This window comes from Mustela lutreola, chromosome 2 (assembly GCF_030435805.1).
Source record: "Mustela lutreola isolate mMusLut2 chromosome 2, mMusLut2.pri, whole genome shotgun sequence".
In the NCBI taxonomy this organism is placed as follows: domain Eukaryota; kingdom Metazoa; phylum Chordata; class Mammalia; order Carnivora; family Mustelidae; genus Mustela; species Mustela lutreola.
The window spans coordinates 184580760-184869117 of record NC_081291.1 but is presented as its reverse complement, the minus strand read 5'-3'; the positions used below and the strand labels follow the sequence as shown (position 1 = coordinate 184869117).

Sequence of the window (288358 nt, the reverse complement as noted above, 5' to 3'; positions counted from 1 at the left end):
GCTTCCCCGGCTTTAAACCTCTGAATAAAAGCTTAACAAAAATGGAGGAGAAAAATCCCAACTCTTACCCTTGCCTGAATTTGGCTTCATATCAGACTCCTCTCCTCTTTCCTCAGTATGTCCCATTCTTCTGTCCTTCTGTCCCCACTGCTCACCAAGCTCCTTCAACTGTTAGGATTTCTACAGTTGTCAGACTCTCTATTCAAAGGCTCTGTGTCCCAAGATTCAGAGAAGTGCTCTTTCACTTTTTTAACTGAAATGTCAGTCTCCATTTCAGAAAAGGTTTCCCCAGATATCACAATCTAATATTGCTCTACAGACTCCCACTTCAGTGCACTCTATCAACCCACAGTTTTTGTTCTTCTCTCGTTCTTAATGGCTATCAGAAACTACACCATGAATTTATTCATCTTCTATTTATTGTCGATCTCTAGAATATAAATTCCATAAGAGCAAGGTCCTATACCTTCCTTTCCTCCCTATAACAAATAATCATTTGTTCAATAAATGGATAGGAAACACAAAACACAAACTGAGTTTTTATAGAAGCAGTGTGGACATCAGTATGGAGAAAATGGCTGAATTGATACAAACTCCAAAGAAAGCTATAATAAGGACACAGACACTGCAAGTGAGTAATTTCTTCTACTAAGAAACTACAACTCAATTGCCTATCAACCTAAAACAGAACCTTTAAATTCCTTATCTTTTGTAAATCCAGGACTGTTACAATTATGTTAATTATATCTCAATTCCCAACCGTAAAAGAGTATTTTACAACAACATTAAAGGATACTAACATTACATATATATGTACATAAATTACCTCCCTCCAAATATAAGGTCAGGTTCTAATGCCCAAAACCTCAGAATAGGAACTTATGTGTTGTGGCTGAGCCACAGACCCAGATACATGGCCAAACATTATTCTGAATGTTTCTATGAAGTGGTTTTTGGATGAGATCATCATTTAAATTGGTGAATGTTGAATCCATTGCACTCCATCATCCGGGTAGGACTAATCCAGTCAGCTAAGACCTGAAATGGGTGGAGTTGGGGGAGAAAGACTGAACTCTCACTGAGCAAGAGGAAATTTTGCCAAAGACAGCTTTCTAAATTGAACTGTAGTTTTGGCTTTTCCCTGGGTCTCCAGCCTGCTGGTTTACCCTGAGGATTTTAGATTTGCCAGCTATGATCTCATAAACCAATTCCTTAAAATAAATCTTTTCCTTTAGTATATATTCTATTGATTCTGTTCCTCCGGAGAGCCCCAATACATTTATAAATAGGGACTTTGTAGATGTACTCAAATTAAAATGAGATCATACTGGATTAAGGTGAGCACTAATGACTGGTATGTCGATAAAACTGGCAGAAAGAGGGGAATTTGTACATAGAGACAAGAGGCAGGCAAGAGGCTATGTGACAATGGAAGCAGAATTTGGAGTGATCCATCTACAAACCAAGGAAAGGCAAGCATTTCTCATCAGAATTTCAGGGAAAAAACAAACCCTGCCAACACCATCATTTCAGACTTGTCCTGCCAGAACTGCAAAAGAATACGTTTCTGTTGTTTTAGGCCATCCTGTGTGTAGTGACTGGTTACAGTAGCCCTAGGAAACTACTACAAGATGTTAAGAAAAAAAGGTTTCAAAAGCATTATGGATGTACTCTCCAAAGAGCAACCACAAAACAACAACAACAAAAAAGAACTGAATTTCAAAGTGAAGAGATCAGGTCCAAGGGTAACATGCATAACTCGTTAAGCTCTATTCTCTAGGTTACTGTACTAACAATGAAGATATTTTTCACCAAAAAAAATAAACCACTTGTAAGATGTAAAATGTATTTGCATTTGTTTTTAATTTTAGACCTATTTTAATATTCTGATAATTCATGTGCTTTTTTATGCCAACCTTCCCTGAATATTTCAGCACAATCTTTTGTTCTACCCCACTCCTGCTCTTGAAAATCCCTCATGACCCCTTAGGTTTAGAAGAGCCATGTTCTTAGGACATAAAAGTATATCCCAAACAGAAGAGTTCATTCACAGCCAGTTTAAGCAAAGTGAAGTTGCAAGGCAATTAGACATTTGTCTAATGAATTCACATGCAATGAATTCTGATTTGCTGAAATAGCTCTGGTTTTTCTACTGGCCACAGGATAATTATTCTAAGGTTATCTTGACCTTAGATATTCAGACCTTTACCCAGAAAGGTTAATGTATTAGTTTCTATACCTGCGTAGGAAATTACTATCAACTTGGTCACTTACAGCAACAGAAATTTATTCTCAGAGCTGTGGAGGCCCAAAATCTCAAGGAGTTGGCAGAGCCGCCCTCCCTCTGAAGCATATAGAGGAGAATCTGTTCCTTGTCTCTTTCAGCTTCTAGTGGTGGTCCATATTCATAGACTTGGGATCACATTGCCTTCTCTTTGGTCTCTTCTGAGGACCCGACTTTGGAATGAGGGCCCAACTGCATAACACATCCTCATCTCGAAATCCTTAATTGCAAATGCAAATACTTTTTCTTACTCATAGGCTCCATCGGTTAGGGTATGGGTAGATTTTTGGGAAGTCCAGATTCAGCCCACTACACTAAATTTTGCTCATGAATTTCTCTTTAATTGCCACCCAGATCTGGTAACCCTTTATTCACCTTATAGGAGTTATCGCTTGAATGAAAATATCTTGCATCTGTATCATTTGACACATACTCATAAGCAACAGTTTTTTTTTTTTTTTAACTTTCATTAGGAAATGGGCAGAAACAGCTTTTATCAGTCAAATAAGTTGAGACCACACATAAAATAATAGACCTTCACTCCTGGAACCGATATAACACCATGCGCTAACTAGATTTTAAATAAGCTTGAAACAAAAATGAATTTAAAAATTAAAAATAAAATAATAAACTTTCAGCATAGCAATTACAATGTGAACATTCTTTTATACAGAAGTCCATAAACCACTGAAATTAAAACACATTCCCGAACTGTTAAAAAAAAAAAAAAAATCTACTTAGGAACACACACTTCCACTTTTATAAACAAAGTCTATTTTTTTTTTTCCTGTTTACGTAACTTTATAGCTAGATTCTATCAACTTTCCTTCCTTCGTCAAAGCCTACTAAATGCTACTGGGTTTTAAATCTATTTCCTTATCTCCTTTAATGACTTCATGTTTAAAAATTGCACATCTGCCATTTCATTCACCGCCTTTCTCCTGCTCTGCATCCAGTCATTTATACAATCCTACCCGTTTTCCTTTCTAAATGTCTCTTGAATCTATTACATTATCTCCAACTGTCCTATTTCCCCCGCTTCTTGGTTCAGATATCTGTCACCTCTTACTTGATTAATAGCAAAGGACAACCTGAGATTCCTAGCTCCCCTAAAGACCCAGTACTTCCTGCACACAACCACCAATTAGGGACCCGTTTCCAAAAGACAATTCCACTCATTCTGTTTCCCTGACTTAGAAGGCTCCTGGGGTTCCACACTCGTAAGCTAAAAAACAAGTTACACTTTGACATACTAATTCATCATCTCTTTCAAAACCTCCAACTCTCCCTGCTGCCCACCACCTCCAGCTAAAAGGGGGCTTGCATATTGCCCAAGAAGTCCCAACTATTTCACTCGTGGGCTTCCAACTTGGAACACACAACGCAATGCTCTTCATTCCCTTTGTTGAAGGATAAACTCCTGCTCATCTTTCAGGAAACAACTCAAATTTCTCTCACTCTATGACATCTGCTCCATCCATTTTTATTGACAATTGTTGGGCTGGCAGAAAGGGCTACTAAAGATGGCGAAAAGTTCCCGCCACAAGACCTGAACTCGGACAGAAGAACAAAGGTCCAAGATGGCGAAAGTCCCCGCCACATGACCTGAGCTCAGACAGGAGAACAAAGGCCCAAACAGGAATCTGAGACCCTTGCTCCCAGCTCCTGTGGACCAATGGGATCTCAACGAGCAGGCGGGATATCTGAATAAGGGAAACTTGCCAAAAGACCCCTGAGCTTTCCCAAAGACCCCTTAAAAGCCCCCTCCTCCCTACCTTGGGCGCAACTTCCACCACTGTGCTTTCCAGAGTCGCGGAACCTCGACCGAGGGTGCCCACCTCCTCCCTGCGCAACTTTCCCGGCTCCCCTTCTCCTGAGCCCTGAAACTTCGCCGGAGAGTGTTTTTAATAAATCTTGCCTTGCACCCACTTTGCCTGGTGTTGTGTTTATCTCACCGGAAAAACTTTACAACAATGACAAATTTTTACATGCAAAAATGGGGCTGACGATCAAACCTTACTCACCTATCCTTGGCTCACGGCTTCTGGAGGTACGCAAGGGCAATCTGACACTGGCCACTGCAGGCGGAGGGCAAGAAGCTGAAGAAAGTGGGTAGTTTTAAAAATACAGCTTGTCTCCATGATCTGCAAAACCAGGAGACCTATACGCCCGCCCACCAGAATCTTGACTTTATATAGAGGCCACAAGTGGGGGTTAGTCCTGTATATAGTCCAGGTGATCTTAATAACATTACTCCTTCAAGAGTGCATTCTCCTTGAATTTGGCCTCCACCGTCACCGCTGTGGAAATGGTAAGCGGAGAGGTATGTTGCCCTGATTCAGCTTCAAGGTCAACTAGGGGTCATGTCCTCTGGATGACCTCCTCTAATACCTGTATGGCCTATTGTTAAAATGTTGAAATAGTTTCATTCAGTTTTGTAATCATTTAATCAGTGCCATGAGTCCTCGAGAATTTTCCCAAGATCACAGATGCCAACGTCCTTCAGGTGAGCTGCAAGGATTTGCCCCAACACTATGGCCAACATTGGTTCTGATTTGCTAATGCCTATAAGTTGTTTCACTTTTTAAGAAGCCTTAACATGGGGCGCCTGGGTGGCTCAGTGGGTCTAAGCCTCTGCCTTCGGCTCAGGTCATGATCTCAGCCTGAGATCAAGCCCAGCATCAGGCTCTCTGCTCTAAGGGTAGCCTGCCTCTCTCCTCTCTCTCTGCCTGCTTCCCTGCCTACTTATGATCTCTCTCTGTCAAATAAATAAATAAAATCTTAAAAAAAAAAAAAAAGAAGAAGCTTTAATATTACATCTAAGAAGGAAATCGGGGAATTGATACTCTCTCAAATTTTCATAATTTAGAGTGTCATCCATGAGTAGGAAACTATGGAACTATGCTAGAAATTCAAGGTATAATAACATGTCTTTAAAGGTTATATAATTAGCAGGCAAATAATATATTTGCACGCATAAATTAATACAGGATATCCTATATAACTGAGCCATGCATGGTGCAAAGAACTATGTGTTATAGAAGATGAAACCATCAATCACTGCTGGCCAAAAAAAAACTGAGATAGAATCTGACAAATGCACAAGATGTAGTAAATCTAGAGAGGTATATAGGGAGGCAATTCTGGATCAATTGAGTATTTGGTGCAAGTGGTGAATTGAGATAATAAAATGTGCACACTGATAGTGATTAAATCAGTTTAACTAGAACATTTGATCTGTATAAGAGAACAGGGAAAATTAAGCCAGTAATGTTATGGTGGCAAGCATGAAAAAAACCTGAATGGAAGACTAAGAAATGTGCATTTATTCAAGAAGAGAATATTTCTTGCAATACTATTTTGAAATTGTGGAGAAAACCAAGTCATTCTTTGTCCATTAATAGATCAGTGGTTACAACATGATACAGACATGCTACATAATTTTGAGACGCATGGGGTAAATCCATATGTATTGACAAGAAAAAAAATCACTAAGACATATTAAGTTATAAAAGAAAGTGGTAGGGCCCTAACTGTCCCTCTCTCTTTTCCCTTTATCTCTCTCCCTATCTCTTTCTCTCTCTTTTCTTTTTCTTTTTTTTAAAAGATTTTATTTATTTATTTGTCAGAGAGAGTGAGCACAGGCATCCAGAGTGGTAGGCAGAGGCAGAGGGAGAAGCAGGCTCCCTGCTGAGCAAAGAGCCCTATGTGAGGCTGGATCGGAGGACGCTGAGATCATGACCTGAGCTGAAGGCAGCTGCTTAACCAGCTGAGCCACTCAGGCGTCCCATGTCCCTATCTCTTTCTCTTTAAACCACAAAAGTATCCGTAACTTATTTGGGAAATTTTGGAAGGTAATAAAAAGAAATTTGAGAAATCTTAGAAACTGATAAAAAAATCATACCCACAATAATATAGAACTTTATAAATAGTATACTTCATAAGGCTAAAAAAAAAAGACAAAATAATCTCCATTCTACACCTCTCTGAGCACACCCACCAGAACACTTGCAGAACCAAAAAGAAAAAAAAAAAAAAGGCATTGAAGTTATTTAACCATAGAAATCATGACAGTAATAAAATTGATGTGATTTGAAGTTGGGTTCATGTGCGAACGGCTAAGAAAGAATTTTTGAGGCATTTTTGGTGCAAAAAGTGGCTTTATTATAGCATGGACATAGGACCCGTGGGCAGAAAAAGCTGCACCTGCAAGTGTGAGGCATGACTGATCATGTATTTTAAGTTTTGTGGAGGGAGCAGAAATAGAGATAACATAAGTTTCTAAAAATTTTTTCTGTGCAGGACCTTGAAGAATTTATTATTAAGATAAGGTTACTTTTATTCTTTTTTTTTAAGACTTTATTTATTTATTTGTCAGAGAGAGAGAGAGTTCAAGCATTGGGAGCAGCTGGCAGAGGGAGGAGGAGAAGCAGGCTCCCTGCAGACCTGGGAGCCGGATGAGACTCAGAACTCGGAACTTGATCCCAGGACCCTGTAATCAGGACCTGAGCCAGACACAGACACAACCAACCTAGCCACCCAGGCGTCCCTACTTTTAGTCTTTAATGAAGTATAAGCATTATTAAGGCATAAGGCAGCCGTGAACTCCTTGAGGAATGTGACGCTCCTCATGTCTCAGGTATCTACCAATGGGCTGCAAGCTGTAAGTAGATTTCACTCTAAGCTACGCTTTTCTTGCCTTTGTTCTTCTCATCAATAGAATCTGCTTTTGTACACATCATTTGTTCACCCCTAAGACATAGAAGAGGTTTCAAAATTTGAGAACATTAGGGAGGTCATCCAGAGGATGTGACCTTCAGCCCACCCAGTGAGAAGGAGCCCATTGGAATCTTCTCACACCCTCCCCTGTCCTTGAAATATACACTCTACTTGCTTTCCCCACTCCCGAAGCTGCCTTCAAGACATGGCCTTGAGACAGCAATGTGGTGCTGAAAACATCTAGACGTCGCACATGACTGTACCCAGTTACGCATCTATATAAACTTTTTAAGATTTTGCTAGCAGGTGAGAACTACTTGTTTTGCGGCTGCTCAAGACAAGCCTCGTTAAGTTCTCTTGCTTATGAAAACTGCCACCTAAAAATCTGGAGGGGTTTACTTCTTTCTTAGGTCTCTCCCTGTCTTCTGAGTATGGGAGAGGTTTCATTTTTCACCCGGGAAGCTCACAGGGAGGTTACATACAAGCAGAGAAGTGTCTGCTTCTTATTAATTTTAGTATTGTATTAGAGTATATTTTTGGTTTAATATTTATCAAAAAAATTTAAGAGTTTTTCCCACCAATAATGATTTTAGAGGAGAGAACCCAAATGTAAATGTAAAAGTAGGTTTCCTTACTCAAAATAATTTAGTGGCTTCTCTTAAACTTTCCTAGAAACACAGAAAATTACTCTGCATGCCTGGGGAAAGAATTTTTAAAAATCGTAATATAAAGATATGTTAAATAAACCTCCAGTTCTCAAATAAGGCATCTCTGCCAGAAACAATTGAAAATAAAAATATTCTTTGGTAGACTTTATGCCACAAATCGAATGGTTTCTCCAATGCTTGCTTATAGATCCCATTTAAAAAAAAAATGTATGTCACAAGAGAAAAAAAAAGATTTGAGGGAGAATTTTAAGACTGAGAAAAGATGAAATAAGCTTCACTCCCTTCTCCCTACCCCAAGAACATTACAGGTCTAAAAACAAAAAAGTGGTACCTTTTGATGTCAACATTCATACAGATTTGGTGCATTTTATTGTTTTACTCCAGACCATTTTTAATAGAAAAGGTTTTTTAGGGTTTTTTTTCCCCCCTTTGCCTCAGAGCCCTTGTCAAGTTGCTGCTACCTGTTAAAGACAAATTCAAACATGCTGAGTAATAACTAGCAGCCTGCAGACCCGGAGAGTATTTCAAAAGCACACCAAGTACACTGACAACATTTTTTATGAAAATATTTCATTCTGTGACTTCAAGCTTAAACAAGAAACCAGAGGAATCTAGGTTTGGTAAGTTCCTAAAAAACTTGGAATTTAATATTTTATCACTTGAAAGAGATTAAGGTACTTCATCTTTCTTATCTAGTCATGTAAAAAATAATGAAACTAGAATCATGAGATGTGTTCATATATTCTAAAACCAGTGTGTTTAATATTATGATTGAATTTTCTCTATATAATGTTGCATAAACTCAAAAGAATAATTAAGAGTTGATATATTTAAAAATGAAAGAAAAATTTACCTTTTGGGTTAAAAGTAATGATACATATCCAATTATATGTATTTATGTTATGTTATGTTATAAAATATATTTATATAAGATGAAAATATACATATATTTTGAATACATATAATGAATACATATTCATTTGCTGAGATCTAAAAAAGGGTGGTTTATATGAGCTAAAAAGTTCTAAAAAGATCGATTTCTCAATTTGTATTATAAAATTATTGCCACAGTGATCAGCAATGCAAACTTTAACACAAAATATATATTAACACTCCTCGTAGTAGATGTTATAATGTGGTCCATATAAAGAAAAAGATATCAATTTTTTTAGGTTGATACCAAATGGTATAATATTTATTGAAATGTGTGACCTGATATAAAGTCTTCATGCTCAAAAACATTTCTGAAAGACAGAAACTACACTGGCGAGCAACGTTTTTTTAAACGTTTCATTTGGTTTGTTTTCCTTAGGAAAACATTAATTGTATACTAATATCAGATATTAGTATATATCAGATAGTATGTATATAAATAAAGAGGAATTTACTTTTCTTGATATTCATGGGACAAGTGACTGGCGGACAGGAAGTGGTCAATGCTGAGCTGATTCTAAATCGATCTCCACAAAAAATGGTTATTTGAGAGATAAGTTTAAAAAGGAATTCAAGAAAAAAAACAACAACAACAGGATTTGAGGGTCATGGAATTTGCCAAACCTTTCTATTCAAAGAAAGATTGTACTTTCAGATTCTTTCTTTCAAGTTGTAGTGTGGCTAGATATAGATATGTAGTTTATTTGGACCTTTACAACTTGTGTATATATCTGTGCATGTTCATATACATTAATAATATAATCAAAAAATGATTTTAGAGTGAAAATGTCTTGTTTTCACAAATAACTTCAGATATTAAGTATAAGACATCATAGAAAAAGCTGTTTTACTTTGCTTTATTTTCTATTTCTCCTCTAAAGAAAAATATTTAAAATCAAGAAATACCTAAGATATGTTCTGCTATGATAGAGAAACTCCATCTCTAGAAGTAAGAACAAAAATTCTGACTGAACAATACATCTGGGCCCTCAGAGAAACTTTGTTCTGATTATTATTCAGAATCCCTAAATTGCAGAGGAAATGAAAATAAATGGCAGAGGCCAACTTAGCAGTTCAGTAGTTGGGATTAAGGTGCTTTGTCATTCGAATAAAATAGAATACATTGGTAGCCTGGCATATGAAGAATAAAAAGAGGACACTCATTGGGGTGCCTGGGTGGCTCAGTTAGTTAAGCGTCTGATGCGATTTCAGCTCAGGTCATGATCTCAAGGTCATGAGATGAAGCCCTGCAAGGGCTCCATACTCAGCAGAGTCAGCTTAAGATTCTCTCTCTTTCTTCCTTCCCTCTGCCCCTTCCCTCATTCGTGCTCATGTTCTCTCTCAAATAAATAAAATCTTTAAAAAAAAATGCTTACTCATTGGTGAAATTTGGCCTTCTGAGTTGAACTGGAAATTGTACAAAGCAGATAAAAATGCACTCTTTGTCCAGTTAGCATTTCAACCTAAATACCAGCAACTTTTACCTGTATACCCTAGAGCTTTAGAAGTATATGAGTTGTAATTCACACAGATATACATTATCTCATCTTTTAAAACCTCACAAGGTATACCATGAAGTAATTAATCATATTCGCTTATATAAATTCTGTCAAATTATCAGAATAACTCATCAAGGTCTTTCTGTTCTATACGCCTAAGATACTGCCTCACCTCAAGAGATGGGCCCTTCATTTGATCATGTGTATGGGGTTTACTACAGTGCCCTCAATTAGAAGACACCTATTATTTGTGTTGAGTGAACTGGGTAACTAGGAAAAATTCTGATCCCATTTTTAAGCTATATATTTCCTAGTTTGCAAATGATGATGCAAGTCTGGACTTTCCAAAAGGGGACGAAAGACTTGTAAATACTAAGAAATACTAGAAAATTACAGAGAAATTTTATTAAAAATAAAATAGATGTCCGTGTCCCATCCTGAGCATTTATGAGTCAGGAAGATGGAAGAAGCAAGAAGAAACATGCATTTTTAACAATAGTCCCACATGATTTTGAGGTCAATTTCAAAGATATCAAAATGAAATATTTGTGCAAAGGTGTTATACCATACTATTCCACATTTTAATAAAGAACAGAGATGTCAGATACATTCAACTGAAATATGTTTGGCCTTACCCAATTTTGACATTTTGTGTGTGTATGAATTGCAGTGAACTTACTCTAAGTTGTTATATTTAAAACAAGTTTTGATAATTCAGAAAACATAAAGACCTTTGAACAAAATAAAAGACCTGTTTTCTAGGAAATTTAATACTAAGAACTGTCAGTTGTCCTGTTCTATTAGGTTGGAATCTCAACCTAGTAGAAAGCTGGGAATTGTAAATCAAAAGCCTGAATTGACCAATACCTGCCAGCATCCTATCTTTTGAAAGACTACATACATTAAAAAGCTGGGATACTCAGAATTCCTTCCTACGCAGTTTTGTATCCTTCTGTTCTACAGATAATCTACTCATGGGAGCATAGGCATTGCCAAGTTTGCCTTTGAGATTAGTTCAATTTCAGTGGGAAGAAGGCACAGAGAGAAGAAGGTAGAGGAAAGGAACTGCATAGCATCACCATTTCTACTGGGTCAGTATTCTCAGATAAGTGGACTGAAAAATATTACATGTGATTGACTTTATTTTTTTATTGCAAACTTAAAACAGGAGGACTACAAGGATCTGACATTAAAAATTATTCTGGTCTTGGGACTTCCAGATAGCTCAGTTGATTAAGTGCCTTCAGCTCAGGTCGTGATCTCAGGGGACTGGCATCGGCCCTGTGTTGGGCTCCCCACTCATTGGGTAGTCTGTTTGTCCCTTTTCCTCTCCCTCTGCCTCTCTCCCACTTCTCATTCTCACTCATTCTCTCTCAAATAAATACATAAAATCTCTAAAAAAAATTCTAGGGGTGCTTGTGTGTTACAGTAGTTTAAGCACCCAACTCTTGGTTTCTGCTCAGGTCTGATCTCAGGGTCTTGGGATCAGGCTCCCCACTCAGCATAGGGTCTGTTTGAGATTCTCTCTCCCTCCCCTTGCCTTCCCCTGCCCCCACCCCCGCCATGCACATGTGCATATGCTCTCTCCTTCTCTCTCTCTCTGAAATCTTAAAAAAAAATTATTCTGGTCTGAATAAGAATTTCTCTCAAGAATCCAGCTTGGAGAAAGGAGAGAAGAAGTGTTTTATGAGATTATACTATTTCTAATGAGACCCAAGAATGAAAAATTTTAGAAAAATATTTCTATCACAATTTGAGTTTTAAAAACAAGGCTGAAACACTTCCAGGTTTACTCCTACAGAGGCACAGAAATGGTGTCTAGGAAAGGTATGTGATGCACATGGCCAGGAAGGGAAAGTCAGAGGTGGTGGAGATAGCAGAGAAACTGGGCTAATAGAGCCTCAAGCCTCAGGAAGTACCTTCTTCCCACAGTCCCCTGGCTGCTTCCACAACTAGAAGCATAACAATATATTCCATTGCTGTAAGAGTTTGTTTAGTAAAGGCATGATAAACCAAATGGTTTCCATCCTCACATGATGAATATCCAACAAGCCTATCTCTCAATGTGTATATCTCTGTTGTCATAATTACACCATTTATGATATATCAGGAACCATATTCTGGTTTATGAATAGCTCCTCATCAGCCATGTATTTCATCTGCCATTCACCCATATTTTTTTTTGTGACAACCCAATATCTACCTATGGTAATTGCATGCTGGTAATTTATTTTTAATATCTTTCAGCTGGTTTGGCTGGAATTTTAAAATAGATAATAACAGCATTGAGTCTTACAACAATGTGATATTTTTCCCTTTCTATTAGATACAAAATGACTACCTTTTGTGAAACAGAGAAACTACAAAAAGAATTTTCTAAGACACTTGAACATATTAGAAAAATAAGGCATTTAACAAGTCATAAGATTTTGAGTGCTGAATCTGTCACCCCGTTGTTTCATGAATGTGTGTCTTACCACTTCATCCTTCTAAGTAGAATATCATTTTCATCTATTTTTTCAAATAAATGAAATATTAAATGACACTAATATTCTAGAAAATCTTAATCAACAAATTTTAACTCTGACATTTCTTTTAACCATTTTGGTTGTCTTTCTTTAAAAAAAATTTTTTTTAATTTACTTTGACACAGGGAAAGAAAGAGAGAGAGGGCAAAAGCAAGGGGAGCAGCAGAGGGAGAGGGAGAGGGAGAGGCAGGCTATCTGTTGAGCAGGGAGCTTGATGTGGGACTCAGTCCCAGGACACCAGGACCATGAACTGAGCAAAAGGCAGACACTTAACTGACTGAGCCATCCAGGTGTCTTTTGGTTATCTTTCTAATATACAATGGCTAGTGCTAATCAAGAGAAAAAGGTAGAAAGATAAAGAGAAATTATTAAACTATTAAGCAGGTTTGTAAGAGGCATTGGGTGTGACACAATATTTTGGAGATCTTTTACATGTGTCATTAACAAATATGAAACATACAAAACCAGAAGTTTATGGATCATCTAGGCATATGAAAAGTAGGCAAAAATTAATATATTTGAGCACTTTTGAGACAATGTAAGAAAATAAGTAATGAACGTAAGAGAGATTGAGTTAAGAATTGAACAAGCATCATATTTTTTTTATTAACAAATAATATATTATTAGCCCCAGGAGTACAGGTCTGTGAATCGCCAGGTTTACACACTTCACAGCACTCACCATAGCCCATACCCTCCCCAATGTCCATAACTTCATCACCCTCTCCCTAACCCCCTCCCCCTGGCAACCCTCAGTTTGTTTTATGAGATTAAAAGTCTCTTATGGTTTGTCTCCATCCCAATCCCATCTTGTTTCATTTATTATTTTCCTACCTCCCAAGCCCCCCATGTTGCATCTCCACTTCCTCATATCAGGGAGATCATATGATAGTTGTCTTTCTCCGATTGACTTATTTCGCTAAGCATAATACCCTCTAGTTCCATCCATGTCATCACAAATACCAAGATTTCATTTCACTTGATGGCTGCATAGTATTCCATTGTATATATATACCACCTCTTCTTTATCTATTCATCTGTTGATGGACATCGAGGTTCTTTCCATAGTTTGGCTATTGTAGACATTGCTGCTATAAACATTTGGGTGCATGTGCCCCTTTGGATCATTACCTTTGTATCTTTAGGGTAAATACCCAGTAGTGCAATTGCTGGGTCATAGGGTAGCTCTATTTTCAACTTTCTGGGGAACCTCCATGCTGTTTTCCAGAGTGGTTGCACCAGCTTGCATTCCCACCAACAGTGTAGGAGGGTTCCCCTTTCTCCGCATCCTCATCAGCATCTGTCATTTCCTGACTTGTTAATTTTAGCCATTCTGACTGGTGTGAGGTGATATCTCATTGTGGTTTTGATTTGTATTTCCTTGATGCCAAGTGATGTGGAGCACTTTTTCATGTGCCTGTTGGCCACCGGGATGTCTTCCTTGCAGAAATGTCTGTTCATGTCCTCTGCCCATTTCTTGATTGGATTATTTGTTCTTTGGGTATTGTGTTTGCTAAGCTCTATAGATTTTGGATACTAGCCCTTTATCTGATATGTCATTTGCAAATATCTTCTCCCATTCTGTCAATTGTCTTTTGGTTTTGTTGACTGTTTCCTTTGCTGTGCAAAAGCTTTTGATCTTGATGAAGTTCCAATAGTTCATTTTTGCCCTTGCTTCCCTTGCCTTTGGCAATGTACCTAAGAAGAAGTTGCTGTGGCTGAGGTCGAAGAGGTTGCTGCCTGTGTTCTCCTCAAGGATTTTGATGGATTCCTTTCTCACATTGACGTCCTTCATCCATTTTGAGTCTATTTTTGTATGTGGTGTAAGGAAATGGTCCAGTTTCATTTTTCTGCATGTGGCTGTGCAATTTTCCCAACACCATTTGTTGAAGAGACTGACTTTTTTCATTGGACATTCTTTTCTGCTTTGTTGAAGATTAGTTGACCATAGAGTTGAGGGTCTATTTCTGGGCTCTCTATTCTATTCCATTGATCTATGTGTCTGTTTTTGTGCCAGTACCATGCTGTCTTGATGATGACAGCTTTGTAAAAGAGCTTGAAGTCTAGAATTGTGATGCCACCAACTTTGGTTTTCTTTTTCAATATTCCTTTGGCTATTCGAGGTCTTTTCTGGTTCCATACAAATTTTGGGATTATTTGTTCCATTTCTTTAGAAAAAAATGGATGGTACTTTGATTGGGATAACATTAAATGTGTAGATTGCTTTAGATAGCACAGACATTTTCACAATATTTGTTCTTCCAATCCATGAGCATGGAACATTTTCCATTTCTTTGTGTCTTCCTCAATTTCTTTTATGAGTACTTTATAGTTTTCTGAGTACAGATTCTTTGCCTCTTTGGTTAGGTTTATTCCTAGGTATCTTATGGTTTTGGGTGCAATTTTAAATGGGATTGACTCCTTAGTTTCTCTTTCTTCTTTCTTGTTGGTTTAAAGAAATGCAACTGATTTCTGTGCATTGATTTTATATCCTGGCACTTTACTGAACTCCAGAGAGGCATCATCTTTAACATCTCCCTTTTAACCCAATTTTATTATCTTGATCAGTACATTAATATTTTTAGTTAAGACCTCTCTTCTGATCTCAAAATATATGTGTAATTGTCTGCTAACATCTCCACGTAGAAGTCACAGAGGCACTTTAAATTACACAGATACGTCTAAACCAGTCATCCTCTCCCTCCTCCAGAGAGTTCCAAATAAGTTTGAAAAACTTTTTTTAGGGTGATCATCCCTCATCCATTTTTCAACATCCTTTTATTGTACTTTCTGTAATACATATTTATAATTTAAAGATCTGTCTTCCCTGTAAGACTATGAGCTTTCAAAGTAAGACATGGGTCTAAAATGTTTACCACTGTTTTCCAAACAGTGAAATATCTGCCTCATGGTATGTATTAAAAATTGAATTAATTAAATTAAATTAATTTGAATGAAAAACATTTACTTGAAAGTAGGGTGAAGAGTAGAGTAATTTTCTCCATAAGATAATTCCATGATTTAAATAAAGTACAAGAAGTATAATGAAGTATAATAAAATAAGAAATGGGAATATAACCCAAGGAGAAAAAGGAAAAGTTGACAAGAAGAAAATCCCAATGTATATTCCATATGCTGAGTTTACCAACAAAACCAGACACCCATTCTAGCAATTGACATTATAGCATTTCAGCATTATTTTCAGACTTGCCAATGACATTGATATTTATGTTATAATTCAATATTTTAGAATTACAAAAATGTGTATATACAAGAACAATGTTTAAAACACACACACAAAAATCCATTTCAACACTTGGAGAATATACCATGATTTTTGTTGTTATCATTTGAGGATGAATTTTCAAAAAGAAATGAAATTTAACTTTAATTGTATTTTATTGATTTTTATAATGATGTAATTATTTCCCTGTCTGGTAAAATTACATAGTTCTGCATCTCGCTTTAACAATTAATACCATGTAGTTGTCATGATAATGTTCAGGGAACTTATCTCAAAGAGTATTTCCAAGTTGTTTCATTACATAATAATCCTTATATAAATTTTTTTAAAGATTTTTATTTATTTGTCAGAGAAAGAGAGTACGCACAGGCAGGCAGAGAGGGAGGAAGAGAGAGAGGAGGAAGCAGGCTCCCTGCCGAGCAAGGAGCCTGATGCGGGAGTGGATCCTAGGACCCCAGGATCATGACTTGAGCTGAAGGCAGCGGCTTAACCAACTGAGCCACCCAGGCATCCCATTTATATAAATTTTAACTCCCAGACTTCTGTCTTTCATAGTTTGATTTTAGTTTGTCTGAGGGCTGCAATATAATGTATAAAACTTGACCAATCTTTTTGAAGTATTGACTTACTATTCATAACCAAATTTAAATAGTAGGTAAGAGTCAGCTGCCTTATAAATTAAAAAAAAAACTTTTATTTAATAGGAATCTGTAGAAAATTAGTAAACATAAGATCAAATCATCATTAAGTTTCTTTTCAAAATGCAGTTGGGTCTATTTGCCTTATTGTTCAACTTTATTAAAACTTTGTAAGAGAATTATTAGTAATTTGTCTTTAATGTAAACACTAATATTTTTGTGAAATATGAATATTTGTTTCTGGGATAGTCTGAGCTTCCTCTTTATTTTAGACAATGAATGGTATTTTTTTACTTGCTAGTTAGAAAAGAAACCTTATATTGCAATAAATACCTATACCAAGAAACAACATATGCCTCAAGGATAAGTTAATTGTATGAAGGAATTACTCTTTCACTTTCCTAATGACATAAGGAAAAAATAAGACAATCAAAATTATTTTTCAGGTTAATGTTTGCATTGGTATTTTTCCTTTACTTCTTCAAGCATATTTCTTTTGCCATTGAGATTGCTTCCAAGTTCTTTCTACCTCTCTTAAGGATTTTATATTGTTTGGCTTTGTATTTTATATTCTATTATAGAGAATTTAACAGGTGTAGAGTATATTATACAGCGTAACAAATTCCTTTGTATCCTTCCCCCAAATACAAATATTTTCTTTGTTTATAGTTCTTGTTCATCTATGATCCTCCTACTTCCCACTCCCTAACATGGCAACAGAGGTAATGATGATGATGATTACAGTGATGGGGGGGGCTAGCATTTATACCCATTGAAATACAGAAATCTTATACATACAATCTTATACAATCTTGAAAAATGGATGCCCCCATAAAGGAAATAGGTTTATCATATTTTTGTCTTCCCAGAAATGTCCCATGTCCCTTCCCAGTCAATCTAGCCATCAGAAGCAAAAGCTCTTTGAATTTTTTCAAATTAGATTGCTATTGTATATTCCAGGACTTCACATAAGTGGAATTATGTATTATTTGTTCTTTTGTTTATGGATTTTTTCTCTAGCATTTTTTCTGTGAGATGCATCGAAGTTGATGTGCGTATTGCTAGTTCATTCTTTGACATTGCTGAGTAGTAGCTCATTTTATAAATACACAAAAATGTATTAATTCCTTCCTTTATTAATGGCTATTTGAGTTGTTTCCAGTTTTCAGCTGTGTATAAAACTGCTATGAACATTTTTGAACAAATCTCACTGTGGATATGTTTTTATTTTTCTTTGATAGATAATTAAAAATGGAATTATTAGATCAAAAGTAGCTGTGTACTTACTTAACTTATTACGAAAGTATCAAGTCTTTTTCTTGTAATTTTATTTGTAATGCATGAGATACTGTTTCTCCACCTTTTCACCAACATTTAGTGTGGTTAGTCTTTTTTCTTTTAGCCATTTTGATAGGTATATAGTGGTATATCGTTGTGATCTTAGTTTGCATTTTTCTCCTGTTTTTTAGCCACTTTTTAATCTTCCTTTGGGAAATACCTGTTCAAATATTTGCCCATTTTTATTTGTACTTTTTTACTACCCTATCATTGAGCTAAAGAATTTATATATTTATAAAATATCTATATCTATATCTAATGGATACATGTCCTTTGTCAGATATGTTTTGCAAATGTTTTCTTTCAGTCCTTAGCTAGACTATTCATTTTTCTCTTAATGGTGTCTTTTAACAATCAGACATATAACTTTAAGGAAGTTGGTTTTCTGTTATTGTGTTTTATTTTTTTCTCTGTCCTGTTTAAGAAATCTTTACCAAATTGAAAAATGAAAAAAATTCTTTTTTGCCCTAAAAGCTTCAGAATGGTTTTTTTATAATTTTTTTTCATTTTTCAATTGTTTCCTTCTTATATATAGAAATACACTTGATTTTATATATTCATCTTGTATCTTGAGACCTTGCTAAATACTTATTCCAAAAATTGCTGGTAGTTAATCTTTTGATTACCATGTAAACTTATCATAGGTGACAGAGACAATTTCATATTTTCTTTCAAATCTCTATGTTCTTCATAAATATGAGCAATATTTAATGTTATACTGTACTTACAGAAAATATTTGATCACAATTATAAACAAATGTAAATCTATAAAAATTTGAGGAGCTATCCTAGAGCTATCTATAGAATTCTAGTATTCCAACTTTGTCCAGTAATTCCTTTGAAGCATTATATGCACATTAAGTAGTAAATAATAGTGAAAGATTAATTGAATAATGTTATTTTATTTGCACATGATTAAAAAATCAAAGTGTTTTTTAATTCAGTCTATTAGGCCATTATTTTGGAAATAAATTTCAGATTATTGTTTTATTTTTAGGAATGCATTCATTTATTTTTTTAAAATATGACTTTAATTTTTATAGCAGTTTAAGGTTCACAGCAAAATTAAGGGAAAGTTACAGAGATTTCCCATAAAATTTTATCCCCCTCTCCCACATGCAGAGCCTCCCCCAATATCAACACTTATCAGAGTGGCACATAGATTGTAATTCATAGACCTACATTGACATATCATAATCACCCATAGTCCATAGTTCTTGTTTTCTACAGATACAGCTTTTGTGGGAATAAAGAATTTAGGAATCTTAAATCTTAGGAATCCAAAATTCCAATTGTGTCAGAGTTGAGAAACTCTGCTGTAATGGAAGTTATCCAAAGGCTTAAGGAGATTACAATGTTAGGCACTGTATTTTTCATGGAAGGTCTGTTCACCCATTCATTAAGTCTGTGCCCTGGAAGGGTCCAGAAGAAACTCTCTCTGCTCCTTACAACAGTTAGAAATACATTTGTGAGGAAACCCCAGTATCCTGGAAAAGCTCCTATTATCAAAATACTCTCCCTGAATTCAGGTGAGATGATGAGATTCCAGAATGACAAAAACTTAGTGGTGACATTTAACTGCCAATAAAGATGAACATGGTTATCATAAGGAGCACCAGAATTAAGGCCATCCTTTGACCTGCAAAAACCTTTAGCTTTGACCAATTGATTATAACGCCTCCAGAACTGGAGTAGATAGACAATTGCTAAAATCTCATATAATTTACATAGAAAGAAAAGGTCTAGATCTGGTGAACAGACTTGTGTCACCACACTAGAAAGTCACAGCCCTTCCACAATTCCCACAGACTTCAGCAGTTTACATACCTAGAGTCCTTTAAATGAGAGGGAGCCAGGGTCTGATTGAAGATATCCCACTACAATGCCAAAAATTTGTACTGTAAAGCTTCTTCTGTGACACTCCCCCAAGGTCACTGGGATAGCTGCTCATTAGAGAGGTAGAATAATTAACATCTTCAGCTTACTGGTCATGGCTTCTGAACTGACACTAATTCCTGGGGACTGAAAACACTACTGTGGTCCAATAGTCAAAATAAAGACTGACAGAGGTCAGGTGATCAATGGAGTTTTGGTTTCAGTAAACCCAGTGTGTCCTTAAAACCATCATGTGGTTAGCGCCTCTGACTCGAAATGCAAAATTGGAATAGACATACTCACTTCCTAATAAAATTCCCATGTTGGTTTCCTGACCAATGCAAGAAGGGCTGTTGGTACGAAAAGTCTGGTGGATGCCAGCAGAACTGCCTCTAGCTAACATTTAACCAATAGCCATACTACATTTCTTATGGGATTTCAATAATCAATGTTCCTCTCAAGGACTAAAGCAAGGTGATGCACAGAGAGCAATCTGTATCACACATATGCTAGATTTCTCTGAACCCAAACCTTCTCAAAGTGGATACCTGAGAAGGGAAATTCTGTTGTTTCCTACTTGTTTCCGGTTTTCTCAAAGCAGCACTTTTGATGAGTAGAGTGGCTGAAATATCATACCTATGTTTATTTCCAAAGCCTACCTGATCAGAGATGTCAGAACACCAAACTATAGGGCCCAGACCTAAGCCAATCCTTTCCTATCTGATTAAAATTATTTTCCTCAGTCAATGTTTATAACCCCTCCCCAAATCACCCATAGTTTTCCCCTTAGAGTTAGTTAGACTAAATGTCATTCAGCCTCTAATTTCTGTCTAACTTCATTTGCATGCCTTGTGGATAGATAGCAATGAAGTGGGAAAGAGGCCCCACTTCCCCAGCTGAAGTGGAGCATGGAGTTCAACTTCAGTTCCTCTTTGAGTTCCATTTGATCAATGTTCCAATGTTCTTTACTGACTTTCCGGGAAAACTCACATTCCACTTGGAATTTTAATGTGTGTGTGTGTGTGTGTGTGTGTGCGTGCGTGTAAAGCTATACATGGTTCTTTCTTATTTAATTGAATACACTAAGTGTGAGCATGTTCCCTTCCTTATTTTTAAAATTGTCTGTGTTTGCCCTCCTTGTTTCAGGATGACACTTACCATAGGTGTTAAAGTTACTGGTTTCCCTCTTAGTATTGCTTTGGACTCATAAATTTTGATACGTACTATTGCCCTTGTCATTTATTTACATTTTTGGTTACATTTCTATGATAGGTCTTCATCTCATTTGTTACCTATTTGTTGTTGTATCTTTACATCTCTAGAGTAATATGTCTTTTCTTCATCTTCCTCCTTCCTAATGTTAGGGCCTATTCTTGATCAGTTTTCAGAGGTTTTTCTGTCCGATACTCTTGAAAGAATCCATTCTTACAGTCATAAATTCTACCGGGATGAAGGGCAGTTACTATCTTGTTATGTGGTATTTACAATTCTGTTTCATGAGTTCTGCATCTAGATTAATTTCTTATTTGGTTGATTTTGCTCCTTTTTTGTTTCTAATCCTGAATTGAAATCATTTAGTTTATGTTTCCATTTTTTATGAAATTATAAAATAAGGTTAACACTTTATCTCTGACTCAAGCTAAAAAAACAGTTTTCTAAATATATTGTCATTATGATTTTAAGTTTTCACTTCACAAAAAATATTGTAAAATTTATTATAATTCCTCAAATTTATTTTATATTCTTTATTTCCGAAGAGAGCTTCAAATTTTTTTAATGCATGATTTCTTTCAATGTCACTTTTAAAGGAATAGAGGACTGAGAAGTTATTTTACTAAAGGTCATAAGGCTACCTTAGGCCAAATATTTGAATTCCTAGGTCTTTTTTTTTTTTTTTTAGATATTTCTTTATTTATTTTATTTTGAGAGACAGTGTGAGTGAGCAAGAGAACAGGAGCAGTGTGGAAAGGAAGAACCAGGCTCAATCCCAGGATCCTGGGATCATGACCTGAGCTGAAGGCAGATGCTTAACTGACTGAGCCACCCAGACCCCTGAATTCCTAGGTCTTTGTATTTTTCACTCAACTGCAGAATATTTTACTATTTCTTATATTATGTATTCTTAACAGTGAAGTTCTGCCTACCTTTCAATTTCCTAGTTAAATATCTATTTTATGAATATTATTTTCTACAAAATCAATATGACAACTATCTCCCATGAGATCAATGTTGAATTGATAGTTTCAAAAAGATATCTTCCCCCACGACTATAACCATACATGTTCACTCATAGCAGATTGATATCAAGAACTCAAGACTTTGTCAAAAGTAATTCTATTTGCTTAAAACAAACAGCAAACAACCTCCTCTCAGATTTTATTTTCTCTTGGATGTTTCCAGAGTACTGATTATCAACATAGATCCTCTATTGAATCCCAAGATGATTAGTTTTATTGGTTCCTAGGTGTAAACAGAATAAAATAATAGCTAAAGCATTAATTTTTAGAGTCTCAAAAAATTATCTTTTATCTAATGCTGCAAAAATTCATCCAGTGTCTTATAGCTGTAAATATTATCTTGCTTTCTTTTATATAAGGGAAAACTTCTAAACAAACTTCTGTTTTGTATTTATCTAAATCAAAGTTAAACTGCTCATTGTTGCTGTTGTTTATATACTCTTTTCTAATAAATGCAATTACAGAAAGCACATAGAAAATACGGCTGCTCTCCCTCAGTTACTGATATCAGTATGAGGAAGTGAGCTCTCTGGAGAGAACCAAGTTTCAGAGACAGCTTTTTGAACAAAGAAAAAGCCAGTCATAACATTAGAAAAGAGAATCACTAAACAATCCCTCCTGTCTCCAAATCTACTCAGTTCCAGTAAAGAGGCTTTTTATTTGTGATGAAGAGAAGAATCTCCTACACTACTAATCATGTTAAATTACAATTACCTATTCACGTCTTAGACAACTTGGGTCCAGAAGCAGTTTTCCTTGCCATTCACAAATGCAGAGGCAAGTGCTCATGACCTGAGAGGAGTGGAGATTGAAAAGTGGCCAGACACAGAAGGATGGAAGCCAGGGCCTCTTGGAGCAACTTGACTCCAGCAGACAGACTGCCACACATCCGAGAGAAACAGGAGGAAGAGTGGGGGGAACAAACACAGTGGACTTCTTCAACACTTTTGCCAAGGGCTCATTACATGTTTTCAACTACAGTTATAGAATAGTCACCTGGGAAGATTTTAAAAACACCACCATTGTCTGTGCCCCATATCACAGAACAATTAAATCAGGATCTTTAGAAGTGAGGCCCAGGGGCACCTGGGTGGTTCAACTGGTTAAGCCACTGCCTTCGACTCAGGTCATGATCCCAGGGTCCTGGGATGGAGCCCTGCATCAGGCTCCTTGCTTGGCAGGGAGCCTGCTTCTCCCTCTCTCTCTGCCTGCCTCTCTGCCTACTTGTGATCTCTCTCTGTCAAATAAATAAAAATCTTTAGAAGTGAGGCCCAATAACTGTTTTTAAAAACTTCTTGATGAACCTAAAGAACAGCCTAAGAACTCCTGGATTCTGTTCTGGTCACGTTACCCTCAGAGATTTGTCCTTGGCAGATTAAGTATAACAAATGGCAGTTACCTCTAGAAAATTTGAAGAATTATGTCTCCCCATCTCTCTAGACTACGATTGGCTTGTCTCTCAAAGAAGCAACCTTTGACCTGGACCTATAAGTTTTAGGCTTTCTTAACTATTCAAAGAGTCTTGCTTTTCTCTTTCAATATTTCATTTGATTATGCAGGACTACATTTAAAATATATAGTAGATCCTTTAAAATACGTAGCGAATCCATTTTGGTTGTTGTTGGTTTTTTTGTTTGTTTGTTTGTTTTTTTACCTTCCAGCTTCCTGATTATATTTTTTAATATTTTCTAGAACCAAAACTAATAATAGAGGATACCACTATACCCTCCAATTTATAAGTTAACCAACTTATGAACCAATATTAAACATTACATGGCAGACAACATACAATGAGATGTCAAGTTTGATTTGAGATCCAACTTGAAATCCAACGAGACAACTATAGGCCAGTATCTAAGGAATTTGAAAAAGTCTAAGATTTAAAATTCTCCAAGTTGATGTCTGGTAGGATGGAAATAAGATAGAAAGATGAGCTATTATACCAGTAGAACACAAGGAGCGTAAGAAAATGATGGAGGGTTTAGGAGTGTGACATTTGTATGCATATATGTATATGTAAGAGAAGCCAAGGTAACAGGGCTACATAAGACAAGGACTGGATCCCAGGAATTAGTTCTAAAAGAGAAGAATTACTAAAACAGGTCTTCAAGGTAGGCAAAGACATATATTTGGGGCAGAGCAGCATGTTAATCAGGAAAATGGGTTGTCCGTAACAGAGGAATCCAAAATTAGAGTAAAATCCAGAGGATTGAAGAATTCCACTAAAAACACAGCTTTGACCTTTTTGTAGCTTTGGCCATCTTCTTTTATTACCTGGAACATTTCTCTAAGTCTGTTCCTTCCTTACAGATAAAAAGACCAAAAAAAACAAATAAGGAAAAACTTTCAAAAAATTGCTAACAAGTTTGAAATTCCATAAGCTATTGCCCAACTCAGGGCTCTAAGTCATTAAAAACACCTTGGTTGCTGTGGTTCTTTTTTCTGTATGCAGGGTCCATAGGGAGTTCATCTTCAGGTTTTATTATCTCTTAGGAAAAAAATACTTTATAGGCTCAGTCTTTAATGTCTAACTTAATCATAGATCTGTCTGTATCTTGGAGTAAATATATAAAGAATATTTTAGATGGAAGAAGAATTTGCTATCATCTTCTTTTGTTAAACTAAAAAAAAAAAAAAAAAAATCAGACATGTGGGAGGCTCTTCCCTTATGAAAACAAATCCTACAGTTTGCTTATCAGTCACACTTGGTGATCAGAGGTATATGAAGAACATTCTGTCCTTCAAGCTCAAATGGCCTATTTCAGTTTGTATAGATCTTTGTGTGCAAAATTAGCATCCACTCCTCACAGGCACACAGATCTTTTTCTTAAAATAATGAGAATAAAATGTCAGGAATCTAGCTGTATTGCAAATTTTTAAAACTTCATATTACATGATGTCTCAACATCCCCACAAGCAGGTTGGGAGCAACCCCCCCCACCAGCCCCTACCAAGGTGACCAGGGACAGCAAAGTGATAAGGCTTGACCTTGCCACAAGTTCCCTTTCTTGCTCTCCCCTGTGTCCTAGACACAATCAGATACACCAATAAAACCCCCTCATGCATTTTGCTTTCGTGCTCCACCCTGACCCCTACAACAGCACTTGTCCATGGGTCCCCATTTCTTTTGGACTCCCTGATATTCCTTCCAGATGGTCCCCATATGGTGTGCTGCATCTCCCTCTTCCAGGACCAATGAGTATAATTAATCTCTTTCACTTTCATAGCTTCTCCCTGGTGTTATTTCATGTCTGCACCAGACTGATCATCAAACAATCCTGTGTTTAAGTAACATAATCATTCCTTACAATGCACCTCCCCACTGCTCAGCTTTATCAGGGAGCTGAGTCCATCTGGTGAACACCCCTTCCCTTTATCCCTTTCCCACAAGTTCTCTCCATTTGCCTACTATTATTCCATGGTTTCCAGTTTCAAGAGATGAGAGAAAGTAACAGGGGCCACACACATCAACATGGCTCTAAGTCCATCTCCAGAATCTGTTTTGCCCTATATAACATGACTCTGTCCTGCATAATTACTGCAAGTTATTATACTAGAAGAACCTCTCATTTCTCCATTGTAAGTTAAATTTCCAACAAACCCCTACTTTTATCCTAACTTGGTTAATGCTCAGGCCTGGAAAGCAAAATAAAAACCCTGGCCTGCCACACAAGATACGGGATTCACTCATTTACATATTTATTTTTGTTAGAACATAATAAACAGTGAAGTAGTCTCAATTTGCCTCATGGCATGAATTGCAACAGTGCACATTCCAAGAAGTCAGGTAAACATAGATACATAGTAAACAACTTCAGATTTTAATACGTAAGTAGCTAAATTGTATTTTTCTCCTATTACTAAAATATAATGTTTAGGCGGAAATTTTTTCCATCATTTTGATATATTGACATTCTGAGCTCTTTAACAAAACGCTTTGTGCTCTGAACTCATGTTTTCATCAAAAATGAAAGCACAAATATAACAATATAAGAGCAAATCTTGGGGCCGATTTAGATGTGAAGAGTTGCTCAATAGCACATCTAAAGTTCAGTGCTAATACATACTGCTTCCTTCTATGAGAAAATATGGGGGAAACAATAAACAATATTTTATTTTTTTAAATGAAAGACATACAGAAGTAAAAATGAGCTAAAAGTTCATTTTAGAAGTACCCATTTTGGGAGACACTGTTTTCCAGCTGTAAGCTGTTCAAATAAAATTTCATCAAGACTGGGTATGTTTTTTAACTCATTCACACAAGAAAAAGAATATATTTGTATTAACAATTCTAACTTTGGGACACCTAGATGGCTTAGTTGGTTAAGCATCTGCCTTTGGCTGGGGTCATGATCCCAGGGTCCTGGGATCTAGTTCCACACTAAGCTCCTTGCTTAACAGGGAGCTTCTCTGCCTGCCTCTCCCCCTCACCCCTACTTATGAGCTCTCTCTCTGACAAGTAAACAAATAAAATCCTAAAAAAAAAAATCCCAACTTCTAAGGCATTAATTCCTTACTTTAAACAATTGTGTCTTTTCAAGTACTTTGAGATAAAACACTAATAAAGATTTTTTTAGCAGCCATATTCTATAGCCTTTATTTAATCTAATAAACTAGATTAACCTCATTCATTCAACAAATATTTATAAATCATCTATGTGCCAGGGATTATCCTTTATCTAACACTTTAATGATGTTTTATTGGGCTTCAAGATGCTAACTGGGGCTAACCCAAATAATCATAGGTCCATAGATAAAATCCAAATTTTCAGCCAATAATTTAATCTGAGATGAAAGACCATGCATTTGTACTGCCCCATTAGTGTTCCCTATGTAGGCAAGTTTGCAGGGTTCAATCAGGTAGACCCCAAAATTTCTGTATAGCATGTCAGAGCAACTCTTCCTATTGATCATAGGGCAGAGCTACATACAGACTCTTTATTTCAGTGGTTTGCTTCTTTCAAACCACACATTTGGGGTAGAAAAGAGGGAGTGTTTGATATACCTACTTCAAGTCACTTTTCCCCCCAACCCATAAAAATGCAAAACTTTGCAAAGTGTACCTCTGTGATCTTTTCTTTTTCTCTAATTCTACAGCTGTCCATGTTCCTTCCTGATGACACATTACTTCTATAGATTACTTAATATTTCATTTGGGTCCTCATCTTAGGAATCATTCTGTTTTCCTAAAATGACTTTGTCAATTGCTATTCTGATCTATTATGTATTTATTTTATAAATGTCTCAGATACTTTTTTGAATGATAAAGGGATTCATAGTAAGGTATATTTCCTTTATTTTCTGCTCTGAAGAACCACCTACAAGCCCTATTTTATAAATGTAGTTGCTGAAAATCAGAGGGATTATTATAGGACTACTCGTCGATGTTAGTAAACTGAAGTGGAATTAGACTCAAATTATTCTTATCTTGAGTTTAATTACTTCTCTTTACTTCTTGATATTTCTTCCACATTATGGTAGATATGTGAAATCCCATAGAACAAATGATATCTAGAGATGAGAAGGAACCCAAAATAGAAGGGCAAAATGAGAGTTCACTGCTAGCATGGAGAGCCACCCCAGGCTAGCACACCTACGGATGAGGAGGAAGAGATCAAAGACCTCTACCTTGTTTAGCCTGCAGGCTGATCAAATTTCTCCACAATAGAGCCTATATTTCTTTTCAGGCATAGTGGTTATTTTAATTCGACCTCAGCAGGGGCATGGGGCAGCAGCCAATCTTCAAGGTATTGAAGGCTTTAGAAACCCAAGAAATTCCATTGCCAGTTTAGATGGTTTGGCAAGTTCTGAGAACTGACTTGTTTCCAACAATTTACCTATCATGTAAACTAACAGCGCACCTTATGCTGGGCGGTAATTAAGCAGGACAGTAATGGAGCAGGACGATAATAAATAAATGAGAAGGACATTACCAAGAGCAGGTTCTGCTTCCACAAATCTATGTGCTACTTACTACAAATACATATAAAAAGATTTACAACTGCTTTGTATATCTTAGGAAATTCCATAGAAATTGGACCATGCAACATCAAATCTGAATGTAGCTTTGCTTTCCATCTTTCTTCTTAAATTATTTATTTAAAACAATGTTTTTGGCTAGAGGTTCATGTTTCCAGACTTTCATATAAGATACAAAGACTAATTTTTGCTAAAAAAAAATAATAAAAACAGGGAAGGATTGTTTAGGAATGAATATTGTAGTTATTCCAAAGAAAATGCAATGTCATTTATAACATAATGTTTTTATCTGCAATTTACACTATTTTGCAGAGTTGATGCAATATTATAAATATATTAGTAGTAAGAGGCAGCTGAGCCAGATTAGCAAAGAAATTTGGCTCCAGCTCTAGAGGAAGACCACCTGAGTATGAATCCTATCTCCCCAACTGCCTATCCGGAAACAGATAATTCACTTGACCTTTTTAAACTTTAGTTTGACAACTTGTAACATTGTAACATGCCAGTTCCCCTCTTGTTAGATTATCCTGAGGGATTAATGAGAAAAACCCACGCAAAACCCTAAACCCAGTACTTTTTTAGGTAAGCACCACTAATAATCAATGTAATTTCCCACCAACCATTGCTCAACTTCTTTCTTCTAAGGATACATCAATCAGTATTATCATTCACCTACTACCTGGATAACAACTAAAAATCTCCACTCTAAATAGACAACAGTGTTAATCCAACTTTTTGTTATTGTGATATGATGCCACAGAGCATCTCCTGTTTAGATTTCAAAGGAATATTACTCTATTCCAGAAAAGAACCTTCTGTGTTTTTCTATCAAGGAAACTTGACTTAAAAGAAAAATAAATTTGACCCAAATGTTGACCCTACAGAAGTTTATAATTGATGTTAATTATGTTGTAGTATGGTTTTTGATAAATTGCAAATGACAAATAGAAATTACAAAACTTGTTTTTAATAAATACAGCATGTATTTAAAGCACTCACCTGTATTCCATTTTTCGGTTAAGAAAAAGCAAGGAAAGCAAGGAGTAAGGGGTATGAGAGGAGGAGAGATTAAATTGAAAAATGAGAGAAGGGAAATAATTGGATGATGGAAGGAGAGACAAATAGATCTAGAGAGACTCTGGAAAAAAGCTATGTTTGAGGAGAGAAAGAAAAATACCACCACTAGAAAAATCATGATTCCTCCAGGTATCCGGACTAGGGCAGGTTTACAGATGCTAAAGGAACTACTAATCTTCTTGCTTGATCCATCAAAGAAGGCTGGTTTCTTTCTCAGGTCCTCTATCAAAATCTCCTGATTCTAGGCCAGATTCCCTCACTTTTCAAATCCAGACATCCTACTTGAGAGTCTCTCGTTGCCTGTTTGGACAAAATTGCTCACTGGCTCTCCAGTGATGACCAGTTGTCAACATCAGGAGCCAAACAAATGCCCCCGACTTTAATTTGCTTAACCCCAAATATTGTTACATTGTAAACCATCCACTGCTTCTGCCACCACTGGGTGGATTAAACTGATTCCTAGAAAATATCGTATATAATTAGCTTTTTGTGATCTTTGCCACCTGCAGAGAGGGTCAGATCTCCCCCACTGGGACATTTCTACCATGAAACGAATGCTTGTATGTGTGTAGATCATTAAAGTAGGATCATCCTCCATGACTGAATTTATGCTTCTGAAAACTCTCTGTGGTACTGGAATATAGTTGAAGACATTTGGAATGCACAGTCTTGGAATGAGATTGCTGGGAGGAGAAAATGGAGAGTAAACATAGATTTGGTCCATTTTTTATTTTGCCAACTGAGATATTTTATTTTCAAAAATGCAGATTTGTCATTTAATATTCTTGCTCATTGGCATCCATTCCTCTAAAATGAAGTCCCAAATACTTAGTACGATCTCACAGACCCTTCAGGAAGTGTCCCCTGGTTGGCATCCCAGACCATCTCCATCCATACCATTCATTGCTCTCTTCACTTCTGCTCAAGATCTGTGCACACGCTGAGTCTTCCACATGAAAAGGTGCTTCCCTTCTTTTGTCACATTCTCTGGAGTCCACCTTAAATACACTTCTTCATAGAACTGAAATATCACTTCTAGACATTACCTCATCTCTGCTCAGATTAGTCAGGCTTCCTTTATTATGTGTTGTGATAGTACCATCTACTTTTCCTTCATAGCATTTTAGCACAGTACAGTGTGTGTGTGTGAGTGTACATGAGAAATTAGATACTATCTATCTCTTACTTTAAATTATAAGCTCCATGAAAGAAGAAATCAAGTCTGGTATCTTCATCATTGCACTCCTTTTGTCTTGGGAATAGTTCACATGTGATAGATGCTAAAAATAACTTGTTAAATGAGCAAATCAGTGAATTAATTCTTTACAAACTAACCATTACTGCCACTTTCAATTCCTTGTAAGAGCTCATTTAGTACCAAACAACAAATAAGGACTTAATCCTAGCACAAGAGTTTAAAACTAAAATTTAAAGAGCTCCATAAAAAAATTGTTTTTCATCCTATTAACTAGGAAAATCTTATATGCTTGAAATTAATCTAAGAACTATTTTTTTCTGCACTTAGAGATTGATTGTTCCAGATATAAGATGTAGCTTTTTAAAAGGAGAGGATACTTCTTATGACATTGGCTGTAAATATTCTGAAATGGCAGAGGAATAAGTTTTCATTAGCACAGGATCCTGCTTCCTAGAGATAAGAACCATGTGTAAAAGGAATCCTGTCATAAATTTCTAATAGTAGGTAAAAGTAGTTTTGACTACATACTTCAAATTTCTGTTATTTCCTCAGAGTCTGCCCATAATTTCCTTAGGCTTGTTTTGTCTTATTACTTGACACCAAAAGTTAGAGTGTGTATTGACTGATTGGTTTGGTTGGATGAGTAGGTGGTGGTTGTCAGTAGGTGTGAGGGATACTGGATAACTAAAATGTTAAGCCTCAAGCATGGATTTCTACAGTAAAATTAATTAAACTTTCAGATTGAACATGATATAAGAAATAGTCAATTGGCACTACCTTGCGATGATTTAATTTCTTTTCTATTGACATCCTATCTGTCATGGTCAAAGAGGTTCAGACATCATAAACAACAAGTAAACTCAGGAAACTATAAACCATACACACACATACTTAAAAATCCAACAGACCAGGGTGCCTGGGTGGCTCAGTGGGTTAAAGCCTCTGCCTTGGGCTCAGGTCATGATCCCGGGGTCCTGGGATCGAGCCCTGCATCAGGCTGATCAGTGGGGAGCCTGCCTCCCCACCCCTCTCTGCCTGCCTCTCTGCCTACTTGTGATCTCTCTCTCTCTGTCAAATAAGTAAATAAAATCTTTAAAAAAAATCCAACAGGACATTTATATTATGTTTAAATATTGCTATAAACATGTGAACCAGAACATTGTTATAAGTATTAAATATTAATCAAATAATCTATCTTTCCTACATAAAAAATATTTTTTGATTTACTCTTGAAACAGCATATTATTTTGGGGCTTACCAATAACATTTTCAGAAGATTGTTCATACATTTAGAAAATTGCCAAAAAGGGTGTGAAAGATGCCTAATATTTAAGGATTTAGAGCACTTCTGTCCTAAATAGTCTGACATAATATCTATCACAATGCAGATAGCTTACCACTGTTCAAGGCTAAAAAGGATCAAGGTTATAAGCAATTCTACAATCTATTCACTCCTCCCATGAAAGGGTCTCTAATCTGTTTGGATGTGGCACCCCCGTGAACAGGTCATTATTTTTAATAGAAGTGGGTCTATGGACTCTAAGCACTGGTGAGCTGACAACAGTGATAGCAGTGTGCTTACCAACCTGCCCTGGAATTTGTATTTTAGATTACTGGAACGAGGAGTATTTCTCTCTTCTCGGATTTAAGATTCAGTTCTTGTGCTGATGCTGTGGGTTTTGCTGTAACTTTTGTTTCCCATTCTATATGAAGCTAATTAGAAGAGACCTCATAAAAGTAATTAAACTGAAGAGAAGACACTGATCATAGTAACCTAATATGTGATCATTTCATTCAAGCATGTATAAGTCATCACTTGAATAACTACAGGGTAAGAGCAGAATGTATTTGCTGATTGTGGTTGATACTCATTCCATTTTTGTCATGTTTGTGTTCCCTTCATATGCCTTTGGATCTAAAGCCTGCAGTAGGATGAAATGTTTAAAATCTTATACATTAGGGGTGCCTGGGTGCCTCAGTGAGTTAAAGCCTCTGCCTTCTGCTCGGGTCATGATCCTAGGGTCTTGGGATCAAGCCCGGCATCCGGCTCTCTGCTTGACAGGGAGCCTGCTTCCTCCTTTCTCTCTGCCTACCTCTCTGCCTACTTGTGATCTCTGTCAGTCAAATAAATAAATAAAATCTTTTAAAAAATAAAAATAAAAAAATAAAATATTGTACATTAGTATATTTTAAATCCATATTTTTATTGGTAAATGCACAGAAAATCTAGCAGCAGTCTTTCTGATGATAAACATAGAAATAATCTAATAAAATTCTACCAAAATAGGAGTTTCAACAAAAAAAATGAGTTTAGAATTAATAACTATGTTGCTGGGGAAAAACTGGAACATTAAACTATTAATTACGTTTTTGGACAATGATGAAAATTTTGTAATGTAATCATTTAAAGGGAATAAAATTAAACTAAAATTAATGACTGTTTAAATATTTAAATTAAGAGGTACAGTTAAAAAGATGTCAAACAAAACATTTAAGCACATAATACTAAACAGTTAAAATAATCCCCTAAAGAACATCAAGAACACATTCAGAGAAATTCAAAAATAAGCAAATAAAACAACTGTAATTACTAAGTTAGTCTATGCTTTGAAAATTATTTTCAATTTCAGTGTGTTTTTAGAAAAATAACAAATGAACAATTGTTCCCTGTGAGAATAAGGAAATTGACGTATTGATTTATTCTCATATATCTGTCCCTAGAGCATGATTTTCTTGAAAGCAAGGGTATTTTATTTTTTGTTGTTTTTATCTTCACCTCTCATAATAACTGAGATATAATTGAAAATATTCTTTTTTTTTTTTTTTTTAACACTGTTTGACAGAAGACTGGCTAGCTAGCCTCTCTGAAATCAACATTTTGAGTCATATATATCCCAGTCTCTCTTGATTGATATTCTTTTAAAGTCAAGTTCAACTTTCTCTTTATTCCATTTTTTTAGGAAAAATGTTGATTAACCCATTCTACCAATTTGCATTCCCATTTTGGCTGGTTAACTTGCCTTTGAAAGTTGAATGAAACCTTCATTCTACTATTTAGAGATTAGGTTTATTCTTCTTAGGTGGGTTTTTTTTGGTTTTGTTTTTAATATGCCTCTCATGACTCTTAATCTAAATGAAAAATTCCTTTTCATTCATCTATAAGCTTATAGCAATCTCTTCTCCACCCCAATTATTCTTATTTGCCCTTCTGGCATTATTTTGCTACCAATATATTCTGGGCAAAATAAACTATATTTAATAAAAAGTGGGGCATGAATTTTGTTTTGTTTCAATATCCTTCTTCATTATTCCCAAATACTGTTGTGGAATCAAACCTATCAATGGATTTAATTAATAAAAATTGCAGTGTGAATCTAGTTTTTAAAACTATGCAATCATCTCATTATGCATGTGGAAGTGTGTGTATATACCACATCTCCTTATACATGCTTCTATCAATGGACACGTAGGTTGCTTCCATATCTTGGGTATTGTAAGTAATACAACAAACATATGAGTGCATATGTCTTTTTCAATTAGCCTTTTCATTTTCTTTGGGTTAATCTCCAGCAGTGGAATTACTGGATTGCATGGTATTTCTATTTTAACTTTTTGAGGAATCCCCATACTATTTTCCATAGTGGTCATACCAATTTATATTCCCACCAATAATGCATAATTATTTTTTTCCCCAACATCCCCACCAACACTTGTTACCTCTTCTCTTTTTTCTTTTATCCATTCTGACAGGTCTATAGTGATATCTCATTGTGGTTTTGATTTGCATTTCCCTGATGATGAATGATGTTGAGCATCTTTTCATGTGTGTGGCCATCTGTAGGTCTTCTTTGGAAAAATGTCTATCCAGGTCCTCTACCCATTTTTTAATCAGATTGGCTTTTTTGGTGTGGTGTTGTATAAGTTCTTTATATATTTTGAAACCTAATATTTTATCAGATAGGTCATTTGTAAATATATTCTCCCATTTGGTAGGTTGCCTTTTTGTTCTGTTGATTGTTTTCTTTGCTGTGAAGAAACTTTTTATTTTTATGTGGTCCCAATAGTTTATTTTGCTTTTGTTTTTCTTGCCTTAGGACATATATCTAGATGAGATTTTGCCATTTGCAACATGAATGGACCTAAAGGGTATTATGTTAAGTGGAATAAGTTAGACTGAAAAGACAAATACTATATGATTTCACATCATACGTGGAATCTAAAAAAATAAAACAAATAAACAAACAAAAAGCAGAACCAGGCTTATAAATATGGAGAACAAACTATGGTTGCCAGAGGGAAGGGGGATGATATAGGTCAAACTGTATGAAAAGGAGTGGAAGATACAGCCTTTCAGTTATGGAATAATAGGTCATGGGAATAAAAGGGGCAACATAGGGGATATAATCAATGATATCGTAACAGCATTGTATGGTGACAGATGGTAGATACACTTATGAGCAAAGCATAATGTATATGTTGAACCATTATGTTGTACACCTAAAACAAATGTAACATTGTGTGTCAACTATACTCAAATAAAAAAAAAATGTTTATGTAATCAAAAAATTATGGTAGCATTAAAAAAGGAAGTTAGGAAATCTTCATGGAGGAGGTGGCTACTAACTGTGGAGTTTTTCATTACAAAAAGTAGTATGCATAGTATTTAAAGCATTTATTTTGTAATGTGAAGATGATAATACATACAACAAAGACTTGTTTTGAGGATTAAAACAAGATAATATCTGTGGAGTGCTTTGCTCCCTGCCTAGGCTATTCATCCCAAAGACAGTACCTGGTACATTCATGGCAGGTATAGGTTGATAATGATTGTGGTGTCAGTAGCAATCATCACATTTAGGGAAGAGGATTCCAGTTGTTGACAAAAACCTAAGAAAATATTTTGAAAACCACAGCAAAGTGTTTCAGTTAAAGTGTAGAGAATATCCTGTTACAGCTAGAACACATTGTAGAATAAACTGATTAAGTCAATAGATTGGAATTTTCCCCTTAAGTAGACTTTACCATCATAATTAGCAAAGTAATAACATCATGTTATAGTGTTTCAGAAGTGGCATATAATTGAGAAAAAGATCCATAGATATCCCAAGAGAAGAAAAGTTATTGGAATCAAACTTAAATCCTCAACAAAATAGTAAAATGCTTTTACAATTACTAATATTTTTAATACCAGTTCACAGATAACCATTTATTTTCTTCATAAATGACAATTAAGATTATTTATCTAACCTGCTAAGTTACAAATATCACTCTATCTGCAAGAAGCTGTTCATTGGGATCCAAAAGAAACCATGTGTATGTGTGTATGTGTACATTGCAAAACGGGAACAATAATGGTACCTACTTCATATACTTATTATAAGGATTAAGTTAATCACTCTCAAGTACTCAAAACAATGTTGGGCACATAGTAACTTTTTTCCACAAACATTAGCTACAATTTATAATGGTGTATTAAATGTTCATGAACTAGATCCCAAACTTCTACATTATGAAATGCATATAAGCAACAGTATATAGACTTTTCATTGAAGTACTTATAATTATTTTGTGGTCTATCAGTTTCACAGAATTTTTGCTTTGCTTTCCATGCTACAAGTATTTCTATGACATCTGGTTTCATTAAGACATGGTCTTTGCCTATTTAAACCCCACATACCCTTCAGGATGCACCCTGAAAACATGCTACGTCTTCCATGAGTCTTTTACGCTTTCAACCCCAATATCCACCCCAACCACTATTTAGGATCACAATGTTGTTCCTAACCCACTGGGAAAAAATACATTCATTCAGAGGTCTCATTCAGTTTTCTCCTCCCTTTTATCTCCTAACTTGATTAGAAAATTCCCTGGGGTCAATGGTTCCTTCCTATCTCATTTTTATATTTCTGATAATAATGAGCTGTCATTTAGGGGACAAAATCTTGTAAGACTGTTTTATACTTAATATAATTAACATGATTGACTTTCAGGAACAGCAACTGAGAACAACACTAGCAGAACCAAATTTTCACTGGTAGGGAGCAGGTTTTAATAAGGGAAAAAAACATGCCAGGCTGCCTGTTATGGACTGAATTGTGTTCCCCCAGTATTCATATGTTGAAATACTATTCATCAATGCCTCAGAGGGGGACTGTGTTTCAAAGTAGAGCCTTTAAGAAGATAATTAAGATTAAATTAAGTCACAAGTTTGAGCTCTAATCCAATATGAATGGTGTTTTTTATAAGTGAAAGAGATTCCATTGATACATGCATACAAAGGGACAGCCATGGAGGACAAAACAGTTAGAGGGCAGCAAAATGCCCACCAAGGGGAGAGGCCTCACAGGAAGCTAATCCTGTTGGTACCTTGAGCTCAGACTTCCTTTACTAGTTGTGCCTCCTCCCCAAATCGATATGTTGAAGTTCTAACCCTCAGCACCTTAGAATATGACCTTATTTGGACACAGGGCCGTGGAAGATATAATTAGTTAAGATGAGGTCTTGCTGGAGAAGAGTTGGCTTCTAATCCAACATGAGTCACCATCCTTCTAAAATGGAAATGGGCACAGAGAAACACAATAGAGGCAGGAAGACATGGAAATTTTCCATGTAGAAAAAGTCATGTGGAGTTCTGTGGCCACAAGCCAAGGAACCACTAGAGAGGCACAGTCCTCAGAAGGAACCAACCTTGCAACACTTTGAGCTCAGACTTACAGTCTTTAGAACTCAGGCAATAATAAATCTGTTTCTTCCCCCATTGAGTTTTGGTACTTGGTTACAACAGCAAGGGCAAACAAAAATACGTGATTTAACTTGTAGTCATTTTTATATAAGAAGGACATTTACTGGGGTGTCTGGGTGGCCCATTTGGTTAAGCGTCTGCCTTTGGCTCAGGTTATGATCCCAGAGTCCTGGGATAGAGCTCTGCATTGGTCTCCCTGCTCAGCAGGAATCTGCTTCTCCTTCTTCCTCTGCCTACCTTTCTGCCTACTTGTGCTCTCTTTCTCTATTTTTCTGTCCAATAAGTAAATAAAGTCATTAAAAAAGATGAAGAGGAAGGAGAAGAAGGAGGAAGAGGAGGAGGAGGAGAAGAAGAAGAAGGACATTTATTTGGATGTCTAGGTGGCTCAGTCAGTTAAGCATCCACCTTCGGCTTGGCTCATGATCCCAGTGTCCTGGGATCCAGTCTGAATTGGGTCCCTTGCTCAGTGGGGAGCCTGCTTCTTCCTCTGCCTGCTGTTCCTCCTGCTTATACACACTTTCTCTCTCTGACAAATAAGTAAATAATCTTTAAAAAAATTATTATAAAGCAGACTTTGCTGCTGATAATCCATGGAAGCCTAGTCTGAAATTAACTGTTGAATCTCATATACAAAAATGGAGCCAGAGGAGAAATTAGTATTCTAAGAGGAGAAAAAAAGTGAGCTTGTGTGAAGTTTCTCAGTAGTTCCAAATAAGGATTTTTAGTCCCTCATTTCTCTAGCTTCCCTTCCATTAGCTTGAAATGTTCCTTTATAATTGGAAATGGTAAAGTAACAACTGCAAAGGAGTTGGGATTTGGATAGTTCTCTGCCCCGCTTTAAACTTTCCATCTTGCCTTCACACCACTGGAAGCACACTTGAGAACTAACTGGTAAACGTGGCATTACAGAGTAAGAAAAAGGAAAAGCAAAAATCCACTAGACACATTGCCTTGTATTGGCTTTTGCTAAGCAATTTTAAAGAGCACAATTGTAGCTGGTTGTATGAAATTGACACAATAATTCAACTTACTCCTACAAGAGGTATTTGCCTACTCATTGCCTGGACATTGAACTTGAACTAAAGGGTAAATCAGTAGGTGAATGAGTAAATGCCCAACTATAAATAATATTTATGGAATCAGGCTGGCCAATCTGATATCAGAAAATATTTGGGTATTCTCTTTGAGATAGTCAGAATCAGGAATTGTATTTTCTATCCACTTCCTCCAAAAATCATTTACAATGAAGTTAACAAAGCTTATGATGACTCAAGCCTCCTTATTTGCAACTGCCCCTTAGGAGAGGACAGAGCAATGTGTTCTTTTGGTCAAATGCTTTTTGTAATATTGTGGGAGAAAAAATAATTGTATTTTTTTCTTAAAGAACGCCCTCAAAATTCTATAAGTTTCTGAATCCATCTCTGCCTCGCAGACAGCCACATTCAGACTCTCTGCCCAGAAGGAGGGCTTAGAGTTTCCTGGTTGTAGCTTCGGGGAAATGAAGGTGCAGAACCTGAGCGAAGATAAATCTTGGCCCATTAAATAGCTGACAGGCTCACTCATAGGTGACAGAGACCTAAAAGAAGCACCAATTTGTCAAGCACGGCCCCAAAGACTGCCAGGGAACTCTAAGACTACATTAAAAGTTGTTCAGTGCCAAAGCCACATACTCTGTCCCTTGGTAATTTAATCAGTGAGGTTTCCATCTTCACTTCTGCTAAATAGGAAGCACATGTCAGAAAAGTCAAGTTGGCTAGATTAGGCAAGAGAGCCAGGGAAAGAATAAAAAGTAAGGAAACAATCTGGGGTAAGACCTTTTTAAAAGGGAACAATCAATTGAAGTACCAAAATCAAGTTTATTTTAGGGAAATCATAATGAGCTTTTAAACCCTCACCGCCTTTTGAAATATACTCTTTTTCCAGAAACTTGAAAAATTAATTTAAAAATATGTTGGAAATACATGAAAACTCAAGAATAAAAATATTCCCAATATGAGTGACACAGAGTTAAAGAGATGTAATGACAAAAACTTTGAACTCTCATTTTAATCCTCATGTTCCTAAAGTCAAGTGAAGTGACTAAAGGGAAGAAAAAAACTGTCCTAATTTGATTTTCCTTTTTTTATTTAAATAAGTCATACAGAAGGTTGAAATGTGCCTTGTTCTTTTAAAATGTCACCAACTGTCCTGCTATCAAAAAGCCATTGTCTGCTGACCTAATATGTGAAGTGGTAATCAATGTATCACCAATGTGATAAATTAGCTCTTATTAATCTAGACTTGGAAGGCATGAAGTAGTTATAAAATTCTTGCAGAGCTTCAACCAAACACTTACTAGAAGCTGTCTTAAGGGGTACCTGGGTTGTTCAGTGGTGAAAGGTCTGCCTTCGGTTCAGGTCATGGTCCCACGGTCCTTGGATTAAGTCCCACATTGGGCTCCCTGCTCAGTAGGAAGCCTGCTTCTCCTTCTCCCACTCCCCTTGCTTGTATTCCTCTCTCTGTGTCAAATAAATGAGTAGGATCCTTTAAAAAAAAAAAGAGAGAGAGAGAAGGAGAGAGCTCAAAAAAAAAAAAAAAAGAAAAGAAAAGAAAGCCTGTCTTAATTAAGCCTAACATTAGGACTTAATTATTAATAATCTTTTAATAGAAAAACAAATTGAAAATCTCACAATAAAAATCTGGAAAATTAGGAGTGTCTGCCTTCAGCTCAGATCAGGATCCTAGGGTCCTGGGATCCAGCCCCGCACTGGGCTCTCTGCTCAGCAGGAAGCCTGCTTCCCTGCTTGTGTTCCCTCTCTCGCTGTGTCTCTCTGTGTCAAATAAATAAATAAAATCTTTTTAAAAATCTGGAAAATTTAATACACACTCAAAGCATTCCATAATAATCGGTGAAAATTTGACTATAATTATCAAACCTAAGATGGTTTTTAAACTCTGTTTATCCTCTGTTTCCAAACCCCATCCCTTTTCCAAATCCAGAAAAAGTATTTGTTTTTCTGTTCTTTCTCCATTTTCATAAATAATAAGATTACATTAGATGAAGCATCTTTCCTTGAATATTTAATATAATGTCTTTCAAATTAGCCTTTGGGGATAAATCTATTCTTCTTTGGATCTGAAGCATATATTTTTCTGATGAGTCACTGTAGCTTAAACTAAGTATTTAGCTGTTATATTTAAATGTCTATAATTTCCTAAAGAAGTGCTAAAGAGCTCCTTAGGATATGATCTAATTTGACAACCACTCAGAAATTCATCACTATGATTCGTAATTCTCCTTCAGTAAACAATCAAATCGTCCACTGGATTTATTGCTCTTGACTTTACAAACCAAAAAGAAGAGTCTATTTTATTAAACTTTATAATTTAAGTAACCAGTTTTCCAATAGTATGCTCACTAGTATGTGCGGTAAGTATGCCCAACTCTTCCACTGAGGCCTGATGCTAATTAGAAATTTCTGGACAATAGATTTGTTATTTAAATCTCAGTTACTAACCTTCATGTGCAACAAGATAGATAGCCATATATATTTTTTTTAAGTCCTCAAGTATACAACAAAGAAATCACAATGTTTCCTTCAGTGGGTTGCAGCTTTGTTTCTATTAGGAATAACTGATAATCAGGGTGCTGCCAGAAGAAGGGCTCAATTTTCAGGAAGTTGCACCTGTGATTTCAGCTGCTGCGGGTCAGTGGCAGACACTCCAGCTGAAATTGCAGAAGCCATAAAACTGTTGACAGCAGAACTCAATTTTATTGCTTTCACATTCCAGAGTGAGCATAACAGGAATAGGGTTTAACTGGTTGCATCCCAGGCTGGAGACACTACTACCAGAGGGAGCCATAGTATTTTGAGAATCCTTTTTTTTGGTCATTAATTTTCATTTGAGCTATACTCAAATATTATTGAGGTCTTACTGTGTGTTAGGCATCATCTAGAGGTTTTACATGTTATTTAGGACTCATAGATGAATAAAGAGAAGCCGACAGGAGATAAATAATCCACCCAAATCCTCAAGTCTTTTCCTCTCTATACAGCAATTTGAATTGGCCAGTTAAATGGGAAATCACATTATATTATAATCTTTCTTCATATAATATGGCCCTCGGACCAGCAGCAATGGCTTCACTTGGGAGCTTGTAAATCTCAGACACCACCCACAACCTACTGGATGAAATCTTCATTTTAACATGTTTCTCACATCAGTCATATGCACATTTAATTCACAAAGCACTACACAACATTCTATGCCATTGAAAATATTCAAGAGACCCTTATGGATATCCTTTATCTCTCTAGCAAATTAAAATCAGTGACTTACTTGTAAACATTTTACAAAAACATTCCAGCACTCACATTTTCAGGTGTATAAGTAATGTAAAAATTAAAGGAAAGTGCTTGAGAGAAGCAGCATGTTGGAGAGCCTTGCTAGGAAGTAAGGCATATCAGATCCTTCCTAGCCAAAATTCAAAGATGTTTCATGATGTAGAGTCCAAATCTCAACAGAATGCATTTACCAGCAAAAATAATTATAGTAACTGTCAGATGTTTTATTTAATAATCAACTAAATGTAATCCCATTTGTTTATTTATTCATCCTTTCAACAAGAGTCTGCTGAATGCCTACAAGAGTGGGTCCCAAATTTTACCAGTATCAGAATCACCTGGAGGACTTGCTAAAACACAAATTGCGAGTCCCCCACCCCCAGAGTTTCTGATCCTGTACATTTCTAACACGTACCCAGGTGATTCTGATGCTGCTGGTGCTGGACCTGCACTTTGAGAACCACTGACTTTGAAGATGTCAGACTAGGTATTTGGATGATTATAATGATGAACGAGATACTGTTTCTTTTTTTAGAAACCTAAACTTATGTTGGGCAGCCAGAATAACTACACAAATATGTGTAAGGTACAAAGTGATCATCAAAAATGAGTGAGTGACAAAATAAACACTACCAGTATTTAAAAAAAAAAAAAAAAAGATACACGTACTTCCTGCTGAAAGGTTGAAGTGGAATTTGGAGAGGAGCTGATGTGCTTGTAACAAACTGTGGATAGAATTTGCATGACTAGAATTTGGGAGTAAAGGCATTCTTGGGGTAAAGAATCATTGAGCTTTTATACTAAGATAGAGAATTGTAAGACTATGAAACCGAAAAGTTGATTGCTCCACCATAGTTTTTGAAAATGGGAAAAAAGAAAATGAGACTGGGAAAATACGCTACAAATAGAGAAGGGTGAAATTAAGTGCACTCGACATTTATTATAAGACATGCCGTGCTAATTAGTAGTTAATGGATTAGAAACATAATAATTTCTGTGGCTTAGGAAATTTAATGTAGAAACTCTCTTGCCTAAATTCCTACAGCTAATATGTGTCAGAGGTGGGATTCTAAACACTGGTCCTCCTGACTCCAAAATTTTCTGTTCCTCCATTTTCCAAATGTATTAGGGGAAGTGGGAGAATGAAGGATACCATGGTAACAAAATGTGGCAAGTTCAAGGGCAGGATGGATAGAAAACCAGGTAGATAGATGAGAAGAGACAGGAAACTATGTGTGCTTGTAAACTGAAGGAGAAAGAATGGAAAAGATTAAGAGGGAACTTGATGGTGAGCAGTATTCAGAAAGACAGGAAAGAAGATAAGTGACACCAGTGGCTGGCTGAGCTGTGAAAGGAAGGCAGCTTGTGCTTCCCCTGTAATAGGAGGAAAGCCGAAGTTAGGTAAGTGAAGATGCAGACATCTTTACTACGTAACAGATACGGATGAAAAAGGTAACAGAAAATTCCAGTAAGATCGCTTAGCTGAAGGGGTCTCCTATCCTTCACAAAGTGCAACAGGAGGATATTTGGAAAGGATAAAGATAAAAATGGAAACATTGCAAGATTGAGGAATTTAGAGAATTTAAAATAGAGATGCTTGCAATAAAAGAGACCAATTGTGATTCACTTGCATTATTTTATTACTCCAAACAAGAAATTATGTTCCTTTAATTCAGGTACTAATTTCAAATACCACCCTCTAAAATACTACATTCCATGTGCCTGCCTCCCTGATTTCTGCCACCCTGTTTTATCTGGCTTTGTATTTGAAATTATCATTTTACTTCATTTGTTTCCTATCTTTCCACCGTTACTAATTTAAATAATTTAAGAAAATAGACACCTCGTCTATCTTTCCCATCGCATATCCCCAGTGCCTAAAACAACATTTAGTACATGCTATATGCCCAAACAGTATTTGTTAAATGAATAAATGTTATTTATTCATTCTAATATAACTCTCTCGAAAGTTGGAGATTGAGATAATCCAGGATGAGAGGGCTGGAGAGGGTGATTAAAATTAGCAAACAACCAAAAATTCAAAAAACACCAAAAGAATAAAAAGGAGGAGGAGAAAATGGGCAAATTATTTAAAGTACAACAAATGTAGCATAGAAATGTCTGATGTATGAGTATAGACACAGAAGTTACTTTCAGAGTAGTGGTTCTCAAAGTGTAGTCCAGGGCCAGCAGGATCAGCAACACTTGGGTATTTGTTAGAAATTCACATCAGCCCCACTTGAGGACTATTGAATAAGAAACATCAGGGTTCTGTATCTGTTAGGTGATTTGCTATTGCTGCTTAACCTTTTGGCTAAGTTAAGTATAGGAGATCTGTTGCAAGCTAAAGTTTTAAAACCATAGCTTTACCATGATGATCGTTCCTAATGACAAGCTTCCAATTAAAAGAAATTGCTGTACATATACCATGAATAATATTCTGTGCAAAACACGTATTTCACGTAAGTCTCCCTCTGCTGAAGGTACTCAGGACACAACTACATGACTACTTGTTGAGTCTGTTGAAGACAGAGTTTATGCATGTATAAAGCTGGGTTCAGAGTGTGTCACTGGGAGATTTACATTACCGAATTAATCTTTCAGTTTTGAAAATCAGTGATTCTAAAAGCTTTTACCCTACATTTAGTGTACTGTAGATAAACACTTAAAATGGACTTTCTTCATATCTGCTCTTTTTATTTGAAAATAATTCATTTCTCTAAAAATTATAGTCATCTCCATTAGCTGAGAACTCACAATTGAGGAGCTGAACTAAACTGATTTCATTACATTTATATAAAGATAAAATTACCACAGATACCATTTATCTCTGTATACTCCCAGTTCTTTTCAAGGAAAATTTATGCAATGTCTCCAATTTTTCCACTTAAAAATTGCCAAAACAGGGTGCCTGGGTGGTTCAGTGGGTTAAGCCACTGCCTTCAGCTCAGGTCATGATCTCAGTGTCCTGGGATCGAGTCCTGCAGCGGGCTCTCTGCTCAGCAGGGAGCCTGCTTCCATCTCTCTCGCTCTCTCTCTGCCTGCCTCTCCATCTACTTGTGATCTCTATCAAATGAATGGATAAAATCTTTAAAAAAAAATTGCCAAAACAACACTAACCAAACACTCCACCTCGAATGTTCTTTGAGAAAAGAAGAGATGGAAGTAAGTGAGTGCAGCAATGTCAACCTAGTACCTGGAAATCAGAAACAAGCCTCCAGAACCTCATCTAACAGGTGTTGGGAGTTTGATTATATTCCTCTGCTAATGAAGTATGGCTCTGCTGTACAAAGAAAAAAGTCTACTTAAGATTTTTAGCAGCTTTCCAAATGATCTACATTCCACCACAGATGAAATATCTCTTCCGGACACATCAGACTGATTGGGGGAAAAAATCTATAAATGAGTGCCACATTGCATTCTCTAGTGAATTATCTTAGCAAAGAAATCCAGAGAGAGCAACAAAATGAAATTTAAATTGGTGTCATGACTGAGGCAGACAATGAAGAGGCTGAGAATTAGGAGTTGGAGGTGTTCGGTAGGGATAGAAACAGGAAGAGGGTTCTAATGAATGCCTCATGAGAGATGGACTAAAACGGAGTCACAAATAGGAGGCCAAAAGCTTGACAGAAAAAAGCTTCATTTGTTGTAAATTGGGACAAATAGGGGTGCCTGAGTGCCTCAGTTGGTTAGGCGTCCAACTCTTGATGTCAGCTCAGGTCATAATCTCAGGGTCATGAGGTTGAGCTCCACATCAGGCTCTGTGCTCATCAGAGAGTCTCATTGAAATTGTGTCACTCTGTCTCTCTCTCCTGCTCCTCCCCACTCCTCCACCATGTGTGTGTGTGCAAACACAAACACACTCTCACACACACACTCAGTCTGTCTCTCAAATAAAGAAATCTTTTAAAAAAAATAGTTGCAACAAGTAGTAATACTTCTACAAATTTTCATTATCAGATAGTTTTAGTCTGATTGTTCTGTCCTTTGCAATTCTAGAAAAAATTATATGACCCTAAAAGGTTATGGCTAAAACCTAAGCTCAGATTTACAAAATAAAAGTAGTCCAAATTATCTGGGACTTCCTTAATCTATATCTGAGGGAAGAACTACACCCTTGTATTGTGCTTGGGTTGGGAGGACTGACTTTCACAAAGGAGGGTTTGAGTTCATCAGAGACGGTCAAAGTTGGAAAATTTAAATTGGCAAAGTTCTGAGAATATGCTGGCCTGAACTGAAAGGAGCGTAAAATGTAAAATGCACTGTTTTGTATGCCAGTGTCTGCTATATAAAGCTGGGTTTAACATACATTTCCTAGAAAGTTTAATGGATATCAATTATAACCTTTTTTTTCTACAAATGTATTATAGTTAAAAACTCACATAAGTTATCTATGATTCGTCATTTAGCTATATAGAAGACTAAAAAAACAATGTATTCTTTTTTTTTCTTTTAAAGATTTTATCTATTCATTTAATAGAGAGAGAGAGAGAGCACGAGCAGGGAAGGGACAAAGGGAGAGAGAGAGAGAAGCAGACTCCCCGTTGAGCAGAGAACCTGAGGCAGGGCTTGATCCTAGGACCTGGAGATCATGACCTGAGCCAAAGGTAGATGCTTAACCAACTGAGCCACCCAGGCACCCCAAGAATATATTCTATAAATGCATTCCACACTTTCTAAAGTGAAAATTTGGTAATCAAGCTCTCACTAAACATGAGATTTACAATGTACTTAGCATGCATTGTGTACTTATACCTGCACACAGTGGGATTCTTCAATATTTACTTTTTTTAATCAGTATGCCTATCTATAATAAAAATATATGTTCATCTTTCCAATAAAATTATCTTTAAAGACCATCCACTCCTCCAAATTCATCTCTCAAAAACCTGAAACCATTTAAAACCGGAAGTATTAAATGCTATTGTTTTCCATTTGTGAGATATCCTTTACATTTCGAGGTCATAACTATTATGACAATTTGTAGTCCTCACTCTTTGCTTATTCTAGGACCTAAACAGAAAAAAGATCTGGATATTGAATTTGTCTGGTGGGCTTACAATGGCCACAGATGTTGATACTATTAATAAAACAGCATAGCATGGTTAGTCATCTCAATGAAACACCAAGAATATGATTTTGTTTACCAAGTAAAATTAAATGCAATTATATAGTGATATAGAAGTAATATTAAAATTGATACAGAATATAATAATTGAATAACATTTTTCCTGTTTCTTCTTGTGCTTTTTCCTTCAAGTTTAAGTCATGAATTAGTATCTTTTAAATAGTATTTTCTTCATTATTGATAAAGTATTCTCAAAAAAAAAAAAAACTACCAAAATCCTAACCAACCAAAGAAATGATATGAATTTAACTATCAGGGGAATTTTTCATCGTTTTGCTTCTTTTTAAGATAATCTTTTTCTCATCCCCAAAGTAATTTATACACTTATATGGGACAAAGCATCAAGAGGAAATATACAGAATATTTGAATGAAGAAATGAAGAAAGAACCCTATACAGAAAGAAAACAATTGCTTAATACTTCTGTTTTACTCTTACACAGTTAGATTGGAAACTGCTGGGAAAGGAGGTGTTAATTAGGCTGAAGAACTGAGCTAAACGGCAAATAATATGTCTGGTTATTAAAAAATCAAACATTAATACATACATAGTAAATTTTTCTTATTGGAATTATCAAATAAGATACAGAATTAGACAGTCTCTACAAAATTTCCCAAATCAGTCAAATATAGAGTTCATAATTTCTCATAATAGGAAACTTAAGGTAAATAAATCACTATAAATTGCTGGGTTTTAAGCTACATTACATTTTTTAAAAATTAAAAAGTTGACCATTTCAAAAATATCTCAAAGCAAATATGGATGTAGCATAAGCCGCTGGATTACTACATGCATGGCTAACGTGACAATAATGTTTCTGTGCTTCTAGAGAGAAGTATATCAAAGATGTCATGGTGGGAGATGCATGTTAAAAGGATATATAGGCAGAAAGAGAAATCACACTCTGATACCTTCTCTCATCTTCATGATCTGTTTGTGCTCTGACTTGGGCATCTGGACTGATGGAGAACTTGGAGATTTTCAGAGGGAGTTCCTAGCATGTCACCACCTCTATGTCTGCGTGGGAAGGAGAGGGAAGGGATGATGACCACAATGTGAAGAGAATTTTCTAAATTTTCAGATATATGCTCGATATTCAAATACTACAGCAGCATGAAACAGCTGCTCAGGGAAAAATTTTGGAGAATGCGTTGCTAATTTTTTTCTTCTACTTGTTTTTTTTTTTAGAATTGACTTTTCATTTTCTTGCTTTGTACAGTGAAAGCTAAGAACATTAAGATTACATTAAAACATTAGAACATAGACTTTAACTTTTTTCAACATGCTTTCTCTGTAAAATTTTTGTAATGTTTTATTAGATTTCCTCTTAGGCAGTTAGTATTTTTTATGTTACTACAAATAGTATCTTTCATATTTCATTTATAAATTATATATTATACAGAAAATAGTTATTTAGCTATTTTATACTTCATACTATAATCCTGAGAAGAATTTTAAATATTCTTAGGCAGTGATAAAATTAAGATAAAAGAAAAAACTAAACTGAAGTAAAAGTTTGCTAAAAATAAAGTGAAAGAACAAACCAAAAAAATAGCGAAAAAAATTATTTGTTAAGCCCTGTAGTATGATACCTTATGTATAAGATATTCCTTATTGAAAGAAATATTGTCATCCAAGGAAAAGGGTACTTATAACTAATAAACATATTTCTCTTTTACATAACTGGAACTTCCTCAACCTAGTCATATAGATGACATTGCATTTCTAATAGTAATTCAAATTTATCGATTCTTACCTCTACCTGGTAATAAGAGAATTTCAGCAATATAAAAATGGCTCAGTTCTCATTCCATCTCTAAGCTCAATTATTCTGCGGTTTCCAGAGGGCTCACAATTCTTATACAGTCCAACCAGTTCCTGCTAGCTGGTGCCATTGCTCTTCCTAGTTGGGCCACAGTTCTAGAAGGACACTTAAAGAGACACTGAGAAGACTGTGCTCAATGTCAGGAGAACTCTCTGACCTGTGTTTTCCACTCTGTTAAGAACTCAAAACCTTGACGCTTATGCATCAAAATTTTTGAGATCTTTAGTTATAACTCCTCTGCACTTTATAGAACTCAGTTGGGGATGAGTGAGAAAACAAATCTAAATAATAGAAACTACAATAGTCCCAATTAATTATTGAGATATAGCTCAATAAGCACCCATAATTTTCCCTACATATGTCCAATTGATCAGTCAGATTTTATATAAATATACATGATATTATATCTGATATATAGCGTGTATATGTGTGTGTGTGTTTATTGTGTGTGTATGAGACATGGTATTGCATGAAACTATGCAATCGACATGGAGCAGATTAAAAAAAAAAACTGACAAATTTGTATTGATATCCAAAAGCTCATACAAATAGAAAGGGAAACCCTCCCACTTAGGCAAAAGTCTGCATGCCTGTACACACACACACACACACACACACACACATATTCGTGTGCAAATCATCTTTTTCTAAGATGTTCTTAGAAAAAGCCTCAGATGTCGCTTGTATTCCATAATTTGAAAGCTATTGCTATGACTTTCACCTCACAGTTTCTAGCAAACTAATGTCTGAAGTTCTAACACTCAGAGTTATTTGTCCTAAGCTTGTACACTTATGTTACACTGGAAATGAAATGACTGATTAGGAGTACCCTGAGCTACTGTGGCCAGGAGTCTCTATAAAAGACTTACAGAGGAAGAGTGATGTCAGCCATACATTAACTCCAAGAAGGATTCTTCTGCTCATCAAAGCTAAGTCAGGAGCGTCTTCCTGCATGGTGGTGAGACCCAGCTCTGTCCGACTCCACAGCATGGGTGGAATGCAGAGGCAGTGCCAGGGTCACTGAGTGCTTAGATAAAGTGAAAAGGAACACTCTTGATATACAGAAACAGAAATAAAGTCAACACTGTGAATGTGCAGCAGGCATCTTTCAGAGCAAATTGGAGAGAACTAATGTTCTCTAGATTTCCATGGATAACATTGTGGCATTTAAATTGAACTTTGAAATTCTGCACTAAAAGGCATTATAATAGCACTTTCTCTTAAAAATCCAATAAATCTACAGTAAAGAGATTTTAAAAGCATAACCTGATAAGCAGTGAGGGATAGCAAAGGGTGCAACAGAAAATGAAGGTGAGAACAGACGATTGATACAGAGTTTCTAAGATAACCGAAGCTTAATTCAGCAAGTGAAGAAAGTTTGCACCACGGAGTGTTCAAAAATGTCATGGATCTATAGCACCAGATACCTCTGTAACTGGGGAGGCAGGGAAGCAAAATGTCAGGAGGATTAGGTGAAATGGCATTTAGACTGCCATTTCGGACTCTATGATAAGGCTCCCTCTCTCTGTTCCTTCACCCTCACTATTTTTTCTGGAAACCTGTTCATTATAGAAGATATAATGAAGAGTCTTTGTTGGTAAATTATGCTAGACACAGTTGGAGATCTGCGTTCTAAACCAAAAATAAAATTAGGGAACATATGACATTTGATTCTATATCCCTTCAACAACTAACTCTCAAAAGGCTGACGTTCAACAGTGTCCACATAGAAGAATACTGGAAAAATTTTCACTGGGAAATCTGACAAACCCAAGAGAAAAGACCTAAAAAGGCAGATATAGAGAGTTTCCAACAAATTTCTCATGTAGATTACTTCGAGTAAGTTTTCTCAATAGGGCCCATTTTTCAAAAATAAAAGATAAGAAGTGTTGGCCTGGATGTGGAGAAATTGAAACCCTTATGTACTGTGGATGGGAATGTAAAATGGTACAGCCATTATGGAAAACACTATGGAGTTTCCTTAAAAAATTAAATATACAATTACCACACAATCTGGCAATCCTACTTCTGGGTATTTATTTAACCAAAGAATAGTATTCCATTGTATGTGGATGGACTTTATTTTGTTTCACTCATCAAGGAAAAAAAATAACAAAATATTAGCCAAGTACTTATACATTAAGGAACACTATCTTAAAAACCAATATTAATAAGAAAAAAAGTCGAACTGATGTTATGATTTATCTACAAAGAGAATAGGCCACTCAAGAAATAAAAACCCAAGCAACTAATAAAACATAGGGCAAAATGCTCCACCTTGGTATTATTCAGGGACATGCAAATTAAAACAACAAATGCATATCATATTTCAGTTATCAATTTAGAAAAGTGAAAGTGGAATTGCATTACTGCTGACAAATGAATGGGATGAAAATTGCTTTCTCATGCCTTACTGGTGGGACTCCAAATTGATACTTTTTTTTTTTTTTGGAGAATATAAATTATCCTTTAACCAAGCAACTCAAAAATAAAAATAAATGCTTAAGAATATATTTACAAAGATGTTTGCAGAAATATTTCTGAGGTGACAAAATAAAAAGTCTTCAAAGAATTAAAGAATAATTATATACATTGTATCACAGTTTCTCTATGTAATATTAAGGGCTTATAACAAGATATCTTTGGAAAAAGAACTTTATTTTTGATTTAGAGGAATATTAATATCAAAGTGAATTCCTGCAGACTTGATGCAGCAAAGTTAGAATGTTTACAGATTTATTCCAGTTCTTAGAAAATAAAGGGAAACCGTGTGTTGGAGAATGTGGGACATTGGTCTGATGGGTCATGAGGAATTTCAGTTTTTTTCGATTTACATTTTTAGGAATAGCCTTTGACATGTTTTCCGGGACTTCTGTCTGAATTTCCAGACTTCAGAATTCATTTACCACTCAGCTTTCAGTAGTGCTTTCACAGAAAGACCAATGACTTTAACAACCACTTTAGGAAACTTCATTTAAAAAATGAAGAGGAAATATCCAAAATAAGAACAATAGCAATAATGAAAACTAAAGCAGAAATCAAGGAAATAAACAACAACAACAACAACAAAATAATCGAGAAAGTGATGCTCTCCAAAATTGATTCTTTGAGAGGATTAATAAGATAGGACAACTACTCACCAGACTTTTCAGGAACAAAACAAGAGGACACAAATTAACAATACCAAGGAGTAGGAGACTTGTCTTTATAACCTTTATAACCTATAATCCACAGGTTAAAGTGATAAAAAGAAATATTATGAATAACTTTATGTCAATAAATTTAACATTTTAGATGAAATGGAAAAACTTCTTAAAAGACAAGAATTACCATAGCTAACTGAAGAAGAAATAAACTGACTAGACCTATAGCAAATAAATAAATGCAAAATTAAACCCCACTGAGATAGCAGTGCTCAGCTATTTAAAAAGCCAGCTGTATAATTGTTTTGAGGATGTGGAACAAGAGGAATTTTCATACACTGCTGTAGGAATATAAAATGGTATCCCCACTTTGAAAAACAGTATGGCAGTTTCTTAAAAAGTTCAGAAACATACCTAAACTTATGATTCAACCTTTCAGGTATTTATCCTAAAAGAGAAATGAAAGCATAATATGGCCACATAAAGACACTCACATGAATGTTCATGCAAGCTTTATTTTTTGATAGCCAAAAACTGGAAACAAGGTAAACATCTGTCAACATTTGAATGAGCAAAGAATAACAAATTGTGATATATCCATATAATAGAATGCTACTTAGCAAAAAAGTGAAAATCCTACACACTACAACATGATATCTCTTGAAATAATTGTGCTGAATGAAATAAGCCAGATGAAACATTCTATTATTCTCTAAGAAGTAGAAGTGGATATATAGTGACAGAAAGCAGATTCATGGTAGCTGGGAAAAGGAGTAGGGAGGATTATAGGGTAAAATTCCCAAGGAGCAGGAGGAAACTTTTAGGGATCAAGGATGAGTTTCTTACCTTGATTGTGAGTTTCAAAGGTATATACATTTGTCAAAACTTATCACTTTGTACACTTTCAATATGTGCAGTTTATTATGTATTAACTATACCTTAAAAGGGGTGTGTGTGTGTGTGTGTGTGTTTAAGTTGACTCATGGAGCGCAGCACAGTTGTCATAAATATGTGACATATTTATATATAAATGTCACACACATGCCACATGTATGTACATACATTCCTACATTACATATGTATATAACTTATTGCACTATATATATATATATATATATATATATATATATATATATATGTCACATATACATGGCAATTGTGCCGCAGCTAGCTGAGTACCATGACAGAAAGATCATACTAAGGAGTATGATATCAGGAGATACTCCTTGCCATCATCTTGAGAGATCTTGCTGCAAAAAAAAAAAAAAAAATGCTTTCTTCAAAGACTTGTTTTTCCTCCTGGAAACTGTGATCCCCAAAACAGCTCAAGCCATACTTCAAGCTAGTGGATATGCAGAATAACTCTAGATGTGATAGGAAAGCAAGCACTCTCCTCTCTCAATAGGCAGTGGAAATCCCTGAATCAAATATCAGAACTACATATATGGTTTTCAACTGTATTGAACTGAAACAATTTTACTACAAAATTCCAAATATGGCCCAATTATTATAATAATACAATTCTGCACCGAAAGTCCTATTTCAGGTTTTAGTCATTAGAGAATAATATGAATACATTAAATGCAAATATCCAGAGCCCCAGAAGACATAAAAAAAAAAAAAGCCTCATGATATGCTTCTGAAGAAAATCATTAGCAATAAAAATTATGTCTAATTTACATGGCCAAACAATCATGGGCTCAGTAATACTTTATTTCCAGATATTTTAGAAGCTAGATTGCTAAAGTCAACATGAGAAAAGACATTTTTTTAACAGATTGTATTATAGATGTTGCTTATAATTTTTGCTGCGAGGCTAATTTTTTTTTTTTAAAGATTTTATTTATTTGACAGACAGAGATCACAAGTAGGCAGAGAGGCAGGCAGAGAGAGAAAGAGAAGCAGGCTTCCTGCTGAGCAGAGAGCCCAATGTGGGGCTGGATCCCAGGACCCTGGGATCAGGACCTGAGCCAAAGACAGAGAATTTAACCCACTGAGCCACCCAGGTGTCCCGAGGGTAATTTTTAAAATAAATAAGCACTATAGGGCAATCCTAGGCCAGCAGGTATATGTTGGGTCATTTATATACACCATATACAGCTGGTTCCTTGGATTCTGAATAGGAAAAGCAAACAGGGCTTGTAACTGGGGGGCTATATGCCCCTTTCATTACCCTCTTAGGCGGATTTGGGACATTAGGCCCAGAGAGGACCAGAGCTGTGTTCAGTTCACAAAGCAAATAGTAGTGCAGCTAAGAGTCTAACTCACTTATCACCTGCCTTTCCCACTGTTACCTCCTGGGGGGCGGGGGTAAGTTCAGGAATGGGAGCAGTCATCCTGGGGAGAGCAAGGAACAGCCTAGGGATTCAGAGCAAGGGGCCGTGTGATATTATGATTTTTAGTAAGAAATGCGTATTTGGTCTTTGTCTGCATTCCTGGCACAGTACTCCTGAAAGACTTGGGATTTTCTAAGTTTTGAGACTGATGAAGAGTACCTTTTACTATGTTAATCCAGTGCCATTGGGAAGCTTGTAAGGATGGGGGCTGGTTGCCAAGGAAACCAGCAGAGTTGTTTGAGGGTTGGAACTTCCCATCCAGGGAGGGGAGAGGCTAAAGGTTGAATCAATCACCGATGGTCAGTGATTTGATCAATCATGCCTGTGTCATGAAGTCCTCATAAAACCCGTAAGGATGGGATTTGGAGAGCTTCCAGGCTGGTGAACGCATGGAGATGGGAGAGTGGTGCCTTTGTAGAGTGCACTGAAGCTCCACGCCCCTTCCACATACCTTATCTTACCCACTTCTTCCATCTAGCTGTTCCTGAGTTATAATCTTTTATAATAAGCTGGTAATTCCATAAATAAACAGTTTCCCTGAGTTCTGTGAGCCACTGTAGCAAATTAACCAGAACCAAGGAGGGATGGGTCATAGAAACCTCTGATTGATAGCCAGTCAGTCAGAAGTACAGGTGGGTTTGTGTCTGAAGTCGAGGAGAGGCAGGACAGTCTTGTGAGATTTGACAACCTAAATAAGAGGGTAAACTGAGGAAAGCTCCAAAAAACCCGAATTCATTCAGGAAGAGCAGAGGAAGTGCCTTTCAGGACATGCCAACTGCAGGGAGCTACAGGCAAGTCCACTGACGGTTTGGGGTGGGCTGTATTTAAGGGCAGAGAATGTAAAGGGAGTACGGTTCCGTTAGGGTCTGATCCAATGAAAGTCAAACACACACCAGCCCTGACTGACAAGATGAAGCATGTTCAACAAGCCTCACTTGTCAAGTCGAAATGGCCTGTGCATCCTGGCCCCAGCAGCATCTTCGCTTTCCGTGAGAGAGCGGCAGCTGCACCTGTGAAGGACTCTTCGTTCCCCCCACTCCATTGCCTGAAGGGGAGCCGCCTGCTCAGTGAGTCCTTCTGTCCCTGAGAGTCCCCACCGCGGGCCTGTTTCCTGCGGCTCTGTGAATCGGAAACCTGACAGTGAGCACAGGGCTCCTGCGGGTTTCACCTCCCCACCAGCTGTGCTGAACTGAAGAGGACTGTGTTTATTCTACTGCATGGGCAGATCTCAAACTGTTCTCATAACGCAGACAAATATTCCCCTTGATGAACTCTGTTATGTTTTCACCGACTCGAGTTGTTGCAAAAGGCCTAGAGGTTTGGTCAGCCACATGGAAAACTACGGACTGTTTAATGAAAGACACCCTTCTTCGGGGCCATGGAGTATAAAAATGAGGCTGCTCATCAGACTGTCTGGGCCACTTGTCCAGATGGCCAGGATGAAGCTTTCTTCTCTGATGAGGCCAGTTAGAATCACACTGCTCACCAAGTCTGCTCCGCACAGACTGCCACCGTCCCTGCCTAGACTGATCACCGTCACGGGATGTGGCCGTCTATCTAATGTCATGGGCTGGGCACAGGGTAAAGGACACTGTGTTCCTGATGCGGAGGCTACCACCACATCCCACACTCTTGCCAACAGTTGGCCTATTGTCTCAGAGTGGGAGGGACCAAATTAAATGGGACTTGGCCCCCATCCAGTGCATGCAGGTTAATTATATTAGTCCCTGACACTCTCTTCGAGGCTACTAATGGTGCCTCACTAATGCGGGCACATTTTCTAGATTGTGGAATCGCTGTCCCAATCCAGGCAGCTGACTCTAGTCACACCATTGTGGTGCCAGAAATTAATCTTTATTATGTGTTTGACTGTCTGAATCATTCGTAGTCTGACAATGGTGCTCCTTTTATCACAAAAGTCATTCAACAATTTTGACAATGCTCTGATAGGTATTTGATGAATCTTCCACACTGCCTCCCATCCTAAGGCGTCTAGTATTTTGGAGCATTGGAAAGGTCTCTTAAAAATCAACTCAAAAAGATTTCTTTTGTTTTTTTTTAAGAGTTTATTTATTTATTTGTCAGAGAGAGAGATAGAGCATAAGCAGAGGGAATAGCAGGCAGAAGGAGAAGCAGGCTCCCTGCTGAGCACGGGGCCTGATGTGGGACTTGATCCCAGGACCCCGGGATCATGACCTGAGCCAAAGGCAGATGCTTAACTGATTGAGTCACCCAGGTGCCCCTCAGAAAGATTTCTTATTGTATTTCCCTCACTGCCTCCACCCGAGTAAGGCGGGTTGGTCGCTCAAAGAGCATCAAAAGATCATGATGAAAATGGTGGTGGTGATGGGGAGGGCGGTGTACGTTGAAAATTTGGGATTCCAATCCAATGAACCCTGAGTCTCGTGGTCTTTTCTCTTCCTTAATAAAAAACCCAGGCTTGATGAGCTAGTACTTCTCCGAGAGGGACAGCTGAACCAAAAGGGGCCTTAAGGGATTCAAACTGAATTCTGGCCCAGCCACCTGAGTTCTCTTGTTAAATGCACATGGTTTTAGAATGTAAGAATAAATACTCTTTGGTATACCATATAGCAAGCATACTGTACAACAAACCCCCTGCAGTGACCTACTTGGTCAAAATAGGAGATATACTGAGTCTCTGAAGATTTCATAGAATGTCCTCATTCCTTTTGCTCCTTCTAGATGAAAGGTTTAGTTGACGGTAGAGGATGGTTGGGAAAAGGTGACATTATATACTACTATAGTAGGATATACAGATTGTGTAGCAGTGAAAAGAGAGCAGGAACCCTGACACCTTAGAAGAAATACATACCTTAGACTAAGAAGGTGCAAGAAAGGAAGGGATCTTAATGATTTCTGCATTTCAGAATTGTCCTGGAAGTTGAGTTTTCTATCCCCTACCATTGCCTACCTGGCGATGATTGGATCACCATTCCCCTTAACTGTCCAAGAAATCTACTGGAAAGAGCAGGGGAAGGCCCCATCCCTACATCTCGCTAATCAACACTTGTCAATACATCTGGATATCTTTCCCAGCCTTCTTCTTGTAGCTGTTGCTTTGATGCTCCATGGGACAGATAACTCTCCCCCAGCTGGTGGCATGTGAGAACCAGACAGATCAGGCAAACTGCCTTCAGGCAGTCTCTCCAAAAACAAGAATTAGACTCAACTATTCAGACTGAACTAGGAGCTAAACCAGCTGTGTGAGAGGTGCTCTTAGAGACACTGTCAACCTGTGTCTCCTGACCAACATCGGTCCCACTTGGAGGATTATATTTTAAAATAATAATGATCATTATTATTATTATTTCTTCTAATTTTTTAAATTTTTATTTAAAATTTAAGTATAATTAACATACGGTTATATGAGTTTCAGATGTGCAATAAAATGATTTCAACAATTCTATACGTTACTCCGTGCTCATGATGATAAATGTACTCTTAATCCTCTTCACCTGTTCACTCAACACTCCCTGCCACTTCCCATCGGGCAGACTAGTTTGTTCACTATATTTAAGGGCCTGTTTTTGTTTGTCTCTTTTCCCTTTGTTCATTGGTTTTGTTCTTAAGTTCCATGTAATAGTGAAATCATATGGTATTTGTCTTTCTCTGACTTATTTACTTAACATTATACCCTAGGACCATCCATGTTACCTCAAATGGCAAGATTTCTTTTTTATGGCTGCATAATATTTCAATGTTTATATATACCACTTCTTAAAAAAAAAAAAAAAAAGATTTTATTTAGTTATTTGAGAGATAAAGAGAGAGCATGAGAGGGGGGAAAGTGAGAGGGAGTCTTCCCCACCAGGCAGGGAGCCCAACACAGGACTCAGTCCTGGGACTCCAGGATCATGACCAGAGCTGAAGGCAGTTGCTCAGCTGACTGAGCCACTCAGCTGCCCGGTACCACTTCTTCTTTATCCATTTGTCTATCAGTGGAACTTGGATTGCTTCCATAATTTGACTATTGCAAATAATGCTACAATGAACATAGGGGTGCGTCTATCTTTTCAAATTAGTGTTTTCATTTTCTTTGAATAAATATCCAGTAGTGGAATTATTGAATCATATGGAATTCTATTTTTAATTTTTTGAGGAATGTCCATACTGTTTTCTACAGCAGCTGCACATTCCTACCAACTGTGCATGACGGTTCCTTTTTCTCCACATCCTTGCCATACTTGTTATTTTTGTGTTTTTGATTCTAGCCATTCATACAGATGAGAGGTGATATTTCATCGTAGTTTTGATTTATATTTTTGTGATGATTAGTGATGTTGAACATCTTTTCATGTGTCTGTTGGCCATCTGTATGTCTTCTTTGGAAAAATGTCTATTCATGTTTTCTGCTCATTTTTTGTTGGATGACTTGTGGTTTTGGTGTTAAAGTTCTATAAGTCCTTTATATATTTTGGATACTATTTGAATAATGTATTTGGATAAAATATTGGATAAAATATCTGGATATTTGCATATCTCTTCTCAGATATATCATTTGCAAATATCTTCTCCCATTTGGTAGGCTGCCTTTTTGTTTTGTTGATGGTTCCCTTCACTATGCAAAAGTTGTTTTTTTTTTTTTTTCATTTTAGTGTAGTCTCAATAGTTTGTGTTTTGTTTTGTTTTTTTTTAAGATTTCATTTATTTATTTGACAGAGAGAGCAAGAGAGCATAAGCAGGAGGAGCAGTAAAAGAAGCAGGCTCCCCACCAAGCAAGGAGCCTAATAGGGGGCTCGATCCCAGGTTCCTGGGACCATGACCTGAGCTAAAGGCAGATGCTTAACCATCTAAGCCACCCAGGCACCTCTCAATAGTTTAATTTTGCTTCCACTTGGAGGATTCATACAATTGTAAACAGCACTTTCTTCCCAAGATGTACATATACCCCCTGATGGAACTTCTTATGCAAAAGCCACCATTAACTTTCCTCCTTTCTTCAAGTTTTTAAGGAAATTCAACCAATAATTGATATAGCCCTCAGATGACTGTGGAGATCTTTCCAAAATGGCTACTCTCAATTCCTTAGGGGATCTTCCCAGAAAGAGAGCTGATTCATGATTTATAAGTACTAAGTGGGCAGTTATACCTACAATCAGCTTCCTTCCATTAGAAAATATGATACCAATTTGGAAAATTAAACTACAGAGCATAAGACTGTTCATATCTCATCATAAACTCCTCATAATACAAGTCACCATTAATTGTGTCTATTCATGAATATAGGCTTGGCAGTAAATCTCTCTGAAAGACAGGCTTTCACATTCCAGATATGCCACTTAATAATGGAATGAACTTGAGAAAATTAGAACACTTCAGTGTTTTAGATTTGTTTTATCCCTGAAAATATGGGTAATATTACCAAAATTGAAAAATTACACAAATTTGTCTGGCACAGTTACTGGCATATAATAGAGGCTCAGATAATTCTCTAGTTTTCCTTCCCTCGCTTAAATTCTTTAGTGATACAATTGAAATTTTTAAATTATTTTTCTTTTGTCATTTATTATTTGGGACTTTTAAATACTGACTCTTTAAGAGAAAAAAAACCAGTCTTGCCTATACTATGTGATGTGCTGAAAATAAATTGCACTTGGAAATCTACTGATCTAGATATATAAATTGAGTTGCCATCACTTTTTATCAGTGTAAGCTTCCGCAAGTTACTTAAATTCCTGGACATAAAAAGTTAGGGATTTTAACTAAATGATCATTGCTGTGCCTACAATTTCTAAAAGAATAATGTCTTTTTGAATACTGTGTGAGATTTCTAAAATATCTTTTAAGAGCACTGAGATTTATTTTTTAAGGATCTGGAAGGGTCATCTTTTAAAAATGCATTACATATATTCTTACATTCTTTAAAAAATTATTCAGAAGACATTTAACCATGTATTGATAAATCAGGATTACTATTAAGGTTATTGAATATCATAACATGCTGTTATACTGAATAGTCAAAATATCCATGCCTCATGATTTTTAGATTTAGGGCTTCAGATATGTGGCAACATCCTTCTGAAATCTGAAAAACAGAAAGTCTTATTTTTAAAAATAAAGTCAGAAAAATAGTTTCAAATTTTATTTATTTTTTTCTTGAATTGTCATTTTTTTCTACTGATTTGTTTTTCAGATTAGGATCCAGTGAAACTGCATAAATTGTAATTGGTTGATGTGCCTCTTTTTTTTTTTTTTTTAGTTTTATTAATTTGTTCTATTTTTTTTTCATTTTATTTTATTTCTTTTCAGTATTCCAAAATTCGTTGTTTATGCACCACACTCAGAGCTCCATGCAATACGTGCCCTCCATACAAATTTTATTTTTCAAGTGAAAAAAAAGTAAATTTGTTTACCGTAGGCAATGGCTCTATTTAAATATATGTCAACTCTTGAAGAATACAAAGGTTAGGGGCACTGACTCTTACACAGTCAAAAATCAGGTATAATTTTTGACTCCCTCAAAACTTAACTACTAACAACAGTTAACCTACTGTTGACTGGAAACCTTCTTGATAACATAAATAGTCAATTAACACATATTTAGTATGTTATGTGTGTTATATACTGTATTCTTACAATAGAATAAGCTAGAGAAAAGAAAAAGTTATTTTAAAAGTATTGCAAGAGAAAATGTATTTACAGTACCATATTATATTTACCAGGGGAAAGAAATCCACATTAAGTGGACCTGTGCAGTTCAAACCTGGGTTGGTCAAGGGTCAATAGTATCTTCAATAAAATTCCCTACATTATTAGATCTATTCACAGAAAAAACTTGCCTTCCAAGTCAATATTAAGCACTAGCCCTGCTGTTTTAAAATATAGGCAGAAAAAAACAATGGGATTCCTATTGACAGAGCTCTACAATATCAGCCCTAGCTGAGATTCTGGAAGGTGTTAGGTCCCTAACAGGGAAGTCATTGTGGTCTAAGCACTATTGCAGCTCATGGCCAGCTCAGGTTCCATGCATAGATTTTCACAAATTAATTTTCCAAGCATGAATCATATTCTGGCAGTTCTTTTCAGAATTATAGCAAAAGAATGAAATTAGTGTGTAAGGGTTTGGTATGGGGACCCTGGGGGAGAAGAAAGATGGATATTGTATGCCACATCATTTAATCCCATTATCTCATTTTATATCCTGGTTACTCAGGTTCATTCAGAAGCTAATAATCATGTTTGTTAAAACAGAATATTTAATTGCTATGAGTGTGACATCTGAGAGAATGCCCAGTATGGCAAAACCTTGGCAGATCACAATGACCTAAACTCTACTTTCACTCGTCTTTCAAGGGTATATTGATTGGATTGAGCCCTTACATGTTAAGGGGAAATGGACTTGGCAAGAAGGAGAGGCAAAGATTGAATGATGCTCTCTGAATGCAGATTGTCTCAGTATCACAAGGAAAATTTATTTTTAGCTGGAAAATTTCAATGTTGAAAGTCATAACTAGTACTATTTTATTAAACATAAGTGCTTTTTAATAATCTCTATGCACTATCTTTTTTTACAGAGCTGAAGGCATTTTTTTTTTTTTTTGCTCACATCTTCTCAGTCCATTAGGTAGAACCACTAAGGGAATCATCTGTTTTAGTGATTTTTTTGGTTCTCTTTATTGAGAACTATAATTATGTCTTCCTACCTCCCCCCAAGTATATGAAATAGAACAATTTCTTCATCTAAAGTAAAGTGGTGAAATTATGTGTCCACTCTTTCATTATATATATATATATTTCATTATATTTATAAAGAGTACATGATTTAATTCCAGAACCTCAAAGTATTTTTTTTTTATCATTTTGCTGAAAAATGACCAACTAAAATACCAAACCAGGCATGTAATCAAAAGCATTATTTAAAAATGGATCACTTCGGGTGCCTGGGAGGCTTAGTGGGTTAAAGCCTCTGCCTTCGGCTCAAGTCATGATCTCAGGGTTCTGGAATTGAGCCCCACATTGGGCTCTCTTCTCAGCATAGAGACTGCTTCCTCCTTTCTCTCTGCCTGCTTCTCTGCCTACTTGTCTGTCAAAGAAATAAAATCTTTGGGGAAAAAAAAAGAAATTACATTTCAATAAGCAGTAACACATCAATAAGAATTTGAAGGAAGTGTTCTTGACTTCCTAATATAATATTTCCCAAATTGTCAAATACCCTGGAAAATAGATATATTACTTTCTCCAGGAAAAATTCTGAAGTCTTATTCTCTTAATGTAAATAGTAGAGGGTTTCAGGGAATTGATGAAGTGTTTGGTAATGCATTTATTATATTATATTTCTTCCTTTTAAACTCTGCTACCCACGATTCTGGCTACCTTCTCCACCTGTGACTCCCAATACCTTTCTAAGAATGTCTCCCTTTTTATAATATAACTTTTCTGCAGAAAGACTCTGTCTTCACTATCCCTTCAGGAGCCTTGTTCGTCAAGTACAAATATGAGAAACAGTTCTAAGGAGGAGTGAATGGGATCTAATGACTTATTTGCTATTGGGGGCAAGGGAGAGGACAGCATTTAGATAAGTAGAATCAGAAACCTTTGGTTACCAGCAGAAATGGAGATAATATATTTATTTATTCCTTACAAGTAAGGATCATTGCTGCAGTTTCCTTATTGAAAAGTTTGCTGCCAGCTTGAGACCCAGAACATTTACTGGGGTTTCTGTTGTTCTTCCCCAACACTTAAGAAACTGAGAATGAGAAATCAGTAGCTTCCTAACCACCCATTCCAAGATTCCATCTGTTTTCTTCTTTATTTGCCAAAATAGTTTAGATTTTTTTTTTTTCTATCCATGCTGTCTCACCTAAAAGTAGATCTTTCCTTCAGATCTCAGTTATATACTTGAAACTGGAAACTTGAAAGCTTTGCACTGGAAAACATTATCTTCTTTGAAATATACTTATGCCCGAAGTGGTTTAGAGAAATGGCATTTCTTGTTCATGACTCATGAGCTCCATCCACTATGATGCCAGACATCATAGTAGTACTGAAGGGTTCCAAGGCAACTAAACCAAGAAGACTTCCCTTCCCCCAAAAGCTTACAGTGTACATGTGCAAAACAATAAAGCCACACAGTATGGCAGATATATAGCAAAGGGGAAGAGAGAAGTGTGCAAGGAATCAACAAATTCTACCTAGGAAATAAGGCATCACAAATGACTTCATAGAGCTGATGCCTCCATACACTTTTGAATAAATAGTAGTAGTTTGCATTCCCTGCAAAAAGAGTAGGTCAGTATAGGTACAGATACAATAAACAGACTGATGTGCTCAGGGAATGTCAAACAAAACAGCATGTATAAAACTACAGTACAGACAAGTATTCTAAAGAGATAAAAATGGATAGGCAGGCAGGATGCCCTTTACAGAAGATTTATGATATTTCTAGGGGCATTGTCACTGCTTGTCCTACACCCACCCACAGCATCTTTATTACATGACAGCTATGTAGTCTGAGTGGGGTTCACTCCAGTCCAAGTTCAGAGGTGGGTCATGATGGATTTCAACCACAAGGGTCATTCCACACCCCCTGTTATTATGGTTGGTTCACTGAGAGACACTAACCAAGGTCTAAATGAGTGATACACTGCAATTACCTAAGGGATTTGTTCAAAGAAGGCTCAGTCAGCACAAAGCTAAAAGCCGTTTTTTTTTAAAGTTCATGAGAACTGACTGGAACTATCCTTCCTCTGAAGAAGGAAGCTCCTTGTCTCATTTGCAGCTAAACAAAGTCAGCCTAAGAATGAAACTAATGGAGTAGAAGAGAGGATCTAAAGAAAAGCAGTAAAAAAGTGCATGAGGCACAGTCTTAATTTTAATGACATGATCCAATCAATTTACTTTCCATTGAGACAGAGTTGGTGTTAAATCTTCTAATACAGCACCCTCTAGGACCCCTTGAAACAATTTAGTTGGAGATATAATATCACCATTTTTATGTTTTAGAGAGACCATTCAAGCCATTCATAGAAAGAATATAAAAATTACAAGCCACAACACTGGCTACCTAATTTGCTAAGAGTGAGCCCCACTCCTGTGTTCCCCTGTAGACACATCCTCTCCAACCAAGCCTCAGCTCCAGGTTCCCTCCTATAGCAAACCCAAGCAAACCTGCCTAATGCTGCATATACCTCTCCTACCTGCTTCTGCAGATCTGCCTTCATTAATATGTCCTTCGCTAGACCCTATCCAAAGTGGTACCACAAACCTGGCATTATATAAGAAGCCCCAACAAAAACTTCTACCATGGGGACAGGGGAAGATAATCACATACCAGTCTGACTGCAGCCCCAGCAGTGGGCTAGGGGCAGACATCTGGTTTGACTGCAGGTCTTGCCCGCTGATGAACCCTTCTCAGAGGACAGCACAGAGAAAATGTCCAGCACTTTCCACCTCTCTGGCAAATTCCTGGGCTGAGTCAACTCAGGCCTAAGGCAGCTCCAGAATGGCACACTAACATCCGGGGGCAAAACCCTTTCCACAACAGCCAGAGGGTCCTTACAAATGACTGGACTGAAGCAAAAGCAGCTCAACCACAACAATAGGGTATACACAGCACATATAGGAGACATCCCTGTAGCTCTGAGTCCTTTTGAACAGGGAACACTGAACTGCAGGACAGTATAGGGCCTGTTTTTCATAAGGCCATAAGGCCTGCTTTCAAGAGCAGGAGATGTGGCTTCCTTTCCTAACACATAGACACAGAGAATTAGTCAAAATGAAGAGACAGAGGAGTATGCCCTAAATGAAAGAACAGGACAAAAATCACAGGAAGAGAGCTAAACAAAACAGAGGTAAGTAACATACCAGATAAAGAATTTAAGGTAATCATCATAAAGATACTCTTTGGATTTGCAAAAGGAGTAGAGGACCTCATCATAAACATGCTCATTGAACTTCTGAAAAGGGTAGAGGTCTTTAATGAGACACTCAACAAAGAGATAGAAAGGATGCCTGGTTGCCTCAGTTGGTTAAGCATCTCCTTTGGCTCAGTTCACGATTCCAGGGTCCTGGGATCAACTCCTGCATTAGGCTCCTTGCTCAGTGGGGAGCCTACTTTTCTCTCTGCCTGCTGCTCCCCCTGCTTGTGTGCATGCTGTCTCTCTGACAAATAAATAAATAAAATATTTTTTTTAAAGAGAGAGGAAAAAAAAAGAACTACTCAGAGACAAAGAACTCAATAACTGAAAATAAAAATATGCCATAGGGGAAATAAAAGCAAAAGTGAACTATTAGGACGTCATCAAGCTAAAAAGCTTCTGCCCAACAAAGGAAATAATCAAAACAGCTAAAAGGCAACCTAAAGAATAGGAGAAGATAATTGCAAATGACATATCTGATAAAGGACTAGTATCCAAAATATGTAAGAGCTTATAAAAGTCAATACCCATAAAACAATTAATCCAGTTTAAAAATGGCCAGAATACTTGAACAGATATTTTTCCAAAGAAGTCATATAGATGGCAAACGGACACACAAAAAGATGTTCAACATCACTGATCACCAGGAAAATAATAATCAAAACTATGAGACACCACCTCATACCTATCATAATGGCTAAACACAGGAAACAACAGATGTTGGCAAGGATGTGGAGAAGGGGGAACCCTCTTAAGCTGATGGTGGGAATGCAAGCTGGTGCAGCCACTCTGGAAAATAATATGGAGGTTCCACAAAAAGTTAAAAATGGAACTACCTTACAATCCAGCAATTGCATTACTAAGTATTTGCCCAAAGGATACGAAAATACTTATTCAAAGGGACACATGCACTCTGATGTTTATAGCAGCATTATCAACAATAGCCAAATTATGTAGAGCCTGGATGTCTATCAACTGACAAATGGGTAAGAAAGAGGTGGTATATACACAAAATGAAATATTACTCAGCCATAAAAAAGAATGAAATCTTGCTATTTGCAATGATGTGGATGGAATGAGAGAATATTATGGTAAGGGGGAAAAAAGAGCAAATCAGAAAACAGACTCTAAACTATAGAGAACACACTCAGGATTGCTGGAGTAGAGGTGGGCAGGGGAATTGATTAAATGGGGGATGGGTTAAATGGGTTATGGGTATTAAGGAGAGCACTTATTGTGATGAGAACTGACTGTTGCCTGTACGTTATGAATCACTAAATTCTACACCTGAAACTAAAGTTGCACAGTATGTTAGCTAACTGGAATTTAGGGGCTCCTGGGTGGCTCAGATGGTTAGGTGTCTGCCAACGAGTCAGGTCATGATCCCAGGGTCCGGAATCGAGCCCTGCTGTCTGCCCTGCTTGTGCTCTCTCACTCTCTCTGTCAAAAATAAATGAAATCTTAAAAAAAAAAAAAAAGAGAGAGAGAGAGAGAGAAGAAAAAGAAAGAGAAAAAAAGAATTGCTTGCTCTCTTTAAAAATAAACAAATAAAAAAATCCCTAATTGAAATTTAAATAAAAACTTGAAACTATAAATAAATAAATAAGTAAAGTGGCTCTACTGTTTTGACAATGTTAATTTTCTTATTTCAATAAAATCAATTGACAACATTAAGTATATATATACACTAGAAGCAATCAATAGTAGACTAGAGAAAGCAGAAGAATGAATCAGTGACCTGGAGGACAGAGCAATGGAAAACAATCTCATTCAGAATAAAAGGAGACATAAAGAGTTTCAAAGACAAACAGAAGTTAAAGGAATTCATGACCACTCAACCAGCCCTACAAGAAATGTTAAAAGGGATTCTTTGAGCAGAAAGAAAAGACCATAAAAGTAAGAGTAAGAAAAATAAGAAGCAGAAAAGTAGTAAAATTAAGTATATCTACAAAAATCAGGAGTTTCACAAAATAAAAGGATATAAAGTATGATACTCTATACCTAAAATTTGAGAGAGAGAGGAGTAAAGAATGGGATCAGACTCAGTGATCATCAAGTTAATATAAACTGCTCTATGCAGAAGATGTTACATAAAAACCTAATGGTAATTACAAATCAAAAGCCAATAATAGACACACAAAGAATAAAGAGAAAGAAATCAGAGTATGCCACTAAAGCAAACCAGCAAACCATGAGAGAAAAAAGCAAGAAAAGAAAGGAAGAGAGAAAGTATGAAAACAACCATAAAACAAGTAACAAAATAGCAGTAGGTACATACCTATCAATAATTACTTTGAGTATAAATAGACTAATCACTCCAATGAAAGGACATTCGGTGGTGGAAAAGATAAAAAAGTGAGACCCATCAATGTGCTGCTTACAAGGGACTCATTTCGGACCTAAAGACACATGCAGACTATAAGTGAAGCATTTGTCATGCAAATGGAGGTGAAAAAGAAAGCCAGGGAGCAATACTTGTATTGGGATAAAATAGACTTTAAAACGTAGAACAAAGACTATAACAAGAGACAAAGAAGGATGCTATATAATCATAATAGGAACAATCCAACAAGAAGATAAAGTGATTGTAAATATTTATGCACCTAACATGGGAGCACCCAAATACATAAAGAAAATATTAACAAACATAAATGAGGAGATTAATAGTAATACAATAACGTTATGGAACTTTAACACCCACTACATCAATGGATAGATCATCTAAACAGAAAACCAACAAGAAAACAATGCTTGAATGTCACATGGGACCAGATGGATGTAACAGATATATACAGGACATTCCATCCTAAAACATCAGCATACACATTTTTCAAATGCACAAGGAACATTCTCTGAAACAGATCACACATTAGTCCACAAAACAAATCTCAGCAAATTCAAAAAGGTTGAAGTCATACCATGTATCTTTTCCAACCACAATATTATGAAACTAGAAATTAACCACAAGAAAAAAATATAGAAAGAATACAAATACGGGGAAGTTAGTGACGTCCAGGTGGTTCAGTAAGTTAATTATCTACCTTCAGCTCAGGTCATGATCCCAGGGTTCTGGGGTCAAGTTCTGCTTTGGGCTCCCTCCTCAACAGAGAGCCTGCTTCTCTGTCTCCCTCTGCCATTCCCCCTGTTTGTGTTCTCTCTCTCTCTCTCTCTCTCAAATAAATAAACAAAATATTTTTTAAAAAATACGTGGAGGTTAAATAACATGCTATTACAGAACGAATGGGTCAACCAAGAAATTAAAGGGGACATTTTTTTTTTTTAATTGAGACAAATGGGATGCCTGAGAGGCTCAGTCCATTAAGCATCTGCCTTTGGCTCAGGTCATAATCCCAAGGTCCTGGGATCGAGTTCTGCATTGGGTTCCTTGCTCAGTGGGGAGCCTGCTTTTCTCTCTGCCTGTCACTCTCCCTGCTTGTGTGCTCGCTTGCTCGCTCTCTCTCTCACTCTCTGACAAATAAATAGAATCTTTAAAAAAAATAAAAATAGAGATGAATGAAAATTAAAACACAATGGTCCAAAATCTGGACAGCAAAATCTAGAACTGTTCTAAGAAGGAAGTTTATAGAAATACATGCCTATCTCAAGAAGCAAGAAAACTCTCAAATAAATAACATAACCTTACACTTAAAGGAGCTAGGAAAAGAAGAACAAAGAAAACCCAGAACCACCAGCAGAAGGAAAAAAATAATAAAGATTAGGGCAGAAATAAAAGAAACAGAAACACTACCACCAACACCCACTACATCAATGTATAAAACAACAGCAACAACAATAACAACAACAAACCAACACCCACCCCCCCACCATCAATGGAGAGTAACAACAGCAGCAACGACAACAAACCAAGAGAAAAGATCAGTGAAACCAGGAGCTGGTTCTTTGAAAAGATCAGCAAGAGAGAGGACTCAAATAAACAAAATCACAAATGAAAAAGGGGAAATAACAATTGACATTACAGAAATACAAAGGATTATAAGAATATTATGAAAAACTATATGGCAACAAATTGGACAACTGAGAAGAAGAGGATAGGTTCCTAGAAACATATAACCTCCCAAACTGAATCAGGAAGAAACAGAAAACTTGAATAAACTGGTTAACAGCAATAAAATTGAATCATTAATCAAAAAATTACCAAGAAGCATAAATTCAGGACCAGAGGGCTTCACAGGTGAATTCTACCAATCATTTAAAAAATATAGAACTATAGGTCAATATCTCTGATGAACATAAATGCAAATTCTCAACAAAATATTGGAAAGCTGAATCCAGCAATACATTAAAAAATTATTCACCATGATCAAGTGGGATTTATTCCAGGCATACAGGTATGGTTTAATATTTGTAAATCAATCAGTATGATACACTGTATCAAGAGAAAGGGTAAAAACCACATGATCATTTCAGTAGGTGGATGAAAACATTTGAGAAAGTACAACAATCAATCATGATAAAAACCCCTAAAAGGAGATTTACAGGGATCATACCTCAACATGATAAAGGCCATATATGAAAAACTCACAGCTAACATCACACTCAATGGTAAAAAACTGAGAGCTTTTCCCCTAAGGTCAGGAACAATACAAGGATGTCTACTCTCACAACTTTTATTCAACATAGTAATAGAAGTCCTAGCTCAGCAATCAGGCAAGAAAAATAAATAAAATGCATCCAAATTGGTAAGAAAGAAGTAAATTTTTCACAATCTGCAGATGACATCATACTATATATAGAAAACTCTAGATTTCACCAAAAAACTACTAGAACTGATAAATGAATTCAGGTAAGGTTGCAGGATACCAAATCAATATACAGAAATCTGTTGCATTTCTGTACACTAATAATGAAGAAGGAGAAAGAGAAATTAAGAAAACAATCCCATTTATAATTGTGCCTATGATAATCAGATACTAAGGGATAAACTTACCCAAGGAGGTAACTATATGAAAACTATAAACTATATGAAAACTATATGAAAAGTTATATGAAAAACTATAACTATATGAAAACTATAAAACATTGATGAGAGAAATTGAAGATGACATAAGTATATATATTCGAAGCTTATAGATTGGAAAAACAAATACTGTTAAAATGTCCACATTACTCTAAGCAATGTACAGATTTAATATAATCCCTATCAAAGTATCAGTAGCATTTTTCACAGAACTAGAAAAAATAATCCTAAAATTTTTATGCAACCACCAAAGACCCTGAAGAGCCCAAGTATCCTTGAAAAAGAACAAAGCTGCAGGTATCACAATCCCAGATTTCAAGATACACTGCAAAGCTGTGCTAACCAAAACAGAATGGTAGAGGCACAAAAATAGATCAACAGAACACAGTAGAAAACCTAGAAATAAACCCACAGTTACATGGTCAATTAATCTGTGACAAAGGAGGTAAAAATATGCAATGGGAAAAAGATGTTCTTTTCAACAAATGGTGTTGAGTAAACAACATTGACATGCAAAAGAATAAAACTGGGCCACTTTCTTACACCATACACAAAAATAAACTCAGAATAGATTAAGAAATTAAATGTGATGCCTGAAACCATAAAAATCCTAGGAGAGAGAATGGGAATTCCTCTGACATCAACTGTATAGCATTGTTCTAGACATGTCTCCTGAGGCAAGGGAAACAAAGCAAAAATAAACTGTTGAGGTTTCATCAAAATAAAAAGCTTCTACACAGCAAAAGAAACAATCAACAAAACTAAAAGGCAACCTACTGAATAGGAGAAGGCATTTGCAAATGACACATCTGGTAAAGGGTTAGTATCGCAAATATGTAAAGAACTTTTATAACTCAACACCAAAACTACAAATAATCCAATTAAAAAATGGCAGAAGACTTGAACAGACAGTTCTCCAAGGAAGACATACAGATGGCAAACAGACATCCAAAAAGAAGCTCAATATCACTCATCGTCAGGGAACTGCAAATCAAAACCACAAGGAAATATTACCCCACACCTGTCAAAATTGTTGACATCAAGAACACAAGAAACAACAGGTGTTGGTGAGGATGTGGAGAAAAAGGAACCCTCGTGCACTATTGGTGGGAATGCAAACTGGTGCAGCTACTGTGGAAAACAGTATGAATGTCCCTTAAAAAATAAAAAATAGAATTACCATATGATCCAGTAATTCCATTACTGGGTATTTACCCAAAGAAAATGAAAACATTAATTCAGAAAGATATATGTACCCCTATATTTACTGCAACATTATTTATAATTCCCAAGATATGGAAGCAAATTAAGTGTCCCTTTGTAGATGAATGGATAAAGAAATTATATATATATATATATATATATATATATATATATATATATATATACACACACACACACACACACCTATACATACAGTAGAATATTACTCAGCCATAAAAAGGAATGAAATCTTGCCCTTTGAGACAAAATGGATGGACCTAAAGGGTATAATGTTAAATGAATAAGTCAGTCAGAGAAAGACAATTACTATATCATTTCATTTGTACATTGAATTTAAGAAACAAAACAAATGAATAAAGAAAGAGATAAAAAACAGACTCTTAACTATAGAGAACAAACTGATGGTTACCAGAGAGGAGGTGGGTGGGGGTGATGGGTGAAATTGGTGAAGGGGATTAAGAGGACACATATCATGTTAAAAACTTAGTAATGTATAAAGCTGTTGAATCATTTTATTGTATACCTGAAACTAATATAACACTGTACATTAGTCATACTGGAATTAGATAAGTAGATGTTAGATAGATAGATAGATGATAATAATAATAATGAGAGGAAGAAGAAGGAAGAAAGGAAGGGAGGGAGGGAAAGGAAAGAAAGATGAAAAAAAAAAAAGACAGGGAAAGAATGAACAAAAGAGAGTAGGAGAGGTGTTGGCAATACAACAGAAAGTAAGAAAAGATACCACTCATTTATTCACACTTTAACTTTGCTTCAGGTGGGATTCTGAGTGCTGAGATGCAATGCAACCAGCAGATCGAACACACTTTCCTGGAGTTGATAGTCTCTGTGAGTCATTTCTCATCTTGCACAAAGCAGTTTCAGGTCAGTGGTGAAAGCAAAATTTAAATAGCACATGTGGAAAACTGAGTGGAATGAAAAGAAGCAAATCCCTGCACTGTAGTCTGAAACATTGAGAAGCATGGTCTTGAAACAGGCAGGAGTAACTAGTTGTGGAGAGTCCAATCACAGGCTGGCTGTGATTTGTAAGGTGATAATGATTATGTTTAGGCTTTGGGACAAAGAAACAAACAAAACAAAACAAAACAAAAAACAAAAAACACAAGAAAGAAATGTTTAAAAATACAGTTAAGAAGGGGAACAGCAATTATTGCTTGCAAGGTCCTGGACGAGGTGGAGTAAGTTTGAATCAAGAGCACAAATGGTGAAGTCAGCCTTGAATGTGAAGAGGATGTGAAAATAAGAACGTGGTCGGCCATTTTGGGCCTCGCAGACAGAGTGTGACTCTGTTCTATGGTCTTGCAGAGCTGTGCCCACACCTGTATTTTACTGTTGTGATTGTTGCTTTTCTCCCTGATGAGCTTGAACCGTGTGCAACTGGCAGTGGTGTGTATTGCCTGTTCACTAATGAGAACGGTGCCTGGAATATAGTACATGCTTAACAAACATATGTCAATAACAGAATGCTCCCAGAGCAGGAGTGAGCATTTCTGATTTAAAAGTGTAAATTCTACAGGTAAAGGAATTTCCAAACAACTTCAATTAGTTCTGACTTTATTTCCCTGAGGCCTCAGGAGTCAGTAAACAAAATAAAAAACTTCAGAGTTATAGTGGGGTTTTCTTTCTAGTTCTTATTAAACTTTCTTGCCATCATAGCTATAAATAAATATACAAACAATTCCATATGCATTCAACTTACACCCATGACAATTGTCATCTGTCTTCACTGACTAATGGTCCTCCAAATGGGAACAGCTTCTCTGCAGTTATCTCTTTCAAAAATGTTTAAGTACTTATGAGACTTCAGAGTTAACACTACAGCTCAAGTGTTATAGACCACCAGTCTCCCCAAAGCATAAATAAATATAGAAATCTCAAGTCCTTTATATTGCTGATAAAATAAGAACTGTTTTTTAGTTAAGAGTTCTCTAATGACTCACATAATCAATATTCTCTATGAAAGAATAGATTTAAAATGCAAATCAGGTGTTTCCCTTTATACAACTAAACACACTACTGCAATCACCATTTCTGCCCTTTCTTCCCAAAATGTCTCTAATCATAACAACAAAGAATAGTTCATTACCCAGTGAATTGGAAGAAAATGCCTCACTTTTGAAAATCCTGTTTCAGAGAAACCTTAAATAGCTTCCAAGTTCAAGTGACTGAACTTTATTCATCCTTAGTTGGTAAACTTGTTTTTAGTTCTGAAAGAGGGAACATTAAGAAATAAAACTTTAAGTGTAGCCACTACCACTGACCTGTACAGAAGAGATTACACCCTCTACTAAGAATACATTCTTGACATTTGTACCGCTTTTCAAATCCAATTACAACCAAAAATTAATGTGATAGTGATTTCTAAGCTCTTACCAATGACTCACTTAATTCACATGGTTGTTAGGAATACAAAACTTGCTCTGTAAGTGTTGGCCCTAATGTATATTATTTTGTTACATCCCTATCGATCCCTGTGTACATGGGTATCTATTAGGAGCCTGTTCCACTGTGACAGAAAATGCAATTTATAATGATTTATACTAATAGGGGTTTATTTTTCTCACATAAGAAGTTTGAAAGTAGGAGTCAGCTGCTCGGTAATATTGTCAGGGGATTGCACTTTCTATCTCTCTGCTGTGCCATCGTTAGTGTATTACTCTGTTTCTCGTGAACAACAGATTATGATCACAATATGCCAGCTACAGGTCTGGATGCCTGTCTATTTTCAGGGTAGAAAAAATGGGGACAAAAGATGCAGGCCACCACTTTTCTTTATTTCAAGAATGGAAAGCCTCTGCAAAAGTCCCTCGATATACTATCATTTTGGTCTAATTGGCTACTTTTGGCTGCAAGAGAAATCAAGAAATCAGAAAACAGTATTCTAGAAATTGGATTAAACCAAACACTATGCATTGTCAAAGGTTGTGCTCACTGTTGTCTCAGGTAAAATCAGAGAACAATCATAGAAAAAGGAGAAGACAGATCTCGGGTAGACAACGAATAATGGCTGCCATCGTACATAATGAAGTCTATTGTCTAGAAGGTTCAGGGAATACAGTTTTACTTTTCCTCACTTTTTCTAGTTAAAAAATGTTTAGGTAGTAACAACTCTAATCCCCTCAAGAGCAGGAACTGTGATTTTCCTCTATTTTGCTACAATACAGATACAATAACTGACAGAGGAGATGCACACTGGATGATAAATGAATGAATGGATGAATAATCCATATGTAAATTACTGATTTTCAGAAATTTGGATGCCATAACATCATTCTGTACTAAATTTATATTGAATAATAAATATTTTATGTTGTGTACCTGGGATTCTCTTATGTCTTTGACTTCTTTTTTAGCTGACATATAACACTGTGTAAGTTAAAGGTGTATAACACGTTGATTTAATACACTGATACACGGCAAAGTGATTGCCACTACAGTGTTAGCTATACCTCCATCGTGTCACAGAGCTACCATTTCTTTTTCTTAGTAAGAACATTTAGGATTTACTCTCTTAGCAACTTTCAAGTATACATTAAGTTTTCTTAACCATAATTATTCTGTTGCATAATAACTCTAGATCCCCAGAATTTGTTTAACTTATTCAAAACGTTGTACTCTTTGACCAACAACTCTCCATTTCCCCCACTCTATAGGCTCCGGTAACTACCATTCTAGTCTGTTTCCATGAGTTCAGCTTTTTCATATTCCACATGTAAGTGAAATCATGTGGTACTTGTCTTTCCCTGTTTGACTTATTTCATTTAGCATAATGCCATCGAGGTCCATTCATGTTGTTGCAAATGGCAGGATTCCTTTCCTTTTTTATGTCTGAATAATATTCCATAATTTCTTTTTCCATTATCCATCCACAAACACTTAGGTTGTTTCCATATCTTGCTGTCATAAATAATGCGACAATAAACATACAAGTGCAGATAACACTTTAAGATCCTATTTTCATTTCCTTTAGACATATACCCAGAAGTGGGATTGCTGGATTATAGGTAGTTTTATTTTGAATTTTTTGAGGAACCTCCATATCATTCTCCATAGTAGCCTGCAACAACTTACCTTCTCACCAACATTGCACAAGTTTTCCCTTTACATTCTTGCCAACACTTTATATCTTGTCTTTTTGATACCATTATAACAGGTGTGAGGTGATATCTCATCAAGGTTTTGATTCGCATTTCCTTGTTGATTTTATTTATTCATTTGACAGACATAGATCACAGTAGGCGGGGGGGCGGGGGGGCGGGGAAGCAGGTTCCCTGCTGAGCAGGGAACCCTATGTGGGGCTCAATCCCAGGACCCTGGGAACATGACCTGAGCTGAAGGCAGAGGCTTTAACCCACTGAGCCACCCAGGTGCCCCAAATCTTAAATTTTTTTTAAGATTTTATTTATTTATTCATCAGAGAGAGAGAGAAAGAGCAAGTATAAGCAGGGGTAGTGGCAGGCAGAGGGAGAAGCAGGCTCCCTACTGAACAAAGAGCCTGATGCAGGACTCGATCCCAGGACCCCAGGATCATGACCCGAGCCAAAGGCAGATGCCCAACTGACTGAGCCACCAGGCATCCTCCTCTGCCCATTTTTTAATCACATCATTTGATTTTTTTGCTAAAGAACTGTGTGAGCTCTTTATATATTTTGGACATTAACCCCTTCTTAGATATATGATTTGCAAATATTTTCTCTCTTGGTATAGATTCCTTTTCATTTTGTTGAGGGTTTTCTTTGCTGTGCAGGACATTTTAGTTTGATGTTGTCTCACTTGTTTATTTTTGCTTTTGTTGCCTTTGCATTTGGTGTCAAATTCCCCCAAAAATCACTGTCAAGGACCATGTCAAGGAATTTAAGCCCTGTGTTTTTGTCTGGGAGTTTTATGGTTTCAAGTCTTTAATCCATTTTTGAGTTGAGATATATATATATATATATATATATATATATATATATATATATATATGTTGTAAGATAGGGTTCTAATTTCATTCTTCTGCATTTTGCTATTTTGTTTTTCCAACACTGTTTAGTGAAGAGATTATGTTCCCCATTTTGTATTCTTGGCTAATTCTAAATTGATCTTTATTTTCTTCCTTTTATTAATTTTGGGATTCATTCTCCTTATATATTTTTAACTTCTGCCAAACCATGTGAAATTTATAGGCAGTGTCCTTTTTCAAAAGGGAGAAGCTGAATTATTTAAATATTAAATGTACTAAAGGATGAACCACAAAGTAAATGTTCACAGCAACTGGAATGAAGTAAGGAAGGGAGAAGGGAGTAACAGAAAGGAAGTGCTCAAGCTACCAAAAGATTGTCAGGGTTTGGATGGCAGCCAGATGTCTAAGAGTGAAATGCAACATCATCCAAAGTCCTGGGGAAAAACAACAACAAAAAGTTTAAGTTGATTTAGGTGTGTCTTTTCAAGTTTAAAAATAAAACCAGACTTCTATTAAATAGTCTTTGATAACTGTTAAATTCAATATAATGGAAAAGGATCTTAACCATATAGGGCCATTAGAAGCTCTTTAGATAATACTCAGAATGATATTTCTATCTTTTTGAACAGTACCAAGTGGCATGAAGCAGGCAAGGATTTTCTTTTCCCTGTAAACTCTTTTCTCTATTGCCCAATCCTCTGCTCAACCTTCCAGCTTTGACAAAAGGGAGTCATTGCTTAGATTGAGAAAAAGCCCCTAGATTGCCTTACATGGAACTAAGAAAATCTCAATAGGAAAAGTAAAGAAAGTTTCACACCATCTTCTGAACTCTCTAGGAGTCTATGATAGATAAAAAGAAATATTTTCTTTCTGGAAACAAGCTAGCTCCACAACCTTGTCGAAGGTGAAAATGAGAAGCTTTTTTTGCAGTTACTTTTCAGAGATTTAAATTTTTATAGGAAAAAAAAAGTTGAAAAGAATCCCATAATCTATTACTCTTAACCACACAAGAAAAGACTTGTTAAACTGATGAAACAGTGCCCTCCTAGTGTGCAGTTGTTTTAGTTGCAAGGCAAATGTAAGAAAACAAACAGCACCATAAATATCGTAATTCTGTGCAAATACAAATCAGTCAAATAATGGCAAATTCAATGGAATCATAAAAATTTAAAGCAAAATAAGATCTTAGAAAACAATAAATCTACCCTTCTTATTTTAATGAAGAGCAAACTAAGATTTAAAGCTACATAACTGAGAGACAGAGGTCAAACAAAACTCAGGTATCCATTGGCACGTGATTAATCCATTTCATCATGCTGTAAATTTTTGGATGGTATATGACTACCCTTGAGTTTATCATTATGATTATCAGATACGTATGCAAATTTATATGTAAATAGTTAATCTAAAAGTTTCACAGATTTTCATTGACTACTTTGATTTGCCTAATGGCTAACATGATTATGAATTTTTAAACTGTCCCTTTTAAATGGGTGTTCTTGGCTTTTATTATGCATAAATTATTATGCACATAAAAAATTGATGTGTGAAAGTTTATGTATATACTTGCCTATTAATTCTAATATGCATAAGATAGACATTAAACCTGGGGTGAAGTCTGTCAGAGCCATGCTGCAGCTGGTGAATATCAAAGATACAGCCATTTGCCTTCAAATTAATTGCAGATGACTTTTGTATGAAATAGGAAAGCATTGCTGCAGTTTTATGTTCCTTTAAAATCAGTCCAAATTGTGTATGTGGTTGCCACTGACTAGATAAAAAAGTTGGTATCAGGCGCCTGGGTGGCTCAGTGGGTTAAGTCTCTGCCTTCGGCTCAGGTCATGATCTCAGGGTCCTGGGATCAAGCCCTGCAGAGAGCTCTCAGCAGAGAGCCTGCTTCCCCCTCTCTATCTGCCTGCCTCTCTGCCTACTTGTGATTTCTCTCTGTGTGTCAAATAAATAAATAAAATCTTAAAAAAAAAAAAGTTGGTATCTCCATTGAAATGGTATGTGCTAATCATCTGAAATGGTATGTGCAGATCATAAACATTGTCCTACAATGTCAACTTCTCTAATTGTGTATCAAATTTTTTAAATTATATAGTATTTTATGAAGGATGGCACAATAACTATTATGGCTATGTTTTTATTTAATTAGTAATGTGCCATTTACTGGATATTAGTGGGAACTCATCTGTAGAAGAGTTTCTCTGTTTCAATCAGAAAAATTAGCTGAATATTATCTTACTGAATATATCAAAACAAGTCTGAAATAGTTTATTTTAATGAAACTATAGTTATTTCATTTGTGAAGTTATAATCATGTTTTCTAAAAATTCAACATTAGATACTTTTATATTATCTTGTATCCTATCCTAAAATTTCTTAAGTAATAATATTTAACAATAATAACATACTTATTTTAAGTCATTTTCTGCTTCAGAAATTAAATATTCATTTTGAATGAGGAGACAGGAAAGTGTGCTCTCTTCTCATACCATATAGAAAGACTAATCAAAATGAATTAAATGCCTAAATATAAGAGCTACAAACCTAAAACTCTTGGAAGAAATTAGAGGAATAATTTCATAGGCCATGGATTAGATAAAGCCTTCTTAGATATGACACCAAAAGCAACAGTTTTTTGTTTGTTTGTTTTATTACAATACACAATTTATTGGAGAATTAAATTGCTTATTTGGGTCAGTGTCACATGGCCTTTTAATTTGTACTTTATCAAAATTTAAAACTGTAGGGAATACCAACAAAGGAAGTTAAAAAACAACCCAAAGAATGGGAAGAAAATATTCATAAGTCATATATCCTTATTTTATAATATATAAAATACATAAATATATATATAATGTATATAAATATATAAAAACTCTTAGAACTCAAAATAAAATACCAAATAAATACACCTAAAAATTGGCAAAGGATTTGAATGAATACTTCTCCAAAGACATACAAATGGCTAATAAGCATATGAAAATATGCTCAACACCATTAAACCATTAGGAAAATGCAAATCAAAATTCCAATGAAGTACTACATTGTACCCAGTATGCTGGTTATAATCAAAAAGTCAGATAATAACTAGGGTTGACAAGAATATGGAGAAATTAGAAGCCTCATATTGAATGAAAATGCTGCAGATGCTTTGAAAAAGCATCTGGAAGGTCCTGAAAAGGTTACTATAGAATTACCATATGGCCAGCAATTCTGCTCTTACGTCTAGAAAGAAATGAAATGAAAATATATGACTATGCAAATACTTGTACACCAGACTGGAAACAACTCATTTGTCTTCACCTCCTGAATAGATAAATGTAGTAAACTCACATAATGGAATACTGTTCAGCAATCCAAAGGAATGAAGTACTGATACATGTTGCAACATGGATGAACTTCGGAAAAATGTTGAGTGAAAGAAGTCAGTCATAAAAGAGCGCATATTGTATATTCTACTTACACTGAATGTTTGGAATAGGCAAATCTATAGAAATAGAAAGTAGATTAGTGGTCACCTAGAACAAGGGAATGGAATGGGGGAAATATGCAGTAAGGGCTCCTGGATGTGGCATTTTCCTAAAAGAATTTTTTATTTATCTTAGAGAGAGAGAGAGAGAGAGAGAGAGAAGGAAGAGAGCAGAAGAAGAGGTAGTGAGACAAAGAGAATCTCACTCAGACTCTCAGCTGAGCACAGGGTTCAATCTCATGACTCTGAGATCATGGCCTGGCCAAAACCAGGAGTCTGACACTTAACCAACTGATCCACCCAGGCACTCCAGATATGGCATTTCTTTTGGGGGGTGATGAATACGTTCTAAGATTGATTAGAGTGATGGTTGCACAACTCTAAGTATACTGAAAACCACTGAATGTAGACTTTATATGGGTAAATTTTATGGTATATGAATTGCATCTCAATAAAAATGTTAAACAAGACTATAAGGTGTGAGCTTGTGTTGGTGAAAGCAAAGGAGCAGAGAAGGGATAAAAGGAAGAGAAGAGGCCTAGGAACAGGGCTGAACAACAAGATAAGGTCTGGAGTTGAAACTGGCAGGACAGAGATAATCAAATAATAGTAATAACACATGCTTTATAATAATATAAAGGGTGTTATAATATAGGTATTATATATAAGAACAAATAACATAATAACCAAAACATAATAATATAACAAAAACTCAGACCTTAAAAAACTTACTATATAGCAACACAAAAACCATTCTTAATACCTTTGACTTTAAAATTAATATACACAGCTGTGTTTTTTTAAAAGATTTTATTTATTTATTTGACAGAGAGAGACACATGAGAGAGGGAACACAAGTGGGGCGTGGAGGGGATTTGGAGAAGGAGAGGTAGACTTCCCACTGAGGAGGAAGCCTGATGAGGGGCTTGATCCCAGGACCCTGGGATCATGACCTGAGCTGAAGGCAGATGCTTAATGACTGAGCCACCCAGGTACCCCACAACTGTGTTTTAATAATAGTGTTTCAAGAGGAAAAACATTCTTTGGGATTAGTCATAAGATGGATTCAATCCAGTATATGCCACTTACTCACTGATTAACCCTATGAAAGTTACTTAGCTTCTCCAAGCCTCAGTTTCCCTATAAGTGAAATAGGTACAATGATACATTCTGATACTACAATACAGTACAGGTAGTGTGCTTCTGCTTGGCATGATATTAGATTCCATACATGGTAGCTTTTAGTAGAGGAAGTAGTATAATCATTATCCTTCAGTAACAATCACTACCAATTTGCTGTATTCTACTGAAATTTCTGTTGTATTTATCTACTATGGCAATAGGATAGTCCAAAGTCGTTACTTAATAGAATATCGTTTCTAGGTTCTACAGGAGGATGTCAGCAAAAAGAAGCTTTTCTTTTCTATTACATATCAAACAGTTAAAAAATAGCAAATACTTTTCATCATATAGAAGAAAACATAGGGAAAAATAGAATAATCAAAAGCAACTGATCTAAAACCCAACTGTATATTATTACAAAATAATATAACTCTCTCACTGAGGTATCACCATTTAGAAAAGAAAGTTAAAGTGAAAGGAAAAACAGAGGTGGAGGTACAGAAAATAGGAGACAAATAGAAATTGGAGTTTCCAAAAGCAGAAGAACAAGAAAAATATATGCAACTGAAGACAAAATTATATCATCAACTTAAAAAATAGACAGTTTCAGTTGTGACAAATAGGCAATAAAATATAACAATAAAAAGGGCGAAATGACATTTAAGTTTTGTATATTGTAATACTATGTCATAAAAAAGCATGGTATATAATAATAGATAATACTTGGTGCCAAACATTTGCCTATCTATTTCATAGAGAGATGCTCCTTTAATGCTGAGAGGTTAATTACACACATATACTTGTGCATTTATCCATAACATCTCTTATAAAATGCCAGGTAAGAAATAAAATGGAGGGGGTGCCTGGGTGGCTCAGGGGGTTAAAGCCTCTGCCTTCGGCTCAGGTCATGATCCCAGGGTCTTGGGATGGAGCCCTTCATCAGGCTCTCTGCTCAGCAGGGAGCCTGCCTCCCTTCCCCTCTCTCTGCCTGCCTCTCTGCCTACTTGTGATCTCTGTCTGTCAAATGAATTAAAAGAAAGAAAGAGAGAAAGAGAGAAAGAAAGAAAGGAAGGAAGGAAGGAAGAAAGGAAGGAAGAAAGAAAGAAAGAAAGAAGGAAGGAATAAAATGGAGATGAGCCGCAAGGAATAAAACAAAACAACAGGAGAACAGACATGAAATTTCCATATTTTACTGGGTGATAAGAAGTCTGAAAGCAGATAGATGAGTGGAGCCTTGCCCCTTCACACCCATGAAAGGCTCAAAGCTGGAGAGAGAGCACAAGGCATCTTAGAGGTGGGCGAAGCATAGTACTGAAAACAGTCGTGTTGGTTGGTAAGTCTTGTAAGCATAGCTGAAAGCTATGGCTAGGTCCAATGATGGTACATTGTAGCCAGGCAATAATTTCTCTACCTTCACTCCAGGAGAGAGACTGGAGATTTATTCTCCAGGAAAATTGCACCAGAAATGGAAAACAAGACATGCAAGGCATCATGCAGGAAGATTAAGTGAAAATTTCCATAATGAAACCTGGAATCCCCAGTTCCTTTGCCCCCTCCTATTTCCAGAATACCTTCTGAAATAGACTGGAAGATTCTTTTTGGTAGGAATTGGACAGCCCCAGAAAACAGATTCTCTTTCCATGGCATATATGGCTCACATACCCATCAATTTTAATGAAGCCCATTCTTGAGTAGGCACAACCTGGCACACACAGCCTCTGTGCCCCAGTTTTAATTATTAATGCACATCCAAAGAACACCAGACATTTGAAAATACCTCCCACATAGAAAGCCAGAGGGACAGTGGGAAAAGACAGAGGAGGAATAGTTTATATAGCATCATTGGATAGCTCTGTAAAAGGCACTGAGCAACTTATACCATTCAATAAGTACCATTTTTGAAAAACAGAAATACTAAACTTAATTTATTATAAAATTAAAGTTATGTACTTGGTATATCCATGCATACATTTAAAAGATTCCTGAGCATTTTCCAATTTCTAGGCATTAGGCAAATTATTAAGAGTAAGCAAAGAAGAATGAAGGTTTCTCTTTAAAATAGCTGAGAATCTAGAAGAAAAGAGACAAATATGCAACACCTCCCCAAATTATAACAAAGTGTAATAAATGATGAAGTAACAGGATGGACACTGTTTCGGGTATCATACAAGAAAAACAATTAAATGGGAGAGTCTCCGTACCAAAGCAGTATAAACACATATGTAAAACGAATTCACAAATACTATTACATATGTTTATATGTGCTTTTTAAGGTAATATAAGGAGATATTTATAATTAAAAATGATTAAAAGTTCTTCTCTCGGAAAATTAAAAGCTTTCTGGGAGAACCTAATTTCAAAGAGACTTAGCTACTTCATCAGATAGTCTTAGTAGGACTCCAGTTATAACAGCAGGCTTACTCGTAATAATCAACTGCTGCATTGGGCTATTTTTACCTTTGGGCTATTACTATCGAGGCACTTTAAATGGTTACAGAACTAACACAGAGCTTTGAACAAAAGGTATTAAAATCCTTTGAGAGTTATACTTAATCAAGCAATAACAATTTATCAACAGCTTTACCAAGCTGTTAGCTGGTTAGTCTAATTTCACATTCATAAGAAGAAACCTTATACAAAAACATAATAAACATATTAATTTTTAGTAATCACAATTTGTTCTCCATCATCGACACATATCAATCTCTTAAATACTAAAGTTCTCGGGTAATTTTGTTCCATTTTAAACATGCAAAGTTTACTTTTTTTGTCTTAGTAAATTTCCAGTAGTAGACATTAATTACAGTGGAGCCTGTTTTACATATCTTATTAAGGGCATCTGTGTGTTGAAGTCAGTTAAGCGTGTGACTCTTGGTTTCGGCTCAGGTCATGGTCTCATGGTCCTGAGATTGAGCCCCATATGGGCCTCCATGCCCAGCTCAGAGTCTGCCTGGGATTCTCTCTTCCTCTCCCTCCACCTCCTGCTTGTAATCTCAATCTCTCTCTCAAATAAATAAATAAATCTTTAAAAGGGGGGGGGGGTAGGGGAAAAAAAAGAACTGGCAATGATCCAGCATAGGGTTTTACCTTGATTTTTCAAAAGCATCCTTGTTTCTACCAGCATCATCTCTATCACTATATCTATGTAGAAATAACCAGCAGGACATTGTGGGGACAAGAGAGAAAGCCATGTTTATCCTAAGTACATACTGTTTTTTCTCAATGTTGCCATTCAGTATTCCAATTGACTGAGTCCTCACTGCTACACATGCATGCAAAGCACCCTGTCAGGCTAAGCTTCTGTGAAATATCTTCACTTTAAAATTTGGTTTATATGTTGACATAACGTTCTGAACTAAAGATTAGAAATTTTGATGATATTTCATAAAGTGTCAAAATCTGATGGTTTTATTCTGATTTCTTTGCTAATTTCTTTATATAAATTTGATCTTCTGTTGTGTAATACTTTACTCTTTCTATGAAAGTTTATATAGTATATCTCAGTTTACTCAGGATAACTTCTAGAAATAGATTTAGCATTAATCCCACCTGGAATCTTAGGAAGCTGAAAATGGAAGAAATTAAATATCTTCTTTAGGTCACCAAACTGGTTAATGGCCAGAAGAAATTGAGTTAAGTTAGTTCAGCCCTAATGCAAGTCTCCTTTATGAGGCTTATGCATAATTTTCTCATGAATACAGAGAGAATACTGCTATTTTCCTGTTGCCTTAAGAAATGCAGACTAAATGAGAAATTGTGAAGTGGTATTGAAAATATTAAGGCTAATATAAATAATGGCTAAAGGTAAAACACAATGATAAAGTAACCGACAATAGCATCAAAATTATTAAAAGATGGTATTGGTACTGACTGTCTCTTACTTGAAGGGTTAGAATATATCAGTCTCATGTTGTTCATATGTCTTTAACTAAAGTTGATCAACAATTAGTCTTCCATCATACCTTCGTAGTAGACTGAATAACTACTTGTTTTTATACTCACATAGTCTTCAGCGTTTTTGCACATTTATACTACATCTAGTGTGCAAAACATCATGCTGCCATTCTTTCAGTTGTGGAACCAAAGAACAACTTGGCAACAAATAAGAATATCATTTAAGTGTTTGTGTTTATCTTGTTCACTACTTTTCTGCCCAATGAACTAACTGTGCCCAGTTCACTTACCATAACATTGTTCCAGAGAGATGGGGTGCCTGGGTGGTTCAGTGGGTTAAGCCTCTGCCTTCAGCTCAGGTCATGATCTCAGGGTCCTGGGATTGAGCCCCGCATTGGGCTCTCTGCTCGGTGGGGAGCTTGCTTCTTCCTCTCTCTCTGCCTGCCTCTCTACCTACTTGTGATTTCTCTCTCTGTCAAATAAATAAATAAATAAATAAAATCTTTAAAAAAAAAAATTCTTCCAGAGAGACAGACCAGCACCCTTTTAGTTAAGTGGTCTTTCTGCCCTATCATATTGCCTCTGTTTGGAAAAATAACTCATGAATTTAGCTAACTAGAATGAGAATTTTAATGATTTATATATAAAAGAACCAATCTGAACTATGAACCCAGTTTTTCTGTTGGTGTTCTAAGTATTACAGTATTCTCCTGAGAGTTGACTAGGCATATTTTCTACTTACAAAAAAATAAGCATTATTTCATAATGGGATTATTTCCTAATCTAGTCTTCCCCTGCATGTTATGGAATTATTCAATTATATGTATTCGATCTCTGTGAAAAATACCTTTTTTATTTGACTTCTTTCCAAAAGAACTGAGCAATTATCTTATGAATTTAATGAATGAATGAAGTCAATCTAAATTATTATGCAAAAAATATAACATTTTTCCCATAAACTTAGGGAGAGGTTGTTTATTTGATTGCTTTAATTTGCATTATAAGTTTTCATTTTACTCTGCAGTATTTTTTCCAAAATAGAAAAAGCAGTACTTAAAATAATGCTCCTAAAAAGTGACCTTTTGATGTGATGGAATGAGTCAGTGGATCTTACTTGTGAGGTTTATAAGGCCAAGTTTATCTTCTGTAGGTAAGCAAATAACTTAAGGAAAATATAAGCCATTAAAGGCAGGTTACCTTTAATACCTGCAGGATTATGTAACCCTGCACTATTTGTGTTGATTCTACTACTACATCTGTAGTGTTGATTCTACTACTTAGGTCTTCTTACAATTTCTCAACTTTTTCCTTAATTTTACACTTTATGTCTGGCTTTTGTAGTTATTGGAATAGTATGGTCAGCTTAATTGGAAGGAAAAAGGGAGCTTCAACTTAGTCTTAAACTGAGACCAATCAATAGTATCAAAATAGTGCAATTTGTCCTCAATGAAAATCTCTCTTCTGGCAAAATCTCAAGAAACAGGCTATTAGCATCTTGCCTATTAATACATGTCCCTGAATATTTAAGATTAAAAACAAACAAGATCTTTAAGCACTGACACTTTCTGGATCTTTCGTCTAAGCTTTTGAAAATAACTTGTCTGTGATGATTTAATTCATCTTAACCAACCTAAAAGCAGTGAAATTAATAACTGACTGAGCTTCTGGTCTTTTTCTCACTGAGACTCAGGCTTCTAAGATATAGTAGGATATCTAAGGAAGCACCCTACTTACTCAACCTCTAGTTACTCAGAATAACCCTCACTGAGTGCTGTGATTGTGTCTTGCTACTGGGTTAAGTATCTGTTAACTGAATAGCTAATGGAATAGCTCTGGGTACAACATCCTGTTGTAACATGCAAGGTATATTTTCATCCCTGATACCTAAGCGAATTTGTTTGCTGCAGCCGCAACAGCAGAAACAACTGAAACTTAAGATTTCTCCCCCCTCCCACCTTATGGATAAGGTCTTTCCCATATCTTCACCTAATATACATAATTTACTCCCCGGGTATACTTGAGAATTGGTAACTCCCAATTGCCCAAGTCCACACACGGCATCTGGGAACATCCCTCTGTGTAGAAGGTAGAGACATTCCCCCTCTGTTTGTTGAGGTGGCATAATCTTGGACTCTTCCCTTGGCTGTTATCTACAAGATTTATTACAAATTACTCTGGATACAAGTGTAAAATCAAGGTGGTCAATATTATATCTTCTGGGGAAATTACTGTGTTCTATTAGGAAAGCTATGAGTTTTGACTTCCTCTATGATTATTTTCACTATGCTTTCCAAAATGAGTAACCTTTACCACATAGTCATACATCTATAAGAGACAAGGGCTGAAGCTGTGCAAATCATGGCAGAGAGTCAAGTTCCCTTGTTTCAGAATTATGTGAAAGAATAAAAACATGAAATAAATGTCAATGATAATCTGAAATCATTACCTGTAATGATTTGGCTAACATTTCTTGGCAACTAAGTGCCAAGCATCATATATAGTGTTTTTATACAATACCTCATTTAAATTCATGATTCCAAAGAACAAAGATAACCTCACCAACAGAAGACAGATGGGTTGGAAAACACAGGTTTTATCTATAAAGAAGATGGTCTTTGGACCATCCCATTTGAGAAATGGGAGAGCAAAAAGGATCTTCAGTGACAGGAGTTCCTTTCTCGGGAAAAGGATATAAAAGGCAGGCCCAGGGTGAAACAGTCCTGGGAGGGGCAATCTGTGAACTGTGGGGTTGGTGCTCTGTACGATAAGTTTGTCCCACTCTTCTCCACTTTAGAGACCTGTTCCGCGGCTGGAGAACTGCCACCCTCCAAGAAGCACTCAAGTTTCTAGGGGAATTCCTGGTAGGCTACAGCTGGGCTATAAAACATTAGTCTGGAAAAATGATTTTAAGCCAGCAACAGAAAAAGCCAAGTATTTTCTCAAGGTCACATCCGGATCAAAACACTAGAGATGTATTCTAAGAAAGTGGAGAATAAACCACAATGGATGCCTTAGAATAAAGCCCTGAATAAACTCAGGTCCCATTACCCTGCCTATCTCCTCTGTCATCCTTCGCCCTACCTCATTTTTTGAGGAAATGTGAAATTGTGAAACTGTGAAATTGTGGATAAACAGATCTCTGGGCCCACTCAAAGGGTGGTTCTCAATCCCACTTGTGAAGGCTGCTGCCTCTAACTCCCTCTTCGCTTTCCTCATCTGACCTCACCTCCTTCCTAGCCACTCCATCAAAAGAGAGAGACAGCACCGTCCTCCAGAGAGAACCAAAAGGAAAAGGAGACTGAAGTCGTTTTATTCTAGATGTTTTCGGAAAGGTGCTCACGTCATTTCCAGATTCCGTGAAGAGATAATCTCCAAGGTATCACTCAAGTTAAAGAGACGGGACTTCTTCCCTCCCCCGCCCTCCACCACGCACCAGGGCAAGACGAGGGAGGAGACGGCTGAGAGAAGAGGGAGGAAGGGGGAAAAGTGAGAGAAGCGAAACGAGAAAGGGGTGTTGAAGGAAGAGATGAAGGCAAGAAGAAAGGAGCGTTAGGTTAGGGGTGGTGGCGAGCGTCTGGCGACGGCCCGCCCGCGCTCCGGACCCAGCCGGGCGCGGCGCCCGAGTCCCGCAGCGCGCAGCCCGCCCGCGGCCCAGAGAGCAGCCCGGACGCGCCACTCTCCGCCCGGCGGCGGCCGTCGCCCCGCACGGCAGCAGCCCCCCTCGCTCCCCCGGACCCGGAGCGCCGCCTTCCTGGCTCCGGACTGCAGCGGGGCAGCGCTCCCGGTGAGTGTGCGGGTCGCGCCGGAGCCTGGCGCGCAAGTGGGGAAGCGGCGCGGGGGAGCCCGGGGCAGTGTCCGTCCTCGGCGGGAGGGCCAGGAAGCCCGGCGGGGCTGGAGCCTGATGCCTTTCCGACAGTTCTTTGGGGTGAACGAGCAGCGCTGGAATTCAAGAACTGCCCTTCCCCACTCAGCCCGCAACCTCCGCTCCCTTGGGGGCGAAGTTGCGGGGAGCAGGAGTGGTCCTGGGCGGAGCGGGTGCTCGGGGCTGGGAGGGAGGGGCCCGCCCTAGGCCCAAGGGCGAGGGGTGGCGGACAGAGTCTGCGACACCCCACTTTGCGCGCAGGCTTCCGGCGCTCCTACCTTGAGGAGCGGGTAGGGTGGGGAGAGACCGGGAACCCTCCAGAATTCAGCACGGGAAGGACTGTAGAGTCTTCGAATCCTTCCTCCGCTGGGGTGATTCTGGGGAAAATGGTTAGAGAAATGTGAGGAGCCGGGGGGAGGCTTACATCGGGGAGGGTGAAAGGTTGCAGTTTTCTAACTTGATTTCCCGCGGGTGCGAACCACTGAGGTGAAGGGCAGGAGAAAGCTTCCACCTCGCGGCCGCAAGGTGTCTGGGCGGAGGCAGGTCCTGTCCGATGAAGGAAGGCGCCTTGTTCAGGGGGCGGTTGAGCAAAAGCGAAAGGGGGTCTGAGTTGGGGGTTGATAGGGTTCCGGTCCCCGAAGGGGCTTGGAAAGCGGCATCTGTGCACCCGGAAAGTTAGGAAATGAAACGCAGGAGATGAGGAGGCAATCTATACGGAGAGGAGCATTTGGGGTGCCTCAAATGCTGAATGGGCTTTTGGGTTATTTCCACTTGCACGAAAGAGGCGTCCCCGATAGCGCACTGGATGAGAGCTGAGGATGCACTTCCACGCACTTTGGAAAAAGCCTTGAGAAGACTTCGTTTTCTGCATGTAAAGTATTTCCCTGACGCTTTGACGATTGTAATACAGTTAAGCTGATTAGTTCAGTGAACATTTAAGACCACAGAAGGAGGAAGAGTCATCGGCCACTCGTACCATTTTTTTTCTGGAATATCTACGTAATCACTGCCGTTTGACTAAATTTTAGTGGGCGTGCTATACCAAACGCCAGGAAAATGGACCAAGTTCAAGATGGGTTTCACTCTGGTTCCATTTATATATAAATCTTTGAAATTTGATTTGGTGGTCAAAAATCTAAATCATTAGGTTTGAGTTGCCCCTTTTGTCCATGTATTTGCTGACGAAGGAGAACTGGACTCTCAGCTGGTTTTCCCTGGGGAGTTGGACTGTCAGTGAAGAGCCAGAGCAAACCTGAGGAAGCCTCCATCCCTCTGGGCTTACAATAGCTGTTCCTCCTTCTCTTTTCCTTCCCCCCCTCTCCAGACTAACTCTTAGGCAGGTTTGAGCATCATCACCGTGTGTCTCCTACAAGGCAAGTGTAGTTCCTGCTCCTCTCCACCCCATTCAAATCTGTGTGTCAGTTGGTTTTGGTAATGAAAGTAGTTATTCACTCTTCCCAATCAGAAGTATTTTTCGATGATTTAGGTGGATTGTTCATTAAACTCAGATGTTTCTAGAACAAATGTTTTGCTTGCCTGGTATCAGCTTAGGAGTTCCCAGATGTGAAAAGCAACTTATTTTGTCCAAGATATTTTAATATATTTTCCCACACCTCCTTTGGTCAGTATAAATCTTTTGTCAAGCCTGGTCCTCTGAGGCTTATTACAGAGCTAAGTAATATCAAGGGTGTGTTCCCTTTCAACAATATTTAAAGAGCTCTGTTGGGAGGAAGATTTAAAGAATAATTCAAGTTTTGAGAGTTCATCTCATTAGGTAAGTTTTATAGATGTCTGGGATTGAGCAACAGCACATTTGTAAAAGCAGCCTTTTCAGTTTTAAATAAATAAATGTATTACTTAACTCATTTTATAAAGTTCTTAAGCATATTATTCTTTTAAAGACTCATAAAGCTGCTAATAAAAATAATACATCACAACTTTCTTAGCAAAATTTGGGGGGGTGATTAGTCGAGAATTGGGTGCATATCTCTTTTGAAAGACTTGCAAAATTACAACATAATTCTTAGCTGGAAATGAGAGGAGTGATAGTCTGAATTTTCTTATCTACCAAGTATGGTGTCTTTTTATTTATTACAGAAATCACTACAAAGATTTTTAAAGGGCACTTTCTAGTATATTAGTAATAAATGGCTAGTGTAAAACAACATGGATATGGCAATATTTGAAATGCCATGGCAGGATTCTCTTTCTTTTCTTTTTTTTTTTCAATATGAATTTAAGAAGTGGGAGGAATACTGTTTGAGGCAGAGTAAACAAGATGTAGTTTGTTGCTTCCTGATTGCTATTAACCAAAAGCACTAATAATCCTTAGGTGGTGGAGTCCTGAGACCCATAGAGAAATAGATGTAGTGATCTGATATAGAACCGTAGCTCCATACCCCACAGTGGGAAACTTTGCTTTTCCATTCCCTCAGCCTTAAATTAGACAGACAAGAAATACTCACTTCTTCTCTAAAAGTGATGAACTCTTGAAGTGCAGTAGGGAAACTCAGAATTGGCATCTGTAATGGAAGTCATTACTTCCACTGGAGTCGTGCCTGGGTGGTGTAGTCCATTAACAGCCCAGCTCTTGGTTTTAGACTGGGTTTGATCTCAGGGGTAAGATCGTAAGATCGAGCCCTGCCCTGCGTGGGGCTCCGTGCTCAGTAGGGAGTCTGCTTGAGGTTCTCTTTTCCTCTCCCTTTGTCCCTCCCTCCCTCTCCTGCTCTCTCTCTCTCTCTCACACACACATAAATAAATATTCAAAAAGGAGGGAAAAAAGAGATAAATTATTACTTCCACTTGAAAAGGTGCAAAGAGAAATGTCAGAGCCCAGGACCGAACATAAAGAAGCAAAAATTATATCAATGAGTCTACATAAGTATTCACACGAGGTGACTGTATTGACCTGACAATTTCTCCAACTTCTTGATGGTGTTTCCTTCTCTTAAAAGTAATAGGTGGCCTTTTAACCCATGGTATGGAGTTTCTGTTTTCTTCTATGTACTATAGGAGGCCATTAAAGCATTTCTATTGGGAAACAGTTTGACCAGGACCCTTTTGCTATTGTATTGAGATAAATTTTTAAAGATAAGAGGAAAAGAAAGGAGGCTCTTAGGAAGCTACTAGTTGCCTAGCTTCATGTTTGACTAGAGTGATAGCAGTGGATATGCCAAACCTTGGATATATTTAGAGGTAAAGGTGACAAGACTTCATGACGTATGAGAAGTGGTTTCTGACAGATGGAAATGGATCAAGGTTCATGCCTGGATATATGATCAGAGAAGCTGAGAGTGCAGTTGTCACCAACTGACATGGGAAGAATAAGGAAAAGCAGTTAAGTTTTGAGCAGCTGATTGGATCTTCAGAGGCAAGCATCACAAGAGAAGTTGGGATGGAGCTCAGGGGAAAAGTCAGAGCTGTAGATTAAAATGTGTAAGTCACTACTGTGTAAATGGTATTTAGAACAATGCGGCTTTATGAAATGATTTGAGGAGAAAATGTATTTAAAGCATCATACTGAGAAAAGAGCTCTAGAACAATCTAAAACATGGACACTGGAAAGAGGAGGAGCCAGAAAAGGAAACTAGAAGGAGCAGTCAGTGAGATAGGGGGAAATGCAAAAGAACATCAAGTCATGGAAGCCAGAGGAAGAAAGTGTTTTTAAGAAGGAAGAAGTAAGAATCAGCTATGTCCAATGCTGCAGAAGAGTTAAGTTATATAAGACATAGAATTAAAAAAAAACAAAAACAAAAACACAGAATTACCTTGAAATTTTATTTGGCCTTGATAAGAGCTATTTCAGTTGAAATGGTGGTGATAAAAGATTGACATAAAGATTGAACAAAGACTGTTGACCTTGTGATTCCAGTCCAAGGAATTTATCTTACAGATATATTTGCACTTAGGAAAGATCAATAATGTTCCAAGTTACTCCCTGCAGCTTTTTATACAAGTAAACAATTGAACGCAATAAATACCTGTGAATAGAAAACAAGCCAAATAAACTATGTACATTCATTCAGTGGATTACTATCCAGCTGTTAAAATTATTAAGGCAGCTTTCTGTGTACTAACGTGAAAAGATTTTTAAAGTATATTAAAGAGAAAAAGTTGCAATGCGGTGTGCATGGTATGTTATCATTTACTAAAGAACAAAGAAAAGTGAACCTATGTATGAAGTCATATATTTAAAAAAATAGATAATAGTGGTTGCCTACAGAAAGGAAAACTGAAGTAGGATACAATAATAGGAGGGAGATAAAGTCTTCTATATACTTAATATCTCTGAGTTATGTACACATAGTTATTCAAAATACTAAACAAAATTTTATACATGAATCTGAAAAAAATGTAATGTGAAATAATAATGAGGATAAAGGAAAGAATGGGAGGTGAGGAAGTGAAAACTCTGTAGAAAATGGCTCTTTCAGGAAGAGGATTAAAAGTAGCCAGAGCAGGCCATGGAGATTTGTTTTTAAAATAGGGACTTAAATGGAATTAGACCAATGAGAATGAACCAGCAGAAGGAAGAGCTGATTTTATTTATTTATTTATTTATTTAAAGATTCTGTTTATTTATTTGACAGAGAGAGAGACAGCAAGTGAGGGAATACAAGCAGAGGGAGTGGGAGAGAAAGAAGCAGACTCCCCACTGAGCAGGGAGTCCCTTGTGGGGCTCGATCCCAGGACCCTGGGATCATGACCTGAGGTGAAGGCAGCTGCTTAACAACTGAGCCACCCAGGTGCCCCAGAAAAGCTGATTTAAAAAAGAGAGAGAGAACTGAGCGCCTGGGTGGCTCAGTCATTAGGCGTCTGCCTTTGGCTCAAGTCCTGAACCCAGGGTCCTTGTCCCTGGTCCCTGGTCCTGGGAGTGAGTCCGACATTGGGCTCCCTGCTCAGTGGGGAGTCTGCTTCTTCCTCTCCCACTCCTCCTGTTTGTGTTCCCTCTCTTGCTGTTTCTCTGTCTGTCTAATAAATAAACAAAAACCTTTGGGAAAAAAAAAAAAGAGAGAGAGAGAGAGAGAGAGAAAACTACGGGAGCAAAGTCATTTAATAGTTGGTAGGGGATAGCATTCCAGAACCTAGTGAGGGAGAGAACTAGCAACACTAGGAATGGGGACAGTGCCTTCTCCTACAAAGCCCCAGACTTGTATCAGTCCTTTGGTCAGCCTCCTACGTTCCTAGAGCTAAGTGCTGCCTCGGACATTTGTATAAGCTCTTCTAATTGATACTACTGTAAAGTCTTAGTTCTAATGTCATTTGGACACTTAACCTCCCATCAAAGCTTTTCTTACCATTGGTTGGCATTTTTTTTTTTTTTTTAACCAATGGTTGGGATTCTCTCTACTTCTCCAAAGTAGCCTGAGCATAGCTTGCCACCCTTTTCATAACTCTATCTTGTCCCTGCCCCTGTGCTCTCAGGATGATTCTTTTTTACTAGGAATTCAGACACTCCCAGGAATGAAGCTCCCTCCCCTCTTATGACTCTTTTGTATTAAACTGCTTAGCTACTCTCCTCCGATCCAATCCTACAGTCAAGCCGACCTCCCCTGCTGCTCTGGATCCTACAATTGCCCCATTCCAATCTGAACCTTGCTTCATTATTCATTCTTTTTATCACCTTCAACTTTAACTTCTTTACTTAATGACTCCATCGAATAAATTTATTAAGATCATATCACTCTCATCTTTAAAACAAGCAAACAGAAAAGACTGTCATGATCCTGAACAACCCTTATATCTAGTCCTATTCACTCCTTTTCTTAGCCAGCTTCTAGAATAAAACCAAATTTTATTTCTCTCCACCATCTCTTCTTCTCCCATTAACTCCTTTCCCACTGTAGCCTGACTTCCACCCCTACAACCCCCTGAAACGCCTGTGGCCAAGGTCATCATACCTTTAATCCAGAGGCTACTGATCACTGAAACCCTAGCTTGCTAAACTATGTAGGAGTAATTGACAAAGTTAACGATTAACCATCCATGCCTTCTCTTCCATTAGACTCAAAGATAATTTTCTTGCTCTTGAAGAAAGTTAGTGACAGCACTCTCTTGGCCCAGTTTCTTTGTCTTTGAATTTTACTTCTCCATTCATTTGGTGATCCTCTTCCACTGTCTATCCTTGGCTCTCTTCTGCATTCACTGCCATTTTCCTTATTCTCCTTTGGTCAAAGATCCCTTTGAGAATCTAAAAACAAAAAGGAACAAACAACTATGGTATTTCTTCCCAGAAAACTAATGCACTTAGGTAGAAATATTTGCAGATAGTTTTTGTCAAGAGACTCACTGAAGTGCATCTGTAAGTATCAGGAATCCTTCCTACACATTCTTATAAAATAATACTATTACCTACTATGTTTTCATTTACCTCCAAATGAGATAATGGTCCTAGTTATTTCAAAAGTGAACAAATCTCAGTTCTAACATTGCTTATTAATGGTTCTCTTTTTGCTGTATCCAAGTCCCAATACATACTATCTTCATGAGTTTTCCATACTTTCACACTACATTATTTCTTCTTTACATAATTTCTCTTTAATTTGAATCACATCTTAAAATAAAAATAAATTATTATTTTATCACTGTAGTTAGTGTAAAATCAATATTACTTCACAAATAATAGGCAATGATTAAGAAATGTAATACAACAACAAAAAAGGTAGCGATGTTATTAAATTTTAATCAGGTGTTTATTGCCAGCTAAAAGCCTTGAGCCTGAGGCCAACTTCCCCTCTGCTTATAAGGGAGATAGAAAAAGTTAAAAACAAATCTTCAACAAACTGCAACTCTCTCAAGAGATTCATCCAAAAGGAAAGAACACTAAAAAGTGAATTCCTCACTTTATGAGACAGTGTTATTTAATGCCATTACTAGTGCAAATGAAGTCATGTTGTATAGCCCCAGTGGGACTTGGACTTGGGAAAATTTCCCTCTCTTGAACATATCCAGCCCAAAACTACTCACTAAGCTGTACACCTGGAGATCACCATAGGGACAGAGAGATGACATCTAGGTCCGGTCAACAGGTTCACAATTAAACACATCTTTTTTCTCCCCTAAATGTAGAAGTCTCTTATATTCCATATCCTATTGAAGAAACTCCCAGATTCCTTTTGTAAAATTTTTCTGCATACCAGCCAAACCCAATCAGTCTGATGGGTCCCTTGAATCTACTTTCCTGATCATTCGTAAACTTACTTTAACTCAATATGCCTGGTCTGGACCTTTTTAAATACTTTTAACCTCATATCCCTGGACCAAGCCTTGTCCCCATGGGTTGTTTGTCCCTACTGTCAACAAATTAATTTTAAAGATTAGTTCTGTCCTATGCTTAAAATACATTGATGGTTTCCCATTTCCTTCTGGCAACAAGCCAAGCTATTTAGCTCCCTCTTCTAGCCCTGGTTCACCTGGATTTCTGCTCCAACTTCCTTCCCACTACTCTACGTTGCCCACCTGTGAGCTATGCTTCAGCGGTAGGGAACTTCTCACATCACATTCAGCTCACACATGAGGCTCTCCTCTCTGTTCTTCACTTAGCTCTGGATGTCCTCCCATCTACCTGGAAGATTCTTAGTCATTTGCCAAAATTCAGATTTATTTGCTTTCCTTTCCAGACCCTTTCTTTAGCCAGAAAACAACTCACTCCCGATCCCTGGTTATGAACCTTTTGCAAGTTTCTGTGCTGAGCTCACCAGGCTATTTGTAGTTTATTTATTTATATGTCTTCTCTCCAATTAGACCAGTGAGTCCTTGGATGCCAGAATTGAGGCTTTTTCATCTCGATTTCCCCTAACTGGATGAACCATAGTGTTTGGCACCAAGGGCATCAAGGGGACTTCTCTGACTCCCCTGTCGCTCTAGAAAGCTCCCGTAACGAAAACATGGCCCTGAATACCTCACAAATACCCTTGGGTAGAACTGATTTTTGAAAAATCATCTCAAAAACATCTTTCTCTATTCAATGGTGTCTCTCTCTATGGCATTTCACTCTTTCGAACCACTTCACAAAATTAAAAAGCTGAAAAATTCAGAGAACCTTCCTAACGTAATCTTCTATACCCACAATCTCCAAGACAGATGGTTGTTTTCTTACATAATGAAACCTCAAGAAAAGAATATTATATAACTTCCCTCAATAACCCACTTTAGTGTTCAACTACATTTGCTTTTTTATACAATATAAATTGACATTGCTGTAGTTGCTCTATTTTTTTATGAAGTGGACAATATGTGGTTACATTATATCAATTTTTCATCTCTTTCAAAACAATATCAGCCAACATTGAATGAAACTATCTCAGTTAAACCAGGAATTATTGATACTCATCTTTTGCAAATTTCTGCCTCTTCGCTATTGAAGAGGTCTTTGTTTCCAGTTCACCTTGCATCTTTTCTCTCTTTTTTTTATTTCTCCCTCTTATAATTAGTATATATCAGAGTATTCACACATGGTGAGAACTGACAGAATAAAATCGCCTTTGAGATGGAGGTTTTATCAAAGTAGAAACCAGTATATACACTAAAGCACTCAAGGTTATGTGCAAATACCTAGCTGTCAAAAGCCCTAATTTTAGAATCATGTTTTTTTTTTTTAATCTTGCAACACTTCACATTTTGAGGCATTTGTCATATCTTAAGAAGTTTATAAAGTATGATTTTGTTTTCCAGTTGCCAGAGCAAGCAAGTGTCCTGCCTACTGCATCAATAGCTGAAACAGTATCAGGAAAAGACTGACTTGGCTCATGCTTACAAGCAGGGGTGGTTTAGTGAGGTGCTATCAGTAATGATGAATAGGTTAGCCACATATTTTCATAACTTCTTATTAAATAATGTTTGAAATAATGAGTTCCCAATTTGGAAAGTGGTCATTTCAACATTCTGTCTGCGTATTGCCCAGTGCCCCCTCTGCAACACAGCACTAATAATTCGAGGCATTTTTCAGCTGTTCTTTGGCATCTTGGCAGCTGTGCTTGACAAGGCAAGGACCCTTCAATCTTTATAATTCTAGCTGAAGTAAAAGCAATGGATCTCTCTCTTCTTACTTGCATAACTGAAGTCTAGACTGTGCAATTTTGACCCTTCCTGTTTTGAGAAAAATAGCTTGAATTTTAAATGCTCAAAGAACCATTTTCTCTCAAATCCATCTATGGACCTTTCTTTTCCCTCTTTCCCCTTTTTTTCCTGATTAAGTTCAATTAACCACCATTATTAGTCCTGAGACATAGCAGAAAAGAGAAACACACATTCTTCCCTTCCTAGGCATAATTCTGGAAAGGGTTTTCAAATGAATAGGTTAAAGTTGTGACAAACTTCAGTTTTGTCCTAAAGAAGGTTACCAAGATTTAGCAAAAATCTCTGCAAGCTTGCTTTCTATGCATATCCTCTCTATATACTCTGTCATGTAAAACATTTGTGATTTTCATTAAATATCATTCTTACCTTAGGACCCAAGTGGAGAAAATCTGTCGATTGTTGCGCTTTCTAAAAAGTTTACAAGTGTTTCCACCATTGTAAAATTGTGGACAGACAGTAATTCTGCATTGGCTGAAGGTTACATTAAAACCAGTATCACATGTTAGAACATTAGATTTTTTGGAAAATCATCTCATTGAATGTAAGATACAAATATGTAGAATTCACAGTGAAAAAGTAAGAAAGCATTTCAGGAATGAATAAATGTATGATTAACTATAGCATACAAAAAGTGGTATTGGACTCACAAAACGAAAATGGAAAGTAAAAGGAATGCTCCTGCCCCGAACACAGATTAACTGAGTAGAAGAAAAATTGACAAAATTAGATACATTAGATACATAATTCCATGAGTACAATCAGAATGGCTTGAGAATAAACTGTTTGATAGCTTTTAATGTTGCCTTCCAATGTATTATTATATTTTATCTTCATATCCGGACAAGAATGATTATCCCCATTTTACGGAAGAAGGATGTGAAGCCCAGAGACTTAAATGGTTTATCCTAAATGGTGAGAGTGGCATGGGGGTGGGGCAGGGAACCGGGGACACAAATCCACATTTCACCTTGGTCCATTCATCTCCCAGCTATAGAGTATGTTGCCTTTTAACCCTGAAATATTTGAGAAAAAACTACATCCTCCTCTGGATTCTTTTTAAGGTATATTTTATCATTTTCATTGTTAGGTTTAAAACAAAAATGAATCACAAAATTTACACTTAAAACTGAAAAGTATTTTCTCTCATACTACTTTATAGCTGCTTCCATATACAAAAATGTGATTTTATTCTAATAACATTTTCGTCGTTATTGAAAACATGAATGTATAAAACTATTTAAAGGAAAAAAAAAAGTCTCCAGAATTCTATCACCACATTCTCACAAGAATTGGGTATTATATCTTAGTTTTTAACAAACTTTTGCTGAATTGATACCCAAAAGTATATATCTCAACTCTTGTTGATACTGGTGTATTTTTCCTTTGATGACTTGTAAAGTTGAATATAATTTTTTTTTTTTACTTTTATGCTCATTTGAATTTCTTCTTTCTGAATTATCTATCTGTGCTTTTTTAGCTTTTAGTATGGACATATTTGTGTTTTTCCAAAGCCTTGTTTGTTACATTATACAAATTTTCCCCTTTGTTGATTGATACCTTTGACCTTGTCCCATGGTAATTATTTTATGTGGTTTGACATTTCAATTTTTTACTTTAGTCTTAGTCTCATGAAACCAAAAGTTTCCATCACAACTTTCCATCTACACTTTCCATCCCAAGATCAGTGGGATATATGTTGATATTTTCCAATTTTTATTATCTTATTTTCTGTTTAGCTCTTTGATCAAACTTCAATTCATTTTTATATATCATGTATGACCTTTTTTTCTGAAGAGGTTCCCTATTGTCTTAACACCATGTTTTGAAAAGTTATTCTATCTTCACTGGTATGAAATATTAAGTCTCTCATCTTTTAGATGTTTCTGTTTGCAGTGATCAGTTCTATTTCATTGCGGCCTCTCGATTGTTGTAGTACCTGAGCTACTTTTAGTTATTGTGAATTGTGTATTATTTAAGCAACTGTTTTTAGCAAGGGTTTTCTCTCATTCTTCTCCAAAATTTTGTGTATTTTTCCTGTTTGTTCCTCCTTAATGAGTGTGAGCAATTTTCTGAGATATCAAAAAAGTTAAGGTTTTTATTGAAATAAGCATCTTGAGTACATTTAATGAGAAAGGACTGACTGGATGTCCCACGGAGAAATATGGTACCTCTCAATTTATTTAGGACTTATTTCATATTGTGCATAAAATTTCATAATTGACTTCTCATGGGTTCTTTACATCTCTTCTTTGGGTTTTTCCTGGGTATTTTATGTTATGGAATATTAGTATGACTTATGATTATTTCTTACCACGTCTTCTTATGGTTATGGCTAGTTCACGGAAAAGTCACTTATTTTTATTAATTTATCTTTATTCTACTTAATCTATTTAATAATTTGATTTGCTAAATTCTTGTTAATATAAATAGTTTTTTATTTCCTTGGTTATTTAAAATAGACTATAATATATTGTGAATCCAAAAATTTTTCTATTTCATATTTTAAGCAAAAACAATAGAATATAATTATGTTTATAAGGAATTATTCAATGTCATTTAATATCATTCTCAGTAGTACAAAAAAATAGTGTACCATTGAACTCTAATGTTCTTCTTTAAAAGTTATTTTGAAAGAGTCATTATGAGTGACAAAGTTTTAGGTTTTTGTGCTTAAATATTTTCAGCTGATGCTTATTTTTATTATTATATTGCATCTAGAAACAGCACGATTTCTATTTGAGATGCTGATGTAAAGTTTTCTTTTTGGTTTATATATGTATAATTTGTGTAAAATATCACTGCACACTTGAAAGAGTGAATTACATGCTGTGTATGGCACTAAAATTTAGCATTATATTCATCACTTCTATATTCTTGGTATTTTATATGATTAATCTGCTTACTTATTTATAGAGGTCCATTAAAGTTTCCCTCTGTAATCATATTTGTGTATTTCCCAGTGGATATGCGATTACTGTTGGTTTTTTTTGTTTTTGTTTTGTTTTGTTTTGTTTTTCATATTGTGTTGCTTGAGTACTGGACACTTAAAGATATGTGATTGTCTAGTTTTCCTATTTGAAATTTACTTTATCTCTTTCTTTTTTCATTGAATTCATCCTGTTTAATAGTAGGCTTATTTTCCTTCTTTTCTTTAGGTTTGCCTCAAGTCTGTTGGCCTAAATCATATTTGTATTTTTCTTACAAGCAAAATATTACTAGCTTTTATTTTTACCTAAGCTGGATACTCAATCTGGATATTATTCCCTTTTAATATATCAGCTCACCTTAAATTTTTTTAATATAATTTTTTATTTTTTATAAACATATATTTTTATCCCCAGGGGTACAGGTCTATGAATCACCAGGTTTACACACTTCACAGCACTCACCAAAGCACATACCCTCCCCAATGTCCATAATCCCACCCCCTTCTCCCAAACCCCCTCCCCCCAGCAACCCTCAGTTTGTTTTGTGAGATTAAGAGTCACTTATGGTTTGTCTCCCTCCCAATCCCATCTTGTTTCATTTATTCTTCTCCTACCCACTTAAGCCCCCATGTTGCATCACCACTTCCTCATATCAGGGAGATCAGATGATAGTTGTCTTTCTCTGCTTGACTTATTTCGCTAAGCATGATACGCTCTAGTTCCATCCATGTTGTCACAAATGGCAAGATTTCATTTCTTTTGATGGCTGCATAGTATTCCATTGTATATATATATCACATCTTCTTGATCCATTCATCTGTTGATGGACATCTAGGTTCTTTCCATAGTTTGGCTATTGTGGACATTGCTGCTATAAACATTCGGGTGCACGTGCCCCTTTGGATCACTACGTTTGTATCTTTAGGGTAAATACCCAATACTGCAATTGCTGGGCCATAGGGCAGTTCTATTTTCAACATTTTGAGGAACCTCCATGCTGTTTTCCAGAGTAGCTGCACCAGCTTGCATTCCCACCAACAGTGTAGGAGGGTTCCCCTTTCTCCGCATCCTCGCCAGCATCTGTCATTTCCTGACTTGTTGATTTTAGCCATTCTGACTGGTGTGAGGTGATATCTCATTGTGATTTTGATTTGTATTTCCCTGATGCCGAGTGATATGGAGCACTTTTTCATGTGTCTGTTGGCCATCTGGATGTCTTCTTTGCAGAAATGTCTGTTCATGTCCTCTGCCCATTTCTTGATTGGATTATTTGTTCTTTGAGTGTTGAGTTTGCTAAGTTCTTTATAGATTCTGGACACTAGTCCTTTATCTGATATGTCGTTTGCAAATATCTTCTCCCAGTCTGTCAGTTGTCTTTTGATTTTGGTAACTGTTTCCTTTGCTGTGCAAAAGCTTTTGATCTTGATGAAATCCCAATAGTTCATTTTTGCCCTTGCTTCCCTTGCCTTTGGCGATGTTCCTAGGAAGAAGTTGCTGCGGTTGAGATCAAAGAGGTTGCTGCCTGTGTTCTCCTCAAGGATTTTGATGGATTCCTTTCTCACATTGAGAGATTCCTTCATCCATTTTGAGTCTATTTTTGTGTGTGGTGTAAGGAAATGGTCCAATTTCATTTTTCTGCATGTGGCTGTCCAATTTTCCCAGCACCGTTTATTGAAGATGCTGTCTTTTTTCCATTGGACATTCTTTCCTGCTTTGTCGAAGATTAGTTGACCATAGAGTTGAGGGTCTATTTCTGGGCTCTCTATTCTGTTCCATTGATCTATGTGTCTGTTTTTGTGCCAGTACCATGCTGTCTTGATGATGACAGCTTTGTAATAGAGATTGAAGTCCGGAATTGTGATGCCACCAACGTTGGCTTTCTTTTTCAATATGCCTTTGGCTATTTGAGGTCTTTCCTGGTTCCATATAAATTTTAGAATTATTTGTTCCATTTCTTTGAAAAAGATGGATGGTACTTTGATAGGAATTGCATTAAATGTGTAGATTGCTTTAGGTAGCATAGACATTTTCACAATATTTATTCTTCCAATCCAGGAGCATGGAACATTTTTCCATTTCTTTGTGTCTTCCTCAATTTCTTTCATGAGTACTTTATAGTTTTCTGAGTATAGATTCTGTGCCTCTTTGGTTAGGTTTATTCCTAGGTATCTTATGGTTTTGGGTGCAATTGTAAATGGGATTGACGCCTTAATTTCTCTTTCTTCTGTCTTGCTGTTGGTGTAGAGAAATGCAACTGATTTCTGCGCATTGATTTTATATCCTGACACTTTACTGAATTCCTGTATAAGTTCTAGCAGTTTTGGAGTGGAGTCTTTTGGGTTTTCCACATATAGTATCATATCATCTGAGAAGAGTGATAATTTGACTTCTTCTTTGCCGATTTGGATGCCTTTAATTTCCTTTTGTTTTCTGATTGCTGAGGCTAGGACCTCTAGTACTATGGTGAATAGCAGTGGTGATAATGGACATCCCTGCCATGTTCCTGACCTTAGCGGAAAAGCTTTCAGTTTTTCTCCATTGAGAATGATATTTGCAGTGGGTTTTTCATAGATGGCTTTGATGATATTGAGGTATGTGCCCTCTATCCCTACACTTTGAAGAGTTTTGATCAGGAAGGGATGCTGTACTTTGTCAAATGCTTTTTCAGCATCTATTGAGAGTATCATATGGTTCTTGTTCTTTCTTTTATTGATGTGTTGTATCACATTGACTGATTTGCGGATGTTGAACCAACCTTGCAGCCCTGGAATAAATCCCACTTGGTCGTGGTGAATAATCCTTTTAATGTACTGTTGAATCCTATTGGCTAGTATTTTGTTGAGTATTTTCGCATCTGTGTTCATCAAGGATATTGGTCTATAGCTCTCTTTTTTGATGGGATCCTTGTCTGGTTTTGGGATCAAGGTGATGCTGGCCTCATAAAATGAGTTTGGAAGTTTTCCTTCCATTTTTATTTTTTGGAACAGTTTCAGGAGAATAGGAATTAGTTCTTCTTTAAATGTTTGGTAGAATTCCCCCGGGAAGCTGTCTGGCCCTGGGCTTTTGTTTGTTTGGAGATTTTTAATGACTGTTTCAATCTCCTTACTGGTTATGGGTCTGTTCAGGCTTTCTATTTCTTCCTGGTTCAGTTGTGGTAGTTTATATGTTTCTAGGAATGCATCCATTTCTTCCAGATTGTCAAATTTATTGGCGTAGAGTTGCTCATAGTATGTTCTTATAATAGTTTGTATTTCTTTGGTGTTAGTTGTGATCTCTCCTCTTTCATTCATGATTTTATTTATTTGGGTCCTTTCTCTTTTCTTTTTGATAAGTCGGGCCAGGGGTTTATCAATTTTATTAATTTTTTCAAAGAACCAGCTCCTAGTTTCGTTGATTTGTTCTATTGTTTTTTTGGTTTCTATTTCATTGATTTCTGCTCTGATCTTTATGATTTCTCTTCTCCTGCTGGGCTTAGGGTTTCTTTCTTGTTCTTTCTCCAGCTCCTTTAGGTGTAGGGTTAGGTTGTGTACCTGAGACCTTTCTTGTTTCTTGAGAAAGGCTTGTACCGCTATATATTTCCCTCTCAGGACTGCCTTTGTTGTGTCCCACAGATTTTGAACCGTTGTATTTTCATTATCATTTGTTTCCATTTTTTTTTTCAATTCTTCTTTAATTTCCCGGTTGACCCATTCATTCTTTAGAAGGATGCTGTTTAGTCTCCATGTATTTGGGTTCTTTCCAAACTTCCTTTTGTGGTTGAGTTCTAGCTTTAGAGCATTGTGGTCTGAAAATATGCAGGGAATGATCCCAATCTATTGATACCGGTTGAGTCCTGATTTAGGACCGAGGATGTGATCTATTCTGGAGAATGTTCCATGTGCACTGGAGAAGAATGTGTATTCTGTTGCTTTGGGATGAAATGTTCTGAATATATCTGTGATGTCCATCTGGTCCAGTGTGTCATTTAAGGCCTTTATTTCCTTGCTGATCTTTTGGTTGGATGATCTGTCCATTTCAGTGAGGGGAGTGTTAAAGTCCCCTACTATTATTGCATTATTGTTTATGTGTTTCTTTGATTTTGTTATTAATTGGTTTATATAGTTGGCTGCTCCCACGTTGGGGGCATAGATATTTAAAATTGTTAAATCTTCTTGTTGGACAGACCCTTTGAGTATGATATAGTGTCCTTCCTCATCTCTTATTATAGTCTTTGGCTTAAAATCTAATTGATCTGATATAAGGATTGCCACTCCTGCTTTCTTCTGATGTCCATTAGCATGGTAAATTCTTTTCCACCCCCTCACTTTAAATCTGGAGGTGTCTTCGGGCTTACAATGAGTTTCTTGGAGGCAACATATAGATTGGTTTTGTTTTTTTATCCATTCTGATACCCTGTGTCTTTTGACAGGGGCATTTAGCCCATTAACATTCAGGGTAACTATTGAGAGATATGAATTTAGTGCCATTGTATTGCCTGTAAGGTGACTGTTACTGTATATGGTCTCTGTTCCTTTCTGATTTACCACTTGTAGGCTCTCTCTTTGCTTAGAGGACCGCGTTCAATATTTCCTGTAGAGCTGGTTTGGTGTTTGCAAATTCTTTCAGTTTTTGTTTGTCCTGGAAGCTTTTAATCTCTCCTTCTATTTTCAATGATAGCCTAGCTGGATATAGTATTCTTGGCTGCATGTTTTTCTCGTTTAGTGCTCTGAAAATATCATACCATCTCTTTCTGGCCTGCCAGGTCTCTGTGGATAAGTCAGCTGCCAATCTAATATTTTTACCATTGTATGTTACAGACTTCTTTTCCCGGGCTGCTTTCAGGATTTTCTCTTTGTCGCTGAGACTTGTAAATTTTACTATTAGGTGACAGGGTGTGGGCCTATTCTTATTGATTTTGAGGGGCGTTCTCTGAACCTCCTGAATTTTGATGCTCGTTCCCTTTGCCATATTGGGGAAATTCTCCCCAATAATTCTCTCCAGTATACCTTCTGCTCCCCTCTCTCTTTCTTCTTCTTCTGGAATCCCAATTATTCTAATGTTGTTTCTTCTTATGGTGTCACTTATTTCTCGAATTCTCCCCTTGTGGTCCAGTAGCTGTTTGTCCCTCTTTTGCTCAGCTTCTTTATTCTCTGTCATTTGGTCTTCTATATCACTAATTCTTTCTTCTGCCTCATTTATCCTAGCAGTGAGAGCCTCCATTTTTGATTGCACCTCATTTTTAGCTTTTTTTATTTCAACTTGGTTAGATTTTAGTTCTTTTATTTCTCCAGAAAGGGCTTTTATATCTCTCGAGAGGGTTTCTCTAATATCTTCCATGCCTTTTTCGAGCCCGGCTAGAACCTTGAGAATTGTCATTCTGAACTCTAGATCTGACATATTACCAATGTCTGTATTGATTAGGTCCCTAGCCTTCGGTACTGCCTCTTGTTCTTTTTTTTTGTGTTGAATTTTTCCGTCTTGTCATTTTGTCCAGATAAGAGTATATGAAGGAGCAAGGAAAATACTAAAAGGGTGGCAACAACCCCAGGAAAATATGCTTTAACCAAATTAGAAGAGATCCCAAATCGTGAGGGGGGGAGAAAGGGGATAAAAAGACGTTCAAAAGGAAGAAAGAAAAAAAAAGAAAAAAGAAAAGAATTAAAAAAAGAAAACAAATAAGAAAAATATAAAAAAGAAAAAATATATATATTAGATAAACTAGTTAAAAAACGTTAAAAAAGAAAAAGGTAAAAAGTTAAAAAAAAATTTAACCAGAAGGTGAGAAAAAAAACAAAAAAATGAAAAAGAAAAAAATTAACTGCAAGACTAAAAAAAATCACAGGGAAAAAGCCGTGAGTTCCGTGCTTTGCTTTCTCCTCCTCTGGAATTCTGCTGCTCTCCTTGGTATTGAAACCGCACTCCTTGGTAGGTGTACTTGGTCTCGGCTGGATTTCTTGTTGATCTTCTGGGAGAGGGGCCTATTGTAGTGATTCTCAAGTGTCTTTGCCCCAGGCGGAATTGCACCGCCCTTATCAGGGGCCGGGTGAGTTATCCGCTAGGATTGGCTTTCAGGAGCTTTTGTTCCCTGAGCGCTTTCCGTAGAGTTCCGGAGGACGGGAATACAAATGGCGGCCTCCTGGTCTCTGGCCCGGAGGAGCCGAGAGCCCAGGGCCCCACTCCTCAGTGCGCCCTCAGAGAACAGCGCCCAGTTACTCCCATCTGCCTGACCTCCGGCCGCGCTCCGAGCTCACTGAGCCTGCGACCAGTTCAAGGTAACACTGAGCTGTGAGCTTACTGTCGGCTCTGTCTCTGTAGCCGGCTTTCCCGTTCCAATACCCGCAAGCTCTGCGACACTCAGACACCCCTGATCTTTCTGTGACCCTGCGGGACCTGAGGCCATGCTGACCCCGTGTGGGATTCGCCCCGGTTTAGCCTCTGGAGCGATGTCCCTCTGCGGAACAGACTGTTAAAAGTCCTGATTTTGTACTCCGTTGCTCCACCGCTTGCCAGGAGCCGGCCCCTCCCCCCGGGGTCTATCTTCCCGTCGCTTTGGATTCACTTCTCCGCCGGTCCTACCTTTCAGAAAGTGGTTGTTTTTCTGTTTCCAGAATTGCTGTTCTTCTTCTCTTCGATCTGCCGATGGATTTTCAGGTGTTTGCAATCTTTAGATAAGCTATCTAGCTGATCTCCGGCTAGCTGAAGTACTCTCAGCCTGCTACTTCTCCGCCATCTTGACTCCTCCCCTCACCTTAAATTTTTAATTAGCTACTTTAAACATCATTCCATTATACCTGGACCAAAAATTTTTCAGTGTTTTTTTTCTTTTTTCTTTTGTCACTATCTTTTGATATTGATGGATAATTTCTTGATTTGTTTATTCTTTTTGATGGTATAGCCAAGTGGTATTCTGTTAGAAACTGATGCGGGTCATTGTTTAAATTTCTTATAATTTCCAAGATTGTGTAGCTTGATAGGAAGTGAGGGGAACAAATGTTTCCATTATTTTCAAGACATTCAATAGAGATCTGTTGTGAAAAGAAGCACTCCAGACAAGAGCTCAAGCTACTTGATTCAGTACTTGTGGCACAACTACATGATTCAGTCTTATTCTATTGCATGTGGATAGGAATTTATCCATTTATTTTACATTTCCAATTCACTGGTATACAATTATTTATAATAATCTCTTATGTTTTTTTATTTATTTCTGGAGCGTCACCAATAATCTCTATTTTTTATTTTATGTATTTGAGATGTCTGTTTTTCTTGATTAATCTAACTAAAGATTTGTCAATTTTATTGCTCTTTTCAAAAAACCAAATCACTGATTTTTTTCTCTTGTTTTTCTATTATTTATTTCATTTATTTCTGAAATAATCTTTATTATTTCTTTCTTTCTGCTAACTTTTGGCTTAGTTTACTCTTCCTTTCTTAATTTCATGAGGAGTAAAGTTAGATTGCTTAATTAAGATCATTCTTATTTTTTAATATAGACATTTATCACTATAAAATTCCCTCTTCAAACTGCTTTGCTGTATTCTGTAAGTTTTGTTATGTTGTGTTTTATTTTCATTTGTTTCAAGATAGTTTCTAAGTTTCCTTTCGATTTCCTTTCTGACCCAATGGTTGTTCAAGAGTGTGTTGTTTAATTTCCATGCATTTGGGGGTTTTCTCCTTTTCCTTTTTTAATTGTAGTTTTATGCCATTGAAATTGGAAAAGATACCCAGAATGATTTCAGTCTTCTTAAATTTGTTGAGATTTGTTTTGTGACCTAGTATGTAATCTGTCCTGGAGAATGATCTACATGAACTCGAGAAGAATATATATTCTGCTGTTGGGTGAAACATTCTGTATATGTCCATTAGTTCCATTTATTCTAGTGTTGTTCAAATGATGTATTACCTTACTGATTGCCTCCTTTATAGATAGTGGAGTACTGAAGTTTCCTATTATTATTGTATTGTATTATATCATATATCTTTAATTAAATTTTTGTGGTTATAGTCATTCTTAACACTTTCATTTCCAGAAACTATTTCTTAAAACTATCTCTTTAATTAATTTCTACAACATTTTCCTGATTTTCTGACTTAACTGTTCTTTCTGTATTTTCTATGATTTATTTAATTGTTTAATTGGAGGGTGGTACTTGAGAGACAATAGGTTTGTCAAAAGCAAGGAGGTAGAAGAATGATAAAACCTGGTGTAAAGATTCTTCACAATATGGCGTCTGTCTACATTTTCAACTTCATCTCTAAACCTACCATTCTGAATTCTCAACTGAGAATCACTTAGCAACTGCATCCTCAACAAAATCTCCCTAGAGTCTCTTACAAATTTCTATTCAATTTACTGGCCTCTCACAGCTCTTATCTGTATATATTTACAGTTGAACTTATTACATTTATGTGTAGATTATGTATAAAAATATCTCCCCCACCCTCACTATGCCATGAGCTTCTGAATGGCAAGGAACATGTCTTTAATTACGGTGTACTTAGTGACTACAAACTAAAATAAGGTTTAAAAAAATCAACAAATGCATATTTAATAAGCAAATTAAAGTTCAATGAATTAATACTCCTTGAGCCTCTAATTAGTAGTATCGTCTTGGTAAAGTCTGCAAACATCTTTGTATCACTGTCTCATTTACCACAAAAGAGCTATTCTTGGACTCCTTAAAATTTCAAAATTGTTGTATCAAAATAAGATAATGAATTACACAAATGTTTTATAAGCAAAATTATAAAAAAAATTCTGTTTTAAAAACAAAATATAGCTATAAGTAGACCAACCTGAATGTTATGAGTCCATAGTTTTTCTGAAGTTCCAAATAGCTACTTACATGCATGCATACACACAAATGAAGTTAAATGCTGCCAGATTATCACCCTTACTAATTCCTACACTTCCCAGTGTATAAAAAAAGTATCAGTTTTGCTGATTTGGTAGCCCTGCAACTGAATGCTATCAAAGAAGAGGTATTAACTTCATTCAACATAGCTTTGCGAATTGTCTTGTACTACATCATTACTGTTCTCTTAGATTTTAAGTTCTTGAAGTATGAAAAGTGCATCATATATAACATATATGTTATATAACATATATATGTTATATATATAACATATACATATATGTTATATATATGTGTTATAGTTATATATATAACATATATCATTATATAACATATAACATATATCATTATACAGAAATCATCAGTTTAAAAGTATCTTTGATAGTGATAATGACTTTCTGAATGGCTGTGAATAGGATTGGCAGTAATTAAAAAAAAAAACAAAAACCTGATGCTCAGTAAGAGGAGTAAGTGGTCCTTATCACCCATCCTCATTTAGCTAGCAAAACATTCTTTCCAAGTCCTTGGGACTCTACCAGTTGGGGTGCTACACTTGTTGAACTGCTGGGTACTCCAGCTTTTTATTATCATTCTGTTGTGTATGAACTAAGCAATGCTTTCGGCATTCCTCCAAACTGTGAAATTTTACAAAGGAGATGCCCAGCTGGGGTGTGACTTGACCTCTGCTTCTGGCAGTCTTTCAGATGCCTTCACTCTGAGTGACACAAAGGAGTGACATAAAGGAAGTTTTAATCTAGACAAGTTAAAGAAGACAAAGGGTGAGATTACTAAGGTGTTTCAAAACATATGTCAAATTTGTCATCATTCACTGCTTTAGCAGATGCCACTCGGTGCTACGGCTCATGCTGCTGATGAAGCAAGTCGTACTATACAGAGCATAGCTCTGTCAAATCCCAGAGAGCTAACAGAAAGATATTCTTTGTCAGACATGGAATTGACAAGTACATATTCTGTGGCAACTGTCTGATAACAGAATGGCACTTTGCTTTTATAGGATCCCAAGGAAACACCGTTATCAGGAAGGAAAACAAGAGTTCTTGTGATTTATATTTGGTTGTTTAAAAGAATTATACAGACACTGTGTAACTCTGGGATTTCTGCATATATTTATTTGCTTCATGTTTGAGGAGCTCTCAACAGAGAGACCTTAGCTTAGCTGTAAAGCAACCCTCTGAATGAGTCAGATAAAATGTTGTACTAGGTACATGCATACATAAGACACACATCTTTAGATTTTTTTTTCCCGGGTATTGACAGTACTGATATCAACTGACACAGAGTTCGGAAAGTTTGTGATAGGAACTTTAAAAATAATCCATGTACAAAGCACTGGGACTGATGGCGCGGTGACAGTGGAGACTCCAACCCACTGTTTAGCATAGTGAGGTTGCATATTTCCTGTAGGTCAGAAGGAAAATCTGGATGATTCTGTATGTAAGACATCCTGCCAATACTGCACCATGAAGTCTGCTCGCAGAGTAAGCCAACTCCAGAAGCAGAAGGATCTGTGGAACAGGAGGAATGGCAGAAGATGACAGCATAGATCTAAATGTCATCCCAGACCTCCACTTGACCCACGGGAACTCTGCAACCCTAGCTTGCCGAATTATGGGCTTTCAGGCTCCCCTGCTGCCACCCCTTCTTCACCACCTCTTCCGTACCACCCTATCCCTTCCTCTCTCTATTTATGCTTTCCCCATTTGTGTATCCCACAGACATAGCATTGAGTCTATAGGCCAAACCAATACCCAACTAGTAAAGAAATCTAGAGCAAAATATTTAAGGAGGCATTTAGTCTCAGGGCTGTGTCTGTACTTCCTTCAGTTTTGCTCACTAGGAAACTTACTGGTTTCCTCTCAATTGCAAATGTGAGGGGAGGGTATAATGAGGCATCTTTGCTGAAGATGCTCTAACAAAGAACCACAGACTGAGTGGCCTACAAACAACAGAAATTTACTTCTCACAGTTGTGGAGGCTAGGAAGTCGCAGATCAAAGTATTCACAGATCCAGTGTCTAGAGAGCTTGTTTCCTGGTTTACAGATGGCTGTATTTTCCCTTCTAATCCTTCCATGGAGGAAAGGAAGAGGGAGCTCTCTCGGGTGTCTTTTTTTGGGGTGGGAGGGTGTCTTTTTTAAGGGTACTAAACCCATTCATGAGGGGTTTCAGCTTAATCACTTCCCAAAAGCCCCATCTCCTAACACCATCACATTGGGGATCAGGTTTCAACATAAAGAATTTGGTGGAGACAAAAACATTCAGTCTTTAGCACAGGGTTAACTTTGGGATCTTCTCTGTATGCCCTGCAGGAGTATGACTAGCTTTAACAGCTTATTGACACTTACAGAGCCTTATCGTTGGATTTATAAACTTATGTATTGGTTCTTTTTACCTTCCGATTTCAGCTTTGGGCTAAATTCTAGGGAAGAAGAAAAATATCCTTTAACTTCTTGTTATCCATAGAACAGCAAAGAGAGTTTTACTTCATGCTTTTCACTGTTATAAACAGTTTAATGAAGTGCTTCATATGCATACTATTTTACTTAAATATTTCTGCATGACAAATACCCAGCAGTAAGATTACTAGTCAAATGATATGAACATTATTGGGACGTGTTGCTTATTGCCAACGTTCTTTTGAGAAGAATTTTACCGATTATCACTATAAATTTGTATGGTTGTATTCATTTTTCCAAACCTGATGCACATTTAAGTATTTTAATTGCTGAGCCAATTGGCACAAGATAATAAGATTGTTATTCCCAACTCTTGAATATTCTTTTTTAAAGATTTTATTTATTTATTTGACAGACGGGGATCACAAGCAGGCAGAGAAAGGAGGAAGCAGGCTCCCTGCTGAGCAGATAGCCATGCAGCTTGATCCCTGGACCCTGGGATCATGACCTGAGCTGAAGGCAGAGGCTTTAACTTACTGAGCCACCTAGGCACCCTTGAATATTATTATATATTTGTATCAGTTGGTACATCTTTTGGCTTATTTTTATAGGGTAGTTTTATTTTTCATCTCGTTTATGAGTTTGGATCTTTTAATTTCAGAGAAGAAATATTAGAATTTTAGTAAATTACCTCATTAACTAGCCCCTCCTTTATTATTTTTTCTCTTCTTTTTTTGATATCACCATTATAGTGTTATTCCTTTTCAAAATATCTTCTGGTTTGGTTTGGTTTGGTTTTCCCCTTGTTCAGGCTGGGTATAGTAAGTTGTAGAAAGAAATAAAACTGGAAAATTAATTAATTTATATTTATTAATAAAAACTTTATAATTAACCATATCTCCATTACACCAACATATAAGATCATAAACTTTTAATGTTTGTAATAAGGTAATAAAAGAACATTAGCTATATGAAGTAAAATGTTTTTATATTTTATACATCCCCTAAAATGAGATTCAGTATTAATTAGTATTTCAACCCAAATCCATGCTTAATAATGACAAACTACAGACTTTAATAAAATTAGGAAAAAATTTAATATTAAATGTGAAAAAGCTAATTCAAATTTATTGGATTCTTTTCAAGGGCACTGCACTGATAATTTTAACTTTTTAACCATATTCTACTTTTTCGTAGAATTCTACTTTTTCGTACTTTTTGAGCAGTAGAAATACTTCAACCCAACTTTGGGAAGTAATAATAATTAGCAAGTCTAAATCTTAGAATCTAATAAAAGTGAAAGAGACATGAGTAAATATTTCAATAACATTAGTTTCCTAGAATTATGAACCACTTTATCATGATTTATACTTATATTCAGAGAATGAAATGTATTGCTTACTGCCATCTCCAAGATGTTGAGATGTATGCAAAAGATACCATCAAAGTATGGTCAGATACCATCAAAGATGCAATATTTGGAAATATAGTAATACATTGTTTTGGAATAATTACTGAATAACACTTCATAAAAAGATGGACAATATTTTTACATCCTTTCAATTTAAGGGGTAAATTTTAATAATAAGTTTGAGAGTTGATACTGGCACACTTAGTTAAAATGAACCTCATAAATGCGTTGGTTCTTTCTTTTTTGTTACTATTTGATGTCACTAGTTTTCTATCTTAAAGACAAAAGGATAAACCTAAAATAAAGTGGTTAAGATTTACAAATTTGACCAGCAATAGTATTTATTACCCTAGTTATGTTTTATAAGTTTTGCTTGACCATTTGAATACTAACTCAGGTAAATCAAATTTTAAATTTATCTTGAATGATACTAAATATGACCAAATCAAAGCCAGTGTAAGCACTCTGGAACATACTAAATAAAGCTTTTTTTAAAAATTGAAGGTTACATCCATTGATTTCCTGGCTAAGACAAGAAGTAATAAGTTTGCCAATTTTTTTTTTTAAGATTTTATTTATTTGTTTGACAGACAGAGATCACAAGTAGGCGGAGAAACAGGCGTGGGGAGGGAGACAGGCTCCCCATTGAGCAGAGAGCCCGATGCAGGGTTCGATCCTGGGACCCGGAGATAATGACCTGAGTGGAAGGCAGATGCTTTAACCCACTGAGCCACCCAGGTGCCCCAGGATTGCCAATTTTAAAACAAAACCTTAAAATAAGCTACCTTTATACAATCCTTATATTTTCCAAGTTACTTCCAAGTACATTATCTTCTCTGATTTTCTTATCAACTCCATGAATTAGGAAAGACCAAAATTATTGGTTTCTTTTCTTTGTTCCATGAGAAATTGACCCCAGCTAACATAGCCAGCAATCTTATGGTATTCTCCCCTTAATCCCACAAAGTATGAAATGTAGTATGCTACTAGCTTATTCTGTATTATATGTTAACAATTTGATCTCCCACATCTGCTAGAAAAGAGCTTTCCCATAGCCCCTTAAATCTCAAAATATTTGCAATTGCCTTTCCATTATTGATAATACTAGTCCTGCTCCCCTATATGGAATAAATAGTATCCTTCTTCTTCTTTTTTTTTTTTTTTTAAAGAGAGGAGATTGCTCAAGCCAGGGGGAGAGGCAGAGGAAGAAGCAGACTCCCCAGTGAGCAGGGCTCATGACCTGAGCCAAAGGCAGACACTTAACTGACTGAACCAAATAAGGTGCTCCAAATAAATGGTTTCATAAGGAGCAGGTCAATGAACTCATTCTCCCAAGTGTCATAATTAAATTTGTTCTCAGTTCTCTAATTGATTCTCTAACCCGGTGTCTGGTAGGTACTGATAAACATTAATTACAAAAAGAATAGCGAAATATCCTTATTTAGTATGCATTATATAACACATATATTATGGTTTATATTCACACACACGTACACACACACACACACATGCATATCTTTTCTATTCTTTGACTTCTAAACCTGATGTTTCATTTTTTAAAAGTGGCTGTTGGTGGGAATGGAAGAGGAAGGGCTACAGCTACGTCAATACATCAGAGCCAGGGTATATTTTGGCTGGAAAAGTTTTGAGAAAAACAAAAGGAAATAATTTGCCTCATTTTTTTTTTTTTTTTAAGGAGGAGTTGAGAAAAGAGGGTGAGATTAAAGTGGACTGTGATCCTCTCACTGACTTCTCACAAGAGCAGGGACATGAGGAGGCAGAGTGGTGATGAAAACCTATAATTCAATCTGTCACAATATGGTGAGCATTCTCAGATTTACATGTTGAAGAAAAATAAGTTGTGAATAGTTGTGAAAACAATGTGGTAAATCAAGAAACTAAAAGCAGATGTGACATTGGGAGAATGGAAGTCATGAGTACTGTTTCCAAGAAAGACCACCACCATTGACTAACTGGTTCAGTGATGGCCAGTAGTGTTTAAAGGTGTGAGGAGGATAGGCCTGAGAACCTACTGGAAGAAGATAGGGTAGAAACTTAGAAACATTGCTAAGAGAACATTTCAGTGAGTGAACATGGATCAAAGAAAAAGTGAATTAGAGAAATGTTTCTAGAAAATGAAAAATAGACATAAAATACTATATCAGAAAGAAAGCCTACAGAATTTCAGATTTAGCAAAGAATTTTCATCATCATCATCATCTCTTGGAAGATCCAATTTTACATTTTTGTTATTTGGAGGGATGATAGTTACCTCACATAGAATGACAAATCTGTTATAGCTCTTACTCTCTCCACGTTTCTGTGATTTTTAAATGTAATGGCCAAAGTAAAGTATTTTAATCGCAGCTACTGCTTAGCTTGCTTAGGCTGCTTACTGCCCAGTGCGACGGGACCACTTATCTCTTACCCATGCAATACACAATCGGCGCTTGACTCTCTAATTCTAAATGTAAATAAGTCAAACCACAGGGGCTCCTGGGTGGCTCAGCTCTGCCTTTGGCTCAGGTCATGATCCCAGAGTCCTGGGATTGAGCCCCTCATGGGGCTCCCTCTCCTGCAGGGAGCCTGCTTCTCTCCCTCTCCAACTCCCCGTGCTGTTCTCTCTCTTGCTCTGTCTCTCTCTGTCAAATAAATAAATAAAGTCTTAAAAAAAAAAAAAAAAGGAAATCAAACCACATAATAAATGGTGTGATCTTGGGAAGAGCAATGGATTGAGAGTCCTAAGATCCTCGTTCAGGTCATGTATACCTAGCTGGATGACATGATTCAAATCAGTCAGCCTCTCTGAATCCCATTTGCTTAGTAGCAAAATGATGATAATAATATTTACCTTGCAAACCTTACACAGTTGTCTGAGTTAATCAAAGAATATTTTGTAAAATTTCAAGTTTTATAGAAATATGTATTATTATTTAGGATATTAATGCAGCCATAAGATAATTCTGTTGCAGTGTACATGGTTTTTAATAGTTTTTAAGAACGGTCTGGCATACTGCTCGTGTAAGCAACAGTGCCAAGCTAGAAGTATTTAATAATTAAACTATTCTTTTGTTAAGTGGATAGACAAAATGTTGCCATCTATGAAAAATACTTTTAAATTTATACTGATTTATTATTCTATATATTAGATTTTAAAATCTCAGTGGTCCCCAGTCTCCTTAATACTCCTTTTAAAAGGTTTTTATTTTCCCAGGGCATTGAGTCTCAGTTATGATAGAGAATACCAACAATTTATAAGCTGCAGTGGGTTGCCAGTTTGAGTTACAGAGAAGTAATGTAGAGAGCAGAGGTATTCTGTTTCAAGAGCTCTTACCCATGCAGTCTCCTTTACAGTTCATTGTCCTTTTTAGGACCTCCAGATGTAGAAATGCTCTGGGAATCTCAGCCCTCTTCCCTTCTTCATCCTCACTGATACTGCTTCAACAGTTCCCGTGGCTTAAAAAATTTGCATTATGCAGAAGTTTTCCAGATTTAGACCCTCAGTCCTGAGTTTCCCATGACCTCTAGACTTAGACACCAAATGGCTCTGCACCATCGTTGCATATCCAGTCTATATCTCCAGATCAACTTCTCAGGGTTCTATCCAAAATTGTTTCTCTCCAGGTTTCCCCTATTTTTCCAGTGGTGCCACTAAACCCTTGGTTGCTTAAGTCAAAAATATGGGTGTCATTCATGACCCTTTCCTTTCCCTCTCATCCTCATTCAATCTGTCAGCAAGTCCTACTGATTCTACTGTAATGTATATCCTTTATCATGCCCTATAAAATGCTATCTGATCGGATCCGTGGCCACTATTTTAAGCTCTCTGTGTAGAAGAGACCTTTTTACTTGTCACTCTTCACAGAGTGCTCTTCAAGCACTCTTGAAAATGGTATTTCTATGTATGTGGGGTCTTTTCATTGTCTGTCTCCCCTATTAGGAAAGGACTTGTCCAGTTTTATTCTCAGGCCCATACCTACAATGCTGCCTGGCACTTTAATTCTTGAGAATGAATTAATTCATAGGCTTTATATGAATCTATCAGTGGAAACAGGCTTGGGATCCATGGGAATCAGATTAACAGCTGCACATGAACATCAGTGTGCTAAGTGTGATTTCATAAATGCATTCTTTGTTCACAAAGTACAATCTTGGCATTCCTTTTGAATACAGAGAGCCAAAAATATCATATTGATTCAAAGATATAATTCTACCTGTTTTCAACTCCAGGTAATTCTATAAGAAAGGAAGCTCTCAAAAACTGAGAAAGGAGAAGTGATTTTTGTTTTTGTTTGAATTATTCTTCTCTCCAACTTCCGTCCCGACCTCCTTCTAAGGCTTATACTTAGGAACATTCTTCGTCTTTCTCCTCATAGTCAAAAATGGTGTTTAGATTTAGTGGTAGTGACCATCAGAAGTAATATAATGCCAAATCCTTTCGAACTGTGTGGTTGCTAAGGCACATAAAAATGCATCATGGTGGGGAAAAAATGTCACGGTGGTAAATCTGTTTTCCTACTCTTCATATCTCTTGTTTGCCCTAACAGCCTTTCAGACCACAGCCATAATAGATTAACTTCGCAGGGTGGATTTACATATCTCTTACCAGAAAAGTAGTGTCTGCTTCAGATCTTTAAGTTGTATTTGAAATATTTAAATGAACCCAAATAATAACCTTCAGAGTTGTCTGGACATGACTGATAATGAATTTTATAGTCTACTATGGTGTTCATTTGCTTGGGCTTGCCAGAAATTAATGATCAGTAAATGTATGAAATGTGGTATGGTAAAATCTCTGGTTCCTCTCTTCTGAATTTATTTGAGCAATTACTGAAGTATGTCCCATTGTTTTCTATCAAATTTAACCCCCTAATCATGGAGCTTGTACCTCCTCACATATTCGATGTTGGTTGATTGTACCTTTTTTATCCAGTCTCTAAAGCTAGAAGATACATTTCTAAATGCCCAGCTTTCCTTCATTTCAAATATCTATTGGATTACCATATCCTCTCGGTTATGCTTACAAAATTTCTCTGGCATCTATCCCTTTTTCTTCACCACTGTGACTTCGTTGAAAGATTGACCCATTCTAGTCTCATGGAGGTGTACTGACCTGGTTATCTGACTGCACCACACCTTCTCTATAAAGCCATAGAGGGTTCAACTCAGAATCATGTCCCTGAGAGGCAGTGAGGTTTGGGAATGGTGGGTTGGAGAGATGCTATGTTGAGCATCTTCAAAAAGAGTATAAGTGATGATACCAGACAGGCAGGGTTTCAGATCCTGTCTCTGCCTCTACCAGTGGTATCATCTCAGGCAGGTTTCTCTCTGGAACTTAATTTAACCGTATTTGACTTTGAGATAATAATTCACACTTCATAGTGTTATTGTGAAAATCACATAAGATCATATTACTAAAAGGTATTTCCTGCCATGTGTTGGATGCTCACCAGATGTTAGTTCTCTTCTTGCATTCCCCTACACTCTCGGCACTGTTGTCTATTACCCAGGATACACTTGCAGAAACCCTGCTTGCTTTCCTAGTCTTCTTGTACGGATATCTTTGGAATAGCAAGGATTTCCTTTTGTCTCTATACCAGGATAAGAGAACTTGAAAAAGACCCTATTCTGTTTATTCCCTAAACAGGGAACCTGTTTCTTTCTATGCTTCTGAAAATCTTTATTAGAGAATAGCTGGAACCTATTTCCCTTCATGCTGTTTTCTTGCTTTGATATACATCAATGGCCCTCTCCAGGTGAGAAACAAAAATACAGATTTTTTTTAGCCTTCTCACCCCGACCCTTGCAAATTTTTCCAGACTCAGTTGTGACACTTGTTCTTTTCAGCTGCTTGGCTTTCTCATAAAGTTCACCTTTGTTCACTCCATTATACCCACACGACCAGTCTCTCCAACTAGAATGACTCTCCCCAGTTGCTGCTTATCTGTCCGGTGAATGCCTGATTGTTTCAGAAAAAGTCCCTTGTAAAGCTTTGTCAGCCTTGGCCTCATCTTGATCTGTTTTTCTCTGGTTGGTATTCCCCTTGCACTTGGATATGTGTCTATAAGCATGTATCGTGTCATATCAGTACTGTGTATGTGCTATTTGTCTTACCCATTATCAAATCAATTCCTTGAATGGATGACAGTGCCACAGCACCTACAATATGATTGAAGGTCCATAAATAATGAATGGCTAATGGAGGGTGTTATTATCATTATTCCTATTATCCAATTAAAAAATTTATTTCCAAGATTCTATTTATCAGACTACACTACCATCTTGTACTCTATATCATAGACAAATACGATTTTTATGTAAAGCTATTTTCATGTAATTCTGACATCAAGATTTAAAAGCCTAAACAAATTCTCTAGTATGTGTGCTTTTCTCATGTGCATGGAAATCATGTTGTGCAATTGAGATTTTAAGTTCAGAAATTTCAAAGCCCTTTTTAAAAAAAATCCAAGTCCTTAGTAAAAATTATTCATATTCTAGCTAGTTTATTTAAATAAATTGGAAAACAATGGAGCATAATTTCACCAACCTTCAAAATAAGCTCTCACCGTTTATCCCCAAATTTCTTTCGCATTAGAAATTGGTGCCAAAAAATATATCTACCATGATAGCCTTCAGAGAAACTCCTTCCTTGGAGAAGGATGAGGAGATGTGAGAATAACCAGCATCCAGCTATTGTACCGCATTTAGGATCAGTGCAGCCAGGCCAAAAGCAACCACATCCACATCCACAACCACAATCTCTATCTTTCTCTCCTAGGATAAGGTAATGAATTTCTATGGTTCCCTGCCCTGGGTCTTCATCACTAAGGAAGAGATCAGAGAGAGCAGAGCATTTGAACATCTAGCCAGAAAGTCTACCCTACTGAAGACTAGACCAGAAGTTTTAAAGATTTCTGTAATTTTATCTGGGGATGTGGAGGGTAATTGTACTGTCTCTTTCCATGTATGCCATGTGTTTATATTATTTGCATTATTTTAAGATATTTTTAAAATTATTTCCCATCTCCTAAGAAATCTGGTAGGTTATCTATGTCTTTACATTCTTTGTTCGCATATGAGAATTTTTCAAGAACCCACTTTGAAAAATAGCTAACAAAGTGGGGAACTTGTACTTCCTGATAGATCATGAGTTGAGAGTGTCTTTCAAGTTTGATTAGTTAAGCATCAAAATATATTAGTTTCATGCCTGGGGAAAAATAGTATCATTAGCCCCTTTTCATACTTTAAAAGGAATTTTCTAACAAATCCAATTTAGGTATAAATACAACTTTTTAAAAAGATTTTATTTATTTATTTGAGAGAGAGAAAGAACAGGAATAGAGGGGAGGAGCAGAGGCAGCAGGAGAAGCAGACCCCCACAGAGCAGGGATCCTGATGCCGGGCTCTGGGCTTGATGCAGAGCTCCATTCCAGGACCCCGGGACCATGACCCAAGCTGAATGGAGGTGCTTAATGGACTGAGCCACCCAAGGGCCCCCAAAATACAACTCTTAATTGTCTATAACAATGGGGAATGGAAAATTGAAACCTATAGATAATCCAAAATTTTATTTTAAAAAGCACATTAAACCTTTATTCCCAATGAGCTTCTTAACATTGCTCAGAGTTGAGAATTAATTAGTGTGGATTCTGTCTTTTTGTATTTCACACCTCACCCATGAAGGATAGGTTAATAGGTAGTAAATTAGGCACTCAGTAGAGAGTAGCCAGAAAGGATTGAACTCAGAAACTAAAGGACTTTAATCAACCACAGAATTCATATCTAGCCCTTAAAATTTTAAAATAAATCTTTGTTTTGGTTTTATTGTAACAGTGGACATTCTGAGAACTAAATACAAAACATTTTGAGTGTGTGGGTTTTCTAGAAACGATTACCTCTTATCATTCAAAGGTATAGATTATTATCTTTGATTCAACTTTCTGAATCAAACAGTGAAATAACTATTTCCTACTGTCTCAAGTCCATTCCTTCCTGAGCAACAAAACAGAGAAAAAGAAAAAGAAACTTGCTCTGCTTCCCTTCTCGATTTTCCAAGTGCTTTTCATCAACAGAAAACGGTTGTAGATGGGGTTCCATTCCGAAGTAGGTTTTTATTTGTGGTGTAAAGTCAGGCATGAAAAGAAAAAAATAAATAAAAAGTAAGATCTATGCAGATAGTATCTTTGCTTCTGGCCCTCCCTTTAAAAAGCCTCACCGCCCAGCCAGCCAGTACCCTCCAACAAAGTCCCAACCACAGAGACTTTCCTCCCGAGACTCACCAACGCTTCCTACTGCCTATTGGACATCTTTAGTTTGGTCTCTAAACTCTGACCATTTGGTTGGGTGATTTCATGAGAATTAGCCACAAATCTCTGAAAGGATATTTGTTTTCACTTACTATCATTTGAGGATAAGTCATATTCTGTATCTGTAGGTAATATGCAGAATCTGAAATTCGGCACTGAACTTATCAAATGAAGCATAAGTGACATGTTGAATGTCCCTTAAAAAAAAAAAAATCATCTTCCTTAATAAGCTAAAATCCGAAGCCTCCAAAGCTGGCATGGAGATGGGGGAATCTTGCTCTCATGAGAAGGCATGCAGACCCATACCCTTCACAGTCATGCTCCTGGGCCTTCCCGTTTCTTTAGAAAACTCTTGATTCCATTTCCTCATCCACACTGGCTTGAGTGGAATTAAGCAGTGCATCAAGGTTTGCACACTTGCCTTCTATTCTCCAAACATGTAATTACTACTGCATGTTGCTTCAAGGAAGCCAGTCCCTCTTGTAAGATACACCATTATAATAACAGAGAAAATACTCAAGTCCTCCTTTGAAAAGAGAATCATTTACTTAAATTGTGAAGATAGTGTTGGAGACTGTGCTTTTAAATCAAAGGTGTATGCAATTTGTGAATACTTCATAAATTACTGGTATCCTCACTTAAACCCAATAATAAACATTTTTGACAGAAGTGTAAATATGATCTCAGTGAGAACATAAACTATTCCTTGTTTAAAATTTGTAGCTCCAAGATAGTATTTAGTCTATCATATATCCCCTAATTTAAGTACACTTAACTTTTAATCTTATTTAAAAAATAAATTGAGTCATATTATAAGATTTAAAAATGAGTTTTAAATTTTAAAGTGAAAATAATTTGGCAGAGCATACTTTTAAAAAATCTCCCTGGTCATTTAAATATTTAATGTAGATACAAGTTTTTCGTAGTGTATTGGTTACTCTAGAATACTATTCTAGAGGGATTATAAGCCCCTTGAAATCATGTGCAGAAATTTACATGTCTGCATATTAAATTTTTGAGGAAAAAATAAAATTGCTTACTTCAGAAACATAGCATAAGGTAAAATCCATTTATTTTGTGTACATTCTTCTATGTGTGCAGGTTTTTAAATAGTAAAAAATACCCACGTGTATGGACACACTGAAATGTATCAGAGTCCATCAGCATATGCCCATAAGAATATTTTCAGAGAAGCAGGAATATTCTTGGTCATAAGATAAATGATATGTTTTACAATGATAAAACTTTATTATTCATTAGCTCATTTTATTATGCTCTGGTTTATCTTCATAAAAATATTAATTTCCCATGACTTCTTTTGTTCACTTTATGGAAATAAATTCTTTTGGAGGAACCAAATATCTTGAAATTAATAATAGGGAAGTAGATTTGAGAGGACCTATTTAATGAGTATTTGTGATCTCTCATGACATTTTAGTTGCTTTATTTTAAAATACAGAAAAACATTTATGAAAAATAAAATATTAATTAAAAAATACAGAAAAACATTTTGGATGTTTAAAAAGTGAATGTGCAGTGGAGAGCTACGAACGTGAGCCTCTGCATTACATTGCCACTTATGTCTTGAGCCAGTAGACTGATGGACTTTCTCCACATAATTTGTATGAAGTCTGGGACCAAAAATGGCCATCACTTAACAAAAATGCTTTTCCATAGTTCTTTTTTCAGATCAATGCTTATGGCACATTTAAAGTAGAAATGGGTCTTAAATATTGCATATAAATGTAAGATACAGTTCCACAAAAGAAAGGACTGTCTCACTCAGTGCAGTATTCTCAGAGTCTGACATTCAATCAATAATTGACAAATGAAGAGACAATTACTTGGAGAGTATATACAGTAAATCAATAGTTATTCTTCTGATTCCTGCAAGTAGTAGGTGCATCTTGTGACTGAAGAATAACCGGAATAGCTAGATGTTATTGTATATATGAGAGGAATTTGCTATTACGATGGACAAACATCATGGTACAGAAAAGTGACAATCTAGTTGGAGTGCACAAGTATTTTGGCCTACAAAATACACAATAGTGATAAAAATATTAGTAATTAAGTTTTATAGGTCCTCATACATTAAAAGATATTAAGAAAATTACATGAACAAAGCAAGGGAGCATCCTTTTAATATCTAACAGGCACACTCCAAATTATTTAATAATTTAGAGAATGGGATTTGTTAAATTCAGTGCTATTGATGAAAAGTCCAGACTCAGTGACATCTTAACTTGTAGATGATTTTCTAACACAAAAATAATTTCCGTCCTGGAGAAAAATAAACCCAAGTATCATAGATTGTTATCCCATTGGACATTAATCATTGTTGAATCTTACCTAGATCTTGTTACTAATAATGCTTCAAAATGCTTATAAATGCCCAGATCCTCAAAATGCTGTGAGTCTGCCTTGCTATCTGATTGGTTTATCCATTGGTTACTGGGTTGAATAAAATCTTTGACCCATATTTAACTTATATTTGTAAATAAGCCATATTGTTAACTTTTTGAAAATTGTGTTTATACTATGAATTATTGTACTCTTCCCCACTCCATGAAGTAGATACCAAAATCATTCCCATGCACTGTTATTACTAATAATATTATAGGTACTACTATCACTCTTGTAGGGAAACTGAGAATTAGGGAGGTTAAGTGGCTTGTCCAACATCACACAGTCAGTAAGAATTGCAGACTCTAATGCTACAAGCCTGTGCTCTTAACCACTGCACTGTGACACCTGCCTAGAGGCTAGAAGAAAGCTCACACTGAATAAAGAAGCTAAAAGGCACATCTTAGGTGAATCTGAAAAGCATTGTTAAAGGCAAATGAATTTATGAAAGTACTTCCTTCATTAAGCAAATGCGATGATGGATATAATTAATAATATATGTAAAGTATAATATGTATGATATATACATGCAGGTACATAAATGCACAGAAATACTCTTTCTTAGAAGAAATGATCATCATAGTGCATATTCTGCAACTGAAGTCATAATAGAGGCAAAAATCTTTGTCTCTTTCACCGAGTCAAGCTAAACCATTTTCAGATCACCCCAGGGTTTCACATTTGATGTTCACATTTGATGATGAGTTCATATTTTAGCAAAATAATGAAATTTGAAGTTATATCTGAAATATTCAAAACTTGTATCAAAATCTCAGGAATAAAAAGCCTTTGGATGGTGGAAGAATAGAGAAAATATTTGCAAGGTTTTGTTTTCTTTGTTTGCTGTTTTGTTTGTTTTTGTCTTCAATTTGGCAAACTTCAGACTTGTTTAACAGGGTTTGTCTTGAAATCACCATTTTCTTACCTGAAGTTTCTTCTTTAGGGTGTGAGAGTCTGAGTCAACAACACCTTTTCTTTGACTGTTAAGGAAAGGCCATGTATGAGAGATTTTTGCATCTTGTTTAAACTGAAGTTGCAAAGAGTAGCGCTCAGTTTGTTCCTCATCCTGGTTATAAACTGCTTAGAAAATTGCCATTGTTTCCACTAGTAGACTCTGCTTCCTTGAGAATCGTTTTTAAGTCAAAGCATACAGCGTGAACAGGCTTCTGCCTCTTTTAAGTCCCTAGAATGTTCCCAAATTGAAACTAGGAAAAATAAAATTAAAAGCCTTAGCTATTTGCCTCTTAATGCCATTTCCCGAATGTAGCCCCTGAGCCGACTATATCAAAACCACCTAATCTATCTGTTTAAAAGAAAAATGTATATTTCTTGGCCTTGTTCCTGATCTATTGGATCAGAACCTCTGAGCTTGGAACAAGGAGACAGTATTTCAATAAGCAAAGCAGATAACCTTTGCACTCTATAAAGCACTTTTTTAAAAAGCCCTCTATATATTTTTCCACAACTTGGACATGTACACAGATTCTTAACTTTTTACTCTGGAAAAAACATGTACTTACATTTTAAATAAGTAACTTAAGAATCAGAGTTCACATGCTAAATTCTAATTAATTATAAATGAAAGTTAAAAAAAATAAAATAAAAGGAAAGTTATTTTGTTCCATCCGCAAAATATACATAGATTGCATTCTTAACTCAGGAGGACATTTTGTTTTTTGTATGGCAAGAAACTGCATAGTAAAGATTGATGTCCTAACTGTTGCAAATTAGCTGATGATCATGTTCATAATTCAGTGGTTGTATTACTGGAACAGAGATAGTGTATTTGGTTATAAAGCCCAAAGTGGAAGTCCTCTAACCAGTAAACTACATGTGATATGTGATTGAATTTGTAAATTGGAACTGTAAGATGTTTTGTGTGTGTGTGTGTGTGTGTGTGTGTGTAGATTGATGTATACATATATACACACATACAGGTATGCATAAGACATGTATATATGTGTCCATACATGAGCACATGTAACTCTACCACATAACCAGATATGATGCTTTCCCAAGTTAAACAATCTATCTGTGCCCAATTTATACAGTAATGCAGTATTTGTTATCTATCTCAAAAAGTTAGGAAGTCTTTGGACCACGTTTATAAAGCAATTAGCAATATTCTCAGCTATTTATTTTTCAATTTTCTTCCTTCCAGGACTGATTCGAGAAGTATTATTCTCATCATAAAGACTAAATGTCATTTCCCAGTCCTTAAGTTGAAACCAAATTCCTTCGTACCATGAACTTCATCTATGATTGGATCTTACATTCTACTAAAGAGATGCCCACATTAGAAATAAATTGAACCATTAGTTGGATCCATTTTGATTCCTTGTGATTAAATCATTCCCAAAGCATTTATTAAGCTGTCTGTTCCCTCTGGGAATGCACCTTCTAAAACAAATGAGAAACATTCCTTAGGGCACTTTCAGACCTTTGCATTAGTTGTAGTATGCCAGTGCAAAGAATCCTAGCTTGATAGTTTTATGGTCACAAGTGCTAAGTTTACAAAATGAACACCATCACTGCTTGTCCTGATTGTTCTCCAGGATTCTACCCAGCAGAAAAGGAAAGTCTTTCATTCCCCTCACTATCAGCAGAGCAGTCCACATTAACTGTCCACCAGGGGATATACTGCCCACTGGGTCAGATGGATTCCATAGTCGTGCTTAGCCTCTTTTGGAAATCCTTGTGGTTCTGCGCAACCGGCTCATAGCTTCAGGAAGAAAGCAGTAATTGCAGTAATTCTGTTGTTCCCACAGAGAACTAAGATTGTGAATTCACTCAATGCACTCATAAAAGTAGCATTAGCAAAAAGATTGTCTATCCCATTGAGATGATTTTAATAGGAGGAAGGCCATTTCCTCTTTTAGTTTTGGGGGAATTTTTGTGCTGAGTCACACAATAATGTGTCCTAGTAAATAATAGTTTCTCAGAAGATTTTATTTGTTTTTCATATTAAGTCACTCAACTTTTATTTGGAAAAAAATTTTGGTATCCACAAGTGGTATTTTTTTTCTCCATAAAAACAAGTCATTTGTTTTGGATAATAGAAGTATTCACTAAGTGTCGAATTAAGATGAAGTTACAGAATTCCCTAATGCTTTTTTTTTTTTTCAGAATTCCTTAATACTTTAAATTTAATAAGTTTTCAACTTATTAAGGACTGATATTTATAATTATAATTATATAATTATAATTCCAAATTGTATTTGTAATGCTCCCATCTCTGAGAAGTTAACAGTACTGTATACAAGTAATTCATGATCATTTTGAATTCCAGTATCTACTCATTCCTACCCTTAGTTCTATAATTATAAATTATTGGTGATGATGTTTAACTTTGAGTTATTAATATAGTATCATTACAACAAAATAATACTTGATAGATTATAGGGAAAGCATTTCATACAATTAATATCAATGTATAAATAGCACCTTTTTTTTTACTCTTTAGACTTTTTTTTTTCACTTAAAGTGTAATTAACATAGAGTGTTATATTAGTTTCAGTGCACAATATAATGATTCAACAATTCTATACATTCCTCTACAAGAGAAGTGTATTCTTAAAACCCTTTATCTATTTCACCCATTCCCCACCCACCTCTCCTCTGGTAACCACAAGTTTGTTCTCTATATTTAAGAGTCTGGGTTTTTTAGTTTCTTTTTTTTTTTTCTCCTTTTTGTTAGTTTGGCTTTTTTTCCTTGAATTTCACATACGGGTGAAATCATATGGCGTTTGTCTTTCTCTGAGTTATTTCTTTTTTTTTTTTCCCTAAGATTTCATTTATTTATTTGACAGAGAGAGACACAGTGAGAGAGGGAACACAAGCAGGGGGAGTGGGAGAGGGAAAAGCTGGCTTCCTGCCAAGCAGGATCCCTGGGATCATGACCTGAACTGAAGGCAGAGGCTTTAACCCACTGAGCTACCCAGGCACCCTGACTGACTTATTTCACTTAGGATTATGCCCTCTAGTTCAATGCGTGCTGTCTCAAATGGTAAGGTTTTATTTTTTTATGCCTGAGTAATATTCCATTGTATATGTGTACAAATATAGCACTACTTTGTCTACTGATGGACACCTGCGCTGCTTCCATATCTTAGCTGTTGTAAATAATGCTACTGTAAGCATAGGGATGAATATATCTTTTCGAATTAGTGCTTTTGTTTTCTTTGGGTAATTACCCAGTAGTGAAATTACTGGATCTTATGGTAATTCTATTGTTAAGTTTTTGAGGAGCATCCATAGTGTTTTCTACCGTGGCTACTCCAATTTGCATTCCTACCAACAATGTATGAGGATTCCTTTTTCTCCACATCCTCATCAACACCTGCTGTTTCTTGTATTTTTTATTTTAGCACCTTATTTTTTAGTTGCAATATTAGCAATCCAATCAAACTGTCTTCTGTTGATAAAGAATCTGCTTATTAAAAAAAAAATTGACTGGGGCACCTGGGTGGCTCCTTTGGTTAAGCATCTGCCTTTAGCTCAGGTCATGATATCAAGGTCCTGGAATTGAGCCCCGTATCAGACTCCTTGATCAGCAGAGAACCTGCTTCTCCCACTTTTCTCCCTCTGCTTGTTCTCCCTCACTTGCTCTCTCTCTCTCTCTCTCTCAAATAAATAAATCTTAAAAAAAAAAAAAAAGAATTTGACCCACATGACTGAACAGGCTGTAAGTTCAAGGTCATACACAGAAAAGGCTCAGTTTTTCTCCATATTCTCAATTCTGCTTTCCTCTGGTAGCTTCATTTACAAACCTTCATTGTCTTTATAGAAATAGTCATAGTAATTCCAGGTCTATCGTTTGTTAGCTAGCAATACTAACAGAATAGAAAACCCGTTTTCTGGGAGTTCCAGCAAAAGTACTGAGATTGACCATCATTGCAATTTTTTGATTAGCCAAAGTGAGGCATGTTCACAGTCTAGAAGCTAAGAATATATGTCTAGCCTTGCCGGAATCACAGGAGGAAGGAGTAAAAGAGGAATAGTTCCCTAAAGAAAATCAGGTGTTCTTCCTGGAAGTGAGGATAATGAATTCTCCATAGAGAAAAATAGGGAACATTCTTCATAATTTAATAATGGAAATAGATGAGAGATTCGAGGGAAAACACTTGCCTGGAGAGGGCATGGAAGCCCTGTACCCTCATGCTATGCATCTAGTTGAATGTTCCTGAGTTACATTCTCTTCATTGTAAACCAGTGATCTAAAATATGACACACACACCTGTCTGCAGGAGAATTTTTTCATGATGAAAGGAGCAGTCCAGACTCACAATATGATGAATCATTGAAAAATACATTAAAGATGTGCAAAGATCTCTGCTCCCCCTGTTTCTGCTCTCTTGTTCATGCTTTCTCTCTCAAAAAATGCATAAAATCTTAAAAATAAAGAGGGGAAATGGATCAGACAATGGCTCCCAATGCTCAAAAGGATGAATTCTTCACGGATGGGTTTCCAAGAAATCAAGACAACATTCAAGGTTGGAACAAGACCATGGATGGAAAGGCAGATTTATCTTTCATTCTGTTTTTTGACTGTAATAATGAGAACTGTATTGAACTATATCTTAAGTGGGAAAGAGTAAAATAAGAGGGATAACAACAAAGAGGGCTTGGAAAAGAGAATTTGAACATATCTTCAGTCAATATAGCCAATTATTGGCTTATAGCCAATTATTGGCTTATAGGAAGAAATGGGGAAAGTCAAGAAAAGAGATGCCTCTAAATCTGTCATTGAAGTTTTTGAAGTTGCAAAAATTTTTTTACAAAGAAGATAAACTCTAAACCTGAAAGCATCCTTGAAATCATGCTTGAATATTGCCTTGATAGCTGCTATGACAACCCCTTTTTAAGGCAATTTTAACCTTTCATAATTACACCTCAGTTAATGGCTGGAAATTATATAGTAAGACAAATTAAAATTTTATCTTCATTTTTTTTTTTTTTTTGTCACAGAAGTAGACAGTGAGTTCAGGTCTAACTTAATCTTAGCTATGGTGTACACAAAGCAAAGACATCAGCTAGTTCTTTGTTTTTATTCAAAAAGCATATCCTGTTATAGTTTGTGCCTTCTGTGAGTAAAACTCTAGCATGTGTGTATATCCCTTTAGTAATTACAGCACATTAGGATTAGGGATTCCCTACTTCCTTATTTTCTTGTAGGTTTTAAGTTTCTAGCCTGTGAAGTGAATTTGTGGACCAAATACCAAGGGAACCTTTTGTGTAGTCAGTTCTTGAAAAATATATTTGGCAAACAAAGTCATAAAGTGAATTCCTAGAAGTATTTTAATATTGGAGGTTCTGGGTGACTCAGTGGATTAAGTGGCTGCCTTCAGCTCAGGTCATGATCTCAGGGTCCTGGGATCATGTTGCCTCCCGCCCCCCTGCTCAGCGGGCAGTCTGCAGCTCCCTCTCCCTCTATGCCTCCCCCTGCTTGTGCTCTTGCTTTCTCTCAAATAAATAAATAAGTAAATGTTTAAAAAAAAGTGTTCTAGTATTTATCAAATAACTGACCGTTTCCTATAGAAATGTAAGAAAACTTGGGCTTTGTTTTATTACAATTTATACTAAGTTGTGTGACAGGGCATCTTCCTTGTTTCTGGGGATTGGCATGCAGTCACTAGGGGTTCAGAGCCTGGGAGAACTGTCAGCTTTATTCTGACATAAATCTGAGGGTAAGAGGCAAGGATCACATCTTATGACATGTGTTCCTGTGCTCTCTTCCATAGTGTTACTAATAATTAAACAGATCTTAACAAAATTCCTAGCGGTGGAATCTTGTAATGCATGTACTGGGTTTATTTTTAAATGATTTGGTGAACATTTTAATAACACTTTATTAAGAGTTTTTTGGGTTTTTTTTTTTTTAGACTAAATATAGGGTGGGTATGAAATAAAGAAATCTAATAGTTAAATTTCTCATCTGTGTTTCTTGAATACTTTTTTTTCAGTGACTTAAGGATATTTTTTAAAAATTGCACTTTGGTCAGAAAAATAATAAATGTGTCTTAAAAGTGTTAAAAATGAATCTTAAAGACTTTAAATGCATCTTGATAAATTATTATTAGATTATTTGAAAGCATATTACATATTGGCTGACAATTTTCTAAATTCTTAACTCATACTCTCTTTTGGTAATACAACATATTTTTTAAATAAATGGTACTTAACCAATTACCCTGGATTAAGTTACATTCAATGTGTTTACCTCCTCCCTTGAGTTAGGGCAGATAAAATGTTGTTATTACTATGTCGTGGTTGAAGAATCTTTTTATCTTTTATCAAAAACAACTGTGCCATATTTCTATTTACTTCATATTTTTCTAAAATTCATTTTATCTGTGAGAATACTATCTGGAAATAATAACTGTGATTGTTGATTTCTTTCAGAAAGCAAAGGTATTTATTTTGAGATCTCTGGAAAGAAACCATATTGAAGCCTCCAAAAAGGTCCACTCAAAAAGAAACTTAATAATATAATAATTCCTGATGGGAACTGACCCATTCGGGAAGAGAGATGTTACAGATGGGGGTTAGCTGAGGATGAGGAAACCACTACTAATCAAAACACCAAACCTATAATTTTCTATCTCCTCTCAATGAAAGAGGGACCCTTTAAGAGCCAGGATAAGTATTTTCCCTTTCTTTTGTATTCCATACAGAATACACAACTTCAAGAGACCTGCAGTGTCTCTCTAATTCTCTAGCCCCCATGTCTATCTTCAATCTCTCTCCATGATCCTTTCTCATGTGTATGATTCCCCTCACTCTGTGTCCATGGCATATTTGTTTCTAATTACTGCCCATCTCTCTCCTTTCCTTGGCATCTCTAGTCCTGAGATTGATTTCATGTGGTATTTTCCATTTTTTCATCCTTTATTTATTCCTCAACTACTATTACCATCAAACTCAAACTGCTTTTATCACAGTTGCCGGGGGCAAGCATCTGCCTCAGAGCGTCAGATGCTCTGATCTTCATAGTGTTTGAACTCATTAGATGTTTGGCTCTTTAGATGAGGTTGGGGGAGTTCAAAGTGGTATGGCCGGAGACTGATGTTTGGCTCTTTAGATGGACTACTCAGTTATTCTTGAATCCTTTCCACCTCTGCCCAATAAACAAGCGTTTAACTATTCCTCTGACTCCGTTCTTTTTTTTTTTTTTTTTCCATTTACCACTGAACCCACTTCAAAGTGACTTTTCCCTTATCCCTTTATTCTAACCAGTGAAATAACCAAGCTAGCAAATCACACAGCCAGAAGTTGAACAGTTTCTGCTGGTCCCAAACCCATACTCTTTCTATCATATTACTCTGTAGAAGGGTTAATGTCTCATGCATCATTTTAAATTCTCAATATATATAGGGAATTTAATACAGAAGATAAATTGCTGTGGCCCTTTTTATTGATACCAAGGAAATTCTTAGAAGTTCGTGCATAAAAACCTAGTAAAGATCCATAAAACTACTTTTGTAATCTTTTGTCCCGGCTCACTCTGAACTTCCCACACAATTTTGGCTGGCACATTTATTAGAACCAGTTTTCTTGAGTTCTGATTCTTGCCTTTACATTTTGAAAGTTTTAATGTGTTACTAAAATATAATATGCAGGGGAGGTAATTGAACACAGAAGACTTTTTTACTATATGAAAGACAGACTTCAAGACTTCAAATTTGGGTTTATTTGGTATCTGTAATATATGACAGGATATTATGAAACTGATCTTAAAAATGAAATTCATATGTAAAAGTTTAAATTGATTAAAAGACCTTATTTGCTAATAACCATGGTCCTTAAAAATTTATTTTGGAATCAGCAGTAGAGTCACAAGAAGTTGCCAAATAGAACAAAGGGGGTCCCTGGTACATTGCACCCTACATTTTACATAACTAAAATATATTATCAAAATCAGGAAACTAGTTTTGGTAAAATACATTTACAAATTTCTATGCCATTTTATCGAATGTGTAGATTTGTGTAACCACCACAACAAACAGGATACAGAACTGTTCCAACACCACAGAGTTTTCCCCTGATACTAACCCCACATTCTCCCTAGCTCCTGATCCTCGCTCCTGATCACCACTAGTATGTTTCCCATCTCTATAATCTTGTCATTTTGAAAAGGTTCTATAAATGGACTCATGTAGTATGTGAAATTTTAAGATTGGCTTTATTCACTCAACATAATGTCTTGAGATCATTCATATTACTGTATTTCAATTGCTTATTCCTTTTTATTGCTGTGATTGCCTTTTGGTATTGTGTCGTTGAAGAGTTTTAGATTAAATTGTTGCAATATCACTCAATAATGGACCGAAATGAAAACAATTTGAACTATACACACACATTATGGAAATAATATATAAGAAGAGGAAACAGAGACACCAGGTGACTCAGTCAGTTAAGCGGCTGCCTTCCGCTTAGGTCATGATCCCTACTGGGATCACCGCCTTGAGCTCCCTGTTCAATGGGGAGCCTGCTTTCACCTCTGCCTCCTACCTACTCCCCCTGCTTGTGTCCTCTCTCTTTTTCTCTCTCAAATAAATAAAATCTTTTAAAGAAAAAAAAAAGGAAACAGGATTGGGACAACTCCACACTTTTAAAATCCACGAGTCTCTTCAATGGGAAATTCTAGAAAGGCCCTACCTAGCCTGTGTCTGAAGTAGAATAACTGACCGGATGCATGCTAAAACCTGAGTGGATTTGAAAGCGTCCTTCCATAAATATATAAATAAATAAATAAATAAATAAATAAATAAAATTAAAAATAAGGTATTTCTCTAGGTTTGCCTTAGTCCTTGAAATCCCCATCATTAATCAATCCTTTTGATTATACTGGCAATGAAAACTCTTCTTCACTTTTAACTGCATTTTTTGAAAGGGGGGCAGAGATGAACTAAAATGTTAATCCACTATTCCATTAACTGTCATAACAAATACATGAGAATACAAGGGGAGTTGAGAACTCAGGTGAGTATAATGACTAATTTAAAGAAAATGATTTTAGCTATATTATTTGGAGTTCTGGACTTCTATGAAATTCAATAGCCTAAAAAACTAAAATGAAATAAATTTCATGTTTTGAAGATTTCCCAAGAACAGCTGCTCATACCCCACTCCTGGTCACTTATTTTTCCTCCTTTTAAAAATTAAAAGTTGATTGGATTATTAAAGCATCTCTTCATTACTACTAAGATTACATTATATACTCACTTTTCTGGAAGTCAAAGAATATTTTAATATTAACAACTCAACAATCCAAAACAATAACTTTTTTTTTTAAAGATTTTATTTATTTGACAGAGAGAGAGCTCACAAGTAGGCGGGTTGGTGGGGGGGGGAGGCAGGCTCCCTGCTGAGCAGAGAGCTGAATGCAGAGCTCGATCCCAGAACCCTGAGACCATGACCTGAGCTGAAGGCAAAGGCTTAACCCACTGAGCCGCCCAGGTGCCCCCCAAAACAATAAGTTTTATAAAGAGACCCAATACATTGAAATGAGTTATAGAACATCATTTGAGCTATAACAGAATTTCAAATACCTAGGACTTTGTATCAGTAAAATAGTTTCCTGGAAATAAACTATAAAAAAAGCAACTTCTATGTTATTAAGTTCAGAGAAATCATAATGAAATATTACTGCACATGTGATGGCTCTGAAGTTTTTTGTACCAAGCAGTACCCACATCCTTTCTGGAGGATGAACAAGAGGCTGGACATCTCTACGGATTACAAATGAGAAAACTTTGTAAGACTTACCTCTTTTTTTTTTTTTTTTTTTTAAAGATTTTATTTATTTATTTGACATAGTGAGATCACAAGTAGGCAGAGAGGCAGGAAGAGAGAGAGAGAAAGAGAGGGAAGCAGGCTCCCTGCTGAGCAGAGAGCCCCATGTGGGACTCGATCCCAGGACTCTGAGATAATGACCCGAGCCAAAGGCAGCGGCTTAACCCACTGAGCCACCCAGGTGCCCCAAGACTTACCTCTTATAAAATAAATTTGTGGCACTTAGACTGTAGCATGTCGAGGTGTCTGTCTAAGGAAGAAATGTATTTCCCTCTACCAGAGACCATAGTCAAGTAATTTTTAAAAGCTGAAATATTCCTCTAAGAACCATACCATAAAGGCACACATTCAACTACAGAATTGAAAGGACATGCTGTATAGATGCTGTAGTTGGGTCTTAGTAAACCTGAGGGTCATGATCAAGGTTTCCAAGTTCAGACAAATTTTCATGACCCTTTAGCTCTGAAGCATGGCTGGCAGACTCCATTATTCAGGGGAACCTGTATAATTGCAGCCCCTGAGATTGTATTTCTACCTGTGTATCTGGAACGATGCCAGAAGTTTCCTGCAAGTAGTGATTAAGTTATATTCACTCAAGAACAATCTCAGAAATAAAAATATTAATAAAATCAAAAGTGAAGATAACTTGTAAAATCCTTTTTTTTAAGAGTTTATTTATTTATTTGACAGACAGATCACAAGTAGGCAGAGAGGCAGGCAGAGAGTGAGAGAGAAGCAGGCTCCTGCTGAGCAGAGAGAGCCTCATATGGGGTTCAATCCCAGGACCCTGGGATCATGACCTGAGCCGAAGGCAGAGGCTTTAACCCACTGAGCTATCCAGGCACCCCTTGTAAAAATTTTTTTGCTTATGTTAGTGGTATGAATAATTACTTCTTGAAGTAATAATTACAAAAAATTACTTCTTAAAGTAACCTACATATGTAACTCATTAATATGTTTAGCTGTATTCTGTTTATGATATTATTTCTCGAATATTTTATATTTTCATCCTAAAATATTAAATGTGAACTATGTTCTTCCCATGTATACTTTATAGGTCTGTTTGATGTTGACATTGTATCCTTTGAAGTACCTTGTGACCAAATGCAATACATTTAGCGATATCACATAAACTTAACTGCTACCCCTTCATTCTCTGACTTTCTCAAACAAAGGCAAGGCCTAACGTAATTTCTATTTACAAAAGAAAGAGAAAAAGAAAAAAATTCTATTTCCATGCATTCCTCAAGTTCTCAATATCTGATTTAAGTGAATGTATTTGTCAGATGATTTGGACATTGTATATGTTATGTATTTCCCACTTTTAAGTCCTAATTTCTTATTTAGAGATGGAATATATTCTCCTCTCTGAAAAAGATTATTTTGGCATTTTCCCTCAAACTCATCCACTGGATTATAAATTCCTTCCCACATGGGTTTTATTCATTATCAAGTTTTCCCTAGCACTTAGCACGTAACAGGGCACCAGCTGTTCTGACAGTTTTGGTGGGTTTTTTTTTTGTTGTTGTTGTTGTTTTTAAGATTTTATTTATTTATTTGTCTCAGAGAGAGAGAGAGGCACAGGAGGGGGAGGGACCATGATCAGAGGGAAAGGCAGATACTCAAAACAACTGAATCACCCAGGTGCCCCTTTGGACTGTTGTTAATGGAGCACTCACTGTGTGCCTGCACTCTTCTAGGTGCTGGGCTAGACAGTAACTGAAAGCCCTCATTCGTGGGGTTTGATGTTCCAAGGTGGGGGAGGAAACAGACCATCACTATAGTCAAATAAACATACAGTGAGTTACCTGAAGTTGGGATGAGGGCAAAGCAGGATAAGTGAAAGAGAATGCCAACTTCATAAATTAGAACTTAATAAATGAGAAAAATAGGCTCATGAAAAATTAAATGACTTTTCCAAATCACCCAGGTAGATAGCAACATAGTAAGCATTCCTATTTGTGGTTGTTTTTTAGTCATAAATCTGACTTTATTGTGATGTCTGAATGCTGTCTTCCAACCTCTGACTGGGAAGAAGATACTACATAGACTCCCCTTGAGCATGAAGTTTGAACGAAAATCTTCCTGATTTAAGAAAATTTCCTCATGGATAAGAATGTAATTGTATCTTAACTGCATAAGATAATTTATAACTTTTGAAATAGAAATTCCAAGTTGTTCACACTAGGGTTTAATTTTATAGGAGTCTTATAGGAATCTTCTAGCGGACAGTGAAATGTCATTTTGTGGCTAATTACTGTATTAATTTGCTTTAATTGAAAGAAAAATAATCACATGGTCATTGTATTCAGAAATGTCCATTTTTTCCAGATAGGTGTACTATTCTTTTTTAAAATTAACTTATTTGAGAGAGAGAGAGCAAGAGGGAAAGGCAGAGGTAGAGAGAAAATCTCAAGCAGACTCTCCGCTCGTCATGGAGCCCAGTGCATGGTTCGATATCACCACCTTGAGATCATGACCCTACACATCATCACCTGAGCCGAAATCAAGAGTAGGATGCTTAAATAACTGAGCCACCCAAACACCCTAAGTGTATTTTTTTTTAAGGTAGGTAACACATTTACACACAAACATCCAAATACAAAATGGAGGAAAAAATGACTATAAAATTCATTAAATAAAATATACAAATGATTATTTATCATGAAAATGTACAACTTCACTCAAAACAAATATAAATTTAAAGATTAATGGAATGCATTTTGGGGTTTAGGTTTTCAAATTAACAAAGATTTGGTACAAATTTACTATAGTTCTACTTGACAGTATCAAGTACCTTAAATATCAAGTACCTAGAGTTTGGACTGAAGAATTCCACTTCCAGAAATTTATATTTAGGAAAATATCATATGAAATCAAAGATATTTCATAAGTTACTGCAATGTGTTGAGTCCTTTTTGTTTTGGGGTTTTGAATAGTAAACATTCAAAGATTCTTTGTTTTCAAAAAGAGAGAATACACATGTAATCTGAATGGGAATAGAGATTCTCAATCTAATCAGCATCTAATTTTAGGAGGGCAAGGGGAATAGCCAGGAATGAGGCATGAGCAGATGTTCTTGGGAAATCCTCAAGAAATAAAATGTGTTTGGGGTACCTGGGTGCTACATTTCTTTAAGGTACATTTGTTTTGGTTTCCACTCAAGTCATGATTTCAGGGTCATGGGATCAAGCCCGTGTCAGGCTCTGTGCTCAGTGGAGAGTTTGCTTGAGATTCTCTGCCTCTGGCCCTCCCTCCTTTAAATAAATAAGTAAAGTCTTTTAAAAAAAGAAATAAAATTTATTTTATTTTAGTGTTCTAAGTTATTAAGCTTTATAGAAACTTGGAGTTTCAAGTAATATATATAGAAGACTTTTTTAAAAGCAGATATTAGGTACAAGGAGATGTTTGGAAGTACAAAAATAAATAATCCAAATGTTTAAAAATGAGAAAATGTTTTAACAAATCAGCAAATTATGATGCAGTCATCAAATTAAGTGTCAGTATGAGAAATATTTGCAAAGATTAGTGATACAAAAGCACAGGACTTTATTAAACATAAAGTATAAAGAAAAATATATAAACCTTAAAAATGCAAAAAATACAAATTTTGTCTACAAACTGAATTATATACAAGAACAGAAAAAAATACTAGAAAAAAAATTTTTTAATGATCTTAAGTATTTCTGTGTTTTGGAAATAAGTGATTTTTTTAACATATAATGTATTATTCACCCCAAGGGTACAGGTCTGTGAATCATCAGACTACACACTTCACAGCACTCACCATAGCACAAACCCTCCCCAATGTCTATAACCCAGCCACCTTATCCCTCCTCCCCACCCCGACCAAGCTACCCTCAGTTTGTTTCATGAGATTGAGTCTCTTATGGTTTTTCTCCTTCCCAATCCCATCTTGTTTCATTTTTTCCCTCCCTAGCCCCCACTACCCCTCGCCCTGCCTCTCAAATTCCTCATATCACAAGGATCATATGATAATTGTCTTTCTCTGATTGACTTAATTTCACTTAGCATAATACCCTCTAGTAACATCCACATCATTGCCAATGGCAAGATTTCAATTTTTTTTTAAAGTTTTTATTTATTTATTTATATATTTTTAATTTTTTATTTTTTATAAACATATATTTTTATCCCCAGGGGTACAGGTCTGTGAATCACCAGGTTTACACACTTCACAGCACTCACCAAATCACATACCCTCCCCAATGTCCATAATCCCACCCCCTTCTCCCAAACCCCCTCCCCCCGGCAACCCTCAGTTTGTTTTGTGAGATTAAGAGTCACTTATGGTTTGTCTCCCTCCCAATCCCATCTTCTTTCATTTATTCTTCTTCTACCCACTTAAGCCTCCATGTTGCATCACCACTTCCTCATATCAGGGAGATCATATGATAGTTGTCTTTCTCTGCTTGACTTATTTCGCTAAGCATGATACGCTCTAGTTCCATCCATGTTGTTGCAAATGGCAAGATTTCATTTCTTTTGATGGCTGCATAGTATTCCATTGTGTATATATACCACATCTTCTTGATCCATTCATCTGTTGATGGACATCTAGGTTCTTTCCATAGTTTGGCTATTGTGGACATTGCTGCTATAAACATTCGGGTGCACGTGCCCCTTTGGATCACTACATTTGTATCTTTAGGGTAAATACCCAATAGTGCAATTGCTGGGTCATAGGGCAGTTCTATTTTCAACATTTTGAGGAACCTCCATGCTGTTTTCCAGAGTGGCTGCACCAGCTTGCATTCCCACCAACAGTGTAGGAGGGTTCCCCTTTCTCCGCATCCTCGCCAGCATCTGTCATTTCCTGACTTGTTGATTTTAGCCATTCTGACTGGTGTGAGGTGATATCTCATTGTGGTTTTGATTTGTATTTCCCTGATGCCGAGTGATATGGAGCACTTTTTCATGTGTCTGTTGGCCATCTGGATGTCTTCTTTGCAGAAATGTCTGTTCATGTCTTCTGCCCATTTCTTGATTGGATTATTTGTTCTTTGTGTGTTGAGTTTGCTAAGTTCTTTATAGATTCTGGACACTAGTCCTTTATCTGATATGTCGTTTGCAAATATCTTCCATTCTGTCAGTTGTCTTTTGATTTATTAACTGTTTCCTTTGCTGTGCAAAAGCTTTTGATCTTGATGAAATCCCAGTAGTTCATTTTTTCCCTTGCTTCCCTTGCCTTTTGCGTTGTTCCTAGGAAGATGTTGCTGCGGCAGAGGTCGACGAGGTTGCTGCCCGTGTTCTCCTCAAGGATTTTGATGGATTCCTTTCGTACATTGAGGTCCTTCATCCATTTTGAGTCTATTTTTGTGTGTGGTGTAAGGAAATGGTCCAATTTCATTTTTCTGCATTGGCTGTCCAATTTTCCCAGCACCATTTATTGAAAAGGCTGTCTTTTTTCCATTGGACATTCTTTCCTGCTTTGTCGAAGATTAGTTGACCATAGAGTTGAGGGTCTATTTCTGGGCTCTCTATTCTGTTCCATTGATCTATGTGTCTGTTTTTGTGCCAGTACCATGCTGTCTTTATGATGACAGCTTTGTAATAGAGCTTGAAGTCCAGAATTGTGATGCCACCAACTTTGGCTTTCTTTTTCAAGATCCCTTTGGCTATTTGAGGTCTTTTCTGGTTCCATATAAATTTTAGAATTATTTGTTCCATTTCTTTGAAAAAGATGGATGGTACTTTGATAGGAATTGCATTAAATGTGTAGATTGCTTTAGGTAGCATAGACATTTTCACAATATTTATTCTTCCAATCCAGGAGCATGGAACATTTTTCCATTTCTTTGTGTCTTCCTCAATTTCTTTCATGAGTACTTTATAGTTTTCTGAGTATAGATTCTGTGCCTCTTTGGTTAGGTTTATTCCTAGGTATCTTATGGTTTTGGATGCAATTGTAAATGGGATTGACTCCTTAATTTCTCTTTCTTCTGTCTTGCTGTTGGTGTAGAGAAATGCAACTGATTTCTGTGCATTGTTTTTATATCCTGACACTTTACTGAATTCCTGTATAAGTTCTAGCAGTTTTGGAGTGGAGTCTTTTGGGTTTTCCACATATAGTATCATATCATCTGCGAAGAGTGATAATTTGACTTCTTCTTTGCCGATTTGAATGCCTTTAATTTCCTTTTGTTGTCTGATTGCTGAGGCTAGGACCTCTAGTACGATGTTGAATAGCAGTGGTGATAATGGACATCCCTGCCGAGTTCCTGACCTTAGCGGAAAAGCTTTCAGTTTTTCTCCATTGAGAATGATATTTGCAGTGGGTTTTTCATAGATGGCTTTGATGATATTGAGGTATGTGCCCTCTATCCCTACACTTTGAAGAGTTTTGATCAGGAAGGGATGCTGCACTTTGTCAAATGCTTTTTCAGCATCTATTGAGAGTATCATATGGTTCTTGTTCTTTCTTTTATTGATGTGTTGTATCACATTGACTGATTTGCGGATGTTGAACCAACCTTGCAGCCCTGGAATAAATCCCACTTGGTCGTGGTGAATAATCTTTTTAATGTACTGTTGAATCCTATTGGCTAGTATTTTGTTGAGTATTTTCGCATCTGTGTTCATCAAGGATATCGGTCTATAGCTCTCTTTTTTGGTGGGATCCTTGTCTGGTTTTGGGATCAAGGTGATGCTGGCCTCATAAAATGAGTTTGGAAGTTTTCCTTCCATTTCTATTTTTTGGAACAGTTTCAGGAGAATAGGAATTAGTTCTTCTTTAAATGTTTGGTAGAATTCCCCCGGGAAGCCGTCTGGCCCTGGGCTTTTGTTTGTTTGGAGATTTTTAATGACTGTTTCAATCTCCTTACTGGTTATGGGTCTGTTCAGGCTTTCTATTTCTTCCTGGTTCAGTTGTGGTAGTTTATATGTTCCTAGGAATGCATCCATTTCTTCCAGATTGTCAAATTTATTGCCGTAGAGTTGCTCATAGTATGTTCTTATAATATTTTGTATTTCTTTGGTCTTAGTTGTGATCTCTCCTCTTTCATTCATGATTTTATTTATTTGGGTCCTTTCTCTTTTCTTTTTGATAAGTCGGGCCAGGGGTTTATCAATTTTATTAATTCTTTCAAAGAACCAGCTCCTAGTTTTGTTGATTTGTTCTATTGTTTTTTTGGTTTCTATTTCATTGATTTCTGCTCTGATCTTTATGATTTCTCTTCTCCTGCTGGGCTTAGGGTTTCTTTCTTGTTCTTTCTCCAGCTCCTTTAGGTGTAGGGTTAGGTTGTGTACCTGAGACCTTTCTTGTTTCTTGAGAAAGGCTTGTACCACTATATATTTTCCTCTCAGAACTGCCTTTGTTGTGTCCCACAGATTTTGAACCGTTGTATTTTCATTATCATTTGTTTCCATGATTTTTTTCAATTCTTCTTTAATTTCCCGGTTGACCCATTCATTCTTTAGAAGGATACTGTTTAGTCTCCATGTATTTGGGTTCTTTCCAAACTTCCTTTTGTGGTTGAGTTCTATCTTTAGAGCATTGTGGTCTGAAAATATGCAGGGAATGATCCCAATCTTTTGATACCGGTTGAGTCCTGATTTAGGACCGAGGATGTGATCTATTCTGGAGAATGTTCCATGTGCACTAGAGAAGAATGTGTATTCTGTTGCTTTGGGATGAAATATTCTGAATATATCTGTGATGTCCATCTGGTCCAGTGTGTCGTTTAAGGCCTTTATTTCCTTGCTGATCTTTTGCTTGGATGACCTGTCCATTTCAGTGAGGGGAGTGTTAAAGTCCCCTACTATTATTGTATTATTGTTTATGTGTTTCTTTGATTTTGTTATTAATTGGTTTATATAGTTGGCTGCTCCCACATTGGGGGCATAGATATTTAAAATTGTTAAATCTTCTTGTTGGACAGACCCTTTGAGTATGATATAGTGTCCTTCCTCATCTCTTATTATAGTCTTTGGCTTAAAATCTAATTGATCTGATATAAGGATTGCCACTCCTGCTTTCTTCTGATGTCCATTAGCATGGTAAATTCTTTTCCACCCCCTCACTTTAAATCTGGAGGTGTCTTCGGGCTTACAATGAGTTTCTTGGAGGCAACATATAGATTGGTTTTGTTTTTTTATCCATTCTGATACCCTGTGTCTTTTGACAGGGGCATTTAGCCCATTAACATTCAGGGTAACTATTGAGAGATATGAATTTAGTGCCATTGTATTGCCTGTAAGGTGACTGTTACTGTATATGGTCTCTGTTCCTTTCTGATCTACCACTTGTAGGCTCTCTCTTTGCTTAGAGGACCGCGTTCAATATTTCCTGTAGAGCTGGTTTGGTATTTGCAAATTCTTTCAGTTGTTGTTTGTCCTGGAAGCTTTTAATCTCTCCTTCTATTTTCAATGATAGCCTAGCTGGATATAGTATTCTTGGCTGCATGTTTTTCTCGTTTAGTGCTCTGAAAATATCATGCCAGCTCTTTCTGGCCTGCCAGGTCTCTGTGGATAAGTCAGCTGCCAATCTAATATTTTTACCATTGTATGTTACAGACTTCTTTTCCCGGGCTGCTTTCAGGATTTTCTCTTTGTCGCTGAGACTTGTAAATTTTACTATTAGGTGACAGGGTGTGGGCCTATTCTTATTGATTTTGAGGGGCGTTCTCTGAACCTCCTGAATTTTGATGCTCGTTCCCTTTGCCATATTGGGGAAATTCTCCCCAATAATTCTCTCCAGTATACCTTCTGCTCCCCTCTCTCTTTCTTCTTCTTCTGGAATCCCAATTATTCTAATGTTGTTTCGTCTTATGGTGTCACTTATCTCTCGAATTCTCCCCTCGTGGTCCAGTAGCTGTTTGTCCCTCTTTTGCTCAGCTTCTTTATTCTCTGTCATTTGGTCTTCTATATCACTAATTCTTTCTTCTGCCTCATTTATCCTAGCAGTGAGAGCCTCCATTTTTGATTGCACCTCATTAATAGCTTTTTTGATTTCAACTTGGTTAGATTTTAGTTCTTTTATTTCTCCAGAAAGGGCTTTTATATCTCTCGAGAGGGTTTCTCTAATATCTTCCATGCCTTTTTCGAGCCCGGCTAGAACCTTGAGAATTGTCATTCTGAACTCTAGATCTGACATATTATTGATGTCTGTATTGATTAGGTCCCTAGCCTTCGGTACTGCCTCTTGTTCTTTTTTTTTGTGTTGAATTTTTCCGTCTTGTCATTTTGTCCAGATAAGAGTAAATGAAGGGGCAAGTAAAAAACTAAAAGGGTGGCAACAACCCCAGGAAAATATGCTTTAACCAAATTAGAAGAGATCCAAAATCGTGAGTGGGGAGAAAGGGGATAAAAAGAGGTTCAAAAAGGAAGAAAGAGAAAAAAAAAAAAAAAAGAAAAGAAAAGAATTTTTAAAAAAAGAAAACACCTAAGAAAAATGTAAAAAAGAAAAAATATATATATTAGATAAACTAGTAAAAAATCGTTAAAAAAGAAAAAGGTAACAGTTAAAAAAAATTGTACCCGAAGGCGAGAAAAAAAAAATGAAAAAGAAAAAATTAAATTAACTGCAAGACTAAAAAAAAATCACAGGAAAAATGCCATGAGTTCCGTGCTTGGCTTTCTCCTCCTCTGGAATTCTGCTGCTCTCCTTGGTATTGAAACCGCACTCCTTGGTAGGTGAACTTGGTCTCGGCTGGATTTCTTGTTGATCTTCTGGGGGAGGGGCCTGTTGTAGTGATTCTCAAGTGTCTTTGCCCCAGGCGGAATTGCACCGCCCTTATCAGGGGCCGGGTGAGTTATCCGCTGGGGTTTGCTTTCAGGAGCTTTTGTTCCCTGAGCGCTTTCCGTAGAGTTCCAGAGGACGGGAATACAAATGGCGGCCTCCTGGTCTCCGGCCCGGAGGAGCCGAGAGCCCAGGGCCGCACTCCTCAGTGCGCCCTCAGAGAACAGCGCCCAGTTACTCCCGTCTGCCTGACCTCCGGCCGCGCTCCGAGCTCACCGAGCCTGGGACCGGTTCAAGGTAACATGGAGCTGCGAGCTTACTGTCGGCTCTGTCTCTGTAGCCGGCTTTCCCGTTCCAATACCCGCAAGCTCTGCGACACTCAGACACCCCCGATCCCTCTGTGACCCTGCGGGACCTGAGGCCACGCTGACCCCGCGTGGGCTTCACCCGGTTTTGCCTCTGGAGCGATGTCCCTCAGCGGAACAGACTTTTAAAAGTCCTGATTTTGTGCACGGTTGCTCCGCTGCTTGCCGGGAGCCGGCCCCTCCCCCCGGGGTCTATCTTCCCTTCGCTTTGGATTCACTTCTCCGCGGGTCCTACCTTTCAGAAAGTGGTTGTTTTTCTGTTTCCAGAATTGCTCTTCTTCTTCTCTTCGATCTGCCGATGGATTTTCAGGTGTTTGCAATCTTTAGATAAGCTATCTAGCTGATCTCCGGCTAGCTGAAGCAGTCTCAGCTTGCTACTTCTCTGCCATCTTGACTCCTCCCCCAAGATTTCAATTTTTGATGGCTACATAGTATTCCATTGTATGTATATACCAGCTCTTCTTTATCCATTCATCTGTTGATAGACATGTAGGTTCTTTCCATAGTTTGACTATTGTGGACATTGCTGCTATAAACATTCAGGTGCATATGCCCCTTCAGATCACTACATTTGTATCTTTAGGGTAAATATCCAGTGGTGCAATTGTTGGGTCATAGGGTAGCTCTATTTTCAACTTTTTGGGGAACCTCCATGCTGTTTTCCAGAGTGGCTGCACCAGCTTGCATTCCCACCAACAGTATAGGAGGGTTCCCCTTTCTCTGCATCCTCGCCAGCATCTGTCATTTCCTGACTTGTTAATTTTAGCCATTCTGACTGGTGTGAGGTGATATCTCATTGTGATTTTGATTTGTATTTTCCTGATGCCAAGTGATGTGGAGCACTTTTTTTATCTCTCTGTTGGCCATCTGGATGTCTCCTTTGCCGAAATGTCTGTTCATGTCCTCTTCCCATTTCTTGATTGGATTATTTGTTCTTTGGTTCTTGAGTTTGATAAGTTCTTTATAGATTTTGGATGCTAGCCCTTTATCTGATATGTCATTTGAAAATATCTTCTCCCATTCTGTCAGTTGTCTTTTGGTTTTGCTAACTGTTACCTTTGCTGTGCAAAACTTTTTGATCTTGATGAAGTCCCAGTAGTTCATTATTGCCCTTGCTTCCCTTGCCTTTGGCAGTGTTCCTAGGAAGAAGTTGCTATGGCTGAGGTCCAAGAGGTTTCTGCCTGTGTTCTCCTCAAGGATTTTGATGGATTCCTTTCTCACATTGAGATCCTTCATCCATTTTGAGTCTATTTTCATGTTTGGTATAAGGAAATGGTCCAGTTTCGTTTTTCTGCATGTGGCTGCCCAATTTTCCCTACACCATTTGTTGAAGAGACTGTCTTTATTCCATTGGACATTCTCTCCTACTTTGTCGAAGATTAGTTGACCATAGAGTTGAGGGTCTATTTCTGGGCTCTCTATTCTATTCCATTGATCTATGTGTCTGTTTTTGTGCCAGTACCATACGGTCTTGATGATGACAGCTTTGTAATAGAGCTTGAAGTCTGGAATTGTGATGCCACCAACTTTGGCTTTCTTTTTCAATATTCCTTTGGCCATTCGAGGTCTTTTCTGGTTCCATACAAATTTTGGGATTATTTGTTCCATTTCTTTGAAAAAAATGGATGGTACTTTGATCGGGATAACATTAAATGTGTAGATTGCTTTAGGTAGCACAGACATTTTCACAATATTTGTTCTTCCAATCCAGGAGCATGGAACATTTTTCCATTTCTTTGTGTCTTCCTCAATTTCTTTTATGAGTACTTTATAGTTTTCTGAGTACAGATTCTTTGCCTCTTTGGTTAGGTTTATTCCTAGGTATCTTATGGTTTTGGGTGCAGTTTTAAATGGGATTGACTCCTTAGTTTCTCTTTCTTCTGTCTTGTTGGTTTAAAAGAAATGCAATTTCTTTTAAATTTTCTGTGCATTGATTTTATATCCTGAAACTTTACTGAACTCCAGAGAGGCATCATCTTTAACATCTCCCTTTTAACCAAATTTTATTATCTTCATCAGTACTTAATATTTTTAGTTAAGATCTCTCTTCTGATCTCAAAATATATGTGTAATTTTCTGCTAACATCACAGAGGCACTTTAAATTACACAGACACATTTAAACCAGTCATCCTCTTTCTTCTCCAGAGAGTTCCAAATAAGTTTGAAAAACTTTTTTTAGGGTGATCATCCCTCATCCATTTGATTAGTCCATTTCTTTTGCAACATCCTTTTATTGTACTTTCTGCAATACATATTTATAATTTAAAAATCTGTTTTCCCTGCAACACTATGAGCTCTTAAATGCAGGCATGGGTATAAAATGTTCACCACTGTTTTCCAAACACAGCGAAATGTCTGCCTCATGATATGTATTTATTAAATTGATTTGAATGACACAAAATTCCAATTCTCTTTTTTCATCTAACAGAATACCATGATCATCTGAGAAAGAGAACTAATTCCATATTTTTATTTGAATTTCATCAAGCATGTCTCATTTACATAGGTATGATTTTACCAAACTGAAGTGTCAAGTGGGTTTATTATTACTTTCTTTTTTAACATTCTCTCACTCAGGTCTGTAAGCCTCAAAGTATTCCATTCCCACTCCCAGATAGTAGTCAGTCAAAATTGACTTATATAATTATTCGTATTTACAAGTGGTTTCATTTGCTTTTTAAAAACACGATAGTATATATGCTTATTTACATCTTAATTTTATTGCTTACCATTTCATAGGACTCTCCAAGTCAACTATGCTAATTCACTCTTTTTAATAACAGACTAATATCTCATGTTGTTGCTGTGCCATAATTTATCCAACTATTCCTCTGTGGTGTTCTTTTAATGATCATACAGTAAATATTCCTAAACATTGAGCCTAATGAATTGGTGCCTCAATTGCTATGGGATAGATTTACAGGAGTGGCTTTGCCAGATCTAAGGATATGGATCTTTTAAATTGAAATAGTTAGAGCTAGATTCCTCTCCTACACACACACACACACACATACACACACACACACACACACACACACACACACACAAAACATTTACAAATATGTATATATATAACACAATGTAAACTCTGTACATTTCTATGAACAAGAATTGAGAATATATTTTTCTCAATATCCTTACTAGCAATAAATAACTATGCCAGTCTCATAGGTATGAAATGGTATTTAATGGTATTTCATGCACATTACCCTGACCAATAATGAATTTTCTATCTTTTATATTAATTGGCCTTTGGATTTTCTCTAGTGTGAGCTGATTTCCATATTTTTTCCAGTCCAAATTTTGATTACATTTTGCTTTCTTGTCAATTTAACAATTTTTTATTGACTTTTAACCTTCAACTACCATTCTTACTATAAATTTTGTAGCAAAAAGTCTCTTTTTTTTAAATAGTGTACTCACTTCTGTTTTTGTTTAAGAAGTCTTTTCAATCCTTGGCTTTTACACGTAGTCTCCAAGGTTTACTTCTAAAACTGCTCTTCCTCAGTACATCTGAAATGTATTTTGCATATGATGTAAACTGGGTCTTCAACTTAGTTTCACCCTGAAATAATACCCAGATATGTTTATCAAATAAACCATATTTTCCTCCACTGAATTGATACTGCCTACGTCATACATTAAATTTTCATATATTCTGATGTTTGTAGAATCTCAGTTCTGCTACATCAATCTCTTTGTATCCATATACCACAACCAAATGATCTATTTTTTTTTTTTAATATAGACTGTTTGCAAAAGCAAATTCCACCATGGTAATCTTTTTTACTTTTACTTGGCTGTTCTTAGACAGCCATTCTTCCTTAAGAAATATGTATTTGTTTAGGTGTCTTCATCGCAAAAAACTAAGCCCCATTGTGATTCTAATTACAAGTTCCTTCCCAAACATCTTGGCATTTTATTGCTCATATTTTTATGTCCTTTCATAAAATTTTATACTTTTTCCATATTATGGCATAGTGTAAATAATATTTTAATGCCTGCCTCTTAAAAGCTAGTAAAATTTAGCTGTGAATCTATGTTGATGCCTTTTAGATATTTTTATATTTATTTTTACAGTAATTGATCCATTTAAGTTTGTCCCTTCTTATGTTAATCTTAGTGAGTTGTTTTTCTGGGAGAAGAGTTTTCTCTAAGATTTAAACTCCACCTCCAGAATGATGCATGTATTGTTCCCTAATGATTCTTGACAGTTCAGAGGGTGAAATCTTTGTGATGGCTTTTTCTCCAGCTCCTCCAGCCTGTCTGACTGGCAGATGCAGAAAAGATAATTTACTTTGACACTGAGAACAGAGAGAAAAGTGGGATGAATTCAGCTGCCACATTTCTAGAATCCTCTTTCTCCACCCATTGTGTTACCTCTAATCAGAATAAAGTAATATATTTAAATTAGATATGGAGGGTGGGGAGTATATGTCAAGTCTCTGTACTTCCTTCTTAGTTTTATTGTGAATGTAATACCACTCTAAAAAATAAAGACCATTTTTAAAAAAATGAAATATGTAGAAGTAAATATATTTTAACATGATTTAAAAGTTTAAAGTATCCAAAGGGACAGTGTACTTGTCATATATGGCATATATTTGAAGTTTATACCCCTGTTCTTCAGGGCATATGCAAAACGAAGCTGCTTTCTGAGAAGAATTTCTTCCAACATTGCTGTGGAAGATAAACTTCCAATCAGTTGCTAACACATAGTTATTAAACCAAAAGGATTAGAGGCACGTGGGGGGGGGGGGTGGCGCTCGGTTGGTTAATCATCTGACTTTGGCTCAGCTCATAATCCTTGTCATCTCGGGATCCAGCCCTGTGTCATGGCCAGGCTCCCTGTTCAGTGGGATGTCGGCTCTTCCCTCTGCCCCTTACCCCACTCATGTTCTCTCGCTCTCTCTCAAATAGATAAATAAAAATATTTAAGCCAAAAAGTTTAAATAAAAAAAACCTTGCAGAATATGCAGCTAAGCCATTTTCATCAATGTTTGTGCCAGTTGGGACGCCTGGGTGGCTCAGTTGGTTGGACAACTGCCTTCGGCTCAGGTCATGATCCTGGAGTCCTGGGATCAAGTCCCGCATCGGACTCCCAGCTCCATGAGGAGTCTGCTTCTCTCTCTGACCTTCTCCTCGTTCATGCTCTCTCTCACGGTCTCTCTCTCAAGTAAATAAATAAAATCTTTAAAAAAAAAAAAAAAGTTTGTGCCAGTGTACGTGTCCACTTGGATAAATGTAATGTCATAGAAGCCAGTGAAGCCTGCCTCATATCTTTAAGATTGGAAAAAAAGTCCCATAACTGCTATGATAAACTTCAATCCGTAAGACTTCACATTAAGTTTTACTCTCTGAGAATCTCAGAACACAGTCCCGGGGACATTATTAGTAAAATTGATGCACAGCAGCTTCTATTGATTCTGATGATGCTTTCATGCAGTTTACAGCCATGTGTTAGTTACTGTTTTAGTTCTCCAGACTTGTGTTTTCTATGTTTTGCACTCTGCCTTTGTGATGTTGCTCTGCCTAGGACTGCTCGGGAAACAAGAAATTATTTTATCATGTTCACGTTTGCTGAAGAACACAAGTGAGGCAGAATGGAGACAAGCAGGAGAGGATTGTCTCTGAATGTTCAAATATACATCTTGCCAACTATTTTTATGTTGCACCCAATTAAGATATTTTCCAATAAACAGAAAATTCTAGTTTTCTGTTGTCTAGTTCTGGTAGAGAATATGTATTACTACATCATCCTGATTTATATTCCATACACACACTATAATGAAGAGGAAGAATATCAAATGTGTAATCCACATTTTAAAAATTAATTCAATGAAAAAAATTAATTCAATTAATTAATTCCCTATCTAAAGCCAGCTATACAGATTTATAACACATGACAAATGCCTTCTATAATTTTTTAAAAGATTTTATTTCTTTATTTAACAGGAGAGGGAGATCACAAGAAGGTAGAGCAGCAGGCAGAGAGAGAGAGGGAAGCAGGCTCCTTGCTGAGCAGAGAGCCCGACGACGTGGGGCTCCATCCCAGGACCCCGAGACCGTGACCTGAGCCGAAGACAGAGGCTTTACCCACTAAGCCACTCAGGTGCCCCAACAAATGCATTCTAAAAGGAAGAATGATCCTAGGTATGTTTGTTCCATCATAAATAGAACCAAAATAGGGAAGAAAAAAAAAAGACAACTAATTTTAAGAAGATATTTTAATATGTCTTTTAAAGGTCCATGATCTTCATTCCATTCAGAAGAAGGAAGAATCTCTTAAAGCCTTCCGAATTGTTCTTTAACAGTGCAAGATCTCTTGGATTCTGGACTTCGGTGTCATGCAAATTCGGCTACATATCCTGTGTCAGTGGCTCTGAAACTGTCAGCCTCCTACCCTCCATTCCGTTATCACTGGAATAGCATTCCTTAAGGTTCTGTCCCAGGCACTTTTCTTTCCCCCTTGGTATATTCTTGCTTTATTCGTCAGTGACTCCCGGACATGTTTCTCAAGCCCAAGCCTGTTTTCTGAATTCCAAATCCATATATCTAATGGCAACTCAGTATCCTTACTTGAATGACTCAAAGGCATTTCAAACTCAATATAGCCAACAGAACTCGTAACAGAACTCTTTTTCTCCAACAAACATCTCCTGGAACATTGCCGTTCACAATGAATTGCCCCATGTTCCCAGGATTTGATGCCAGAATTTTTAAAACTACTGTTGGACTCCAAATGCCCCATGCCAAGTCAAGTCCATGCCAAAGCTAAATATTTCTTGAATGTAGCACATTCTTTCAATCTTCATTTCTATCATTCTTCCCTGGTCTGTCACTATGGTGTATGAATTGTCTTGGAAAACAACCCACTACCTCCCTTCCGAGCCATGGAAACTCTTGCAACCAGAGGAATACTTAAAATGTGAACATTTTTCAGTCATACACTAGTTTAAAATCCTTGACTCATTTTTCCTTGTTTTTAAGATGAGATCCAGGGACCTCTCTGTGCTCATCTCTTCAGTCTCACCCGGGCACTTCTTCCCTTCTTTCAGTCGCTCGGAATTGGTTTCAGTTTGTGAAATACTCTAAACCTGGCTTTATCTCCAGACCTGCCTCCATGGTATAGCATTTGCTCAAGAAAGTGTTTCCCCCACAACTTCCCTCGCTTCATCTGTCTAACTTACTTCATTCTAGATCTCATCTAGGAAGTGGTATCTTCAGAGCATTCTTCCCTGACCTCCTGGGCCGCATGCTGGCCTCAATTTTACAGGCCAGTAGCTCTCTGATTTTTCCTTGCTGTCGTCCATCATACTTATATTTACACATCCAATGCCTTTCTTTTCCAGCAAAATGTAAGGACAATGCAAGAAAACTTACATTCTTTTTTTTTAACTACTATGTCCCAGCACTTAATAGAGCATTTTACATATTATAGACTTTTAGTATTTTTATAAAGTGCATGAATAAAAGAGTGACTGGAAAAAGGCTAGACAAATTAAGATTTCATCTTTACACTGAGGGTATTAATGCGTATTTCATCAGCCGTTGTAAAAGATCCGTGTAAAGGGGAGGGCTTGGGTAAAATAATTGTATCCATTTCTTTTCTTCTTATCAGTCTTGATGGACTCATTTTCAAGTATTGCTGTGACAAATTATCACAAACTTAGCAGCTTAACACAAATTTATTATTTTATAGTTCTGTAAGTGAGAAGTCTAATTTGGGCTACATTAAGCTAAAATAAAAGCAGGGCTATGTTCCATCTCCAGGCTGTAGGGAAGAGTGTGTTCCCCTGCCTTTTCCAGCTTCCAGAAGCCACCCCCTTTCCTTGTCACCTTTTCCTCCATCTTCAAAGCCAACAACGGCAGGCTGAGTTCTGTCACACTTCAACATTCTTTTCCTTCTTTTCCTGTCTTATCTCTCACTCCCACCAGGGAATGTTCTCTAAGATTATATTGCTCCCACCCAGATAATCCAGGATAATCTTCCTGTTTTAAGGTCTATACTCTTGATAACATCCAAAAGGTCTTTTTGTCATGTAAAGTAGAATAATCACAGGATCTGGGGAATTAGAGCATGGATATCTTTGGGGTTTATTCTGCCTACCACAAGGTGTGATGGTAATATCACTGTTAGTTTTGTTATTAACTAAATTTCTTCAGTATTCTAATGTCTTAAAGGAAAAAAGAAAAATTAAAAATGGTAAAGTGTACTGTTATTCCTCCTTTTGTTAAGGAGTGCAGTAGTAAAGGGAGAAAGAGAATCATAACCTATTCTCTACCCCCAACCCAAACTCAGGTCCTGGTCCAATTACTTTCAATAAATCTCAAAATGTTTTTTGTGGATAAAGGAGTTTAAGGCTTGATAAATATTCCAATATGTAGAGTCTAAGTGAGTTTGCAACTTTCACTGAGCAAAGTATTATACAGAACAATGCCAAAGTTTGTGTACCTCAGGCGTATGCCCAGGCCTGGCTAGGCCTATCACACTGTGGCTTGTGATTACCTATGAACTCATTCTTAACTGTCTGTTTTGGGCTTAATAGTAAAAACTCCACCCTTGGCCAGCATATTGCACTGGTTGGCCCGAGAAGATAACATGACCTTTTGTGTCGTGTTTTGCTACTGGTTGGGCTTCTCTTTCTACCAATGTGGGATGCCCTTCAGATCAATCACCCTTTTGCCTTTGCATATTTTACTTTTTAAAGATATTTTGGAATTCCATGTGCTCCATGAACTTTCTTATATGTCATTGACTCTATTTTAGAACGCTGGCTACCATATTTGCAAATGTGGGTTCTTCAGGGCTTTCAAGGACCTGCAATCACCTGTAAAATCAATCTTAGTTAAGATGGATATTCTGCGTTTCTTTACAACAATGGGATATTTTGTGTACATTTCTTCCTTTTTATTAATTATATCTTTACTAAGAATGACAGAGAGATAGATGCTTTATCATCGAGGTCAGCACTTACTTTGTAATGGATCAAACCATTTCTAGTCACTTTGCAAATCCAGGCAGCAAAAGTCACAGATCTGAGACAGGTGGCTGCAACACCTGGGTTTTTATTAATTTCCCCTCTTCAACAGTGCATTTCCTTCGAGTCTAAGAAGTTTTGTCAAAGGAATGTATTACTGCTATTCTTTGCTTAAGCACATTAGTCGCACATAAATGGTCATTTCTAAAAAGATACTAAATTAGACTGAGTCAGGTTTCTGGAGTTAGGCCAACACAACCAGCTGGTATCTTAGTATGCAGTATGCCCTTCCATAGACAACAGGAACGAGGTACTAATAGAATGTTCTTTCTAGAGTAGAACCACAAAATCATCATCCCTACAGCCATATGGCATTGATTGGTTTTCATAGCTATAAGGCTAAGAAATCAATAGGACCACTAATTGAGGGAAGCAAACCTTTTTTCCATGTTCGACACCTAGGGAATTATATAATCTATTACTCTTCTATTTACCTCTAAAGGGTAAGTTCCTGCCTAAAACAACAGTATTAATTATTAATATGGCAGATAGCAATATAAATGTGTGGAAGGGATGAGCTATAAAGGGGTTGGGATTTATGAAGTGTTCCAGAGTGTAGTCTATGAGCCCAATACCACTGATAACACCTGTGAGCTTACACATGACAGCCACTTATGTGAAGTCTACATTTGACATTGAAGATAATGTAGAAATTTCAAAATGCAGTGCTTAGATATAGAACTTTGCTAAGAAATGTTTATCATAATAATCTGATTTTTTTTCATTAATAGCATTTTAGATAACCTGCATTTTTAAGGTGAAAAATGGATAATTTTATGAATATAGGTAATTGTAAAATCAATTCTCTTGTTTAGACTGCAACCAATAACTTTTTTCTTTTTTAAACTAGCCTCCACACCTAATGTGAGGCTTGAACTCATGACCCTGAGATTAAGAGTCGCATGCTCTACTACTGACTGCTTGGTGCATGCTCTACTACCGACTGCTTGGTGCTTAGAGCCAGCTTGGTGCTCCTCAACAACTATTTTTTAACTTAATATACCAATTGATAGATATAAGGGTATTTCTATTATGTGTAAATACCATTGAATGCTAGGTTATAGTTTGTGTTATTATTTAACTGAAGCATAACATACTCTGGACTGTAATTTTTAGAGAGCATTAGGCTGAGTTAAGCATTCTTTTGTTGTCCTTTCTCTGTGCAACTCTGACTCAGGCCAATCTGTACCCAGACACACCTACTTCTTTGGAATTCACCACCCTTCCTCTATTGATTTTTCTTATTTCTTAGATTCACAGTCATTTCTGGTTACTTTGATAAACTACCCTATAGACTGAATTCTATATTAAACTTTCCTCTCCCATCATTAGTGATACAATAAATATACAGTGTAAGGTATCCTGTATTTTCAATTTTATTAAGATCCAGGTTTAGAATCAGAACAGGACATTAAGTTTATCTCAATCACAGTTCAGCATTTCTTTGCTTGCATAAGCACATGGCATAATAATTGGAATATTTAAATAAGTGCTTTACCCCAGCAACCTTTAGACTCATAACAATTATAAGTGAAACGTTGAATAAATTATTCTGGAAGAGAATGCCATAGTGCAAGCCCATTGTACCTAAGAAGGTATGAAATTTTGCTTTTGAAAATTGAAATAATGGCTCTACTGGTTTTACCTAGAACCTCAATAGGTTCCACCTATTAAGAAAAACATTAAATTTTGAAGTAAAGCCCCAAAAGTTAGGATGAAGAATTTTACCTCTTAGAAATGACAAGCTTCTTTAATCTTCAGTTCGAAGAAAAAATCAAAATTATTGCCTTTGCAAGAACTACATATCCATTAATATACCAACAGTAATTATTGGCATTAACCTAAACATCTAGATAAGCCATTTTCATCCTTTGTGCAGAGTAGCAATATTCAACATGTCTTACAATTTATCTTGTATGAGATTTAAATTTCTCTTGCTAAAGCTTAAGGCCACAGAGCTCATAAATATTTTTAGAAAACACAAAAATAGTTCTTTTCCATTGCATTGTGAAAATTAGATGGCTGGTTCCTTTCCACACCTCTTCTAGTTACATAAATTTGTGTTTTCCTAAACCTTTATTGGTAGTCATTTATATCTATTTTTTTATTAGACTTATTTCTTTTTTTAATTTCTTTTTTATTTATTTCAGCATAACAGTATCCATTATTTTTGCACCACACCCAGTGCTCCATGCAATCTGTGCCCTCTCTAATACCCACCACCAGGCTCACCCAACCTCCTACCCCCCAACCCCTTCAAAACCCTCAGATTGTTTTTCAGAGTCCACAGTCTCTCATGGTTCACCTTAGTATACTTTTCAATGACTTAAGGAATTACATCAATTATATCAATTAAATAAGGAATCATATCTTAACTTTTCACATTCTAGTTGCAGTTAATGTAGTACTACTACACATAAAATATAAAAACCATGTAATCATGTAGGTGTGTTTACCCCCCTGATCTTTTATGTTATTCATATGTATTAAATTTATATATGTTAGAACTCCACCGCCCTGTGTTATAATATAATACATATATTTTACATATATTTACATATATTTTAAAGGTAAATTACATTATAATTTACCTTTAAACAATTTACATTTTAGGGTGCCTGGGTGACTCAGTCCATTAAGCATCTGCCTTCAGCTCAGGTCATGATCCCAGGTTTCTGGGATCAAGTCCCATATTGGGCTGCCTGCTCAGTGGGGAGTCTACTTCTCCCTGTACCCTTCACCCCTGCTTGTGATTTCTCTCTCTCTCACACTCTCTCTCAAATAAATAAATAAAATCTTTAAAAAAAATTATGTTTTAAATAAGTTAAGAGGGGAAAGAACAACCTCTAATATTTACTATACATTTACTGTTTCTAATGTTGTGCTCTCTTCCTTCCTAAAGATTCAAGTTATCAAATTTGATCCTTTTTGCTTGATAGTTTTTCTGTAATTTTATCTCTCTCATTTCACATTTTACTCTAAAAAGCAAGAAGAAACCAAACCACATCTTCAACACTTTGCTTGGAAATTTCCTCAGCTAAATATTCACATTCATTACTTACAAGTTTTACTTTCCATATAACTGTAGAACACATTTCTGCTCACTTCTCTGCCACTATAGATCCCCTTTTTCCAGTTTCCAATAGCATGCTCCTTACTCCCTTCTGGGTTCTCTCGAGCAAGTTTATTTAAAAAACATGTTTTTACTAACAGTCTGTTCAAGACAACTCAGGTTTTTCCTATAATGCTCCTCAAAAATGTTCCAGCTTTAATACATTACCCAATTCCAAGGCCACTTCCACATTTTCAGGTATTTGTTACAGCAGCACCCCACTTCCAGTACCAAAATCTGCATTCGTTTTCTATTGCCTTTGTAACAAGTTACCACAAGCCTAATGGACTGAACAACATAAATTTACCTTACAGTTCTAGACATCAGAGGTATAAAATTATTCTCACTGGACTAACATGAAGATGTTGGCAAGACTGCATTCCTTTCCAGGGGCACCTAAGGGAGATTTTTTTTTTTTCTTTTTCTAGTCTTGATGCTATGAATTCCTTGGCTAGTGGCTCCTTTCTATGTTCAAAGCCAACGGTAGCATGTCTACTCTTTCTCATATCCCATCACTCTGAAACTGACTCTGCTGCTTCCCTCTTACACATTTTAAGACCCTTGAGATTCCATCGGGCCTAGAAACATAACCCAGAAAATCTTCCTTTTTCAGTTAGGATGACTAGCAATCTTACTCCATCAACCTTAATTTCCTTTGGCCTGTAATTTTACATATTGACCAGGTCCAAGGATTAGGACATGGACATCTTTGGGAGGCTATTATTTGGCCCACTGTACATAGCCAGCTTAAACCTGGAACTATCTTTCCTGCAATGGTAGCAGCCCAAATGTCAGTTCATTTTTGTAGCCTTAGCTATGCTTCTGGAGTCTGTCCCACATATATGTCACTCAGATCAGCCGAAGAATGGGTTAGTGTTGATACATGGAATTCAGGGCTCCTCCTCTTAGGTTCTCTCATTTTGGGAATCTCACCTGACATCATTCAGTGACTATGGTTGACCCAAATTCTATCCTCAGGTTCTTCAAGCCAATAAGATTGTGGATTTTCTATTGAAGTTTTAGCTACCCTACATGATGAAGACCTGTGCCTATCGTCAGTTGAAAAGTCATATATATGGGAAGCCCACTCCGTGTGATTCCATTCTACCAAGTGTTGATTTGTCTCCAACGTCTGTCTACTTTTGGACACTATCTAGTGCCTTCAGGTAGGTTTTCTTTTTATTTCAAATGTAAAATATCGCTGTATCTATGTGAAGGCTGGATGAAAGTTTGTCCAAGGGTTGGTCCCAGCCCTCTAACCATACCAGAAGTTTCGATATTTGTTTTTTGAAATTGCTGGTGATCAGGCAATTTTTCACTAAAATGAGGGCTAAACAATTTATAAAAATAACCTCAGTAAGTCAATATTCCACTGTTCTAGAATCATGTCAATTGATTGTCCACTGCTTCTATCTAGAATATTCAAAATAAGAACCTTACATGCAAAAGCAAATATTGTGTACTACAGTGTTATCAACATACATGCAATCTGAATATTTATATATTTGAATAGAGATTTAAAGCTACTAGTCAGAATGTGACTTTAGATTCAGAGCCTTGCTGAAAAGAGACTAGTTAAGGCAATTAATTTTGTATATAATGCATCTATAAGCAAAATCATAAATATGTCAAACAAAAAACAACCAGTTGCTTCAGAATGTCTTTTGAGCCTATTAAAACACAGCCTCATCTTTACTACAAGGCATCACAAATTTTACCCAACACTATCACCTTCACATTATAAAGAAATTTAGAAATTGACCTAGAGGGATACCTCAAAACACAGGATGTTTGCTGGTTTCATTATGCTTTCTACTGTTCTGTTTTTTGTACACAAGATTTCTTTCTCTGTACTTGTAAAAAGAAAAAAAAAGTTTTAATGGTTTTCCTGTGAAGTATGAGGTTTGATTTCTTACAGTTATTTATCAGAATTTCTCTTAGGCCAGTGATTTCCAGTGATTTTAAGGAAGGGAAATTGTTTGGGTTAGGATTTATTTCAGAGGCATGCATGCCACAAGTGTGTGTGTGTGTGTGTGTGTGTGTGTGTGTGTGTGTGTGTGTTTGCACACATGTGTGCATGTGTGTTTGTTTTCAGATGGTAAAACAACTGAGGAAAAGGAAGGGAGTATAGTACCACTTTTCTAGATTTCCTTTATAGCCACCCTGAGCAATATTTCTGTAAAGAACATTAACTTGACTTAAAATGAAAGCTTAGACAATTGTTTAAAGACCAAATGTTGATGCAATATGATTGTTGAAAGAAGTCAACTGTTTTATGAAAAGTGTTTTGATCTAGAATACAACAAAAACAATTCAGTACTAGCTTGTAATATGTCAAAGTATTTTTTTAAACACTGGACGATTGAATCTTTCAGATCTCAAAAGGAAATATTGTTTGAGCTCATCTCAGCCTGTGGCAACACCTTTCCTGTGGGCCAGGGATGCCGTTTAATATACTTTAGCATTTTCCCCTTTAATGAAAATGTGGTAGTAAGACAACAAGTTCTGGGCTGCCTGGGTGGCTCAGTCAGTTAAGCATCTGTCTTCAGCTCAGGCCATGAACTGAAGACTTGCGTTGGGCTCCCTGCTTTATGGAGAGCCTGCTTCTCTTTCTCTGCCTGCTTCTACCACTGCTTGTGCTCTCTCTTTCTCTATCAACTGAATAAATAGATAAATCTTTTTTAAAAAATCAATCAATAAAGAATTAATTAATTAATTAAAATATAAAATAGCAAGTTCTTAGAGAACATAGAGGTATCAGATTTTTCAATCTCTCACTGCACATTAAAATTTTCTATCTTACTCCCTTCTTCCTTCATGTTCTCTGTTTTCTCACATACCCACACAGAAATCTTCAGAACACTTAAAATGGGGAAAAAATGAAACACATATTTTATTTGCTCTAGCATTGGATAAGATCTTTAAGGGGACAAAAATTTTTAACTTTTATTCAGAAATCTCTAAGTAAAATAGATTATCCCAGAAGATGAGTTATATCCTGTATCCTTGAGTTGCCTCCAGCAAAGCAAAGTATATGTGTTCCATGGACTATGCATTTCTTACTATAAGAAGTTGGACATGTAATATCCAGTGAAAATCTGTTAATTCTCCTAAGGCAGCCTGGAATTTCTTTGCTTAAAAAAATCAAATTGTATTTCATTCATATTACCATAAGTGTTCTCATTTTACTCACTGGAGAAAGTGCAGTCTGGCTGAAATTTAAAATGGTACAGCTCTATCCAAATAATAGGGACCTTGAAATACAGTTGCACTAGAAAACTTTTCCACATCTGGATTTGACTTCATAGCTTCCTCTTTTTCTTTTCTAAATCATTAATTAAAGACATATCAAATATTGTCTCTGCCACACAAACAGGGTAAGTGACAGGTCAAAGAGAATATAGATATTTTGCTATGGTTTATGACTTGGTTTCTTTCTTAAACATTCATTAGTTATGTTTCCTTTTAGTATTTCCCTCTCTGGTGTTCCTTATGGCACTGATACAATATGCTTTTCTCCTCTCATCTTACAGAATTTACCAGCCACATCAATTCATGAAGTTAAATATGTGTAATTTCTGACACTTTATATGATTTTGTTGTCACAGTGGCTTTTAGCTTGGAGGTTTCTCACATTTGTTGGATCTCATTGTTTCTTCTAGCTCTTTTTCCTTTTTTATAATAAAGTAAATGAGTTTTGCTCAGATTAACATTTAATAAATTTATGAACAATTATGAAGAACCAATTAGATTAATTTTATAGTCTCTTGTTGAGATTTGGTTAGTGTGTAATTTTCTTTTACTGTGGTGGGTAAGTAATACTTGCAAAAAGATCTGCTTAGAAAAGGAGAAAGAAACAGATGGCTCACAAAGATATGCTTCGATAAAAGAGTCAGTGCAACACAAATCTTGGTAGCAGATTTTCTTAAAATATTTTCTTATCCCTAATGACTTTGATATTTCTGATTATATTTTGTTTTCTTAAGTGAAATGTTATCTACCTGAATTGTTATAAACTGGTTAACATTTCTCAAAGCATCAGGAAAAAATTTTTTTTATATATAAGGAGTAAATGAAGTTGAACTCCAAAATAGATTGCCTTACCAGAGAGTTATAGAAAAACCCGATCTGGTTTTAAGCCAGTGTCTATAAAGTACAAACAAAGATTTTATACTCTATAGAGGATAGACTTCAATTAAATACATTTAAAGATCTAGCATTCCCTGTAGAATTAGCAGGAAATGTTGCTTTGAACATCAGTATATATTTACTTGCAACAAACATTCTGGTCCATCGTCTGAACCCTATACACTCCTGCCTTTTTAAATTATTACTAAGCTAAGAGAAATAATTGATACAGGTATTTCCAACAAACTGTCCTCCAAAATGAAGAAAAAGTAAAGACTTTAACAGATAAATAAAAGCTGAGTTCATTACTACACTACCTTACAAGAAATGCTAAAAGGAGTCATTGAAGTTCAAATGAAATGATGCTAAACAGCAAAATGAAAGCATATAAAAATATAAAGCTTTCTGGCAAAGACAAATATATTGACAAAAACTGAATCCTGTGACACTGCAGTGGTGATCCACAAATCATCTTAATTCTAGGATAGAATTTAAAAGATAAAAGCATTAAAAATAACTGCAACTATATTATTAGGTTAGTGGATACAAAAGAAAAAAATACCTAATTTGTGACATTGTGACATAAAATAGAAAGGATGCAAAGGAATAGTTTTTATGTGCAACTGATATTATTACTACTTCAGAATGGACTCCTGTAACTGTAAGATATTTTATGTAATCCCCATGGTTACCACAAAGAAAATTCTTGAAGAAGATACATGAAAGGAATAAAGCATGTCAGTAAAAAAAAAAAATCAGTGAAACATGAAGATAGGAAGAGAGGAAAAGAAAAACAAAACTGCTATAAAATATACAGAAAACAACAAAATGACAGTAGTAAATCCTTATCTATTGGTAATTATTTTAAGTGTATGTGGGTAAAACTCCAGCATCTAAAAATAGGAGTGGCTAAATAGATGGTTTAAAGATTTTGCTTATTTGAGGGAGAGCATAGGAGAGAAAGAAAGAGACAAAGAGAGAGAGCATGAGATGTGGAGGGGTAGAGGGAGAAGGAGAAACAGATTCCCTGTTAAGCAGGCAGACCAATGTGGGGCTCAATCCCAGGACCTGGGATCATGACCTAAGCCAAAGACAGATACTTAACCAACTAAGCCACCCAGCTGCCCCTAGAGTGGCTAAATAGATTTTTTTTAAGATTTTATTTATTTTTTTTTTTGACAGAGAGAGATCACAAGTAGGCAGAGAGGCAGGCAGAGAGAGAGGGGGAAACTGAGCAGACCCTGCAGAGCAGACAGCTTGATGCAGGGCTTGATGTGGGGCTCAACGCAGGTCTCAATCCCAGGACCCTGAGATCTTGACCTGAGCCAAAGGTAGAGCTTAACTCACTGAGCCACCCAGGCGCCCCAGCTAAATAGATTTAAAAATAATATCTAACTATATGCTGTTTGTATGACTGACTTTAAATTTAAGAACACATATAGACTAAAAATGAAAGAATGGAAAAAGATATTCCATGCAAATCATAACCAAAAGTAAGCAAATGCAATCATACTTATAACAAAACAAGATTTGAAGTCTACAACTATCACAAGAGACAAAGAAGGACATTATATGATGATAAATAAAGGTCCAATCACCAGGAAGATATTACAATTTAAATGTTTATGCACCTAACACTAAAATGCTCAAATATATGAAACAAACATTGACAGGTGGAAAGAAGAAATAGGAAACAATACAGATAATAGCAGCAGATTTCAATAGCCCACTTTCAATGATGGATAGATCATCCAAACACAAGCTATAAGGAAACAGAGAACTCAACACTATAGAATGGACTTAACAGACATATGCAGAATATTCCATCTAACAACAGTAGAACACAGATTTTTTTCAGGCACACATGGAACATTCTGAGAATCAATTATATGTTAGGGTACAAAACAAGTTTTACAAATTTAATATTAAATTTATATCAAGTATCTTTTCCAACTACAGTGGAATAAAACTATAAATCAACAGCAGAAGGAAAAAGGAAAACTCACAAAGAAGTAGAAATTAAAGAACACACTCTTGAACAACCAGTGGGTCAAAGAAGAAACCACAAGGAAAATTTGAAAACATATTGTAACAAATAAAATCAAAAACACAATATACCAAACCATGGGTTGTTGTAAAAGCAGTACTAATAGACAAGTAAATAATGATAAACTGGTAATTAAAAACAGAAGAAAGATCCCAAATAAAGAACCCAATTTTACATTTCAAGGAATTAGACAAAGAAAAACAAAATAAGCCCAAGTTAGCAAAGGAAAGAAAATAATAAAGATTCAAGCAAAAATAAATGAACTAAAGAATAGAAAACTATAGAAAAGAAATCAACAAACTGGAGCAGGTTTTCTGAAAAGATTAATGATACAGACAGACCCTTAGCTAGGCAAACTAAGGAAAAAAGAGAAGAAAACCAGACAGAGATAATATTAGAAAAGAAACTACAGACCAATATCACTGATGAATATTGGTGCAAAAATCCTCAAAAAAAGTTAGCAAATTGAATTCAACGGCATATTAAAAGGATTGTAACATTATAACTAAGTGGAACTTAATTTTTAGAATGTAAGGATGTTTCAAAATATGAAAGTCAGTCAGTGTAATACACCAACTTAACGGAATGAAAAATGAAACTTGGTGATCATCTCAACCAATGAAGAAAAAATATTTTACGAATTCAACACCTTTTCATGGTAATAGTAAAAATGGTCAACAAACTAGGCAGTGAAGGAAATTACCTCAGTATAATAAAGGCCACATATGAAAAGTCCCAGATATCATACTCAAAGGGAACGCTCAAAGATTTTCCTCTAAGATTAAAAACAAGGCAAGGATGTCCATTCTGCAACTCTATTCTACATAGGATTAGAAAGTCTAGCCTGAACAATTAGGTAAGAAAAAGAAAAGGCATCCAAATCAGAAAAGAAGTAAAATTATCTTTGTTCACAGATGATATAATCTTCTTATGGAAAATCCTAAAGATTCTGCCAAAAACTATTCAAACTAATAAGCAAATTCAGGGAAGTTGCAAGACAGTCAACACACATACACAAAAAATGGCTTTCTATTCACTAATAATGAAAATCTGCAAAAGAATATTAAGAATACAATCTCATTTAAAATAACACTAAAAATAATAAAACATTTAGGAATAAATTTACCTAAGGAAGTTAAGGACTTGAACACTGAAAATTACAAAATGTTGCTGAAAGAAATTAAAGACACAAATAAATGGAAAAATATCCCATGTTCATACATGGATTGGAAGACTTAACATTGTTTCAATTCCATATTACCTAAAGCAAAGATTCAGTTCAATCCTTATCAAAATCCCAAAGGCAATTTCTTTCAGAAATAGAAAAAGCAATTTTAAAATTCATATGGAATTGTAAGGGCTTTGAATAGCCAAAACAATATTGAGAGAAAAAGAAAAGTTGGGGTTCTCACACTTCCTGATTTCAAACATTTTACAAAATTATAGTAATCAAAACATAAAGTAATCTGGCATAAAGATAGACATACAAACCAATGGAACAGAAGTAACTGTCATGTACATGGTCAAATGACCTTCAGCTAGAGTGCCAAGGCTGCATAATGAAGAAAGGATAAGCATGTCAACAAACATGTTAGAAAAACTGGATATTCCAACTCTGGGAAAAAATGAAGTTGGACTTTACATTGCACCCTATACAAAAATTAAAATTAATTAAAGACCAAAGTATAAGACTTAAACTTTATTTCCTAGGAGAAGATATAGGTGATAAACTTCATGACATTGGATTTGACAATGATTTTTTAGATGTGGTAACAACAGCACAAGTAATAAAAGCAAAAATAAATAAATAAATAAGGAAATGGGACTATACAAACTTTAAAGTTCTATTACAGCAAAATAAACAATCACCAAATCTTTTCAACAATTGAAAGGACAATCTATGGAATGGAAGAAAGTGTTTTGCAAACTATGTATCTGACGGGGGTTGATCAACATTTGTAAAGAATTCCTGCAACTCATCAAAAACAACAAAACAAAACAAAACAACCTGATTTAAAAATGGGTGAAGGATTTAAGTAGATATTTTCCATCTTTTTTATTTTTTTAAGTGAGCTCCGCACCTAGTGTGGGTCTTGAATTTGTGACCCTGGGATCAAGAGTTGGATGCTCTACCAACTGAGCCACTCAGGCATCCCTTAAATAGAAATTTTCTTAAAGAATATATATATACATGGCCAATAAGTACATGAGAAAATGCTGAGCATCACTAATCATTAAGTATTTTATGAAACAAAAAATTTTAAAAAGTATTGATGAAGATGTAGAGATCTGGGAACTCTTGTACACTGATAATGAGAATATAAATGGTGTGTCTGCTATGGAAAACAGTATGAAGATTCCTCCGAAAATTAGACATAGAATTGTCATATCATCCCACAATTCCATTTCTTGGTATTCATTCAAAAAAATTTTAAAACAGGATCTTGAAGAGATATATGCACTCCCATGTTCATTGCATAATTATTTACAATAGCCAAGGGCTGGAAACAACATACATGTCAATGGATGGAATAATGGATAAAGAAAATGTGGTATATACGTATAGTGAAATATTATTCAGTCTTTAAAGTGAAGGAAATCCTGTCATATGTTACGATATGTATGAACCATAGGACAGTATAACAGATTAAGCTAATCACAAAAGATAAATTCTGCATGATTTCAATTACATTTTGTGTCTTGAGTATTAAGACTCAGAAACATGAAGTTGAATGGAAAATGTTATGTGAATATAGATAGAGGTATAAATATTTTTAAATAGTTAGTGGAAAATGAATTTCAATTTGTGCTTTTTAAGAATATAGGCACTAATCAAATAGAATCTTTTGAGATCATATACATTATGAATCTGTTCTTAGTTACCTACAGCTTTCAACAAAGCTGTTTCCCTTTTTAATTTAGAATTATACTGGAAGTCAAAAATGGTGACATTATCTGCAATCTAAGGAGGAATGTACTGCATATCATTTATTATTAAACAGAGTTAAAATTCTGTTTATCACAATAAACCTTTTCTAAAATTCTCAATTCAAATACTCACCTTGGGTTATTTCACTTCATATTTTCACTTACACAATATAATTCTTAACACTGATGTACACAGGATACTAAATATCATTAAAGTTTTGTTATTTCACTGAGTTTTAACCCATAACCGTCTATAACTTCAGAGTTACCTTACAAGTGAAACCATGGCCCTAACACAGAGACCAAACACATACACAAACACACGCACATGTGTATGCACACACACACACGCACACCCTTCCTTTGATGCTATATTTCATTAGATTTTTCTGTAAGACTATCATAACAATATTCTAGTACATGTAGAATCACTCATTAAAGAAAAAGATATCAATTTCCCAAGATTCTTAAAATTTCAGTAAAAGAAACATTTCTTATGATGTTATTCTAATATACAGTATTTCCATAAAATCAATTATTTCCATAAAAATATCCATAAAATCAATTATTCATTTCCTGTAGAGCTTAATCAATATATTTATTTGTAAATAAAATTTAGTTAGATAAACAAGATTTATTTAACTTCCATATACTTAAAACACCAGCCCACTTTATTTCTTACACTGTTAATAATATATAAATTTTAATGATAATGAGTCCCAGAAGAGAGGAGAGAAAGAATGAAGTAGAAAAACACATGAAGAAATTATGACTGATAATCTCCCTAGTTTGGTAAAAGATATAAATGTAGAGATCCTCAAAGCTCAGTAGACTCCAAGAAATATAAATGCAAAAAAAATCATGCCTAGGAAAAAAATACTCAAACTCCTGAAAACCAAAGAAAAAGAGAAAATCTTGAAAGTAACCAGAGTAAACATACTACATATAGGGAAACAATGATTCAAATACTCTTTCTTATTGAAAACCGCAGAGGCCAGAAAACCTGGGAGGGATTATTTAAGAACTGACATTAAAAAAACAAAAAACAAAAATGATAAACAGTTAACTCACAATTTTTGTTTTCGGTGAAAAAATCCTCTGAGTACAAAAGTAAAAAAGAAAAAACTTAGATAAAAGGATTGGTTGCCCTCAAACCTATACTATAAGAAATACCAAAAGATGTTTTCAGCCTGAAGGGAAATCTTTTTCAAGAAGTGAACAGCACTGGAAATGATAAATACCTGGATAAAATAAAAGAATTTTTTCTTCTTAATTAAAAAAAAAATAACAACTTGAAACAAAAATTAACATTCTAATGCAGATGTAACATGTATAACAATTGTGACTACAAAATCCTTGTCTAATGAACACATTGTAAAAATACCAAGATGGTAAGCCTAAATCCGTGTCATAACCACATCAATGGATTAAACAGTCTGATTAAAAGGTGAAAAATGTTCACAATAAATGTGAAAGCAATACCCAAATACATTCTGTTTCTGAGAGATACACCTTAAGTATAAAAATAAAGAGAGGCACCTTGGTGGCTCAGTCAGTTAAGTGTCCAAGTCTTAGTTTTGACTCAGGTCATGATCTCAGGTTCATAAGGTCAAGCCCTATAATGGGCTCTGCACTCAGCATAGAGTCTGCTTAAGATTCTCTGCCTCTCCCGCTGCCCCTCCCCCTGCTTGTGTGCTCACTATTTAAAATGAATAAGTAAATAAAATATTTTAAATAAATAAATAAGTAAATAAATATTATAGTTGACAGTAAACAAGGAAAAATCTACCATCAGCATAAGTAGTTTATCTGATATAAATACCAGATAAAATAGGTTTTAAAATAAAAAATACTGCCTGAGTTAAAGGACATTTCATAATGATTAAAAAGATCAATTCATCAGAAATAAATAGCAATCATAAAAGTATATAATAATAAGAGAGCAACAGATTACATGAAACAACTACTGACATAATTAAAGGGAGAAATAAACAGTTCTACAGTCTTTGTAAGAGATTTTAACCCTCTTTTCTCAGCAATCACTAGAACTAGAAAAAAATATCAGTTAAGACATATATGATATGAACAATACTATAGGACCTTGACATCACTGATAATTATAGATTATTATTCACAACAACTGCAGAATACGTATGTTTCATTCACCAAGATATACCATGTAACAGAAAACAAGTCTCATTACATTATAAATTACTGAATGGATAAGAGTTTGTGCTGTGATCACAATTAAATAACCCCGTAAACACTAGGAAGAGATCGAGAGGACACTCTGCAAGAGAATATGATTGACCAATTAGTACAAGATTCTCAACAACATCAGCATTAAGGAACTGCCATTAAAATTTACAAGGAGGTAACACCACACACTCATAAGGATACCTAAAATTAGCATGCTGATAATTCCAATTGCTGGAGAGCATGTGGAGCAACTAGAACTCTCAAACACTGAGGCTATAGAGGTGAAATGATACAATAATTGGAAAAATAGTTCACAGTTTTTTAAAATGTTAAAGATATACCTATTTTACTACCCAATCATTGCACCCTTATCCAAATTAGAGAAATCACAGTCTTGTACATGGATATTCATAGCTTTCTTATTCACAGTAGCCAAAAATTGGACACAATTAAAATGTTCATCAATCAAGGAATGGACAGATGTCATATAGCCATACAGTAGAATATTACTCAGGAATAAAAAGGTGAGACTACAAATACATTCAACAGCATGGATGAATCTCAAAATCATTATGTTGAGTGTAAGAAACCAGGCTCAAAGAAGTACACAACATATAAGTACATTAATATAAAATTCTAAGGAAATGCAAACTATATCTATAGTGACAAATAAGTGGCTGCCTGGTCTCAGGGCAAAAAAAATGACAGACAAAGGGACACAAGAAAATACCAGGGAATGATAGAAAAGTTCATATATTATGGTATGGTTTTCAGGTGAATATGTCTTTCAAAAATGTATTAAATTAAATATTTAAAGTGGACACAATTTACTATACATAGATTACCCCTCAATAGAATTTAAAGGAGATATACTTTTCACCAAAATTAAAAGTCTTGAAAAGACATCATCAATTAAAAAACAAACAGAAAATATCAAAAATTTAAGTTGAATAAATAAAAATTTATTTTCTTTTGTTAAACTGTGGTTATTGAAAACCTGAGAAGAGTTAAAGTTGATTTAGAAATGTTAACCTGCTTACTCCATTTACCTTGTCAATGCAAAATGAACAAAACTTTTTTAAAATTTTAAAGAGAATGGAAAGAGTTTCATTCAAGTCCAACTTAAGACAGCTGTCCAGGATTCACAATCTTCACAAAGAAGAGAATGCTCTGGGGAAGCAGTATTTGGTACAAGACTGTATACTTTTTTTCCATTAAGAGCTACAAATCATCTTGATGAAGGACATTCCAGAAAGTTACAGACTTTATCTTGTGGTTTTAGTATGTGCAAGGCTGTATGAGTTTAATCTTGTGGGAACGAGGGTGGTTTTTTTGTTTTCCTTATCTTTACGTTCAGAATGCTCCCTTTTGGTTATTTTTTAATGAGGCATATGTATAATCAATGTATTCTCGGGACAGAAATAGAGCCAATGCTTTGAGCTTTTGTGGAGTCATTTTGACCTTCGTAAATATAGCTTCTCTAGGAGCCTAGGAGCAGGGCCCACATATATTGAAGGTTGAAATTTTCCTTTATCAGCAGGAAAAATTCCTCCAATTATTCATTGGTACCTAAAATTAAAATCTGTAACTAACTCTTAACACTGTTCAGCCAAAAAGGTATATGTGTACATATATATTATATACATACACCGAGGAGCATCTCCACATATGAATGAGAGAGAGAGGGACTAAGAAAGAGAGAGAGCAAAGATGTCAAAATGTTAACAATTTGCATATATAGGTGAGCTTATATGGGTTCTCATGTTACTATTTTTTCAATTTTCCTCTAGCTTTGAAATTTTCAAAGTAGACAGTTGAAGTAAAATACAATCAAAGACTTACCAAATTTACATTAATAAGTCTGGCCACTGAAATTTTAATACCCTGGAAATTTTAATAACCCAGAAAATGATGTGAATACATATTTTATAAAACATTAAAATTGAAACATGAAATTACTAAATGTATGGAAGATGAGAAAAGAGCAGTGTGGGATAAAGAATGTGGATTTTATGGATTGTTTAAAATATTCCACCTAATCCAAGCAATTTTTATATCAAGAATTCTGATTATTTAATTATTTTGGGAGCATAAAGTAATGAATGGATATGATCAGAGGCTCTGCAGTCAATTCCTTCTCAATCTCTTACTAACTACATGAACTCAATGTCCTCATATGTAAAAATGAGGAAAATAAAAGTATTTGCCTCAAGGATATTCTAAAGATTAAATGAGATATAATGTGCTTAAAGTGTTTTTTCACAGTTTTTAGTACAAAGTAAGAACTCAAGAAATTTTAGCATCTATAATTCCTATTATTTTAGGAGAAACTAAAGGAGGTACATTCATAAAATTATGAATGACTAAATTTACTATACAAAAAAATCCTATTTCTATCCTACCACATGCCATTCCCCAGTTATTGTGGAAGACTATTTCATTTTTAGATTTTGGGTTGTTCCAAGAATTTAGATTTCTTTTTAAGTTTTTATTTTAATTCCAGTTAGTTAACATAGTGTCATATTAGTTTTGGGTGTGCAATATAGTAATTCAACACGTCTATGCATCACCCTGTGCTCACCACAAGTGCACTCCTTAATCCCCATCACCTATTTAATGTATCTCCCCCCACCTCCTCTCCGGTAATCATCAGTTTGTTCTCTATAATTAAGAGTCTGTTTCTTAATTTATCTCTTTCTCTCTCTCTCTCTTATTTTTTTCCTTTGCTTGTTTTGTTTCTTAAGTTCCACATAGGAGTGAAATCATATGGTATTTGTCTTTGATCTATTTCACTTAGTATTATATTCTCTAGCTCCATCCATGTCACTGCAAATAGCAAGATTTCATTCTTTTTAAGGCTGAATAATATTCCATTGTGTACCACTTCTTTATCCATTCATCAGTCGATGGACACTTGACTGCTTCCATATCTTGGTTATTGTCAATAATGCTGCTATAAACATTGGAGTGCATGTGTCCCTTTAAATTAGTGTTCTTGTATCCCTTTGGGTAAGTACCCACAAGCGCAATTGCTGGATCCTAACGTTGAATTATTTTTAACTTTTTGAGGAACCTCCACTCTGTTTTCCATAGTAGCTACACCAGTTTGCATGCCCACCAACCATGTAAAGGTGTTCCTTTTTCTCCACATCCTTGCCAACACCAGCTATTTATTGTGTTGTTGATTTTAGCCATACTGACAGGTGTGCGTTGATATTGTAGTTTTGATTCGCATTTCCCTGATGATAAGTGATTATGAGCATCTTTTCATGTGTCTATTGGCCATCTAGATGTCTTCTTGGACAAATGTATGTTCATGTCTTCTGTCCATTTTTAATTGAATTACTTGTCTTTTGGGGTGTTAAGTTGTATCACTCCTTGTTATATTTGGATACTACCCCTTTACTGGATATATCATTTGCAAATATCTCCTCCCATTCAGTAGTTTGTCTCTCAGTTTTGTTGATTGTTTCCTTCTTTTTTGATGAAGTCCCAATAGTTTATTTTTGCTTTTGTTTTGCTTGCCTCAAGAGAAATATCTAGAAAGAATTTGCTACAGCTGATGTCAAAGAAGTTACTATTTGTGTTGTCCTCTAGGATTTTTATAGCTTCAGGACATACATTTAGGTCTTTAATCCATTGTGTATGGTGTAAGAAAGTGGGTCCAGTTTCATTCTTTTGTATGTTGTTGTTCATGCTTCCTGACACCATGTGTTGAAGAGAAAGTCGTCTTCCCATTGGATATTCTTTCTTGCTTTGTCAGAAATTAATTGACCATATAGTTGTGGGTTTATATTTGGGTTTTCCTTTCTGTTCTATGTTCTGACCTATGTTTCTATTTTTGTGCCAGTACCATACTGTTTTGATTACCACAGCTTTATAATAACTTGGTATGTGGAATTATGATGCCTCCAGCTTTGCTTTTCTTTTTCAAGTTTGCTTTGGCTACATGTAATCTTTTGTGGTTCCAAACAAATTTTAGGCTTGTTTGTTCTAGTTCTGTGAAAAATGCTGTTGGTATTTTGATAGGGATTGCATTAAACGTATAGATTGCTTTGGGTAGTACAGACATTTTAACAATACTTGTTCTTCCAGCCCATGAGCATGGAGTGTCTTTAGAATACAGGTCTTTCATCTTTTTCACTAGGTTTATTCTTAGGTATCTTATTTTTGGTACAAGTGTAAATGGGATTATTTTCTTAACTTCTCTTTCTAATGCTTTGTTATTGATGAGTAGATATGCAACAGAGTTTTGTACATTGGTTTTATTTCCTGCAACTTTACCAAACTAATTTATCAGTTCCAGCAGTTTTTTGGTGGAGTCTTTAGAGTTTTCTATACATAGTATCAGGTCATCTTCAAACAGTAAAAGTTTGACTTCTTCCTTACCAATTTGGATACCTTTTATTTTCGTTGTCTGATTGTTGTACCTAGAACTTCCAGTGCTATGTTAAATAACAGTGGAGAGAGTGGACACCCTTGTCTTGTTTCTAGGGAAAAGCTCTCAGTTTTTCCCCATTAAGGATGATGTTAGCTGTGGGTCTTTCATATATGACCTTTATTATGTTGAAGTATGTTCCCTCTAAATCTGCTTTGTTGAGGGTTTTTTATCATGAATGGACGCTATACTTTCTCAAATGCTTTTTCTACATCTATTAAAATGATCAGGGATACTTGATCAGTCTCTTAAGCATCTGCCTTCATCTCAGGTAATGATCCCAGGGTCATGATATCGAGTCCTGCATCTGCCTCCTTGCTCAGCGGGGAGTCTGCTTCTCCTTCTGCCTCTGCTGCTTCCCCTGCTTATAGTCTCATGCGCCCTCTCTCTCTCTCTCTGGCAAGTAAATAAATTAATAATTTTTAAAAATTATCCTATGGCTCTTATCCTTTCTCTTACTGATGTGATATATCAGTGGTTCATTTGTCAATATTGAACCACACTTTCATCCCAAGAATAAATCCCACTTGGTCATGGTGAATGTTTTTTTAGTGTATTGTTGAGTTCAGCTTGCTACTATTTTGTTGAGAATTTGTCAAGGATAAGGCTTTTAAAACACAAAAGATCTAATTTTATCAACTGAAGCCTAGAGAACATTTTTCCCCTCCAAATCCAGACAAGTTTTCTGACTGAGAAGATTTAGAGGTGGATAAAATCTCACATAACCAAGTTTGAGATGCCACAAGAAAAATGTTAGGCAGTTAAAAGAATCTTTTGAAACAAGGCTTGTCTGTCTGATGTCCAGACTACAGAAAATTGATTATTTTCTTGTTTCCTTTAAATGAGCCTATGTTTGATCATTTGACATTTACTATTTGATTATTTTATAACTGGAAACTTACTGCACTCAGTAATTGCCAGCCTGCTGAGTACGACAAGAGATATTCTGATATGAAAATGAGGTTAATAATTTAACTGTGATTTAGATATGATAGCCTTTGAATTTAGATTGCTAGTCTTACATCAGGGTCTTCTGTTGAAAATATACTTTGGATTTCATTAAAGTAATAAAGCTGTTTTAAATTTTCATTAAAATATTTTATCATTTTTTTCCTGGTATCAAATTGTCAGAAGAGGGGCACCTGGGTGGCTCAGTGGGTTAAAGCCTCTGGCTTTGGCTCAGGTCATGATACCACAGTCCTGGGATCGAGCCCCGCATCGGGCTCTCTGCTCTGTAGGGAGCCTGCTTCCTCCTCTCTCTCTGCCTACTTCTCTGCCTACTTGTGATGTCTCTCTCTCTGTCAAATAAATAAAATCTTTAAAAAAAAAATTGTCAGAAGACAGCTATAACAAATGGGATATTTGAAACTCTGTGTTATATATGTGTGGTTCTGACCTTATATGCAACCTTAATCCTGAACTGCCCAGCTCAGACCCGGATAATATAATGTGATCATGGATAACACCTATATAATGTGCTCCTTTTAAAGAGTTTGTGTTATCCAATCAATAGTCTGTATTCTCTTCCTTGATGAAAAGTTTGCTCTTTGTAGCATCTTGAGGAAGCAAAAACAATTCAAGGTAATATTTAATATGTTAACACACTTAGATAAGATGTACTCCTATTTTTTAATATATACTTTAAAACTTAACTTCCAAAATATATAATATCTGTATATATTATATATTTTGCAGTATATATTAAATATTTATATTTTGTATAAATATATATTTTATTATTATAAATATCTATATGTTACATATATTATTTTTATATATTAGTTATTATTTGTATGTTACATATTATAAAAATATAATTGCTTAAAACTTTGCAGTTTTCACAGAACTTCATATCTACTCATATCTGTTATGGATTCTCTTAGCAATTCTTTAAAGTATAACAGCTAATTTTAAAGATTGGAGTTTTCAAAAGGCTAACGAAAGTGAGAGAGAAGAAGCAAATCTTCCCTACAGAAGGATTCTAAATAATATACATAGATAGTTCTCCCTCCAAGGGGTGGAGTTTAGTTCCCAAGTCTTCCTTTGAATACAGGCTAGACTTAGACTAGAACATTAAAAGGGGAGAAGAGTAACTCAACTGTGGAGAAACCTGGCAGTACCTTAACTAAGTGATCAAGATTAAATCACTAGTACAGTCATGGATTTCATGTACCCTCTGATATGACGGGAAGAGAAGGGCACTTTTTATAATTTCAAATAATTCAAAATAAAGTTTAATTTTTTTTTCAAAAAAGTGCTCACATGTGGGTACCAGTGCTAGCTGTGAAGTGAATTCCTACTGAATACATTCCCCACTCCACCCCAAATCAATCATTTATTAAGGCATAGGAAGAAAATTTTGTGATTATATATAAAAAGAATGCTGACAGTGGTACATATTTTAAGTTGCATTCAATTCAATAAAATTACAATTTAAATGAAATCTTCAAAGAGAAATCCTATCTAATAAATGCACATATAAATCTACTATTTTTGTTAAATAAAAAACATGCAGTTCTCCCTTGTTCTCTGATCATTGCTCAATTGACTTGTAAGTTTGGCAGATTAATTTCCCCTAAACATTTAGCAGCATTTATGAGCCTGATTAATTCAATTTCCTTAGACATTTTAAATTACAATTACAAATTTTAACACATCCAAGTCTCTCAAGCATTTCAAAACATCTAACAAGAGAGATTTGTAAATCTAATAAACAATCTCTTAAGCACTTCACTACTTACAAACCTAAGAAGTCTACATTTCTAGAATACTAAAGTATCAAATATGTAAGCAATCAAATATCATATATAAACAACTTCTCTTTTCTTACAGTTTATCAGTTTAAAGTCATAAGTACAAAATGTACATCTTTATTATTATTTCTTAATATCAAAATTATAACATCAAATAAAGAATCTTGAAAAGTCCCAATTAAAAACTCTAAGTTTAGGGTTTCCTGGTTGGCTTAGTCAGTAGAGCATGTGATTCTTGATCTCAGGTCATGGGTTCAAGCACCATGGTGGGTGTGGAGTCTACTTAAAATCCTTTTTTTAATTAAAAACCATAAGCTTAATATCAGTCACATTTTCTTAAACATTTAAATTAAAACAACAGATCCAACATGTCAGATTCTTTAATGTCAAAGTATCTTCAACATTTGTAAACTTAATGAACAAAGCACACACAAGTTACATGAGACTTATAAAACTATTTCTAAACTTAGCATAAATGTACTATATGCCTTACTTCCATATTTTCTCTATATATTGTAAACATTTTCATATTTGTAGACATAATATAAACATTTTCACTGATGTAAATGACCTGTGGAGTCATTTGCTGGTTACAGGGGAAAAAGGCCATCCAGGCCAGAGTAGAGGTGTTGGTAAGCCAAGATGCAAATTTATGGGAATCTGGGTTTGCTTTTGAAGATGATTTAGCAGCATTTATTTTATAAAGTTCTTTTCTTATAAAAAATGGAACTTTCCAAATGCTCTCCTTTTCTTACAAAGACTCTACATAATTTTTAATTGTCTGAATAGAATGGAGATTTGGTGGTCCTATGCAAATAATCTGGTTACTATTTTGTTTGTTTCTGAACCCTCTTTATCTCTTACTACTTATCCATCAGGCTCATCATCATTTAAGGTCATTTTATTGATTGCTGCATCCCATTATATGTCTCCCTCTTAGCTCTTTTTCATGGATGAATGACCATAAAATTATCTATTTGTTGTCAGATTCTTTGTTCCATTCTTTAAGGCATTTTTAATTTCAAGGAATTTTTCAACTCAGCTATTACCTTCACAGTTGCTATCATTTGTACTTAATCTCTTTGGCTACCATACAATGCTGGGCAGGGAAGGGAATGAGAAAATTTAAGTTAAGCTCATGTTTCTGTTGAAATGCCAATTCAGCACTTATTTTCACTCTCTCTTGGGATGTCTTGTGGTCTGATAGAAACCTAACGGGGAAGAATTGCATTAAAATCACATGAGTGTTGCAACCTCATTTCTGATATCAGCACCTTTGTTTCTTATCAGAGCCCATCAGTAGTTTTTTGACTTCAATTCTGATGATTGTAGATGAATCATCTCAATTATACAACTTCATTTAACTTAGATAATAAGCCAAAAATTATAGTTGAGAGACATTGTCATGATATTTTCAAGATATTGATAAAGAGTATTAAAAACTATAAAAGGGGACATACTCCAAAATAGCCAAATTTAATTTAATTCTGTTATTAGCACTTTCCCTAGAAGATTCACATACTTATACATCTTTTATTCAACATTTCTATTCCCAGTGATCACTAGAGCTTTCCATTATACCCAGATTCACTATGATGTCTGGATGCTTTATGACAGCCACAAAGGCAGCAAGATATAGTAGAAAGAACTTAGTTTTACAAAATCATAAACCTGGGTTCAAATTCCAACTCTTTTTACTTTACTTTTCTGTCAGTTTTCTCTTTCTGAACAAGGGGCTAACACCTGGCTTGAAATGAGTTAATATTTGCAGGGTTACCCAGTACAGTTGCTGTGACATAGTAAGTGTTCCAGAAATAGTAGAATTTTTTTCATGTCATTGCTTTTCAGCCTAGATTCACCTATGGTGTTAATTTTATAGAAAATGTTGCTCTAATGCCACTTTTTTAAATACAGCAAAATTATACTATGCACCTTTATTGAGGGTTTTTTTTTTTTTTTTCATTGATACTGCAATGAAAAAGCAGTGATTTTGCATCTTGGATCTCTTAGGCGAGTTACAAATATTTTTGTGACATAGCTAATATCACAGTTGTTTAATAAAGAATGACTTGCTACTTGCCACCTTTGTCAAAGTTTTTATGAAATATTGGTTAAATCCCTAAAATGAAGAGGGTCACTAACTTACTAAAAAGAGAGAAAGAGTTGCCGTTGCCATTTAATGGAACTCTAGATTTTTAGATTGTAGGTATTTGACATCTGAAAAAGCCTCTTCCAATTTACATATTTCACTAAAGAGAAAATTGGAAATCAGAGACAGGGTACAACTCTGGGTTTGCACAACAGATCAGTTCGTGAACCCAACTCTTCTGAATCAATTTTGATGGTATATCCATATGTCGTGCAGCCTTGAAATAAGATGCTTACCTCATACAGTTTCCTCAGCCAGAATTCTTCTGAGCAGTGATTAACTAGCCATCTTTAAACTCTAGTTCTTATTAAATCCAAATTTTCTTTCTGGTATCCATTTAGTTAAGTAGGTGGTTCAAGTCTCAAAGGTAATTTCAGATTTATCCTTATTTGGTTTGGTAGTGAAAACTTTTAACTCTACTTACTCAAAAAGATTATGAAACAAAGATACAAATGCAAATACTAAATGAGTTGCAATAGTCATCATTTCCTCTCTTTTATTTTTTAAAATGTCTCAGGAGTCCTTCTTCTGTGAGCAGTGGATAGTATTTCAGCATCAGTTGGTCTGAATATTCTAGCACAGTTCTGCCATTCCAGTAGCCGTGTAAATCAGCCCATGCATGTCTGTTCACATTCTTCATCGTTCCCCCCAAAAGATTCCAGACACAATGATGGTTTTAATTCACCATGCATAAATTTAAACAATTATTAACTTGTTTTAAAGAAAAATAGATCATCACAGAATCCTAACACATTTTTAGACTCCAGAGTTTTACAGATTCTCATTTGGGAAACACCAACCAGCTGTCTCATCTTTTGGACCCTTCACTCTAACATACCAAATTAAGGAAAGCTAGGTCTAAGTACCACATCAACAGCATCAAGTAGCTGCTAAAACACCTGACCACAAAGAAGTTTTTAAGCACGATGGCCTGGGACCATTTAGCTTATCAGTACAAATTTGTGTGTTTGTATAAAAATCTGACCCATGCTAATGGCCCTTGAGAAAAACACTGCTTTGCAATACTTGACAGTAACCAGTGATTTTTCATAAGACTCATCCTGACTGATCTCAGAGAGTTATCCTCTGCATTCTTCCTCAAGAAGACAGACTATATTCATCCAAATGAATACACGTGTCATTAATTTTATTATGATATTGCATAAACAAAATGCATATCATTCCTTGAAATCAGTCACTTGTCTGCCCACATAATGTTACAGGCTTTACTTAGCCACTTAAGCCCTCAATCATCTTCCTCAGTTGGCGTAACTTTTCTGAATTGTTTACTCTTAAAAAAAAAAAAAAAAGTAAAGAGCAAAGACTCTGGAACCAGACAACCTAGATATGAAATCTCATCTCTGCATCTATCAGCCGGGTTACCTTGACTGAGATACCTCATCTCCTTTTGCCTCATGCTTCCCAACTGGAAAATGGGGATAAAATAATAACCACCAAACGAAATTAAGTTAATACATGTAAGGTGCTGAGAATAATCCCTGGCACATTACAAGGGCTACAAAATGTTGCTGTTATTAACCACCTCTAAGAATTTTTGAAAGAACAGAATAGGGTGCATAACACCAGTAGCATGGTGCCTGGCCTAGGATTATGGCTCAGGGAATGGTATGAATCATACTATCTCTTCTGTAAAACTAAAATACTGAATTAGATATCAGCCCCAGATGATGAAAGCAATTTAAGTAGTTTGTAAAATTCAGAAACTGTTCCAAAGAGTATCTTCTCAGAGGCAGCTATAGTGAACAAACACATACACAAAAAGGGGACGGGGAACACAAACAGATGAGAGCTTGCCTTTTACTAGTTAGATAACACTGATCAGGCTATTTAACTTCTTTATTGATAGCATGAAGTTAAAAACACTGATCCCATGAGAGTCTTCTGAAATTTTAATGATAATATATATATGAATATGAGTAGAGAGTAAATACTCCATCAATGCTGTTTCCTACACTTTCCCTTCAAAAACAAACAAAAAAAGATGCTTTGATTGCTGGGACTGATTTCCCCACCATACAAAATACATCTTTGTATTTTACGAAATTTTTAGCAAGTTCGGTTTATAGGAAAAAAGGTAATGGTCCTACTAATGATTCCTGTTACTCATAGTTTTCAACTAACATCTCTAAATTGCTTGTTATTTTCCAGATTAAGTAGGTGAATGTGTAATACTTACAGATAAAAAGCTTTTTATTTAGTGAACATTCATTATTTTTTAAAATTTCTTAAAATGAAGTTAACACTTTGATGAGTTTTTGCATTTTTCTAACAGTTCAGGTAAATGCAGTACAGGTAAGATACAGGTTAAAAGCACTGCACCAAAAAAGAGAGATGGGGGAAAGAAACACTGGCAGGTGGTGCGATGAGAAAATGATTTGAATTGAAGCCCTTCCAAAAGATGTATTTACCAGAAGAGTGCTCTAAAATGTCACCTACATTGCTAAATTATAAATACTTTTAAAATAAAATGAGAAAGAGAAACTATTGTGAATCATTGATTTCCTCCACTGTGGGACAATGGCATTGCTAGGGAACAAGACATGACCTACTAGTCTCTGAATGCTGCTCTTTCTCAGTGCTGCTCCTCGAAGACCTCTGACTATTTGCCTGTCATTCTATTTTAACCCAGAGCTATTAACAAAAAGGGGCCTTACCTGTTCAACGTCTGTGCTAATTAATAGTCACAGCTGCAGCCTGGACATCCTCCTGAAGAATGCAAAGGATACCTGGACCCTAACTGAGCTGAATTAAAGAAAGGGGTTTACAGTCCATCTACCATTTTGTATGATTGCCTAATGTTTTCCAGCCACTGTGCTTGGCATTATTTTATCATGTCACCCAAGATAGAACATCTTTGTATCTTTTTTTTAAATTAATTAGTTGAAAGAACTCTAAGTGATTTAATTTTAAAAGTAGGTCTACCTAACTTAAATTTTTGGACTCTGTAAATGACATGAAAAAATGTTCTTGGCATCAAAATTTAATCATTTAAAATTTGATCAGTTCTCCACTATCTATCTGTTTCACATTTATTTTAGTATATCCTGTCGTAGAAACACTTTGTTCATCTAAAAGGGATCTTCAAAGTAGCTTTTAATTTTTTTTCATGAAATTAACAAGAGTTTTGTCTAAATTAATTTGTCTGCACTGGTTCATAATATTGGTGGATATTTACTACCAACATTTCCATTAAGCAAAGGACCTGAACTATGTCATACCTTTAGATTGCTGAGTTCTTATTTCTATAATGAATAATATTGAATGCACACTAAAGTGAAATTTAACCCAAATTGTTAAGTGCGTAGCTCTGTTACACAGAAGCTCCTTAAGATTACAATGCTGCTGAAATTTATGAAGGCTATAAAGCATTTGTCAATTAAGGAAAATTTAACAAATTCTCTGAACTTTAATTAAGCTGAAGTTTCAGTTTTAGAATATCCCTTTGTGGTAAGTAATATTTTTCTTCAGACTTTTCCTGAAACAGGAAATTATTTCACTTTTTTCTGATTACTAAATCAATATAATTTTGTTGATGTAAAATTATGAATACTATAGGGATGTATAACTAAAATGCCAAAGTCTCCTATAATCTATCTGTAGAGAATTAACCATTTTTAATCAGTCCTACTGGCTCAATATTCAGGTTATTTATTTTTATTAACTGAATCCCTCAACCTAGCACATGAACTATGTGTGGATCACTTTTTATAATTCTCTCATTTTAAATAACTTCTTCATTTTTTTAAAATTTTACTTTAAAGTAATCTCCATACCCAACATAAGACTCAAACTCACAACCCCAAGATCAAGAGTCATATGCTTTACTAACTGAGCCAGCCAGGTGCCCCTAAAAAACTTCTTCAATTATAGACCACCTATCAATTCAACCTTGTCAAACAGGAAAGCTTATTCAGTTTAATTTGACAGTAAAAAATAAAAACCATTTTTAATTTCTTTTTTTTAAGATTTTATTTATTTATTTGACAGATAGAGAATATAAGTAGGCAGAGCAGCAGGCAGAGGAAGAGGGAGAAGCAGACTCCCCAGTGAGCAGGGAGCCCGACGCTGGGCTCGATCCCAGGACCCTGGGATCATGACCCGAGCCGAAGGCAGCTGCCTAACCGACTAAGACAACCAGGCGCCCCTCAGTGTCACTTCTTATTAAACCCCCCTCTTTCCTGACTCCTCCTGGACACACACTCTGTACTCTCACAGAAAGAACAAATTTGCTTTATCCATTTCGTATCCTTTCACACCCCTAGACAAGTCATTTCTTCCATTCTACCCACTTCATCCTGAAACTCTTACAGATACCTCTTGCTGGTAATTTTTGCTATTCTCAACCAACTTTGTGATGCATATTTATGCAACCTATTTATTATACTTACCTCAGTAAGTAAACCATTGGATTAAAGGTATGTCTCTCCAACACTGTGAGGCTGGCACAAATTAAGTGCTGAACAATTAGTTGATTAACTGAGTGAGTGGATGGATAGATCAATGGATGGATAATGGGTGCATGGTGCATGGTTGGATGAATGGATGGCTAAAAAAATAGATGAATGTATGACAAGATGCATAGTTAGATGGGTATGAAAGCATGTAGAACATGTAGAAGTTGCCATGATGATTAAACACTTAATAATATCAGAAAAGGAGGTCTTATGCTCCCTAATTTCAAACTGTATTACAAAGCTACAGTTATCAAAATAGTGTGGTACTGGCACAAAAAGAGATATAGATCAATATAATAGAATAGAGAGCCCAGAAGGAAACCCACACTTTTATGGTCAATTAATCTACAACAAAAAGGGCAAGAACTTCCCGTGGCAAAGACACTACTTCTTTCAAATAAATAAATAAATGGTGTTGGAAAAACTGAACAACTGGGTGCAGAGTAAAACTGGACGACTTTCTTATACCATATACAAAAATAAGCTCAAAATAGGTTAAATATTTAAATGTAAGAACAGAACCATAAAACTTCTAGAAGAAAACAGGCAGTTAACTCTTGGAATTGGTCTGAGCAATTTTTTTGGCGGGCGGGGAGGGGGGAATCTCTCTCCTCAGGTAAGAGCAACAAAAGTAAAAATAAACAAATGGGACTATATCCAACTAAAAAACTTTTGCAGAGTGAGGGAAACCATCAATAAGACAAAAAGGTAATACACTGAATGGGAGAAGATATTTGTAAGTGATATGTGATAAGAGGTTAATATCCAAAATATACAAAGAACTCACACAACTCAAAATTTAAAAAAAACAAGTAATCAAAAAATGGGCAGAGGATCTGAATAGACATTTCTCAAAAAAAGATATACAAATGGCCAACAAATAATGAAAAGATGTTCAACATCACTGATCACCAGAGAAACACAATTCCAAACCACAGACCACAGTGAAATATTAACTCACTATGTCAGAATGACTAATATCAAAAAAATAAGAAATAACAAGTAATGAGAAATACGTGGAGAAAAGGGAACCCTCATACACAGTTGGTGGAAATGCAAAATGGTATAGGCAATATGGAAAACAGTATGGAGGTTTCTCAAAAAATTAAAACTGGAACTATCATAAAATCCAGCAATACCTGTTCTGGATATTTATCTAAAAAAAAATGAAAACACTAATTTAAAAAGACACAAGCACCCCTATGTTCATTTTAGCATTATATACAATAACCAATGTATGAAAATAAGCTAACTGCCCATTAATAGATCAACAGGTAAAGAATATGTGGTATATATTTACATGGTGGAATATTACACAGTCATAAAAAATGAAACCTTGCCATTTGCAACAACATGGATGGACCTAAAGAATAATATGCTAAGTGAAATAGGTCAGAGAAATAACAAATAATATAGGAGTTCACTTTTATGTGGAATCTAAAAACAAAACAAATGAACAAGCAAAACAGAAACAGACTCATAAATACAAAAAACAATCCAGTGGTTGCCAGTGGGGAGTATGATAGGTAGGGATTTTATATATTTTTTTAAAGATTTTATTTAATTATTTAAGAGAGAGCAGAGTGAGAGAGAGAGAGCACATGAGTAGGGGGGAGGGGCAGAGAAAGGGAGAAGCAGGCACCCTGCTTGAGCAGGGAGCCCAACGTGGGACTTAATCCCAGAACCCTTGGATCATGATCTGAACAAAGGCAGATGCTTAACAGACTAAGACACGTAGGCACTCCAAGAGGGGAACAGTATTAAAAGGCACAAACTTCTACTTATAAAATAGACACAATGGGATATTTCCCACATAGGGAATATAGTTAATAATATTAAAGACTATGTATGCTGACAGATGGTAGCTAGATTTATCATGGTGATCACTTTGTAAAGTATATAAATGTTGAAAGTGTACTATGTTGTACACCTGAAATTAATATAATATTGCATGTCAACTGCATTCAAATAAATAACAGAAAGGGTTAATATTGATACAAATTTTATGCCCTAGGAAAATATTATTTATTTATTTTTCTATTTTTATGTTTTTATTGTTTTTAGAGGGGTAGGCGCAGAGGGAGAGGGAGAGAGAGAATCTTAAGCAGGCTCCACACCCAGTGCAGAACCTGATTTGAGGCTCAGCCTCCCAACCCTGAGATCATGACCTGAGCTGAAATCAAAAGTTGGATGCTTAACTGAGCCACCCAGGCATCCCACAAATTTTTTTAAAAGAAGAAAAAAATGTTCTAATTATAGTTCTTTATATGAACTGCTTACACTTGTATCTAATTATCATTCATTCATGAATAAATTATTAGCGTGCCCAGATGGCTCAGTCAGTTATGCATCTGCCTTTTGCTCAGGTCATGATCTCAGGGTCCAGTCCCATGTCCCATTCTCTGCTGAGAGCGAGCCTGCTTCTCCTTCTCCTTCTGCCCCTTCCCCCACTCCTGCTCCCTCTAAATAAATAAATAAATAAATAAATAAAATCTTTTAAAAAATAAAACTTGAAAAAAGAATAAATTATTATATTTATCATTATATATATGCCTGATTAACTGCTTTTACTTGAATTAAAAACAATGTGCTTGTGTGTCCAGGTACTTATAATTTCCATTCTGTTATCACTATATTTTATATTATATCATACTATATTATTAGTATTATCTGTGAATATGATTCATGCCTCATATTATCCTCAATGGGGTACTTGCCTTTCTAGGATTAGTAACTGTCTATTGCTAATCTGAACACTTCAATATATCGGGAAACTACATTTATCATTCTCCCATTGTTACTCTGCACATGGCAGTGTTGAAATCTTCCCTAAAATAAATACTATTTTCTAGTGGAGCTTCATATGCTTAAGACAAAAAAAAAAAAAAATCATAAAGATATTAGGAGAGTAATCAACACTGATACTACCATGGGTTACTGACTAATATCTTTTTGGACCAGGTAAGGTAAGGTGTTAAGCATGGGAAACTAACATCAGACATGGCTCTTACCTTCCAGGGGATGAGTTTCAAGGAGAATTTAGACAAAATAGCTGCTATAAATTCTTACAAGGAAACAAAATGGGCTAAAAATGAAATAAGTGAAAAATCCCAAATTAGAATATGATAAGACTTCAGAGAGAGAGGTCAATACAAATCTGTACCAAGTGGGCTAATTGTGTAGTCTTAGGGTGTGGAATGGTAGAGCCCAGAATTCATCTTCAGTTTTCTAGTCCCAGCCTTTCTTTCATTTTAAGATACAAAAATGAAGCCCAGGAATACTAAATTACTTGAAGCCTTGAGGAGTTTTTTATAGGTTTTATAGCCTTTATAGATTTTGTCTCATGCATATGTTTGTCCTATAGGCACAAAGACAATGGGTAAGAATCAGTTGGCATATGTCATAAAGCTAAATCATAATTCATGTCTCAGGAGGTTAACTACTGGTAAGATTAAGGTAATATGTTATTACAATATGATTCAGCTCTCTAACATTCTAGTTTTTACTAGAAAAAAATAGGTACCTAGCATGGGCCAGGCTGGCTGATAAAACTACAGAGATATGGTAGCTGACCTTTTTTTTTCCCCCTTGAGAACTCTGTATTTCATTTTACCTGGTTTTTTTTTTTTAATGATTTTTATTTACATACATTTTTTACTCATTCCTCTGAGTTATAATTATTTGTCTGCTGAAGTTCTTTTTAAAAATGTTTATTAATAACTCAGAGAAATTCAAATTATACTTTAAAAAAATAGATCTTTGGATGTTTGAAAGACTGATTTAGCAGTAATTTCTGAGGCAGAGTATTGGTTAATTGTGTGTGTTTTCCCTCCTTGAGAAATAGCATTGATCCCTTTACGAGGGAACTATTTCCTTTTTTGTTCTGAAATTGTAACAAGATTTTGCTGTGAGAAACAAAACATGAAATATACTTAATATGCTTCAGAAAGTAAACACTGACATTAAATTTTCTGTGACAGAGATAATTTTTATCATCTGTGGTCCACTTTTAGCCTTATGAATTTTTATTCATCAAAATTAATATAAATAACACAAGTAAGGATGGTCCTCTGACAATGCTAGAGCCAAGCCAAATAATATATTAAGGAAACAAAATCAACTTATTTTCTGACTCTTAGACACAAAGGAGAAAATGCCTTAAGTATTTTTATGTCAACATTGTTAATACACCATGGTATATTTTAGGTGCACTTTCTTTTGACTACAATAAATACTCAGAATTCTTTCATTAATACAGCTTTTTAAAAATGTTCACACTAATTTAAGAAACAAAACAGAGAATCACAGGAGAAGAGAGGGGGAAAAATCAAAACAAAACCAGAGAGGGAGACAAAACCATAAGAGACTCTTTTTTTTTTTTTTTTTTTTTAAAGATTTTATTTATTCATTTGACAGACAGAGATCACAAGTAGGCAGAGAGGCAGGCAGAGAGAGAGGAGGAAGCAGGCTCCCCACTGAGCAGAGAGCCCAATGCGGGGCTCGATCCCAGGACCCTGGGATCATGACCTGAGCCAAAGGCATAGGCTTTAACCCACTGAGCCACCCAGGTGCCCCAAGAGACTCTTAATCATAGGAAACAAACTGAGGGCTGGCTGGGAGGGAGGACGGTAGAGGTTTGGGGTAACTGGGGTACCTGGGAGGGCACGTGATATAATATAATGAGCCCTGGGTGTTACGTAAGACTGCTGAATCACAGACCTCTACCTCTGAAACCAATAATACATTATATGTTAATTAATTCAATATAAACTTTTAAAAAAATATTTTTTAAAAATGTTCACACTAATCTATTCTTGGTAGCTACTTCCTTAGTTTTTTGTTTTATTTATAACAAAATGAAAACTTGTTAATTTACGAAGGACACAATTGTATGTTAATAAAAACTAAAGCTCATACAGGAAACTTATACATCAATATTTGTATTATATTTGTATTTATTGTATTTATTATATTTATACATCAATTATACAAGCAAATTTTATTGCTAGATATTTACTCAACAGATATATCCAGTATATACACTTATGTATTCTCCAAAGGAAAAATAAAAGAAGGCTTCCAGCAGCTTTGTTTGCAATATATCAAAAACTGAAAACAACCCAAATGTCCATCAGTAGTAGAACAGATAAATTGTAGTATATTCATACAATAAAATAATATACAGCAGTAAAAACAAAAAACAAAAAAACTAACAACCACTGCATACAACCATATGACTATCACAATTATAATGTTGAGCAAAAGAATCAAGCATAATAGAATATATTCATATCACATGTTCACATTTATATAAAATTCAAATACTAGCAAGTTAATACAATGGTGAAATTAAGAATAGTGGTTACCTTTTATTTGGCTTGGTTAGCATTTAGAAGGACACGGGACATTCTCACCTGCTTACAGTGTTCTTCTACAGGCTGATCTGAGAGGTGGTATATGATATGTTCATTTTTTAAAAATCCATAAAACTATACATGGAGGACTTGCTCACTTTTCTGTATAGTTTTATTCTTTAATAAAAATATTTGTCCAAAAAACAAAGAAAAGGAATTGGTGCCACTTACATTAACTGTTGGCTTAGACTTATCTAATATTCCCTACTCAAAACCTGACTTTTTCTTTTCTTTTGTCCACTGTTTCTTGATTTTTTAAACATATCTATTTTCTTTTCTCTCATGGATATAGAGGTTGAGATCATTGGTTGTAAGAAAAATTTTGTGTGGCCTTCTCAAAGAAATAACTGCCATAAAAACGAATTGTAGAATGTTTGAATTCTTCCCAAGACAATATTGACTGTCATCAAAATATTTTTTAGATGGATTTCTCCTAAAGTGTGTTATTACTAATTGTCATTATTTTGATTTGTCGTTATTTTAGGAGAGCAAGGCAAATCCCATTCAAGGGCTTAGAGGTGAAACTTTTTCTATTTTAAACAATTTTTATTTGGCAAAGATGGAAACAGTCACTCCACTTTTCCTTTTGAGAAATTGGCACCAAGGTAGCATTTTAAAAAGTTTTAAAGTAAAATGCCTAAAGGCTAGACTGTAGATTTAAGGACACACACTTGGGTGATAAACCACAAAGAAACACAGGGATTTCCTATCTATCTATGCAAGTCAACATAATAGTTATAGTTGCGAAAAGAATAAGGGCCATGACTGGGATTAGGAGCAAAGAGGCACTCCTGAGATGGCTGGCAAGGCCCTTTTTCTTGACCTGGATGATGGCTGCAAGAGTGTTCACCTTAAAACAATTCATTTAAGTATACATTTGTTTTGTGTTTGATTTGACAATAAAAATTTTAAAATAAAGTAAAATGCTTAAATTTTCACTTGAAAAAAAAAGTATCCCAATGTCAGAGTCTGGGGGAAAAAATACCAGAGATTATAATGATAAACTAACTTTTCAAAATTGGTCTTCTGTAACTCACATTCATTTAACCTGTTTATTATAGGGTCTCATGAAACTTACCTGTCCTTCTCTACCTGTGTTGATATCAAACTATATGTTTTTTAAAAAGCAATCACTTCAGGTGACTAGAAATAATAGCAATTGAACAAGTCATTATAGGACTGTTATGACAAAAATTTTCTCACATTCAATTTTTTTAAAAATCCTTTTCTATTGACAGTCTACTGAAAATGTTGTTTGCTGAACTGTTTTAGTTTTAATTAGTAGGCATGAAGAGTTAATGACATTTTTAATCAAATGATTTGAACACAAAATTTAAGTAGCTAAGTTTTTATAACAAAAAAAATAATGAGTTGTCCAAGACAAAATTAGTTTGTAAGATCTTGTTAAACCACAGCAAATTTGTCATGCTTTAAAGGTAAAAATAACCATAGTGACCATTTATTCTATAAACAATTTATTCTATAAACAATTGTTCTTATCTACTATAAGAATGCACTATTCTAGGTTAAAAGCTGTACAGGAGAGAAGGAATAAGTTAAGTAAATATTAAATTAAATAACTAGATTGGAAGCAAAAGAATAAAAAACCATAATACTAGCATTAACTATAGGTAAATAATAATGTGGTTTCTGAATAGGGAGGGCTTTTTAGCATAAAAGCAATGGAAGAAATAGCAAAGAGATAAGATATTCTGGAACACTGGTACTTTATTTACAGCAGTTCAATACATCTTAAGGAAACAAAAAGAATGAGATTGATGACTCGTGGATTAAAATGCCAATGAATCTTGTATTTTGTGAAAAATAGCCACATTGTTATGTAATTGCTAGGAAATGTTTGAAATGTTTATGTAGCTAGCATCAGCTGGTCAGGAAAGTCTTCTCAGGATCTTGTCCACAGAGAAATTTGATTTGTTTACTTAGATATTATTTTAAAAATTCCCCAACTGGGATAAATGTCACAGCAATATTTTAGTCATGGTGATATAATTAGTTTCCAAGAACTATCTGATAACTTAAATGTATTTGGAAGCTATAATGTAGTTGCTGTATTCTGAATAAAATTATATTTTGAGAGAGAATTCTAGAAATATTTAGAGTTATGTCCATTTCCCTTCTCATATCCTATATCTTCTTCCGTATGCTCTGGTTTCAATAAATCTTATCTGAACAGTATTAAGAGATGTCCAATTCGTGTCTGCTAAATGAATGGAAGAACAAAACATGTAGGTGTTTGTGAATCTTTAGAATTTAATGCTCATCTTCTTCTCAGGGAAAAAGACTTGCTATTTCTCTAATTGCCTTATACATGCCAAAGAGAGATTAGTCTTGTAAAAATTCTTGCCTAGAAATCTTTTATCCTTTTCTTAATGGTGGAAAACCTTTCTTAAAAAGTTAAATTACAATGTTTTATGGTGAGTGTTGTGAAGTGTGTGAACCTGGCGATTCACAGACCTGTACCTCTGGGGCTAATAATACAGTATATGTTTGTAAAAAATTAAAAAAAAAATTAAATTATAGTAATCCCCCATATCCGCAAGGATACATTGTCAAGACTCCCAGTGGATGCCTGAACACACAAATTATACCAAACCCTATTTATGCTATATTTCTTCCCATACATACACACCCATAATAAAGTTTAATTATAAATTAGGCACAGTAAGAGGCTAACAACAGTAATAATATAGAAAAATTATAACAATATACTTCAATAAAAGGTGAATGGGGTTTCTTTCTTTAAAAATATCTTATTGACTGTACTCACCCTTCTTGTGCTGACATGAGAGAATTACATTCCTACATGATGAAGTGAAGTGAGGTAATTGACAAAAGTGTTGTGACGTAGCATTAGACCACTACTGATCTGGTGATATGTCAGGAGGATCATCTGCTTCAGAACTGTGATCAGTCTTGGGTAACAGAACCTGTAGAAAGGAAAACTGCAGATAAGGAAGCACTGCTGTAATTATAGAGAAATTTTGTAACCAAAAGGTAAAGCATTTTTATTGTGCATTAGATATTTCCACATAGATTATTTCACATTTTAATAGGGTAGTAGATATTGGTAATGTTTCCCAATCTCTTCTTTTCTTCTGCTTCTGGGTCTGAGGAAGACCATATTTTCCTACCCCTTAAAGTTAATTGTGGTCTTATATGTAGTTCTGACAAATGAAATGCGAAGGGAGGTTTTGTGTCACCGGCAGTAAGGACTGGTACCCAACTATCTAGCCCATTCTTCCCCTCCTGTGCAAAGCAGATATGGAGTGACGACATGGAAAAGAGCCCCCAATCAACCCATATTGAACTTGCAGAGTGAGCAAGAAATTTTGTTTTAAGTCACTGAAATTTTGGTGTTTATTACCATAGCATAACCTAGTTCATGTTTCAGAATATCACTGGTCTGTCTCCATATATGATCTTTCTTCAAGACCACATATGCATTCACTAACAGTGAGGGAAAAAAAAAAAAAAAAAAAAAAAAAAAACCCAGATTGTATTCACAATATGCTTTAGCTCCTTGATTTAAAAGTAGAACAAGTCATTGGTATGTGTTTAAGATTCAAATCATCAAAGTATAGTTTCCCTTTCTCCGTCCCTTTAGAAGTTCCCTATTGGTAGATAGATACTTGGTAGAAATTCAAGAGCCCTGGAGATACAGCATCAGTTTCTATAAGAAGCATTGAGTTCAGGTATAAAATATAAACCAAAAAAAAAAAAAAATTCCTTAAACATGATAATTTATTTTCTTTCATGTAAAAGTAGCTAAACTTGAAATCTGGGGCTCACATGGTAGATCCACAGTGTCTCCAGAAATCTAAGTTTTATCTTTCTGTTCTGCCTTCCTCAGTTCATGATTTTATCTTCCAGATTACCCCTTGGCCTAAGATAGCTACCATAGCCCCTACACTGACATGTAGCAGAAAGAGGAAAATGACAAAGGAGTGTCCCATCCAGCCTTCCTTAAGCAGCCTTCATGATTCTTCCTGGAAATTCTTGACACCTCCTTTTATATCTCATTGGGCAGAACTCGGTCACATAAACTCACTGACCTGCAAATGTAGCTTGAAAATATAGTCTCTTAGCTAGAATTAAAAGAGGGTTGGATATTAAATAGCAGCTACAATCTGGGTCACACTCCTTGCCAAAGAATCTATCCCATGTTGGCTATAATAATAACTTAGTATATAAAAATTCTTTTAACCCCTTAAAATCTAACTACTATCCCTCCTTAAACTTTGTATACATAATGACATCATTCTCTTAACTATTATACCTTTTTCTTTTTTCTTTTTTTTTATTTTGATTTCTGTGTTTTTTTCTCTTTTCTTGATAAACTAAATGATCCTTTTTTATTTCAAATCCTATTGACACATATTACAACGTGAAACTCATAATTTTACTCTCTCCTGCTTCTCCTCCTGCCTCCTTGATTGTTCTTTCCTCACATTTTAATTTACTATCTCACGTGGCATCCTCCACATCTCAAGACTTGGTCTTTAATACAATTCTACATATATATACAACTGAGCTTTTTTTCTATATATGTATATAGATAAGACTCGTCTTGGAACAATATCTTTCCTGTCTCCCACTTGTCAACACAGCCTCAGCTATGTATTTATAGCTCCCATAGTAACCCATTTTGGTTTATTAGAACACTCATAATATTCTAATTATTAGTTTGTTTACATGTCCCCTATTCTGTGGGCCTCTTATGATGAAACACTGATCATCACAAATCTTTGTATTCTAGACTATTTGGAAACCCCAAAAGGTATATTATATTTGGAAATCTCAAATATTACATTTTGTAAAACTACTTGTTCTTTGAGTAAAGAAAGAAAAAAATGAATATGAGCCTTTCTCATGCAAATTTATTCTGATTTTCCTTTTTATTTGTTCTCTTTGTACACATACCAGTCAGGATTTGCAAATACCTCAACTGAATCACTGCAATTATTCATTTATTATGCAACAAACATTTATAGATGTCTACCTATGCAAAGCATAGTGCCAGATACTGGAGATCTAAAGTAAATATGACAGGGAACAGTGCAGAGCAAATAAGCCCTCAATGACTTGAATACACAGTAATGTCAATTAATTTTACAGATGGTAATTCTACACTGCATTAATTTTAAAGCATTTTTTAAACTATTGCATCAGAGGTAATCATGAAATGTGTAAATAACCTCCTCTAGTGCCTTAATAAATAATTTTGTATAATCATTTTCTGTGCCTTAAATTGTGTATACTAATATCTCCAGTTTAGATAACCTCCATTTACTTCTAATTGAAAAATACATAAATGCTTTCTTCAGCTACATAGTGAAATTTGTGAATCAAATATGCTTTATTTGGATGGCTCTACCAGTTCTAAGTCATAATTTTAGAAGATTTTGGATCACTTATTTATATACTTCTTTTAAATTTCATGATTAAATATGATTTCCTGTATCCCTAAAAATGAGTATTTCCACTTGGATGGATACAGCTCACTAATATAGAGTCAGTTCATGTACAAAAACAAATCGTGCTGTTTTCAATGGTGCATACATAATCTTGCCCTAGAAACACTGCTGAAATGAACTGCCTTCCATGGGTTTTGATTCTCTTCACTTTATGCTTTGGTTTTAGTCCTTTCATTCTTTGCCTATTTATCTTTTAGCAACTTACTTTTCCTCCCGCGAGATAAAAACACAAAAACAAGGCAAGACCACTGTTCTTTGGGAGAAGGACCAGAAAACATTAACTTGTAAAGAGGGAGAAAGAAATACACATTTTGTGTGTGTGTAGGTGCAGCTTATCAGTTCCAGGTGCCTAGAAGGCTGTCAGTGAAAAAGAACCATCTCAGTCTAACAGTTCCCCAGAGCAGCTCTCTTGGTGATAATGTTGTGAAATCACATCCATTTTTATCGCAAGAATGCAATGTGTGAGTTCAGAAAAATGAGACGTCTTACTTTTTATATTGCATTGTCAGCCAGACATAAACAGGGATATGAGGCTTGATGGATTTAGATTTGAGGAGTGAGAACCTTAGGCTAACAGGAATCAGCTATGTCTGGAAGCAAGGTTCAGTAGTTAAGGTATTTGCCTTTCAAACCACACTGTAGTTGTAATGAGTGCAACAATAAGGACCAGCCCTGTAAAGTGCATGGCACCTGACACTTTACTGGTAGAATGCAATCCTCAGCAAAACAGTGACAGAATTCTGCATCAAGGTAGAATTTGCCCTGACTTGGACCTGTCGGTAAAAATATGGTGTCTTGAAAGACAAGGGAGAGTATCACTGGCTGCCATTTTGGTTGGTCTTTTTCGGCTCTTAAGGTCCTCCAGACACTAAATGTTATTGTACCCTCCAAACTAGATACCTTACTCACCCAATGCACTTTCTACAATATTCTGTTGGCTCAGGTTCTTTGAGTTTCAGTTAATACAATCTAATTATAGCTATTTGACCAAAAGGGATATTTGGATACTGGTAATTTCAAATGAGCCCTGCTATTCAGATAACATGAATAGGAGTACATCTAAGCATAAGAAGTTAGAGACTCTTCATCCAAAGGGATTAAAAGTCTTACTGGTATACTAGCAGTAAGTCTAGGTCTTTCAAATAAAAGTAGTGGAAAAACAAACAAATAAATAATAAAAGAAAATAAAAGTAGTGAGAAGTTATTTTCCAAAAATGAAACCAAATATCATAGTAAAGTATGGATTTTAAAGTCAGAAAATTTATTATATTTTTCCACTTTCATTTAAATATTCAACAGATATTACCATATATTTATTATAAGCCGAAGACATTGCACCTACTAACTGTAAGATGTTAGATAGTTCTTTTAACTCTCTTGAACCTCAGTTTCTTTCTTTATTTAAGACAGAGATTTTTTTTTTAAGATTTTATTTATTTATTTGACAGACAGAGATCACAAGTAGGGAGAGAGGCAGGCAGAGAGAGGAGGAAGCAACCTCCCTGTTGAGCAGAGATCCCAATGTGGGGCTCCATCCCAGGACCCTGGGATCATGACCCAAGCCAAAGGCAGAGGCTTAACCCACTGAGCCACCCAGATGCCCTGGAGACAGAGATTTTTTAAATCCCTTACTGGGGATCCAGATGAAATAACATATAAAAAAACATTCTAAACCCTAAAACACTGTCCTAATATCAATTATTGAAAGTCCTTTTACTTTACAATCTTACCTTAAATTGACTTTGTCCTTCTGTATTCATCTGGTAGATTGAGTTAATTTTACGTGCTGAGTGACTATTTCTGGTGTCCACAGAAATAAGTGCTTGTGCCTAATGACACTGGAAGGCCTACCAAAAATTAAAATATCACAATTAATAGGAATTACCACAATTGCCTTCTCAACTCTAAATATTCCAGACTTGAGTTAATCCACAGTTAGTGATCACTACACAAGGACTCCTTTAAGTGAAAAATAAAAGGTAGATTCAAGAGATAGAGAGTCTCTCTGAAAGAAAAAAAATCTTCTAACTGTTAAATGAATGCCTGACCTCACTGGATAATGGGCTACTAAAAAAAAAAAGTGTACAAATAGCATTTACTTGACAATGGTAGAGACTTGACTACGTCAGCTGTATTACATAAGAATATAAACATATTGTTCATTTTCTCCAGTTGTGATAATGGCATTGTAGTTAGATAGTAAAATGACAAGCCACAGAATGGGAGACAATCCACAAAACATATAAATGGCTAAATATTTGTGTCCAGAATATACAAACAGCAAGTAACAGTAACAAAAATGAATGAGAGGTTGAGATAATGTGAGGTGTATAAAAATAAAGGCTAACACATACTGAGAACTTAACATTTGCCAAGCAATGCTATGCCAAGTTGTAGCAAAAACTGTTTGTGCTTCGCCTGGGTCCCCTCAGATCTCTAATGCTTTCTCTGTGGAAAAAACACCCTCAGCAGCCCTTAAGCTGGAGGACTGACCTTGAGCATCTGGAGCTGGCCCCTATCTCACCAGAAGTACCTGGGAGTTTATGTCCCCTTAACCCAAAGTGAAAAACCAATGACTGACTGGTGCAGGGACCTGTGCCTTGAGTAGGATAACTCTGAGGTGATATTTACACCCCATCTTGTGAAATCGGGCCAAGGCTACCCTCAGTAGGGCTTTGCATTTTGACTTCTTTCCCCAGGTCTCTTGTTGGTTTCTCCCAGGATATAACTTCCTCAGAAATCACTGGCACACAAATCTTCATCTCAGGGTCTGTTTCTGAAAAATCCAATATAAGACAAAGCAGTTTACCATGTGTTATTTCTTTTCATCTTCACAACATCCCTAAAAGGAAAGCTAAGCAACTTATCTTAAGAAGGACAAAGTTGGAAATGACACCTGAGTGGCTGAGTCAGTTAAGTGTCAGACTCTTGATTAGAGCTCAAGGCATGATCTCAGGGTCATGGGATCGAGCCCAACATCAAGCTCATCACTCAGAGGGAAGTCTGCTGGAGACTCTCTCTCTCCTTTTGACCCTTCCCTGCACTCTCTCTCTCTCTCAAATAAATAAATCTTAAAAAATAAAAAAGTCCAGTGGCGCCTAATTAACTCCATCAGTTAAGCTGCTGACTCTTGATTTTGGCTCAGGTCATGTTCTCAGGGTCCTGGGATTGAGCCTCATTTGGGCTCCGCACTCAGGGGAGGAGTCTGCTTCAAGATTCTCTCTTTCCCTCTACCCCTCCCCCTGCTCTCTCTCTCCCTCAAATAAATAAATAAATCTAGAAGAAGAAGTGTGGGGGGAGGAGGGGAAGAAAATGAAGGAAGTTCGATTAAAAATTCAGAATATGAAGGTGTTTAGGTGGCCCAGTTGGTTAAGCATCTGCCTTTAGCTCAGGTCATGAGCCCAGTGTCCTGAGATCAAGCCCCACATCAGGTTCCTTGCTCAAGAGGAAGCCTACTTTCCCCTCTTCCTCTGCCACTCACCCTCCTTGTGCTCTCTGTCTCTCTTTCTCTTTGTCAAATAAATTTAAAAAAAAAAATCTTAAAAAAAAATTCAGGACATCTGTTTTTAAAACTCATGCTCTTAGACTCTTAATGTCACAAAACAAACTGAGGGTGGCTGGGAGGTAGGGGTAGGGAGACGGTGGTGAGGTTATGGACACTGGGGAGGGTATGTGCTATGGTGAGTGCTGTGAAGTGTATAAACCTGGCAATTCACAGACCTATACCCCTGGAGCTAATAATACATTATATGTTAATAAATAAAATAAAATAAAATAACTCATGCTCTTAACCATTACTTCACAAAAGTGGGACCTTATTGGCAGAGAACATGAGGGGCTTGACAAGGAGCCAAAAACCTAAGAGAAGAAGAGCAGGAGTTAGGGTGCTACCTGACCTCCCTCATCTTCATGTCACTGCCTGTAGTAAGAGGCTCCATCACTAGGTAGCTTGGCATCACACTGTTCCTTAAGGATTGACTTCCCTTTCCTCTCCTGACCCAGAAGAAGGGAAGACAGGTAATTTGTCACTATTATCTCCTAGTTTTCACCTAAACAATTCCCCCAGGGCGACGCTGCTGCAATGGGACTGTCCTCACTAAGGATTTCCCACTAAATTAACTTGCTTTGTTCAGTCAAAAGACTTATGAACTGGAAATTTAAAACTTGAAAATTCTTTATTGGGTTAAAATATTCTACGAAATGTACTTCAGTTAAAATTTAGAATGATCAAATAATCTAGACGCAAACCATTGGTGTTTCATTAATTTTGTTTTGTTGAAAAATACTAAAATCATAAAGTTGTGAGAGATTTCATTAAATATCTCCATGTTAGAAATTTATTTAATGGCTGCACATGAAATAATTTGGGGAAAGAAACTGCTGTCTTTAAGAAGTTTAGGCTTAATACCAATCCCCACATTTTTAGAGTTTCTCAATGTTTGCCAATACCCCCATCAGATACTTTAAATAATGTACTAATACTCTGACAAATTTTACACAATGGAGAATTTTTCTTAAAGATTTTATTTATTCATTTAATTGACAGAGAAAGACAGCAAGAGAGGGAACACAAGCAGAGGAAGTGGAAGAGAGAGAAGCAGCTTTCCGGGTGAGCAGGGAGCCCACGCGTGGCTCCATCCCAGGAACCGGGATCATGACCTGAGTCGAAGGCGGAGACTCAACGACTGAGCCACCCAGGAGCCCCACACAATTTTTTTTTTATTTTTAAGAATTTTTATTGTTTTCTATCAGGCACCCTGAGAATTTTTTTAAAAGAATACAGTTATGCACTCAGAATCTAAAATTAAATGCCCTATCTTCTATTATATCATTTTAATATAGAAATTTAATATAGAAAATTAAGCAAGTAAAAGTGAACAATGGCGGGACGCCTGAGTGGCTCAGTTGGTTAAGCGGCTGCCTTCGGCTCAGGTCATGATCCCAGCGTCCTGGGATCGAGTCCCACATCCGGCTCCTTGCTTGGCGGGGAGCCTGCTTCTCCCTCTGCCTCTGCCTGCCACTCTGTCTGCCTGTGCTCGCTCGCTCTCTCTCCCTCTCTCTCTCTCTGACAAATAAATAAATAAAATCTTAAAAAAAAAAAATGTGAACAATTGCAAATGACACTATGGATACACTGTATTTTGATTGAAAGATTAGAATTTCTTCTTCAGCAATCTGAGTCTCCATGCCTCCTTGAATTTCAGCTTAGGTTTTTTTTTTTTTTTTTTTTTGATCCATTACTAAGTCATTTATTCTACTGGATGAAAGGTAATAATTATTTAACTTTTTAAGATAAATGAGTAAGTGACTTAGAAAAAAAATAATAATTTTTCTTTTTTTATAACACTCCAGTGAAAGACTAACCATGGAGTGGAGAAAAAAATCTGTGATATTTCTAACCAAATGATGCAGCAGACCTTCTGAAAATAGTAAATTATAAAACATAAATGAGAGCTAGAGTGAATTTCAAAGCACATAAATACATAATTTAAAGTTGATTTTATATATGAAATCATGGAATGTAAACAACTGAAGTAAGTTTTACTTGGGGTTCAGAACAGCTGCTGCTCTTAATAACAAACCTGTTTTATAACACACTGGCAAATACATAAATCCATTTGTTTGACTGATACTGATTTTATCTTGAAATCATAATATTGATTATGGAAAATTTATTTTTTCTTTCCCCTCATCTATGGTCTCCATAATTTTTGTAATAGGAGTGTCTTAAATAACAAGAAAAAAAAATACTTCACAAAAACTGTAGGGGTGTCTGGGTGGTTCATTCAGTTAAGTGTCTACCTTTGGCTCAAGTCATGATCCCAGGGTCCTCGGATTGAGCTGCTCTCTGCTCAGCAGGGAGCCTGCGTCTCCCTCTGCTACTCCCCATTTGTGCTTTCTCTCTCCTGTCATAAATAAATAAAATCCTTAAAAAAAAAAAAACCCTGTACAAATGATTTCACAAAATTAATGGAATCTTAATTTATTCATATTTGAGGAAATACTGGTGTATATTAGTTCATACAAACTCTGTAAATATTGGCATTGATTAGTATTTGAATAAGAAATGAGGAAATACAACTTGAAAATACTGAACATTAATACCAGTGATATTTATATGATTATACCTGATCCTACATAGTAAATACTTTATTCTAAGTTCTATTTAAAATTTTGAAAAGTCTCAAAGTTACCATTCTAAAAGCCAATTATTATATTTTTCTGTAGATACAGAAAGTTTAAAAAAGATAAAGCTAAAATTATAATGCCCATTTATAATTTATTTTTCCTAGTCCTTGGATTTATTTTATTCTTAATTAAAGCTCCAAAAAAATTTTTGTAAACTACCACAGAAATATAATTAAATAAAAGAACTTGTAATCTTGCCATCCAAAGAATATATTATACTATAGCAGTTAAATGTAGTTCATTGTTATTTATAAGTATAAAACAAATGTAATTTTTCTAACTTTTCTAAAATCAAATGTTTATTCAAACATTAAAAAAAATTGAATGTACAGATAAATGTAGCTAAAAGGATAGAGATAATTCACATATAAATTAAGTCCAGGGAGGAGTGAAAAGGAAAAGAAAAATGAAGTTCTGTCCCCAAATAATCTGAATTGTTAATTTTCTGATTGAATGGCTCTGTTGAAAATAGTCATGGATATCTTAAGTCTAGGAATACACTTGACCTTGCTCACCAAGCATTTCTTTCAATGAGTATCTATGAACACTTCAAGATTAAATCTGTAATTTAAAATAATCAATTTATGGTATTATTTGATACCATTATTTCTGCCAATAAGTACTATTATTGCCATCACACTATTTTCTTCTCTGTTATTCATTCAGAGTAATTTGAAATTTTCATTACTGGAAGGAGTATGTTAAACAGAAGTCTTTTTTATTTCGAATTGCCTTTAACTTAGATGTTCAAGTATAGGAGAAAAATGGTTTGGACAGATAGCTTAAGAAAACATGAATATATGTGACGTGCTATAATAGTTTTCTCATAATTAACAAAAAATAAATTAATCCTCCCAACATCTTACATTATAATTTTAAGTCTAAGAGGAAATTATTGACACTTTTCTTTTTTTTCAATGAACTTAGAACTAATTTCACATACAGTATTTACATAAAATCATAACATTTAGAAAATTAAAAATATTTCTGTTAGCTATAGCCATAAATGTCTAAGGTACAGAAAATATTAGAGAAGCTCAATAGTATGGTATATAAAAAGTTTGGGTTCTGGAGTGCAAAAGGCCAACAACAGCCACTTCCCGCTGCAAGCCTTTGGGAAAATTATTTAAATTTTCTAACCCTTATTTACTTCATCTCTAAAATGGGATAACAACTACCACCCAGGAATTTGATGAAGATTAGTGGAGATAATGTATATGAAAACTAAAATGCTTGGCACAAAGTAATTGCTCAAAAATATTAGCCATTTTTATACTTATTATTGTAATTATTATCTCATTATGACAAGGATAGTGACCATTGAACCAGATTAATGAAATGCTAATGTCTTTCTCTTAATACGCCCAGCCAAAATAAAGTTGATATGTGACCTATTACAAAATCAAAGTTTGAAATTGTCAGGATCAAATCTTCTGCTTATCAAACCATACGTATGATTTTATCAAAGAATGAAAAAAAGATTCTTATCTTTTTTTCTACACTAATCTTACTGCCTTACTTCATTGAAAAAACTTACATTCAGAAAAATATTACAAAACATTAGGCTTATCCTAACATCCTAGAGGAATAAAGAGAAGTAAATATAGCTGATCTTTGGTTTTAAAAGTTCTGAATTTTCACTGCTTCACTCATTCTGGCTGAGCTGTCCCCTGTTTTCAGAGCAGCCTAGTTAATGACTATGAGATCTGTGTCTAAATGGACTTGAAAAACCAAAAGCCAGGTACCCTTACTTAAAAATGAAGAGGTCACTAGAATAAAAAGCCTCCAGGATATTGTACTGTTCTATATCTTTGTCCTATTAAATTACTTCTTCATTAAATCCATTTATGCAAAAACTTTAAGTTTCAAGTAAGAGGAGGACTTAGGAAAAATCACATTTTAGTTCTCCTACCAGCTGGTATCCTTTTTTATATTGCTTTTTTAAAATCACTATTTCAGGATTATTCTGTAAAGACTTTAATTTTTAATATTATGTTTGCTTTTTGAGAACAGAACTGAAAGCCATGTTATAGAATTTTGCTTTTGAGGTACTTACTAAACCCCAATAACACTCTCATTATTGTTAAACACTAAAACCTTATTCTGAGCATATTTACTAAGGTCTATAAAAAAGGAAGTATATTTATTTTCAGATGAGTTATACAAACTATTCTGTGTCTACCAAATTTTGCATCTCTAAATTCAATGTTTATTTACCTCAGCTTAGGTTTTAGAAATTACAGTTTTTGAAGACAAATCTCAAACCAGAATGCCAGCTTGCTTAAGTCTTTGGTAAATTTGTTCTTCAGAGCCAAAAGAGTTTGTGTACACACAGACCCACACAGACCCAAAAGAAGTTCATTGTATTGCCAAGTAGACTGGAGATGCTTCCTGGCACAGTTTCTAATACTGCCCTACAAATAACTCCATTCTAAATACTTAGAAAATTACTAAGGACCTAAGGGCTTCCACTCCTGACAACCGTCAGTTACAAAGAATAGGAGTAGCTTGAATGTATGGATCTACATCTCAAGGAAAGAAGGTCATTTTAAGATCTAGATCCATGCCTCTCCTGTCCCAATCTTTGGAAAGACAACTGGTTCAGAAAGGTAGGCTGCTGTAAGGGACTGCCAAATTCCTTCAAGTCCGATCTACGTGTGGAGGGAAAGATGTCACAGTGAGAAAATAATAAAGTTCAAATGAAAGCCATTACCATCTGTCTTCTGTCTCATAGACCAGCAGAACAAGCTGGCCTTCTTGTTTCTTATTGCCACTTCCAGACCTTTATTGTCTCACCAGGAGTCTAAAACCCCTTCCCCCTTGAAGTTCACACCAACTTCTTTACATCACTCTTCCTGTGACCTCCTTAGTACCATTAAGGACCTAAAGTCAGGAGTCAGAGGTTTTTAGAATTTGATTTTTTTTTCTTTTTTTTTTCTTTTTTTTTAGATTTTATTTATTTATTCGACAGAGAGAGATCACAAGTAGGCAGAGAGGCAGGCAGAGAGAGAGAGGAGGAAGCAGGTTCCCTGCCAAGCAGAGAGCCTGATACGGAACTGGATCCCAGAACCCTGGGATCATGACTAGAGCTGAAGGCAGAGGCTTTAACCCTCTGAGCCACCCAGGCGCCTCTTTAGAATTTGATTTCTTAAGTCTTGTTTTTCCCCCATTTCCTCTCAGGACCCTTGGGTATTCAAAACATTAAACCTTGTACCTTCACAGTTCCCAGTTTAAATGATTTTTACATATATTCTAATTTTTCCTCTCATAAGTACTTTCACACCTTGTACTTTTCCTATTACTCCAATCTGGTCAGTTGGAGAAACTTAATCTGGTGTTTTAAAACTACTTTTTCTTCTTTCAGACATTCATTCATTCATAACAAACTCTTAATTTCTTCTGGTTTTTCAGAGTTCATCAGCATGCCCCGGTTTCGCTTTCTTCTGGGTTCATCCTGAACCTCAGGATCATTATCAGTTATCCCCTCACAAGCCACACTGTCTCAAATTCCCCTGACTAGTGGCCAATCTCCAAAACTTGGGAAGCCCTAGCAATTGTTTATACTACTGAGGGCATGTGGTATCAGTTGATAACAATCACCATGATTTCAAACTTTAGGCCTTTACACATTTTATCAAAGATACCCAGTTTAGTGCTTGGACCATTATATTATTTATAGTAACAGTAATATATTAAAGTTCACTGTGGGCTAGGTACTCTAGATTTTAATTAATCTTCCCAACATTTTAGTTAATCCTCCCAACAACCCTAGGACACAGATACTATTACCATCCTCAGAGTAAAATGATCAAAGCAGACTTAAGGAAGTCCACACCATTTAATAAATACTTGCTAAAGAAACTAATTAATGTATATTGTTACATTGCCACAAACTTTTTTCTTAAATAAACATTATTCAGTTTGGGTTCATAGTAAAATTGGGTGAAAGGTACAAAGATTTCCCTTATGCACCTCTGCCTTGTCCACAGTCAGTATCACAGTCATTGCCAACATTCCCCACTAGAGTGGTTCATTTGTCAACAACTGATGAACCTCCACTGACACATCATTGTATCCCAGAGTCCATAATTTACAATAGCGTTTTCCCTTAGCATTGTGCATTTTTGGGGTTTAGACAAATTTAACCATGTACCCACCATTATAGATTTATACAGAATGTATCATTGCCTTTATGTATTCACCCCTCCTTGTCCTCTTAACCTCTGGCAAGCACTGATCTTTTCACTGTCTCCATAGTTTTACTTTTACCTTTACCATAGACTTACCTTTTACCTTTTCCAGAACATCATGATTGATTTTTTAAAAAGATTTAAAAATCTTTTTAAAAAATCAATAATTATTTCTGATCTGAATTTTTAAAAAGCAGTGGAGAAGCTTATTAAAATTTGTTCGTTTTCCTGTCTGCAAACCTTCATCTTACTCCCATCTTATATCATACCTGGTATTTGTAGACCATCAATTCTTTCCAGGTTCTCCAATATAAACTGGTTCTGCTCTATGCTGTGTTCTGCTTGGTAAATATTCTGGGCTGTGTCTGATCTGCTTTAGGGCCTCAATTATTACGCCCTCATCTATTTTTTTGTTTTATTTTTGCCTATCTAGTTTATTGAGGGTAATTTGCATAAGATTACTTATTTCAATTTAAAATGTAAAATTCTATGAATTTTAATGGTTGTATATACCAAGAAACCACCACCATAATCAAGTTACACACTTAAACTATCTTCAAAAGATTCATCGAGCCTCTTTGTAGTCCTTCCCTCTCTTTGTCCCTGGAATCATCAACCATTGATCTGCTTTTTGGCAGCTAAATTAGTTCACATTCTACATAAGTGTTATAAAATGTACTCCTTTTTGTTTGGCTTCTCCAACTCAGTACAATTTTGAGATTCGTCCGTGTTTTTCTTATGTATCAGTAGTTTGTTGCTTTATACTGAGTTGCAATCAATGGTACAAATGACATATTTTGTTTATCCATTCACCTTCGTGGACATTTGGGTTGCTTCCCAGTTTGCGGTGGTTATGAATAAAGTGTATTGAACATTCACGTGCAAGGCTTTTTGTGGACATATATTTTCATTTCTCATGAGAAAGATCTAGAAATGGAATGGCTGGATCATATGCCATATTTATGTTTAATATTTTTTTTAATGCAGAGTTTTCCAAAGTAGTTGTATTATTTTATACTCCCATTGATAGTACATGAGAATTCTACTTGCTTCATATTCTTACCAGTGATTGGTATTTTCCATCTTTTTAGTACTAGCCATTCTAGTGATAATTTCATTATTATTTTAAATTAAATTTCCCTGATGACTATGATGTTGACTGTATTCCGTGAAGTTTGGACTATTCAAATATCTGCTTTTGTGAGTTGTCTTTTAAACCATGTGTCTACCTTTTAAAAGGAATTATTTTTCTCACTATCAAGTTATAAAAGATTCTTATATATTCTGGATATAAATCTTTTCTCATTTATATGCAAATGGACATTGTCTCACATTCTAGATATTTTATTTAAGAATGTTTTTCAGAGGGGTGCCTGGGTGGCTCAGTGGGTTAAAGCCTCTGCCTTCGGCTCAGGTCATGATCCCAGGGTTCTGAGATCAAACCCCACATCGGTCTCTCTGCTCAGCAGGGAGCCTGCTTCCCCCTCTCTTCTGCCTGCCTCTCCGCCTACTTATGATCTCTGTCAAATAGATAAATAAAATCTAAAAAAAAATATTTTCCAGAAAAAAAGATTAAAACATCAATAAATTCTAATTTAATGATTTTCATTCACTATGATTTGTATTAATTAATCCTATCTTTGAAAACTTTTAGAAGTCTAAAGTGACTAAGATTTTTTCCTATGTTTTACTTAAAAAGTCTTAAAACTTTGGTATTTAATTTTATGTATGTGATTCAAGTTATATTTTGTTCATTGATGATGGACAAATATTCACTTTTTTCCTTATGGATAGCCAGGTTTTTCAGCATGATTTATTGAAAAAACTTTCCTTGGATTACCTTGGCACCTTCTTCAAAATTTATTGACCATGTATTTCCAGTATTTGCAGTTTTCAGATCCCTCCAATGCCCTGTGCTGTTTCTAGGACCCTCCCCTTTTTTTGGCTTTTTAAGTTTTTAATTCCAATTAGTTAAAATACAGTGTTATATTAGTTTTAGGTATAGAATATAGTTATTCAATAGTTTCAATATATCACCCTGCACTTACCGCAACAAGTGCTCTCCTTAATCCCCATTACCTATTTAACCCACCCCCACCCATCTCCTCTCTGTTAACCATTAATTTGTTCTTTATAGTTAAGAGTCTGTTTCTTAAAAAAAGAGTCCATTTCTTAATTTCTTTTTTTCTTCTTGTTTGTTTTGTTTCTTAAATTCCACATGAGTGAAATCATACGGTATGTCTGTCTTCGACTTATTTTGCTTAGAATTATATTCAGTAGCTCTATCCATGTCGTAGCAAATGGCAAGATTTCGTTCTTTTTTATGGCTGAGTAATATTCCATTGTGTACCACTTCTTTATCCATTCAATAATTGATGGACATGGGGCTGCTTCCATATCTTGGCTATTATAAATAATGCTGCTATAAACATAGGGCTGCTTGTATCCCTTTGAATTAATGTTCTTGTATTCTTTGAGTAAATACCCACTGGTACCATTGCTGAGTCATAGGGTAGATCTATTTTTAACTTTTTGAGAAGCTCCATAGTATTCTTCACAGTGGCTACACCAGTTTGCATTCCATCAACAGTACAAGAGGGTTCCTTTTTCTCCACATCATGCCAACACAGATTATTTCTTATGTTTTTTATTTTAGTCATACTAACAAGTATGAGATGATATCTCATTGTAGTTTTGATTTGCATTTCTCTGATGGTAAGGGGTTGTGAGCATCTTTTCATGTGTCTGTTGGCTATATAGATGTCTTCTTTGGAGAAATGTCTGTTCATAGCTCCTGACCATTTTTTGATGGACTATTTATTTCTTGGGTGTTGAGTTGTATCAGATCTTTATATATTTGGGATACTAACCCTTTATCAAATATATCATTCACAAATATCTCCTCCCATTCAGTAGGTTGCCTTTTAGTTCTGTCACTTATTTCCTTCACTGTGCAAGATATTTTGATTTTGATGAAGTCCCAATATAGTTTACTTTTGCTTTTGTTTCCCTTGCCTCAGTAGACATATCTAGGAAGATGTTGCTATTGCTAATATCAAAAAGGTTAGAGGTTAGGACCTGTGTTCTCTTCTGGGATTTTTAGGTTTTTAGATCTCACATTTAGGTCTTTAATCCATGTTTAATGTATTTTCGTGTCTGGTGTAATAAAGTGGTTCATTTCTTTCTTTTGCTTGTTCCTGTCCAATTTTCCCAACACCATTTGTTAAAATGACTGGCATTTTCCCATTGAATATTCTCTACTGCTTTGTCAAAGATTAGTTGATCATATAGTTAGATTTATTTCTGGGTTTTCTATTTTGTTCTATTGATCTATGTGTCTATTTTTGTGCTAGTACCATACTGTTTTGATTATGGCAGCTTTGTAATATAACTTGAAGTCTGGAATTCTGATGCCTTCAGCTTTACTTTTCCTTTTCAAAATTTCTTTGGCTATTTGGAATCTTTTAGATTTTAGAATTATTTGCTCTACTGTTTGAAGACTTTTTAAAGTATCCTTATGATTTATGCATCCATCTTCTCACCAATACTATACTGTCTTTATTACAATAACTTTAGAATATGCCTTGAGGGGCGCCTGGGTGGGCACAGAGGATTAAAGCCTCTGCCTTCATCTTGGGTCTCCATCCCAGAGTCCTGGGATCAAGCCCCGCATCCAGCTCTCTGCTCAGCAGGGAGCCTGCTTCCTCCTCTCTCTTTGCCTGCTTCTCTGCCTACTTGTGATCTCCGTCTGTCAACTAAATAAATAAAATCTTTAGAAAAAAAAATACATTAAAAAAAAAAGAATATGCCTTGAAATCAAGAGCTATACATCCTTAAACTGTGTTCTTCTTCTAAAAAGTAGGTTTAATTTTTCACTTAATTTTAGATCCACCTTGCCAATTTCTTTTTTTTTTTTTTTTTAAGATTTTACTTATTTATTTGACAGACAGAGATCAAAAGTAGGCAGAGAGGCAGGTAGAGAGAGAGGAAGGGAAGCAGGCTCCCTGCTGAGCAGAGAGCCCAATTTGGGGCTCGATCCCAGAACCCTGGGATCATGACCTGGGCCAAAGGCAGAGGCTTAACCCACTGAGCCACCCAGGTGCCCCTCAGCTTGCCAATTTCTAAAGTGAGTCTACTTGAATTTTGACTGGTACTAAACTGATAATCTTAGAGATAATTATTTTCATAGAGTTTTCAAATCCATGTTTTTCCATTTATTTAGGTCTTCTTTAAATTGATCTCAACCATATTCTGTTATTTTCAGAACAGATGGTTTGCAATTAATTTCATAAAATTAATTCCCAAATACTTTGCATTTTTAGTGTTCTTGGAAGTGACTTTTTATAATTTTTATAATTTTTTTTTATAATTTCATTTACCAGTATATAAAACTCCAGTTGATTTTATTAACCTTGTGTTCTGAAACTTGGAAAAATTCACTTATCCTTGTAATTGGTTTTTAGATTCCTGTACATTTTCTAAATAAATAGATATGCCATCTGCAAGTAGAGAAGCTTTACCTCTTTCGTTTTGACCCTTAGGAAATTTTTTCTTGTCTTTTTTGATATATCTGTAGCATATAATGTTGAATAAGATGCTGTGAGAGCAAGCCTCTTTACCTGTTCTCAGGCTTTGGAGAGTAGCATTCAGAATTGCTCAAGGAAATATGTTAGCTGTAGGTTTCTATTAAGTACCTTTTGTCAGATGGGGAAGTTCCCCTCTATTCCTAGTTTTCAGAGAGTTTTGTTTATTTGTTTGGTTTGGTTTGGTTTGGTTTTTTGGTTTTTTGTTTTTTGTTTTTTATCATGAGTGGGTGGTGAATTCTATCATTATTTTTCTCTGCTTGCATTAGAATAATAGCATGGTTTTCTCCATTATTCTGTTACTATATTAAAATACACTGATTGAGTTTATTAATGTCAATGTAACTTTGCAATCCTGAGATAAATCCCACTTGATCGTGATGTGTTATCCTTCTTAAATAGTGCAGGATTCAGTTGCTAGTATTTTGGCTAGGATTTTAACATCTAAATTAATGGACTATTGGGTGATTTTGTTTTTGTTTTTGTCATTAATGTCCTTCTCTGGTTTTCTTAGTATAATATTGTAAATGTTCCCTCCTCTTCTATTTGCTGAAAGCATTTTTATTAAATCTGTATCATTTTTTTCTTTAGATATTGGTAGAATTTACCAGTGATACCACATGGAGTTTTCCTTATGGAAAGGTATTTAATGATCAATTCAGGCTCTTTTATTGATACGGAGTGCTTCAGATAATCTTTTTTTTTTTTTTCCTTGAGTGAATTTTGGTAATCTGTGACCTAAATTACCCACAATTACCAGTAATTCTCACACTATCTCTTCATAGATAGCATCAGATCTCACAAGTAGAAGCAGCTCAGTTCCACAAGACTGCTTCCCACCCCCAGTTCAGAAAGGTAGGTTTGATATCACCTGTGCTTCTTATTGACTGACTAGAGATTCAAGGTTCTAATGACCCCTCCTTGGGTTTCATTAATTTGGTAGATCTGTAATCTGAAACTGGCTCACCTCTTGGTGGGCATCAAGCCAAAAGACCCAACCAAGCCAAAGAGGGGAAAAGGAAGGATACCACTTGGAACAAATAAGAACACTGGAGATATTTCCCAAAGCAGTGTCACCCCAAACAACAAAATTAGGAAGTTTTAAGCTGAGGATGCATGCATATTCATGAAGGGAGTTGGCAGAGGAGAATTCAGTATAGAACTGAGGCAATAGTTATCCTAAATTGACAGAATCCAAGTCCTAGTTAACTGAACTTCTGAGGGCCACCAAGGATCAGCATCAATCCATCCTCTGACTCCAGTTAGTCAGGTATGTAAGTGCTCATAAGGGTTTGAATCCTGCAAAAATGACTCAAGAATGTGTGTTAGGTCAATCTCTACTTTTGAAAACTTTTACCACTGATGCGAGTAGGCTGTTTTTGCCTGGTAGAGACTGTTAGTTTTTACATTTCCTTTGTTTCCTTAAAATCCTTAACTAGTGAAGTTTTTGCATTTCTTTATAATTGCAGCAGCCTCTAGGAAGTTCTGCAGGAAGTTTTCTTGGACAAATAGAACCAGTTAGGCAGAGATCATGAAAATAGCTGGGAGCCTAAAAATGGCTTTTCTTGTGTTCTGGAAGCTATATATGAATCTCTCTCTCTCTTTTTTTTTTTCCTTTCTTTCTTTCTGGAGATCCCTAACTGGCTTACAGAGCAACTCACAGACTTAGGGAAAAGCCTACTTATCTTTACCAGTTTATTAAAGAATATAATAAAGGATCCAGATGAAGAAATACCTCAGGCAAGGTCTGAGAAGGTCCCAGCTCAGGAGGTTCTGCCCCATGGAGTTGGTGTGTGCCACCTCCCAGTATGGATGTGTTCACTCACCTGGAAGCTCACTAAACCCTATAATACTGAGATTTTTATGGAGCCTTCCTCACTTTGGCATAATTCATTATTAACTTCATTTCTAGACCCCTCCCCTCATGGCTTGGTCTTTCTGGTGACCAGCCCTCATCCAGGAACCCACCCAGAGTCACCACAACAAAACAAAAGATGGTCCTACTGCTCTTAGGATCTAGGAATTTACAAGGGTTTTAGGAGACCTGTATCAGGAACTGGGGCAGAGACCAATATAAATATTTTCTATTATCTCATACTGTCCTTCAAGGAATTTGTCTATTTTATCTAAGTTGTCTAGTTTGTTGACATTATTATTCCTAATATTCTCTTAATTATCTTTTCAATATCTGTATCATTTGTATGGAAAACTCTTCTTTCAGTTCCAATATTGCTAATTTGGTTTTAATCCTTTATTTGTCTTGATCAATCTAGAATTTCATCACTGCTATCTTTTCAAAAAACCATTTTTTGACTGTTAATTTTCTTCATTTTTTTACCTTTTTATGTCATTGATTTCTGCTCTTTATTATTTCCTTTTTCTACCTACTTGGATTTAGTTTGCTCTTCTTCTTGTAGTTTATTGAGTTGGAGACTTTTTTTTTCCTTTCAAGCTTTTATTTGAATTCTAGTTAGTTAACATATAGTATAATATTAGCTTCACTAGAATTTAGTGATTCATCACTTCTGTACAAAACCCAGTGCTCATCAGGAGTGCCCTCCTTAATCCCCATCACCCATTTAACCCATCCCCCTGCCCACCTCTCTCCAATAACCCTCAGTTTGTTCTCTGTAGGTAACAATCTGTCTTCTGGTTTGCCTCTCTCTCTCTCTCACCCTCCCCCATGGTAAGCAAAATAAGTCAGAGAAAGACAAATACTGCATGATTTCACATATATGTGGAATTTGAGTTAGAGTCTTAAGTCATTGATTTCTAATACATGCAATAAATCCAGATTTTCCTCTAAGAACTACTTAGTTGTCTACTGAAATTTTGATATGTAATGTTTTTATTATCATTCATTTCAAAATATTTACACTTCCCTTATAATTCCTTACTTCACCCATGGATTATTTAGAAATGTGTTTTTCAATTTCCAAATACTTAGGATTCATCTTATATATATTTTGCAGTTGTCAGGTATTCTGCAAATATAAATTAGACCATGGTAGAAAATGGTATAGTTTAGATCCTCTATGTTCTTACTCTTTTCTTTCTGTGTTTTTTTTCTTTCTTTTCTCTTTTTTTGATCTAAATGTTTTACATTTTTTTTGAAGTTTAATCTATTTCTTTGACACAGAGAGAGAGAGGGAGTGAACGTACACAAGCAGGGGGAGTGGCAAGCAGAGGGAGAGGGAGAAGCAGGATCCCCGAAGAGCAGGGAGAGCCTGATGTGGTACTAGATCCCAGGACCCCAGGATCATGACCTGAGCCGAAGGCAGTTGCTTAACCAACGGAGCCACCCAGGTACCCTGATCTAAATGTTTTATCATTTGATGAGACAAGTGTTTATGGATTGGGTTTTTTGTTTTGTTTTGTTTTGTTTTTTTAAGATGTATTTATTTATTTGAGAGAGAGGGAGAGAGCAGTGGGGAGAAGCAGAGGGAGAGAGAGAATCTCCAGCAGACTACCTCAACACAGAGCCTGAGGTAGGCTCCATCTCACAACCCTGAGATCAAGATCTGAGCTGAAACCAAGAGACCCATGGTCAACCAACTGAGCCACCCAGGTGCCCCAGTTTTTGGTTTCTTTTTAAACATCTACTATGTTGTCCATTTTTCTCTTTAACCCTCAAGCACACAGTATCCCAAAGCAGGATTGTTAACTCATTTAAAAACATATAAAACCCTTCAACAGTTCATGATCCAGAAATATTAGCTACTTCTAAACTAACACTCTTCTTTTACTCAATAAGCTAATGGTCTCTATTCCAGCCCTATAAGAATATTAAAACCATTCCTCAGAAGGTTGCTAATAATTTGCTAAGAGTCAAATCCAAATCCAGGACCCCTGTACCTGCACCCTCTTCTAGTACATTTCTGATGCATTTCACACATCAGTCAACATTTCTTTCTTAAAACTTCTTCCTTTGATTTCAGTGATGTGCATGTACTTTATTTTGTTATCTCTTTTCCAAATCCGCTTCTACTTCACAATTAGAGGTGTACCATAACAGGATTCAGTGTTTAAAACTCTTCTTATTTGGGGGGATTTTTGTTTGTTTGTTTGTTTGTTTGTTTTTAGCGAGAGAGATAATGAGTGGGAAATGGGAGCTGGGGTGGGAAGTGCAGAGGGAGAAGGAGAATCTTAAGTCGGCTCCACACTAAGTGGGGAGCCACACATGAGGCTCCTGAGATCATGACCTAAGCCCAAATCAAGAGTTGAGTGCTTAACCAACTGAGCTACCCAGGCACCCCTAAAACTCTTCTTTTATACCTTTTGTTTATTTCAGCTCAACCACCACCTCTATGCATATAGTAGCCACATCTTTTTCTCTAGCTCTGAACTTTCTCCTGAATTTCAGATCCATATTGTCAACAGCTTTCCAGCAGCCCAAATTACATGTGTCTCAGTACAAACTCATTACCTTGACAACTACCCAAAACTATTAATTGACTTGAATTATACATCTGTGTTGTTTGACATAACCAACCTCTCAGTCACCAAGATGAGGAAGGCAAGAACATATATTAGTTAGAACTATAGGCTCTAGAGCCAAATTCTTTGAGTTCAAAACTGCCCTCTGAATTCAATTCTCCCATCTATATAGTTAGGATAATAATAGTATCTAAATATTAGTATTGTTGGGAACCTTAATTAAGCTGATAACTTTGATGCAATTAGTATATCACAGACTTTTGCCAGCCTTATTATCTTTGAATTTTCCTTTGCTTCCTACACCCATTCAGTGCCACAGCCTGGCAATTTGAGCTCTTTGCCTTGTCAATGAATACAATCTTCATTGTCATTACTATTACTTTAGCATTTTCTTTTAAGATTAAAATTATACTATACTAGAGCAAATCTAAAAAATGTTTTCAATTTTCTTTCTTCAGTTTTGCAAATTAGAAAAAAACAAATTAACATCTAAAATTACGGAAGATTTTTGAAAATGTTTTAGTACAGCGAAGAAGTGGTAGCTTGCCTAAATTCACTTTATGAGACTTCAGACAATGTTATTATGAGAGACACAAATATGAGATGTAAAAAGTACATTAGCAAAAGGATTTAGGACATTGCTATGGGGATATTTCATGCTGTTTTGATAATGTGATTTTCTTAGTGCAATAATTAAATTTACACTGAGATGTGATGTGAGACCACTATGGTTTAGGGAGGATTATGAGTTTTACAGATTAAATAGAAATGACTCAACAACCTAATGAAATAAGTACATATTTTACACCACAGTACCCCAACTGAATATAAATATCATTTAAATAGGAAAAGATACCAAGTTGCAACTTGCTCATCTTCCATCTGAAAAAATTGATTGGGCATCTATTTAAAACAAAAATAATAATAAAGTTTTGTTAAATAAAAAGTAACATTGACACATTTCCTTTGCTTCTTTATGGAAATACTTAAAAGTTCATCTTGATTACCTGAAAACAGTGATTCTCAAGGCCTGCCTGCACATTTTAATCACCTCGGTAATGTTTTAAAAACCCGGGCCACACCCCAGATCAATTAAATCAGGATTTCTAGGACTGAGGCACAGGCATCAGCATTTTTAAAAAGTTCCCGTGTGATTTCAAAATGACAGCTAGAAAATTAAGAACAGCTGTCTTTTCAGTACCTAATGAGCCTTATTTTACCCCTGTGAGGTTACTGATCCACAGTTTGGAAATATTCAAGATGAATCACAAAAAGAAGTAGTCATTCTAAATTACCAGAAAAATGTAGTTGTCCAGTTGATTAATGCAAAAAAATAAAAATAAAAGAGAATAATTATTGCTTTAGAGTGGTAATTCTCAAAACTGAAGTAGTCTGGATAGTTCTTGGGATAGCAAAATTCAAAAAGGAATTGACTTTAACTGGATTTCTATGAGTAAGGAAAGAATACATGTTTGATGCCTTCTAAAGAACCTATATCAAATCCCAGTTGTGCCAATTTGACTGGAAATATGACAATAAACAAGTCACTAGACTTCTGAGACTCAGTTTCTCCATCTGTAAAAGGGTACGATGTTTTTGTTATGATGATATTAAAAAAATATATAAACAAGCTATATAAGGCATCTTACATGGTTTCTAATATGATAGTGGATACTCAACAAAGGTTATTTCCAAATTTTGACCTCTAAAGACAAAATATTTCTGCTAAAAATTTTTCATCCAAATTGAGATGTACCAAAAGTATAAAATACACATTGGATTAAAGACTTAGCATTAAAAAAAGAGTAAATACTTAATTAAAAATGATTTATATTGACTGCATGTAAAAATATTATTTTGGATATGTACTAATGAATATAATGTTATTAGCATTAATTTTAGCTGTTTCTTTTAAAATTTTTAATGTATTTATGATAAAGTTTTAAATTACATAGTATGTAATTCTTATCATATTTCTCTTAGTGTTGTTCTAGATTCTATCTTGTGAACAAACACTAACTTTTCAAGACACCCCAGTATCACCTTATGTGGAGTCAATAACCCGATACTGAAATATTAATAACAAGTTAATAACTTTAATAATCATTAACACAAATTAATCTTGTACACCAATTGTACAAGATTTTTAGCATTTTACCTATATTATGGTATTGTACTTCTCCCTTAGAAATTCACTTGCTAAATATTTAATGAGTATTTACTGTTTCAATTTCTAGAAATAAGGCCGTGTCACCAAAAAAAAAGGTTATTTCCAATTTTCCTTTTATTCCACCCCTGTGCCTTTCCTATTCTCTATTCTCTGTTACTTATTAATTGAATTTATTCAATTCAAACTCACCCACCAATGATCAGAGTGGGCCATTTGAAATCTGTCCCTTGGATGCAGCTTTACTGATACTATGGTAGACTGGTTTCTGATGATTGTCTTACTACTCCAGCATTCAAACCACCTATGATCTAAAAATGAAAATGAGCTGGAACTTTCTTCAGAATCCCCAAAGTGTGTTTCCTAGAATTCAAATGTCTACAAAATGTACTTGGTGTGCCACACACACAAAAAGGTGTATAGCCAAAAAAATAAAAACAAAAACCAGGGGAAAACAATATACTGTAGTCCCCTCTTATAGATGCCCAGCAAAAAGCAGCATACTGAAGCTTCAGAGAAGTTCTACAGGTAGAGATATGTCTTTAACCCATAATATTCTAATTTTAATTGACCACCCTCTCCCCAGAGGCACCCATTAACAGCCTTAATGAGCCAAGTTCAAGGAGCACAGTTTGAGAAATACTACTGAATAATATCACTGATGACTAGTCAAAAGCCAGAAAACCCATTTTAAATTGTCCCCCCTTGTCATTAGAGAATAGCCCATCCCCAGCCAACTACAAAGAAGCGACAAAGCCTAAAAGCTGTGGGGAACGTTTTAAGTAAATTCTGAGGTGAAATGTTCAAGTACAGATTTAGTTAGAGTTGAAAGTGCAGGATTGTGGCTACTTGGTTGTTGAATTTTTCTTCTAACTTTAAAGTGCTGTGTGTAAATATAGCATCTAGTATTATGATAGCTCCTCTGTATGGTAAAATTATACAGCTTAATTCACTGTCTTCTCATATTATAATCCAAAAATAAATAAAGAAGACAGTAAAAAAGAGAAGAGATAGAATCTAAAAAGGAATGGAATGTTTACACAAATCCTACCAAATATGATAAAATGTGTTCGGGTTGCCAGACAAAATGCAGGACACTAACTTAAATTTGAAATTAAGATAAACAATGAACATTTTTGTCAGAATAAGCATTCCAGACATACTAAAAAAAAGTATTCATTGTTTATCTGAAATTCCGATTTAACTAGATATTCTCTGCTTTTTTTACTTGCTAAATCTGGCAACCTGAATGTGCTAAATATCTAAACTGCATTAAAAATAATATACATAGAATACAAGCAATGAAAATTGATGATTTTTTAGCTTTCAAATATTGACATGCCACAATTAAAAAGAGAAAGGCAAAGAGAATGAGGAAACTTTGATTTTTTACAAACAGATGATAAAAATTAGGATCTGTCTTGGAATTCAGAATACCTTATTTGGCAACGACCTAGTTCAGCAAAATTTATGGACAAAAATGGATGATAACTAATATGCAAATAAATTAAATTTTGCAGAAACTATTTTGGGAAATAGAGATTAATATTGTGAGAAATAGCTACAAAGGCTATTTTAAACTGTATTTTTAAAAAGTCATCAACATACAAACAGCTTTCATTTGAATGGATGTAAAATACCTTGAGCCTAAAACTAAAGATAAGCTAAGGAAGACATTTACATGCAAAAAGAAACCATGAACTTCGTTATAGTTGAGTCAACATTGGAGAATTGCACTGTCAGAGAGCTTCTTTTCAAAAAAGGAGTGGGGCCCCTGGGTGTCTCAGTCAGTCATGCATCAGACTCTTGATTTCAGCTTAAGTCATGATCTTCAGGTCAAGAGATGGAGTGCTGAGTCAGACTTGCACTTTGGCTCAGAGTCGGCTTCATATTATCTCTCCCTTCCCTTCTCCTTCTGCCCCTTCTCCTGCCGGCTTGCACTCTTTTAATAAATAAATAAATAGATAAATAAATAAATAAAATTTTTAAAATAAAAAATAAAATTAAATAAAATCTTTAAAACATAAAAGAAAATTAAAATATAAAAATAAAAAAGGAACTAAATGTATATCTACATTATGAATTAACTCATTATAAACAAAATAGGTTTTTTCCTTTATATTTAAATTAGCAAAATATGAAGTAATCAGAAATTTTTGAAAACTAAATTATATCAGTTACATTGATTGGCATTTTATCTCAGTATTTATAACTCCTTAGATTGATATCAACAAAATTTTTATACTATCTAACTAATGGGAGGGAAAAACAGAAATGTAGAATACAACTGACAATTTCCTTTGTACTTGTTAGGAAAGATCATTTTTAAATAATCAAAAAATTTTTTTAATTAAAAATAAATAAATAAAATTAAACTTTTTCTTTTTTTTTTTAAGATTTTTATTTATTCATTTGACAGAGAGAAAGACACAGTGAGAGAGGGGGAGTGGAACAGGGAGAAGCAGGCTTCCTGCTGGCCAGAGAGCCTGATGTGGGGCTAAAAGGGGGGTTCAATGTGGGGCTCGATCCCAGGACCCTGCGACCATGACCTGAGCTGAAGTCAGACGCTTAATGAATGAGCCACAATTTAGGCACCCCTAAATTGTTTCTTAATAGCTCTTAAGCAAATGCAGACAGCACTCCCCCTCCCCCAACGTGCACACCACCACCACCACCAAATTCTGCCTTTGGTTCCACAGATGAAGCTAATGATCCTTACATACAATAAATTACCCTAATAACACCAAAATTTATGTTCTTTTTTTACTCCTTTCATAAATTCCTAATAGATCAAATAATTGTGATTTTATCTTTTTCAGTAGTCTGTGCAGGATTAATTAAAATACTGATTTTATACTCTAATAATGATATTCACTAAATTTTTCAATAAATAGAAAATGAGTAGTCTTAGGCAAAGGTTAGTGACATATTGAGCTTTTCTCACCATATATATCTACCAAATGTGAATTACTGGCCTTCTTATTCTTTGAACCACCTTTGTTTTCTTGATTTGTTTTTCATAGTTGATTACCCTATGAACAATTTCATTTGCTTCAAACATGTGTTTAGAACTAACATGCAGGGGCTTCTCACTAAGAATTGTTTTGGGGCATTAATCAGAAATATTTATACTATTTTTGAAAGTTTCACATTATGGCAAAAGAAAAAAAACAGTTCCTGCCACATGTCTAGAAATGCTTCTTATAATATATTAGAATATTAGGTAGGAAGGAGGTGATGAGTTGTCCTGATCTGCCTAATTGCCTAAGTGTGAAGAATTTAAGAAACCCAGAGCTATCCTACTAAATCTTATTTGTTCTAAAAATACAGAAAAGAAAGGAAAAAATACAAGAAAAAAATGACACTTTTGAATCAGGTTGTGCATTCCACAGTGACACAAAACTATCTCCTTCTCCTGGCCACTCACTCTTGACTTTTTTGTTGCCTCAAGGTGTTACCTACAACACTAGTTCCTGTGTAGGAAATCCATGATTTTTGCACCTCAGAACTAAGAACTGGGTTCATGACTCCTCAAACTCGGTAGAGTTGAGAGCATTCAGAAGAGAACATTTCTGCTATTGCTTCAGGACCAGAGAGCTTAACTCCCTCTGAATTCAAGGTGTATCTTATCCAAGCCTATCTAGCAATACATGTGATTTGTCATTCTGGCCAAGTTGTAAACCCTTTGAAAACAAGGTCTGTAATTGGTTCTTATTTTTCATAGCCCCAGAGCAACTGATTTCATACTTGGTAGGAGCTCATTAAACATTCAGAGCCTAAGACTAAGAAATGTCTTCTTCTGTTTAGCCCCAGGACCTCTCTCTAGTCTGGGCCACTTTTCTGGGCTTTGCTTCCCTCTTTGCAGTAGGATCCAGGAATTCAAACCACTTTCTTTTTCCCCAGTATTCACACAATCCTTTTGCGGTTCTTTTTCCCTAAAATTCATTTTCTAGCAGAACAAAATGATCACAGTTCTCTGCTTATTTATTTCTCCTACTTAAAGATTTAGATGAACTCTTCTCAGAGAAGCAAGACCCAGAGAGAGAAGGCAGGCATGCAAAGAGGCTGGGACTGTAAAAAGTAGTTAAGTTAGAGTAATTTCCTCTGAGACTGCTTTGACATAGTCCTGCAAATATGAAGTGACCTAAAGAGGAAGAAGTAGACACATTTCAAAGAGATTTGGGCAACATCTGTACCAATTGCCCAAAATATCATGGTCATCAGGTTTTCTCATGGTGTTTTCTCCCTGCCTTGGAAGAACACCAAAGTATTCAACCTCTTTCAGGGATGTTCTGATGGCAAGTCTGCCTTAAAATGCTATAACATTATCCACAAACATTAGAGTATAAAAATGTGGCATAGCCCATATTCTTACTTTGAGTCTTCTCTTCAACTGAGTGTACTTTAGGCCAAAGTGTTTTCCAGAGCAGTTGCATCAGCTTGCATTCCCACCAACAATGTAAGAGAGTCCTCCCTTCTCTGCATCCTCGCCAACATCGGTTGTTTCCTGACTTGTTAATTTTAGCCATTCTGACTGGTAGGAGGTGGTATCTCATTGTGGTCTTGATTTGTATTTCCCTGATGCCGAGCGATGTTGACTATTTTTTCATGTGTCTGTTGACCATCTGGATGTCTTCTTTGGAGAAATGTCTGTTCATGTCTTCTGCCCATTTCTTAATTGGATTATTTGTTCTTTGGGTTTTGAGTTTGATAAGTTCTTTATAGATTTTGGATACTAGCCCTTTATCTAATAAGACATTTGCAAATATCTTTGGGGAGAGAGAATCTTAGGCAGACTCCATGCTGAGCAAAGAGCTCCATATGGGGCTCATTCCCACGACCCCGCGATCATGACCTGAGCTGAAACCAAGAGTTGGATGCTTAACTGACTATACCACCTAGACACCCCAGTGGCCTGTTTTTATGCAAACAATATGCTACATAATATGTTTCAAAAAAGAGATCCAAACACTGTTTAATAGACATTTCCTATTGTTTTTGCCCTATTCACATACTTTTTCATATATATTACAAAAGTAAACTTCAGTCAAAAGGAGGTAGCTAACATCAAATTATAAAATAGGAGAATGGAAATTGGAAAATTGAACCAGACCATATAAAGCTGAAGCAAAATATGGGAGAGGATGCCATTTCATTCTGGACCTTCCATATAGACAAAAAGAATTTTGATCGTATGCTGCCTTCTTAACATTAAAGTCAACAGACATATTCCAAGGACAATGGATAATAATGATGTCTTTAGAGATAATTGATGCCATAACCTATGAGTAATATAAGTTGTCTGAGCCATTTTGAGGATGCTAAACAAGTACAGAATTAACACAAATGCCAAATGTTATACCCATAAAATACTAATTTTAGATATCCTGTACAAATACAAAATTTAATACAAAATTTAGCCAGGACAGATCAAGGCAAGGAATATTTAAGTACCCATGAATTGTTCTTCAAGTCAATGCCAAAAGGTTATTGACTAAGGCTAGACCTACCTAGGTTAGAGTCACATCAGCTGAAACTCCTAACACTCTACTTTCCCTTAGCTCCCCTGCCTCTCAGATGCCCTTTTGAATTATCTACCAAAATGTCCTTTAGGGACTTCATATTAGGTCCTTCCCTTCTTAAACAGAGTAAGACAACAAGAGAAGTATCAGAACTGTTGCATAACTAACTTCTGAATCATTTTTTCTCCCACTTTTGTGAGCTTCCTTCCTAGTCAAAGGAGAAAATTGATTGCTAAATATGGTATTCTATTATATGTTAAACTTCAGCTTTGATAGAAAAATAATGGTCCATCACATGGACATTTTTTGCATTGTAATTTCTTTTCACCATTTTATGACAATTGACATCTGACAGAAAATGGTAAATAGGTTAAATTTTTAAGTTGATGATAACCCAAATGACAAAAATAAATTCACCTCATTAGTGATCTAAGAATTAAAATATTATTTATTGATTAATTAGATTATTTTACATGCTTTTCAAAATGCATAAAAGACAGCTCTGTTTTAACAGGGCTTAGAAAATCTTTCAAATAATAAAAAAGAAAATCTTTCAAATACAGTAACTCATATGCTCTTAATTAATTATTCTGCTTGCTAAATCTACTAAGGGTGTTTGCTTCCAGAATTATTTACATGAGGGGCACCTGGGTGACTCAGTTGATTGAGCATCTGCCTTCAGCTTGAGTCCTGGTCTCAGGGTCCTTGGATCCATCGGATCTAAAGGAGTCTCACATCGGACTCCCTACTTGGCAGAGAGTCTGCTTCTCCCTTTCACTCTCCCTCTGTGCTCTCTTTTATAAGTAAATAAAATCTAAAAAAAAAAAAAAAAGAATTATTTACATAATTTTTTTACTTTAAAAACTCCTATTACAATACAGATCATTAAAATATTAACCCAAGTCTATTCAAGCAATAATAAAATTTAAATAGAGATAGGTTAAAACATGTTTGTTTAATTCTTTTATATATACTTATGTTTATGGTTTTTAAGCCCTTTTTGAGCAAAGAGCAAAAAGTTGAATACTTTAATAGTCAAGTATGCTGGAAACAAATGTCTAAGAAAAAATAGAAATTTTAAATGTATTAAGTTTTCTAGATATTATTATAGACATTCTACCATAGCAAAATACCATTGTCACATGATACAATTAAATCTTGTTTTAGAAAAGCTGTTATATTTTAGATGTGTAGATCTATGCAAAGTAAGCCATGACAGAAGTGAATAGATTCTGAAAGAGAAGTCCAAGTGGGCTCCCATTTCAACACCAACTCCTTCAGACAGGGTAGAGGCCCCAAAAATGAAAGAAAAGCTCACCCATTCCCACTACTCAACCACCATCTTCCCCCTCTGTCCCAAGCTCTTTCCATCCCTCGTTCAGCTCTCCATGAAGTCAGGAAACAGTCTGAGCGTTCTGAAATCCCACTACCCTCTGATACCCCCATCCCCACCCCTAGTTCTCTCCTCCCACAGAACCCCTTACACTTTGCTCTTATCTAATACTTATCATACCGCAGGAAAAGTTGGCTCCTTTCTTTCTTTCTTTCTTTTTTTTTTTTTTTAAGATTTTATTTATTTCTTTGGGAAGGAGAGAGAGAGTGCAAGAGCAGGGGGAAGGAGAAGTAGACTCCCTGCTGAGCAGGGAGCCTGAAGGTGGGGCTCCATCACAGAACACTGAGATCATGAACTGAGCCTAAGGCAGACACTCACTGACTGAACCACCCAGGCTCCCTTCTTGTTTCTTTCATACTCTGACTGGAAGTTTCTTAAAGGCAGGGACTAAAAAAATTTTTAATCAAAATTGTGTTACCAGCATATGGCTTAGCGTGTAAGAGGCATACAATAAAATGTTCGTCCAGTATTTACTGAAATCTTCCATACTAGATATTGTTCTTGACACTGCGCAGCATTGAACCAAAAAGTCTAGATCCTTGTTTCCATGAATCTTACATTCTAACTGGGGAAACAGAAAATACACAAGTAAAAAACTGTAAGAATTTTACATAGGGATAAGTACCATGAAGAAAAATAATGTAGCATGAGAGTGTCTGAAACCTTGATGAGGAAGAGCCAGTTCTCTAGAAGAAAAACTTCCATGCAGAGGGAACAGTAAGCCAAAAAGCCATAACCTAGGAGGGCCTTTGATTTTATCAAGTAGCAAAACTAAGAAGGCCTGGGGTGCCTGGCTAGCTCAGTCAGCAAAGCGTGCAAATTCTGATCTTGGGGTTGTGGGTTAGAGCCCTATGTGGACTGTGGAGATTACTTTTAAAAAAAAGTTAAAAAAAAAAAACAAAAAAAAAAACTAAGAAGGCCTGTGGCCTCAAGGACAGTATGTAGCAGGAACTGATACATAGGAGACTTAAAATGTGAGTGAAAACCAATTCATAAGAGCCTTGAGGGCAATGTTAAGGATCTAGATTTTATTCTGGGAAATCATCAAAAATTTTGAAGAGCAGAAAAGGATCATTTAGTTATGTTTTAAAGACTTGCTTTGCCTAAAATGTAAATAAAAGCCAAGAAGACCATGTAACATGAATAAAAATTGAACATTCTATTTTGGGCTGACAGCCTAAGAAAACAGATACTAACAGATATTAACTATGATATTCCAGTACAAGATGCTGCACTAAATTATGCCCTGTTCAGAACTGAGAAAGCAGTAGGGAAACCAAGTTTTTTTATCTCTTAGCTTTCACTACCTCAAGATTATTACAGTGTTAAAATTGAAGAGAGTAGGAATTGGAAAAAAGGATAAGGATGATATTTGGAGAAAGTTATAGATTTGCTGAGAGTTTACCTCCACTTTCTATAAGGAAGTGTGTTTAGAGGTGAGGGAGGTTTGGGGGTAAGGGTGAAGACCTCATGTCAAACTGAAAGAGAGGAGCTCAAGGGAGCTGCCCATTTCTCCTACAGTTTGGAAAACTAAGACTGCTAAGAGACCCACACCTGGAACATCCTCAGGTTGAGACACTGTTGTTGGCCAACTGTTTTGCCACAAACCCAGCAAAGGGATTGCTGTGGAAATGGCTTTTTATTAGACAATGGACAAATAATTATTTTATAAATATTGATTGAGGTCCTATTATATATATCAGGCACTGATCTGGGAACTTGGAAGATACCAGTATGAACAAGACAAAAAGATTCCTGCTCTCAACTCAATTAGATAAAAGATTCCTACTCAAATCAATTATAAGGGCTAAGAATAAAAGAACAAATAAAGCTGATGAGGAAGATGAAGGGGAAAATTTCATCCATAAGAACGATGAACAGTAAAGGTGGGTTGAAATACTAAGTAGAGGGTGCCTGGGTGGCTCAGTTGGTTAAAGGCTCTGCCTTCAGCTCAGGTCATGATCCCAGGGTCCTGGCATTGAGCCCCGAATCCGGCTCTCTGTCCAGTGGGGAGCCTGCTTCCTCCTCTCTCTCTCTCTCTCTCTCTCTCTCTCTCTCTCTCTCTGCCTACTTGTGATCTCTGCCTGCCAAATAAATAAAATCTTTAAAAAAAAAAAAATTAAGTAGAGTGGTAGGACTTAAAGCAAAAACTGGAAGGCGGTGATGGAGTTAATTAGCCAAGTGGTTATCTCCGGTAATAGAGAACAACTAGGGCAGTTGTTTCTACTTCAGCATGTGTCCAAAACCTTTAGAAGCTTTAATACACTCCCAAAGTTTCTGCTTCAGTGTCAGGAGAGGAGATGAGAATTTGCCCTTCTGTAAGTTCTCACCTGATGCTGATGCTGCTGATCTGGACCTGCATTTTGAAAATCACTGAATTAGGGCAAAGGCCCATAGGTGGTAATGTGCCAGCTGTGTTCAGATGCTTCCCTGTGAGGACTTCCCAGAGAAGAGGGTAGCTGGAGCCATTCTGGAAGAATTTCACCCTGGAGGGCTACCTTCTGAGGCTGTGAGTTGAGCAACAGAAAACCACAGGCTAAGGGAGAATTTTTGTGACCAACTGGACAAGATCACAGTTCAGCCTTGAAATTCTCATTTGACTCATTAATTCACCCCTTCCTTCAAGATGCTACCTCCTCCAGTTGTAATCTAAACTTGTTTCCCAATTGGTGTCGTTATCATTTGACTTTAGCTATCTGCAAATATCCTCATTGTACTTCTCCCACAAAAAGTAAATAATCCAACATATATTTTCCATTATTATACCAGGGGAGCTGAGCATTGGGGCACCTGGGTGGCTCAGTAGGTTAAGCATCCCACTCTTGATTTCAGCTCAGGTCATGATCTCATTCGTTCTGAGTTTGAGCCCCACTTCTGGCTCCACACTCAGTGGGGAGTCTGCTTCAAGACTCTCTCCTTCTGCCCCTCCCCTGACTTGAGCTTGTGTATGACCTCTTTCTTTCTCTCTCTAAAATAAATAAATCTTTTTTAAAAATTATACTGTAGTTAGGAATGATGCCCAAATAGCATTAAACGATACACAGAATACTTTCTTTCTGCCTCTGATCATTCCCTTTTTACTCTCTATAGCAACTGTGCCAAATATTCCTCTTACCCTTCATGATCCCTGCCTTCTCCCCCTCAACAGATGACTACATCTCCTGTTCAGAGAGAAAACACATCTACAACACACAAAACCTCCAAGTTCCTGCCATTTTCCACCCTTTCCCAATACATATGTGCTCACATGTTCACTGGCTACAAAATTATTTCCTTCACTTATCTTCTTTCCCCTGAACTATACAAAGTATTTAGGAAGGTATTTGACATAAACTAATGTGCTCAAATAAGTCTGGTGCTGCTGCTTCTTCTTCTTCTTCTTCTTTTTGCTTTGCTTTTTACTTTTTGAGAAAAATAGGTAAACACACACTGAGTATAAAATTTTAGAGTCTCTTTCCAAACTGTCTTCCCTATTTCTTTTTTTTTTTTTTAATTTTTTATTTTTTATAAACATATATTTTTATCCCCAGGGGTACAGGTCTGTGAATCACCAGGTTTACACACTTCACAGCACTCACCAAATCACATACCCTCCCCAATGTCCATAATCCCATCCCCTTCTCCCAAACCCCCTCCCCCCCGGCAACCCTCAGTTTGTTTTGTGAGATTAAGAGTCACTTATGGTTTGTCTCCCTCCCAATCCCATCTTGTTTCATTTATTCTTCTTCTACCCACTTAAGCCTCCATGTTGCATCACCACTTCCTTTCTACTCCTAGTTTCTTGTATATTTTTCCAGGTACAGTCTATATATAAATAAGCAACTATATTCATACATATTCTTTATGTTTTTCTTCTGCTTTTTCACTTTAAAATATGTTTTAGAAATCTTAGGTCAGGATATAAAGAGCTTACTTATTCATTATAAGTCTGCACAATAATTTATTTGTCTATATGTATTGATGACACATTCATTTATTATACATGGAAATATATTCATAGGATAAATTCTTAGAAATAGAATGACTATATCAAAGGTTATCAACACATTGTCTCCATGGGTTGTACCAGTTTATGGCAGCAGTGTATAAGAATAATTTAACTTTTTTTTTTAAGATTTTATTTATTTATCAGACAGAGATCACAAGTAGGCAGAGAGGCAGGCAGAGAGAGGGGGGGGGAAGCAGACTACCCGCCAAGCAGAGAGCCCAATGCGGGGCTTGATCCCAGGACGCTGGGATCATGACCTGAGCCGAAGGCAGAGGCTTTAACCCACTGAGCCACCCAAGCACGCCAGCAGTGTGTAAGAGTAAATGCTTCCCTCAGTCTCAATCAACACAGAGTATTTTCCATTCATTATTCATTCATCAGATTTTTTTTGAGTGACTATTATGAGCCAAATTTTGTACCAGGCCCAGGAACTAAAGTGTTGCTCTTATACAGCTTACATTCTAATGAGGAAAGGTGCAATAAACAAATAAAGAAATGGCAGTTGAGTTTATAATTTAACTCTTCACTTTGCCTGAGAGCTTATTTCCCATGCTGCATAAGTATACCAAATTACGTTTGTGTTTAAAAAACAACAACAACAACAACAACAAATTTCTCAATCCAGAATTTCTGTCTCTTATTTTTACCTTTTCAAAAGTTTCTAGATTTTAACTTTTTTCATCAGTAATCAAACCTCTTAAAAGAATGCTTCATATGACTTTCTCCAATTCTTCATCTTCCATTTATTCTTCAGCGCATTGCCTTCTTCAATCCCTGTGATTTTATAGATATGTAGGGATTCAGCTAATAATGTATGAGTTCAATTTCCAATCCAGATTTGCCTTCTAGATGATTCCATACAGGTTGTCTTATATGTTAGTCTAAGTGTATTTGAAACTATTACTTTCATCATGACCCTATCCTTTTCCCTTCCCGCCAAACCTCCTTTTCCTATGTTCCCTCCATGTATATGATGTCGTCATCCAACTAGTTGCCTTTCATGGAACACAGGAATCATTCTAGGCTCCTCCTTTCACCTCAAGCTTCACCGCCCCCCAAATTAAGTTAACTGTCAAATCCTGACATACACTAAAATAGGGTTTAAAACCGTTTTGTCTCCTCATCTCCTCGTTCCATTCCTAGGCTGAAAACTCATTGTCTCTCACCTAGTCTATTTAATAATCTCTTTTTATTTTTTTAAAGACTTTATTTATTTATTTGACAGACAGAGATCACAAGTAGGCAGAAGCAGGCAGAGAGAGAGAGGAGGAAGCAGGCTCCCTGCTGAACAGAGAGCCCGATGCGGGGCTCGATCCCAGGACCTGGGGACCATGGGAACATGATCTGAGCCGAAGGCAAAAGCCTTAACCCACTGAGCCACCAAGGCACCCCTATTTAATAATCTCTTATCATAGACTCTAACCTTTACCCAATTCTGCCTCATATTCTTCAATGGCTCTGCATGGCCTCCAGCATTATGGTACATAAAACTCTTACTTCCTGACCAATTTTTCCGCCTCAACAGTCATATCCAATCAAATTATCTCCTACCATACTCCTCCTGATATTATATCTTTGCAAAAAAGCCTTCACTGCAACCTACTACTCCCAACCTTCTATTGATCGAGGAAGCTTTTTTCCAAGTCTTTGATTAAATTTAAATTCCTGTGTAAGGTCTTTTCTGGTCTTTCACAGCAGAACTGCTGCAGCTTCCTATGAATGATCATGGCTTCTTTCTTACGTATTTATCAATGTATGTATCACACAGTACATTTCAGGTTATAAGAACTGCCTTGATTCTCAGGCTTCACATGGTGGCAAAGGCATTTCAAGAAATCTAAACTTAAATAATCATGGCTAAATGTCCAGTAGAAAAATTAGAATTCCTCTTCTTCAGAACTACAAAATTACCAAGACTCACTTGTTTTTGGTACATGCTCACTACCAAACTCATCATTGTTAGTTATAATCATTCCCATTACCTGAGCCAAAATCAAGAGTCAGACTATTAACCAACTAAGCTACCCAGGTGCCCATGACATATTCATTTTTATATCCAGACTGTCAACTACAATGCTGAAACAAAATTAATATTTGCTCAATAGATAAATGTGTCTTTCCCCAACTACTGTTAAACAATAGAGTCCTTGATATCATGGGCTGCATCTTTCTTTTTTAAGAAGATTTTATTTATTTATTTATTTATTTATTTATTTATTTATTTATCTGATAGAGAGGGAGAGATCACAAGCAGGCAGAGAGAGAGGGGGAAGCAGGCTCCCCACTGAGCAGAGATCCTGACACAGGACTCGATCCCAGGGCCTTGATATCATGACCTGAGCTGAAGGCAGATGCTTAACCGACTGAGCCACACAGCTATCCCTGGGCTGCATCTTTTATACAAATGCATGTAGAACCTAACACACATTGCATTACTTAATTAATTTTATCAACTGATGCTCAAAACTTAGGGAACAAATCAGGAGGGTCAACCATTGTGCTTTCCAATATTTTGTCATTCTGTCCAGATGACAGCTCTGATTTGTTCTAGGCTAAGTCACAACTAGGTAATATACAAATCACCATCATTTAACCATACCATATCTGAAACATCCAACAAACTCTTTGTAACTTGTTGGTAATTTTCTCTAAAATATATGACTTTACTGGAGTAAATTCTAAGTACAGGCATTAAGATACTTTTAATCTAAAGATAATAATAACCACTACTGTAGTAGTAAACAAAGTAGAAGAAGGGTAGAAGTGACTGAAGTTACTGAATGAGAACTTGTATTTTAAATTATAAAAAGCTGGCCCAAAAATCTTGGACAAGAGAAAAACTATTTCGTAGCAACTTCTGTATTCTCAGATGGAAAAAAAAAAGTTAAGTCAAAGTACATGAAGAGGAGTTCTCCTTTCTTGTTATTCAGATATAGACAGATTTCGCATAATTATTTTGGGATCAAGTCTCAAGATGTTATTATCTTAACCTTGTGCTTCAATCTGTATTTTTGGATTTCAGGATAAATTACTGTGTAAAACACAGAAATATAAGATATTATATTCCATAGCATTATGTAAAGCCAACTAAATACAATGAAAATAGAAATGCCCATCTTATTTAACATTGTGGCTACTTTATACTGTACATTTAAAGAAAGCTAGTGTATATTTAAGCTAAACATGTTTTAGTCAATCACTGCCTATCTTATCCAGGTTAAAAAGTTAAGCTTTTCCTCATATTATAGTTAATAGCCTATAGTTAATAACCAGCAGACTGGAAGACCAGATTATGCCTAAGCAGAGCTCCAAGTAATGGCTATATAATAAATACCTGTCTTGTGTTTCAGTGCTGAACACTCTATAATATCATTAATTGAAGATGATCAATCAATTACCCAATTTCAACTGACAGCAATTAAGCACTTATACTGTTACTATATTATACTTTGTATACCAGCCCTAACAAGCCAGTGGTGTCCAATAAATGTCAATATTAAATATTTGTTTCTTTAGATACTCAGTTAATCAAAGTGGTAGTTACTAAATTTACCAAATACAATGCTGTAGTTTATAAAGCTTAAGTAAAGGGGGTCAAAAGAGAGAAAGTGAATTAAAGATGAAAAAAGAAGAGAAATACTTCCAATTTAACATATTTACAAAAGAAAAATAGAATAAAATGGAAAAGCATACATCCCAATCATGTGAAATACCTTTCATCCCATTAGTTACATTTGCATAAAATATAAGATATAATAGTCTAATGTTTTTCAAGCACTGGCTAATAAAAAAAAGCAGAGAGAAAAAAAGAGATCATTGTGCTTTGCCAGCGTGGTGCAGTTAACTAGTTATTATGCACTAAAAAGATTGAAGTTGTCAAATTAAAAATCATCACTAAAATTAGATCTCTTTTAATCTCATAACAGTTTTCACTGAGTTTTAACACATCCCAAGCATGTGATTTTTTTTTTAAGAAAATAATTTACCATGACATTTTGATTTATGTTCAGGTAAATTTAGCTATTTTCTTTCCACATTTTAAGAAAGACTTTGTCCGATCTGATATTTTATTCTAGATTAAGAATATAAAATTACGTATCTGGATTAAGATATTTACCAGACTGTTAATAATTAATTTGAGAAAGAAAGTTTTTAGGGGTGACTGTGTGGTTCATTTGATTGGTTGTCTAACTCTTTTTTTTTTTTTAAAGATTTTATTTATTTATTTGACAGAGAGAGATCACAAGCAGGCAGAGAGGCAGGCAGAGAGAGGAGGAAGCAGGCTCCCCATCCAGAGAGCCCAATGCGAGGCTCGATCGCAGGACCCTGAGATCATGACCTGAGCCGAAGGCAGCGGCTCAACCCACTGAGCCACCCAGGAGCCCCGGTTGTCTAACTCTTGATCTCAGCTCAGATCAAGGTCTCAGGATCATGGGATTGAGCCCCACCCTAGGCTCCGTGCTCAGCAAGGAGTCTGCTTGAGATTCTCTCTCTCCCTCTCCCTCTCCCCTTCCCCTGCCCCCATACACACTCTCTTTCTCTCACGCTCTCTAAATAAACAAATAAATCTTCTTTAAAAAAGAACATTTTAGGGGCACCTGGGTGGCTCAGTTAAGCCTCTGCCTTCGGCTTAGGTCATGATCTCAGGGTCCTGGGATTGAGCTCTGCATCTGCTGAGAGCAGAGAGAACTCTGCATCTGCTTTCCCCTCACTCTCTGCCTGCCTCTCTGCGTACTTGTGATCTCTCTCTCTCTTTCTATCTCTCTCTCTCTCTCTCTCTCTGTGAAATAAATAAATTAAATTAAATTAAAATCTATTTTTTAAAATTCATCTTTAAAAAAAAGAAAATTTAAAAAATATTCTTCATATCTAACATATAGAAAATTCAGCTTTTTAGTATCTTTCCAGTAAAGGTACAGAATTTCTAGATTCTTTGTCTAGTTCCTGGTGATAGGCACTTATATAAGACATATTATATCCAGTATCACTATGGAATAAACTATTTGCCTTATTGAATACTCAAGAAGAAGTAATGTCAGGCAAGGAGGAGAGAAAGATCACAAACATATTCTTTCAAAATCTGATCTCTAGCTTGCTAACCCATTACTTGTTTTCTGTTTTAACTCAAATATTAGAAGAATACATCATTTCTCACCCACAGTAATTGCACATTGTTTCCTCCCACTACCACCATCTTTTTGTAGGATTAAGAAACTTTTGTGGAATTAGACAATGGTGGTAATACAGATACTATAAAATGAAGACCGAAGTAAAAATAAAAATACCAGAATACTTTTCACCTTGTTATATACATTTAATGCCTTCACTAATGCTTACTACAGAGGACAAATATAAATACTGAGTTTATTAGGGGCTAGGACCTAACGATTTACATTTAATCTTCAACCACACTTTAGAAGACCTGAATCTTACTATCTTCACTTCACCAAAGAAGGCGAGTCTTTGAAAGTTGAAATGACTTTTTGAGCTCATACTAGTAAATGGGGAGACAGGCTTCAGATGAAGATCTGTTTAACTCTAGCACTGTGGCTTCTATTCACAATATGTGATAGTCTCTTAATAAACTGAAACCCCAGTTTCAGAAATAAGCATCAGTTCTTACTGCCCTCACAGCCCCATCCCTTCCATATCCTCTATCCCTCCTCTGCTCATACACATACACACATTTAGCTTCTTCCAAGGTAGGTTTCAGCAACAAATAAAAGAAGTAATGTAACATACTGAGTTTGTGCATGTGTATTTGCTTCCTTTTCCATAACCAGTACTTTTACAGATGGTTTCACAGTTCACTGAATGTAGTGCAGTTTTCCCTAAGATTTTTCATTGTTGCAGTTTGTTTTTCCATTTTTAGCAGACTCCTATGCAGGTGTCTCTTAAAAAAAATAACCAGAATCATCCATGCAATGAAATATGTGAATGTGTAAATTTCATTTAAAATCAGAATTGCTGCTCTTTCTAAATATATTTAAGATTCAGTAAAAGTCAGTTAATCCTTCAATGGTTAAAACTGTTTTCATTAACGGTCTTAATGAAAATATTGCTTAATATTTTCAGTATTCAGTTATGGCTGTTTTGGTTATTAATTCCTAACAATCACCTAGCAGTATATCTGCTTGTATTAGTCTGGGCCTGGTCAGGGAAACAGAGTCACTCAATACATTCCTGTAATATTAATTAATTAATGAAGACATTGGAGTTTAAGTTAATATGGAACACCAAGGGGGGAAAAGTCAAGAAAGTCAAAATTTAATTCCACCCAATTGTTGCCTAAAGTCAAAGGAGACACTGAAGCACCTTAGCCCAAAGCCCCTAAGTAGGTAGTTCTCAAAGACTTTCTTGGAAACTGTTGTAGCTCTCCAAAAATCTGAGAAAATTCCCAACAATGGTTTCCAAGAGCACACAGAAGCTGCTGTCAATGTTTGACCATGCGTCTGTCTGCAACCACCTTCAGATAGTCATCAACCACCCTTCTCTTCTACTTCCCAAACCTTGTGGTAATTCCTCTCACTATCAAATTCTAAAGCCAGATTTAAAGAAGCAGATTCTGGGATGTAGTTCCTTACTACTCCTTACTCTGCAGGTACTGGGAGCCCATGGTGATGCCAAAATGACAACAAACAGTCAAGCATAGTCCATCCTTGTAAACTTATCAGCAATACACATGACATTGGCTTTGAAATAAGGTACTATATTGAAAAAACAGTGAGAAGACTGTTAGTGCACAAACTTTTGGTGGCTGAAAAGGAGGTGATGAAACCCTCTTGGAGACTAGAAGGGAAGCCCATGTTTTGAAGTAGCGAAACAATTTGTAAGTGTGGCCTCCAGTAACCTGAAAGGTCAATGTTCTTGATGAACTTATGGATCTGGCCAAGAGGCAAAATGTTTCAAGTGCCAACTGACAGTTTTTTAGCTTTATGTAATAAGCTATGGAAAGCAGGAGAGGAATAAAGTTTACAAGCAAAATTTAGAAGAAATATATAAGAATCAGGACTTGTCAAGATAGGAAAACAAACCTATTTCCTATCACTGATCTATCTAGATAGCAAAAGATTGTCAAAATAAAAATGGCCTTAGGATGAAGAATAGACAAGGGTATGGTCATAAAATAATTTATTAGGTTTCAGAAAGATTTAAAGAAGTGCCTAGTGAAGTCCTCAGCTAGGCAAAAAGGCTTCTGAAAATCTTAAAGATGTGGCCCCATAGCCCTAATACTCTAGGCAAAGTAAAGAGAAGCCTGTCTTGGAAAATTATGCATGTGAAATGTTGGGACCTGTCATGACTTCCAGTCAGATTCACAAAGTTTTTAAGAGAATTTTATTTATTTTGGACCAAAGGGGAAAGATACAGTTCAAAATGAAAAGATTTTCTATAGGCAGAAAGCACACTGTGAAGTCTACTTAGTTGTAAATCCAGACTATTTCTCATAGAAATACAGGATCTCTCAGAGCAGAGTCAAGAACCCAAAGAAGGGATTCAAGAGCCACAGTGGATTAGAGAACTAAATTAACAAGTAGAAGTGGATCTAATGAGGGTATATTTCTAACCCTCAGAATAGAGCATTCTCACAGCATTTGCCTGGGTGGGCTTAAATCAATGGCTGTTATGTACCTCCATTTCCTCATCTTTTTGAGATGTGTCTGTGTGTGTGTGTATTTTAAGTTGATAACAACTTAAATTTGAACACATTCTGAAACTCTATTTTCGCTCTTTCCCATGTTTTATATTTTCAAAGTCACACTTGGTATCTTTTTATTGTTTTTTTTTCCCCTCACTAATTATTATATTTTAATTTTACTAATTTTGTCTTTTAACCTTCACAATAGCTTTATAAGTTATTAATACACTGCCTTTACTATATATTTACCATTTCCAGGGAGATTTTTACTTTTATGTATTTTCTTGTTATGAATTAGTGCTATTTCTTTTCAGCTTAAAGAGGTTCCTTTAATATTTCTTGTTAAGTGGCTTTAGTAGTGATTAGCTTCGTTTGTCTGGAAAACTCTATATCTCCCCTTCAATTCTAAATGATAGTCTTGCTGGATAGCAATAAGCAATATTCTTGGTTTCCCTTTAGGACTTTAAATATGTCATGCCACTCTTTTCTGGCCTGCAAAGTTTCTGCTGAGAAATCATCTGTTACCTTTATGAGGGTTTGCTTTATATAAACAATTTTTTTTTTCTCTTGCTACTTTTAAGATTCTCTCTTTATCTTTAACTTGTGACATTTTAACTATAATGTGTCTTTGGTTTATCTCTTTGGGTTCATCTTATTTGGAACTTTCTGGGCTTTTTGGACCTGGGTGTCTGTTTCCTTCTATAGGTTAGGGAAGTTTTCAGCCATAATTTCTTCAAATAAGTTATCTGCCCCTTTTTCTCTCTCTTCTCCTTCTGGGACCCCTATTATGCAAATTTTATTCCACTTGATGTTGTCCCATAGGTCTCTTAAGTTATCTCCATTTTAAGAAATTGTTGGTTTGTTTTTACTTTGCTGCTCTGTCTGGGTGAGTTCCACTGTTTTCTGTCCCATCTCACTGATCTGTTCTGCTTCATCTAATTTGCTGTCGAAACTCTCTAGCATATTTTTCAGGTCAGTTATTGTATTCTTCAGATCTGTGACTTCTACTTGATATTTTCTTATATTTTCTATCTTTTGAAGTTTTCACTATGTTCATCCATTTTTCTCCCAAGTTAAGTGAACACCTTTATGATGATTACTTTGAATTCTTTATCAGGTAGATTACTTGTCTTCTTACCATTAAGGCCTTTTTCTGAGGTTTTTGTCTTCTTCTTTCATTTGGAACATACTTGTTTCCTCATTTTGCTTCTATATTTTAGGTGAAATAGCTCTTTGCTCTCTCTCTCTCTCTCTCTCTTTCTTTAAGGAGTGTCCTTATATAGATGATGATCCTTCTTGTTCAGCCTAACTTTTGGTTCTCTCTCAAACCTTTGTGATTGTCTAAACCACCTGATTTATTCATGATATACCCTAGATGTGAAGGGTGTGCCAAGACCTATTGGTGATCCAAAGGGAGACTCTCATTTAGCCCTTAGTTTCAGCCTGATTGGAAGCCTCACCCTGAGGCAATACCTTTTAAAGTATGCAAATCAAAATCCCTGCTAGCCTCTGGACCAGGAGATCTGGAGGTATCCCCTAGGTAACAGTTCCAAAAATTGGGACTCCAGACGAGTGTGAGGCTTCTTTCTGAGAGGTCTCTTCAGGCTAGAGGGAGGCTGGTGGGTGCACAAGCATAATTTCTCCCTGCTTATATTTTGCAACCACTTCCTTAGATTCTAGTTGTGTGGGAAACCTGAAGCCTGTCCCTTAGGCTGAAGTTCCAGGCTAAGAAAATGGACTTTTTTCACAGAAAGTCTGGGGTTGCATTTCATTCTGCTGTCTTTGTAGTGCCTTAAGAGGAGTGGCCTGCCAAGAACTGTCTTCTGTTGTTACATTCCCAGGAGCTCAGGAACCGCAGCCCCCTCAACCACCAGGGCTAGGCAATTAAAGGGTGTCCTCTGTGTGGATTGCATGTGCTTGTTGGCCTTAGCTAGGAAGCTAGAGTGCATGGGGTGGAGCACTCTGACAGACCGGGATCATGACCTGAGCTGAAGGCAGAGGCATTAACCCACTGAGCCACCCAGGTGCCAGGTCCCTAAGTTTTCTTATCTATGAATGAGAAACAATAATTGCACCTACCTCAGGGAGCCTGGGTGGCACAGTCAGTTGAGTCTCTGACTCTTGGTTTTGGCTCAGGTCTGATCTTAGTTTTGTAAGACTGAGCCCCACACCAGGCTCCACGCTCATCAGGGAGTCTGCTTAAAGATTCTCTCCCTAGTCCTCTATCCCTCCCCCATCACTCTCTAAAATAAATAAATCTTTAAAAAAATAATCTCTCCTGCCTCATAGATTAGCAGTGGGGATTAAATGAATTAACATATGGAAAACACTTAGCACAGTCCCTGCAGAAGTAAACACTCAGAAAGGATAAATATTATTATTATTCTAACTGAAGCAGCCAACCATAGGTTCTCATGAGATCTTGATTGAACTGAATTTTATTTTCTTGCATCTTTACAATGTTGTTATTAAAACTATTTTCGTATGACATCCCTCCCCAATGTTATTTACAATATAAAGTAAACCAAACTATGCCTCTGTGAACTTATATTTTCATATGAATGAAATATATTTGGATATCAAGATCAAACTGATAACTGAACATAAACCGGCATTAAGAAAAAACAAACAAACAAACAAAAAAACCTGTGTAAATGGAGGAGCAAATGCATAATGTGGCTAGACCAATAAATTGGCAAATATTCACACTGAGTAAAGCCTGGGTAAAATTTTCTCTTTGTTATTATCAAGAAGGCTACATATAATTAACGGGACAACAGGCTCTACTTAACAAGGAATCCTGACTATTTCCCAGTGAAGACATTCAAAATAAAGAATGCAATCTATGTTCTAAGAGTAGGAGAAAAATGTGTGACAGTCTATGTCTCCCAAAGGTGGTCTCCAGCACTGTAAGGACTCACAATGGGAACTTAAGATGTAATGGAATAGGAAAGAATCTGATTGGAGGTCATGTATGAATTAATTTCAGTATGAAATTCTGATTGTAAGTGGCAAGGCAAATAAAACAAAAAGAAACCCAATTGTGATTGCTTATGTTTGTTTTCCTGTTTTCTTTGTTTTTGATAAAAACAAATATCAGAAGATTAGTTTTCTAAATTTAGTAATGGTAAGATTTCTGGGACGCCTGGGTGGCTCAGTTGGTTAAGCAGCTGCCTTCGGCTCAGGTCATGATCCCAGCGTCCTGGGATCAAGTCCCACATCGGGCTCCTTGCTCAGCAGGGAGTCTGCTTCTCCTTCTGCCTCTGCCTGCCATTCTGTCTGCCTGTGCTCGCTCTCTTCCCCTCTCACCCTCTGATAAATAAATAAAATCTTAAAAAATAATAATAATGGTAAGATTTCTTAGAAACCACAATCAAATTTATATGACACATTTTGATATTTTCCTTAGCATTAACTACCATTTTATTAAACTTAATTTAAATGCTACAGTATAGTTCTTAAGGGATTCAGTTGAATTACCAAATAATTTATCTGCTAATTTTAAGCTGGCCCATCTACCAACAGAATTCATTTTTACTATGAAAACACACATAACTATTTCCAAACAGTTCTTATATTTCAATATTCCATTCAAAATGTGATTTCAGAATTACCTCTTGAACAGACTCTTATGTCAAAACTGTTTAACAGGCAAATTAAAGTGGAAAGTTAGTTTTGGTTATAATATGAAAAATGTCAACACTTTTAAATCAACTCTATAACACTAAATAAACACTAGATAAATTCCCAAAATGCTAAATAATTAATTAAGTAAGTAAACACTAAATAACCATTGTTGGAAAGAATGAACCAATCAGGAAAATATTTAGTTTTTTAATTGAATATTTGGTAGAAGTTTTGTATTTTTTTTTAAATATTTCATTTGTTTATTTGACAAACAAAGATCACAAGTAGGCAGAGAAGCAGGCAGAGAGAGAGGAGGAAGCAGGCTCCCTGCTGAGCAAAGAGCCCAATTCCGGGCTGGATCCCAGGACCCTGGGATTATGACCTGAGCCGAAGGCAGAGGATTTAACCCACTGAGCCACCCCTGAATATTTGGTATAAGTTTTATGATGAGAGAATGGGGGGAGGGGGGATTAGAGAGAAGGCAGAAACTAATTAATCTGCCATGTTTCTAATACGTCTAATTGGCTTACAGTAAGTGTTTCACCTGTGACCATTGACTGCCTAAACATATTTCCAGGGAAAATAGCTTGAGACTGTTGAGGTGCACTGATATTGAAAGCACATAGCAAGGATTTTCATGACAATCATGATGGTATGGATGATCACACCATTATACCTCAGGCCCTGGGATCCAGTATGGATTTAGGAAATATAGTCATATGAGTCAACTCTCACTGCAGGCTAAAAAGAGTAGAAATGATGTTGGGGAAGGGGAATAACAGTCCTAGAGCAGGAGGTCCAAGAGCTGTACTGCAAAAAGAGGGCAGTAAAAATAATCACAGAAACATCACAATAAAAGGTAGAGTAAGATCATTTATTTGGAAAACTCCAAGAAATAAGTTAAGAATGTGAGAAAGATTCTGAGGAAGTCATACACAAAAATGTCAGAGCTTCTCTCAATTGAAAGGAAATCACAGATGCTAGAGCAGTAAAAGGATTAGACAGACAGCTGAGTAATGGGCATGTTGAGTTCTCCCCAACATTGCGTTCACCCTCACACCTGCATTTCTAACAAGGTCCCAGGTGTTGCTGCTGCTGTTGGTCCAGGGCCCCAGCCCAGTTTTACTGAATCTCTAATGTCAAAGGGTGAGACCCAGTAATCTCTGTTTTGACAGTCCTCATCCTGGTTCTGAGGCCAACAAAAGTGGGGAACCACAGGTTTAGAATATCGAAGGAAACTTTGGCTTCTATTCTTTATCTGGAACTATCTTAGTTGCCCTTTACAAATGGACATGTTTTGACATAAATAATGTAGATTTATAATTCCTTCTCAATTGCACACAGCACAACTACTCATTTTCTGGGTAGCAGGTATTTAAATTTCTTCTGCCATTCAATTCGCTTAGAAGCAAGCCATCAGCACCAGCTTTCAAAGAATATCAGAAAATAAAAATTAAATTTAGTACTGGTAACCAAACACAAGTAGAATACTAGATATGCTGTACCTCTAGGTTTCATTATACACACACACACACACACACACACACACACACACACACACTTCACAGGAAGTACTTAATATAATAATATTAAGTATTTTAAAGTATTGTTTTATCAGTTCCAACAAATGAAACATAAGCACATTAAGATAAAAATAAGTAATATGAGGGTACAGTAATAAAGCTTCAGATTTCTGTCCTCTCCATCTTTTCCTAAGATACAGGTAGCTGCTAAAGAATTATTTTAAAAAGAGGGGCAGCTGGGTGGCTCAGTCAGTTAAGCATCTACCTTCAGCTCAGGTCATGATCAAGCCCTGAGTTGGGCTCCCTGCTCACCAAGAGTCTGCTTCTCCATCTGCCTGCTGTTCCATCTGCTGTTCTCTCTCTGTGTCAAATAAATAAATAAAACTATTTTTTTTAAAAAGTTATTTAAAAAGAGAGAAAGACTGATGCAGAAAATAAATACATAAAAAATACTATCTTATAAAAAAGATTAATCCTATTATACTCCAATTGCTGTTTGACTTATAATTAAGCAATAGCATGAACTGAAGCAAAACTTATAAGCCATGTTTGAGGTATCCTCTTTCAGGTTACATGGTCCTTACAATGGTGACTTGTAAAGAAGAATAATTTCCATTTCAGAGTGAGTGCCATTATAAGCTCTCCATGCTGGCAAGTTCACCTTGTTAAGTGAGTTACTTGGTCATATATGTCACTGTATTAACGGGCAGTATTTTATGACTATTTGATTCCAACTAATTTTATTTCATCTTTTTAAACCAAATTATCTACTTATATCCACAAAGACTACTAAACACTCTGGCATTTTCTTAATTTCATTAAATGATCATAGAAAGCTAGGGATATTTTTAAAATATTTTATTTTTGTTTATTTCTCTTTTTATAATCTTTATATTCTGACATTAAATACATTAAAAATTCCTCTAGTCTCCAAGAGCTCAATGATAATGTCCTCAATGTAACTTTGAATTAAGTATGAAATTGTTTATGATTTTGAATACTGCCTTTAATATGGTACTTTCTTTAATTACATTATATAAAGCATAAATAGATATTAATGTCATGTGCTATTAAACTTTATCTCCATAGATGAAGGGAAAACCATAGCTAGGAATAATATAGTTTTTTGTTATGTTTTGTTTTTTAAAAATTTTATTTATTTATTTGACAGAGAGCGATCACAAGTACGCAGAGCAGCAGGCAGAGAGAGAGAAGGGGAAGCAGGCTCCCCCCACTCCATGTGAGGCTCGAGCCCAGGACCCTGATATCATGACCTAAGGCTGAGGCTTAACCCACTGAGCCATGCAGGCGCCCCAGAATAATATAGTTTTTAAATGCGATTCTATAATGGTACAGATTTTACTGAGTAATAGGTTAAGTTTACTCATAAAAAATTATTTTATTTGAGCTATATTTTAAGAAATGTTTTGAAAGTTATTGTTACTGTTCTCATCAGAATTTAATTAAATGAAAGGAAAAAGAAAATCTATAATCTAAACTCCCATTTTTTAATCCATAGAATATTCTGGGAAACATACATATATACTTTTAAAAATTCATTCTGAAAGGGAGAGAAAAAATTTTAAAGACTTCTCTGAACTGATTTTCTCCTCCTTTGTTACAGGTATCCATTTTTTCAGCTATATTAATCTTTTAAAACAAACAAAAAAATGGATTTCTTAAACTCATCTGATCAAAACTTGACCTCAGAAGAACTGTTAAACAGAATGCCATCCAAAATTCTGGTGTCCCTCACTCTCTCCGGGCTGGCACTGATGACAACGACCATCAACTCCCTTGTGATTGCGGCAATTATTGTGACCCGGAAGTTGCACCACCCAGCCAACTATTTAATTTGCTCGCTTGCAGTCACAGATTTTCTTGTAGCTGTCCTGGTGATGCCTTTCAGCATCGTGTATATTGTGAGAGAGAGCTGGATTATGGGGCAAGTGGTCTGTGACATCTGGCTGAGCGTTGACATCACGTGCTGCACGTGTTCCATCTTACATCTCTCTGCTATAGCTTTGGATCGGTATCGGGCAATCACAGATGCTGTGGAGTACTCCAGGAAAAGGACTCCCAAGCATGCTGGCATTATGATTACAGTTGTTTGGATTATATCCATTTTTATCTCTATGCCTCCTTTATTCTGGAGGCACCAAGGAACTAGCCGAGATGATGAGTGCATCATCAAACACGACCACATTGTTTCCACAATTTATTCAACATTTGGAGCTTTCTACATCCCATTAACATTGATTTTGATCCTCTACTACAAAATATATAAAGCAGCAAAAACGTTATACCACAAGAGACAAGCAAGTAGGATTGCCAAGGAGGAGGTGAATGGCCAAGTCCTTTTGGGGAGTGGTGAGAAAAGCACTAGACTAGTCTCCACTCCCTACACAGAAAAATCTTTATCTGATCCATCAACAGACTTTGATAAAATTCATAACACGGTGAAAAGCCCCAGGTCTGAATTCAAGCACGAGAAATCTTGGAGAAGGCAAAAGATCTCAGGCACAAGAGAACGCAAAGCAGCCACTACCCTAGGATTAATCTTGGGTGCATTTGTGATATGTTGGCTGCCTTTCTTTGTTAAAGAATTGGTTGTTAATGTCTGTGAAAAGTGTAAAATTTCTGAAGAAATGTCAAATTTTTTGACATGGCTTGGATATCTCAATTCCCTTATAAATCCACTGATTTATACAATCTTTAATGAAGACTTCAAGAAAGCATTCCAAAAGCTAGTACGATGCCGATGTTAAAGAAAGTTTATCATTAAAAGGCTGGGGATTTCTTGAGGGGAAGTAACGAAATGGATGCCGAATAATAAAGCATTTAAACTTTTAGAAGGAAATAAATTAAAACTACTAAAATTATAAGAACATAATTTATATTTAACAGCAACAAGACTATAAATTTACTGAGTAAAAGATGTTTCTTTGACCATCATTCTAGAGTACTCAAATGAAAAGATAATTTATTGTTTATAAACAATAATTTCCCTATGCAATTGTCCCTAACAGGCTAACTGGAAATATATATTATAATAGTTATTATTAATAACAGTGACTTTCCAGGTTTATGGCTTATAATAGTTACAGAAAAGTGTTCACTTCACAATATCTGTAATTTCTATATAATCCTATGGTTTTATTATATGATTCTATTATTTTATAGAAAAGATAATTCACCACAAAGCACACATTTCTCCTACCTAACCACTGTCCCCTCTTCATCTTACCCTGGGAAAAAACAAGAAGGGGAAGGAGCAAACAAGGCATCTTGGGGTGTCTGGCTGGCTCAATCAGGAGAGCATATGACTCGAGCTCAGGGTTGAGTTTGAACACCACGTTGTGTATAATGATTACTTAAAAATAAAATCTTTAAACAAAACAAGACAAACAAACAAACAAAACCAAGGACTCCTAATATGACTGGAGGAAATGTCAAAGTCAGAGATTGATACTGTCTTAGTATTTATATAATAAAGAGTATTCATAAAGTTGAGTTGGGCTTTGCCAGATAATTCTGAATACAGAACTTGTACACATTTGACATATTCTTTTTGTTCAAAACGAATTCCTAGGATAATATTTTTTAACCATGTATTACCAACATATGAAATCAAAACCTTAGCCTAATAAGAGTAATTCAAAAAGGGTACAGGGGAGGTGTTCTAATTGCCCCATGTTTATTTAGGAATCACATTTAAGGCACTAAGTGCCCTAGGTTACTCACCATAGTTACTATATTCCTAATGTGTTTTTTAAAATACAAAATAGATTTCGTTTCTGTTAATATTAACAACCTCAGTTGCTAAATAAAATGTCAGTGGTACTTGGTACTGCAGCTGTTCCATATCTACAATTTAAAAATTATAACCGTTAAAAAAACAAAAAATAATAAATAAATAATCCCTTTTATTAGAGGGAATGTTACAGGAGTTCTTAGAACTGCCCACTGACTTCCAAAACATCTCTCGTTTTTCAATTGGTAGAAATCGACAGGCAAAGATTCATATTATGTTAATTATAAATATATTTTTTAAACATCTCCCAGTCAGTTAGCCAAAGCTATGCCATAAGTTTCTCTATTTATTCTCTTTCTTATAGAAGAATTTAAAAATAAAATAACCATGCTTCAGAGATCTCATTCCATTTGAACCAGCAAGTTGATAGGCTGCCTTCTGGAAGGCATACACCATCAACCAAGATCATTTGAAAAACAATACATTCCTTTTTTTTAAGGTACACTTTTATGTGTATTTTAAATATTGTTTCCTGGTCAGATACTTAAGAATACATCAATTTTTGTGTATATCTATGACACATTACTCTCAATCTAACAAATATTTACAGTTCTCATTCTGTGTAGGGCATTGAGATACAGAAAATAATGAAACGCAGTTACTTCCCTTAACACATTTACAATTTAAAAGGTGAAACACACTGGGCACCTGGCTGGGTAGATCATACAACTCTTGATCTTGGGGTCATGCATTCAACCCCACATAGAGCTTACTTTAAAAAATAAGAAGATGAAACAAAGAAACAAATGAACATTATAACAGAAAAGAAAAAACAAAGCTCTGGCATGGAAGTTGTGTGCATAATTATGATGATTCAAAGGAAAAGTTGATCACATCTGGTTGAGAAAAATCAGCAAAATTTCATAAAGAATGTATCTAAAATAGATAATAAATAGCATTTGGCTAAGAGAAATGGAAAAGCATACTCCAGGTGGCGGCAACATCAGGAGTGAATCCTGCCAGCATTTCGTGGGTCTTGTTCATGAAATAGCAAGGAATTTGGCAGCTCCTTAGGACAAAAGAAGAGATGAAAAGAGAAATTGGCCATTATTGTCACTGACTTTGAGTATCAGAAAAGGAAGTTTACGGTCAATTTGGCTGTCTGTCAATGAGTGGTCGCTGATGTTTTTAGTAGAAATATTACAAGTTTAGGTTAATTCTAAAAAAATATGTATGTTTTAATGGATTTGAGCAGAGAGGGTACAGGTGACAGCGACTTCTTGTTAGAAAGCATATCAGTAATCCACATAAGAGGTGAAGTTCTGAACTTGATTCTAGCCATGGGAACATAAATAAAAACACAGAAGAGAGACAGTAGGGAAAAAGAATCTATAGAATACAGCAAGGACGCTAACAAGCAGATAAATGCAGAGACACTGAGATAACTTGCTCTCAACTAAAATGAGCTCAAGAGGGGCACCTGGGTGGCTCAGTGGGTTAAAGCCTCTGCCTTCGGCTCAGGTTATGATCCCAGGGTCCTGGGATCGAGCCCCGCATCGGGCTCTCTGCTCCGCAGAGAGCCTGCTTCCTCCTCTCTCTCTCTCTCTGCCTACTTGTGATCTCTGTCTGTCAAATAAATAAATAAAATCTTTAAAAAAAAAAAAAAATGAGCTCAAGAGAAGGAGCCTGTTGGTGAAATGGTGCCTTGAGTTAAACATTTAAAGTTAAATGTTAAACACTTAAAGACTTGGGAGAGCTCACAGGCATGGCTGAGCAGGTCTGGCCCAAGTGAAAATGACTCAGTTTATCTGCGACTACTGGCCACCTCTTTCATCTTCCTTTCTTCTATCTCCTTATGCTGTGCTGACAGTCCAAAGCCTACTCTAGTCCCTACCATTTTCTGCTTGTTCTTCTTGCCGCTTCTCACTAAAACTTGATTGTGATTTATTCATTCAAAGACCTTGCTAAGTCAGAAATAATCTATTCAAGTAATTTATTTACACCCACCTCAGAAATTTATTTAGGTATATGGGAGAGCTCTAAAAGACACACAACCCATCCACCAGAAAGAGCAAATCTCATGCAGGTGAGGCTCACCCGAATATACATACTACCTTCTCCTCGGATCTGGACGAAGCCTCAAATCCAGGGAAATGATACTAGCAAGTGACAGGGAAATTAAATCTCCCCTCAGAGCTCAGGGAGAATCGAGTTTATTATTTCTGTGTGTATGAAATACGTTCTTAATCCAAAGGGGCCATAACACATTATAGTACTTATCACTTCATCTTTGTATTTCCTCCACATGCTGAAGGTACAGATCATGCCACTCCCATGAACAAATATAAATGATTTCTCTTTGATCTTTAAATGGTAGGTAATGTCAGGGCTAATAATCTGCCATTTCCACATTAAAAAAAAAATAAAATAAAGGCCCCACAGGGCATCACTGAGGCCAAGTCACCTAACTGAGGTGTAATACCTAACCTAACTGCAGTTTCAACCTCCACCAGAAATGTAAGTTTTAACTTATATTTAGTCAGGAATTTTCTGATAAGCACCAATGAATGAGGTAATCTGTCACCTGGGTCCTCTTTGTCCCCCAAGGAAGATGAAGTAATCTGCATAAGACCTCCTGCTTTTCCCCCTAAGGGAAAGTGACCTTGCCTGTTACAATCCTTTTCTTTTACTAATAATTTCCTCCCCCGCCTTCTTCCTATGAAAAACTTCCATTTCATGCAATTCCTCAGAGCTCCTAATTCATGAATCATTTAAGAAAGTCAATTTGATCTTCAAATCTACTCAGTTGAATTTCTCTTAACAGCACTTTCTTTGAAATTTATGAAGGATGTACTTCCCTGAATATATAAGATGTATTCTCTTAAGGAAAATTCCTCAAGTCACTAAAAGCTGAAGATTTTCACAGAGTATTTTCACATCTATAACAAATGTAACAATATGATAATGTATATATTTAACTGATAAGTAGAGAAAGAAAATATAAGTATCATAGAATGTGGTTAAATATTAGATTAAAAAAGTTTAACTTCCTGCTACAATTTCAAATACACTAGCATCAGAGATTAAGTGGAGGTTTTATTTTTGCTCTGCTTTTTCTAAATATTTTCAGGTTAAGGATATATAAAAGGCAAGGACAAAAATATCAAAGGAAGACTGAAAGTCAAACTACTAGATATGAAATTCAGTTCAATACATCACTATGTATAAATCATGTTTGAAAATCTGCTTCTGGTTATGAAGGACTATCTTTATTTTACTGCTATAGGAATATGGATTGCCTACTTTAATACTTTTTCTGTTGGTTTTGTTTCACAATAGGCCTACGGGGTCAAATTTATAGTATACACAGTTTATCCAGGCCCTGGCAGCTGATGGGTCTATCTTTAATGTAGGCCCAGTTCTCATTTTGTATCTCTAAAACCAATCTTTTCCCTTTCCTGGTGCAACTTATTTCCCTCCCCCACTTCTATTCCTGAGCTCTAACGGTGTGCAAGTTTCCCGTTTGCAAGTCAAGAAAAACTTCTTTGGGGCTCACTTCCAAATCCTTGCTTATATGAGTTATGTCACTTCCAAACTTTAAAATTCCCTTGGTATATGGGGCACCTGGGTGGCTCAGTCAGTTAAGTGTCTGCCTTTGCTCAAGTTATGATCTCATGGTCCTGGGATGGAGTCCTGCATCAGACTCCCTGCTCAGTGGGGAGGCTGCTTCTCCCTCTCCTGCTGCTCCCCCTACCTGTGCTCTTTCTCTCTATCAAATAAATAAAATCTCTAAAACAACAAAGTAAGGTAAAATAAAATAAAATTCCCTTAGTAGAGTATAATCCTCATATTTGTTGGCTCTATCCTAAGCTTGTCCCTCTGAAGCAAGAGTTTTGCTACAGAAAACTTTTCTTGTTGTCTGTTTTGCAGAAAAACAAAATTTTGTCAAAACAGACAACAACAAAAAAAATGAAATATTAATTGAAAGCCAATTACTAGAAAATGTGTTGTCTTGCTCTACCAAATTTTGATGTGAAATATTGTTCAAGAGCAAACGATCAAAAAAAGAGTTCTTGAAATGTCTTCGATGCAAAAAAGGTGGTTTTATTAAAGCATGGGGACAAGACCCGTGGGCAGAAAGAGCTGCACTGGGGTTGTGAGGGTCAGCTGATTATATACTTTCAAGCTGGGAAGGGTTTAGGGAAATTGTAAATCTTTAAGGAATTTAGAAGCAAGGCTTTCAGGATTTTGAGGGGCTAGCTGTAATTAAAATAATGTCTTTCACTACTGTCTGCTAAAACCTTAGTCATGAGACCTTCGGATGTGTATCTGTGGGCCATATGTTTGGAGTAGGGTTGCTAACATACTTCTTGGGGGAAAAGAGATAAAGGAAGTCTCCAAAGGGATTTTCATAAGTTAAAGACTTACACAATCCTGGAGGTAGGGCTAACATCAGCTAAGGTTACCTTTTGCCTCTACCAAAGTGTACAAGTGTTAACAATGAGTTAGTTGAGCTCCTGGAGGAAGGTCATTTTGCCTGTCTCAGTTACTTGACAATAAGCAGTTAAGTTGTAAGGAAATTTAATTTTTTTTGTTTTTGTTTTTGTTTTTTTGCTGTTGTTCTCACATCAAATATCATGAAAGTAAGGGAGCTTGTATGCTTCTTGTTGACATGCTTTCCTCTACATCAAGGAATGAATAGTTGCCTCGTGAATTTAGACAAGAGCTTTCTTGACTTACAGTCAGAGAATCGGGTTTATTATATTGCAGAGCAAGGACTGAAGGATTTTTCCTTATTATATTCTAAAGTCCTTCAGAAACAATCATGTTCAATTCAGAATGTGTCCCCATTCATTCCTTTCAGAGAATGTGTTCCTAATATCCTCCTAATAAACTCAAATGATCACATTCAGACCTTTATTCACCAGAAGATATTTCTAAAGGCAAGTTAATATTTTTGACATGAATAAAGTAATATTTTCTCATGATATTGTGGTAGTTTTTCTTGGTCTTATGAATCAGTATGTTTTCTCCATTATTTAAAATGAAGTTGTTGTTGAAAAAAATGTTTTCCAACATTATAATAAATGTGTGGTTATTGATATAGGACGTCTTCTCTGTATAAAACATGATAGTAGTACTTGAAACCCACCGGCAAAGATAAAGATTTTTCAGAATTTATACTCTCTACTTATGCCAGGAAGCATAAAAATTCTGAGGGAAAAAAAATGTGTAATCTCTTTATCAATAGTAAACAACAATGTCTTGTCCAAGCAGCCTTTCAGTAAAGCTGGCATTTAGTCACAGGTCTGATTTCTACCTTGGAGAGTTTCCACCTCTGCAAGGGCAACTAAATGACCTTATTGATTTATGTCCACACAGCAAAGTTTGCTGTGTCTTTCCTCCTAGTCTCACCAATAGCCTTTTCATGATGTTCTATGAATATTCCTAATTTATATGTAATTGATATTCACTCCTAAAAAGTATACTTATTGTATCATCATATTTTATATTGAATCATTATTAATTATTATAATGTATTATGTTGTTGGGTCTCCTGCTTTGAGATTTCCTTTACCCCAATCCACTTAATAAATAAAAATTTTGCTCATCCCCACCCCCCTCCACACATGTATACATCAACAATTTCCTCCTTGTGTTGGTTGTCTTGGCTATGATTCAAATGGATCTATGACCCTAGTAGAGGAAGAGAGAGAGACTTTGCAGATGTTAAGAAGGACTGAACTAGGAAAAAATATATATATAATATATATATATTCTCTTTAGCACAGCACATGTTGAGCTTGAAGATGAAGGAGGAAGTGGAGGAAAGGGAGATATTTTAACAGAAAGGCAGAAGAGTAATTCTAGTATCAGATTTGTAAAACCAGCGTGCCTAAGAATTACCTGAGAGGCTAGGGTCAGAGTCCAGAGATTCTAAGTGTGTGAGTCCAAAGTGGAGCTGCCAAAATCTGAGTCTTCAGCAAGATTCTCCACCTATTGTAACAAAGATGGAGCATGGAACTTTCCTAAAGACTGCTTGAAAGCTCTCAGCTAGTTAGGTGTTTTGTGGAACAGAGTTAATAACTCAAAATGAAATTTTACCACCATTTCACTAGTAGAGGACCCATCAGAATCGAGAAAACTACTTTGTGACTACATGAGAAGCACCTAATATAAAACTGAACAGAAGTAAAAGTCACATCAGCATTGCTGAGTGTATTATAAAGCATTCAGTGAGGAGGAAAAATTACCTACTAAAATCTATTTTCAGTCAGTATTTACTTAAATTCTACTAGGGCAAAGAATACAAGCTTTTCAACATATATGAAGCAACAATTCAGAGGAGCAGAAAACTCTCTAGATTTGAAATCAGCAAAGGAGAAAATGGGAGCCCTGATTCTGCTAATCATAGTCTTGATGCTGAGCAAGTTCCATCTACCCTTCTTGCCTCACATTAGTCAAAGGCTAAGGGGATAGAGTGAAATAAAATCAACACTCTTTAAGAATCCTGAAGGACTACAAAATGTAAATGAGCATTCTTCTTCTCTATGATAGGTCTGGAAAGAGTCAAAGTGCATTTGACATGGCAACTGGTCTTTTACATTGTATGTGAGTCTGGAGAGGAGCAAGTGCATGATGGCCTCCTGATCCTGGCTCCCCCTGGAAGCTCTATCCTGGGTAGAGCCGTAATTCCAAACAGCCCTCTCTGCAGCTACAGAAATGCTACCCTATACGGCCTCAACTTCCTTCCTCTATTCTGGCATTCCTCTTACCAAAAGCCTGACATCATCAAAAACATGTTGAGCTTTCTAGAAGGATGCAATGCAATCCTCCTACCTTATTAAAATCATCACTACAATTATTCCAGCACTAATTTCTTCAACCAATAGATTCCAAGGTGATTTCCCGTATGTTTCAGGATTAGGGTTTTATTTTTTTAATCTTTTAAACACTACAGGAGAAACTTTAGATTGAAACAAGAATTCTAAGTTGATGAAAACAAGGCCGCCAGGCTTAATTTTTGGCTCTACTGAGTGTAAGAAAAAGATTACTAATTTATAATAAGAATATTAAAATTTAAACTACTCTATAATGGCTCCCTATGGTTTATGACACTGCACCTAGCCTCCCTTGCTTGGGTCTTAAGGCCTGAGTATTAATAACAAAGATACCCTCTAGAAAACCTTATTTCCCCTTATCCTACCAAGGCCCAACAAAGGCTCTCATCTTTAACCTGGTCCCCCTTTCTTCCCTGTCCTTGCAATATGTCTGTTCATTCTTTCCTCCATGGCTCCATGGCTCTTTTAGCTTTTTTTTTTTTTTTCCCCCTGAAGTGCACTATACTTCCTTGGTGTTTAAGCAGCTTATCGTTCAAAGCACAGAATAAATTCCACATCTTCCTTAGACTGAATTTGTATTCAGTTTCAATATTGTAAAGACAGAGTATTGTCTTCACTAATTCCTTGTCTGTTCTGAATATCACTAATTTCTTCATGAGTGCTTGGTTTTTATATCAACTAAAAGTAGTAAGTTACTTGAAGGACAAATGTTCATTTCTTTTTTTTTTTTTTAATGTTCATTTCTTTATATTCCTTCTGTACTTGTTTCAAATATCGTTAAAAGCCAATCTTCTTTTCTAAGTAAATCCAATCCATTTCACTGGGTACAAGTAACTGAAATGCAGTTAAACAGTGGATTTATCGTTATTCCTAAATTTCACAAAAAGAAATCCCAATGGATTTTTATCAAAAAGGAAACTAATAGGTAATATGTGTGCTGAAAGTAGAAAACTAACCCTTTTTTTTCAATGACTAGGTAGTATATTACTCACAATAAAATAATGAAATACATAGAACACTAATTTTTTGGAACTATCTATGCATAATGATAATTTTCAATAAGCTATGTGGTAAGGATACATTATAAATCATATATGCACTATAGAAAATGTTTTAAATTACCTCTTTCTAAAGACAATATTTCCATTGTGATTCTAAAACACTTACAAATAAATATGCTTGGTCATATTAAATCTCAGCTATTGGCTTTCAGCCTGCCTGACGTGAAGTCGCTCATCTTCATATACCCTCCCGGGCCCCAGTCCCATTCCATTTCACAATTTGTATGTGGATGAAAAGAGGATAGTATTTTAGAAGAGGAAATATCTCGGCAGTTAAGTACAAACTGCGATATAATCTTCAGCTCAAAAAGAACAGTTCCCCCTGGAGAATTCTAGAAATCATTCTGTATATTTTTAAAAGCTGGAGAAACAACATTTCTTCACTTTCACTTAGTCAAGCATCTTGAAAGAGGTAATAAGTAATTGGAGCCCACACCTACCTCACCATCCTATATCTGTCATGTTGTCCTTAGATTCATAAACTCTGGTTTTAATTACCTACTTGTAAAAAAGGGAATAAAGGGTGAATTACAAGTCCATATCATATCTTTATCTCTTGTGTTTTCATTTATGCTGACATTTCAAAATACAAAACAGCAGTGACTTTTGGCATTAAGCTTGATCTTCCTTTCTATTATGTCTTCTTACAAACCTAAATGTTTAAATTCTATCTTTTCTACTTGACATATTTCTACAAAATAACTAATTATAAATGCATGCATGCATTAGGAATTTTCTGTCATTTTTACTGTTCTCCTAGTATGTCATAAACAAAGTATCTGGGGGCTCAGATTGCATAACTGACTTCTTATGGTTGTATTTTCCATTGAGTTACGGCTGAACTAGAATTGTGTGTGTACACTATTAACCCTGAGCCAACACTTCAAATGCATTTTTTTTCCTCCAAATCTTCCCATTAATGTAAAACAATATATAGTAGTTATTATCTTTAGTACAAAAAAAAGACATGAAAACCACTTGTTTAACATTTTAATAGCAAGTGCCCAAACTACAGAAAATGTTCAGACATGAATTTTAATAGTATATGAAATATGAAAGTCTACTCAGTTTGTTGCTGTTAAGAGGGTCATAAAAATAAATGTCTGCTGGAATGTTGCTTAGCCTAAAAACATAGTAAAATGTGAAATAAACCATATTCTTCAACTAATGAGTGTTGGTTTTCACTTTATCATTTCAAAATATCCAATAGCATTCTACTTTTAAAAAACTACAAAGGAAGAATTAAAAATATGCCACAGACATGGAGTTTTTAAGTGTCCACATGTTTTTTCATAGTGTTTGTGGAAGCCTGAGTTATAGAGTCTCTCTTATTTGACCACGTAACGCAGAACAATTTCCCTTACGGCCCTTCACCTTGTTTCACTGAAAGAATTAACGTTCTCATTTTTTAAACACTGTTTAGAACAAAAGCAATTTATTTTACTTTCCTAAATTTAAAAAAAAAAAAATCAGTGAAAAGTAGTTCCCGAAATACTGTTACTAAATAGCATCCGAGGGCGGATGGAAAAGAACAATGGGAGTTTTCCTCCTCCCTGCTTTGTTTTATTCCAAGTTCCAATCTTTCAAGAACAGTTTTGAGTGTAATCATGAATTATGTATCAGGTTTGGAGAAACAGCTTCTTTCAACTTTTCTCTCTCAAAATAAAGCAAGAAGGGAAGGAAGTGTTTGCACTTACAGAGCTTACAGTGCCAGTCAAAGAAAAATGTTTGCACATATTCCACAAAGATATATCTTCATTAATTATTAAGCAAACCATATCAAAAGGAAATAATAGGGGGAAAACACAAACATTTACACCTATTCCAAAATATTTGTGGTACTTCTAGAGAGGTGTGGGTTTGTTTGGTTTCAGTTGGGCTTTGTTTCTTTTTCTCCTCCTCCCCTCTCCCGTCCCCTTCTCCTTCTTTCTATTACAGTATCAATTTCGTGTACACACCTGCGATTTAGATAGTGGCATTTTCCAGCAACTTGATTGCTGAGGTCTATTCAATGGAATCTAGGACCAAAGGTCTGTCCTTCTGCAGACGGAGAGCCCACGACCACATCTGCCCCCTGGCGTTGGCTGTGGGGCTTGGCGCGATTCCGAAAAGACCGCGGGCTTGATACTGGGAGCATGCGCAGTCCAGGCCTCGCGGGGTGTTGGGAGTGCGCCGACTCCGACGCTTCGCCCACCGCGACAGGGTTCGCGCAGAGCTAACTTGACGGCACAGTGCCCGGGGTGTTTGTTTCCACTACGCAGCTTGAGGTAACCGTTTTACCACACGGTGGGTTTCTTTGTTGAGTCTTCAGAGCAAACCGTATCTTTGTCAGTGTACCTCAGCTGAATTTCGCTGCGTGATAGCAGCACGATTGAAATACATTTGCCTGTTTGAAGATACATGCGCTCGTATCACGTCTTGACATTGGTCTGAAAGGAATCGTACATGTGCCAACTAAAATGGCTAAAACTTTTGCAAATAACTATATATATATATATATATATATATATATATATATATATACACACATATATATGAAGAGAAGATTTATTCAGGAATAGGATTTACCCCTGCGTGGGTTTCTCCAGCAGACTTGGAAACACGGAAGAAAATTCGATTTGGGGGGCCCCTGGGTGGCTCAGTGGGCTGGGTGGCCTCTGCCTTGGGCTCGGGTCATGGTCTCAGGGTCTTGGGATCGAGCCCCGCATGGGGTTCTCTGCTCAGCAGGGAGCCTGCTTCCCCCACTCTCTCTCTCTGCCTGCCTCTCTGCCTACTTGTGATCTCTCTGTGTGTTAAGTAAATAAAAATCTTAAAAAAAAAAATTAGATTTGGATAAATCTCTTCCTCTGATAAAAACTGCCATAACTTTAAAGATTCTTTCCCCTTTTCCTTTTTTCTTTTCTTTAAGTGACCTACAGTTTAACGAGGGTGGGTCTTCACTTTGGATTTAAGTTTTTCTCCTCAGATTTTTTAAAGATTTTATTTATTTGTTTGACAGACAGAGATCACAGACTCCCTGCTCAGCAGAGAAACGGATGCGGGGCTCTATCCCAGGACGCTGGGATCATGATCTGAGCCCAAGGCAGAGGCTCTAACCCACTGAGCCACCCAGGCACCCCCCTCCTCAGACTTTATTGGAATTCCTGGTTCTGATGCTTTGCTCTCAGAGGAGTTGTGTAGAGGTTCTCAATCACTATTTTCAAATATAGCCCCCTGCTCCATCCCCCACCCTCCTTCTCGAATTCTAGTTAGATCGATGTTACACCATCTTATTCTGTCCTTCCTCTCTCATATTTTCTACTTCCCTGTATCCCTGGGCTTCAGTTGTAGGTACACACTTCAGATAAAACCATCTATTGAGTTTAAAACTTCTATTATCTTTTATTATTATTTCTAGAAGCCTTGGGTTTTTTACACATCTACTTACTCCTTACTTGTGATTTTATGGTTTTTTATTTTTTGAAACATTTTAAATAAACTTATTTTTATTTTTTTCCATCTGATGATTCCTGTATCTGAAGACTTTGCACCTTTATGCTTGCTCTCATTCATGATGCCTTGTTTGTCTGTTTATTGATTTTTTTTTTTTTTTCTTTCCTCTCTCTTTCCTTTGGGCTCTCATTTTCATTTGAACTTAATCAGCAGAAATTTTTTGAGGCCTGGGAGGATTTCTTCCTGGGAGGATTACCATTTGCTTTTGTTAGGCATCCATAGGCATTATCAGTGCTGTTTCAGTTTAAATTATTGACTTGAGGTTTTTACTTGTGTATGTGTGTTTCGTAATACCAGATGGTGTGAATTCAGGATACAAACTTAAATGGAAGACAGATGGTGGTTATGATTCTTTAGGAGAAATCCAGTCAGAATCAAGGTTCAATGTTCAAGTTGCAAGATGAGCAGAGGTTTTTTTTAGTCAGTTCTGGACTGGTGTCAGGGTGTATATTCTGCTTCGCTCTTAAAGTGGAAGTATAACATTTTGGGGTTTCAGTTTTATTTTAAAAGGGGTCCCATAATATAATCCCTAACTTGGGTGAGGTCTTGCTTTTGCCTTCCATCCTTGAAAACTCAAAAATTTGTGCTTTTGAGCTCAGCACATGCCAGTAAGGCAAAAAGCCAACCTCAGTGTCTTACTTATATCTCAGAGTTCCTGGCTTTAACTCATTTTTGGCCTAAGCAGAAGTTACCTCTTTTGCCAGCATTTGCACACATTTAAATTTTTTAAAAATATTTTTAGTCAGCAATTGCAGTTGTTTTCAGCAATAAGATCAGGTACTCAGTGTTGAGTACTTGAGTACTCAGGTACTTGAAAAATTGTTTTAAACGTGTTTTTTCTTCTGCATTCATTAGAGTTATCTCAAGCCCTTCCTTTATTATCATTTTGTCCTTTGCTGTTGCTGATATTATGATTTATTTGTTAAATTGACAATTATGGGTCAGTTCTCGGGTTGTTTTCTTGTCTCTGAAATCTCCTTTCAACCCATTAATCTAATCATCTTGGTTTTTAGCGCTTCTTTTATTGAGTTATATTTTGTTACTATGTTATTACATAGCACAAAACACTAATAGGGATTCTGCCTCTGTACTGTGAGTGATGCCTACATCCAGACTTTTGCACAATATGAACCATAAGTCTCTTTCTTCCTTGTTTCCTCCCTCCCTTTCTTTCTTTATTCTGTTTTTCTTTCCTGTCTTCCTTCTTTGGATTTTTTCCTTTATACTCTACTGTAGTTTCATTAATTGTCATGTGATTTATTTTTACCTGGATCACATTTATCATGAACTACCTCCCAGTTCAAAACAAAGTAGATCATTTTCCCTGAATCACTTGGCATCTAATCTAAAACCAGCTGGCCTTCTCTTCAAGCATTTGAGCATGCAGGGATGGCAGGGTGCAGGCTTAGCACACAGGGATCATGGTGGGGTGGGGCTGAGCGGTCGAGATGGTAGCAGAGGTGCAGGAGCATGTAGGCATGGTGGGAGGGGGATAGGCTGAGCATGCAGGGGTGACTGGGGTAAGCCCTATTGTAGGGGAGTTACACTTGGTAGAGATCTGGCATCTGAGTTCCCTTCTAAGATTCGGTCATGAGTGGCTTGTTGGATTGGCTGCCATTACAGTGTTCCACACTTCCATTAAATGTAGCAAGCCGGTTGGCCCTTCCTATCTCCAGCGAATTCTCAAGGATGTAGTTAGGATTGAATTTTTGCCGATCTCCCCTTCAATTTTGTTAGGGCAACTTAACACCTCAGTCTGCGTATTTCTAAATTAAGTGACGTTAGTGAGAATTTTCAGGATGCTCTGGATTCCTTTTCCCTAATAATTCTTCTGGGAAGTGAATGGCAGGTTTAGGAGATCTAACACAATATGACAATATTTTCTGTTTCTTGCTCTGACCCCATTTCTTCTCATTTATGGTACTGGGTTGTGACCTTTTATGTGTTGTGTTGCTGGTGGTGGGTTTTACCACAACCACCCTCCTTTTGTAAGTTTTTGTTATTAGTTGATATTGGCCTACATTTTGGAGAATCTTGCTTCATGTTCACTGTCCTTAGCCAAGCAGAACTTACTTTAAAATGCCATCAGAAAATGAAAAGTATTCTTTTAATGAATAGTTTAATTTTAGATAATTAGGTTTTAGTAATATATATCTATGAAGGATAATGTGCATATAACAAGGGTAGTTATTCTTTATAAATTATCACTACCCATAAAAGAAAACACAAGAAGGAGCGAAATGCAGGATAATTTTTTTGTTGGAGGGGATGTAATTCTGGCTGCTGGACTTACCTGATTGCCCACTGGGAGACCTCAGTATCTAGAGGCAGTGACTAGGTCCTTGATTGTCTGGAAAAAAGGGTCTAGAAATACCAGAGGAATACAAAGCTAACAAAAATAAATTTGACTACTTCTTTTTCATTAACAACCAACTTGCCACTTATTTTTTTTAAGTAGGCACAAAAGTCTTCCTTATTTCAAGAAAATTGTTCAGTATTGATTTTAAATAATGTGAAATAACATTCATTCTTTATTCATAATCAACTGCTTCTCCAAGCCTAAGGTTTAAAGCACGGGTTTTTTTTCCACTACTGTCTGCTGCCCTCTGCAGGCTAATTTTTAAACTCACAGATACATTAGAAGTCCAGAAGAAACAACCCTCCCTACATTCCAAAGTAAACTTAACACAAGAATGCTCATAAAATCTCAAAATTCTATCTCTATTGCATAGATGCTATATGACTGGTAACTGTCACTTGTTAGATGACCAATAAATTGAGACTTCTCTTTTGAGTGTAGCAGTGAAAGAAAGAGAAATGTGCTTGGGGTAGAAGTTACATGCCATTTGGTTTTTATTCTTAAATAACCAGTAGTTGAACATATTGGTCAATATGTGAAACATTACTTGTTACATTACTTTCCTCTGAATTTTCTTTTCATCAGTAGATTCTCATTCAAGTCAGTTTCTCTGGAATAAATGCTAAATAGTGGCCTTCAAATTCAGAAGCCTCATTATAACATAGAAGAAATTTTTTTAAAAAATTCATTTATTACAGATTGAGAGAGAGAGAGAGTGAGAGCAGAGGGAGAGGGGGAGAGAGTCTCAAGCAGACTCTGTGCTGAAGGTGGAGCCCAGCACTGGGCTCAATCTTACGACCTTCAATCATGACCCTGAGAACAAGACTTGAGCCAAAACCAAGAGCTGATTGCTTGGTTGCTTAACTGATTGTGCCACCCAGGAATCCCTAACATAGAAGAAATTGTAAAACATGTTTGTCTCAGTAAGTCAAACATATTTTGAGTTACAAAGTATGGAGCTGGTTAATAGATATGCAGAATTTATTCAGGGGACCTGAAAGTGAAGGATTTCTGAGCTTGCTTTCCTTCTGGAAGCCTTAGCATCCAGGAGTTCCCAGAGTTTTCCATTTTAGAAGACTTCAGTGGGAATCTCTGTAATATAGTTGCATAAGCTATAGGGGTAGAAGAGGACTGATGTCTGCCCAATGAGCATCCCGTGGCCAGGGGTAACATGAGAGTTCTCGCCAAAGATCCAAGATAGGAGATAGGTCTTGGAAGTGAGAAAGAGAGAGCCAACCAGCTGCCTTCAGGGACACTGAGGGCCGCTTAGATCACATCTTGAAAATTATGTCAGCATGGAGAGAGAATGTGTGAGTACCATATAAAATACATAAAATGAACTGCACACCAAAGATTATAACAGCATTGAGACAGATCAAGCAAGAGAAGTTGATCTAGTTTCCCAAACCTGGGACAAAAGAATATGGTGGAGAGCAGATTCTGAATTTGAGTAAGATGTGAAATACTCAGATATCCATGGAGCAATTACATTTACTTGGAAATTGTTAAGCTTTATCCTTCTGACAGAATAGGGTCTTAAGATAGAGATTTTTATCCAGAAACCAAAAAAACAAAACAAAGTAACATTTTTCTTGCTAGCATCTGTGATTGGGGGGAAAAAAAACAATGAAAGATTCAAAAGAGATTTCTGAAGAAATCTTACCAGTGCTAGAACTTGGCATCTGTCCACCCTTTTGCTAGCATCTTCCTCAATTTTCATGCTTGGAGTTCAGAATAGCCCCCAGTCTGCATTTCTACCTGGTCCCTTTCTTCGTTTGGTTAACTGTCCCCAACTAAATAGAAAGCACCAGGAGGACAGGTCTTGTGTTGGTTTTGATTATCATTTGTCTTCAGTACATAAAATGGCTCCTGGTTTATGGCACATGCTCAATAAATACTCATTATAATGAAATAATTTTAAAAAACTAGATGACTGAAGCTTAGCGGAAAAACAAGTCTTTTTTAAGATATGCAAGCAAAAAGGCAAAATATTACCTTCACCCTTTCCTCCTCATTAATGGACCGTGGGTAATTTTTGCGGGTACTTAACTTGGTATGTGGCAATTACTTACGACCCAACTTAGAAATAGTAAGAGATCCACCATTTGCCAACACAAAGGACTGGCAGAGAATTATCCTTTTCTTAGAATTGTAATTGTTACTCTTTTTCACTTTTGGATGTCTCTCTCACCCTCTGTCCTTCTGGCTCAGCATCACTTAGAGGAGAAGGAAGGGGGTCAGAGAAATATTCATGAAGCAAAAGAATGAGAAGACGGGTCCAATAACTTAAGGTATTTCAAACAAACATTGTTGTCTGCTGCCCCTTACTGGTAAGATAATAAAATTGCTAAATTACATTTTAAAAGTGTAGTTCTTGGCACTGAAATCCTATTTTACAGGAAATAGCTCCTTTACCACAACAAAAATTATATAAGTGAATTATCTCAAATGCTAAACACCGTATGAGGCAAGTCATGTCGTTGAAGGCTGTTTTCTGGCCTTGAATTTGGATAAAGAGAAAAGTGAAGTAGGAAAAATACTAAAGCAAATCCCTTTACTATAAAGTGTTCTCCCTTGCTTGAAAACTTGAAAGTTATCATTGGCAACAAATACTCTCAGTTGATTTCTTTGAACTGACAATCTCATTTCATTTATTTTTGAGAGAATATCTGCCAAATGCCCATATCTGAATAACCGTGGTCTGTCTGCCAGTCACCCTTTCAAGTAAAAATGACATTCCACAAAAAAAAAAAAAAAAAAGGCAGCCAAATCATGTTGCAGTTGAAACTAGAGCCCAAGTGTTTTCCTCAATCATAATACCTTAGTATTCAGCAAATTGCCTTATGCACACTTCCCAGGTCATCTCATAGGAGATTAGAAAGGAGCAGGGCCGAACTGCTGGGAAAATGCTTTAGCAGGTGCCTGCTTTAGAGTAATTCAAATTCTGAGGGCTTGCAGAAGTGTGGGGGTTGAACCTTTGAATGCAGAGCCAACAGCTCTGTCCCAGTCTCTGTTAATGGTTAATGAACCCAGAGATTCCAAGTACTAGAGTAATGTTCTACTTCTAGTGCCGGGTTGGCTGGCCATGGAGGACTTTAATTTGGGCATGAAATGACCATGGCTTTACCAAAGAGGTGATCCAGAACTGTAGGTTAACAACCTAATGTATGGTTTCACTCCTATACCTTCAGTCACCAGCATTGGCCCTGGATTTGGGTTGAGATAAGCACCCCCAAGGCCGTGTGCAGAAGGAACCTCATTCTTGATCAACAAGGAGACACAATTATGGATAAGCAAACAATGCTGAAAATTTAGTCTCAAAGTCCAGGCAAAGTTAAAAATGGAAAGTGAGCAGTGGAGTCAGAACTCAAGATTGGGAGACAGACAGCAGGAGGAAGCAATTGAAGAATCAATTTGGCTAAAGGTGAAGAAATAAAAACTGCCAATAGCACAAGAGTTCTGGCCATCCCCTCTCTGTGGTACCTGGTATATGACATGAGAATTGTCAGCTCCAAAGGAATTGCACAGCAATGTACAGTACAGCTGTACAGGGAAAGAATGACCAGAAGCCAAAAGGAAACAGGATCAGAAATAGTAGCCCCAGGAGGGGAGTTAACAGTCAGATGGTAATCCAAGCAGAGACATGGCAAATTGTGTATTATTTCTGCTAGCCATAGTGTTCTCTTCTGCTCCAGGAAGAAACTATTGTCTCTCCCCTTACCTTTGTCGTAAACTATGGGAAAGAATAATGCTGTCTCCCTTTTCTCATTTTCAGCCAGTGTACTTCAACTTCATCCACACTCTGGTAAAGGTCATCAGTGGCTTCCTAACTGAAAAAGCCTATTGACTCATTTTCATCCTTATTTGCTACTTCATTTCCAGTAGAGCAACAATTTTAAAGTGCTGGGGGGAAAAAAAAAAGTTATGTCTGTACTCAGTGAAATGTTTCAAAAATGAAGATGAAATAAAGACATCTTCAGACATACAAATCTGGAAGATCTCCACCATCCCACGCCATGAGAAGTATTAAAAGAAATCCTTCAGTTAGAACAATGATGGGAATATAATCTATACCGAGGAATGCAGAGCTCCATGTATGCTAAATTCATTTATATGAGTGAGGGTTTTAAAAAAATTATTTAAATATTTTAGTAGCTAATTTATTGTTCAGACAAAGATAGTAACAATGCAGTGTGGAGTTTATAACATATATAAAAGTATCATGTATGACCATAATAGCACAAAGTTCAGGAGGGCAGGGCGGGGAGTATACTATTGTAAAGTTCTTATGCTGTATATGAAGGTAGACTGTGATTATGTAAATATGTGTACTGTAAAACCTAAAGCAACCACTAAAATAAAACAATAAGTTATAACCAATTAAAGAAACAATGGAAGTAAAATGAAATCACACAAAATGTTTAGTTAAACCAAAAAGAGGAAGAAAGAGATGGAAAGGGGAGGAAAGATCACGTGAATCAAATAGAAAACAAATAACAGGATGATATATTTAAACCTACCCATACTTATAATCACATTAAATATAAACTTTTTGAATACTCCAATTACAACGAGGAAGTTGTCATGTCAGATTTATAAATCAAACCTCAACTGCATGCTGCCTACAAAAATAAACTTCAAATATAAAGATACAAATTGGCTAAAAGTAAAAAGAGTGGAAGGAGATATACTATGCTATTAATAATCAAAGAAAGTGAGAATGGCTATATCAATACCATGCAAAGTAGATTTCAGAGCAAAGAAGATTATGAGGATAAAGAATATCATTTCACAATGATAAAACTGTCAATTTGTCAAGAGGACAAAACATTCCTAAATGCTTATTTGCCTAACAGATCTACAAAATATATGAAGCAATAATTTATAGAACTGTAAAGAGAAATAAGCATATTCACAAGTACATTCAGGGAGTTCAGTACCATTCTCTCAATAATTGATGGAACATATCACCACTGCTGTTCAACATAGTACTAGAAATCCTAGCCTCAGCAATCAGACAACAAAAAGAAATTAAAGGCATCCAAATCGGCAAAGAAGAAGTCAAACTATCACTCTTTGCAGATGATATGATACTATATGTGGAAGATCCAAAAGGCTCCACTCCAAAACTGCTAGAACTTGTACAGGAATTCAGTAAAGTGTCAGGATATAAAGTCAATGCACAGAAATCAGTTGCATTTCTTTACACTAACAACAAAACAGAAGAAAGAGAAATTAAGGAGTCAGTCCCATTTACAACTGCACCCAAAACCATAAGATACCTAGGAATAAACCTAACCAAAGAGACAAAGAATCTATACTCAAAACACTATAAAGTACTCATGAAAGAAATTGAGGAAGACACAAAGAAATGGAAAAATATTCCATGCTCATGGATTGGAAGAACAAATATTGTGGAAATGTCTATGCTACCTAAAGCAATCTACACATTTAATGCAATCCCTATCAAAATCCCATCCATTTTTTTTTTCAAAGAAATAGAACAAACAGTCCTAAAATTTATATGGAACCAGAAAAGACCTTGAATAGCCAAAGGAATATGAAAAAGAAAGCCAAAGTTAGTGGCATCACAATTCCAGACTTCAAGCTCTATTTCAAAGCTGTCATCATCAAGACAGTATGGTACTGGCACAAAAACAGACACATAGATCAATGGAACAGAATAGAGAGCCCAGAAATAGACCCTCAACTCTATGGTCAACTAATCTTCGACAAAGCAGGAGAGAATGTCCAATGGAAAAAAGACAGCCTCTTCAATAAATGGTGTTGGGAAAATTGGACATCCACATGCAGAAAAATGAAATTGGACCATTTCCTTACACCACACACAAAAATAGACTCAAAATGGATGAAGGAATCTCTCAATGTGAGAAAGGAATCCATCAAAATCCTTGAGGAGAACACAGGCAACAACCTCTTTGATCTCAACCACAGCAACTTCTTCCTAGGAACATCGCCAAAGGCAAGGGAAGCAAGGGCAAAAATGAACTATTGGGATTTCATCAAGATCAAAATCTTTTGCACAGCAAAAGAAACAGTTAGCAAAACCAAAAGACAACTGACAGAATGGGAGAAGATATTTGCAAACGACATATCAGATAAAGGGATAGTATCCAAAATCTTTAAAGAGCTTAGCAAACTCAACACCCAAAGAATAAATAATCCAATCAAGAAATGGGCAGAGAACATGAACAGACATTTCTGCAAAGAAGACATCCAGATGGCCAACAGACACATGAAAAAATGCTCCACATCACTCGGCATCAGGGAAATACAAATCAAAAGCACAATGAGATACCACCTCACACCAGTCAGAATGGCTAAAATTAACAAGTCAAGAAATGACAGATGCTGGCGAGGATGTGGAGAAAGGGGAACCCTCCTACACTGTTGGTGGGAATGCAAGTTGGTACAACCACTCTGGAAAACAGTGTGGAGGTTCCTCAAAAAACTGAAAATAGAACTACCCTATGACCCAGCGATTGCACTACTGGGTATATATCTTAAAGATACAAAGATGCACCCGAATGTTTATAGCAGCAATGTCCACAATAGCCAAACTATTGGAAGAACCTAGATGTCCATCAACAGATGAATGGATAAAGAAGAGGTGGTATATATACACAATGGAATACTATGCAGCCATCAAAAGAAATGAAATCTTTGCGACTACGTGGATGGAACTAGAGGGTGTTATGCTTAGCGGAATAAGTCAATTGGAGAAAGACAACTATCATATGATCTCCCTGATATGAGGAAGTGGAGATGCAATGTGGGGGGGTTGGGGGGTAGGAAAAGAAAAAATGAAAGAAGGTGGGATTGGGAGGGAGACAAACTATAAAAGACTCAATCTCAAAAAACAGACTGAGGGTTGCTGGGAGGAGGGGGGACAGGCAAGGGTAGTGGGAATATGGACATTGGGGAGGGTATGAGCTATGATGAGTGCTGTGAAATGTGTAAACCTGGCGATTCACAGACCTGTACCCCTGGGGATAAAAATACATTATACATTTATTTTTAAAAATTAATTAATTAATAAAAAAAATTGATAGAACAAGTAAATAGAAAATCAGCAATGACCTCTGTGTTCAGAGGTCAGCAGTCTATGGCCTAAGAGTTAAATCCCTTTGTCTCCCTGCCTCACTTGTTTTTGTAAATTATATTTTATTGGGTGAGAGACAAGCTCATGCATTTATGTATTGTCAGTGGCTGCTTTCACATTACAACACAAGATATATATGGCTGCTTTCACATTGTAGCAGAAGAGTAGTATTTAGGAGGAAATTTATAGAAGTAGGTGCCAATATTTTGTACAGAATGAGAATAAAAACCAGCATAACAAACTTTGTGAAGCACCACCAAAGCATTACATAGAAATTTATAGCACTAAGTGCCAATATAAGAAAAGAAAAACAATCTGAAATAAATGACTTCAATTTCCACCCCAAGAGTAGCATAATTCTGACAGTGATTCTATGGCCTGCAAAGCCAAATTATTTCCTGTCTTTCCCTTTAAAAACAAGTTCACTGATGCATGACATACAAGAAGAGTACAACCACTTTGATAATAGACATTTATAGAGCACTCCGTTCAACAAAGCAAAATACACATTCTTTTCAGGTGCACATAGAACACTTAACAAGAAAGACTGTATTCTGAGACACATAACAAGTCTCCATTAATTCAAAAGGATTAAAGTCATATGACATATGTTCTTTGATTACAATAGAATTAAATGGAGGCAATGGATATATCTGTCAAATCGTCATGATGATGGTTTCATGTGTGTAATACATACACCAAAACTTATCAAGTTACACATGTGAGATATGGATAGCTTATTATGTGTTTGTTATACTTCAGTAAAATTTGTTTAAAAATAAATAGGGATTAGAAATAAGCTTGGGCACTGGCATCCAGACAACTAGATTGGTTAAGCATCCAATTCTTGATTTCTGCTCTGGTCATGATCTCAAGAGTTTGGACTCTGTGCTGGGCATGGACCCTGCTTGAGATTCTCTCTCTCCCTTTCCCTATGTCCCTCCCCACCAAAAAAAAAAAAAAAAAATTTTTTTTTTTTTTTAATTTAAAAAATAAGCTTTGGCAGTTAAACTTCTGTAGGCTGACCTTGTTGGTCACCAGGTGGCTGGTGGCTCTGGAATGGTTTCAGCTGAGATGATTTAATTCTGTTCCATGTTATCTCTTGCACTAGCAGGCTAGCCCAGAGTTTTTTGCAGTGTGGTGGAAGGGTTGCAAAAATTAGAAAGCACGGTTATATACGATAGCAAGCAAAAGCATGTAAGGGTTCTTGGGGACTAGTTTGAGAACTGACACACTGTCATTTCTCTTGCATTCGAGCAAGTTATAGGACCAATTCAGATTCAAGGAATGGAGAAAATATGCTACCTCTTGATGGGAAGAGCTGCAATCACAGTTGTAAGGCGCTGAGATGCAGGGAAGGGGATAATTGAGGTTATTTTTGTAATCAGTCTAAGAATTATTATTGACTTATAGAATCATCATATTTGATGTATTTTAGTCAATTGCTGTTACCCGTATTGATATTCAAATTGTCCATAGTAGGATGCTGGGAGCTGGTGTTTATTTGGAAATCTTGCCCCATTAGTCTGGAAACTCCATTTCCCAGAATCACCTTTCCTATGTGATTAGGGTCAGATTTTGTCAAAGACAGGAACTTGGGTAAAAATTGAAAGTTGGAAGTGGAAGCAGAAGTGAAAGCTGTTATTCTCAGGAGTTTGCTACAACAGATTCACTCTCTTCACAGACCTATATGGGCTCCTACTTCCAAAACATTGTAGGTAAATTGACAGCTTCTCAAACTCTTCTAGAATTCATACCTTTCAAATAAGCTCCAAGCTTCAGGCTGAAAACAATAATGATATAATTTTGTGGTTTCTTTCCCGGCTTTTCCACATTCATGTAAATTCATATTCTTGTAATAAACCCTTTTATTCCCATAATAGTTGTGGTGGCTCTTCTTTTGGTTGAATATGGGCTGATGAAGAGTTTCTTCAGATTGGTTCCTGTGTCCTTCTGACATAGTATCATGTAGTCTTTGATAGTTCATTTACTTCCTGGTGTAAGAAGATACTCTTTTTTGTACTGTTACTGCCCAAGATCTAGAATCAGCCATTTCTTCCAGAACATCCTGTTTTTTTGTTTGTTTGTTTTAAGTCACTTGGAATAGCTCCTCTCTACCTGAGTGCACAATTTATTAATAATAGTTTCTGTCACTATCTGATATTAAATTTGCTCAGTCTGTCTCCTTCTTTAGAATAGAAGTCTAGTAAGAACAAGGGCTTTGCTTCATATGCCATCATACCCCTAGTCCATTTCCAGCCACTAAATAATTTGCTTCCTTAATCTCATCAAGAGATTTCTTATAATTTCTGTTTTATTACTAATAGCTTGAGGCTCTTTAATGCAGAATTCCTCCAACAAAAATTGAAGACATTATTATATTCTTACCTTGTTTATTTATAAAGCACACCCCACAGATTTCTGACTCTTTCTTTTCTTAAGGCTTTTTCTTAAGCAATAAATAAAATGTTGGTAAAATAAATAAGTGTAAGCCTTTTATATTAAAATTATTATGTAAGGTGACAAGTTAGTTTTTTTCATCTGTATTATACTAAAATTAAATTTAACATGTTTTTAAGATTTTATTTATTTATTGGGTGGGGAGCATGAGCAAGGGGAAGGGACAGAAGGAGAATCACACTCCCTGCTAAGCAGGGAGCTCAATGTGGGGCTCCATCCTAGGACCCCGGGGTCATGATTGGAGCCAAAGGCAGATGCTTAAATGACTGAGCCACCCAGGTGCCCCTTAAATTCAATATTTAACAATTTTTTTAAAAAGTGTTCAGAAAAGTACCCGTGATGCCAAACATTTTTCTTCCAGGGACAAGTCTTAGAATACTTAGTAAAAATCCACCAAGCTGGGGCAAAAGTAAATGTGGTTTTGAGCAAAAATTTGCTGCAATGCAGCTGCTATGTGACACCTAGTAGCTATGTGGTTTTTGTGGACGCAAAAAATAAGTAGTGAACTTAGAAAAAAGTATAACCACAGTAGTCTATTCTATACAAATACATTGGTGCCAAATATTTGATGCTAACCACAGAGCAAAAAGTCAGTATGCAGATTAATACATGGTAAAATTTGAAATGTAAGTAATCATAATCACACCACTACAAACCACATGTTTTTCATAAAATGTTGTTGGCAGGCTGAGTACCTGTAATTGGAGAAAGGCTTCAGACTAAAGAAATATAATCTTTCTACTGTAAACTTTATTGATTTGAATTGATCGAGATAGAGGAGTAGCTATAAATTGGGGGGGGGGGGGCGCGTTTAACAATCCAAATTACCACAGCTAAACTAAGAATGTAGCTAGAGAGACCCTTCATGTTTTATTAAATTAATGTGCTTTAATATAAAAATGTACATATTTAAATTATGCTTGTAAAAAGTTTCTAAAATCAAGTTTTTAAAAACAATTCATACCTTTATATTGTAAGCATGCCTTCTTTTGTCTTCTTTATGAACTCACCTAGATAACTTAAAAGGTATTCTAAATTCTTGGTGTCTGAATTCTTAAGTTTTAGCATTTTATAAAGTAGCAACACACTGAAGATGGAAAACGTTAACTCTAAATGAGTCAGAAACCACTCACAGATTTCTTAAAACCAGAAAAGTAAACAGGAATGACGTAACAAGTACTGCCAAACCAATACCCAAGTTGTGATCTACTGTGGCAAAACGAGTCTGATAAACTATGAATGGGTTAAAGAGATAATGGTAAACATTTGTATTCTCTTTATACTATAAATACAAAATATGGCATGTCAAGCCAGAGAAGGCTGTAATAAAAAGAGCCTATTGATCTATAATAAAAAATGTATCTATTTTTTGATAACCCAAAATTTGTTTCATTGCAAGCCTTGATGGGGCGAGGAATAGAAAAAGCAGAGCATGCTGGGTAACAGAAGTACAACACCCATTGCAGCATGCAGAAAACGATCAGGTTTCAAGTCTTCTGGGCTGGGCTTTCTTAAATAAATAACACACGCACACACACACACACACACACACACACACACACACATTTTTTTCCTCTCAGTCTGGGCATCCCGGAAGCAGACGCCAAAAATGAAATTAGAAATGCAAGAGCTAGAGAGGAGGTAACACCTGTGAAAGACAAAGAGCAGAGGGAGCAAAAGTAGGCAGACAGCCTACAGTCCGCTGTGCACGTCTGACACCTGTGAAAGTGAGAGGGGAAGAATGAAACCCTGGCCAAGAAGAGCTGCAGGCTATGGTGTTATGTCTCTCTGAGAAAGTCTCAGGCAGCCCACTGGGGAGCAATGGTGCAAGGATTTCCCACAGTGGAATTTCAATGTGGGAGGAAAGCGCCAGGCTCTAGTAACCTGCTGTGCTGCTTCTCTCCAGGGAGCTGTTTGGAATGAGCTTGGCCTTGATGGGAACACTGGAGCAGATCCTGAAGGCACAGCAGTTGGAGGCTAGCGACTCACTGCAGCTTCGCCCTTGAGGGGAGAGCTAAGAGGCATACCTTCATAACTGCTACATTTCCCGTTCAAAGTATTGGGATCCATAAAGCTTGCTTTTTTTTTTTTTTTTTTAATGATAGAATAGTTTTTAAATGCCAGATATAATATGTACTATCTTAACATGTCATATGGACAATTCTTTCAGTTATTGTGATGAGTAAAATCTTTAAATAAAATCCAAAATAAAATCTTTAAAAATAAAAAATAATAAAATGACACCAAACTTTTCAAGAACAACAATAGAGGGGCACCTGGCTGGCTCAGTCACAGAGTAGCTTGTGACTCTTGATCTCTGGGTTGTAAGCTTGAGCCCCACATTGGGTGTAGAGGTTACCTAAAAATAAAAACCCTTAAAAAAGAAAAGAAAGAAAGCAATAACAGAAGGAAGGGGACAACAGAGTACTCATTTGGAAACTGAAAGAACTTTGAATTAGAGTTTTGTATCTAGGTGATATGAGGGTAAATGTGAGGGTAACATGAAGATGTTCTCAAGCATACAAGGTCTCAAAAATTTTATTACACATAGTTATTATCAAAAACAGAATAAGCATTTCGAAAAGAAGAGAAATTAACAAAAACATTTAGTGCTTTTTATATGAGCACTTATCAAAAAATGAAAGTAACAAAAAGGGGAAAAAAGGGAAAAAGATGCATCACTAAGATTCTACAATGAGTAAATAATAATGTCAACACCCTTGAAAAGTGCTAAAAAGACCAGTGGGAATGGAGAGAGGGCTTCTGATCTTCTTTAAAGGAAACATACCAATCTTGTTTTAGGCTGGATTTTTCCAGGATCAGACCCTGAGCCAAAGACTTGAGTGCAAATATTTTATTTTGGTGGTGACCCCAAAAAGTGCCAGCAGAGAAATGCAGGAGGGAGACAGGGAAGGGAAGAAAGCCAATATAGGACATGTTAGAGAGCAGGATTTCACTTTGGGCAATGAAACTAAATCCCACTGGAGCCTTCTGGAAGTTGTAGGACAGGCCTCAGAATTGTCCCAGTCAAAGAGCAAAAAACTGGGTGTTACCCACCAAATCCTGTCCCTCATTGGCTAAGGGCTCTTCCCATGGGCATTAGCTCCATGGAGATCCCATTCTGACCCTTATAGCTGAGGGTCACAGTATTCTAAGTAAGAAGCTATTGGCATGAGTGAGAAACATTATGACATAGGGGATATGGCATGGACACCAACAGCATCTACTAGAGACCACCCCTGCACTGCACAGATCTACTTATGTCCCACATTAATTTCCTTCTGTCTAGTCCTAGTTCTTCAATTGAGTGGCCAGTCACAATTTTAAAATAAAATGAAATACTAACAATAGGAAGCTAATGGGACGCACTGCAGTCTCCGAAGCTGCAGTTGATCCCAAGACCATGATTGCTATTCATTGTCTCAGTTCGCTAGCAGCCATGTTATATTTCACATTCTTGGCTGGCATTTCTGTTAGTCTAGCTTGCTTCATTTGACTGAAACTCAGACCTTTATTCCTGAGGGGTCTGATCGTCCTTTTACTATTTTCTAGCCAATCCATGGTAATTGCAATTGGGTTTTCACTGTTACCATCAGACAAAGAAGCACCAAGAAGAACCCAATGAATCCCTAAGTTCCAGACATACATTTCCTTGGCCTGAGGAGCCAAAAATGACCCGGTGGCCGTTATACTTTCAAATTCAGAAGAATCTTCCTGGCCCCCTGCAGTCCAGTAGAAGTCCTACTTCTATCTTTTGATCCCATGATCTGTGTGTTCCGGCCATCATGGTCATAGCGCATGTAATGAACATTGATTCAAAGCATATATCACATCTTGAAGAACAGCACTGCAATGCCACAGAATGTCATCCCCAAGCTAATGACTTAGCTTTTATCTATTATGAAATCATTTCAGCATTGTCATACTGACAAATTTGGCTAATGTTGTATAGGACTGGTGGATCCTGGTCTTCTGCACATTGTCATGCCTCCTTTGCTGGGAAGGGGGTCCAAAGCAACCAAATTGCCAAAAAGTTGTTGGATGATCTCCTTGAGTGACTGTACCTACCATCTGGGGGCTCAGCATCAGTCTCTGCTGTGGCAGATCTGACATTCATCAGCAGCTGTAGTTGGATTAGCGTTGGTGAAGGAACCTATACTGCTGAGCCCATATACAGCCTCCATCTCCACCACCATGACTACCCTCTGTGAGCATGCTGTGAGCACTGGCCAAGGACGGAGGCTAGCTAACCCCCATGGATGTGCTATTCTGTACACTTGGTTGTTTAGTTCCTCCTCTTCCATTTTTTGCTTATTCCAAAAAATCTATCCCCATATCTGTTGCTCAGTCTTCATTGATTCTGATCTTTAAATCTTGCTTTTTCTAGACTCCTGACCCACCAGCCAAGATACCTGGCATGTCTCAAGATCTTTTGTATAGTCTTCTTTAAGACTACTTTTCTGTCTAAACAAAGATGGTGACCTAGGGTGCTGCTTGAAGCTGTTTCCTCTGGGAGGATTTCTCTTCATCATTGTCTTTCAGTGCCACATCTACGTAAGTCCATATTGTAGCAGTGGTTCATTTTTAGCTCACTCCAACATACTGAGCCAACTTATCCATAAAAATAGGCCTAAAAGAATGTCTTTAAAAAATAAATATATTTTTTAAAACTTGTTTAGAGATTTTATTTTTATTGTATTGTATTGTATTTATTTTTATTTTATTTTATTTCTTATTTTTAAGAAAGGGAGGGTCAGTCTCACAGCCCTGAGATCATGACCTGAGCCAAAATCAAGAGTCAGATGCTTCACCCACTGAGCCACCCAGGGGCCCCTGTTTAGAGATTTTAAATAACATTCTACTAAATGATTTCTTACTTCTTTTTTTTTTTAAGATTTTTTTTTTTTAATTTGACAGAGACAGTGAGAGGGAATATAAACTGGGAAAGTGGTAGAGAGAGAAGCAGGCTTCCCGCTGAGCAGGGAGCCCAATGTGGGGCTCAACCCAGGACCCTGGGATCATGACCTGAGCCGAAGGCAGATGTTTAACAACCCAGGCTCCCCTACTAAATGACTTCTGATTAAACAGAGAAAAATAAAAGAAGAGAAACTTGTGAAATACCTAGAACTAAAAAACAATGTACTCTGTATCGAGGCTAAGGAACATTACTAAAGCATTGCTTAATGGAAACATTATAGTTTTAAATGTATTTATCAGAAAATTGGAACAATTAAAAATAAATGGGCTAGGAAGTCAACCTAAGAAGATAGGGGGGAAAAGGAAGAAGGAAATAATAAGAAAAGATGAAGAATCAATAAAGTAGAGAATGACCAATAATAACAAGAATAAGAATAAGAAATTGAAAAGAAGAGATTAATAAATCCAAGAGCTGTTTTTTGAAAAATCAAATTAAATAGACAAATAAATACACATACAACCTTTGACTCAGAAACCCCAGTCCTGCTAATGTGCCCAGAGACAATCTTGAACAAAACCCTAAAAAGAACAGATACAAGATAGTTTATCTCAGCATTATTTGTGAAAGTGAGCATTTGAAGTCATCTTAGTTCTCCATCACTGAGACAATGGATAGATAAAATGTGATGATGCATATTATAGAATGCTATGAAATAGTCAGAGATAATGAACTAGAAATAATCAAAGCCACATGGATAATCTTGAAAACATAAGTACTGAAAAAAAATACATAGTATAATGTCATTTGTATAAATTAAAAACACATGAATAGAGAAGAAATACTACATGTTTTAGGGATACAAAAATTTTCTAGGACATAAAACACATTAGCATATACCCTGGGGGTAGGGGAGCAGATATGAGTTGGAATAAGATCTGAAGAGAAAATATAATACAATTAAATAAGACAAAATCAAAGAAGAAAAAGCTGTGCTAATGGTCATAGTGTACCATGGACCAAGAAAAGAGACTGGCAACTATTTGCACCTGAGGTTAAAAAAATAATGATATGTCACTATTAACTACTAATTACGTGACATGGAAAATTTTATTTTATATAATGTAGAGATCAGAGATCACATTTTTTTCATGCAGCCAAATAAATAGACAACATATCTGGTTTCTGATTCAGGTTTCCCTTGGGTTTTCATATGCTTTTTCTGTGAGCAAACTTTGGCCATAATTTTCTCAATCCCTAAGGAATTCAAGTATTTATCCACCTTAAAAGTCCATAGAATATTGTCATTCCAGATGAGTTAATTAAGACAATAAGTAATATTTATTGATGCAAAAAGGCCAATACTATCACTCATACATATGTATGAGTGTACATATGAGTATACTTAAAGATATCTAAACAAATACAAGATGGACTTAAATGGACTTAAAGATATGTACTTAAATGTACTTAAAGAAAATGTACTTAAAGATATATAAACTAAATGCATTTCTTCCTATTATCAAATGTTCTAGACAGAAATTTCTGTATTTCTAAATTCTCAAGATTTATTCACTTAGTCTTAGAGGAAACATACTCCTAGTAAACATCAAAATAAAAATCTAAAAGTAGAAACTTAACAGAATCAAACATTCCCTAAATTATATCAGAATCAATTTTATCTTTAAAAAAATCCATATCTAAATAGGAAATTTGGAAATCATGGAAAAATATATAGTTAATCCATTTTTTAAACATCCTAAAAATAATAAATTATATTATCTGATCCTAAATCTTAGCTTTAGAGCTACATTTTAATGTTTCAATTCCCCTTCTTAAACTTCTTTTTTTAAAGATTTTATTTATTTAAGAGAGAGAGATAGCACAACCAGGGGGAGGGGCAGAGGGAGAGAGAGAAGCAGACTCCTCACTGAGCAGGGACCCTGATGTAGGGTTCCGTCCCAGGACCTGAGGATCATGACATGAGCTGAAGGTGGACATAACCCACTGAGCCACCCAGTCACCCCAGCCTTAAAATATTTAATGACTTTTTTATAAAGATTTTTTTTTTAATTTGTTTGACAGATAGAGATCACAGGTAGGCAGAGAGAGAGAAGGAGGAAGCAGGTTCCCTGTTGAGCAGAGAGCCCGATGTGGGGCTCCATCCCAGGACCCTGGGACCATGACCTGAGCTGAAGGCAGAGACTTTAACCCACTGAGCCACCCAGGCACCCCAGAATATTTAATGATTTTTAAAATTGATGTACATGAAGACATTTTTAGTTCAGATCTAAATATTAATTGATATATGTTATAAAACGTACATCTTATACGTTTTAAAGTATATGTTTTATAACTGTAAGATCTTTCCCAAAGATATCAGTTTATCTTTGTTTTAAACACTTTCAGAACATAATAACCAAATTCATGTATTTTCCATTGTTTTGAATACTGGTAATAGCTTTGTCCTATGCCAAACATGGTTTTATATAAAAACTGACATATTTAAGTTTCATGATCAGTTTTGGAGCTAGAATAAAATTGTCCTTTAGGCAAAAATAATCCAAAGAAAACTTGGCCCCAGGGTTAAGGCTGGAAGAGGCCTTGATATAGTTCATGAGAACTATTATCTAAAAGTATCACCTGTGTTAAAAATAAGATTTACATGATTTAATATGCTGGAAATCTAACTGCTATTAAATTAATATTTTGGATGAATGAATGAAAGGCCAACACATCTTATCACAGCACATCATTTCCTTTTAAATATCCTTCATTGAACACTTTCGTCTGCAGAAGATTTAAAAGGTTCGGGAGGCAGGACATAGGGCCAGGAGGATAGTATGGTTGAGGCTGAGTGACAATTTTGCCTGTACTTCTAAACTTTTTTCTGCTAATCCTCCTCCTGTTACCAATAAGAGGCCTCTGACTGAATATATTTCAGAAGGTATTGATGTCCTCGAGAGTATAGACTTCGTGACTTGTAGTGCTGTTGCAGATAGGATCCAAATAGACGTACGTATGCGTTGATGTTAGTAAGTAGACTACTGAGAATTTATTCCAATTAGTTTCGCTTTCAATTTCTCACGGGGTGATGGTTCGGTTTGGCACTGCCTGTTGCACTGCTGGTACCAACTGTTTAAACTTAGCTTCCTGAAAACCTCTGTAACAAAGAACAGCATCCTAAATGAAACTTTTTATAAAATGCGTTTTGGAGATTTATGCTTATTCTGCAGATTTAACTTACTTTGCTTTTGTTGCCCCGCTTTTGTTTAACAATGTTTTTCTTCTCAACTTTCACTCTGTGAGTGTAAGAACATGATTTGTCCCTTGCTTCACTTGGTGCTTGGAGAGAATCTCTCCTGCTCCGTTTCACGTCGATCACTTCATGTCTTAATAACTTCCCAGGATTTTGTGGTTTGTTCTTATAGCTGCTGTGACCTATAAATGAGACCTTATTACTCTTCAGATGTGAGCTATGTGGTTTCACTGCCTGATTTAATTTCCAAATTCCTCCTTGATCTCTGAACTCCTCGTCAAGGCCAGAGACTGTGACTTACTCATCTTTGTGTATAGTATCAAGATCGGATCCTGAATTATGGCAGGTACTCAGTCCTTGTTGAACAGGAGGAGAAGGAGAGTTGGGACTGGAATCTGGAAGAAACTTATTCTAAACATCAACTTTGTTCTATACTATATGTCGATATCGCATATATTATGTGGCCAAGTTATTTTACGGTATATGCTTCTTACATATATGCTGCCACCAACCTCTCAACAAAGTAGGAATTACTACCCTCGCTTTATTAAAAACAAAACAGAAAACAGCAAACCTAATGCTGTGTGTGAGAGTATGAGTAACTTGCCTGAGGTGAAAGAGGATTAGTAGGAATGGTAAAAAAAAAAAAAAAAAAAAAACCACACACAAAAAAAAACCCACTTTCCCCAAATTGAAGATCTTTTATCTAGTTCCAGCTGGTAGAAGATAGAATTTCTTCCAATCCCAACATGGTGTCAAACACAGAAGGCAGGAATATTTGGAATGAAATTGCCTGTTTAGAACAAGAGGTGGTTGGATCTTACTTAATGGAGTTTGGATTACCAGGTGACAGATCTAAGGCAATTCTGGTCCTCTAACTGGCGTACAACCATCCAAAAACAGAAAGGAGAAAAGAGTAAAAATTTTGCTATATCTCACAATTTTGTGGGCAAGGAAGTTGAGCCTGTCTCAGCTGAGAGATGCTTCTGCTCCACGTGAGATTGATTAAAATCATTGAGTTATGTAAATTGGAGGATAGGATGATCTGGAAGGTCCAAGACCTTTTACCTGCATAACTGATACCTTGGTGGGAAAATCTAGAAGGCTGAGTTCAGCCATAATTGTTGCCCAGGGCACCTGTTTATGGCTTTTCTAGCATGACAGTTGCAAGGTAGTCAGACCTCTTGGCTGGGCATGTCTCGCAGAGAGTTTTCAAGAAACAGGAAGTGTAAACTGCCAGTTTCTTAAGGTCTGGTCCTGGAAACTGGCACAATGTTTTTTCTATCATAATTTATTGGTCAAAGCAGGCATAGAACCCACAATGATTTAAGGTGAGGGGACATAAGACTCTCACTTCTGGATGACAGGAATGTCAAAGAATTGGAGGCCACTTTTAATCCACTACACAGCCCAATTAACTTTCAGTAATTCTTGCTTATAAGTTATAAATTGCTTATAAATTCTTGCTTATAAATAAATTCTTGCTTATAAATTCCTCAATACCTTTTTCCAAAATTGAAAAGAAAGAAATGTCTTTATTCTTCTCTGTTCTCAGATTACTACTCCTGTAGCCATATCATAGTCTACCTTATATTATGGCTACCGTATACTTTTTATCTCCACTTCTAAAGTTGACATTGACATATTTTTACATTTATGCACCCAGGTTGTTTATATACAGATATGATTGGGCAGTTTAGGCAGAAATTTCATGATGTTTATTGTTATTCCCACTCTTTTCTTCTTTGCCTCCAACAACAAAAAATTGTTTAAATACTTCCAGACTCCACTCTTCAAAGAGGAGGCTGAGTGTGCTGCCAGTACAAGCATCTCAGTGCACACAGAATTTTTTTTATTATCATTAAACAGTAATTTTACATTTATAAATCCAAAAAGCATTTTGGGGACTGATAGACCAGACCTGACATTTCACAGAAGTAAAAACTGGGGTTCAGAGAACTTTATTTTAACTTCTCCAAATCATGCAAACAATTTACAGGACAGCTTGGAACTAACATGTAGGGCTCATGGGTCCTCTTCAGTTGGACTGACAGTATATGTATTTTGTGTTGATATTTTTTCAAAAGGAATTTTATTTGGAAACTAAAAAGGAGAAACCATTTTTAAAATCCCAAATTGATCAAATAGAATACCAAACCATAGAGACTAGTGAATTTCCTAAAGACAGATTGAAAATAAAAACAAAAATAGGGGTGCCTGGGTGGCTCAGGCAGTTGAGCATCTGACTCTTAATTTCAGTTCGGGTCATGATCTCAGGGTTGTGAGATGGAGACTTGTGTTGGGCTCCACACTCAGCAAGGAGTCTGCTTGGGATTCCACCACCCCTTCCTCCCCTCCCCACTCCCCACGCCCCCACCCCAGCTCGCATGCTCACAAGCACTGTCTTTCTGTCTCAAAATAAATAAATAAAATCTTAAATAAACACTTTAAACTATTGGTCATCCAGTGTCACAAGACTCAGTCTAAATGTTATTCATGATATTCGTCTATCTGTCTTTCTCCTTCTCTCTCTCTGTCTCTCTCTTTAAACTCACTTCCCTTTGTCTTCTTCCCCTTGTTCAAAGGTATCTTTCCAACACTTTGTCCTTCTTCTGGTTACCTCCTTCTTTTTTTTTTTTTTTAAGATTTTATTTATTTATTTGACAGATAGAGATCACAAGTAGGCAGAGAGGCAGGCAGAGAGAGAGAGAAGAGGAAGCAGGCTCCCCGTGGAGCAGAATTCCTGATGTGGGGCTCTATCCCAGGACCCTGGGATCATGACCTGAGCTGAAGGCAGAGGCTTTAACCCACTGAGCCACCCAGGTGCCCCTTCTGGTTCCCTCTTAAGTCTTTCCTGTCTCCAAGACAATTCTGGTCACTTTAGCCAAATGGGACCACTGGCTCTTAATTGTTTTCAAGATAATTCCTTGTAGAAAACACAATGTATTTTCCTCCCACAGGAACGTATTAACATAATTAACCCATGTCTCAGATATCCAGTAGAAAACCTATAAAAGGCAAATTAAATTCAGATTCCATCTTAACTTACTGGCACACATAGTTTTTTGAAACTTACCTCAGACTGCTTGCCTGGTATTAAGGATATAGGTGATAAATAACACTCAAGTATGTAAAATTCTAATACCAACATTTGTAATTAATGCATTTACTTTTTAAATTGATTTTACAAATCACTAGAAGAAATTCTGTCACTATGAGAAATCTGACACCAAGGAAATTATAAATCTCATTCAGTTAAGGTAATAATCAACCCTCTCAAACCACATAAGCCACATTGAATTTTTTTCTTTTCTTTTCTTTTTTGCTGTACCTTTCCTATAGCCTATTCTCCCCACTGAGGAAATAACACATAATTTATGGTGTCACTATCAATAAGCTCTAGCTGTTGTAATGCTAAAGATGTAGACAAAATTCTTTAAATAAACCAATAAATACACTATACCACTTGCCAGGGCTATCAAGCACCATTTGTAGGAGCAGTTGGGTAAAGAGGAAGGATGCCAGACTGTTATATATCATGAGTTATTAGAGTATCAGTCATACAATGCAACTTTTGACACCTGCTACACAGATCCTAAAGATTGTCATTCTGAATTAATATGACCAACATATCTTGAGGCTCTCTTAAAGTCATAAAAGCAGCATGTACATAACTGAATATCTTTGTAATACATTTAATAGGCTCTCATTTCCAACCGGTCAACTGTTTGCTCCAGGGACATTAACTGCCTGACATTTTCAGGTTAGAAATCATGAATATGCATGTACAAGAAAATAAAAATTCCTGAGATTCTACTACCCAAAGACAAATGTAAATACCTTAGGGTGGATTTATTTGTATTTTAATTTTTCATTTACTACCAAAATATAATGTGGGGGCGCCTGGGTGGCTCAGTGGGTTAAGGCCTCTGCCTTCGGCTCAGGTCATGATCCCAGGGTCCTGGGATCAAGCCCCGCATGGGGCTCTCTGCTCAGCGGGGAGTCTGCTTCCTCCTCTCTCTGACTGCTTGTGATCTCTGTCTGTCAAAAAAAAAAAAAGTTAAAAAAATATATAATTTGAACATTTTTTTCATGTAAACTCTCTTCTACAGCATCTTTTTCTAAGAACTGTGTAGCATTCTACCCTATTACTGGTTACATAAAAATGTACTAATTATTGGTCATTTAAATCCACTTCTTTGTTCTTAAAAAATGCTGTCATGAGTATACCAGAACGACTATTTCTTTATGACAAAAACAAAGAAGTGCAATCTGTGGACTAAAATATTTGCACTTTTCAAGGCTTTTACTGTTTATTCTCAAATTGTATCCAGAATTTACCATTTTTTCCAAATTTTTATGTATGTATGTATGTATGTATGTACGTACATATTTGAGAGAGTGAGAGAGATGTGTGTGTGCGTGCACACACAGGCACAGGGAGAGGCAGAAGGAGAGAGAGAGGGACAAGCAGAGACTCTCCGCTGAGCGGGGAGCCAGATGAGATTATGACCTGAGCCAAAACCAAGAGTTGGACGCTTACCCAACTGAGCCACTCAGGCTCAGGCGTGCCCTCTCATTTTTTATTCTCTTAATATTATATGAGATAACCATCTTTCCCATATGCTGATAACATTTAAAAATGATAGTCATCTTTACTAGCCAAAAATAAGTCCTCTCAATGATATTTCAATTTTCATTTATTTGAATAGAATGATGTTACTACCCTGTTCTGGGGATTTTTTCCCCCCAATTCTTTACACTTTTAGAGCTTCTGGAGTTTGCTATCAACTTAATCTTGCATACCTCAGGTGGAGAGTAGAGTGTCTCTCACAACACCAAGAGCAGTTTATACCCAATAATGTTTGTTGAACAAATGAAGATAACATCAGAAAAAATTAGACCAGAAACTTGATAATGAGCAAAAGTCACCCGTAGGGGCGCCTGAGTGGGCTAAGCCTCTGCCTTCGGCTCAGGTCATGATCTCAGGGTCCTGGAATCGAGCCCCACGTGGGGCTCTCTGCTCTGTGGGAAGCCTGCTACCTCCTCTCTTTCTGCCTACCTCTCTCTCTACTTGTGATCTCTGTTAAATAAATAAATAAATAAAATCTTTAAAAATAAAAAAAAGTCACCCATAATTAAAAATTGGTCATATATTCATACACACACAAATATACAATGGAATAATTCTCACATAAAAAATATTAAGAAATTTAGTCTCTTGAAAGTGTAATGGAAGAACGTCCTTTGGGACTAATAGTTAAAAGATCATTCTAATGTAGTTAAAACCCTTAACTGTAGAATTCTTAAATGCAGTTTTACTAATTTATGAATGTACCCCCACAACTTGAAGTAGGAGCTTCCAAATTCCTCTCTAAGTCTATATAGGGCCTGTTGCAATGAACAGACGAGATGCATATATAATTAGAACTTTCCCTTGCATATATTAAATTCATTGCTAAAACCTCAAAAAAAAAGTGTATTCGCTTAAGTAATACAATGAATTCTGTTGATTATCGAAATGCTGATGAAAGAAAAAAACACAGTAATCATACAATCATATAATAAAAACCTCAGTTACATGAAGGAATATAATGCAAACCAGCACAATACAAAGCATAACTGTGTGGAGTGAGTTGGCATGTATCTGTGTGCTTGTCTCTCCATGATACCGCAGCCCGTCTGAAGGAAGAAGAAGTTCACTGTTCTGATGACCTTCTACAGAGTGACCTTCCTTGGTGACAGGGCAGTGTCAGCGTTTAATGTTACCTCTATGGGAACACAGTGCAACTTCCCAAGCTCCTTTTGTTTTGTCAGTTCTCCCTTTAGAGCCCGGGAGTCAGCCAGCAGAGAGGGGAGAGAATGAAAGAAGTTAATGTGGTGTCTCTCTGCTTTGGATGAGGGCCCCCAAATGTAGGGGTGACGTGACTGGGTTGAAGCTGATGGCTCAGGCAGTGAAAGAATTCACCGGAGGCCGAACAAAGGAGATAAAGTTTATTGAATCCAAGGCAAGGGCGGGGCAGCAGAGGAGAGGCCTCTGCCACAAGGCAATGGGTGGGGACCCTCTCTAAAGGGGGAGAGTGAGGAGGTATGGGAGCATATGGAATTTTCCTTTTTTGGTACCAGTGTCCAGGTGTAAGTAACCCATTGGTCAGGTGGGGCTTATAAATATTCTGAGGTGGGTTTCCTGATGGGCCTGCCTGTATTCAGCCAGGGGGTTGGGGGTTACTGTGGGCCATCTCTAATCCCATTATTCAAGCCTATTGCCTAAAAGCAGCCTCCACAGTTAACACTTGACTTCCATTCACATTCCACCAGCCAGCACCCCGTGACCTGAAGAAGGAGACTGGGAAATGCAGTCTAGCTGTATGCAAGTTTGGGGAGTAGCTAGCCATACTGTGCCACATGGCCTTTTGGGTGTGTGGCATCACACGGTGCCTAGGAGTATTTTGCTCTACCCAAGTCTCATATATGCTATTATTTACTTGGTATTTTACATTCACTTATTTTTTATAATTCAGGATTTATTTTGGAAGAAAACGAACAAAATTATAATTGGAAAACCAAAGTGAAATATCATAAATAGAACTTAACTATAAAAACTAATGTGCTAAAAACAAAACAATGTTACAAATTCTAAGCCTCTGAGCCGAGGCTGGCTCTTTCTTTGATGAAAATGGAGAACCAGAGGGCTTTTAGAAAGAGGCACAGTGTCTGTTTTATCAATATCAAAAAAATATTTTTTTCCATTTTACAATTGTGAATTCTATTTGTTCTTTTTTTTTTTTTTAAGATTTTATTTATTTATTTGAGACAGAGAGAGAGAAAGCATAAGCAGGGGGGAGGAGCAAGGAGGGAGGGAGAAGCAGACTCCCACTGGGCAGGAAGCCAGACAACACAGGACTCCATCCCAGGACCCTGGGATCATGATCTGAACTTAAGGCAAATGCTTAACTGACTAAGCCATCCAGGCACCCAAACTCTACTTGTTCTTGATTGTAATATTGTCAAAAATGTTTTTGGTCTCCTAGCTTCTCACTAATATACCATTTTCAAACTTTCAGTGTAATTTTAAGTACAGTTCTAAGTTACTTTTTTAAAAATCCAGTATTCTTTCCGGCGCCTGGGTGGCTCAGTGGGGTAAGCCTCTGCCTTCCGCTCAGGTCCTGATTTTAGCGTCCTGGGATCAAGTTCCGCATCGGGCTCTCTGCTCAACAGGAAGCATGTTTCCCTTCCTCTCTCTCTACCTACCTCTCTGCCTACTTGTGATCTCTGTCTGTCAAATAAATAAACAAAATCTTTTAAAAAAATTAAAAAATAAAAAAATAAGTAAATTCTAGTTTCGATAGGAGTGCCTGCCTGGCTCAGTCAGTGGAACATGAGACTCTCAAGCTCAAGGTTCGAGTTCAAGCCCCACGTTGGGTGTGGAGATTACTCTAAATAAAAGAATAAATAAATAAGTAAATAAATTCTAGTTGGATAGGTACATACTTGTGATTTCAGAAAATTCATACTAAGCATTTGGAAGGTGTTTCTGGAATATTTTTCAACAGCCACCAAACAATTTTCTAATTCTCAGTAGACACCGACTGTGTGTCCTACAAATTTAACCAATTCTGTCACTACCTGGAAATAGTATTAGATCCCACCAGTTAAGGACTCAGTCCTGTGAGACTGACCTCATTCATGTCAGATGCCAATCACAAGTTCAGGCTGTCACTTGTGCTTCTGATAGACTAGTTATAAATGGGAGGCTCCCTGGCCCTATCCTAGGTTCTGCTAATTTTCTTGAGGAGTTCATAAAAGTCAGAGAAACATTTACTTATGTTTATCAGTTGATTATAAAAGATATTGATAAATAGCTAGATGAAGAGGTACAGAGGTGAGGTACTTTTCATAAGTACTTCTCCAAGAAGCTGGAGCTTCTTTCCCTGTGGAACTGGGATACATCACCCTCCTAGCATGTGGATACCTTCACCAACATGGAAGCTCATCAAGCTCATTAGCATCACCTCAGGTGTGTTCAAAAGGGTTAGCTATGAATAGCAAAAGATGCCTCTCTCTTAGGAAATTAGAGCTTTAGGAGCTCTGTGCTATGAACTAGGGATAGAGACCAAATATATTTCTTACTATACCATAGAATTGATCTATTGATTTCTATTACCAATTATTTAGTATTATTTGTTACTGAAGTAGTGCCCAGCTCCTGGAGGCGTTTTCTGACCTTGGGATACAATCTCAGGGAATGTCATGGTGCCCCTAGAGTTTGCCCTTCCATTGTGGAGAGTTCCATTACTTTGTCTCCCAAATCATTTAGCACTGATTGTCCATTCATTAAATTATATTATTTTTCATTTGGAGAAACTATTTTTTTCCCGATTGCAATCTTTTTGTTGCAGCCTATAGTTTTGTGAATACAGTGTACTCCTGTATGATATCCAATCTGAAGATAGTTCTTTTTGGGCGCCTGGGTGGTTCAGTGGGTTGGGCCACTGCCTTTGGCTCAGGTCATGTCTCAGGATCCTGGGATCGAGTCCCGAGTCGGGCTCTCTGCTCTCTACTCAGCAGGGAGCCTGCTTCCTCCTCTCTCTCTCTCTCTGCCTGCCTCTCTGCCTACTTATGATCTCTCTCTCTGTCAAATAAATAAATAAAATCTTTAAAAAAAAAAATCTTCTCTTTTGGTGTTTTGAGTCACTTGATGGGTCATCTTAGTCAAAGTTATTGAATGCCTTTCGTTTTGTCAAATACTTTGTGAACTTTTTGACTGATGCACTAAGTTAGTGAGTAAGTTGGTAGTATGGGTTGAATTGTGTTCTTCAAAAAGATACATTGAAGCCCTTACCCCAGTACTGGTGAATGTGACTTTAATGTGAGAATAGAGTCAATAGAGTCTTTGCAAATGTAATCAATTTAAGATGAGATCAATAGCATAGGTCCTAATCCAATATGACTGTGTTCTTACAAGATGGAAATTTAGGGGCTCCTGGGTGGCTCAGTCAGTTAAGTGTCTGGCTTGTTATTTTGGCTCAGGTCATGATCTCATGATCCTGAAATCGAGCCCCCCATAGGACTCTGTGCTGGGCTTGGAGTCTGCTTAAAATTCTCTCCCCATTTCCCTCTGCCCATCTGCCTTCTTAAAAAAAAAAGAAAAAGAAAAAAGAAAAAGAAAGAAAGAAAGGAAGAAGGAGGAGGAGGAGGGCGAGGAGGAGGGGGAGGGGGAAGGGGAGAGAGAGGGAGAGGGAAAGGGGAAGGAGGGGGAGGAGGGGGAGGAAATTTAAATACAGGCACACTGGGAGAAAGCCAGAATGTGACAACAGAGGCTTAGACTGGAGTGTTGCTGCTGCAGGTTGAAGACTGTCTGTAAGCCACCAGAAGCTATAAAGAGGCAAGAAGGATTCTCCCCTATATGCTTCAGAGGGAATATGGCCTCGCTGACAGACTTGAATTCAAAGGTGTAACCTCCAAAACTGTGAGAGAACACACTTCTGTTTTCATGTATATATGTGTTCTCTCTCTCTCTCTCTCTCTCTCTCTCTCTCTCTCTCACACACACACACACACACACACACACACACACACGATTTATTATGAGGAATTGGCTCATATGATTATGGAGGCTAACAAGTCCCAAAAACTGCAGTTGGTAAGCGAGAGACCCCAGACCCAATGTTGTGGTTCCAGTGTGAATACTGACAAGCTGGAGACCCAGGAAAAGCTGATGTCCCAGCTCAAAGCAACCCAGCAAGAAGAAACTTCCCCTCCCTTGAGGGAGTGTTAGCTCTTTTGTTCTATTCAGGCTTTCCACTGATTGGATGAGAGGACAATCTGTTTTATTCAGTCCACTGATTGAAAAGTTAATCTTTTCCAAAAACACCCTCGCAGACTCATCCAGAATAATGTTTGACTAAATATCTGGGCATTCCATGACCCAGTCAAGTTGACACATTAAATTGACCATCACAAATCTGCCTCTGGTCAATTTGGCACCCATCCACATCTTACTAAACCACACTTAATCTTCAAATAAAGACACTAACAAGGTCATAATTCCACCTAACATGACATAACTATCCCATGTACAACCAAAATCATATTAAACCTTCCTTAAAAGAAAAGTTTAGATCTTGGAGTGAGGTTTACTCTTCTCTTTAATATCTTTTAACTTAAATTCTATGATGTAAAATTAGTATGTAAATAGTATGTTTGTTTTCTTTCTTCTATTCCCTTATCATGGTATATAAATGTATTGCCTTTATATGTATGTAAATAGTATGATATAAAGGCAATACATTTATATACCATGATAAGGGAATAGAAGAAAGAAAACAAAGATATAGATACAGATATATAGACACACTAATGTATTTGTAACCAAAAAAAAAGCGGGGGGGGGGAATACTTAGTGACAATTACAGTCCTCCTTTCTGTGATTTGTTTTATAGTCATTACTGGTATTTATAACTATCTTCTTTCACTGCCCGTTCTGTATTCTCTTTACCTTCAGGAAGTACCTCAGCAGGGCATATTACCTGGTTGGGGGACCCAAACCTTCATTTCTAAATGGTTTGGGCCCTTAGTAGTCCTGCCTGGATTAAGTTGTCGAAGTTTTCCATTGACCTTTATCACAGGGCATGGCAATACCAGGAGATACCCATAAATATTCTTCCTTCCCTCCACTGTGGAGTAGCAGTCCAATTTCCCCTTGGCAGTCAGGCTCAGTTACCCCAGCCAGCACAGTAACTCCCTTCCCTGGCTATTAATGGAGAGACACAAGAAGTCCAAAGTGGCTGGGCTGTTGTCTCAACTTCTAGTTTAATAGAACATCATAATTGTGTCTCCTGGTGGAAGCATTCCTCCCTTTGGAACTAAGACCCCTAGGCCAGCAGGGCATAAAGTCGTGAGAACAGGAAGCAAATATTTTGCTAGAGGGTCACCAGGGGTAATAGTAAGTGGCCCCACTCCCATTTCTACTCCTTGATTCCTGCAGTGCTTGTGGGAGAAATAGTGTTGTATATCGGATGCTGAGTCAGGGTATGTATAGACATCTGGAGAACACTTCTCCAGCCCTGTAAGGCATCGCCATCTAGCTAGCCTTTTAGCCATTTACCCTGCTGATTACTCAGAGACAACATCTCCTTCTCTTCATAGTCGTTTACTTCAAGCTTGCCATTTTTCCGATCCTTTCTGGATTCTTCAGTGGTTTTCTTCAAAGCATTTGGGCTTTGTTTTTTCTCACTGTCTCACTTCTCAATCAATCTAATAAAATCTGCTTTTCATCATCCATGCAATTCAATCTTTCCATTATTCAGAGATCCCTCAAGATGTCTTATCTCTTCATGGAAACCTTTCTTATTTTATAATGCTACTATGAATTTCTTCTCATATTTTAAGGAATTTGAGACTTAAAGGGAAGCAAATATATGTGTTTGGCTTGTTATATCTATCCATTCTCTTGTCTTTGATGTTTAAATGTCACATATTGAGACGAGAAACAAAAGACTTCTGGTTAAAAATGGTCAATTAGTGGGGTGCCTGGCTGGCTCATTAGGTACTGCTGCGTGCAATGCCTGACCTTACAGTTGTGAGTTTAAGCCCCACACTGGGTGTACATCTTACTTTAAAAAAGTAAGTAAAAATATTTTTAAGGGGCCCCTGGGTGGCTCAGTCAGTTAAGCATCTGCCTTTGGCTCAGGTCATGATCTCAGCGTCCTGGGATCAAGTCCCATATCAGGCTCCTTGCTCCATGGGGAGTCTGCTTCTCCCTCTGCCTGCAACACCCTCTGCTTGTGCTCTCTCTTGCTATCTCTGTCACTGTCTCTTGCAAGAACATAAATATATATATATATATATATATATATATATATATATATATATAATTTTAAAGATTTTATTTATGTATTTAACACAGAGAGAGATCACAAGTAGGAAGAGAGGCAGGCAGAGAGAGGGAGGCAGGCTCCCCACTGAGCAGAGAGCCTGATTATGGGGCGCGATCCCAGGACTCCGGGATCATGACCTGAGCCGAAGGCAGAGGCTTTAACCCCTGAGCCACCCAGGCACCCCAAAAATATATATTTTTTAAAAATCAAGAAATACAAAAAAAAAAAAAAATCAAGAAATACTTGTTTTTAAGAAAATCCTTGTCTGAGTCTTTATTTAAAAGAATGTGGATTAGGATGTTTTTACTTTCTTTGTCTCCTAAAACTTCACTAAAATAAAAATGCATAAATTAAAGTGTGTGTGAGTGTGTGTGTGTGTGTGTGTGCGCACATATATATAAAACACAAGAACAAATGAAACAGAAGGACACATAATACTATATGGTAAATTTTGCCAATTTTATTTATTTATTTTTTTAGAGAGGAAGGGAGAGGGATTTGGTGGGGAGTGGGCAGAGGAAAGAGAGAGAGAGAATCTTAAGCAGGCTCTACACCCAGCATGGAGCTCAATCTCACAACCCTGAGATCATGACCTGAGCCAAAATCAAGAATAGGACTCTTAACCGACTGAGCTACCCATGTACCCATGCATGCCAGCTTTTAAAAGATAGAGTGTGGTTGGGTGGGTAATAAGTGACTTCCTGGGGTAGAGGGCATGCACAAGTCCTTCACTCTGTGGAACCTCTCAGAGACTCACCACTTACAAGCTGAAATGAGGCTCTCAGCATGCTGCGGGCCCACTTCCCTAGACCCCACACGTAGGTAACCATTTCCCCACTCACACATCTCCAACCCCTCACTATCAAAGGACCAGAAGGTTATTCTCTGGAAAATGTGAGCCTAAGAAACTCTAGATTTAGGAAAGCCAGTCAAATAGAGGGTAGTAGTGAGGCAAGGGGCTAACAACATTGGATTAAAAGAATTATTACATATTGAACCATAAACTCCTGTATCGGTTTCCTCGTGATGCTGTAATGAAGTACAGCAAACCACAAGTCAGTGGCTTAAATAGCAGAAATGTATTGTCTCCCAGCTCTATAGGCTAAAAGTCCAAGAATCAAAATGGAGGCAGGATTGGTCCATCTGAGTGCTGTGAGGGAGAATCTGTTCCTCTCTCTCCTAGCCTCTGGTGGTTTGCTGGTGATATTTGATGTTCCTTGGTTTCTGCTGCATCACTTCAATCTGTCTTTATCTTCATTTGGCATTCTTCCTGTGAGGGCATGTCTGTATTCAGATTTCCCCTTTTCACAAGGGACTGTCATATTGAATTGGGGTTCATCCTATTCTAGTATGACCTTATCTTAAGGAGCTATATCTGCAGTGATCCTATTTCCAAATAAGATCACATTCTGAGATACTGGGGGTTTAGACTTCAACACTTGAATTTGGGGGTACATAATTCAACCCATAATAGTTCCCTTTTTCATCCTGTTCTCAGAATCCCAATAATTGGGTATTCTATACACATCTTTGTCACCTCTCTCCCTGTGCGTTTGAAAAAATTGAAACCATCTAGATAAAAGATTTTAAGAAACAGACATTTGGAATTCTTCAAAGACTGTGTTTTGCTTCTGATTATTCTACCTGTTGTCAAGTCTCATCGATGCATACAGAGATTGCAATCAGCTCTTTCGTTCTTAAATATGAACAACCATCCTGGAATCACTGGATACCTAAATAATGTTTCCAATAAGGAAGAGACAGATTGAAACAGTCAGAAACAGAAAGGCCTGGAGGAAAGAGACCAAATGCAGGGTCAGAGGAAAGCTTCTAAAAAAATTATAATTAAGAAACCTAGAGGGATAAGATACAGCAATCATAAATTTCTTTTTTCTTTTTTAAAATAAACTCTACCCATAATCCGAGATTCAAATGCCTAACTCCAAGATCAAGAGTCATATGCTCTACCAACTGAACCAGCTAGGAGGAGCCCCTGCAATCATAAATTTATAATGAGATGCGATGAAAAGTAAATGTTTACAAAAAAGGAAAGAGGTCTTAGAAATCAAAAGCACGGTAGAATAAATGAAGGAGAGTAGATTATCAAAGAAATAATATAAATATAATACGAAATATAAAATGAAACACATATGAATATATGAAAATACATATACATGATTTATATGTGAAATATAATATATGTATATTCCGTTTATTTCCCCGGAGACCTTCCTTCTCAACCCTTCTTCCTCTTGCTCCCCTTTCAACCTGTGTTTCTCTAGGTCCAAAACAGTAGTCATCCCAGGATGTCTCCTTACTGCTTTTCTGGAAATAACTATTTACAATCTAAAAATAATATAACACTACCTTATAAACTAGGAAACAAGTTTAAAAAAGCTCTAAACTTATTAATATAACAATAGATGATAAAAGACAATGAACCAATGACTTCAATAATTTTCAAAGAAAATTATTTTCAATCTTCTTAGCCAAAATTTTAATTGTGAGGCAATGATGAAGCTATTTGTAGTTACACAACATATCAAGAAACAAATCTTCTATACATTCTTTCTTGAGAAGCTTTTGGATCATCATGCTTAAACCAAGAAATGGATTATGCAAAGCATAGATTGTGAACTGCAAGAAAGGAAGGATCTAGCCAGACAAGCAGCAAAGCAGAGACATCTCAGGATGACCACTGTTTTTGAACTAAGAAAAAAAGAAAAAGAAGCAGATTCAAATTTGAGCAGGGGGAAAAAGGCTGAGAAGAAAGGTCTCTGGGAAAATAAATAGGATTAATAGTTTAGTTGACATGTTTTTACATTATAAAGGTATCTGCTATAAATAGGTATATAGGTATTCGCCATATCTCTTGGTGCATTTGAGAAAAAAAGGAACATAAGCAAAAGAAAAAATGATATAAAATGATAAAAAATTCTTACAAAAAATTGTCTGGGTGCCTGGGTGGCTCAGTCATTGAGCCTCTGCCTTTGGCGCAGGCTCCTGGGATCGAGCCCTGCATCAAGCTCCCTGCTCAGCAGGAAGCCTGTTTCTCTCTCTCCCACTGCCCAGCTTGTATTCCATCTCTCGCTGCCTCTCTCTCTGTCAAATAAATAAAAATTTTAAAAAATTGTTTGAGAAAGGAAATACAGTACCCTATTCAGTTCAGTGGTGAAGAGTCATTTACATGGCCTATAAAAATAGAAACATTTTTTGTTAATTTTAGCTACATAAAAATCTTATGGTGAGAGAAAGTGCGGAATGATGATAGTGGAAAACAACAAAATGTTCATTTTTAAACATCATGTCTAAAATTGATAAATCAAAATTGTAGCATAAGCATATTATACTGACAGTAGAAGAAGAAATAGGTAAAAGAGTTCCAGGTAGGTGATAGGAGAATTGAAGAATAGGAAAGGGTGAGAGGGTG

The 288358-nt window shown here is 36.2% G+C and overlaps 1 protein-coding gene, 1 long non-coding RNA gene and 1 pseudogene across 6 annotated transcripts; 2 read left to right on the top strand and 1 right to left on the bottom strand.

Annotated features, from left to right (window-relative positions):
• Nucleotides 1–33241: 33241 nt before the first annotated feature.
• On the bottom strand, nt 33242–39758 carry LOC131825949 (uncharacterized). Its single transcript, XR_009351375.1, has 3 exons — nt 39629–39758; nt 39295–39482; nt 33242–35104 (listed from the first exon to the last, which is right to left on the bottom strand). It is a non-coding gene; the product is annotated as an uncharacterized LOC131825949 (long non-coding RNA).
• Nucleotides 39759–87916: 48158 nt separating this feature from the next.
• Nucleotides 87917–247200, top strand: HTR1F (5-hydroxytryptamine receptor 1F). Of its 5 annotated transcripts, none has more exons than XR_009351162.1 (4): nt 150312–150503; nt 150596–150790; nt 157482–157669; nt 179796–180179. XR_009351162.1 is itself a non-coding variant. In XM_059164427.1 (4 exons), the coding sequence occupies exon 4, from the start codon at nt 239455–239457 to the stop codon at nt 240550–240552; it is 1098 nt and encodes a 365-aa protein (XP_059020410.1). In that variant the 5' UTR covers nt 150312–150503; nt 150596–150722; nt 157482–157669; nt 239409–239454; the 3' UTR covers nt 240553–247200. The 5 variants fall into 5 exon arrangements, 4 of the variants coding, with proteins under 4 accessions (XP_059020412.1, XP_059020413.1, XP_059020410.1 ...); XM_059164427.1 differs by lacking the exon at nt 179796–180179 and adding an exon at nt 239409–247200 and having other exon boundaries at nt 150596–150722; XM_059164426.1 differs by lacking the exon at nt 179796–180179 and adding an exon at nt 239409–247200.
• On the top strand, nt 128724–129782 carry LOC131825236 (UMP-CMP kinase-like; annotated as a pseudogene).
• Nucleotides 247201–288358: the final 41158 nt, after the last annotated feature.

Coding starts and splice junctions, on each gene's coding strand:
- HTR1F (XM_059164429.1), top strand. CDS start 239,455: ATGGATTTCTTAAACTCATCTGATCAAAACTTGACCTCAGAAGAACTG.